The 262,659-nt window shown below is 49.6% G+C and overlaps 5 protein-coding genes across 7 annotated transcripts; 1 reads left to right on the plus strand and 4 right to left on the minus strand.

Annotated features, from left to right (window-relative positions):
• Positions 1–23,499: 23,499 nt before the first annotated feature.
• On the minus strand, positions 23,500–156,253 carry RERE (arginine-glutamic acid dipeptide repeats). 3 transcript variants are annotated; one of them, XM_021537774.2, is made up of 22 exons: positions 156,048–156,253; positions 137,200–137,670; positions 127,838–127,908; positions 106,674–106,779; positions 104,602–104,698; positions 102,165–102,269; positions 89,146–89,194; positions 86,676–86,800; positions 85,842–85,941; positions 79,366–79,464; positions 63,084–63,164; positions 37,635–37,797; positions 35,475–35,567; positions 34,605–34,804; positions 33,388–33,549; positions 32,141–32,254; positions 30,125–31,488; positions 29,686–29,908; positions 28,499–29,219; positions 27,122–27,268; positions 26,763–26,943; positions 23,500–26,367 (listed from the first exon to the last, which is right to left on the minus strand). In XM_021537774.2, the coding sequence occupies exons 2-22, from the start codon at positions 137,522–137,524 to the stop codon at positions 26,334–26,336; spliced, it is 4,560 nt and encodes a 1,519-aa protein (XP_021393449.2). In that variant the 5' UTR covers positions 137,525–137,670; positions 156,048–156,253; the 3' UTR covers positions 23,500–26,333. The 3 variants fall into 3 exon arrangements, with proteins under 3 accessions (XP_021393449.2, XP_021393446.2, XP_077644220.1); XM_021537771.2 differs by having other exon boundaries at positions 28,499–29,222; XM_077788094.1 differs by lacking the exons at positions 102,165–102,269; positions 104,602–104,698; positions 106,674–106,779; ... (1 more) ...; positions 137,200–137,670; positions 156,048–156,253 and adding an exon at positions 96,374–96,477 and having other exon boundaries at positions 26,763–26,961; positions 28,499–29,222.
• A 47,898-nt stretch (positions 156,254–204,151) lies between these two features.
• Positions 204,152–216,249, minus strand: ENO1 (enolase 1). The gene is made up of 12 exons (XM_021537776.2): positions 216,147–216,249; positions 212,783–212,876; positions 211,387–211,482; positions 209,172–209,230; positions 208,481–208,550; positions 208,173–208,306; positions 207,801–208,023; positions 206,093–206,290; positions 205,654–205,855; positions 205,403–205,511; positions 204,939–204,997; positions 204,152–204,501 (listed from the first exon to the last, which is right to left on the minus strand). The coding sequence occupies exons 2-12, from the start codon at positions 212,865–212,867 to the stop codon at positions 204,432–204,434; spliced, it is 1,305 nt and encodes a 434-aa protein (XP_021393451.1). The 5' UTR covers positions 212,868–212,876; positions 216,147–216,249; the 3' UTR covers positions 204,152–204,431.
• Positions 216,250–228,057: 11,808 nt separating this feature from the next.
• Positions 228,058–235,606, plus strand: CA6 (carbonic anhydrase 6). Its single transcript, XM_077788240.1, has 8 exons — positions 228,058–228,094; positions 230,791–230,939; positions 231,294–231,389; positions 231,924–231,990; positions 232,454–232,611; positions 233,911–234,034; positions 234,395–234,525; positions 234,941–235,606. The coding sequence occupies exons 1-8, from the start codon at positions 228,073–228,075 to the stop codon at positions 235,604–235,606; spliced, it is 1,413 nt and encodes a 470-aa protein (XP_077644366.1). The 5' UTR covers positions 228,058–228,072.
• A 643-nt stretch (positions 235,607–236,249) lies between these two features.
• Positions 236,250–246,380, minus strand: LOC110474389 (solute carrier family 2, facilitated glucose transporter member 5). The gene is made up of 14 exons (XM_031506662.2): positions 246,047–246,380; positions 245,534–245,568; positions 245,408–245,490; positions 243,811–243,909; positions 243,306–243,466; positions 242,734–242,858; positions 240,823–240,975; positions 240,616–240,741; positions 239,332–239,519; positions 238,705–238,815; positions 238,355–238,456; positions 237,900–237,975; positions 237,479–237,606; positions 236,250–236,878 (listed from the first exon to the last, which is right to left on the minus strand). Exons 3-14 carry the CDS (start codon positions 245,462–245,464, stop codon positions 236,651–236,653), a joined length of 1,554 nt encoding a protein of 517 aa, XP_031362522.1. The 5' UTR covers positions 245,465–245,490; positions 245,534–245,568; positions 246,047–246,380; the 3' UTR covers positions 236,250–236,650.
• A 2,009-nt stretch (positions 246,381–248,389) lies between these two features.
• GPR157 (G protein-coupled receptor 157) lies at positions 248,390–259,157 on the minus strand. Its single transcript, XM_021537817.3, has 5 exons — positions 258,772–259,157; positions 253,262–253,475; positions 251,811–252,005; positions 251,163–251,419; positions 248,390–248,464 (listed from the first exon to the last, which is right to left on the minus strand). The coding sequence occupies exons 1-4, from the start codon at positions 259,146–259,148 to the stop codon at positions 251,198–251,200; spliced, it is 1,008 nt and encodes a 335-aa protein (XP_021393492.3). The 5' UTR covers positions 259,149–259,157; the 3' UTR covers positions 248,390–248,464; positions 251,163–251,197.
• Positions 259,158–262,659: the final 3,502 nt, after the last annotated feature.

Consider the following 262,659-nt stretch of genomic DNA (forward strand, 5'->3'; position numbering starts at 1 on the left):
AGCACCTGGCAGCCACTGTCACCCTGTGCCTCAGTGTCCCCGTGGCACCAACAGGGCTGAGCCAGGCCTGTCTCCAGGGCACCAGCACATGGGGATGCTCAGTATCTGCACTGCTCACACCCTGAAGGGCTCAGCAGGCACAGGAAGGCTGCCAGCTCAGGAATGCTCACAGCTCCGAGGCTGAAGGGCATCCCAGGATGGTCCCTTTCCTTTAGCACCAGAGACGGAGCCACAGTGAAGCCCCAGAGCTGTCCCAGACTATTGCACTGAGCAGAGCAGGGAGGAGGAGCCAGCCCTGCCAGCTGCCAGCCCAGCAGAGACACTCCTCCTCTCTGGAGAAATCCCTACACAGCTCAGGAAACTCCACCAGGAGCCACCTCCACCTGCAGCAGGAGCAGTGGCCCCACAGCCAGTGCATTCCTGCAGGGGGATGCAGGAACTGCTGCAGGGGGATGCAGGAACTCCTGCAGAGGGATGCAGGAAGGATGCAGGAACTCCTGCAGCCTTCCCCACCTGGTGATTGGCTTCATCATTTCCAGCGAGCTTCTCAAACTTCACCTGGGTCACAGCCACCGTGCCAGACGTGTGCCTGTGCTGCACAGCCCATTAATCCTCTTTGCTCCAGACCTGATTAAATTTAACATTAGGTTTGGATGAGTAATTTCATCCTGCAACACAATTCAAGGTGATAGATGAGACCACAAGCAGGTGATAACCCAGGCTTGTCCCTCCTCCTGACAAAGAGGAGCTGGCCGGGCTGCACAAAGTGATTTGTGCTGCTCCAGAGTGGGAAGAGCCAAGCAGTGAGGGTTTTCTGGCATGGGAGGCCTGGCAGGAGGAAGGCAGGGGCTGGGTGGGCAGGGCTGCAGAGCCAAGCCAGGCAGAGGGCTGGGATTGCTGGTGGTCCCCACGGTGTCCCCTGCAGCAGCTCTGGCACCAGCTCTGTGCCCACTCCTTGCCCTGCAGGACCTCTCGTGGACACCGTGGGCAGGAGTGAGCCCTGCAGAGCTGCACAGATTGGAAACACCCTCCAAAAGGGCACTTTCCACCCCAAAGAACAGCTCTGGGGTCACGCTGTAGCTCTCCTTTCCTGACAGGCAGCTGCAGTGCCCTGTGCCAGGAGGGCTGGCTCCTGGATGGGCTCACATCTACAGAGCGCTGTGAAGAGGAGAGGCAGATGTTCCCAAAAGCTACTGAGAGGCAGAGAAAGGCATCAGCAAAGCCCTGAGAGGAGCACCCAGCCTGGGCAGCCTCGGGCAGGAGGAGCCACCAAGGAGGGAGCCCAGAGGTTCACCTTGGCACCCTCTGCATGGGACAAGCTGGGGGATAAACCTTGTTAAAACACAGCCAGATGGACTGGGCAGCACCCTGCTCCACCTCCATCCTCAGGGCAGGGTGGGACGGCAGGAGAGGAGCATTTGATGTTAGCAGGGGCAGAGACTGGGATGCTGTGAGAGAGGAGAGCCACCAAACAGTTAAAATGTAAACAACACATCGGGGAAGGCTGGAGGAGAGCCTGGAGAGAAGAGCAGGACCCACATACTGGGGATTCCAGTTCAGAGAGGCAGAGAAATCCCCCGGCAGCCACGGTGGCTGCAGGGCAGAGCTCTGTGCGGGCTGAGCAGCCGCACGGGACAAGGGGTTAATGAGAAAGGACGAGAGAACAGCACAAATAAAATCAGAAATGACATTCTGGCCAACAGAGCATCTCCAGGCTGGGGAAAAACCCAGAGACCTCACTGGGTTCTATTTTCTGTCCTGCCCGGGGATGAGCTCTGGGCTGAAACTTCACCTTTAATCTCATTCCTGCATTTGAGCAGAGCTGCGGTGGCACAGCCAGGCTTGATCCAAAAGCCTCTGGATGAACCCACAGTTCTGGGGAGCTGATCACCCCACAGACCCCAGCCACGGGATGCACTTCCCAGCCCAGGCCCTGCCACAGCCCTTCCAAAGAGAAGCCACAGGCAGGCAAGGCTGGATTCCATCTCCAGCCCTCCCAGAGAATTCCTGGGTGACCTTGGCAGAGTCCCTAATTGCTCTGTGCCTCAGTTCTCCACCCATAACAAAGAGATCATTAAACAGCCATGAAATCGGAGTGAAAGTTAATTAATTCAACGTCCATGCAGGGGGATGGCAGAGCAGGAGCAGCACAGCCAGCCCCACAGGAGCTGGCCAGCCCCACAGCCCGGGGAGCCCGAGGCAGCAGAGCCCTGTGTGGCCAGCCAGGTTAATTAACCTGGGCCCGGTAATTAGGTAATTAGCCTGGGTGGAGTTCCCTCTCCTTCCCGAGTCAGGATTAGCTGGTTCGGGGGGAGGTGGGAGAGCCCTGCTGGGCAATGCAGACATTCCAGGTGCATCCAGACCTGAATTCCTGCTCTTCTCAAAGAGAAAACTGCAGGGTTGTGTGTTCCCGGTTGTTTCTGTGTTTGGTGCAGGCACAGGGTGTTCACTTCTGCCCCTTAACAGAAATTAAAATTGTAGGAGAAAACACAGGGGTGTTGCAGAATTGATTCAAGGGACACAACTTGAAGATGCAGTAACCACAGGACTGATTTTTTTTTTTTTCTTTTAGGCCCTTTTATATCCTTACTCATAGGGATCTAGAAGAAAAGGGAATCAAGAAAGCGAATTCAAAACCATCCCATTCATTACTGAGCCACTCTGGACACTGCAACAGGAGGTTGGGATTCCAGGGAGGTAAAATGAAATCAGGACAGTCCAGAAAATATGAATGAAATTCTCTCAGCATCCTTGAGTAATAGGACAATAGCCCATTAATATGAAAGTTGAAATATAACCTGTGTCATTAGAGTTTCAAACAGGAAATTGGAGTTGCTATTAACATGAGAAGAAATGCACTCACAGTAAAGGTTCTCTTAAGCCAAAAGGACACCTCAATTAGCAGCAAGAAGGATGTGTGAAGGATCAGGAGCCCCGAGTCCCTTTAAAAGGAAGTTCAATAATCCAGCACTGCCCATCCAGTGAGGCTGCCCCAAGGGAAGCAGCTCCCTGCTGAACCAGGAACTGCTTCAAATTCTGTGTGAACCATGCAAACTCAATTCTCACCCTCAGAATTCCACAGGAGGAATTCAACCCTTGCACACCCAACCAGAATAAGTGAGGCTGCTGAGGACTGTGGCTGTTGGTGGCTCACCTGCCTGGGGTTCTGGGAGCTCAGTGAATTCCAAGGAATATTCCAAAATTCCAACAACCAAGGAATCAGCCACTGGGCAGTGTGGGCAGGAGCAATGCCACCAGTGGAGGTGGGATGTGTCCTTTGCATCCTTTCTCGTTTTCTTTCAACGGACAGAGTTGTCCAGATGGAAAGGAATGGTGTGAATTCCACCTTCCCAGAGGGAAAACACACCTCAGCTGCTGTCAGCACTTGTGATTTATAACCAAAGCCTTTGGATATTTAGTGGGTTTCTCAAAGGCTGCGCCCCTGGAGTCAAGTGCTGATGTCTGAGACCTGCATCTTTCTCACTCTCAAGGAGAGTTCCTGGCCTTTGATACTATAGAAAAATTTGAAAGCAGAACTGTTAGAATGTCAAAGTGAAGGAGTAGAACAGCAGAACAACATAAACAAAGTGGAAGGAAACATTCCTCCAAACGTCTGTGTTTAATTTTCCTGACTTTCATGCCAACTCCAGGTTTTGGGTGCCTGACTCCTGAATATTGGAGCACTTCCAGTTTGACAGCACAACAGCCTGGCATAGACATCAGCATAACCCAGTCCAGCAGCTGCCAAAAATGACAGCGAATGATGTTCACATTCCTTTTCTTTTTTTCTGAGGAGCAGAAGGAAAACGACAACAACAAAAAAATGGACTCCAGGGATGCAGGAAATGCAGGGGCTGGACTGGGAACCTTCTCTCCAGGTGGAGGCTGCACGCTGCATAATTTGAAGCCAGAAAGCAACACTTTGGAGGGCTGCATTGGTTGGGGGTTTTTTGGGAAGGAAATATTGACAGTGCCTGTCAGCACCTTCCCAGAGGGGTGCAGTGTCAGAGCACATTAGCCTATTGGAAATGAAAAACCAGATGCAGAGTCTGAGGCCTGGGAGCAGCAGAGCTTCGGCAGCAGCCCAGCCTCTGTGCATGCTAATTCAGTTTAAAGGAACGCTCCTGTGCTCTTTGCTTTTCAGCAAACAGCTGGGGGGGGGATCCCCCTTTCAGCTCTTTGTAATAGTTTAGAAATAAATACTCCACATAAAGATTTTTGAGCCAGACTTACCCAGTTTTTTAGATTACAAAGGACTGAGAAACATGCTTAGCAGTATTTAGAGGAACATTGAAATGAAGGAAGTGCCTGACTCCTTTTGGCTTTAGGGGATTGTTTGGCATGTAGGAATATTCCACGTTTCTGGCCTATTCTCTCATTTATCAGCCACGTAGAGAAGTATCTGGATTTTCTCCAAAAGGAAAATCCACACTCCAAACCTCATTGCTGTTTATTACACGTGACAGAGGAGTGGGAAAAGCACAGGCAGGACCGTGGAAACGTGGAAGGGACAGTGATTTCACCAGGGAGAAGTCCCACAAGGCAGGAAAGGATGGCAGTGTCTGCCATTCCTCCCATCACAGAGCTGCACACCTGCCTCAAGCCAACCAGGACTCATCTTAAAGAAAATCTGCATTTCTCACACTGCACCACCACAGGAATTGCCCCACCTCGGGATCTGTGGTACCCTAAAGCCACAGAGAAGCACCTCCTCAACTCCAGCAGAGTCCCCCACCCAGTCTGTGCCCTGAGCCACCTGTGCTGTGTTTAACTCGCTCAGAGAGCTCTCCTGGGCAGGAGCTGTTCAGATCCCTCCTGGCAGCAATATTCCAACCACTCCCAGTATCCACCCTCAGTACGTGCCTGCAGAAGTCCCATTCCCCCCGACCCAGCACTGACAGGGAGGGAGGGAGGGAGGGTGGAGATGTTTTGCCAGGTTTGCTTCCTTCCCCCGTGCCTCCTGCTGCTCCTGCCTGTCCTGCAGTGATGGATGGCTATTGGTTCTGGCTTCATCCCATGGAGAGATCTGTCACCTCATGCCAGGGAGAGGTGACAGCAAATCCATCAGCATGGAGACAGCACTCCCTGGCAGATTGCTTTCAAGGCCACTGGGGGCTGGATTCTTCTTTGCCTCCCACCCCTCTGGTTCCTCTCCTCCCCTCTTTTACACAGGTCTTAGTAAATCTTCATTTGAACAAACCCATTTGGCCCCTGTGCACAATGTGGGTTGCACGTCCAAGGAGGAACAGCCCTGAATTAGTGTATTACTGTCTTGTCTAAAAGAAAAAGAAACAAGAAGGAAAAGAAGGAGGAGTTTTACAGAGTCTGGGTTGAGATTCTACCCTGAGTCCCCAGGGGTTTATCAAGTCCAAAGCATTGTTTGACCCAGAGGGGAACGTTGGTCCAGCAGCAGCTTCTCCTCAGGGCAGTCTCAAGGACGGGAGCACAGAGCAGGCAGGAAAGGAGGACACTGGCAATTGAAACCACAGCTGATAGAAACGGAGCAAAGTGTTTCCATTCCACACAGCACTTACCTTGTTCAGCCTCTGGAACACTGCACTGAGTGCAGGACAGGAGCACCCCAGAGTTCTGCTGCTCTCCCCTGACCCCTTTGTGCCTCAGGACAGGAAGATTTATTCTCCTGGAAGTGCAAGCTGAGCTACATCAGCTGATACTTCCAATGCTGTTTGAGATCTTCACACAGGAGACTTTAGTTAATCATGGTAATTACAGGCACCTTCCCTTCCTCCTCTCCCAAGCACAGGAGGTGATTATTGGTGCATAGAGAAGGAGCCAGTGGCAGCCTGGGCTTGCAAAGGAAGGGACACCTTGGTCACTTGGAATTGCTTCTGACAGAGGTGACACCGAGGAGGTGGCAAAGGGGGCAGCTTGGAGCCAGCAATGCCCCGTTTCCCCTGGACACCCACCAACACCTCTGGGTCTGAGAGTCAGGATCAGTGCTGCAGTCTGCACACGGAGCAGGGCAGAACGCCGAGCTGGCTGAGAGCTCCTGGCCGTGCTCCCCTGGCCCCGGGGATGTGGCTGGGGGAACACCTGGGTGCAGCCCAGAGGAGCTGCAGGAAACACCCTGCAGGCTCCAGGCTGGGGCCAGCACACGTGGAGGGGCTGCTGGACTGCAGGCTGCCCGTGCAGGGTGACTGATGGGTCTCTGTTCCAGCCACAGGGCTTTGGACCAGAACCCCAGAGCCTGCTGCTTCCTTGAAGGGGCTCTGCTGCAGCGCTGCAAACTTCCTTTAAAGTCAACTGCTTTGGCATTTTAATATTTTAAGTGCTGACCCCTCATCGATTCTGTTCAGTCTTTTAAATCTTTAATTTACTTACTTCTTTGGGTTTTAAACCTTGCCTGCAATTGCAGCTAATTAAAAAGCTCATTAGTTGGCATCCTGAGCTGATTCCCTGGGCTTTATGTACTGTACAGTTCGCCTCCTGAGAGCCTGAGCCATGGCTGGGACTGCTCAGCTTGTTTCCTACCTCCCCAGCTTTATGAGGTGTTCCATATTTTGGAAGACTGTTCCCTTTCCCCTGATTTTGTTTTAAACCACACTTGCTGCAGCCTGCAGGAAACTCAGAGCCGTTCTAGCTATCCCCAGTAGCTGTGTCACAAATTTGTTTATAGCCGATCTTCCCCATCGTGCAGAGCTGAGGCCTCCCCACACTTGCAGCCCCTTTTAAAAGGGGAATTGTGTGTAGACAACAAACATCCCAAACAGATTAATTCCCATCACTACGTGCAGGGCTTGACTTAAGCTCAAACATGCTGTTTACATGCCCAGTAGGAAATTCCATCCTCCTCAAAGACAAACAGCAAGGGCTAAAGCCAGAGACACAAAAAACGGGTCCTGATCTCACCCACCCCATTCATAGACCCTACAAGACAAATTCTAGAGCAAAACACCAAAATGCATTTCTAAAGCAGACACGGGGTCACATTCACATCTCCCATCCATATGAATTTGCTCCTTAAATTCAGTTTAGGGATGGGTGGCTTCAAAGCCAGTAAACATTTTCCTGGTGTAGCACTGATAAAACCACAATCTGGGCCAATTCTGGTGGAAATCTTGCCAGAAGATTTGGGAGCAGTCAAATTCATTCCTTAAACTCTAATGTGTCCACCCAACAGCATCAGGAAACTTCTCCTCAAACCCACACTATTAGCCCCAGTTTTTATTTGGAAGATACAAGTGCATATATCAATTTTCGTTCCAGTACGTGCTGCCATGGCCACGTCTCTCCCCTGCCCTCACTTCCCACATCCCTGCTGCCTTTTCTCCCCAGTTCTCAGCCTTTGCAGCTTGTCACAGCCAGCCTCAGTCAGGGCTCTCACGGCAGCAGGGCCCCAAATGGAAACTGGAATATGGAGCTGCTCCCTCACCAATTCCTCTTCTCCTCCCCTCCCCTTCCTTGTCACCATCTGGCTGCTCTGCCTTCCAACAAATCCAGCAGCTCTGCTCCTTGCCTGGGGAAGCTCCTGCCTTTAAGTGTGCTGGAGAGCCCAAAACGTGGTTCCAGAGCCTGTTCCAGGGAAGGTTTGCACAATAAAGTTGCAGAGGAAGCTGTGATTACAGAGCGGCGCTTTGGGAGCCTCTGAGACGCCCCCAGCCCCGGCTGCTGCAGGAATGTGTTCAAGCCCATCTGGGAAGGACCAGCCTCCTGCTTCCTGCTGCCTCTGCCTGCCAGGAGAGCCAGCAGGGGTGGCAGGAGCAGGGACCAGAGCTAGGCTGCAGCACAGGCGGCTGGGATGGGCTTTGGCACCAGCTCAGCCCTCGTGTTTTCATTTTACAAGGTCAAAACCAAAGCCACCTCTGGTTTGGGGTTTGCGTTCATGCCTACAGAAACAGGAGGGATTCCAGACCTGGCAAACCCCAGCTTCCCCCCACACACACCCCACACACATCCCCTGCCTTCCCTGCTCGCTGGCTTGTGACCAGCAACATCCAAAATAGCCACCTTCCCCTTCTCTAATCCCTGCCTTGCTTTTCAGACTGGAAATAGAATAAAGCCAAATAGAAAAAATCCATCCCCAGAGCAGCCCAGCAGGGCTGGCACAGTCCAGCCAAGGAATTTGGCAATGGGAAAGGCAAGCCCAGACAGACTGGAGCAACAAGGAGGGGATGCTCAGGTGAGACAACAGCCAGAAAACACAAAGCTGCCCTCCAAAGGATGCCAGGGTGGAAGTGGTCAGGCAGTGAATAGCAGCACCTGAATCCCAATGTAAATACCAGGAAATGTCAGTGGGGTTTGGCTCTAGGGAGGATCATGATCTCTCCCACCTTGTACATCCTCCTTACTGACCCTACAATCCCACGAACCAAGTCCAGCAGAGCTCCCCTCACCTTCCAACACACCTGGTTTTGGTACCTGCAGGTGCCTCCCCAGCCTGTTCCCTCCTCCCTGAGGGAGCAGGGCAGCACAGGGCTGCTGCAAACACCCCTTGGCTGAGGTGCTGCGGTGCTCTGAGAAGCGCAGGGACAGAAGGACTGCAGGAGCTGGGCTGAGAGAGGAGTCACAGAAACCCGAGTGGATCCCCAGCGAGGACACACAGGATCTGTCAGGAGAGAAGGGAGGAACCCGGGGTGGGACAGCAGAAAGCAGGGATCAGGGCTGTGCCTGGCTGGGGGAGCCAGCGCAGCAAGTCAGGCTGGAAGCACATGATGTTTGTCAGAGCCCGGAGCAGCAGAAGATGTTACGGGTCAGGACTGAGGTCTCTGGCAAAGCCCAGCAGCTGACGGGACACAAGTTTACGCAGGGCTCTGTCTGCTGAGGCACAGGGACAGGCTGCTGCAGCAAGGGCACAGAGGGTCCAGTTTCAGAGCCCGGCCCCGTCGGGGCCCAGTGGCGCCGTCCAGGCTCCCCGGCGCAGCTGGGATTCCTGCGGGTGACACATGGCCCTGGAGCACCGGGGGGAGCAGGTGCCACCATCCCTGCCCAGCCTTCCTAAAACAGAGCCCTCCTGCTTCCAAAAGCGGCCGGAGCCGGGGTCTTTCCAAATCTGTTTTGCTGCAAAGCCTCCAGAGAGGTCAGGGAGGAGACGCTCCCATCCCGAGCTCCTTTCTGCTGCTGGTGCCAGGCCTGGGCACCTCAGCGTGTCTCTTCTGCTCCAGTAATTCCCAGCTGCTGGCACACGGACAGGGACAACGCAGAGCAGCAGACGCCGGCTGGGGCACAGAGCACTGAGCAGATCTGCAAGGGGACTGGCAGCTTCCACCCCTGGGATTTGGGATCTGGTGTGTCAGGATGAGAAAAATCAGGCTGCCCTTCATGCCAAGCCAAGACTCTCAGTGCCCCGAGACGCTCCAGCCTTGCTGTTCTTGACTTTGCTGCTTCAAAGCATATCAGACTTTGGAACAGGCTCTAAATCTGTTAGACAAGCAGAAAGGACAGGCAAAACCCAACCCAGGCCATCACAGACAGCCTGTACCTTCCACGGGCTGTGCATTGGTCCTGGAAGGCCACAGAAAATCAGCAGGGGCCAGCAAGGGGTGTGAACAAGCAGTAGGCAACCCCAAAACCCGAGAGCTGCCTTCTCTCCTGCCCCTTTAGCTGCACACACTCAGTGATCCCCAGCCAGGACATCTATTCCTGCCTTCCCAGTTCAGCTCCCATTGCTGCTGGCTCCTAAAACACAGTTTACTTCTGCCTGGAGACCTTGGTGCAGCCTCCCCTCCTGGCCCCGCAGATCTACCAGGGATGGCCTCTGCCCTCAGAGCAGAACAAGCCACGTTCCAAAGGGGCAGGGCAGAGGGAGGAAGAGTTCTGGGAGGTTTAATGCCCCAAAGCATCGTTGGCCCTCGTGCACAGCCCTTCTGCAAGGCTGGAGGAAGTGAGTCACTGCTGGGGCTGGAGCTTCAGTCATCCCTGGAATGGCCTGGAGCAGGGACAGCTCTGCCCAGGGAGCAGCCAGCACTCCATTCCTGTTTGTGTCCCACATGAATCACTCCCAGCAGCTGTGGCCGTGCCTGACTGTGCTCCTCATGTGCTTTCTATTAGCTGGGAAAACAAGGCAGGCTGCTCCAGCACCGGGGCTTTGGCTTGGTGCAGTGGGGAGAGCAGAGGGGAGAACCTGGGAGCCCCAGCTGGGCTTTCCCCCTGCACAAAGGTGCTGTGGGTGGGAGTGGACACCCCTCTCAGGCTCCCTGGGGTGCCCTCGAGCCCCCTTCCACACAATTCTCTTCTCCATTCAGCTTTCCAACTCCTGGGCGTGTTCTGTAGCCAGACTGACTCCCACATACACACACAGCTATTCCTCAAAAGCCAAACCCTTTGCCTGGCAGAGCAGGAGTATTTTACTTATTTCAAGAACTATTTTACTGAAGGCACAACCCAGAGGAACGTTCCCATTCAAAATCTGTAGCCACAGGAATTACCAACAGCGCTGTGCAGGAGCCACAGTATGATGGATGGAAAGTCCCAGCCCCTGTGTGACTTCAGGGAGCTGTGCCTCAGTTTCACCCCCCCTGCTCAGCTGAGGTCAGGGTGATCTGGGGAACAGCTCTTAAAGCTCTTTGGTGTGCTCAGAGGAAAGGAGCTCCAGACAAGCAAAGGTGTGGCTATTGATTAAGAGAGCACAAAGGGAGCAGGCCAGGCTTCGCCCTCCTCCTGCCTGGGTCACTCCCTGTTGGGAAAAATGCTGGGGTTGTGCTTTCCACCTCAGCCAAAAATAATCAGCGAGCTGCAGGGGGTAGAGGGCCTGGGGAGGGAGAGAGAATTTCTCTTCTGAGGCTGCCAGAGCGGAGAGGCTGCAGCACATAATGAGAAATGCATTCCTTCCCTGTGCCTTCCCTCCTCCTGCAGCCACCTCTTGACAGCAAATCCGTGTGGGTCTGCTCCAAAAGCCACAGGAGTGTGCAGCCCAAGCCAGAGGCTCTCTGCTTCCCTTTGAGACAAGGAGCCTCCAGACTAAAACAGGATGTTTAGCTCTGCCCCCATGGCAGCTCTCAGGCACAGCCTGGGGATGCTGGTAACACGAGTTTTGCTGGGGGGACACAGGTGTGCACACAATGCCTGGGAGACTCACCTGTGCAGGGGGTTACCTGGGACACGCACAGGGTTCATTCTCACCTGAGAGACTCACATACAGAGTTCATTCTCACCTGTGCAGGGGGTTACCTGGGACATGCACAGGGTTCATTCTCACCTGAGAGACTCACATGCACAGGGTTCATTCTCACCTGTGCAGTGGGTTACCTGGGACATGCACAGGGTTCATTCTCACCTGAGAGACTCACATACAGAGTTCATTCTCACCTGTGCAGTGGGTTACCTGGGACATGCACAGCAGTTCATTCCCACCACAATCCCCGTGCTTTCACCACTGAACAAGCCATGTTTATGCCAGAGCACAGCTGAGCTGTGGCCTTCAGCACATTTCTGCCTCCAGCACCCCAGGGCTGACCCTTGGCTGTGGCTGCTGGTCCCCATCACCGCCTTCCTCCCCTCGGGAGGCCTTGGCTGCTCCAGAGGATGCTCGGGAGAGGGGCACGGCTCAGCATCCCCCCAGGCTCTCCTGCCAGGCTGCAGGATGCCAGGCAGAGGAAGCCCTGAGGACTCGGGGCTCGTTGCCAGGAATCAAGCTGCTGTCCCCAGGGAGTGGTGGCAGAGCAGCTTTTCCATTTCCTTGGCTCCAACCCTCGCTTCTGTTCCCCCCAGCGTCTGCTGCGCTCCAGCCGCGAGTTCCAGGGAAGCCCAGCTGCCTCAGCAGGTATGGTCTCATTAATGAGCAATTAGCTCCCAGCCTAATTGGGCAGCAGAATGGCTAATGAGCCCGGCCGTGGCTGTCTGTGCCCTCATTATCCCGTGCTCAGCCAGAGGCAAGGCTGAGCTTCTGCCCCATTTCCGTCATGCCACCGTCAGAGCCAGCTGCGTGTGCCACTGCTCCAGAGCTGGTGGCTTCTCTTCTCTTCCTCTCTCCTCTTCCCTCAGCCCTGCACTGCACACCACATCCTCCCTGTCGTTCACTCACAAGTTTTCTGCTCTCTCCTCCCTGTCTTTATGGCTGTGAACACGGACACACACGAGTCTTTAACTGTTTGGCCATGCCCACATAAATATTTGTATTGTCACCTGCACACAGGGCTGAGAGCCCTGCAAAGGAACAAGGGCTGTGCCCACCTGCCCCAGCTGGAGAAAACATTTCCAGGGCAGCACAGAACCCTCAGCACCCATACAAGACCCCCAGCACCAAACTGGGCACCAAACTGCTGCAAGGAGGGTGAGGTTAACCCAAATCTTTGCAATTCTAAGTCACAAATCTTCAGGAGTCCTAAGTGAATTCCACATGAGCCTTTTTCTATATACTCTGCTTTAGATTCTCAGTTCAGGACTAACAGAACACATGAAAATGGTTCAGCTAACCAGCAGAGCTCTAGAATGTATTTTTCTTTCCAGCTTTTGGATTCAGAGACCTCTTGATAAAAGTGGCACGTGACCCTTAATGAGAGTCAGGGTTGGTTTTTGCCTTTTTTTTCCCCTTCTTTAAAAATGTTGTTCTGTTTGTTTTTGTTTCTAGGTTAAGTCTTATCCAGCAGCTGGACTCTGGATAATCCAGGTCATACTACCAAGATGTGAAATGTTTCATAGCTCTACCTGCTGCAGCAAAGAACCATGTTCCTTCCAGGATTGATTATTCCAACTTCCTGCTGCTCCTGATAAGCCTTTCCAGTGCCTGCTGCTGGTTTTAACCATGGCTTCTTCTGCCTCCAGGGTCCTTTCTTATATTAGATTATCTCAACATATCACACCCGCTTTTTAGTCGCTTCACTGCCTCCCTGTTAAGCACCAAAATGGTTTTTTAACTGCTCTTTTGCCCTAGAAGGACTTCTCTGACCTTGTTCTACCCCAGGAGCAGTTCCCCTCCTGGGTGCTCCCTGTTTTACACATCTGGAGAAAAGAAAGAATGGGTCAAAACCCACTTTTTAAGCATTGAGGGTTTTGGTTTTTTAGGCCAAAGCCTCTCCACATTGCTTCATCCTTGCCTAAGCTGCTGGTAACCAGGCTAAAGTCCAACACATTCTCATTTAGGACACAGGGGCAAGCTGGTTTCACCGTGGCTTCCCAAAATCGTGTCGAGACCCCTTGGAATCTTTTCCACCGAAGATCTCAGAGCATTTAACAGCCCTCGGTGCAAACTTCGTGCCACTCTCGGGGCTGCAGAAGAGGAGCTGAAGCACTGGGAAAGGCTGAGCCAGCAGTGGCAGATCAACCTCCCCATAAAAACACGCCGTGCACCGAACCATCAACAAGCTCCACCAGTGGCTTTAAAGGGCTCCTTTAATGAATGGAACGAATGCTGGAGCACAAGGCAGTTAGGGAAGCTCCTCACGTCTCTTCCCCACCATGTGCTGCAATCCTTCCTTGCCATTGGGAAAAGAGAGGCACGGTCATGTGCATGGGATTGATTTCCCAGAAGTCCAGCACTGCATAATCCCAGGCATTCCGGCGGGGCAGGCAGCAAATGGATTATTGTGTGCATTTTTGACAGCCTTGCCTTCACTGTGGGCTCCCCACGGCGTTTCTTTCTGAAAAACCCTTCTGCACAGCCCTGTGTCTCTGGGCTCACCCATCTACCCTTGCTAATATTTTATTTACTGCACCCTCGCCCTGAGAGCAAGCTGCTCCCCAGCCGTTGTTAATTAGCCTGGGTGTCTGTGCAGGGCACATCCCTGTCAGAATGGACTGCCCGGAGAGCACAGCATTGAGCAGATGGATTTTACCCACAAGTTCAGGTATCAGTACAATGATTCCTGCATTTCACCCAAGCACAGGATAACAGCAGCCCGGCCAAGCCTATATATTGACATGGAAAAAGCAATACAAAAGAACAGTCCTGAGGGCAACTGTTCCTCTTCCCCCCTCTGGTCCCTTCCAAACACTGATTACCGGCTCCAGGGTGGAACCTTGTTGATCTCAAAGTCATCTGTCTGCCTTTGAAAATGGCAAGAAGTTTACCCAGCTGAAATCGCAGACTTTGGGTTTCCTTTTTGGCGAATTCATGGTGGGTTCTCTTTTTTGTGTCTTTGAACCAAAATGGAGATGAGGTGAAGCTGTGAATGTGGAACGGGGAGCTAAACAGTGGCTGGGGGCCTCGCAGGAAAAGTTAAATGAAAGGGCAGTTCTGGAAGCAAGAATGATGGAGTGTAGTCCAAGGAAATGTCTCCAGAAAATCAGTAGTAAATCTTGTTCACTTCATATAAGAAATCAATACTGCCATTGGAGCAGGGACATCAGGAATGGCAGAAAGGACTTTCATACTGAAAAAAGTATTTACAGTACAGGAGAGCTCAGAGAAGTGAACAGAGAGCTGCACTTCACCCAGTGAACTCAGTCATCATACGGAATTAACAGCAGCCATTTCTCAGCCATTAAAAAAGACAAGAACAGCTTGGCCATCCCTGCGTGTCGATACAGGCAAGGCAACTCAAAGGAGGCCATTCCACGGATGTTTTTATATATGGAGACACTAAGAAGGCATTAAAGCAGGCTCATTTCCAGGGAAATAAATAAAATTTAACCAGAAGAAGCTATGGATAGAGGCTGGTGGCAACCAAGGCAGGGGCTCTGGGAGAGCTTTAACACCTGGCTGGGAGGATGCATGAAAGCCAAAGGAGGCTCTCTCAGCAATGCTGCCCCATTCCACGTCCATTTGTGCAGTGTTCAGGTGTGGAAGAAGAGAGCTGCAATAGCTGGGGTGGTTTTATTAAATATTATTGCATGGCTTGTGCATTTTTCAAGTTCAAAAGTGGAGACCATCTAAAAGAAACAAACACTGGCAGTGCAGCTGCCTTGTGTTTCTATCCCTGTGACCATAGCAGGCGTGCAGGCACTGCTCGGAGGGAGGGACAGGGCAGTGGTGTCACACACAATGCAGCGGTGTCACACACAATGCAGCGGTGCAGTGGTGTCACACACAATGCAGCGGTGTCACACACAATGCAGCGGTGTCACACAAAATGCATTGGTGTCACACACAATGCAGTGGTGTCACACACAGTGCAGTGGTGTCACACACAATGCAGCAGTGCATTGGTGTCACACACAATGCAGCGGTGTCACACACAATGCAGCAGTGCATTGGTGTCACACACAATGCAGCGGTGTCACACACAGTGCAGCAGTGCAGCGGTGTCACACACAATGCAGTGGTGTCACACACAGTGCAGTGGTGTCACACACAATGCAGTGGTGTCACACACAATGCAGCAGTGCATTGGTGTCACACACAATGCAGCGGTGTCACACACAATGCAGCAGTGCATTGGTGTCACACACAATGCAGCGGTGTCACACACAGTGCAGCAGTGCAGCGGTGTCACAGCTGCCAGCAGGACATTTCCCAGCCAGCAGACAGGAATTCCCAGCCCGAATTGCTCTGGGACAGAAATGTGCACACACACACACACACAGAGCAGCTCCCTTCAGAGGTTCGGCTCTGCCAGTCCCTGACACGGAGCAAGCAAAGTGAAACAGAATTGGCACGGCCAGGCAGAGCCAAAAGGTGCCCACCCAGGAGGGGAGAAGGGCAGGAAGCAGGTGGGAGTGCCCCGGATCCCCCGGGGCTCTCACCCCGCCATGGGGATGCCCAAATTCTCAGCCTGTGGAGGTCTCTGCTTCCCGTGAGCTCCCAAGCAGGACACGGATGCTCGAGGGTTGAATTCCTGATTCCCGAGAATCTGCTGCCATCCCGTGGCAAATCCTGCCGTGGCACCTGGGGCACAGGGACAGCAACCACGGCCACCCTGGAGAAGGGAGGGAGCCCCTCAGTGCCCTGGTCAGTGCCCTGGTCAGTGCCCTGGTCAGTGCCCCATGGTCAGTGCTCCATGGTCAGTGCTATGATCAGTGACCAGGTTAGTGCCCTGGTCAATGCCCCATGGTCAGTGCCCCATGGTCAGTGCCCCATGGTCAGTGCCCCATGGTCAGTGCTATGATCAGTGACCAGGTCAGTGACCAGGTTAGTGCCCTGGTTGGTGCCGTGGTCAGTGCCCCATGGTCAGTGCCATGGTCAGTGCTCCATGGTCAGTGCTCTGGTCAGTGCTCCATGGTCAGTGCTCTGGTCAGTGCTATGATCAGTGACCAGGTTAGTGCCCTGGTTGGTGCCATGGTCAGTGCCATGGTCAGTGCTCCATGGTCAGTGCTCTGGTCAGTGCTATGATCAGTGACCAGGTCAGTGACCAGGTTAGTGCCCTGGTCGGTGCCATGGTCAGTGCCCCATGGTCAGTGCTCTGGTCAGTGCTATGATCAGTGACCAGGTTAGTGCCCTGGTCAATGCCCCATGGTCAGTGCCATGATCAGTGACCAGGTCAGTGCCCTGGTCGGTGCCATGGTCAGTGCCATGGTCAGTGCTCCATGGTCAGTGCTATGATCAGTGACCAGGTCAGTGACCAGGTTAGTGCCCTGGTTGGTGCCGTGGTCAGTGCTCCATGGTCAGTGCTATGATCAGTGACCAGGTTAGTGACCAGGTTAGTGCCCTGGTTGGTGCTGTGGCCAATGCCCCATGGTCAGTGCCATGGTCAGTGCTTTGGTCAGTGCTAATATCAGTGACCAGGTTAGTGCCCTGGTCGGTGCCATGGTCAGTGCCATGGTCAGTGCCCCATGGTCAGTGCTCCATGGTCAGTGCTATGATCAGTGACCAGGTCAGTGACCAGGTTAGTGCCCTGGTCGGTGCCATGGTCAGTGCCCCATGGTCAATGCCCCATGGTCAGTGCTCCATGGTCAATGCCCCATGGTCAGTGCTATGATCAGTGACCAGGTTAGTGCCCTGGTCGGTGCCATGGTCAGTGCCCCCTCTCCAATCCCACCAGAGCTGCAGTCAGGACAGTTGTTCAGCTCAAACCTACTCAATCCCTGGGGCCGATGTCACTGTCCTTCCCCTCCTGCCCCTCGCCCCAGGGGGACAGGGACTCCCCTTGCCCAGGGCCACACTCAGGAGCCAGAGGCCTCCTAAAGGCAGCTTTGCCAAGCCCCCACAGCCCAGCTGGGCACAGGAACGCATGCCAGGGCCATCAGCCAACAGCTGATGTTTACTTATTTGCACTCTGGTAAATAAAAGCCAGCCAGACGAGCCCTGGGGCCCAGGCACACACGGAGTGTCTGTTGTGCAGTGCCCAGAGCTGCGGCTGGCACGGTGAGAACCCGCTGGGCAGTCTGCAGGCACTGCCAGTGTGTCAGACCGCTGACTACAAAGGAGGAATCCCACAGCAGGGCTCTGAGGACAGAGCCTGTTTGCCACTCCTCAGCCAATCATGATGTCTTTGTGAGAGAGGGACCTGATCCACTGGAGAGGCTGCACAGAACACGCAGGAACGGGAGAAGCAGAGCACAGATCTTGCTGCACAAATGTCACAGTACAGGCTCAGCTGCTGCTCTGCTGTGGCAGCACATTTCTCTCCCACTCAGGATTTTTCAAAGAGGTGCACAGAGAGAAATGAAAGAGACAACAATTTCTATTTCTGCTCCTTGTTTTCCCATGTGGAATGTGTTTGGAAAATTGTTTACCTGGAGTGATTGCTTGGTTGGGTTCTGGTGAGGATTGTTTGAGCCTGATGGCCAACCCAACCCAATCCAACCCACCTGGGGCTGGGCTCTCAGAGAGGCCCATGAGTTGTGTTAGAGTCAGAGAAAGTAGTGTGGAGTTTTAGTATCCTCCTTTTATATAGTATATTAATGTATTTTAGCATAGTTATAATAAAGAAATAATTCAGTCTTCTGAATTGAGTCAGACATCCTCATGTCTTCCCATTGGGTTCACCTCATTTGCAATGCTCTGCGGTGTCCCAGACAGCTCTCCTCCCACCCAGACCTCACCTGCTCTCCTCACTCGGGGTAAATGCAGCTGAACGCAGCAGTGGGGCTGAAGCAGCTGCAGAGAGGGGCTGGCACAGGTCGGGAGCAGCACTGCAGAGGCTCCAGCATTCCCTCCTCCCGCCTGCACAGCACAGAACTGCAGGGCAGAACACAAGGTGTAAGTAACCCAGCAGCCAAGGTTCAAATCACGCTGAAATTATGGCACAGCAATTGCAAATCCTGCAGCCATTCGGATTCAAGGCTCTCAAAACCCTTCACTAAGTTCTCAGAACTTTACTAAGTTCTCTCCCATCGCTTTTGCATAAATAGTGGAAATGCATTTGTTGGCAGCTCTTTTGAAAGAACTAAACTGTAATTTAGAGGCAGTAAGAAGCTTTCCCCCTGTTCTGTACACAGGGAAGCCAAGGTAGAGCCCAGCAGCCCTGGGAGTGGTGGCAGAACCGAGCTGCACCTGGACAGATTGGCACAGGCATCGCCCAGCCCTGCGGCACAGGTTTATCCCTCAATGGGCCATTAAATAATTTGTCACGAATGCCAAACTGGTACTGGAGAGAAAGAAAAGCCTGGAGTTGCAGGCAGGATTACACAACCGAGGGGCAGAGCAGCTCGAATTGCCATCAACACCTGCCTGGGCCCATTAGCCCGTGGCTGCCAGAACACACTGGGGTCACCCCAAACTGGAGCTCAGGTCAAAAGGAAATTAAATACAGGCACACAGAGCCCTGCTCATGGGCGGTGCTGGCAGGAGGGGCACATACAGTATTCACACTTTAATGCGGAATACAAAATACATTTAAAAGTTGTGCTCTGCAGTTTGTGTGGCCCCTCTTACCTGCAGCACACAGGAGGGGTGGGCCCAGAGAACATCGAGCTTTGTCCGAGATGTACAAGCAGATGTTTCTGCGCTCGGGTGACTCAGAAAATCTCTGTTTGTGTCAGGGACTTTGCGTTGAACTCCTCTGCTGCACCCCAGCCCAATCTGAGCCTGCCCCAGGCTCGGGGAGGAACACCAGGAGTTTTCCCCCATTTCCTTGTGTCCCACTATTGAGGCACCTTCGTTCTTCCCCCCTCAAGACCCCAAACTGTAACTCCTCCCAGCCAGACCGACAGGATTCCTTTTCCTTTTCCTCCCTATCCCTCGCTCCATCTGACACACCTGCTTGAAAAACAAACCGGTCCCATCAGCCCAGAATACATTTCAAATAAACATATAAAAGAGCTGTTATTGACATGAATAAATTGACTGGGACCATTACTTTGTAGCTGCTTGCCACAGAAAAAAGCCTCTCAAAGGCAGCCCGAGGCAGGGCAACAACATTTACATTTAGATGAAGGCATTTCTGTCACAACACCTCCCAACAGTTTCTGGCCCCGGAACTGTCTCCAGAAGAAATCAGCGAAGCCAAGGAGCTTGGCTTTAAATAACATAGACGGAAAAGGGAGAATTTGTTTCTGCAATCCACTGAATGCTGTAGTCTGGAATCACACAATCTGCAGCAAAGGAACGTGAAAGCAGAGTGGTGACACCCACAGTGTGTTCCTTTACTCGTAGGGTCCTCTGGCAGTGCTTCAGACATGCTGCTGATGTCCGTTTCATTTAAAACACTGCTGCTGATGTCCATTTTATTTGCCACTCCATAAAGAGCGTTAAACTGTGAAGGAGTGAACTAGAGAGAAGGATAAAAGTGACAGCTGGATGACACTAAAACAATCCAACTCAGAGGAAGGAAAAACCCACCGAGGGTGTTTTGAAAGCTCCAATTCAGCCACATTACCAAGGCAAGAGCAGCAGATTCCTTGTGACCGCCCAGACTTTGAAATTGGGGCTCTTTCCAACAAGCTGCAAGGCCAGAGAAACCTCCATCCTCCAGATTTGACTAATAGTCTGTTCCAGCAGAGCCAGGACCCCGGGCAAAGTGAGATACAGCTCCCCTGGCCTCACACCGAGCTGTTTCCCAAGGCCAGCCCAGCATTTATCCATAATTTCTCTCCCCGGGCAGGGAGCTCAGCCTGGCACCTCTGCAGGGAAAAGGGAACGTTCCTTCCTGCTGACATTGCCACAGGTGAGGACACGGGACAAGCCCTGGAAGAGCTAACAAATGGGGGAATGGAATTGCAGAAACTGGAAAGACACAGCAAAGTCACCCAGAGTAACAGAACAGGCAACAATCACTTCAGTCTTTCCACATCTTTGACAGCTGCACTCCTGAGCTACCCAGGGGTGCCTTGGTGCTTGGGAAAGCACATTACTGCATTAATATTAACAAACAGCAGTTATTTGTGCTCACCATGAAGCTGGGCTTGATTTAATGTCCTAAAATTTGCATACTCTGACTTTAAAAACCTGAAATGTGTAAAACAATCAAATCCTACCCAGGATGTGACCTGACCCCTACCGGCCAAGCATCCTCCCCTCATTAAATGCTATCCCCTCATTAAATTCTATCTTTTGTGGCATCTTTTCCTGAGCCTCTCCCATGACTCATCTGAGCAGAAAATGGATCAATATTTATTGTGAAGGCTCGTTTCTCTCATTTGTGAGGCCCAAGGAAGACGTGCTCATGTTGTATCAGAAACCTGCTCTGCACCAGCATTCAGGTGCCACAGGTGACCATTCCAGAATTCAGTTTTGTAAAAACCTCTGAGAGTTCACGCAGATAATTTTTTTTTTTTTTTTTTTTTTTTGCCAGATTCCTTCACTGGATATTTCTCTAGGGAGAAAGAGGGAAAGAGTAGCTGAATTTGCAGGGGCCAAGTTACCACTTCTCCAGAGATCAGCACTTGCAGAGAACAAAAAAACAACCTGGCTAAATTGTCCACGTGGGATCTGCGGTTTGCATTACGCTGCTTTTATCTTTTGCTCCAGTTTGGTTTTGCAAAGTCAACAGAGAAAAAGCAGCTTTAATTAAAGCGGGACACAAACAGCACAGCAGATTGCAGAGGCTGCTCTGGATGTCCCCGCTCTTCTTTCCCCCTCAGATGTTTCTGATCCCCGAGGGTGAGAAACCCCCAAGGACGGACCCAGCACAGCCCAGCGGGGCTGTCTCAGCCTCACCTGTCCCGCAGGAGCACAGAACACCTGGATTTTGTGCAGGACAGCTGCCTGGGCCAGAGGGGCGAGCTGCGTGTGTGCAGCTGCTGGGACAGAGGACACGAAGCTCCGGGTGAGCTCTGAGTGAGCTTTGAGTGAGCTCCAGGTGAGCTCCAGGTGAGCCCCGGGCTGGCCTGGGGACACCGGGACACCGGGGGAGGTGGGATGGAGGAGCACCGAGGGACAGGGAGCCCCGGGGCTCTCTTGGGCTGCCCCAGATCTCTCTGCTGTCCTCCCGCCACCTCTGCCCTGCACAGGACGGGACCTTACCTGCGACCTTCTCTCGGCTGCTCCAGAACCTTCTGGAATCCCTCAGGTGCCAGGCCCCGGCCCCACCCTCCCCTCAGAGCGCCCTCGGCTCCCCCAAAGCGGCTCCGGGGCTTCGAAAGTGCCAAAGTCTCCCAACAAGCAACACCTGAGTGGCCTCTCCTCGTCAGCTGGCACTGGGACCCCTCACACCACCTGCCTTCCCCTCATTGTTACCTGGCACTGGGACCCCTCACAACCCCTGCCTTCCCCTCCTGTCCTTACTGGGAACCCCTCACAACCCCTGCCTTCCTCGCCTGGCATAGGAACCCCTCACAACCCCTGCCTTCCCCTCCTGTCCTTACTGGGAACCCCTCACAATCCCTGCCTTCCTCGCCTGGCACAGGAACCCCTCACAACCCCTGCCTTCCCCTCTTCTCCTCACCTGGCACAGAAACCCCTCACACTACCTGCCTTCCCCTCTTGTCCTCCTTTCTGGGAACCCCTCACAACCCCTGCCTTCCCCTCATTGTTACCTGGCACTGGGACCCCTCACAACCCCTGCCTTCCCCTCATCTCCTCCTTTCTGGGAACTCCTCACAACCCCGCCTTCCCCTCCTGTCCTCGTTAAATCCCCGAACCAGTCCAGGTGTGGAAAGCAAGCCCCGTGGTGGGGCTGGGATGTGATGGCCTCTGGGATCCCTTCCAGCCCACCCCATTCCATGGAATCCCACGGCATTCCAAAGGGGATTCCCGGCCCAGGAAGGATCAAATCTCACCATTTAACTTTTTAAACTTTTTTGATTTAACTTTTTTTTTTTTAATGTGCTGCTGGAGCCCAAATGGCCCCACAGAAACTCTGGCAAGGTGCAGGTGACAAAGCCACGCAGCTGATGGCCTCCAGCTCTCACCCTGCCACGGCACAACCCCATTAACACAGAACCACAAGTTAATAACTGCATTGTTCAATTTATCCAGGGGTAAAAGTCCTCTCCAGCCCCGTCCCCGTGGAATTCATCGTTTTACATCTGGAAACTTAAAACCTGTTAAGCAGGGTAGGGCAGCCTGAGCCCACTCAAGTTCTATGTTGAGCACAAGGAATTAAAAAAGAAATGTCAAAATAAATAGCACAGGCTCGGGAAAGGCACTTTCAGAAGCTATTTGCAGCAGACAAGAGCTGACCTTCCCCTCATAAAATGCCACGGGGTATAAATAGAGCAGCCTCTCGTGCCATTTGTCATGAGGCCCTGCCTGCCTGCCCCGAGCCCGCTGCAGGAACAGCACTCTGTGCTCAGAGCAGCAATCACCCTGAACTGGAGCCACAACACTGTTCCTGATAAATCACAGACAGAACCAGAGCAGGAACCTCCCCAGCACCGGTCCTGCAAAGCTCCCTGTGCCATCCCAGTGCTGATCCTCACCAGCTCCCTGTGCCATCCCCGTGCTTCCCTGGGTTTTGGGGATGCTGATCCTCACCAGCTCCCTGTGCCATCCCCATGCTTCCCTGGGTTTTGGGGATGCTGATCCTCACCAGCTCCCTGTGCCATCCCCGTGCTTCCCTGGGTTTTGGGGATGCTGATCCTCACCAGCTCCCTGTGCCATCCCAGCACTTCCCTGGTTTTTGGGGATGCTGATCCTCACCAGCTCCCTGTGCCATCCCAGCACTTCCCTGGGTTTTGGGGATGCTGATCCTCACCAGCTCCCTGTGCCATCCCAGTGCTGATCCTCACCAGCTCCCTGTGCCATCCCAGCACTTCCCTGGGTTTTGGGGATGCTGATCCTCACCAGCTCCCTGTGCCATCCCAGCACTTCCCTGGGTTTTGGGGATGCTGATCCTCACCAGCTCCCAAACACTCACCAGTCACCCACTGCATTCCCTGGGGGAACCACCACCTCGATGGAACTGGAAGGCAAACTTCAGCTTTTCAGAAGACACTGAGCAGACAATGAGTTACTGTGCACCTCCCTCTCTGCAATTACCCCTTTGCTGAGCAGCTCCTGCCAGCTCGGGGTCACTTGTGTTCAACACTGGCACAAATAACTTCTCTCAGGAAAAACAATTCCCAAAAATGCAGCTACTGGGGTACACACAATGTATTACACTGACAACTGAGCAGTAATGTGACTCGAGGATGCAGAAATGGAATTGGACATGATGTTGATATTTGTGTAGTGTGCATTAAAAACAAAATAATCTCAAAGAGGGAAAAACTAAAGCCAAGAAAAGACAGGTTTGAACCAGATAAGCTGGCCATGCCAGCACCCCACATCATCCCAGGTGAAAGCAATTCCTCTCCCACTAACAACAATCAAGAGACACATTTCACTTGCAGGCAAAACCTGGCTGCTGTAGTGTAGCTTGGTTTTATTTATGTCCACAAATATTTCAAAAAAATTACAAAATACTCAAATGGAGAGAACACAGAAGTCACGATTTCTGGGTTTCTACTCTGTTTACACTGTGTTATCCCATGGCAAACTACTCATATATACATTAAGCTTCAAGATATATATAAATGTAGCAGTCAGAATGTACACTCTGCTTTAACGGTGCAGTGAAACAAGCTCAACCATGACGACATAGAACAAGAGAGACGTTTCAAAAACACTAAAGCAAAATTTAAAATAAACTTTTGGAACAGAGGAAAAATAAGAGAGATTTCTTGAAAGAAAATCAGAAGGTCTGGGCTGTTTTTTTTAACAGGGCATTGAACACCAAGATGGCTTCAGAAGCCACTGCAGGTAAAGTTGTAGTTAATCACTGGGTTAAAATGAAGGAATTTCAGTGCTTATTTGCTGAATGATGTGAACAAAAAAAGCTCCCATAAGTTATTAGAATGCTCTTCTGGGAAAAAAAAAAAAATCCATGAACAGCTTTAGAACAGACTGCAACATCAGCTGAAAAATAAGGAATACAGAGAGGACCACTGGAGGGAATTAGCTTTTCCTTTTTCTGAAGAACTATGGCTAAAAAACAGCAAGAGAAGGGTTAGAAGAAATAGCTGAACTCCCCCAAATTCCCCAATTCCACACAGTAAAACAAAAGGAGGGAAGAGACTGAAGTGAAATGTGCCTGTGAGACCTTTAAAGCAAACTGAGGCACTCTCTGCTGAGCAGGCCCATCCTCCTGGCTGCTCAGCCGTGAGCCAAAATAATCCCTGTTCCACAAGGAAACCTCTCACCCCATCCCTGCCCACAGCCACCGCCTCCAGCTCCCTGAATTCTGGACTGACCTCGTGGGTCCCCAGCTCAGAACAACACCCTCACCAGAGTCAAACCCAGCAGGGCTGAGGAACACCTCAGCACTGAGAATCCTTTTTGTGTGTGGGGCACACAAAAAGGGAAAATCAGCTGAACAACCCCCTGCTCTCCCCTCTGCTCCTGCCTTAGTGGGCCTGCAACATTTTGCACTGGTGAATGGTCTGGCAGCAGCTCTGGGCTGAGCAGCAGGAGGTGGGTGAGCACTGTGCCTGCAGCTATGATTAACTACAACTTTATCAGTGGCTCAGTACAGTCCTAGGACACAACCATCACACTGAACAGGCTACAACAGCAGAGAGAGCACTCGTGAGTGGAGAGAGAGAATGGGGGCGGTTGTGCACCAGCAGAAAAAATCACCAGCAGGTTCAGATGTCCATCGGTCGCATCGCCCTCTGCTCCAGCAAAGGAAAACTGTGGCAAAACTGGGAAAAAAACTTTAAAAACTTGCCTCGTAAGCAGAGCTGTCTCCTTTAATGCTCAGTGTGTATTCCTCTCCCCATCCTGGTGGGGAGCAGCCAACCCTGCAGGGACTGTGGGGTTGGGAGGCAGCGTCACTGTCCCAGAGCACTCAGCTCCTCAGGGACACAACACTGGTGGCAGCTAAGCAGTTTTTACTTATAAAAACCCAAACTCAAATGGTCCAAACCAGACTGGTCTTTGCAAAACAACTTAATGAACACCAAGTTCATTCTCCTTAAGAACTTATCAAACAGGAGGCCAGGAAAAGCACGTCCTGCCCAAGTATGCACGTGCATACAAAATTCTGGCTGCACTAGTCTGAGCCATGGAACACCTTTAAAAAGAGATTTTTAGAAGAGATTATTTCTCTGAACTTTCTGCCCAAAGTCTAAACCCAATGGAGCTAGATTAAGTTTCAAAAGGTCGAGGGAAGTAAGTGTTTTATGGCCACACTGAAAAGGAACAGTTGAAGGTGGCATCCAAAGGGCCAGCGGGGTCCAAGGGACATCTGAGCTGCTGAGAAACCCAACTCAACAAAATCAGCTGCAGAACAGAGAGATGGAACACGAACAAAAACCCCCAAACAACCAAACCAACCAAAAAACCAAGAACAGAAACAGTCATTTGCAACATTATCCCTGCAAATCCCTTTAATGCTTATTGTTGATATCAAACCAAATGTCAAGCTTTTACCCATTTGAAATTATTGATACCCATCATTCCCTTTAATTAAAGGGATAATTATATATATATATTTTATTAAAAAATCAACTCTGTATTCTGTCAATACCAGGTAGGAATTCACAATTTGTGATGTTACTGAAAATCAAGATAAAATGTTTCTGGAGTTTGTTTTGTTTTGTTTCTCCCCTCTACCCAAAAAAAGTTATTTACAGACTTAAAAAGCCATGCTGCAGAACTGAGCTCTCTTTAAAATTATGAAGATTTCCTACAATGTATTAAAATAAAAGTAGATTTTTTTTTATTATTATAGCACTTGGATTCAGAGCTTGTTATGTCACCTACTTGCAATCCTTGTTTTTTTCTTTAATTACCTATAGATGCATTGAGTGTCCCTTCACGCACAGTGACTTGTGTTGTGAACCTGATTCTAGCACCTACTGAAAACAAACTAGTAAGAAAAGAAAAAGAAGAAAAAAAAAAAAAAAACAAGATTGCAGGAAGCTCTCTGAATATTCCACACAGTCCTGTATTTCCAATAGGCTTCTGAATACGTTTTCATGCAGGGAGACCCACACCAGTCTTGAGAAATCTTCTCTACAAATGAACACTATGCTGATAAGTCTCTACTTGTTGGGTGGTTGCTTCTGTTTTAAATATATAAAGAAATCTTTATAAGATATTCTTTTCCTTTTGTAGCTCTTCATGTATGTAAAAATGTTCCACTCCTTCCCAAGGACTGGGGTTTCCATAGCCAGCGTTACAAATAAATAATTTATTACAACTGTTTGTCGCCTTCTTTTTTCAGTCGACTGCAAGAGAAAGAAAACTCATTTTAACACAGCAGAGGAGGTGTGAGGCACAGGAGGAGCCTGCAGGGAGCAGGGGCTGCAGCACACCCGGGCACTGTCCTGGCACGGGCACTGTCCCAGCCCAGGGCACCCCACACGTGGGCACGGGCACCAGTGCCAGCGCTGCAGATGGGACACGACTGGGGGGCTCTGCAACAGGACAGACACTCAGCTACCCTCATGCTGGGCCAGAAATTCGGACCTCGCTTCCCATCTGCCCAAACCAGGTCTGAGCACAGACCTGCATCAGGGCTCAGCACACAGCAAGAGAGGCGAAAATCCCGAGGAAAAAAGAAGGAATGTGGAGAAATACGACGGAATTCCCAGCTCCCCAAAAGCCTCCACTGCAGTCTCACCTGTAATAATCTTCCTGACTGGGTAGGTGCCCACCGTGCATGTGAGGGTGCCCGTGCAACCACTGCTGCTCCATTGCCAGTCTTTGCAGCTCTGCGGACTGGGCGTGCATGGCCTGCAGCTGGTGGGCTGCTGACATGGGAGGTGGAATGGCACCAGGCAGATCCCGAGGGTAGGGAGTACCTGGGGGACAGACACCACCTTTACACTTTTGTTTGCTTCTTGTTCATCCCAGCGAGCCACCACGACCACCCAAAGCCACCGCTCGATTCCCCCTCTCTGAGAAATGCTAAACCCCCCAAGGAAAGATGACACTGCAGATCAAAGCCAACCCTTGCAAAGGACCGTAAAATGTTCTCACCAAAGACTGGATGTCGGAGCATTTCATGCTCGTGAGGTGGCTGCCCTAGCAATGGGTTGGGGATGGTCCCAGGTGGGTAGGGAAAACGTGCCAGGTGGGGTCCAGCTGCTAAAGGATCCACCAGTGGATGAACAGGTCCTGCTGAGCCTGAGAGAGAAGGAGAGAGAGCGTCCATCAGCTGCCTGGGGACTGCAGAGGAGCCACCAGGAAAGGAACACAAAGCCAGAACCATTTCCTCAGCTGGTGCACAGCACAGATTTTTTTTTGTGGGGCCACCCTACCCTCTGCTCATCCCCACCCTAAGGAGACACGGGGGTTGTAACAGCCTGGAGCACCAGTGGAGCCACCTGGAGCAAGAACCACCCAAGAGCCCCTCACCGTGTTTGAACCTGGCAGAGCACAAAGCCAAATTACTTCTCAAACACACCGAGAGACTTGGCAGTGAACTGCCTTGGCTGTGTCTGCACCAGCCTCTCTCTGGACTGGGAGGGACCATGTACAAGCCATGGTTTTGTGCAGAACAAGTACCTGGGGAGCATCCAGACCTACCTGCACAGAGGTGCTCAGTGACTGACTCACCTGGCAACAGAATCCTTGTACAGACATGGGCCTGTGTCACGTTTCCTCTGCTGTCAGGAGGTTTGCAAACCTGCCTGCAGCTGAGCCCCTCAATGATTTCTGCAGTGAGCCCTCAGCAATGCTGATGTCCAGCACTGCCATCTCCTACCTGCACCCCCCAGCTGCTTTCCTTGCTGTACGGTCTGGATTCTGCAACAGCACTCACATTCCCTCCAACTCCAAAGCGGGCATCCCAGCACATTTAATGGACACTGCTCCAGGGCAAAGAATTCTGTATTTGCTTGCACAAGCACTGCATTGGTAGCCAGACACCAGATTTTACTCTGACTTTCCCCTCCCCTCACTTGGCAGCTGCAGCACCTGGTGCCTGGCTTGCCCTGTTCTCTCCAGGCTGCCAACAGAAAATTGAACATTTCTGCCGAGTGCCTCATCTCCAGGACTCCAGACCTCTAGAGCAGTAACCACAGTAGCTTGCTTCAGAAATGGGCAAGGCACAGACTCCTTTCTAGGACTATTAGTTATTACAACTGTAAGGTGCTGCTCTAGGACAAGAGTACTTAAAAAAATCAACCTACAACAACCAGCAAACTTTTCAGAGTCTGAAGGAAGATCACTGTGGTGTTACCATGCTGCATCACTCCCACAAAAAGTAACTGCATTTTAGTCACCACAACCTTACACAGCTCAGAACCACAACATGGACACGAAGACAAGGATTTTGCTATCCGAGTTCCCAGGTCAGAGCGGGCCCGTCCCAAGCTGCTCCCCCCATGGAAGCGCCCAGCTCCTGGGGCTCACCTTGGTGTAGGGGGTCCTGCTGGTGTAGGTGTAGATGCGAGTGTATGTGTGAGTGTTGGTGGTGGTGGGGGGTGACGTTGAACATCTGCAGCCGCGCCAGGGGGTCGTTGGTGAGCGAGGCCATGCGCTCGGCGTGGATGCGCTCGGCCGCCAGCCTGTCCGGGTAGCTCATCTCCGGCCGCAGCTGCGGCCCCGCCAGCGCCAGTCTCTCCCTCTCCAGGGGGTTCAGCCCCGGGTGGAAGGAGGCGAAGGGGTGAGGCCCTGCCGTGGGTGGGATAGTCAGCGCCCCGTGCCTGGCGAAATGCTCCATGGGGTTGGTGGCCGGGTGCAGCGCGTCCAGCTCCGGGGGCTTCACCTCGAAGCCGGGCTTCATCCTCTCGCGCAGCTCCCGCTCGCGGATCTCGCGCTCGCGGATCTCGCGCTCGCGCAGCTCCCGCTCGCGGATGGTGGGGTCCATGTTGTAGAGGCCGGGCATGTGGTAGGCCAGCAGCGGGTCCGTGGGGTTGAGGGGCACGAAGAAGGGGTGGTTGCGGTTGGTCGGGGACATGACGTGGGGCCGCGCGTACTCGCTCAGCGTCCGTAGCGCCGGCGTGTCCGGCCCGATGTAGGGGGGCACGGCCGCGATGGTGGTCGGGGGGGGCTCGAAGGATGGCCGCATGTGGGCCGGCCCGCTGAGCTGGGACTCGCCGAGACGGCCCTCGTGGGAGGAGCTGGACACCTTCTGCTGCACACAGCGGGGAGAGAAAGCCCAGGTCAACACACCTGGCTTAGAGCACTCAGCCACACACACTCCTCCCCTCCACCTCCAGCCCTTCTCCAGCAGACAGCACCCGTGTGCCCTGTGCACAGCAGTGCAAGGGACACAAAGGCATTCACTGCGTCTGCACAGCCTCTCCTACTGCAAGGTACACGTCAAACAATTGGCCGAGTTCTGCCCAGCTGCTCTGGCTTCCCACAGAACCGGACCAGCGGCAGAAACTCTCCATTTCCTCTAAGGAGAAGACAGTCCCAGGCAGGTCGGGAGGTGCTCAGAGCAGGCTGGATTTCAGTCCATACACACAGCTCCATGCTCAGAGACCCCTGCCAGGATTGAAGTGCTCCTGGGGAATCTGCATCCTGCAGTCACCATCCAGGTCAGACCCAGCCATCAATTCCCTTACCCAGCTCTGAGCCAGAACTGGACCTACCGCAGCTCTTTCTGCTTCTCTCTCGCGCTCACGCTCCCTCTCTCTTTCCTTCTCTTTCTCTTTTTCTCTTTCCCTCTCTTCCCTGGCTTTTTGCTCCGCTTCCCTTTTGGCCTTTTCAATGGCCTCTTCTCTCTTCTTGGCCAGCTTGGATCCTGCCAGAGGCATGAAGTACAGGTCTGCCCTGGAGCATGAATTGTAGCCACGGTCCAGGTGCTTATAGAACCTGAAAGGAACACAAGAGAGAAGAGCTCAGCCCTGGGAAAAGCTGCAAGAGTGTGGGATTTAAGAGCTGCATGTCCAAACTAAAAAATATCCTTCTACACTCAGACCAACCACTACCAGCTTCCCAGAAAGCCAGGAGAAAATTAACTGTACTGTACTGGTCCACAAAGAGTGCAGTAAAAACAGGGATAGCAGAGCACTGCTGAAAGCTCCGTACCTGGCTGACTGACTGGCGTGGCTCGGGATATCCACCACGGTGGGCTCTGGGGAGGGACTCCGGGGTGGAGGGGGAGGGCTCTCCGGCTCCTCAGCTTCATCGGGCACCTCCTCCTTGATCTGGATGGGTGGCAGCGTGCAGGCTGTCACCACGGGCACTGTCCCGCTAGAAGCTGCTGACGTGGAGATGGGGGTCTGGAGAGGGATGCCAGGCACGGTGGGCGGCGTGGAGGTGGAGGGGCACGAAGGAGGCGTGATGGAAGGGGGGCCCCCGGGCACAAAGGGGTGCTGAGAGAAGGGGGGCTGGGAGGAGACCTGATGGAGCGCAGACGGGGGGTGGCTGGCAGGAGGGGGAAGGCTCTGGCTCTGGGTCAGAACGGGAGGCTGCGCCTGCGAGGACTGCAGCGGCTGGCTCTGAGGCATCAGCTGCAGGGGAGGAGGGTGTGCGGATGGAGGGTGGTGAGTCGAGAGCGAGCTCAGAGGCTTCAGAGCGGGCGGCGGAGGCAGGTTGGAGTTCATGGAGAACGGAGACGGCCCGGAGAGATGGGGAGGGTGCTTGTGGGCCGGAGCAGCGGGCAGCTGCGGGATGGGGGTGGTAGGGGGAGGTTTGATGTGAGGCATGGCCATGGGGGCGGGCGGCAGCGGCTGCTCGCGAGGAGGCTGCGCCTGCTGCAGCGAGGCTCCGCCGGGCAGCACGGGCTGCGTCACCTGCAGGCCCGAGTGCGGGTGGGACGGGGCTTGCGTCTGGAGGGGCACCTGAGACTGAGCGGGCTGGGCGGGCAGGGAGAAGGGCTGGGCGGGCGCGGCGTGGGGCAGCAGCGGCTGGGCCGGCAGCCCGTGCGGGGCGGGCGGCGCGCCGTGCAGCGGGGGCTGCGCGTGCGGCTGCGCCGCGGCGGGCGCGGGCTGGCTCTGCGGCGCGCTCAGGGGCTGCAGCGGAGGGTGCGGCGAGGGCAGCCGCGGCGGGTGCAGCGCGGGGGCCTGCTGGATGTGCGAGAGGGCCGCGGGGGGCTGCGGCTGCCCCGAGGGCTGCGACGCCGGCGGCGACACCTGCGCGGGGGCCGGGGCGGCGCCGGACGCGGGCGGCGGCGCCGGCAGCGGGGCCGGCACCGGCGGCGTGGCAGCGGCGGCCTGGGCAGAGCCGCTCGGGGCCTGCAGCACTTGGGGCTGCGCCTGCAGCACTTGCTGCTGAGCCGAGGAATCCGAGTCGCTCTCGTTGTCCTGGGGGCTGGGGATGCTGGGGGACGTGCTGCGGTTGTCCTGGTCGATGTCCTTGGGGTCGCTGCTGCCCTCGTCGTTGACGCTGCGGCTGTCGGAGCTCTCGCCTTCGCCCTCGCCCTCCGAGGGGGAGTTGGGCCTGCTGATCTCCTGTGGGGAGAGGCGACGGTGAGCACTGAGCCCAGGAAAAGCACACCAGGACATGCCCGGCGTGCCACGGGTGGGATCTAGCACACGTGCTGTGTGACACAGCTGCGGGTGCCCTTTGAACCTCACAGGGCCTGAACCAGCACAGGAACACAAATACCCAAGGGACGTGCAGGGACAGCAGAACCAGGATCCTCCCACAGCGCCCAGGGGCAATGGGAACAAACTGAAATACAGGAGGGGTCCTGCTCAGCACAGCAAAACACTTCTTCACTATGAAGGTGACCAGCACTGGCAAAGATTTGTCTTGTGACAACTCCAGTCATGGTCCTCTAACTTGTCAGAGAAGACAAAACCCCAAATTTAAATTTAAAGAAATGGAGAAAAGGAGTGGAGAACAATCCAGTGTACTCCTATATGGTTGATATTTATATTAGAGCAAAGAAAAAACCCAGCTTCTGGATTTACCCCGTATCACTGCACTGTTTTCAGCAGAAGGAACACATTATAACATTGGTCGCTTTCCAGCCACAGATTAAGTTACAATTTGCTGTGGCTTAAACTGATTTAATGTTTTTGGTTTGTTACCACATTTGCACCCCCTCCCCACCTCAAACTATTCTCCTAAGAGGAAAAACTCCTCTGTGGGACTCACTTGAGTTTTGGATTTTTTGGCATTGGACCTGTCAGGTTCTTCCGTGTCAGATGCTGCTTTTTCCCGCTGCCTCTTGGAGTTCTTGAGAGGAGAAGATACCTCTTCTTTGATCTTCTGTCACAAAGGAAACAGAACACAAGTTACCAGTGGTGTAAATGCAAAAGTAAGCTGAGTGTAGGCCAGTGCCACCCTCTTTAACACAAATTAAGGGGCAGCAGAACTCAGGAGTTGACACAGTCAGTATTTAAGAGCAATCCAACACCAGGAAAAGGCAAAGTGCATAAAGCATTCCTCATATGAAGGGATATTTTCAACAGAGCTGGGCAGGACCAAGTCCATCAGGAACCCACAGCAGATCAACTGGCCCAGGTTACCCTTCCAACAGAGACCAACACCAGTTATTAACTGGTGCAAGACAGAGCCAGAATTTCTGCAGGAGACAGGATAAGCCTCCTTCTGCTACATGAAAGTCTTCCTCTACTCTTGATATTTTGAGAGGAATATTTTTAGATCCCTTCAAATACAGGGCCAACACTGAATAGCTATTCTGAGATTACTACCTTCTCCCACAGCCTGGAAAAGCTCTGTGCATCACATAATTACCCAACTTTAGATTTTGCCAAGTTTTCAGTTTTATAATGTGAAAACTTGCTCCATGCTCATTTTAACTTCTTTTTTTTTTTGCAATATTTATTTTTAACTTGCTACTTCTCAATTCACAATGTTTAATAGTAAGCCTTCAGCTTCATGCGGCTTTGTTTCTTTAGAACTCTCTTGGAAAGGCACTTAATTCATTTGAACAGACTCAACTGTCAGCTTGCTCTGAACAATCAAGCAAATACACCTCCAGAAAAACAGTAGCAGAAGCAGACTCAATTGCTAAATGTTCATACTCCTTTGTAAACAAAGATTAAGTACTGCTTACAAAAAATCCCCAAAACTGTCTACTTGTCTTAAATTCAGCATTCTGATCTGCATTATTCCCTGAGCTTAGTGCTTGCATTTGCATCCGAAGAGGAGGGATTACCTTACAGTGAGAGCAGCGAGGTTACGTGGGGTTACTGGAGAGGCTGGATCACTCCCATCCCTCCGTGGCCAGGCACAAAGCAGCTCCAGGCTGCCCCGCTCCCCCCGTGCCTTATCCACACCCACACCCACAGGGATTTTCGGGTCCCCGGGCGATCCCCAGGCTCCTGTGAGCTGCACCTGCCCGGGAGGTGCGCAGCAGAGCCCGGGGGAAGGGTTACCTTGGTGGATTTCTTCACGGACTCGGCCTTGCTGTCGTTGCTGGAGGTGCTGGCGGCGCTGGGCGAGTTGCGGCCGCTGGAGCGCACGTCCTCGGCGATGGGGGAGGCGCGGCCATCGGGGCTGGCTGCCTGCTTCTTCCTGCCACTGCGTAGGGTCGACATCTGGGGGGAGCACAGCCAGCTCAGCACGGCCCGGCCCTCGGGGGAGCACAGCCCTGGCACGGCCTGGCACCAAGGACCGCAGCGTTCCACCTCCTTACACCTCTTCCTTCCCAGCCCAACTGCACTCCAATGGAAAAGGAGGCCAATCCTTGATCTGTCTACTCACATGCATTAAGTGTTGATTATTTAATCAGCAGTGGCTGTTAGAAATGGCATTTAGGAAGATGCTCCAATACACAGCACACACAAGGGTGCCTGGGGCAGGAGAGGACACCCATGCTCCATTAAAAATATTCCATCTGTTGGCAGTCAAGGCCAAGGTCTAAATCCCCAGCTCCAGTGCGCTCCTGCTATGCAGTAAGGGATCAGTAGAGTACCTTTCAACAATTCATGCTGTTTCCCTGCCATTCTGGTAGTTTTCTGGGGGACTGACTACCAAAAAAAACAATGCAGCCACACTCCCTAAGAGTGGAACCTCACGAGGTATTTGGAATCAATGGTCACATCATCCTGTTCAGAAAGGCAGAGAGGGGAGGGCAAGGAAAGAAATCTATCTGCTGCTTTCTGTCAGCTAAACCCAACTCCAAGATAAATCACCCAGAGCTGCTGTCAGAGCCTTCCATGCTCCCAGGAAGGCTCCTGGTGCCCCACCCGAGTCACAACTCGGAGCACACCAACCACAGAGGCAGAGCAGAGCTCTCTGAGGGAAGAGGTTTAACTCCAGTAACACGAGGACACCACATGAACAGCTTCTGATTTTTTTAACTCCTCCCAAGGGCGTACCTCTGACAGGATGCAGCTGCAAGGAGGACATGGCCCAGCACAGGCTCTGTAATGCACTGTCCATGCCTCCTTAGGGTGACAGCCCTCTGCCAGCCATCACAGAGAAGTAACACAGCTTGCAGGGACATTCCATCTCCTTTTTTCACAGAAAGCCTCAGCCTGAGCAAAGCCCCCCTGGCACACACAGGCAGCAGCAGCAGGCTCATCCCTGAACCAGCCAGCTCAGGGCTCTGGCTCCTTTTACCCCCAGCACTCCAGAGCGTGGAACCCACCGAGCCTCGACTCCGCCGTGTCCTCATGCTATGCTTCCCACTGAGGCCATCGTCTTCCTCTTTCACAGGCTTGAACATAAAGGGTGGGGGGTCCACGGGCTTCTCGATGGGCGGCAGCTCCCCGTACTTCTTGAAGTGAATCCGGCAGTCCGTGCACAGCAGGATGTTCTCCCGGCCCCCGTGGTGCCAGTCCTTGGAGGCTTGGGGCAGGGAAAGCGACAGCTCAGCAACTCACAGAGCACCCCCGCCCCAGCACAAACACAGGGACTGGTTAAAAATGGTACAGCTACAAAAACAGCTGCTTTTCTGTGGGTAACAGAGATGGAGAAGCTTCCTGTCCCAGTGCACATCCTCAATATTCAATTTTTACAAACTATGGTTGCTTGCTTAAGAAACTACAGCTCTGAGGCACAGAAAGAAACCTCGTCTGCTCTACCTGGGAGCTAACAAGCAGCTGCTGTTCTTCAAAGCTGTGGTTTCTGCAAGAGAAGCGAGTTCTGAATCTCTTATTTCCTTCCCCATTCTGGGGCTTCCACTTTCAGCTGCAATGCCCCAACATCAGACATCCTTTGGGAACAGCCACAGGAACGGGGCTGGTGCACAGGAGTTTTGTGTGTGACAGTCACAGCCCAACACCGATTCATTGTGTCACAAATTGATTACATAGATTACGGATTATGCAGATTTATTCCTGTCTGTATGCCTACCTCAGGGCTCTCCTTTGTCACTGCACTATTAATTTGCAATGGCAAAGCCTGATTAACTCTGCTAGGAGCGCTGCATTTTCGCTGGTTCCCCCCACACTGCTGTGAAGGGCTGAGGAGCTGAAGCAGCCCCAGAGGGGACAGGGGAGCAGGGACTGGGACCTACTGGTGGTGAAGCAGTGGCGGCAGGCGTAGCCCTTCAGCTCCTGCTCGCTGTCCTCGCTGTCAAAGTCATCCTCGCTGGCCGAGCTCAGGTCCACTGAGGGTGGGAGAAACAGGAACATGGGAAATAAACACTCAGCAGGATTTTCTCTTTCCTCCTACTTGGCTAAAAGAAGCATTAAGTAAAATAGATTGTGACTCCCCACGCCCACCCTGCCTTGCATTATTTCTGACTTTTCGCACTGAGCAAACCCAGAGCTCATCATGCTGCAGCTTAAAGGAAGATTCCAGCAATGTGCCAAGGGACACAACTCCTGGAATCTCTGATTCAGCACCTGGTACACTTCCAGGTAAGCTGTCATTCCAATACCATCCATGGTGAGTTCAAGAGGCTGTGTTCCAAGCCCACAATTTTCAAGAGAGAAGGCATTTATCTCTAGAATCTGGTCAAATTTAAAATCAAATATTCTATATTTAAGACCTACAAGATTCCATTAACAGGCTCTGTAGTGGCTTTTCTGGTTTTTATTTTGTTACCCAGCAGTAGAGGTGTTTGTGGGTGGATCAATGCTTACATACAATGGACCTGTTGAAAAACATTTTTAGATTCTTTTGGATGAGAGGCACTAAGGGATAACTTAACACCAGCTTTCCTGTCCTTACTGCAGGACTCAAAGCTTTAACCTGTGACACGCTCACACTGCGAAAATGTCATATTTTGAAGAAGAGGATATGCAAAGGGTCCCTTTCCTTTGTAGCAAATTAGCTGATTACACATCTATGAGCTCAAAAGCAGCATCTAAACCACTGAAAACATGCAGGCATCACAAAAACTGTATCTCACCTTCTAAACACCTCAGGAGTAAAAATTTCCCTTTTGAGGGCACTGCATTTTTCTAGTCCCACCACTATAAATTCACAACATAACAGGGTTATAATTTGGCACAAGCAGGAAGCCCTCAGGCTTCTTCTGTTCAAATCTTTAATTAGAAGAGAAGTCCTTGATGCAGGAACACTGTTTTTCTAAAGGCTCCAAGAGGATGTTTTGTACATGCAGGTTACAGTTTATGGATTAAAGCTTACAGATCCTCCAGTACTTGCCACCAGCATTTGTCAGCAACTCGTTACCCTTCAAATTAACACAGGGTTACATTTAATAGCTACCACTGCCCTGCTTCCTACATTAATACTTGCAGGTGTTCAAACCCTGACTGCAGAGCTGACCCCAGGCTAGCACTTGCTCTCTTTTGCTAAATGAATTTTTATTCTCATCCTGCAGTCAGATTAATAAGGATGGGTCCTCCCTGCCACAAGCTCTCACACGCTGAGTATCTTGGATTGAGCTGTGGAGTCCAGATCCTCACTCCTTGTGCACACAGAGACCAGCAGTAAATCCCACCAGCTCAGCAGGGAAAAGCTCCCAGCCCTTTCCTGCTCCTTCCCTTCTATCCTGGCCAAAATTCTATGTCCTGCCTGCTCACCACACCCTCCACCTGCCCACAGTCATTTTTACATCTGCCAATCTGCTTCCACAGCCCCTCTTCTCTTTGAGCTATGTGAGTTCAGAAAGTTAAACCTCCCAGGGTAACAAACCTTTCCCATATGGGCAAAGGTTTCTATCCCAGGCACTGCTCTGGGGAACTGCTCCTGGGTTAGCCTCTTCTGCCCCAGGCAAGGCCCCGCAGACAGTGCTGGCTGCAGCACAGGCTGAGCTCCAGCAGAGGGTCACCCAGAAGGGTGGGAGGATCTCCATCCAAAGGCAGGGAGCACTTCCTTCCTTCTTTCTGTGCTTCCCAATTCCCATTATTGTAATAAGCCTGGAGCAAATACAACACCACACCAAGAGAAAGAGTAGGGAAATCCAATCCCAGGGCAGCATTCCCATCCTTATGGGATGCTTTGGTGTTTAAGAACTGCACAAATCACTGGGTGATCAAAGCCACCTTCCACATCCCAGCAGAAGGGTGCAGGAACAGCGTCTGCACAAACTCCATTTCCCTGCTGCCCCCAGGGAGGTGTGGCACTGTTCCTGACCATGCCTGGAGCCAGGTGCCCAGAGCCAAATGCCCAGACCAGGTGCCCAGAGCCGGGTGCCCAGGCCAGGTGCCCAGGCCAGGTGCCCAGGCCAGGTGTCCAGCCAGTGCCCAGCCCTGCCTGCACTCACAGAACTCGCTGGAGGGGGGTCTGGAGGGGGTGTTGACGGGCGTGGAGGCCGTGCGGGTTTTGATCCTGCGGAACACGGCCTGGCGCCGGTGCCGCCGGTGCGCCCGCGAGCTCGCCGCCTCGGGCGTCTTCTTCCAGTAGTAATAGAAGGTGATCAGCTCCCCCTGAAACACAGAACACACAACACGGGGCTCAGAGGGCCCTGCAAACCTGCCCTGCCAGCTTCCTGCCTCCCTCAGGGCACACCGGGATTTTTCCAGGAAGAATCATGATGTAATTCAGCCAGGAAAAAAAACAAACAACCTCATTATTTTTTGCTTGCTTTTGCAGAGGAGGAAAATAAGTAAATAAGTGCTTTTTCACTCCTCCCCTAGGAAAGGAAAGAGGCTGGGGAGCACCAGGAGGCAGCCTCCAGCTGGATGCTGCTGCTGGGCTCTGCTTCAGAAGAGGGTGCCCTTGTGTTGCTGTCAGCATCCCCTGCCACCTCTGCTCCTCAGCCCTGCTCTGACAGCCACCCCAAACCTGCCCCAGCTGCTGCTGCCCACGGCGAGAACAAGGCTCAGCACAAACAGGCTCTGCCATCTTGTCAGCCTCCATTCCACAGACGGGTACTGCTCCATATCCCTGTGTCAGGAGCTGGAAGTTTGAGTACAAACGTTCAACAACGAGCCCATAACCGTAACACAACCCTACCGCACTAAATCGTGTTTTAATTTGAATATATATACCCACATCTAAATTAATTAAGCAGTTAAAAGAGCACACCTAGAGAAATGAGTGATAATTTCACAGCATAATGAATCTGGCTTACATTCAGGAAGTGCAGCAGCTGCCACTCAAACCTGCGGATGCAACGCTGAACCAAAGAACAGCATGTGGTTTTAATCTCTTTTCTCTTACTTTGAAACCCCATCATTTCCTGGCGACTTGTCTGCCTCTAAGGTAAAAGGTGTTGTTGCTTTCAAGTTGCAAGAGAAAAATGGAGAAGTTCTAACCAGCCCCTTGAAAAAAATCAACATCAGAACAAACATACCTGAATCGCCCACAAAAAGGGCTTCTTTGAACTGTGTTTTATGTGTTCAAATAACCTCAGCCTGCTGCCTCCGTGGGGAAATCCTGCAGCCCCCGCTCCGGGCAGAGCAGGAGTTAACTCCAATAACGACCCTGCCTGAATCCAAACCCTCCCCAGGGCCCCAAACAAGCAATTACAGCCACAAGCAATACCTGCACCACTGAAACACTCCAAAGACAAAGGGAGGATGTTGTTCTAGACATTAACTGCTGACATTTAAGACACTTAAGAATTTTACCAGTGCCTAATTTAAAAATAGAAACCCCAGAAGAAAGAACACGACCACATTCTGGCAACAGGCAGAACAGGTAATTTTTAATCTGTGCTGCCACAGACTGGGATGATGCTACTGATCCCCACCATGGAGCTCAACTATGTTTGTGTATTATATATTAAAATAACATATATTCAGAGTGATGGCTGGTGAGGAGGAGCAAGTGGGCAAAATGTTACCAGCAATTCTTGATTCTGAAGGACAAAAGCCCTACTAAAAATACTAAAAATGTGTTTCCTGCAGAGGATCTGAAGCTGCCTGGTGATGAGCATGGCAGACCAGGAGTTCTGAGCCCAGCACCCTGCTCTGCTCCTGCCTGTTCCCTGCACGTGTTTGCTTTAGAAATACCATTTCCCTGAGCCCATTAAGTGGGCTCAAAGTCCACCCAGGCCAGCTGTTTGTCCACCTGGGGATATGGCTGTGCCAGGAGCCAGGCTGGCCTCTGCAGGGAGGCTTTTGCAATGCTCTGCACAGGCAGAAAGTCTCTTGCAAATGAAACCAGTCGTTTTTTTACCTATAAATTCATTTGTATCAAATCTGAGGTGTCAGCACCGAGGAGCGAGTCAGTAAATCCCATGTCTTTATGTCAGTGAATTAATGTGTCCTCTGACACATGGCAACAGCAGAGTAGGAACCAATCTGTTCTCCTCCCATCATAAAATAGGGAATGGGAACCTATTAGTGCTCTATTTACACATTGCAAAGCCATCAGGTCCCAAGGGAAGTGTAACAACTTATACATGCAGATCATACACCAAACTTTAAAAAAGAAACGGTGGATATTTATAGAAAATGCCAACCTCATGACCAGAATGCTTGCTCCCCCTGAAGTGCAGTCACAACTGCACACGGATAAAGACGAAGTCAAAGTCTATTTATTTAACAAGCAGTTTTAGCCCAGCTACAATGGACAGAGTAAAGGACTGAAGAATATTCTGTACTTCCAGTTCGTGGTCAGACTGCACAAGTGCAGCAGTGAAGGGCTCTGGGAGGAAGAGAGGAGTCGGAGGGGGGACACAGAGAATCAAACACTACCCAGGCACCCACTGGAAGAATTCCTTGCCAGATCCCCTCAGGCTCCTGGCTCCCCAGGATGCTGCTGGAAGGGCTCAGCCTGGCAGGATCACACCCACCATGGGTGGCACAGGCTGCAGCACAAAGGACCGAGTCAGGCAAGCTTTGCTTCCCCAAACAGGGAGCAAAAGCAGCTTCCAGCCTCACTGCAAGGAAGTCAAATGAGCTTTAATCAAACATGCACAGTGCGTGCTGCTGAAAGCCAGGGCACATAAATTCAGGAACAAAAGCTGCTGCAGAAATCAATAGCCTCCTGAAACATTAACACAGGCCAGCATTGATCAAAGGCCCTGGGACAAAAGGCTGCCTTGCAAATTAGCTGCTGGTTTTGCTTGCAAGCAAACAGAGAGGCATGAACAGCGACATGAATGGCCTGTAATGATCATTTTGTTCCCGGTGATCTCACCTCACCTCACCACAAGGCCTCGCAGTCAGCACATCCCACATCCCCGAGCTGTGCCAGCCTGGGCAGGGCTGGGCCAGAGCTCCAAAGCTCTTTTTGTGGTCCAGGACCATCAGTGGGGCCAGCCTGCAAACACTGTCCTTGTCCTGTGGCTGCTCTGTGCAGGCTGGCCATTGCTGCAGCACGCAGTAAAGCCAAGCTAAAGCAGCCTGAGCCATCCCTGCCACCCCTGCACTGGCCCAGCTCTAATGAGACACAATTCATTCCTTAATTAGGAAGGGTGAAACTCTGGGGTGACGGCATGAACCCCATCCAGAGAAAATGCTGTTAATGCCCTCCCAAACCAACTGCAAGGCCCAGCTGTTTCTTTTCCAGCATGCGAGGATAAGATTCCTTTCCTTTCCAAGATTCAGGGCTCCATTCCTGGTCCCTGCAGCCTCACCTTCACTCCACACACCACCACCTCTTTTCCTGCACACACAGCCCCATGTCTCCATGTTAACATCTGATTAACTGTCCCAAACACACATAAAGCAAAATGAGGAGCACTATTCAGGCTCTTAACACCACATTTCCCTGACAACACTTACATTCCCAAGTTTCACAAGGCAGAGGGGATTATGTTCCTCACTAAAAATCACCAGTTCAGCTTTCACCAGCGCTGAAATGCATGCTGAGCTCACGACTCAAGTCTCCTGCCTCCTCCTGCCAAGGCCATTCCACCCCACGTTGTAGGTGCATATAAAAGAGTCACACTTCATCTCCTTTCAGCCCCGTTCTGCAGATTGTTTCTGCAGAGGAAGATGTGGCTCAGATCCCTCTTGCAGGAGCTCACAGCGGGGAGGTTTCTCTGCAATTCCAGCTGGCACCTGGAGCGCTCCCAGCCCTCACCTGCCTGAGCCAGCCCTGCTGCTCCAGCAGGGGTCTGTCCTTGCCAGGGGCCACCTCTCCCCTCCCTGTGCCGCTCTCTTCCCTCTCACCTGCGTGTTCTGCCAGCTCCATCCTTCCCAGGCACATCAGCCCCACCAGAGCAGCCCCTCCACCTCAGCAAACCCCGGGTTTCTATTTCTTATCAACAGTTTTCAAACGTAAAACCCACAACCCGAGCTGTGCCCCGTGTTTGTGTTTAGGCTTGCCCTGGTAAACAAAGGATTAGGGCTGGGTGTGCATCCCTGGACGGAGGTTCTGACAGCCCTGCAGCAGCACAGCTCCTGTGCAAGCCAATCTCACACACACACCAACTTCCCTTCAAGTGTCTGTTAGGGTATAACACAGTGAGCAAACACAATAATTGCTGTTTAATTTCCCCAGAGCCGAGCTCTGACAGGGAAAAAAGAAATCATGGGGGAGGGGAATAGCTTTGCAGCAATGAAAGAGAAAAGGTAAATGACAGCACTCCTCAATGGCTGTAAGCAGCCATGGCAGAGCAGAGGAACAGAGTGTCCAGCTGTGGCCTTTATGAATTCACAATCTTTCTGGAATGCTTCAAGATCTTATTAAGTCAACTCAATTCAGCTAATACTCTTGCAAAGTCCTGCAGTAAAACCGGTCTCCAGTGCTTCCCTTCTCCACTGGTTCCCCTGGCACAGGCTGGCTCCCAGGGCAGGATCAGGACACGGGTGTGGATCGTGGCAGTGTGGAACACACTGAGCCTGAGCAGGGTCAGCCTGCTCCTAAAGCTGCACAGAATAATCCAATCCAGGGTATTGCCCTGTTAGGAGACAAAACTGAAACTATCCATCCCAAGCACCCAGGGCAGGGGTGGAAGCACCATCCCTGCAGGTGTATGTGCACCTGGGGACACGGGGCAGTGCTGACCATGGCAGGGCTGGGTTAAAGCCTGGACTCGATGATCCTGGAGAGCTTTTCCAGCCTTAATGACTCTGTGGCTGTTCTTCTTATGGATCCACAGCAGAGAGAGACAAGGTGGAACTCCTGCCTGGCTCTGAACACTCTGAACACGCTGAAGGACTGCAAAGTGCAGCAGGGCCCAGGGGAGCAGCTGTGAGCAGCTCCAGGAGCTGAACTTGGCCACCCTTCCAGCGTGGAGCTCGGGCTCGGTGCCTCTGCCAGCCCTGACAAATAGGTTTGCACATGCTCTAATTAAGCAGTAAGTCTCAGCAGCTTGTTCAGTAGCACTGATTAATGTCCACCTTGGGTGCACAGGAATCCTGCATATTCCAACACATTACTGAGGTTTTAAGAGAGGCTTTTAAAAACCCAGTAATATTTTACTTAACACTACAAAAAAACCCATTAAAAATCGTGGGATGCTCTCTAAGGAATCCCCTGCAGGTCTGGCTTCTCTGGCAGATTTCAGGAGTACAGCCATTTTTCCTTGCAGCTCCTCTGGCCATTTGTTATCTCCTGCCCTGGCTCCACGGCCCCTGCTAGGAACTCCACCTCCAGTTTTGGGAGATTGGCTGCCCCCCACTGTTTCCCTGCCCTGCACACAGCAAGGTTTAAGCTCCCTGGTTTCATTTTTTTATTTGAAACTCCTGGCAAACAGGCTGGGCAAGTGGGAATCCAACGAGGAGACAGGTGTGTAACAAACCCAGGCTGACTCCCTGCGTTTTATGCTGTTAATTTACTCCCAACACAGGAACAGACACAGAATTTCCTGGGAACCCAGCCGAGGCTCCATCTGCATCTTCTGAATTTCATTTTGTTGTGGAAAAAACCTGCAGTCAGACAGAGCTTTCTGCTTTCTGATTGTTTCTGCTAAATGAGTACTGGTACCCTGCTCAGTCCTCCACTCACCAGGGAAGAGGGAGCTCCTTCTACAAATGAGGATTCTGTCTGAAGAGCTGCCACAGGTCCCGAGGAACTGAGGCACTCCTGGGAATGCTAAAATAAGCTTGGAACCTGAAGATTTCACTCCCGAGTTCCTCAAGCAGTGAAGAGACTAGAATAACTCCACTGTGCATGTCACCTAAACACACAGGCCACACTTCTGTAATTGCCCCAGGAAAATGAATTTGCCCTTCTTAGCTCCTACTAATTCTCCCACATAATGGGTGAGTAATGGAATCACTATCAGAGGAGAGAGTCAGTGCAGAGACTGCAGAGTCGGGGGAAAAAAGGAAAGGAATACATGAGCTGGATGTAAATAATCTCTCCTTCAGAACAAACATTATCTGCAGTAACACAGCAACACTCCACCACTGTACAGCATCTTCCATTTGATGACAAAGTCAATGAAGTTGTACAAATTAAGTCCCAGCACATCCTTTTGAAGTTTTATGGTGTGGGGAAACAAAGAGACAGAAGATTTATAAATTGGCCGAGATCAATCCTGAGTGGGAAGGACAACTGTGCTGATTAACCCCAACTCTGTGAGCAGCTCCAGCACTGACAGCCTCAAACTCCTTCAGAATTCCAAGCCAGGCCTGCTGGACAGGCTTATCCAGCCTTATAAAGCACAGGACTGGCCGAGTGCTCAACATTCCCTTTCCTCCTGCCCTCAACACGAGCTGCTCTTTCTGACAGCTGGATATCCCTGCTTCACTCCTGCCTGTATGGCTTTAGCAAAACAGAGAAATCCAAATTATCCCTGAAAAAACACCAGTAGCTTCTCTCTGTGCCACATCTAACTCGCCATTTCCATGCAGTTCATTCGTTCATTGTTTGTAATTAAGGCTGCACAAACTGGCAGCAAAGATAATTAACATTTTATGGAACTTACCCTCGCTATGCAAACAACTCTTTTTTCCCCTCCACTTTTAGGGATTTAAGCACCAGCTTTAACAGCTCTGCAAAACAAATGCAAAGCACACTGGGGCATTGTTTTAAGGCTGAGCCCCAGTTAAAAGCTGCTGCCCCTCTCTGTATCGGGCCAGAATGGAAAGAAAGCTTTTGTAATTAAGGCTTCTTCCTCCAGAGACTCCTCTTTGTTAATCAACAGAGTTCCCAATCCCCACAGGAACTCACACACTGTTGGCTGCATCCATTATTAATTACTAGAGCCTGTCTTTAGCAGTGGTGGCTCCCCAGGCCAGTGCAGCACTGCCAGGGTCACCAGGAACGTCCCTGGGGCTGGAGCCACCTCGGGGTTATCAAAACAGGGACAGCTCAGGACCTCAGCCTTGTACACATTCGCTGAGTATTTATTTTCTGCTCAGCCTTCCCTTTGCAACTTGCAAATTATCAACGTTCCTGGGGTCAGAAATCCTGCTTTTCTCCACCACTTTTGTCTGCAATAATTTACCTTTACCCTCTGGTGCTGCACACACACCTGTCAGCCTCTGCCCAGTTCTGCAGCACTGCTGGGATGCTCTCAGCCCTGAGCACACATACAGGGCAGGGAACGAGCTCCAGAGGTGCTGAGGAACGGAGCTGAAGTGCCTCTGGAAGATGGCACCAGGTGCTGCTCTCCTGAGCCAGCAGCGCTTCTGTTCCATGCCACAGCCACATCAAACCTGGGGTTCACAGCTGGCCCAGCAGCATCTCCTGCCAGCCTGGGGTTGGGGCAAGATCTCAAGACCTGAACTCACCCCAGGACAAAAAGAAGAGGGGGATAAACACCCAGATAAACTGATGCCAGTTACTGAGGAAAGCTTTCAGAGCATTGTCTGCACTGGACTGTGTCTCTCCCACTCCACTTCCACCTCCCCATCAATACTGAGAATTACAATGCGAATTTAGCAGCACAATACCCAGACCAGGATTTGCTCAATGGAGGTGCCAATTATCCCTTTAACCGCACTCTCTTTTTGCACAATTAAGTTTCTTGACTGGGTATTGCTGGAGTTCAGGCTGAGGAACAAAACCCCATTTCCCTGCTGCTGGCCACCTTTCCCAGAGCCTGAGACATATCCCATTTTCCCGTGGCTCCTGTGGGGGTGTGCCAGCGAGAAGCCGGCCATGAAGCCATAAAGCACCTCCAACCACCACACTCCATCCTGTAAACATTTTTCTATTTATCTGCCCTTCATTACATGCACAATCTTATTATCTCTGCACATCCTCAAAGCGACAGCCGTCAGGGTCACCCTATAAAATATACATGGGCAATGTTACATCTAATGACTGGAGCAGGCAGGGAAATGAAGGATGGGAGGAGTGGAAAACCGCAGGATGCTTGAAAGGGATCATCAGTTATATCTGTGCATTTCCTGAGGTGATAATTGAATGACAGTGGCTGGGAGGAAAATCCATTTTTGAGCCTCGGAAAGGACTATTAAGAAAGAACTGGTTTTGTGCTGGCAGCATGTAATGGCTGCCAGGAAATGGGAACGGCTCCTGCAGCCACAGCAGCTCCTCTGCTCCATGGATTGGACACAGGGGCTGAGAGCCACAGCCACAACCAGCCAGTAAAAAAATATCAACAGATTTTGGTCATTTCATCTGCCACCCAGACTGCCTGTTGTTCTGGCTTGCATGTCAGCTTTAATTAATTTAAGTGTAAGGCAAATTTGTGCATGTGCATGAGAAAGGGACACTCAGAACACAAGGACAGAGCATTGTCTACTTTTGTAATTCCTGTTTAAACAAAGTATTAAAAAATTAATTCTGCTATTCAGCAGGGAACTTAATCCCCCCGCATCCCAGGAAGGTGTACAGATGCTCATTTGTTTCCCAACAACTGAAATTAATTTGTAATTATTACAAAAGTTTTACTACTTCAAAAATATTTGCATTATTTCCTCATGCCAGTTTTACAAACAGAACTGAACTAAAATCACCAAAACCTTTCCTGAGCTATAACTGTGAGCTATTTTTTTTTGCTGCTAGGTGAGTATTTCAGAGCAGTAATTCCAGTTACAGCAGGCTCTGGCACTGAGCACAGGAGCTCCCAGTTACCTGTCAAGCCCCAGTTTAAGTCACCCACTGGTCCCAGTTGGGCAGAGCAGGCTGAGCTCAGCCTCTCTCAGCACCTTGGATGGGCTGGAAGATGTTCCAGTCCCCAGGCTGCTGCAGCCTCCCTGGCACAGCCACAGTAAATCCTGCAGCATTTATGGGCCACCAAGGACTGCCTGCCTGCTCACCAGAGCTTCTGTTTGCTGCCTGTAGGAAGCTGCTCCTGGCCTCCCCAGGTTCAGGTAGAATCCATTCTGGCTGGCAGGTTTTGTGTTTCCAGGTGCCACACACTGGGAAGGTAACATACCACAAAACCAGGGAAACAAACCCACTCAAACGAACAAAAAATACAGACTCTGAAATCAATCCCATTTTCCATTTTCGACAGGGCAAGGAGAGCTGAGAGGTGAGGAAGAATTAGCCACTTGTTTCTCAGATGTCACACTGCTGAAGTGCTTTTATTTCAATACAGAAATCAGAGCTGAAGGTCCACTCGGTCCTGTGCAACGGTGCCAGCAGCACTGTCTGAACTCCGACGTGTCTGACCACTGCCCTGCATTCCACACTTGCACGCTCCAGATGTTTTAGGTTTTCCAAACACATCTGTGCTGAATCACACAAAGCCTGGCTTGTCAAACGTACACACTCCCCTCCCTGACACAGCTTCCTCCTTTCCGAGCTCGTGACCCGTGGGGGAGCTGCTGGGGGTTGAGAGTTTATTACAAATACAGCAGCAATCAGAAAATACTGGCAATTATATACAGGAGACAAACTCTGTAAAATTATCCTCCCTGCTAATGAGGAATGGGAAGATGCAATCTCCTGGAAACAACAATTTTACAAGTCCTCACACCTGGTTATTTCACGATGGAAACTATCAACCCCTCTGATTCCATGCTGAAGACAGACAGAATGTGACCTCTTAATAAAAATCACTAGCACAGGATGTCCAACATCTGAACAGGCCAGATGGAGGAAGAATCCTGTCCACGTTACACCTGGGAAGTATCAACTGAGCTCAGACAAGCCAGCAGCTTATCACAGCAACCTCAGCAGGCACAGAGGCTGCGGGAGCACGGGCTCCTGCCCTGAGTTATGGACTCAGCAAACACAACCTCTCAGCACACTCCTTGTCATTAAGCCCTGATTTTAAACAGACTCTGCTCCTCTCAGATCTGCTCCCTGAACAGCTGTTTTGCTTTTGCTGCTCTCCAAGAACAGCTCCCTAAACCAGTAGATTTTCTAGATTAAGTGTGGGAGGTTGAGGGTATTTCAGTGTTTTCCTGTTTATCAGAGCAATGTAAGAAAAGAGGAATATTGAAGCAGGACATCAAGCAACCCCCCACCCCCAAACCACAAAGAACTGCCATGTAAGCTGCTTATCCCTCAGTTATTGTTGCTTTCCTCCAGTCTGAAATTCTTTCTGTCAGGAAAAATCCTTAGCAAGCAAAATGTAACTAGAAGACAAAGCTAAGAGTTGTAAAGCAGTATTAGGAAGAGCAATTCATTGTAGCTCAGTATAATACCTATACAGTGAGCTCAGAAGTGAAAGAAATTACCAATTCTTTCCAGCTCTGTTCCGCCCTGGTGTCTCCAGCAAACATTAATCCGAGCTGCTCCCTCAGAAGGTGAATTTGATCCCCACAACCAGGGGTAAAGGAAAAGGGCAGCAGGAATCTGGGGCATGGCTTAGGGCTCTGAGGTCCTGCAAACGGAGCTGCAGCTCAGGCCAGAGCCCTCGCCCTCCTCTCCAGCCCCTTCCTCACACGAACCCTGCGGGGGAATTCAGGAATCCCCCTGTGCCAGGCTGTGCCAGGCTGTGCCAGCAGCCCTGGGGACAGGGACAGTGGCTCTGGGGGCTCCACGGGCAGAGGTGACAGCACTGATGCCCTGTCCCACTGCCCAGCGTGGCAGGAGGGGTCAGTGCAACCAGAGCTCGGGTTCAGCCCAGCACCGAGGTGTCACAAAGCAGAACAGGGAACTTCCACCCAATTCCTGTTCCATCAATGCCTGCTGGCCTCCTCCTCTGGGAGCTGGCTGACGTTTCCACTTGTGTGGCTCTTGGAAGGACAAACTGTTATTAACTGATAAGCTGCAGCCACAGACTTTCTCTAAGTGTTGGAATACTAATCTCTAGCCCGTGCACTGTCTGCAAACAAAACTGCACACAGAAACATTCTGCTCTGCTTCATCCCTGATAGCCAAAATTCCCCACTGCATTCTTCTCTTTGAACTTTCTTTTTCTGAAACAGGTTTACTTCCCCTGCAAACAAACCAACCATCCTGTGGTTCTAGACAAAGCACAACAGTGTCCATCTATTAGAAAGTTTCATTTCATTCTGGATTTCACTGACTACAGCAAAATATCACACCCTAAATAAATTCTTCAGAAAGATGCAGAGACCCAGAGGCACAAGGGAGTGCTGGAAAAAAGCCTGACATGGACATTCAGGGCGCTGATTTGGCTGCCATGTGTATGTATGGAAACTGGAGTGATGGAAGTGGATTTTGGGGGGACACATTCTGATTTTCCCTTCTGGCTGAGGCGATTTCCATTTGTGAAACGAGCAGTGCCTGACTCGGTGCTTGGGCCCGTGGCCAAGCTGAGCCCACAGCCACAGGCAGGGCACAGGGAGCATTTCCTGCAGACAGGAACATCTGTACCTTCTGCAGGGCTTTGCCCGTGCTGCCCCACCACCTCCATCCTGCAGGAACAGCCTCAAGGGCTCAGTGACAGCGTGGGACAAACCTTCCTGGGAACCCCCAGCTCCCCTCTCCTGCCTGTCCCCACCCATCCTGGTCCTTCCAAAGCTTCTCCTCAGCTGCTTCTACCCTCCACAACCCCCGAATTTCACAGCCTTAGCAAAAAACACAGACTGGAGATGCCAGTTCCTGTTTAATTACAAACACATCCAACCACCAAGCAGCTGCCACAACCAAGGCACAGATCCTGCAAGAACAGGGATTTGAGACATTGCACAGCTCGGCAAAGGAAACCCCGTGCCATGTGAAAGACACACCACAAAAGCTATTTTCTCCTTAAAAAACCCACTCTGCTATGCTAGATCTGCCCACATGTAAGCACAGGGGAAGTTGTGAATCTCATGTATCATTCCATAAGTAATTCCAACCCTCCTGCTTTCCCCCTCGTTAAACTCATCACAGTAACACTGCTAAGACACAGAATCTGGTTTTGGTCCATCCTTGCAGGTGTTGTTTGTAAGGTAAACACCAATTTCTCTCCTTATTTCTGTTGCTCAGGCCTCACGTGTGAAATCAGTCTGGAATTCAGCCCGTTCCCACAGGATGTGAGGATAACCAGGATTCCCTGGGCCTGTGCACTGCTGTCAGCAACTGCTCCCCAGCAAACGGGACAAAAAGCAGCACCTTTGGGTGGGAATGAAACAAAAGCTGCAAATTCAGACCCATGTTTTCATGCAAATGGTACCTATGAGAAAACTAAAAGGGAAAACACTGAAAAAGATGCACTAAACCCCTGGAATCTGAGTGGAATTTTTCCAGTGTTATTTCTCACAGCAGCACTGCCACCTCTTTAAAATGTCCCACGGATCTTTCATAGACAAACACGCTCAAGAGGCTCCACAAACAGCTGACAGGCAGCTCAGGCATGTGAGGATTCTTGGAGTGTTTATTTTCTAGCATGTGAAATCCCCGCACACAGTACCTGAGAATTCTGGGCCTTTCCCAGCCCAGGCTGCTGGGAATGGGACTTTGCAGGGAGGAGGAATTCTGCACCTCCAGCTCTGGAGCATCACCGACAGCAGAGCTGAGCAGCACCCCAGGGAGAAAACAGGAGCCTGGGGGAGCAGAATAACTCACTCCCACCTATCCATGTACAACACTGGAGAGAAAAGCAGGCAGCAACTCCCGTGACATTTGTGTAAATCCTGATAGAACTGAGGAGGGCAGCACTGCAAACCCTCACACTCCAGTGAAATTGGTATGTTGGAGCTACACTTGAAGTTAGACAAACACTAGAACATTAAAAAAAGAGCAGGAGATGAGGAAGCAGACGCAAAGAAACATCACTTGCAAATAAAAACCAAACAAAAAAACCCAACAAACCTGCAACTAATACAAATAATTTCCTTACAGTCACAGCAGTTACCTTGAGCAGGGAAACACCCAATAACCAGAGCTCAAACAGGCAGAAGTTCCCACAGCACCCACAAAAATGCAAGTTTTCAAAACCACATTAGAAGTGGAAAAAGGTCTGTAAATGAGTATCACACATAACCAAATTAAAACAGCTGAACTCTTGCAGTGGCTCTATTTTGGTGTATTTTATACTCCAAACCCCACTCCTAGCTGAGCTCCAGCCCTGCCCAGCAGGCTTCCCCCAGGAGAGCCCCAAAGCAGCAGGACAGGTTTGTGCTCCTGTTTCCCTAATCCATCACACACGTGCTACAACTGAAAGCACTCCAGTTGTCAAACACAGCAGCAAAGCCCTGGCTGTGCCCACTGGCAGGGTTTGCTGTGCTTTGCTTCCTCAGCAGGCTTAGGGAAACCTGCACCCATGGGCTCAGGTGAGCTCAGCTCCCCCTGCACAAGGGCTCTGAACCCACCCCAGGAATGCAGCACCGGCTGCACCTCGGCTCAGGTCAGATGTGCAGGGACCTGCAGCTGATTTCCCTGCATCTCCCAGGGCAGGAATCCCGTGCCAGGAGATCCTGGGGAGCAGAGCTGCCAGGAGCCCAGCAGCTCGTCAGCATTAATTGTGATGGAGACAGGGCCAAACAGCACAGAGGCAGCAGAGCATGGCAGCACTCCCTGACTCCACTCCTCCCTCCCTGCTGCCCTTTCCAAACCCTGCTCTAAGTGGAAATCCCCACTCTCTCCTCCACATCAAGGTGACCTTGGGAAGGTGGGGGAATGACCTCAGCAAGCTGCCTGGCCCAGGTGTCCCCAGCCCTGTCCTACTGTCACACCCTGCAGGGCTCATCAAGGGCCAGGCAAAGCAGATCCATCGGTGTCCATCCCCTGATTTCCAGGAGCTGCTTCCCTGCTCCACCTGCAGAGAGCCAACTGCAGAATTATCCCCACTCCAGAAACTGCCCCTCCTCAGGAGCCGTGCTGCTGCCAACACAGCAACTTTATAACTCCAGCTGGACACTGGGCAGAGAGTATTTGGGAATTCAGTCACACAGTGACCACGGGCTCCCCTCACTGCTGAAGCAGAGGGGATGCATTGCTGGAGAGAGACTGAAGCAGAAATACCTGAAAAATCGGAATTTCTAAAATATTAGGTCCCTGCTAGTCTGGGTTGGGGCTTTGTGTTGTTGCTGATTTGTTTTGGGGTTTTCCCCTCATTCTGACGTGACCTTTATGAAATGGCAAACCCAGACTGAGCAGTGCACCAGAAATGCTGTTCAGCCTGCAGGATCCCATCCACAATTTCAGCTCAGAGATGACAACTAAAGCAGTCAAACATAATGCCAAACTCACTTTTAAACGTTTCCCATACCTGTGCTATGTAAGTTCCCTTGAAAAGGTCAGAGCAGAACTTCAGCAGCTCCAAGAAATGTGAAACTTTAACGCTGCCTTGGCGCAGACACAAAGACCTAACCCCAGCAATTCCGAGGTGATTCACAGCATCTGTTACAGTGTTCCTTAATTGCTGCAGCAATGAAAACTCGTGCAGTTGCAATCTGTAAATGCCAGCAGGGCAGAGCTGTGACTCAGGACTGTAAACACGGGAGGAGGGCTATGAAGGAGTGACTGGATCAGGTGGGAGTCACGGGGGATTTTCACTGACACACGGAGCAGCCCCGTGGATTTCTTTCAGCAGCTCTGTTAATGTGCTCTGTGGAAAAACAGCCAGAAGAGAGGGGCAGGTGGGGTCACTCCCAACCACAACCTCACAATGTCCTTGTTTCTCTACAGCAGCCACACTGCTATTAAATAAACAAGTGCAGCATCTCCAAATATCTCCTGGGTAGTGCTGGGTTACAACTCTCTGGTTACTCAAATCCATCAGGACTTCCCTCCTCTTCATCCTTTAGCTGAAAATCACTTGCACAATTTATAAAACCCTACAAGTTTAAGACGCACAGATTTGTCTGAAACAAAACCGTTATGAACCTTAATACAGAATAAATAGGTGGCAGATAGGAAGGGCAGTTTTATGCCCGCAGTGAGCAGACAGTTTCTTTTCAGAAGCTCTAAAAGCAATGTTTTTCTAAAGCCAGGCAACAAGAACAAAAGAATCTCTCCCATCAAATGGCACAGAGTAAGAACATGAGGTGGAATTGTTAAATCAATACAACTTTAGCACAGCACTGAGGGAGGGAGGCCTTTGTCCCTGTCACTTCTCCACAGCAAGGTGAAGGTCCAGTTACACAACCCAGAGCTGCTCCACAGCCTGGAGCTCCTTCAGCAGTGGGGATCAGCAGAAATGAGTTTTTCCATTTGCTCCTTTAGAGCCCAGACTCTGCAAGGTTCATGGCACATATTTTTCATCATATCTCAACAGGCAACATTTTGCAGAGCAAACCAGGGCCCAAACCAACTCTCACCTGTTTCTGTCCATTCTGTTCTCCCAGTTTCTGAGCCAATTTCCAGCTGTATTCCTGCAGTGCAATGAAGGAATGCATGCAGGAAATGCTGCCTGTGTGACAGAGAACTGCAGAGGAGCCAGACCAGCTCCAGGGAAGCACAACAGCCACATGTGAAGAGTCCTGCCCAGGCAAAACAACAACTTGCTGCACAAAGTAAATTCCCCCTCAGCCCTAAAAGCAACTTCAGAAAGGGAAAATAACAGATGGAAAGTAGCAGACTGCAGGAACAGGGCAAGGAGAGGGAAAAGGGTTGGGTTTATAGCTTAGTGGGGTTTCTTTTGGTTTTACTTTGGCTTGTTTGTTGGGGAGGTGGCATGATTTATTCCTCCAGTTCCCTCTCATTGCAACTGAGGTAATGAAGGACTTGGGCTTTGGCAAAGATCCCCTCCTTAGCCATAAAAATAAAAAAGAGCTGTAATTAAACTTACCAGAAACAAAGCTAATCAAACTCAACAGTAACAAAGGGCAACAGAAACACGTTCACTGTATCAGATCTTCCTTGCTGGCCCAAAGCCCAGAGTTTTCATTACAGTTTTTTTCCTTCCCCCCAATTTCACAACTGCATTAATCAGCCCTGGCCCAGGATGTCTCAGCTTTACAAACTCTATTTGTAGGATATCAGCTTTTCATGATCCAAAAAGCCAGCATGTGGAAAGTGTTAAGTCTTTCATGTAGTAGAGGAGGTTCTTAAAACTTCTACTGTTCAACTCAGAAATCTTGGAGCTTCACAGCCCATTAGAGGTTTGTGAACCACAGAGAAGGGCAGAGTTAGCAAAATAAATCAGGAGTTCCTGTGGGATGTCCTGGTGCTTTACACAAGGGGCACAAAGCAGGCTCTGGGTTAAACACCAGGGAGGACTTCTCAGATTGCAGCAGCAGAGCTGGTTTATAACCTGGAATGCACTCCCCTCTCTTTGAAGGGTCTGGAGGCATCCTACAAAATCACTCTGCTTGTGTCAGGGGCACTGCAAGGGAAAAGGGAGCCCCAGAGTGTCTGGGGGAGGGGGAGGATCAGCTCAACTGTTCCACCCAAGAGCAAACCAGCCCAGCATGGCAACAAAAGCACTTCCAGCACCTTCTTCATGCCAGATCTCTCCTTGCTGCACAGGAGTTTGGTAGTGTAAAACAAACACTTCCCTGCCAGTGCTCCCCATCCCAGGTGACCAGAGTCAGGAAGATTTCCCAACCACCAGGACCAACAGCTGGCATTTTGTCATCATTCCTGTAACACTCTGTTTCTTAAGGCTCCAAGTTCTCAAATGCAGCAATTACTCTGAGAGCTCCTTCACTTACACCTCCCCAGCTCACAAAGTTTGCAAAGAAAAGGGCAATGCACAAACTTAACCTTGGAAGAGCTGAATCAGAAGGAAACACGCCTGTCACTTCTGGGATTTAAAAAAAGAGATGCCAGAAGCAGGAGGCTTTCTGTGGAATCTGCTTTGATCACTCAGGGGGTGCTGTGGCATCACCTGCACCCCATTACCCAGCCAGAAGCAGGAAGGGAAGGAAGGCTGGATTTCTATCCTGCAGGATGCAGCCCTGACTCCAGGGAAAAGGCACAAACACCACACAGGGCAATCCCAGCCTTGCAAGATCCTCATTCCTCCCAGCAGGAGTAGGAAACCCAAGGCCAGAGCATTTCACAGCTTTTCCACATACAGGAGACAATAATGCACCTTTTGGCAGGGAAAGGAAGCCCTCCACATGTCATATATCCATAAATCCACCATGGTGCAGGTGTGCAGGGCCCTGGCTGACACTTACAGCCCTCCTGGCACCCTGCACAACAGGAATCCTCCCTTCCCTGTGCTGGGAGAAAACAGGAGTTCACCCAAAACGACATCACCCTCACCTAGAAGTAATCACCAGCATCTTTTTGTCCTGACAACCTGAATTCTATCACACCCTAAGTGCTCTCACTTCAGATACAGAATGGAAAGGAAAAACAAAGCAGAAGCAAATGCAGCAGATTTCAACGAGTGACGTTAAATGTTTCTTCTGCTTACAGAGCCAGTTCTATCACAAACTGCTTCACCTCCCCTATGGCACAGCCTCTACTCTAGCTCCCCATTCTCACTTTATTCCACCATCTCTGTAATTCCTGGGAGTCTTCCTTGGCATGAAAAAAAAACAAGCAGCAAAAAAACCCCGGTAATCAAGCGCTGCTTCTTTTTTACAGCTGGCTGGAAACAAAACTGACAAAATGAGTGCATCTGTCTCCTGGAGTTGTTATTGTCGTTTCTCCCAGTTCCAGCAGCACATTACAGGATATTTAGGAGTGACTGATGTGCCTGGGGGCTGGTCTGGAGCCAGGGGAAGGCAGTGGGTGCTGTCCGTGGGGGCCGTCGGGGGTGGGAGGTGATGCCTGACCCACGGATCTCCTGTGGAAGAATAAAGTTCATTCCATGCTCTGTGGCCAGGCTCACTCCGAGTACACTTTATTCTCTGCCAACAGAGTTTTTTTCCCTGGTGCACAATCCTTTGCCCCAGCTGGCTGCTCTGAACCCCACACAATTCCCTGTGTGCTTAAGGAACCAAACTCTGCCCCTGGAACACGGCTCACAACACGTCCAAGCTGCTGGTATTTATTTACTCCTTGAGCTCCAAAATTCAAAGCAAACTGCTGCAGTAGCTCTTGAAACTGTAATCTCTGTCTCACACACTGTAAATACACACAGGGAGCAGCACAGAGGATTACCTGCAGAGTGTTCCTCTCCTAAGGCATTTCAAAAGTCAGTCCCCAGGCAGGATTATACAGATGCACTTCTTCCAGGAGTCACCCGGATTTTAAAACATTAGCACTGTTCTGGGACAGGATGCCCCACAATCAGCACTGCTGCTCACATGCCTGGTTTATTTTTGCCTTTCTGAAAGCCATTTTCAAATTTAAAGCACATCTTCAGTCACTGACTGGATGGGGAACAAACACCACCAAGGGTTTGATGCACGGCAGCCATGGAAAGTCCTGCCAGGCTGGGACACTCAACCATGAAAATAAACAGCACAAATCCTTTACCAGACACCTATTTTATGTACCTGCAATTCACAGGACCTCAGGGTTGATGTCTGAGTATTTGATACAATCTGACAACTGCCAGGGAAGAAGAAAAGCTGCTGGTTTTCCTCACAGGGTAAGAAAATACAGAATAAATATACAGCTGTTGATGAACAAAAGCATTTTAACCAGAGTCACACATACCCTTCAGCACAGATGCAAAAGAGAATTCACAATAGGAAAATAAATAAACCAAAATTCCTTAGGATGGTGAATTATAAACAGAAAGTAAGGAAAAAGGAGTGGAACAGAACTCTGAGGAGCAGCATTGTGTTCTCTCAGTTGCTGAGGAAGGCTCAGACAATATTGTATCAATTACCCAAATAATCTTGGCTTGTATCTTTGACTACAGACTTTTCCTACAAAGCAGAAATTGTCCTTTCTGGCTCCCTGACAGAACTCAATGCAATTGCCTAATGGCCCTCTTTTACTTGCAACAATATTTTACTCCTACCTACCTCTAAACCTTCAGAGAAAAATAAACAATGAGATCCAATCTTGTAATGTAAAATAATAAAAAAAAGCCACTGGAGTGCAGAGCTGATTTATTGCCCATGCTAAAGTCAATTCTAGAGTCCAGCTGGCACAGTGAACACACCTTCTGTTTTTATGCTCTCCATCTATGAGGGCTTCTTAGGAAGAAAGTCAAATAAGCAGCTCATTTTTTGAGCTGATGACGCTGTAAATTACCTTTGGCATACAAAAGTAAAGTGATACAATTGAAAATTAATCCTCTTATTCTCTTAAGAGAACGCTTAAGGGATTTAAAACAAGAACAATAAAAACAAAGCACATTTTAGGTATGTTCTTTCTTTGGGTTTGTGTGCTTGAGCTGGAATTGAGACAGGCAGGTTTGGGAAAGGGTATTTTGGTCTTTGGAAGCTGGAGCCAGTCATTAATCAATCATTAATCAATGAGCACACACGTGGCACAGGTGAAAGGGCTGTCGAGAGCCAGGCAAGATGCACCTCCAGGAGCTGTGAATTCACAGGACACACTCAGGAACTGAAATGAAGGAACACAGGTGTATGAGCACCTCCAGGAGCTGGGAATTCACAGGGTATATTCACAGGACACACTCAGGAACTGAAATGAAGGAACACAGGTGTATGAGCACCTCCAGGAGCTGGGAATTCACAGGGTACATTCACAGGACACACTAAGGAACTGAAATGAAGGAACACAGGTGTATGAGCACCTCCAGGAGCTGGGAATTCACAGGATACACCCAGGGAACTGAAATGAAGGAACACAGGTGTATGAACACCTCCAGGAGCTGGGAATTCACAGGGTACATTCACAGGACACACTCAGGGAGCTGGACTAAAGGAACACACGTGTAGTGTATGAGCCGTGGAGCTTTGGCCCAAGCCTGCCAGGAGCTGTGCTCACCTGAACACCTGCAATCCCTTCAGAGATGAAGAAAGACACCACGGTGTGTTTGAGTTAAACCTTTAGGTCTCTTTAAGGGCCTTTCCAAACCTCCTGGTTTATTATCCAATAAAGCTATGACATTTGCAATAGGTTTAACAGTTAAACTTTTGAAAACAAACCAGATCACAGCGAACACACACACTGAACATCCCTCTGCAAACAGCCTTCAGCTCAGAGGCACTTAAATTCAGGAATATCTCCATCTGAGCTCAGCATGGCATTACATTCCTTGGCTTTCCTCACCCTGCTCCTGGTGAGCAGCACCGAGGGCCTGGCTGGAGCTGCCTCAGCACCCTGCCTCACCTGGAGTCAAACACTAATTCAGTGCTCCTCCTCCCTCAGCTGAGACAGCTCACTAAAACAGGAAAAAAAATAAAATAAAAGGCAGCAGGTTCCCTCCAGCAGAGTTTGTTATGCAAATGGCTCAGTGGTTTCACTTACACAGGAAAAGCAACTGCTGCCTCTGCCCCTCTTGCTAACTGGACTGAAGCCCAGTAGGATATTTGCTGTGACTACAGAAAAAGTCTCAGCCCATCATTTGGAATCATCCAGGGAAGGTGAAGCCCAAGGCCCCGGTGTGAACAAGAGCAAAGCCCTGTGCCTGCAGTGGCCACGCTCTGGAAGCAGCAGCAGCGAGCAGGATGAAATGAAAAGAAGCAGTGGCTGTTTATGTTGGCAGTCGCTTCAAACTCTAATGGAAAATTTCAGCTCTGACTGCATCCAGCCTAGAACAAGTTATTAAAGAAAAAGGTTCAGCTTTCAAACAGCAAAGGCTTCCACAGCTCGTCCCTCTCCGAGCGCTCCCGCAGCAAAGACAAGGCAGGAAATAATGTGCCTTGACTTCACTGTATTAATATTCCATCATTAGGGGAATATGGCCTCAAATAAAGCAGATTTCCTTGGGGAGAGCAGAGCAGGGATAAAGCCCACGCCACAGCCACAACGCAGCTCCTGCTACAAACACGGCTCACCACTAAATGCAAATATTAAAAAGCCAATGCAGGGCTAAGTAATCACTTTATACCAACAGAGCAAGAGATATTCATCTAATTATCCCCCTCCTTTGATCAAAGGCACTCTGCTATTTGAACAATCGTGTCGAGGGAGAAGCTCTACCTTTCGGATGCTCAGGAGAGCCCTGCACAAATATTCCTGGGGCTGCTGGCTGCCATCAGGAGTGACGTGGGGAGGGCTCCGTCTGTCCTCGGAGGGGACAGACACCTTGCCAGCCCGCACATATGGTAACTGCACTGACCTTTCAGCTACTACACATTTGCACTATATTTAAGTGCTACTCAGGAAGCCAATATTGGGTATTATGTAACACGAGATTAAGCATTAATGAGGCAAGAATAAAATTGTTTATCTAAACCCCAATCTAAAATTAAACAGAAGTTTATGCTGAAAGCTCACACTGCACTCGTTTTGCCTCCTAACATTAACAGAGCACAGCTTATTTAGTCTCTGAGGTAAGTCCCAGCAGCATTTAATTTGAAGAGGAAGATTTTACTATCAGAAGAGAGACCATTTTTCCTAAAGAAATGATGCATATTTAGTTCTTACGTGCATAAATACAGCACACTGCAGGTATTTCAGTGTCAGGAAACAGCCAATATTCATAACTCCTGTTTACACTGTGCTTTAGAGCTAAATAAAGGAGCATCCACCCAGAGGCAAGATCCTTCGATTGCACTCCGTCATCTCTTGCTCAGCAGCCAAACCAAAAATCACACACACCACAGATACCTATGTGCTCAGCAGGGAAATGCAACCCAGAATTAGCCCCGAGTCTGCGTGCCTGCACAAAGATCCTCTGTCCTCCTCCTGGGCTTCCTGCAGGCCTGCGGAGGAGGGGAGAGGGGCTGGGGGCCAAAGTGCTTCCAAAATCTCAGCGCAGCTGCAGCAGAGGCCGTGGCAGGGTGACAGGGTGACAGGACATCACTCCTGAGCCTGGGAAGGGACAGTCAGACATATCCTCGCTCCTGGGGCACTGCTCAGACAGCCCCTGCCCCAGGGCAGGCTGCAGGAGCCCCAGGGAGAGAGGGAAACAGCTCTGCTCCTGCTGGGAACAGCCTTGAACACTTCAGACAAACTGCAGGGGCAGCCTGGGCCGCCAGAGCCTTTCTGAGAGAGCAGCACAAGGACAGGCTGAGGAGCAGCAGCCAGCTCTGGTGCCAGCAAGGTGACACCAGGGCTTGGCACCCTCCTGCTCCTGCTCGGATGGAGTCACTGCCCTGCACGAGTCCGTTCCCTGTTGCTCTTCACCTCCTGCACCAAGCCAACACAGAGTTAAGCTGCTTCCATGAACACAGAAAGGCAATCCCCAACCTTGGAGGCATTTAAGTACCTTTATCTGGGGCCTATCGCAATGCTGGTGCTTCTAAAACTCTCAATTTCAAGTAGCTCAGTGTAATCATCAAAAGAATTCAGAGCAGAATGTTAAATACTCGGAAAATCCTGTATTATCACGAAGTTTTAGCAAATTATCCCAAAATGGGTGGATGGCAGGGGAATAAAACCACATTTAAAGCCAAACCAGATAGTTAAGAAAACTGTTGCCAGCTGTGCACCTTTCATTCTCCCAACATGGGAATTTAAATGAAAGCAATTATTGAAAACGGTTCATGCCACTGAAAAGCCTCCAAAATTTACTTCTTCCCATGAAGAGCAATCAGAAGTGCTGCTAAGCAAGAACCAAAGGAGAGCAGAGCAGTTCATCAGCTGCAGAGAAGGGGAAACCACCGAGGGGAAGATAAAAGGAAGAAAGGTGCATGGAAATCGAGGAGGAGGTGCATTTCAGACAGGCCAGTGGAAACCCAAGGAAGTTTCAGAAGTTCCATTTAAAATCCTCATGGCTCAGGTGCATGGAGGCACTTTTCCTCCAGGTTAACACTGATCCTACATTAAAGCAGCACCTTCCTTGATCCATTTTATTCCCACGTCCACTGGGAACCCCTCCTGGACATAAACATGGAAATAAACTGGAAATGCAAAATAAACCAGCAGAGTGAAGACCCAAACAAACACACCCTTGATATGGAATAAACATTCTCTTTCATAAAGCTTTTTTCTTGAGGATTACTCATTTAGAAGAAATTATTTTAAAACTGTTGAAAAACTACACTAAACTAGTTAAAACACACATTGATAAATACAGGATTTTCTCAAAAGATATTGCACACTAACTATGGAGGGGGGAAAAAATGCCAAGGCACAACTGAAATAGGACATTCCTTAACACACTTATGAAAGCTCAGGACAGGATGGCCTGATTCTCATCTCTCACCACTTTACACCTTCCCAAAGCAGACAAGAAATACAATGTCATGTTCACCTCCAGATCCTGACTTCCTGCACAGCAGCCTCAGCTTGATTTAACATTAAATAGGCCTGGTCTCTACAAGAATTCCCTATTTCTGCTGTATTCTTCTTCTCCCGCTGTTTCCATGTTCCAGCTTCAGGCTGACATTAGGGAGAACTTTCCCCCAGTGAGGGGGCTAGGAAAGGACACGTTTTACAGAAATCTTGGAAATAAGATTTAATTTTTAGCGGGGATTGCACAGGCAAAACGCCCTGGGTCCCCTCCCCACAACCTTCAGTGACCAGGAAGGAAAACTCTTAATAATAAATCAGATGCCCAAGAGCCATTGGGGCAAGTCACTCCAAGAGTGCCCCTGACACATCTTTAAGTACCTGGAAGTTGCTTTAGTATCTATATAGCAACTTTTTAGAGTTTCACTGATGTTAATATGGAGGCTGAACATGAGAATAAAGCCTTTTTCTGGTGTTTCTGAAATTGCTACAGGGTTACTTCACACTGCAACAGAAAAATGGCAAGCAAAGTATCTGAAATTATTCTGGTGGTGAAAAAATGCAGACAAATGAATCCCACAGCCTCGTCATTTACATTACTCATTATTCCACTTTAAGGAACCGAAGCAAAACTGTACAGTCAAATATTTACTGCAGCCTTTATGCTGCAATGTCTTCCTACAGCAGAATGGCTGTAAATTTTGGCTGAAAAAGATTGGGAATTAAAGAAAGCAGAAGTGAGGCCTGTGGGCAAAAATAGGAAGTGGAGATTATAAACAACCCATTGTAGGTCAAAGGTTATTTGTGGATCAGTTACCAGAGGGGCTAAAAAAACCCCTGAGCCCAAACCCATCAACATGATACTTCCCATAGCTCAGACTTAATATTTAGTCTCCTCTGTAGTAAAAAATTAGACCTAATGAAACAAAAATATAACACTTGAAAAATGAGAGCTTCTGTGAGGTTTATCACCACTTGCAAAACTTTTACAAAAACCCCAAGGCTGATATCCAAGCTCCAAAGTAAGAAGTTAAGCAGCACAAACAGGGGCAGGCACCTGCCCCAAAACTCTCCATTTGTCAGGGCTTCTTTTTCCTCCCCCCTGCAAAATGTCTTTCTCCATCACAAAAAACCCCTCCACATTTCATATTTAAAATATATATTTCAATTTATAAAGACACAATATACTTCAGAGCTGCTGTAATTCAAGCTCAGAAGAGGACTTTTGCCCCTCAGCAACTTTACCGTGAGCAGAATTCATTTCTAAAAGCAAACACTGATTTATTCTGAACCCATTCCAGGAGATATTCTGGAGGAAAGAGGAAAGGCATGGTATGTGCTAGGTTTGTCAGATGCTGATAAGATCCATGCTATTCCAGCATTCCTTCCCAGCTGTCACCTTTCCAGGCCTCCACGCCTCAAAGTCCAACAGGATCCTCGAGTCCACCAACACTTGAGCAGTAATTTGAGTTTCCTTTCACAGCAGAATGAGTGAACTTGTAATTGTCTCATCCTCCCCTTCCTTTTTAGCTCACACAGTGTTACTATTTACCACCCAAGGATTTGTGCTATCACGGCACTGTCTCACAAGAACCTCCGGGAGGAGAATGGAATCATCCCACAGAAACAGAGAGGTTTTTAAATATTATTACAGCAACGCTCTTCCCCAGTGCACATCCAGACTGCGCACCTATAAAAGTACAAAAGCCTAAACGCTCCGTGACGCTTTAAATCAGTGTTTTCCACATTGCTAACACACTGCTAGAAAATTGTCCAGCTCCATTTTCACGGAGCTACCTCCCTTCTAAACCCAGAATAAAAACGAAACCACTTTCCCAAAGGCTCCCTGCAGCTAAGGGGCACCTGCAGGACAGAAACCGAGGTTCTTTTGGGGCAGAGTGAGCGGCTCCCCAAGGCGTCCCAAGCTCCCTCCCGTGCAGCAGCGCCCTGCCCGTGTCCCCCAGCCCTGCCAGATTTTGGGGGGAATGCCAGGGTTACACAACCCCGAGAAGTTGGGAGATGTCGGCTCCATCTGCCAACACCAGCTCCGGGGAGGGGAAGAGTTAAGCGGAGCCTGGCAGGGTTGGGGTCACAGGCAGACCTCGGGCTGCTTTGGTTTAGGTTTTCTTTAATTACCCGAGCCCCACCGGGTGACACGAAATGTATTATCCCATCGTAATGTCAGAATTTAAAATTAGATTCGCTCTCCATAAATACACTTCACCCAGGCTCAGTGGCTCCGTCCAGCCATGACGATTATTTTATGTAACATCTTTCATGGCCCAAGACCTAAAAACTGCACTAAAAATTGGCAGCTGCCTCGGCTGGCTTTGGATTTCTCTTCCGTTTATCTGAGGAGAATTCGGGGCAAAAAGGAAAGAGTTTCGCAAGATCAAACAGCGAAGCAGCGAGAGAAAAAGCGAATTACATAAAGTCCAAATGTACTTACGGTCTCCTTATTGGGAAGCAACTCCTTTCGGATTCTGAAGAAGTTCTTGCCGTACTGCCTCAAACCCTTAATAAACCGTTTCTGTGATAAAAGATAACAAAAACAGCGTGTCAGCAGCAGCAAAAAAAAAAAAAAAAAAAAAAGGATTAAAAAAACCCCCCGAAGGGCGGCTGTGAATCGGCGCCGGGGAAGCGAACGCACCTACACGGCTGCGAACGGGGAAAGGCTCGGGAAGGCACCCGAAAATCCCACCCGTATCCGCGGCTGCGCTCCGAGCCGCAGCGCCCGCCGCTCTGCCGGATCGCCGGGCCGGATCGCCGGGCCGGCTCCCGGGCGGGCGGCGCAGGGGTTAAGGCTCGCAGCCCCCGCGGTGCGCGGCGGGGCCGGGCGAGCCGAGCCCGAGCTCCGAGCGCCGAGCCCCGAGCCCCGAGCCCGAGCTCCGAGCCCGAGCCCCGAGCAGCGGCGGGGCCGGGCGGAGGCGGCGGCGCCCGGCGCGTGATGGCGGCGCGGCTGGGCGGGCGGCTCCGCGGGGCGCGCCGCAAAAGGCGGCCTGGATCGCCGGCCCCTCCGCCCGGGCCGGCACCGCCGCCTCGGCAGCGCCCGCAGCCGGCCCGGCAGCGCTCCCCGCCCGGCGCGCCCGGCACCCCGCGGCCCCCGCACATCCCCAGGGCGCCGGGCCGGGCGGAGCGCCTCCCCTGCGTGCCCCTTCCTTCTCTAGCAGCACCCAAAGGAAAAGTGTGTTTCCTTTTTCCTTTCCTAGTCCTCCTTTCCGCGGAGTGCACGGCTATGAACAACAAGCAAATAGCAAATTTCTGCCCGCAAAACCGATAGGCGATGTTGAGTGTGTGGGCCCTACTATTCCAGGGAAAGGAGGGAAGTGACAATCAATTTGTAATTACTTGAAAAGAAAAGAAACAAGCAAAAAAAAAACAACCCAAACAACCTTTTCCTTTCCTATAAACACTGTGTACAGGTATAAACAAGTAAATAGCATTCATTATCTTTTTTGCAGACAGAATTTGTTGAGTATGTGGGCCCTACTATTCCAGGGAAAGGAGGGAAATGACAATTTGTAATTGCCTAAAAAGAAAAGAAATAAGCAAAAAAAAACCCCAAAAAAACCCAAACAAGCTTTTCCTTCCCTATAAACACTGTGTACAGGTATAGACAACAAGTAAATAGCATTCATTATCTTTTTTGCAGACAGAATTTGTTGAGTATGTGGGCCCTACTATTCCAGGGAAAGGAGGGAAATGACAATTTGTAATTGCCTAAAAAGAAACAAGCAAAAAAAAAAAAAATCTTTTCCTTTCCTGTAAACACTGTGTACAGGTATAAACAACGAGTAAATAACAAATTCTGTCTGCAAAAAAGATAATGAATGCTGAGCATGTGGGCCCTACTATTCCAGGGAAGGGAGGGAGATGAGATTTTAAAATCCCCTAGAGAGAAACGAGCCTCAAGTTGGCTTTAAGGTATTTTGGATCGCATCTTTTTGCAAACGTCTGCTGGAAGGAGGTGGGCAGGGATCACAGGCTTTCATGTTGTGAAGGGCATGAGGATTCCCAAAAAGGCGAATTCGGCACCTCAGCAGCAGCAGCACAGCCCTGGGTGGAGGGCAGAGCCTTTCCCCGGAGCCTCCCGCTCAGGATCCGGCAGCTTTGCTCCCACAGGGATCTATCCTCACCTAACCCTGACCCTCAGAACCAGCAAGACTGCAGAGTTCGCCAAGAACGTGCCCGGGGGCACGGAGACGGGAATTAAGCACTGCTTGTAAAGGCTTGGAGATTACAGTCCCTTCCAGTGTGTGATTTACTCATACCCACCTGCTCCTTCCAAACCAGCCCGCACACCGGCAGGGAAGCTCTAAGGGGTGCCTGAGCTCCCAAACACGGCAGGCTTCACTGAGAGCAAGGCACCGGCCCCCAGACACAGGCAGAAGTCACCAAGTACCTGCAGAGCAGGGTACCGAGTGCCCACCGAGTACAGCTGCTCCCTCATACACTCGGTTTTCACCAGGAGGATTTTCCCAAGGAATTCTCATTACGCTGGGCTGGGTGCATCACAAACCTCTGGCTGGTGCTCTGGGCAAGAGAAGGTGGCAGCAGCAGTGACAAACACACCCCAACAGCACTCCCAACATCCCAAAGAGAGGTGCAATTCCCATCTGCAGGAATCCAACCGGCTAAATGGGGAAACGTGGAAAGGCAGGCGCTCAAAGGGAACTAGGGATGCCCTCAGGCCCTGCCCTGCCATCCTGGGCTGGCTCAGAGGGACCTCTGCAGCATCACTTCACAGCACACACAGCAAAAGGGGACCAAAAAAGTTGCATGGAATAAGGAGAATGCAGAGCTGGAACACTCCAGCCAATGATGGAACAGCTCAGTCTGGTCCATGGCATAAAATGAGAACACCCAATTCTTATTCCTTATTTTGCCCAAGACTTACTATGGTGCACTTTAATTCTTAATTTGTTTTTTAAGATTCCTTTTAACCAAACTATGTTATATTTGGGTTGTGTTGTGATTCAGCTCTATTAATAAAACCCATGCCAAACTGTTTTCCTTTGGCCCCATGGGATGCCAGAAGTCCCTTCTGGAAATGCAATCCCAGCACAGAGCCCTTCTGAATAACACAATTAGAGGGACCTTGGAATGCCGCTCCAAATTTGCAAGTAGGAATGAAGTCAATCCTTCTGGCCAATTCTGCTGTCACCTTTATTGATGTTATACAGAATTATCCCTGGGCCACTGAGAGACACCCAACTCTAAAGGAGCTTTGTGCCTCTTGGAAAGAGAGACACTTCTTAATATATAAATAACAACAAAGCACACAAAAAAATAATTTCAGAAACTCAGAAATTCTAGAGCTTAATAATGCTTTTTCAAAAACCCTCTTCAGATCTTCCTTCCTGTTCTAGACTTCCATTAATTCAGGCATCATGGCCCATTCTCCCTGCACCAAGAACAGCTACTCCTTTTCTCCAAGTCAAGCCCAACACAGGCCTCAAAATGGCTTTAAACATAACACAATTAAATAGTTGCACACCAAATCAGAGGTAACCTGTTGCTCCCTGGTGTCTCACAAAGCCTGACACTGATTGAATTTGCTCTCCCCGCACAAATGACATGCACCAGTGCTGCAGGAGATGCTGCACTGCTCACAGGAGGCATCTGAGAGCGACAGCTGCCAAGCAAAAATAGCCTCAAACCCAGGGCTGGGGGAGCAACGAGGCTCAGACCTATGGAGAAGTTTGGGTAACAAGTGGAAGTGGCTCTGGAGCACAATGGTTTCATTCTTACAAGTACATCATTTGGATTTTTAGGACAAACATTTCAATTTTACCACTTCAGTTTAACTTTAAAAGATTGCTTATGACAGGATTCTGTCAGCATTATTGTTTGTGCCGCTCACTGAAGACAAACTGTGCCACAATTAAAGAAGTGCTGTGGATAATGAGGCTGTGAAGCAGCTTTAGGGAATCCCACGGCTCGTGGGGCGGCCGGTGCTGACAGCCACGGCTCTGCTTTATAGGGTGGTTTCCATGGCCATGGGCAGCCCCAGCACGAGGCCTCCTGATGCCCTCTGCTCATCTGCTGAAATGCACTGGATGCTGCAGCATCCTGCGTGCACACTGGGAGCTATAAATAAGCGGGGAGAACGAGGAACAAGCACGTTAATGTTTGCCTGCGTGTTACTTGCAGGTCCCATATTTCATCCCGAGGAACAAACCTCCTGACAAGATACACAAAGCCATTCTGCCGTGCCTGACAGAGCTCAGCTGGCACGTTTGTCACGGGGCTGGCAGTGCCAGGGCTGAGCTCGTGCGTCAGGGTTTCCATTATCCCCAGATTACAGCCTGGCAGGAGGAACTGGCTGCTGCAAACCCTGCACCCCGTGTGCTTCTCTACCTCAAAAACCCCGAATAAAGCTGCTGCTGAAAGCCTGCACCAGTAACATCCACTGCAAAAACAACCACCAACCTGTTTGATCACCTTCCAGCTGAAGATTTCCACCTGAATCCTTCAGAAAGGCAGCACAACTCTGATGAACATGCAAATTTATCACTGCTACTAACGCCTCTCCTCTGACGTGGTGCTGCAATCGAGTTTAGAGCTCGTTATTTCCTCTAAGAAATTCCATGTGCTGTTTCATTCCCTCCCTATGACTTCCACCTGGTTAATGAGTGAAGAGCATTGTGAAATGCAAAACATTTACACACAGGGCCTCTTCTGATCTTTCTCAATCCAGGAAATAAGGATTTTATTTCTCGGTCTTTCTCATAAAAAACAAAATCAAATCACATCTTTAGCCTATGTCCAAGAACAGCAAGTTCTCCTCTCAACCTTTTCCTTAATTCTAAGCAAACAAAATGGGAGATTTTGCTATTATGAAAGCAATAGTGCATGTCTGGAAAGGCCAGGTTTTCCAGGCAGATGCCAATGGAAGTTGTCACCACATTCCATATTTAATATGCATTTTTAAGTTTTATAATAAATATGGTAGGAAAATTTATGGGGTTTTCATTAGCAGCAGATAAACGCTAAATAAATGAAAGCATCTTTACTTCTTGATCTTCACAAGCTGCAAAACTTCTGTTTGGTGTGCACATTTAGAGATATTTGAAAATAAAATCTTGTTTTCACCCAGTACTCTCACACAAAGACAGGGAAAACCAAAATATTTTGGTGTTATTCATGAGATACCAGTCTGTATGACAAGGCGTGGATGTTCCCACTGGAAATTCAAAGCCCCTGTGCAGAGTGCAGCCCTGGTCACCTACACGTGACACTAACCCTACACTCCCCAGGCCATCTGCCCTGAGATCAAGTGTCCTCTCTAAACAAACTGACAAGGAATAGATCAGCCCAAAGCCTTCAAGCTGCCCAGCAATTTGCTCTCTCCCTCCCAACTGCATGGCTTTGTCTTCCTGAGGAATTACACAGAAAAAGGAGAGCCTGGCCCCAAGCGTGGGGGACTGAGCCCGAAGCTCTGCGGGAGAGGCAGCTCCCAGCCTGAGCTGGAGTAGCCACAGCAGCCACAGAGCGAGTCATTAACAGCTCCCTCCAGGGAATGCCAAAAGATCCTGGATGATAATGACCCCCCTTCCATGGAGCTGCTTTTGTTGGGAACAATGGAGCTCCCATGGTACCTCTCGCTGGCTGGAAATATTGGTATTAAGTGAGCGTGAGCACAGCTGTGTGTAAATGACACATATAAACAGATTAGATTTGTGTATTTATACTGGATGCAAACACATTAATAGCACATTTGCATACCCAGTTGGCTAAATGAGATTGCATGCAGAGCAGGATTACTGGTTACAAACACATTTATTTAGGATTTTCAATCAAGTATTTATATTGCCATTCAGGAGGTCAGAGTGGATTCATCATCCCTTTTCTCCTCTTTGCCTCCTCAGACACACACAAATGCTCTTGTCAACATGCTTTGCACAGACTGCCCACCCCTCCTCACAGCCAGGCTGGGAAAAGGGCTCCAGCCAGCAGAAGGAGCTGAACTGAGGTGCTCAACCCAAAGGCTGCCCCAGTTTCCTCCCATTTCCTTTATTCAAGGTGATGTTTCAAGGGGATGAGAGTTCTCCTTGTGACCACAGCAGGAACCACTCCCTAAATGCCAGTTTACAAAACTCCTCTTCCCCTCCTCTGTTTAATGCCAGGGATCAATGCAAGAGTCTGCACGAAAGGCAACATGATATTGAAGGTGACACAACAGCTCTCAGACATTTCCAGAGCTGCAGGAGAATTCAGCTCTTCCTTCACCCCGGGCCTGGAGCTGTCAGGGTGCTGCTAACCTTTTGTGCTGACCCCAGCTGTATTTTCCCGTCAGGATTTTTACCAGAGCTATTTTTATAAAGAGAAAGATTACGGGTTCACCCGAAGCACCAGGCAAAGCTTTGATTCCCATTCTGCACTGTACCTGTGTCTGGGGGAGTCCCGATGGGAAACAGAAAAGAAAACAGCAAAAAAATAAAAAATCTTTAAAAATCAACTCTGTCTAAACGAGGAGCCTTTCTGTTTGCCCTAATTGCACCGTGATTATCAGCTCTGGGGCTCTCACTGCACAGCCTGGATCAAATGCTCCCAAGCCCTCAGCTCCGGGCCCTTCCCGTTAAAAGCCCCGGTGCTGCCTCCCGGGTCCCTGCCCGGATAAATCAGATAAATCATCCCCGAGCTGAGCTGCTGGAGAGGCACTCGAGGCACTGGGAAGGGTTGCCAGGCAACCTGTGCAGGAGGGATGCAGGGATGGACCCAGGGATGGATGGATGCAGGGATGGATGCAGGGATGGACCCAGGGATGGATGGATGCAGGGATGGATGCAGGGATGGACCCAGGGATGGATGGATGCAGGGATGGACCCAGGGATGGATGGATGCAGGGATGGATGCAGGGATGGACCCAGGGATGGATGGATGCAGGAATGGATGCAGGGAAGGATGGATGCAGGGATGGATGGATGGATGCAGGATGGATACAGGGATGGATGGATTTGGGGATGGACACAGGGATGGATGCAGGGATGCACGGACAGCTCACAGAGATCACCCAGAGATCCCACAGATCATCCAGAGATCCCACAGCAACCCCACTCATCAGCCAGAGGTCCCACAGAGTGTGGCAGCAGCAATGTGATCCCCTAAACGAGATAAAATCAGAAACCCGAGCCCAGCCCAGCCCGCAGAGCTGCAGCAGCAGCAGCTGATGCTCGGATCAAGCCCTGCCCTGGGCATTAAAGCAGCAGCAGCAGCAGCAGGAGGAGGAAAGGAAACCTGACTTTCCTCCCTGCAGCTCTGGAAGGGCTGTGGATAAACAGCCTCCACTCTGGAAGAACAGCTCCTGGGTGATTGCAGGCGTTCTCAGGCCTGGAAACGTCACCAGTGGTCCCACATTTCAGCAGGGGATGAAGAGGCAGGCAGACATGAACCTCTTCTTGAAGGCTGCTCAGTTTGCAATTTCCTCTTCTCTGCTAGAAGAAGAGGAGGAAGAGGAAGCGTTCCCTGCCCAAACCAAGGCACAGAGGGGTGAGGGCAGGAGGACCTTCCAAAGGGAGCAGCAAGTCCTGGGCCTGCCCTCGCTGACAAAAAAGAGCTTTCTGCTTATCCAACATCCTCTGTCTCCTGCAACCCACAGCTTCTCAGTGTTGCTAACAAAGCCAGAATGATTTGAGTGTGCTTTTTACATAAATGATTTTTTAAAGGTGCCTTTTAGGAGTTAAACAGAACAAAGGTCTGGTACATTTGTGACCCAGAAAAGCTAAACAATGTGCTGCTGACAAGAGACAACAGAAAGCTTTTGATTATACTTCAGATTGCCTTTTCTGTACACAACGAGATTCATTTCTGGTTGTTATTTTAAACTGCTGTTAAAATGCTAATATAAAAAAAAGCCTTCTTGTACCTCAAAACCAAAGAGCAAGTAAAAAGAAAGAGCTGGACTTGCTCCTTTTCAAGGACTACCAGAAATACCTTGTGTGATCCTTCAAGACTCAAACACAGCATTTCCAGTGAAGTTCCCCCCTACAGAAATGGTGTTCCCTTGGGATTTCAAACATTATTGTCAATTATTCTGGAGACAGTTTCTGCCATCAAACAGGGATTTTTATGCAAATGGCAAAAGGAAACAAATAAAAGCACTTCAAGAGCCCCCGACTTTGGAGCAATGAACAAATCCAAGAATAATGAGACCAAATGGAAATGATCCCTCTCTCGAGGCAGGTATTTCTGTGGGTGCCTTCCCAGGTAAATCATTAACAGAGGGGCTGTGACTGCAGCGATACCCAGGGCGGAATTCAAGCACCCAGATACAAATTCCAGTTTTTGACCCTTGCCAAAATGATACCAGGCAACCTCTTGAAACTCCCTAAATTCCTCTCAGAGTAAGTCTGCCACTGGCTGCAGCAGAGCAAAGAGAGAACTGAGCATGCAAAGCTGGGTGAAGAAATACTGATGACAAAATCAAATCCCAGGCCCAGGGACACATCCTCAGTGAGGGGAAGAATGGGGCCAGTAGAGAAAAAGAGAGGAAATGATTAAAGATTTGAAAATGAAGGACCAGAAACGCAGCTGTAACAAAGGTGAAGGCTGGAGAGGAAACCTTGGAGGTGGATATTGTGGAGGGGGCAGGGGGAGGTGGTGCTGAGACTCTGGAATTACCTCCCCAGACACGTAGAACTGGCCAATACCTCCCATAACAGATAAATGAAATATGCACCCTAATAAACCAGAGGTGCCCTCTTTGCCTTCCCCAATTTGTGGCAAATGGGATGTTTGATTTGAGCGCTGAAGTTATTCCGGAGCAGCGGAGGGGAATGTGCTGCCGTGTCATTTATCAGCTCCTCTAAATGCATAAGGCCTGGCTGATCAATCTCCCCACGCAGCCTAAAAGCCATATAAATCTGAGGGCTGCAGGCAGAGGCTGGGGGAGCAGGGAGGAACAAAAGGCTGGGGAAACCCAGGCTGGAACAAGCACGGGGGGAGCAGGGCAGGTATCGAAGCTGCAAAAGCTGAAGCACAACCACAAAGCCTTCACCACAAAACAGTCACAACCACGAGGCACAAAGTACAAAAACAGCACTGGCAGGAGCAGCAGATTTCAACTGCAGCCTCCTGGGCACAGATCAACACACGTGAGAAGCACAGAGCATGGAGAGAGCAGAGGGCAGAGAGGAGCTGGGCACTCCAGGAGCTGCTCTGGGCTCAGCTGGGCCAGCCACGGGTTCAGGGTGAAGCCCCTCCACAGCCAGGGATGGACCCCAAATTCCTTCCAGGGGGAATCACACCCAAATCTTGAGTTTCCTTGCAGCTCACATGGAACCCCTCTCGCTGGCTCTGGCTCACAGACGAAGCCTCTGCAGCTGCAGCAGAATTCCCAGAATGCTGGAACACCCCGAGCTGGGAGGCACCCACAGGAGCAGTGCCCCGAGTCCCATCCCTGCCCAGGACACCCCAGCAATCCCTCCCTGTGCTCCCATGCCCCGGGGAGCCTTTCAGTGCCCACCACCCTCTGCCTGTCCCCCTGCAGGCTGTGCAGTTTCCCCTGCACCAAGTCCTTATTGCTGTCAAACTCCTTTCATGGCACCATCATCATTAGCTCTGCTGGCACTGCTATCCTTGTAACTCATCAGGGATCTGGGATGGATGCAGAAAATGATGAATATTTAGTCCCTATTCATCTACTACAGAAGCTGCCTATTATCAAACAAGTGACACCTTTACAAACTTAAATTAAATAATGGCTCCCGTGGAGGATTCCGAGCCCCTGACAGGATGGCAAGTGATTTAAGTAACATAAAGCTGAGCAACTGGTGATGGATCGTGTTCTGCACTCCTCTGTTACAGCCTGTAATAGAACAAATGAGCATTTCTCAGCCTAATTGAATGTGGCCGCCCTGCTCGTACACAGAAGAGACAAAGCTTATAATTTGCTTCATTAAAATGCATTTTTATGTCATTGGAAAGATTAAAAAAAAAATGGTTCTGTTGATAGGGGAGATTAGAAAAATAAAATTTATCATGCAAACAGCACTTGCAAATGAGGTGTATTTTGGCATTCATACTGCTTATGTTGTGCAAGAAAGATAAGCCCTGAGCACTAAAGCACACAGAGCATCCACATTGTGACAGTAATCAACATTTCTTCAATAGGAATTATGTCACTACACCCATTTGAAGAGCATTTTGTCATTTGCTGCTGCAATGGCCACTGGGCCAGACTAAATAATTCCCAGCTAAGCTGTTGGGCAGAACAGAGAATCCAGTGACATTCAGGAAGTTTGGGGGTTTGGGGCTGTCAGCCTCTGTGTTCAAACAAAGAATCAAAGTCAAAACTCAGACAGAGACCCAAACTACCAGGGAAAAAACATTCAAAAATCAAATATCATCTTGTCAAACTGCAGACAACGCTGTCATCTGCCTGCACTCGCTTTGTTTTAGGGGTTGGGGTTTGTGTGTTTGTAAAGCAATCTTGTTAGGAACAGCAAATTGCCATTTAGACAGCAAACAACTCCTCCAAAATAAAACAGACATTTGCCACGTCAAGTAATCCATTCCTGGGCTCTGTGAGTTTAATAAAGTGTAATTCCAACATAAGCATTTGAAAAGGAGACACTTTTACCTATATCAACTTGGACTAAGCCAAAAGCACTTGGAAAGAAGCTGCAGATTTCTATCACACACTAAAACCAGAAAAATATCAAAGCACTTCATTACTTATTACTCTACTTCAATTGCACTTTCACCACAACCAGCAGAGTGAGTTACAATCCCTCCCTCGGTTCTCCTGCTATGCCAAAAGCACCAAGCTCAGAAAATCCCCAGCAGTGCTGATCCCTGCACTCCCCAGCTGCTCCTGGGAATGCCGTGACTCAGTTTCCTTCTGGAGCAGCACAGGATGCAGCAGGAGGTTATATTTACCCCGGATTCCGGATCCCTGAGCAGACAGGATCTGGAGAAAAGGTCAGGCTGGTGCAGGCTGTGTCCCTGGCAGACAGCAGCAGAGGGTCCAGGCAGGAACCTGGGGCTGCTGTGTGCCCAGCACAGGGTTCTGCTGGGCTCTGCTCAGCCCCGGGCTGGGACAGACCCACGGACACCAAACTCACCCTGCTGCTGGCTGGCCAAAAGCCCTCTGGGAGGACAAATGCAGCCCCTCAGCCCCAGCACTCGCTTGGAAATGCACACACAGGGATGATGGAGAGCGCCAGGAAGGACAGCTGAGCTCCATCTCCAAGATGCCCTTGAAAAGGAGCTGAAAAATGCAGTTCTGACAATCAGCCTCGGCTGGTTTCTGAATCCTGCAAGCAGCACAGAGCTTCCCTTGGCAGCAGGGAGCTCAGGGGTGTGGAGAGCAGAGCCTGCTCTGGAAAGCACAGCAGCAGCTGCTGAAGGCACCCAGGGATGGCTGGGGCTGGGGCTTCTCTTCCATCCCAAACACAAACAGCTCCTGAGCTGTGGCTCCTGGCCAGGCCAAGGGGCTGAGCTGGTGTTTCTGGGGATCTGCAGCAGGGTAAGTGCTCAACAGAGAGAAATGTTCCACGTCAGGGCAGAGAGAGGCGGCCCAGGAGCGTCCACACCTCAGCAAACCCCAAAATCACACTGGTAAGGAAACAGCAACGTTCTGGCAACTGGGCAAAGACCAACATCAGGGAAAGCACTGAAATCACCCACTCGGAAGCCAAGGTCACTGACAGGATTTATAGATTTATCCCTGAAGAGCCTTTGCAGAACATGAAATGCTGAAATAATTTTTTTTTAAATCTCTCCCCCCACCCCTTTGGGCTCCCTCATTTGCTGGAGGCCTTTAGAATTCATTCCTTTTCACAGCTGGTTAAACAATGGAATCTTTTGGCAAACTAAAAGGACAGAATTGATTGCCCTACACAAACTTTTCTGCACGTATAATTGATTTTTAATTCACTGCCTTATTTCCAAAAGGACTTGACAATAAACTCGGTGCTGTATGTGCAGTATTGATCCCCCTCAACAAGGGCTTGGATCAAAGACTGATGCAAGTTAATCACAAACAAAAGATTGTTATCTTTCATCTAGGAACCCGTGCTTAAACCAAATTCCCCTTTTTGAGCTGTAACACACCTTGTATTTTCCAGCTGTACTGCACCTCAGCATTTTGTAAACCTGCCAGCTACTCAGTAACTATAATTTTATGCAACCTTTAAATAACAACTTTTTCCCCCAAGCAGAGTAATTTCATCCTTCACTGGTCACTTTTGACTGTGAGGGCTGAGGGTTCTTTTCCACTATGAGTTCTTAGAGTAAGACACACACAAGACCTTCCCACACATGCTTAAACTAAAATCTTATTTATTCTAAAAACACAGCTCCTACAAGGCCACGGCAACCTGAGTTTGGTGGGTTTTTATCTCAGCACTCCGCTAAGTTTCAATTGTTACTATCACATTTGCAGACGTGGCTGGATCACTAAATTCCAGCAAATGTTCATTTAGTGGGACTCTCACTCCTCTGGGAAGCTGCAATGTTTATTTTTTGTGGGCAGAGCAATGACACTGAGCAGGAACTGGTGTCTCAAGCTCCCCAGCCCACCCCAGGAGTCAGCCCTGCAACGCTGCTCAGCTTTTCCAATTCCCCTTTATGATTTCTTTCCACTCGACCATTCCAGAGGCTCTGTTTCAATCTGGCTCTGAATTCCATTTTCTATAGCTGCCACATAAACAGTAAATAAAATCCACGGTATTTTTGCCCCAGCTCTGTCTCCCAGCATATCTGAAGAGCCCTGGTTTCAAAGGAGAACATGAGAACAATGTTTTCATCAGCAGACACTCCAAAAAGGGTGGATGAGACATCTGAAGATGATTCCAGGCAAAGAAGCCAAGCAAATAAGTCTGTGGGTTTTGCATAAGTAATTCCTTGACCTGCCATGCTGGATTACAAACCCTTGCAAACATATTAGGAAAGTGGTTTGCTGTATCTTGTCCTTTCTGGCAGAAGGATCTCCATTTGTGTTTTATGATAAACGAGTTTAAGCTGAAGCCAGGTGTGAATATTTTAAAATTTATGAACTTGTAAATCGATGTACACGGCCAATTAAGATTTAGCACCAGCCAGGATTAACTACCCCTGCACATAAATTGAGCAGGTTGTTTGAATGGAGGTTGTTTACCTCAACTACTCGACATCAAGAGCCATGTAAAATATTTAAAAGGCAGAATATTTCAAGATAAAAGGCAGTTATCAGGGGTGGCACTGCCAGTTCTGCACAGAGGTGCACAAGGTGACAGAACCTTCCTAAGGAACACCTGGCAACTTCCTTTAGAGAATCTGACATGGACGGAGCAAAGTGTAGAGCAAAAGGGAGGAATTGCCCAGGAAAGAATGTTAAGTACTGCTTCACCCAGATCTCCTTCAGCTTTGGAAGACACAGCCCCGAGTTCCAAAGGTGCTTCAATTAAACCTCAGCAGTTCTTCATAATCAACATCTGAATGCTAATGAGGAGCACAGCTCCATGCAGGAGAGCATCGCTGTGCAATAAACTGCAGCAGAGCAGCAGCAAACTCTGCCTGTAGCAAGCATGCATAAATAAACAGAATTAATAACTACCCAAGTGTGGACGGGTGACTTAATCTGTTTCGATTAGATGCAGCTCAGCCCCAGGCCTTTGTGGTATTTAAAATGTGTTCATCATGTTTAATTAAAAACCTAATAAACTGGAGGTTCCTTCAGTTCTGATTCTGATTTCTCTCTCCTGAAAGCCCTATTGATTTTGTCAGAACTTCTGATCGAGAGCAAAAAGCACATTCTGAATGAAGAGATAAAAGTGTGAGGTGGAGCTGGGGGAGCAGCAGTCAGAAGCAGCTCCTCTCCTTCCTCACTTCAGCACATGAACACTCCAGAACAGAAAACCTTCCCATCAGGTTACCAAAACTAGAGAGGAGCACTGTACCCTGCATTAATTCCACTCTTTGATAGGTTATTGATCCCAGCTGGGAGCTCATTTTTGCACCTGGAGCAAGTGCAGGGTCACAACTGCACTGAACATCCCCCTGGTGTAAATGCAGAAGCCATTTTGCAGAGATTTTCTCCCAGGTTTTCCATGGTCATTTTATAAGGACAGTTTGTCTTGGGAGATGTTCCCACAGCAGGAATGGGGATGTTCATTTAACCTCAGCTGAAGAAGTTCCTGATCCTGGCTCCAGATCTGGGATCTCAGCTCCATCATCAGGGCACAGAGGCACTGTCAGCCCCATCCCATGGCTCCAAACCCCACTCCCACAGCAGTCACAAAGGATTTCCGAGAGGAGAAGAGCAGAGCAGCACCACTCCACCCCTGGGGGGATTTCTGCCTGCCTGCATGCAAACCCCCATGCCTGGCAAAGGCTTCCAGGGGCATTTTTGGAGGTGGCCACGAGGTGCAGAGCAGAACTCACTGCTCTGACAGCCCAGGCTAGCTTTGGGTGGAGATTTAAACCTGCAGGGGGCACAAACCAAGACAGCTTTGCTCCTGGCTTCTCCCCGAGCAATCCCCCTCCTCCATGCTGCTGTCTGAGGAAGCTGCAGCCCCTGAGCACCAGGAGATGCTGCTGGAGGCTGTGTGTGCTCAGAAAGCCTCAGTCAGGCATTAAATGGGACAATTGCTGCAGCTTGCCCACGGAAGTGAATTCCTGAGCACTACAGAGAAAGCCAGCCCTGCCCAGCAGAGCTGTGGATGCTGGCAGGTGGGAAGGAGCCCCCCAGACAGGACACGCTGCTGGAGCTGCCCTGCACAGGAGCAGGAGGTGCCTCAGCCACGCTCACAGGCTGTGTGCAGGGCTGGCCCTCACCCTGTGCCTCTGCAGTTACACACTGGGACAAAAAAAGCTTTCAAAATAGCCACAGGTTCAGAAACACGAGGGAAACAACAAACCCCGGCCTCCAGATTTACACAGCCCTCGTGTAACTCAATCAGTGGCCAATTTTATCCTCTGTTTAATTCCATCTAAACATCTGCAGCCGCAGCAGCAGCAGGAAAAAATAACACAACTCCCATCCTTTGTTTTAATCAGGTCTGACACTGCCAAGAAGCTCCTACCTCACAGTTTGGACACAGGCAGCAGAGCTGTTCTAATGGAAAACAAAGGCTTTGTCTTTCGGCAGCTGAGAGTCCACAAAAAAAATTTAAATGTGGTGGCATTATTTTCATTATTATTATTATTCAGGTTAACCCAAGCTCTGTATCAGGTGTGGGATCTGCCTATTTATCCAACTGCAAACTTAAATCTAAGTATTTAAATTTAAGTAAGCCACATTTGCTGGGCTGCCAGAAGAGATTTATTACAAGTCTAGCCCAAATAAGGACAGGGATTGGACCTGGGTCTCCATTTCCCTCAGAGCTCTCTGGGATTATCACTCAACCACCCTAAGATGAGGGGGACACACAGAATTCATGCTGTCAATTATTGTGACATTGTTTTGGCCAGACTTAGGGTTTGACACCTCAGTATTTTCTGACCAACACTTCACTGCAGAATTCCTCTGCAGCTTTAGCACCCTGTGGGTCAGAGCTCTCCTCAGCTCCCAGGGCCTGCAATAAGGAAACTTCTCCTGCAAGGCTCCAAAATGCTCCAAAATGCAGCACAGCTGCTGGGGCTGGAGCTGCAGGGACCAGGAGGCTCTGAGGCTGTGCAGGTGGAGCTTTGCTGTCTATAAATAAGAGCACAGTTTGATCTTTGGCTCTGCCCAGCCTGGAGGGCTGCCAAATATTTCTGGAAACTTGGATGGAGCAGAGCAAGAACAAATATGATAAAATGAGCTGGGGCTGACAATGATTTATGGAGTCAGTGATCATGACTCTCTGCTCATAGGCTGCACTCCTGCAGTAATGCTTCACTTTTCAATAAACTTTGGTTTTTTCCACTGGTAAGGCTCCATTCTCTCTCATTTAACAGGGGTGGATCATCAAAACCTCTGAGTGCAGCAGCTCCAGCACTCACAGCTCAGGGCAGCCGATGGAAAAAAAAGAGAAAAAAGCTACCCAGGGAGAAAAAGAGAGATGCTGGCACAGTTTACCCCTGGATGTGTGCAGAGAGCACAGGCTGGAGCAGTCTCAACCCAAAGTGAAGAACCCAGGGCAGAGCCCTGCCAGGATCTGTTCCAGCTCCCTCCTGGGATGGGTAAGTGCAGGAGTGAGCAGGGGAGTGTGCCCAGGCCCTGCCCCTGCCCTGGCACCCTCCCTGCCTGCTCAGGCAGCCACAAAGGGTCTTTGTGGGGCCCTGGGCTGGCCCAGCTCCTGCAGGAAGGTTTAAATGAGGAGAGGGCAGAGCACACGTCATGCACTGCAAGAACTCCCTGAAAGCCTTGCAGAGAGCCTACAGCTTAAAAAGTCTCTCCAGACATTGCCTGAATAATTAAAGCCACTAAGAGAACGTGAAAGTTTCCTCCATTAATCAGTCCTATTTGCCAGCTTTATTAGTAACTAAACAATATCACATTTGTATTTTTGTTTACTTCTTTAAACACTTTACCAATTAACCAGCTTAAAAACTGACCCACTCGATGGGAAAAAAAAAAAAAAAAGGGCAAAATAAAACAACCAAACTTTTCTCCTGTCACTTTTCCGTGAGTAATTAATTCTGTCATGCACTGGATCAGGTTTTCTTTCATTTATATACACCTGCATGTGTATTTTTATTTACACACCCGCCCTCTTCTTGCTCATAGAGAGAACCCCTTTAAGAGAAAAAAAAAACCAACATAAAAAAGCAAGAGCAGCAAGGTGAACCATAAAGGCTAGAGGAGATAAATCATTTCCTACCACTTCATCTTCAGTCCAACACTTCTCAATCAGCTTTGGCACAGGTTTCTTCACCAAGCGCTGCAGGGCTTTTCCAGCATCATAGTTACTTTCATGTAGCTGAAAAATAAAGACAAATAGATCATTCAAAGGAATTAGCAGTGATCTGATATTGGAGGGAAAAAAAAAACCACTACAGGGAGCCACATGAGATGTTCTCTGCCTAATTATTTTTACTGTTGATGGATGAAGTGAGATGTAAACAACCTGAAGGGTAACTGAGGTTTGAGCAGGGGAAGGAGCAGCAGCATGAAACCAGGGATCCCTCCTCCTTCCCAACCCTGCCCCAGGGAATGCTTCAGCCAAAGTCACACTGCTCTCTTCCACTCACAGGACTCCACGTGATGTCAGCCAGAGAAAATAAAAATGAGTATGTGATGGGTTATACCCCACACAGCTTGGACTGCTGAAGGTGCTCTTCCCCCTCACCAACTTACTGGGGCATTCCTTACTTTAGAGTACTTGGGGGGATTTTAAAGGAAAAAAACAAGTATTTCTAAAAATAAAAAGTACTTCACTCCTGGGCCCAGAGCTCTGCTGTTAATGCAGTGTGTTTTTGGAACAAACACAAATGGTCCTCAACTGCAACCAGAACTTTTTTCCCTCCCCAACAACCAAAACAACAATACAAACAGGATTTCTGCACAGAAACGAGTGCTTGAATTGCAGAGGGTGGGCAAGAAGCAAACGAAGCCCCAGTGGTTTTTGTTAATTTTGAGCTTTTATTTGGCACCTGTGGGAGGTTACAGGAATTCATTCCCTGCACTGATGCAGGGTAACCAAAGACAAGAGTGCTTCAACTTCCAGGAGTTCATTTCCTCCTGCTGCCCCCTTCCAGCCCTGGCTCTGGGGGGTGCCAGCAGAGCAGGGCCAGCAGGGCTAGCACCAGACCTAGCAGAGCTAGCAGGGCCAGCAGGGCTAGCAGGGCTAGCAGAACAGTCAGCAGGGCTAGCAGGGCTAGCAGAACAGTCAGCAGGGCTAGAAGAAGGGCCAGCAGGGCCAGCAGAAGCCCTGGCTGTCACTGCCTGGGCTCAGCTCCTGCCTCCAGCAGACCCCCTGGCCAGAGCTCAGAGCTCAGCCTGCACTGCCAGCCCTCACTGACTCTGCTGAAGCACCAAAACTGCCTGGAAAAAATAAAAAAACACCTTTGTTTTTAGTAGTTCTAAGGCTCCCGTGGTATGCAATGCCCACTTACAGGCATGAAAAGAAGATGTTGCCTTTTCTGCTGGGTACACATTAATTTTCCTCCCTGTTTGCACTCCAGCACTGGGAACAAATCCATCTCAAAGAAAAAAGCACTGTTTGTTTTGCCAGCTCACCTTGCAAATGCCTCTTTTCTGTGCATGCCACTACCTAGAGGATTTTTCACTGGGGAGATGTGACAGTGCTGAGGAGAATGAGGCTCCTGTTTCCCTCCCCTCTCTGCTCCCTCCCCGAACACGAGCAGTGCCAAAGCCTCTTTGGAACTTGGAGGGCATCTTTATTTTGCCTCAAGGACAACACGTGTTTTTCCCTGGCAGCCCCACTGCCCAAGCAGCTCAACTGCAAGGAAAAGAAACCAGACAAGCCCAGAAAGAACAGCCTGGGCTGACAGGCAACTACTCCAGAAAAAAAGAAGTTTTCAGGCCAGCAAGGCTGCCCCAGATCAGCCACAGATTATATGGGCATGAACTTCTGAGCAAGTAATTACATTAATAACAACCCCAAACCCCATCAGCACAGAATGACAGAAGAGCCATGGCATAGAGAGCACCCCTGTGAAAACATGAGACAAGCTTAGAGGCTCCTGAAAAATGTTAATTTTAGCAGGTGGGAATGGAAAAAAAAAAGTTTTATAAATGCCAGGAGTAGAATAATGCAGCAGAAATGAAAAATACTTTCTTTAAGTGCTGGAGTTAAATTTACATGCTCCAGTCTGGCTCATTCTCTGCTTTTTACTTGCAGCCATTTAGTATACCTGAGCACTTTATTGGCAAGATTCAGAGTATAAATAACAGCTAATGATGACTGCCTCTGGTTTCATTAACTTCTGCTCGAACTTCTCCAGGTATTTCTATAAACACTGCATCATTGTCCAGCCAGCCAGAGAATCTCCATTTTTAGCATTAACTCTGCATCCAAATTTGGCACCACCAAAGAGTGAGATTTGATCTGTGAACAACTGCAACAAAGGGAACCAACACAAAGGTACCTTGAAACAGAAAATACAGCAATTTCTGCACCACTGGACAGGATTAAAGCAAAATTCAGGATGTGCACGTGCCCCAAAGGCTCCTTTGCATTGCTATTACAGAAAGCCAGGTGCCAGGGAAGGGGTTTCACATCAAGGGCTGATTTCACATCCCACAAGGTTCCAGCTCCTACTGCAGCCTCTGAGCAGAGCTGCCATTTCTGTCTGGGGGATGCTGCAAATAAATTCTCCTTTGGCATGGCTCAGCTGTCAGGCACCTCCAGTCTGTAATGAACCCATGAATTACATCTTGCAGCTCTGACATCTCTGGGCTTGCTCATCAAAATATTGTTCTTCAATTGTAATTTATAACTTAATTTAAATGTCCCTTTCCTGTGACCTTTTTAGAGCAGAGTGCCATTGCATCTGGCAGCTCCTGCTCCAGCAAGGCTTCCTTTGGCAATTACAGCCATTATGCTCTGCCTTGAAAAGCCCAGCTCAGCCAGGCTGCATTCAGGGCTCAGCATTAAATAACTGCAGTCCATTAAGAGCACTGAGATCCCAGAGCCTTTTTCTCCAAGGAGAAATTGCTGCTGTCTCATGAGAGTTTTACTGAACTGCTTCAGAACCATTGGCTGCCAGCCTGGTTTGGGCTGGACCTTAGAGCAGAAGGGATTGTTCAGCCAAACCCATTTTCTGGGGCTGCAGCGAGTCCAGCTCTGAAATTCCAGTTTTCCACTTCCAGACTGGCTCTTCCATGGGATGATGATTGGTCCCATATCCCAAGATGAGGGAGAAGGAAAAAGAAGGAAAATGAGGAGCAGGATGGGGATGACTGCCAGGAGCAGCTCCATCTCTGGGTGTGATAACTCCAACCCAACACCTCATTTAACACAAAATGTAATTCAGGCCACTCCTTTCAGTAGCAGAGCTGACAAAGTTCAGCGGGCTGTAATAGTCTGTACAGCTATGGACATCTTGCCCTACTATGAAAATGGAATATGCTCCTTTTAATTGTTATCAACCATTTCTAAAACCCAGCAAGACAAAAGCCCCAAATGCCCTTTAGGATATAATTTGGGTATCAGACAAAATAATTAAAAAACAAACAAACAAACAAACAAAAAAACCCAACTTCCATCTTGTTCCCCCAGCTCTAATCTATTTTAAGCATCTAAAGAGCTGCTGCTGAAGATTAAAAAGCCTGGTATTTGCGATGAAGCCACTTGGCACTGGCATTGCCAGGGAGGTGCCAAAGAGCCCAAATGCAGCTGCAAAACAGCTGTGGGGCAATCCAGGCATGGCCAGTGCTCCACACAGAGCCAGGTGAGAACTTGCCAATCACCTGCAAAACTTTAAAAACACCTTTCAAAAAACAGGAGTATTTTGCATACTCCCCCGACGTTCTAGCAGCAATCCCAGCCTTGGGTTTGGGCCCTTTCTGTAGGAGGAGGATGAGGATGAATGGAAATTCCAGGGGCAGGATTGGCTCCAGGCTGGGACAGGCCTGGGCAGGGAGCCTGGCCCTGCCTCGTGTGAACCAGGAGAGCAGCTGCTCATTAACATCATCCACGAGCAGAACCAGTCATAAGGAGAAATGCTAACATATATTTAAATAATTTTTTTTATGCTTTCAACCTTGTCTGTAGTTAATGAACAAGAAAATCTGGTCTAAGGGCAAGTTAAAACAGGGAGTAATTTGTCTGGGTGACATCTTAGTTAGAACTGAATTTCCTTGCACTGAGATTAGCCTGTCATGTTTGTCACTCATAATGACACGTTCCCATGCAGCAGAGCCATGAGAAGGCACAACAACACTATTAGTAAAGAGAGATTTACACAACATTAGCATATCACTGTTTGGGCTCTCCTCCATGTAGCACTACATGAGCTTAAGTGGTGCTATTTTTTCATCTTATGAGGATAAATAGGAGTGGCTGGCTGTGATTTCCCCAGCAAAAACATCAACCAAAGCCCAGAGATTCCAAGTTCCACACTGAGTTTGCAGCCTGCCTGCCCCAGGGTCTGCTCCAGGCTTTGCTGTTCCACAGAACACCAGGCAAGGCTGACCTCTGGGAATGAATTCTTCCTCTGCAGCTCTGTCAAAGCTGAGCTCAAAGCAGTGAATTAATCCCTGCTTGGCCTGGGATCTCTGGGAACAGCACTGCAGAACCTCTGAGCAGCAGGCACAGGCCACAGGGATGAAAGAGGTCATGGATTTCTGGCTTTGCACTGGAGTGGACACAGAAAGGATCTTAAACCACATCTGATGCTAAATCAGAGTTTGGAGGCAAAGAGGAGGGAAGAAGGGAGGGGAAGGAACTCAAACTCCCCCAGCTCTCCCTCCTCAGCACTGCCAGCAGCAGCAAGGTTTGTGCTCAATATTCACCTAGCTCCATCCTTCCCTGGACTGGCAGACCTGGCACCACCTTCCACCAGAGCAGGATGAGCTTCCTGGGGTCATTTCTTCACCATTATTACAGTGAAAGACCTGCAGGAGCTGCTGTGTCCTCCTCCAGCCCTCCCATCCCACAGGGGCACCCATCAGGAGGGCAGCAAACTCCAAATGAAAACTTCATTTCCTTCCCAAGGGTTACAGTGACAAATGTGTCAGCAAAGCCAACAGCCAAACAAAGGACCTGGAGCTGGAATTCACCTGGAATGTGGAGTGAATAATCCCTTCAGTGAGCTGAGATATAAATACATGTATCTGATGTCTGCATGTTGCATTGTGCCTTCCATGATCTTCATTTCTATCTGGCATAATTAACAATAAATCATTCTGGGGGCTTACAGCACCTGTTATTACATAAATAAAACAGCAGCAAAGGAGCTTGTCAAGACTGATTTATGTGAAGTGTTACCCTGAAGTTTATTGGATTTCCCTAATAAGAAATCATACCACACCATTTTCTTTTACATTCATCTTCTGGGTTGCATATGGTAATTTCTAAACAAAGACACAACTTAGTGCAGGTTAAGAGGCTCACAAATCATTTATCAGATAAATCTGATCTCTTTTAAATAGGTGGTGAACTGAAAGACAAAAAAGGTACCATTTTGTCAGGACAACAGGCAACCTAAAATTGTTTAAAGTCAAATTTGCAGAGTCTCAGAAATAAGTCAAAGTTTCTTAAAATATCCCTGAGAGAGCTATTATTTATAAGGAAACTCTTTTCTAGAAAAATTCAAAGTGGACAAGGAAAGCATTCCCTAAAATAGATATGCAATAGAAACACAAAGAGAAAAGAAACAGAAGAACAAAACCAAAATATTTTGGGACTCATCTAATTTCAGAAGAAAGAACTCTACAAGTGCAACTGCAGATTCCTCAGGCTGCCAAGTGATTAAAGGCAGTAATTAAAGCAGATAGAGAAGCAGTGGAGTTAAATGAATTTTCTGCATTAGGCTATTATTATAGATAAGGGGAAAGAAGTTCCAATTCCAAAAGCTCTTTAATGATTATTGACCTTAACAGGAATTTGGGTCTCTGGGAAGGATGTCAGGGAACAGCTCAGCCAAGTGCAGAGGGTGAGGCACTCAGGGGGCTCCATCCCGAGGGAAGGAACACAGGGAGCATCTCCCTGTGCAGAGTGCAGAAATTTCAACTGCAGTTAAAACCCAGCTTAGACCCCAAGAGCCAGGCCAGGGGCAGCTGAGCAAGTCCAGCTCCAGCTGGCAGCCCTGACCTGAGCAGCTTCCCAAAAACTCTCACTGGGGTCACCCTCGAGGCACCAGCCACGAGTTCATCGCTGAACTTCTGCCTCTCAGAGCTCTGAAAATCACTTGGTATTTGAGAGCAAGTTACCACCAAGAAATGTGACCCCAAAATCTGGCTAAATCTCTGCTTTGGGAGGCCCAGCAGTGGCAGGAAGGCTACTCTGCAGGTGAACTCAGAAATGCTGATGTCTGACTCCAGTTCAGAAGGCTGAATGATTTCTTTATTATAACTATACTATAATATATTTATTTATATCTATTTAAAGGAGATACTAAAACTACAAACCTGCTTTTTCTAACTACCATATATAACTCGTGACTCTCTCCAGAGTGCAACCACAGGTGGGTTGGATTGGCCATCAGGCTCAAGCAACCCCCACGAGAATCTAACCAAGCACTCACCCCAGGTAAACAATTCTCCAGACACATTCCACGTGGGAAAACAAGGAGTAGAAATAGGAATTGTTTGCTCTTTCTTCTCTCTGTGCTGCTCTGTGAAAACTCCTGAGAGAGAGAGAAGCACGTGCCTCCCCTCGGGGTCACTTACGGTGTTGAGGGCGTTGAGGGTGGTGTCGTCCCGCGAGGCAGCCACGCATCCATCCTCCGTGGATCCCCCGTCACACATCCCTGCAAAGGCTGCCATGCTCCTGCAAGGGCAGGGGGAGAGGGGAAACGCCTCAGCTCTGCTGGGTGCACTGCACAGACACCGTGTGCAACCTGAAATCCTGGGGTTTAGGACCTTGCCACACTGTGCATCAAATAAGCACCACTAAACTGCAGAGCTGAGTCACGCCAGCACACGGAATAAATCCAGCATTACAATCCAATCTCATTTGCTTTCATCAGCCAGAAGTCTGCACTGCCAAAGGAGCAGAGCCTGAGCAGGATTACAGAAGCTGAAACCTGCAGACACGAGGACGGTCTCAGCAGACAGCAAACTTTGTGCTGTCATCTTGGTTTTAATATGTCAGAAAACTGACTGAAACTGCAGACTCCCCAGCCTCTGAATTCTTGCAAGCTCCGAGTAATTTACTGAGACTGAGACACTGTGAAGCCCACCGGTGGCTTGCTGAACCACCAGGGAAGAACTGAAATGCAAACTGGAGCTCCCAAGGGGATTCCCTGCAGGGATCCTCTGCTGTCCCAGCTGCTCCACCCAGAGCAGCTCCTCCCTTGTCACCCATCCCACACCACACTGCTCCCCTTGCACTTCATCTCCAGATGGAGGAGGGTGCTGTGCTGGCCCAAATCTGGCAGCTCTTGCCTCAAACCCAACATCTCAGCTGATGCCCCAGGCACCCCCAGCATCCCAGAGTGGAGGAGGAGCTGCAGCCACCCCAGCCCAGCAGGCACAGGCACAGCAGGACGGGGCTGCACTCACCTGGCTGCCCTGAGGTACATCAGCAGGTCGCAATCGTTGACTCCTGGCATCCACACCAGCTCCTCGTGCTGCGTCACCGTGTCCCCGTCCGGCGACGGGAACGGCTGCAGGTCAGGGAGCTTGGCCTGCAAAACCAGGGCACACAGAGATGGCAGCTGCTCCTGGCTCAGGAGCACCACAGCTCCCAAATTCCCTGCAACAGCGGGACCTGGCAGGTGGGAGACGTTCGGACAACAGCAGCTGAAGGATTTGTTCCACGCTTCAGAACTCTGAGGATGCCGAGGCGTCAAGCCCAACCCATCCCCTTCATCCAGCACTCCTTCCTCTGAAGGGCAGTGACTTTCCTGATGAGAATTCTGGGCTAACACCACCTCAGCCCACTGCCAGTGGAGCCCTTCTGTACACAGGAGCAGCAGAGATGGGAAGGAAAGCACTTTGTACTGCACAGCCCCGAGGTTTAGAGTCTGATGGACAATTCCAGAGCTGATGGCCAATTCCCCTCAGACACAGCAGCTGCATTTGTCGCAGGGATGCTGATCCAGCTGCTGCCTGCCAGGCTGAAACCCTCCCAGAACACACATGAAGGAAGGCAGGAAGGTAGCTACCAGATGGGTCCCATTTGAAATCAGCAAGAAACCCCACAGATTTGACACTAAGTTTAAAATGAAGTGCTCGGTAAATCATTAGAACTCTGAAGGGAAACAAAGACATTTCCTGAAAGGGAGATAGCTCAGCAAAATGAACACTGCCTCTAAATAAGTATTACACTCTATCCAGAGACCCAATTAGCATCTTTAGTCATCTCCTGCTCTGAGATGAGATAGCTGAGAGCCTCTTCAGAAACAGCTTTTAAGCCCTATAATTACCTCCTATACTCACAACGCTAAACGTATTTGAGAGGCAACATTTATACATAACCAGTAATTACAAGTCACAGGTTCAGATGTCTTTCATGTTCTGCTCTTTAATCTGTACTTTATTTTACTTCTTGCCTGGGAAAATGGGTATGTCATTGAAGTTCTCTTCTGGCAAGGGATAAGCCAGCACTGGGTTTCTGGGAGAGAGGCACTCCAGCAAGCAGGGGGCTGCACAAGCCCACGTTCAGCCTCTGTACCCTTGGAATGTGCTAAATTCCTGCAGTTACTCCCAGGAGCAGCTTCCTCCTCATCACAGATCACTGAGGCTGGAGAGGATCTCAGAGAGGATCAGGTCCAGGCCGTGACCCGTGGCCACCTTGTCCCCAGAGCACCGAGTGCCACTCCAGGGCTGGGCACTCCAAACCTCCCTGGCTGCCATCTGCAGCCAGAAGCTGGCCCAGGTGGAGGGAGGTGAATTCTCACAGCTCTGCAATCCTACAGAACGTTTCTCTCCTCTCGTGTGCCTGCTGCTGTGGGGGATCTGTGCACTGAGGAAACCCCAACCCAACACCTCTGACACCTGCCCAGGGCTCCAGGGCCAGCAGGAGCCTCTGCTGGGACCTCAGGCTCTGGATTCTGCTGCTTCCACCTGCAGCGCACTGAGGGGGCATTTGTCAGAAACAAGGATGAGTGAGGAACAAAGGGAGTCTAAAACATGAAGCAAGCAAGAATCAACAGCAGTCTAAACCAATGGACCTTCTTCCTCCTTTTTCTTCCCTATCCATAAATGCACGTGGTAATTACACCTTAGAGCAGGGTGACTAATGCCTGCCAAAATATTAGATGGCAATTTGAGATGAAAGTTGTTTTGAAGGTATCACTTACAGGACTCTCGTTATGACTACTGAAAAGAACACTACAGGTTTAATTGCCAAGGACTTTTTTCCTCTGAAGGCAAAACATCCTCAAGAATGTGACATCAGGTTCCATAAATATTTACTTTCACTAGTTCTTAAACAAGATTTTTAAGAGGGTCTGAATGAATATTCATCACTTGGATGCAAAACTCCAGCACTTGGACACTACAAAGTCAGTTCCTCAGGAAAAGCAGAGGCCCCAGCTCCCAGTGACAGATCTGGCCCTATGAACCAGAGCAAGTTGTATGTTAATACTCTTTAAGAACAGATTATTTCCAATGCTTATGAAGGATTTCTCTCAAATTATAATTAACATACCAGGAATATCCAGAGTCTTAACCTTATTCTGCTTCCCAGTGTGTGAACACACTCAGCAGCTCCCTCAATTTCTGTTTTAACAATCCAAATGACTTAAAGCACTTCTTTAACTTCCAGCAGTTGCTCACATTCCCTCAATCTTACTCAAGAATTAACCCAATAGCACTTCTGCTACTGAAAATCATTAACATAGCAACATCTGACACAGAAAAATCTCAGTAACTGAGCTAAGGAAGGCTAAAGAACTCACTAAAGTCAGTCACCTAACGATGATTCTGAAACCCCTCACTGTGTCTGAGCAATTTTAAACAACTGTCACCTGCACAGATCAAGAGGCCAAAGCATCTCTGGACATTGAACACAAACAAAAGCCCTTACCTGGTGGCTGGGTCCAACTCTGATTTCACCTTGGGTACTGTTCAGCCTCCTAAGGCACAAAGAAAAACAGCAATGAGAAAGAATTGCAATCAACGAAATTCAGAGTCATACTCTTTTTTGTCATTGCATTTCCAATGCAAATGGAGCAGAAGCAGAAATAACATTATTGAGAGAACAGGAGGGGATGTGCTCAGGTGTGTGGAGTAACCTGTCTGTGGAAGGTGTCCCTGGGCAGGGGCTGGGACAGTGCCACCCTCCCAGGAAACAAATCCACTCCAAATATCAGCCAAAAGCCTCCAGAAAACAATCAGAACATGCCAAAATACCTCTCCCCAATGCATATGTTTGCAAGACAACCTGACACTGTTTTCTTGTTTTCAGGCTATGCAAGGAAATGACTGAACTAGGAAATCAATTTTTTATTTTCAAAGTTATACATTAAATACCAGGTTACTACAAGGTGTCAGAATTCTCCCCTGCGAGGAGCAAAGAGGAAGCTGACAACAGAAAATGCTGATGCTCTTGTTTCCTCCCAGAATTCATTTTAAGGCCCTGCTGACAACGATCCTTTGCAGGGTTTGTGCCCACCCTGAGCACTGGGCTGGCTTCAGCTCAGACAGGAAGAACCAAACATCCCCCAGCTCCCAATTTCTTCAGCTGCACCACACTCAATATGGTAAACAGACATTTAAGAACCAAGGCTGGACCATCCTGTAATTGCAAAGTTAAAAACGAAGTTTGGGATGGGATTTCTGCTCCCAACCCCTTCTGTGGGAACCCAGTGGGGACCTCCAGCCACTCCTCAAGCATGCACAGAAATATTTCTGTGTGTCTTTCCATTACCCAATCCCCATTTCCTGGGAACATCCACTCCTCGAGGGGCTCCCTGCCCTGCCCAAAAGGTGAGGGCTGGGCTGAGCTGCTGTGCAGGGAGCTCTGGCAGGCTGCTTGACATCCCACTTGGATTTGAAAAGGGCACAGAGCCCCTGGCTGCTCAAGGACACACGATCTGCTCTGTGATTTCTCTGCCTCCACATCCCCAGGAATGGCTTTCAAATGGAGAGAAAAATTCTTGCTATGGAAACTAAAATGCACGGCAGATTTGAAGCTAAATCATATTGGTGAGAGCAATTACAATGAGAATGGAATGGCATCCCGTGTTTATTCGATGGGAAAGGGAAAAAAGGAGCCAACACTGTATATGAAATGTGACACAAAAGAAACTGCTGTAACAAAGCAGTATCCATAGCAACAACAACTTAATATTTCAGTCCTCCTCAGCTGCAGTGGATTAAATATAATGACAAGATGTTCCCTTTGAAAAGTAACCTGTTGCCATGGCAACGTTGTGTTCTGCAAAGTAAACAGGGGCTGGTCAGAAAGGAGCTGGGAGCCAGAGCTGGAATATCAAAAAGGCAGGAGGAGAGCAGGGCAAGCAGCACAGCCCTGAGGCACAGAGCAGTGCCCACCCAGCCCCAGCAGGGCAGGGAGCAGCCCCAGGCAGCTGCTGCCCTTGTCCTGTCCCTGCTGAGCCTGCTGGAGCTGGGCACAGGCTGGGCACTGCTCTCACCTCCCAGCCTGGGAGGGAGGAGATGGGAGGAAGGCTGGCACAGCAGCTCCTGCACGATCCCTTACACAGGAACGAGCTGCCCCCTCTGTTTGTCACCTGCCCTCTGTCCCCACCACTCAGGCAGAGCAGCTCCTGCACGATCCCTTACACAGAAACAAGCTGCACCCTCTGTTTGTCACCCACCTTGTTGTCCCCACCACTCAGCAGTTCCCCGAGGCTGGCACAGCACTGCCTGCACAATTCCCAACAGATAAATGAGCTGCACCCTCTGTCACCTGCCCTCCTGTCCCCACCATGAGCACTCCCCAAGGCTGGCACAGCTGGCAGCTCTGTCCATGGACACAGTGCCACCAAGGCTGGGACACGGCCACCAGAGCTGCCCCAAGGCACAGCAGAACAGCTCTGGGCAGAACCTGGGCCCAGGAGTCTCTTCCAGAGCGCCCGGAGCCGGGCAGGAGGCAGGGCTGGGAATCCTCAGCAGAGCTCTCCCGAGGCTGGGCAGTGGCAGAAGGCTCTGGGGATCCGTGCACAGCCTGCCCTGCCCCTGATGCCCATCCCAGGCAGCTCCCTGCCCAGGAGGCTGGCAGGTTCCTGATGAAGGCTGTGTCACCTGTGTGCTTGGTCCTGCAGGGACAGGGATCACCTGGCAAGGTGGGATCTCAGCAACGGCGCTGCTGCTCCTTCCACCTTTCCCCTTCCACTGCCAGAGCTCAGGAGCAGGTCTGCCCTGCAGCAACTGCACCTTTTTACCCTGCTGCAGCACCACAGGGCCCAGCTGTGCCCCTCTGCAGCTCCCTCCACCCAGAGCAGCCTGGGTTGATTTGTCCTGCTGTGGTCACCCTGCCCTCAGCCATCCTCTGCCAGCCAGCAACAGCTCCAACCCCACAGATAATTCAGTGCTGCCATTCAGCTCAAAAACAACCCCAGCAAAACCCCAGAGCAAAGGCAGAACCCACACATCACACACAGGCCAGCCTTCTGTGCTGCCCACGGAACCACCCCGGGCACTGCCATCCCTGCCTCTGCAGACTGAGGTGACCCCGAAGTAATTACAGGGAAACTTCAGCAGAAGGAGGTTTTCAACCAGCCACTTCACTCAGCCACAAACCTCCTCTCAAACAGCCAAGGAAGTGTCCAAAAACAGCTGGAAAAGGTCATTATTTCTATATAGCCAGAGTAAAAGAGGAAAGGCACAGCTTCAAGCCAGGATATCGAGGGCTTTGGGCTATATTTTGGGTTTAACAGGCAAGAAAAAGCTGCAGCACTGAGCAATGAATATTATAAGATTTGGGGTTGTGTATGAAGCCTGGTATCAACATCAGTGGCTTTGCTGGATAGAAGCAGGCCCATGTTAGATATGTGTGTTATAGAATAGATTATGAACTGCAGTCACACACTTACACTGATTAACCTGCCCTTATTAATGGCCAGACAATCAGTTACATCCACTGAGAGTGGGACACAGCAAAGCAACTCCTAGATACTTGTGATTTCTGTACAATTAATAGAAACTTCCAAGAAAAGTTTGGTATTTTTTAAAAAAAATCCTTTAGTTCAAATAGTCCAACACCCAAGATGAAAGAACTCTGCTTTTCAGAGGCAGCTCTAAAAACATCTGGCAAGGATCATTTTGTTCCATCTCTAGAGGGACAAAACAGGGGAGAACAAAATTATCCTGCTCCAACTTCAGCAGATTAAAAACCAGTTTATCAGGGCCTGAAAGTGACTGGCACTGCAGCCAAGAGCATCTGTTTATGGCCACTGTTGGGAGGCAGGATACTGAGCCAAGTGGATCCCTAATTTTAACCCAAAATTATCTTATGCATGTCATGTTCAAACACTGCACACTCCAAAATACAGAAGGGACAAACACGTTCAGGCTGCTCACCCTTCAACCAAAAAAACCCACAACTACCTCAAACCTGAGTTAAATACCTCATAGGAATGAGTCCCCTCAATTCACCTGTGCCTTAAACCTTCACTCTTTAAAAGCAAGAGCTTAAATTTCATAGTATCCTAATAGTATCCTAATGAAATAGTATCCTAATGCTCAGAAAATATCCTTGCCCCTTGTATGCTTAAGCTCCATTTAAAACCTTCTGCAACTGTGTGTTGTAATAATTTTAAATTTTTTTTTTTTTTTTTTAAAGCAGAAGTAATTTTGTCTTCTGGGTGAAAAATCCAACCTGTATTTCAGGCAAATGAGCTTCTAGGGGAAGGTGCTGAGTGCCTGCTCACCCGAAGCAGGAATGAACAGACGTGTCCCAGCAGCTGCCCCAGCAGAGCAAGCTCCAGCCTGCTCCTGGCTGCAGGGGCAAGGATGGAAAAGGACTGCAGGCTGCTCTGCACCCTGCACTGCCTGCAGGAGGAAGTACTTGCACAAGCCACACAGGAAAAGCTTTTTCAAGACAAAGTTGTTTTGTCATCATGTTCATAAAGGAGGGGGGAAAAAAAAGCCTGTAGAGAGTCCTCAGTGCTGTCCCCTGCCCAAAGGTGGGATGGAGTAATTCACAATTAATGCAAAGGAAGGAAGTGTTCTCTCCACTGTGGGAATTTTTGCTGGCAGGTGCCAAGGAGCACCTCTCTGACACCTGCTTACCTCCAGGTAAGGAAGACATTCTGATGATAAGTTCAAGTAAATTAATTACTGGGAACCACTGCACGATGCAAAGGTTTTTACCTGCCTACATGTGATTTTAATAGAACCAGAATGTTGTTTACCAGCAACACTGACACTGGAGTGAATGTGTAAATGAGTTCAGCATGGACTGCTGCTGTTGAAGTGTTTGTCCTGTACAGTTTCTGAAATGGCGACGCAGTGCCTTTGCAATTCCAGAGCAAATATTCACTGTTAAACCAGCCTGAGCCCCACAGCAGCAGCAGCCCTGCTCCAGCACAGCCCCAGCTCCTGTGCAGGCCAGCAGGACTTTCTCCACAAAGCTCCCTCAGATCAAAGGCACTGATCACCTCTGGGGCTCTGAACCTGCCTGACAACACCAACCTGCAGCTGCCCTGAGCAGCACATGCAGGCAGAAGCAGCAGCTCATGTCAGAGGTGATAAGCATGAAGAATGGGAAGCATGAGAGGAGCTGGAAGGTATCCCTAGTTCCACCATGCACCTGGAAACAAGCTCTAATTAAAACAAATTACATCCTAAACAATTGGAAGGAAGAGGAAAGAGGTAATCTTGCTGATTTATGCCTGGAAACAAAGCAGAAATGAAGGCAGAACAAAGGGAAGAGACTATTCTTCATCCAAAGGACACTATTCAAGCACTTCCCATGATATATCTGCAATTTCTAACAGCTGTTTGGAGTGGCATTAACTCACCAGACCACCTACCAGCAGTGCCTGGACTGGAGGATCTGCTGGGCACCCAGCCAGGACAAAGCTGTCCCTGAGGAGGGGAATGAGTGCAGGAGCAGAGCTGCACTGCCCAGGGAGCAGGGCAGCACCAGCACAGCCTGACCCTCCTGCCACCCAGGGCTGCTTCTTCTGCAGGAGGACTGTGGGGTCTGGGGGTCTTCCCTGGGTGGGGGGAGCAGGGAGCTTGGGTTTCCATCTATGTTGTTTGGTTTTGTTTCTAAAGCCAAGGTTACACCTCCACACAAACCTGAGGAGCTGCTTGGTTATGAACTGGCTGCCCAAGCCCTTCTCCTCTGTCTAGAAGTGAAGGTTTAAAACCAGTGTTAAGGAGTTAAGGACACGGGCTGCCACATCCCTGTATTCCTGCAGAGCACTGATGGATTCCTGCATGCACTCAAGGAGCTCCTTTATTAGGAATAAGAATGTGCCCAAAGCTCAGGCCTATGGAGACTCCTCTCTAAAGCATGAGGAGATCCAGCCAGGCTGAAGTTCAGGGGAACTGAGCTCTGTCATCATTAGCAGGACTTTGCTTCAGCCACTGGCCAAAGTGATCCACATGAAAGAAGAGTTCCTGATTTTTTTATGCTCTGCAGGTATAAAAGGAGATGGTTACAGGAATGCCACTTGGGGCAGAATACAGACATGGATGTGGCACTGACATGGGAAGAATTCTGCAGGTTTATTCATCACTCATTCCTCAGCTTCTGACAAGAATCACAGACTGGGTTGTGCTGGAAGGGACCTTAAAGACCATCCTATTCCACCCCTGCCATGGCAAGGACACCTCCCACTGTCCCAGGCTGCTCCAAACCCTGTCCCAGCTGGCCTTGGACGCCTCCAGGGATCACACACTGCCTGCCCACCCTCACAGAGAAGGATTTCTTCCTCACTTCTCATCCAAATCTCTGCTGTTAGTCTGAAGCTGCTCCCCTTGTCTGTCACTCTGTGCCCAGGTGAGCAGTCGCTGTCCCTCCCTGAGCCAGCCCCTGCCAGGTGAGTGGCAATGCGTGCAGGGCCACCCTCCTGCTCCGAAGCCCAGGTGTCCCAGTGAGCAGCACACACAGTCCTGTCCCCATGCCACCCACTCCTGCCCAGCTCCAGAACCAGCTGCCCTGGGTGAGCCCAGCTCTGCAGGACGGGCACGGGGACAGAGCAACGAGAGCACACACACGTGTGAGCCAAGCACAACACCCGGGTGCCATCACAGCCCTTCCACCTAGCAGCGACACTCTGCTGTCCCACAGGGACCCAGAGCACCCATTTCCATCCAGCAGTGACACAGAGCACCCATTTCCATCCAGCAGTGACACTGCTGCCTGTCCCACAGAGACCCAGAGCTCCATCTCACAGTGACACTGCTGCCTGTCCCACAGGGACCCAGAGCTCCATCTCACAGTGATACTCTGCTGTCTCACAGGGACCCAGAGCACCCATTTCCATCCAGCAGTGACACTCTGCTCACAGGAACCCAGAGCACCCATTTCCATCCAGCAGTGACACAGAGCACCCATTTCCATCCCGCAGTGACACTGCCGCCTGTCCTACAGGGACCCAGAGCTCCATCTCACAGTGACACTCTGCTGTCCCACAGGGACCCAGAGCACCCATTTCCATCCAGCAGTGACACTGCTGCCTGTCCCACAGGGACCCAGAGCTCCATCTCACAGTGACACTCTGCTGTCCCACAAGGACCCAGAGCACCCATTTCCATCCAGCAGTGACACTGCTGCCTGTCCCACAGGGACCCAGAGCACCCATTTCCATCCAGCAGTGACACTCTGCTGTCCCACAGGGACCCAGAGCTCCATCTCACAGTGACACTCTGCTGTCTCACAGGGACCCAGAGCTCCCATTTCCATCTCACAGTGACACTCTGGGCCCCAGAGCCCTGCACACCCTGACCCCCAGCCTGCCGCGCCTCCGCGGCGCTGCACAGCTGCCCCCGAGCTGCCGTCCCGCACAGGGCAGCCCTGCAGCCGCAGCAGTGCTGCCTGCATGGCACTGACAGGCGCTGCCGCTCAGTTCCAGGGATCGGTGCCCTGCACCGGCAGGGACCAGCCCTGCTGGGAGCGACCTGTGGCGGCTGCTGCGGCCGCATGCACGCAGCTGCAGCGGAGCCCGCAGTCGCGCCGGCAGTGCCCTGCCGCAGCAGCGCCCCGGGGAGCCGCGGAGCAGCAGGGGCAGGCCCGGGGCAGCCTACCTGCGGGGCCCGGGGCAGCCTACCTGCGGGGCCCGGGGCAGCCTACCTGCGGGGCCCGGGGCAGCCTACCTGCGGGGCCCGGGGCAGCCTACCTGCGGGGCCCGGGCGGACCGTCCATGGCCGCGGCGGGCCGCGCGGGGCCGCGCAGCGCGGCGCTTCCCCTCAGCCGGCGCAAAATGGAGGCACATGCGGGGACCGAGCCGAGCCTGCACTGAGCCTGTGCTGTGACCTAAGCCCGCACGCAGAACGCACAAACTTCGCCCTCGGACCGGCGGCACTGAGCATGTGCCGTGACCCTCCTCCTCTCCTCCTCCTCCTCATCCTACTCCTCCTCTCCTCCTCCTCCTCTCCGCCGCCGGAGCGGCCCCGCCGCCGGCGCTCCGCCAGGGAGTGCGGCGGGGTCCGGCGAGTAAATGCAGCGACACATACTGCGGGACCTGTGCATTAATGCATCGATACATACAGCGGGATCTGTGCATTAATGCATCGGTAAATACAGCGGGAATCTGTGTATTAATGCATCATACATACAGCAGGACCTGTGCACTAATGCATCGATACATACAGCGGGACCTGTGCATTAATGCATCATACATACAGCGGGATCTGTGTATTAATGCATCGATACATACAGCGGGAATCTGTGTATTAATGCATCGATACATACTGCGGGACCTGTGCATTAATGCATCGATACATACAGCGGGAATCTGTGTATTAATGCATCGATACATACAGCGGGAATCTGTGTATTAATGCATCGATACATACTGCGGGATCTGTGCATTAATGCATCGATACATACAGCGGGACCTGTGCATTAATGCATCATACATACAGCGGGATCTGTGCACTAATGCATCGATACATACAGCGGGAATCTGTGCACTAATGCATCGATACATACAGCGGGAATCTGTGCATTAATGCATCGATACATACTGCGGGACCTGTGCATTAATGCACCGATACATACTGCGGGATCTGTGCACTAATGCATCGGTAAATACAGCGGGAATCTGTGCATTAATGCATCGATACATACAGCGGGAATCTGTGCATTAATGCATCGATACATACAGCGGGACCTGTGCATTAATGCATCATACATACAGCGGGATCTGTGCACTAATGCATCGGTAAATACAGCGGGATCTGTGCATTAATGCATCGGTAAATGCACCGCGATCTGTGCACTAATGCATCAATACATACAGCGGGATCTGTGTATTAATGCATCGATACATACAGCGGGATCTGTGCATTAATGCATCGATACATACTGCGGGACCTGTGCATTAATGCATCATACATACAGCGGGATCTGTGCACTAATGCATCGATACATACAGCGGGATCTGTGCATAAATACAGCCCAGGATCCGCTAATAAATACAGCAGAGATCTGGCGTGTAAGTGCATCAATACATACAGTGGGATCTGTGCATTAATACATCGATAAATACAGCAGGATCTGTGCATTAATACATCAGTAAATACAGTGGGGATCTGCTGATAAACATAGCAGGGATCTGGCGTGTAAATGCATCGACACGTACTGCGGGATCTTTGCATAAATACAGCCCAGGATCCACTAATAAATACAGCAGGGATCCAGCGTGTAAATGCTTCGATACATAGCGGGATCTGTGCATTAATGCATCAATATATACTGCAGGATCTGTGCATTAATACATAAATACATACAACGGGATCTGTGCATTGATACAGCAGGGATCCACTAATAAATACAGCGGGAATCCAGTGTGTAAATACATAAATACATACAGCGGGGATCTGCTGATAAATAGAGTGGGGATCCGGTGTATAAATACATCAATAAATACAGCAGGGATCTGTGCATTAATACAGCCGAGATCTGTGCATAAATACATAAATAAATGCAGCGAGGATCTGCTGATAAATACAGCTGGGATCCGCTCATAAATACAGCGGGGATCTGTGCATAAATACAGCCAAGGATCTGCTAATAAATACAGCAAGTACCCACTGATAAATACAGCCAGGGATCCATAAATAAATACAGCAGGGCTCCATAAATAAATCAGCAGGGATCCGCTGATAAATACAGCAGAGGATCTGTGGATAAATACAGATAGGAATCTGTAAATAAATACAGCGGGGATCCACTGATAAATACAGGGGGGATCCACTGATAAATACAGCGGGGATCTGCTGATAAATACAGTGGGGATCCACTGATAAATACAGCTGGGGACCTGCGAGGCACAGAGGGATGGAGGATTGAGGGAGGGATGGAGGGATGAGGGCCTTGTCTGGGGCATCCCTCACTGCACCCAGCCCAGCCTCCATCCCAAGGCTCCCAAATCTCCTCCATCCCAAGGCTCCGGGGTGCAGGGGCTCAAACCCCGTGTCTGAACACACAGGAGAGCAGAGCAGGAGGCTGAGGCACAGAACACTCCCGTTCTCCTGTCTGGGCTGCAGGGCTGGGAGCATTTAGGGAACATTATTCTCCCATTTAAGGAATATTGCTCTCCCATTTAAGGAATATTATTCTCTGGCACCCAAGGAGCCAGGCTTGATTTTTCCTGCCTGAACTTCCTGCACCAGCCTGCATCTCTGACCCCTCTATTTACTGGTAAATTCCAAATATGCTCTTAGCTACCCGTTTATGTGAGGGCAACATCCCCTCCAACACACACGGCTTTAACTGAGATGCACCCTCTGTTTTCCAGCTTCTGAGATGCTTCCACCATGACGCTAAAGAAGGATAAAAAGTTCCCCATATATTGTATTTTGAAAGCTAGAGTAAGCAAAACAGATCAGGCCCCAGAACAATCCTTCATTTTCTTGCACAACAATCCAGTGAGGATTTTCATTGCAGCACAGGTGGATACACAATTTCCTTGTTGCTTATTTTCTGTTACCTCGCATACCCTGCTTGGGAACCTTTGACAACAGCCTGGCTCCTTCAATGGAGGTGCCTTAATACTTGAAATATTCAGTAAATTGAGTGTTTCAGCTCCTGTGGCTCTGCTGAAAGGATCTAAAGCCACTCCTCAAGATACAGGACATCCCAAAACTCATTTAGCTCACAACATTCCCCAACAGAGTTTTCTCAGGGATGTGAGAATTACTGACACACTGTCTGTAGTCCTGTGCTGACCTCTGTAGAGAAAACCCAGCCTAAAGCATCCCAAAGTTATCCTAAAAGTTATCCCAAAAGGCCCAGGCTGGCCAATTCCAGAGCAGAGAATGACCAGCACCAGGAGCAGGGCTGATATCCCCCAAGGCAAAGCAAGGATCACAAATTTCAAACGGCACAGAAAGGACAAAACAACCTTTCCTTGAGCTCTGTGTCCTCCAGCAACAAAAGAGCCTTGTGCTACACATCCCCCCAGTGCTGGGGATGTTTCTGCAGTCTGGGCTCATTTCAAGTTATTTTGCAAACACAAACACACAAAAATAGCTTCTTTGCAAACATATAAGCACACTAAAATAGATCCCCACGATGCCGAGCTGAGTCTGAGAGTGCTGCAGAGTTTCTGAGCCTCTGATGGTGAGCCCAGAGGTTCCCTGGGCACACACAGAGCCCAGCTCGGGGTGCTCTGGGCTCACCCCAAACCCCCAGCGAGGCTCACTGCAGCCTCCAGAACCTTCTACAACACTTCACACCAGCAGGAGCCTTTCTCACCCTCCCACGGAAGCAGAACACTTCTTTAGGGAAGCAGATCGAGTGGGAGAGGGACTGACAAAGCCCCAGCAGCCCACCCTGAAACACTTTCACTTCCCACAGCAAAGGGAATCCGGCAGCACAAATCCACAGCCCTGTGCAGCAGCAAAACAGCTCAAAAACCACCAAAGCACCTCCCAAACCACCAAAGCACCTCCCTCCTGCTCCTCTCTCTGCAGCTCCCCCACCCCAAGACAAAACACGGGCCTGAATTAGAAAGAGAAACTTTGCTGTGACCAAATGAAGGCAAACTGACTTTCAGAGCTGGCCTGTCACTATCAGACACAAAACGAGCACACAAAAGCTTGCTAAGTTAAAAAGAGAAAAAGAGCAAATTTTATTTCTGACTTTGTAATATATAGAATTCTAAAAGTGGCAGTGGATTGGAGGATGGAATTGCCACCTCTCCAACCACACTGGTCAAACCAACAGCCCATCAATTCTCTCCTCACACAAAGAAGACTGCAAACCAATCATTATTTACATGAACATGCATGAGAACTCTAACAGAAATATGTAAACACCAGAAGGCATGGAAAACTTTTAAAAGAACTTTAAAACTTTTGAAAGAACTATAAAAGAAAACTTAACACTTTTAAAACTCAGGGCAACACTGGCCCCTCTGAGTGATTAGCTGATCACTGTCCTTTCACTGATCCCTTCAGGCTCAGTCATCCTCTAACAGCTGGAAGAATTAACAGCTTCCTCTACCCAGAAAGTGGGTTTGAAACCCCACTGACAGCAACAAAAAAATGCCATTTCACAGGAGAAATCATCCCTTAGGCACCAACACCAACACTCCAACCCAAACCCGAAGCACAGTGACAAACACGGGGAGGAACATCAGAGGGGGCACCATGAGAAGCTCAGCAATGAAAACCTCCCCATGAAAACCCCACCACGCCTTGCCTCGTGCACTGCTCAAAAGAAAGACACCAGTGATGTCCCAGAAGCATTTCAGGGTATGGTGCTTGATTTTGGGATTCAGCACCATCCACCACCAGCAAGAGACTGGGAAATGCCTGAGGGAGGGAGTTGCACCAGCCCAGCCACCAAGAGAGATGGGGGCACCTCAGAATGAGGCAAGGAAGCCTCATAAATAGAATTTCAGAATAAATACCCACGCAGGGAGCTCCCTCCTAACTGCAGGCACTTAGTGGCTGGCAATGCCCTGAAGCACAAAGATCCAGATCTGCATTAGAAATGGTAAATCCACCACGGAACAAGTCAAATATTTATTATTTATATGCTGATCTAACCCCCACTTCCAATGAGACTTTTCTCCATGATACTTCTGGGAATCAGGGGGCACAGCTGATTGTGTTCAAAGAACAATCCCCTGCCAGTGGGCACAGACCTGAGCCAAAATATTCATCTCTCACTGGAGTGCTCATGGAAATACCCCCCTCGGCAGCAAACTCCTCAAGGCTGGCACTTGTGAGGCATTTTCTGTGCTGGAAAATCCCATCAATGCATGTTTGGACCCAGAAAATAACAAAGCCAAGCCTGGACTGAGCTTTCCAAGCAGAGCTGACCAAGGCTGGCTGAACAAACCCTGGCAAGCATGGACACACCTTCCTCAAATATGAAATGATTCCCAGAAGTGTTATTTCTGTGCCTCCATTTGTTCTAGGCCAGCAAAGCATAAACCTGGAATTCCTGACAGGGACCCTGGACAATTACTTACACATGAAAGCAGGAAGTTCCACACTTAAAAACTCTCAATTCGATTTCTTAGAAGTGTCTAAATTTCAACTTTGCTGACTAGAACACATAAATGATTTTTAGAAGTATTTTCAGGGATGTACATTCAGCCAACAAGACAGCCAAGAACTCCTGCTGAAGTTTGCAAGTTTTAAAAAACTTCCATATGTCCATGAAGCTGTTTAGAAGCAGCACCCAGAGATGCACCTGGATATCAGGACTCACTGCACAATTTTATTTCCTACTCTTATTTTTCTCCTGTATAAACACACACTCAGAAAGATGCAGTTTCTCCCTTGCATCCATTCCCAGCCTCCTGCCAGCTGGATTTCAACCTTTCTTCCCCTGAGTGACTTTCATAGAATTAGGGTTGGAAAAGACCCCCAGGATCATCGAGTCCAGCCTTTGAGTGAGCACAGCTCAGGTCGGTGGTGAAGTGGAGTTTAAAAGCCATTTTCACTTACCTTGTCTCTGGATTATAGCCCAGGATGTAGAAAAATGAATCCACTCGTGCCTTGAACTCTCTAGCAGCAAATATGTCAGAGAAATGGGAGATGTTGCACTTTCCTCTGAAGGGAAGAAAGAGGAGAAAATGGCATGAGAATTCTAGCTTGAGTAACAGCTACTTTAATTAAGTGCCACTGCAATCTGGGGAGAAGCCACAGGCATCCCTGCTCTCATAAATGCCCAAAACATCATAAATACAAGGCTGTTTTACCAAAAGTCCTTTAACCAAAGTGTGGGTTCTTCCCACGGTGGAAAGGGAAGGAAATGCAGTCACAGAGGCTGGGATGCTGCTCTGCAAACATTCATTAATTCTCCTTCAGAGTCCTGAGGAGCCCAAATACCACCAGCCCAACAAACAGCAGCTCAAAATGCAGCCCTGACAGCCTCTAATTTGCAAAGCTTTTACAGTTACAGCTTCCAAAATTCCACTATCCACTCTGCTGAAGTAAAGACCAGCAGCAAGGTCTGTGAGAGGCCCCCACACACCCTGAGTGCCAGCCTTGCTCTCTAACACTGATTTTCTCCTTGGAGGCTCACACTGCTTTCCAAGTTTAGTCATTTAGAGACAGAAAATGAGCAGGGGGGTTGCTTTTGATATTTCATCTTAAATTCACATTTTAAAAGTATTCTGGGCAAAGAGGTTTAGCTTCCTTTCAATAATTCACCTGGCAGCTAATAAGCATTTTCCAGATAAGCTGCATTGTCTGTGGATGGCAGCAGCACCTCCTGTTCCCAGCACTCCAGAGCAGGAATTCTGCATTTCACCAGAAGATTTACCAGAGAGGTAAAAAGCACTTCATGCTTATTACACACTTCCACGGAGATCTACAACTACCCTCTAGTTAAATTTTTCCACTGGTTAGAGCAGAATATCAGTAGTTACAATCACTGGTTTTATTCCCCAGTTTGTCATCAATTCATTGCGTGTCCAGAGCCATTTGTTTGCAGAGGGCAGAGAAATAATCTGGTATTATAATAAATTAGAATCTCATGTTAACCTTTCATGCATCACGACACATTGTGCCTCCCCCGTGTTCTCTGCAAGAACACCATGTGCAATTATCCTTCTGCTCATCCTGTACACTCAGAGGTTATTTTTCAAGTGTGCTTGGCACACACGTTTATTCCATTTTTATCTTTCCGCTCCCATCTTTTCTTTAGAGGCAAAAAGAACTGAAAGGATGTAAAAGGGGAGTTAGAACAGTCCCAGGGAAAACTGCAGCCAGAGATCTCCTCTGTGCCTGAGCAGATTTCCAGCCTGGCTCCTGATGCCAGGCTGGAAGGGGACTCAGCAGAGGCCTGTGGGTCCCAGGGGCTCCCAGCTCACTGCTGGAATGCTCCCAGTTTATAAGAAAGGTTTAATATGTAAATCAAAGACTTCCCCCCACCACAACAGAAGCCAGTTTGTCTTCAAGTAAGTGGCTTCAGCAAAGTGACTCTGAACAAAAAAATGTCTCCAGATGGCTGTGGTGAAACACCATCTGAGCACCATTATCAGGGAGATTATTCAATTTGCATCTCGACAATATCCATGCACGTTTGGCATGCTGGAAATCAGCTGACAAATAATGCCTTGCTGTTGGGGTCTGGAACATTGGAATTGTCTCCCTCAGCCTGTCAAGGCTGGGCAGCTCAGCCTGGAGGGTGCAAGAGCAGCAGCTCCAGGGCAGGGCAGAGGCAGGGCACAGCCCTGCTGGGCAGGCAGAGCTCCCCAGCTCTGGGCTGAGCTGGCACCAGGGAAAGCACTCAGAGCTGCCTTCAGTGCCATTCACCCAGAGAGCCAGAGGGCAGGGAGAGGGCACAGCTGGGCTGGGGCTCCGTGACCCCAGGAACCTCTGTCCCCCTGGCTGTGCCCCAGAGCCCCTGACACCTCTGTGCCCAGCCCAGGCTGTCCCCAGACTGTCCCCTAGCCCCTGGCTGACCCCAGGCTGTCCCTAGGCTGTCCCCAGGCTATCCCCCAGCCCCTGGCTGACCCCAGGCTGTCCCAGAGTGCCCCTGACACCTCTGTGCCCAGCCCAGGCTGTCCCCAGGCTATCCCCCAGCCCCTGGCTGACCCCAGGCTGTTCCCCCAGCTCCAGGCTGTCCCTAGGCTGTCCCCAGGCTGTCCCAGAGAGCCCCTGACACCTCTGTCCCCAGCCCAGGCTGTCCCCAGGCTGTCCCCCAGCCCCTGGCTGACCCCAGGCTGTCCCAGGCTGTCCCCAGCCTGTCCCCAAGCTGTCCCCAGCCCCAGACTGTTCCCAGGCTGTCCCCAGCCCATCCCAGGCTGTCCCCAGCCCATCCCCAGCCCGTCCCAGGCTGTCCCCAAGCTGTCCCCAGCCCATCCCCAGCCCGTCCCCAAGCTGTCCCAGCCCCTGGCTGTCCCCAGCTGTCCCAGGTGTCCCCAGCCCTGCTGACCTGAGGGCAGCAGCGTGGTAGGTGTCCACGTAGTCGGAGATGAAGAGCTCGCGGTTCTTGATCACGGGGTCTGTGATCACCAGCTCCCGGCCCGAATCTGCCACACACAAACACAGACACGGCCCTGAGACACGGCTGGGCACCACTGCCACTGCCCCAGCTGGGCACAGCTCCGGGGTGCTCCTCAGGGGGCTCCAACACGCCCTTCATGTGGTCACTCAGCTGTGGGATGCAGGAATTGACGTGGAGAACATCTCATCTGTTCTCATCCATCAATTCTCCCAGGATTTCTGAAGGGGAAAACCTCCCTAAGGGCACTGGGTGACTCCTCTGGAGCACTGGGAGCACTCACTCCCAGGTGGAAGGAACCAAGGAAGTGAATTTGTTCTGGTTTCCAGGATGAGGTAAGTGTTCCTGTGCACATTTAATGTCAAATCTTCAACAAAATCCTGACAGTGTAACTGCCTAGTGCTCTGGCTTTGAGGTAAATATTGACATTCATGTTCAAACACAGACAATTCTGAGTGTTAACAAAAGAACTGGAAGACAACTTTTTCCAAGACTTCTTTCTAATACCTTTGAGGAAGACACAAAAAAACTTCTCCACACACGGGAGATTGCATTAAAAAGAAGCCATGCTATCAAAAATACTTTTTGACACTGTGCCTGTAATCTCATTGTTAGAAGTTTCAAATAAATTAGTAACAGAAATGTTAGATTTGTGGAGCTTTTGCTAAAAGCACACACAAAATGTCCTTTAAAAGGGGAGCGTGTGCTCAACTTTGTTCTGTCGGGCACCAGAAAGTTGCTGCATTCCATATTTCAATCATCAACTTTTATCATCACAGTTCACCTTGGAGTAGCTTCAGAATTTTTAACAGTTGCCTCAAGGAAATTTCCTGGTAAGAACAGAAGCAAATGTTATGTCTTCCCTGGAGGCAGGAGATAAATGACACTGGGATATGTACTAAAGTTTCTTCTGCTTCTATGAAACACAAATCACACTTGTTTTTGCAAAGAGAAAAGGGGAAACTCAGCTCCATTCCTCACTGCAATACCAATCACAGGGAATATTCATGTGAAAGACACAGTTCTCATGAGACTGTGGCAGAACCACAGAAACCAGAGCAGATCCCCAATTTCTGCAGATAATTTGGTGCTCAGTTTCTTTATCAGTACAGTGTCCAGGAGGCCTGCCAAGGATCCAGGGTGATTTTGCTTTTCTATCCTCTCTCAATGAGAGAATAAATACTACTACTACTACTAATAATAATAATACAATGCTATTAATTATTATTAATAATGCAGCCCAGCACTTCCAGCATACCTGGAATGTCCCTGATTACAGGAACAGGACACACACCAGTGACACCAGGCAGGTAAGAAACCACCAGTCCTGGTTCCACACACCGTGCAGAAGTGTTCTGGCTCTGCTAAAGCTGGGATAGGCCAGGCTGGCTCTGTTAAACCTGGGATAGGCCAGGCTGGCTCTGTTAAACCTGGGATGGGCCAGGCTGGCTCTGTTAAACCTGGGATGGGCCAGGCTGGCTCTGTTAAACCTGGGATGGGCCAGGCTGGCTCTGTTAAACCTGGGATGGGCCAGGCTGGCTCTGTTAAACCTGGGATGGGCCAGGCTGGCTCTGTTAAACCTGGGATAGGCCAGGCTGGCTCTGTTAAACCTGGGATGGGCCAGGCTGGCTCTGTTAAACCTGGGATAGGCCAGGCTGGCTCTGTTAAACCTGGGATGGGCCAGGCTGGCTCTGTTAAACCTGGGATAGGCCAGGCTGGCTCTGTTAAACCTGGGATTGGGCCAGGCTGGCTCTGCTAAAGCTGGGATGGACCAGGCTGGCTCTGTTAAACCTGGGATAGGCCAGGCTGGCTCTGTTAAACCTGGGATAGGCCAGGCTGGCTCTGTTAAACCTGGGATAGGCCAGGCTGGCTCTGTTGAAGCTGGGATTGGGGCAGACTGGCTCTGTTAAACCTGGGATGGGCCAGGCTGGCTCTGTTAAACCTGGGATTGGGGCAGGCTGGCTCTGTTGAAGCTGGCACGGGGCAGGGCAGGGCTCACTCACCGTTCTCGTTGTGCCTGTCCTGCACCAGGTGCTGGTACACCGAGTCGGGCACCTCGGACTGGCGGTAGTACCACTTGACGTTCATCAGCAGATGGTCCCTCTTGCTCTGCAAAACAACCCTGGGGCGTTACTGGCACGGAAATCAGCCCACAGCCCCACAGCCCTCCCTGGGAAAAGCCCCAGGGGCAGACCCAGAGGGAGGAAAGCGTTTGTTTCTGCAGCCTGTGCTGCTGACAGATTGATTTCCAGCCCACACAAAGGCAGGGAGACCCTCCTGCATCAGTTGTGTCTCTCTGCATCTGACCAGCAAACCCCAATCTACTCACTCATGTTAATTAACCCAAGCAAAGAGGCAGGGATCAGAAAAGGATTGCAATTTCTGGCCTCGTGCAGTCTGCTGATTTCCACAAATAAGAAGCATTTATGGCCAAACATTCAAAAAAGAATACCCACAGTGACACCATTCAGTGCAACCATTCTTAGCAGTGGAAACCAAGAGATAATAGATTTTTTTTCCCCCGAAGGACAGATGGATCCCGACATAATCATAGATGTTCTTTATTACACAAAAGAAAAGGATGCTGCACTTCAATCACAATAATTACAGGCTCTGACTGCTCATCAACCCCACAGCAAAATTTACACTAAACTCTCTTCCCCAAATGCTCTTTTTTCATTGAGGCTCCAGCCACCCATTTGCTCCTTCTTAGAAGGAAACTGGGGCATAAACCACTTAAAGAGAACTTTTAGACCAAGTCACTACAGACTCTGCTCAGTTGACCTCCAAACCCCTGGTCTGCAATTCTCCCTCCCAAACCCAGGAGGAACAAAGGCCTGCAGGGCAAGGAACATTCTTTCCGGCTGTTTTCCTGCGTCCTGCAATCCTGCAGGGCTCTCCCGAGCCGTGCCAAGCCCGGCTTCCAGCGCGGGGCACTGCCAGGGAGGCTCTGCTGCCTCCTGCCCGCTGCCGGAGCCTTTCTGCTGGACAAACAGCCCGCAAACCAAACTGCAAAAAGGCATTTTCCGAGCGGAGCCCGTGCAATACCGGCACACCACTGCCAGTGGCAGCATTGTGCCAGGAAAGCCGGGGCCGAGCTGCTTCCCCATCCCGAGCATCCCCGGGCACAGCAGCCCGAGCCTTTTACACACAACATTTGCAATCAAAGCCAGCGAGCTCGTCTAATGCACGGCAAAAAAAATTAAAAAAAAAAAAATCAAAAGGGCAAGGAGTGAGAGGCGGCTCTGATTTCTGCTGCCTGCTGTTCCAAAATTGGGGTTGCAGGCTCGGCTGTGCTGCTGAAATAATGCTCTGTGCACCACGGCTTTTATGAGCAGTCTCTGAATTCTGGAGACAAAAACTCCAAGGAAATAATCTGTTACCCTCTCGCTAAGAGTTCATCAGTTCTCTCAGTGGAGCTCGCAGCAATGATGGCAAACATCAACCCAGCATTTCTCTGCAAATGCTCTTTGTGTTTGTCAGCTGAGAGGACAAAAACCCCACTCTTTTGTCACACAAACCCTGAGAGGATGCTCGGAGAGCTGCACTGGCACCGATCCCACTCACACACACAAGGACAGCTCACAACAGGCACCAGGGCTCTGCTTTTCCTGCCTCTGGAGTGTTTCAGAGAACAGAACCCCCCGGAGCCCTGCACAGGAGGCACATCTGCACATGGAGTGCAAAATGCAGCCTGGAATTTGGGGTGCTGCTCTGGAACAGCAAATGACAGCAGGGGAGGAGGAGGAGGACTGGAAACATGTGCCAAAGCTTCCCCACAAACCCAAAATCATCCCAGGTGTGAGCCAGCACCCAGAGACTCAGGAGAGAAAACAGGGAGCTGCTGCACCTGGGCAAAGGAGGAATGCAGGGAATGTGCAGGGATGGCTGTGTGTCCTTCCAGAGCCCCTGGGAGGGCACAGCTGTGCAGGGGCAGCTCTGGCAGTGCCCAAACTCTGTGTGCAGGTGATCCTGGCAGTGCCCAGACTCCGTGTGCAGGTGATCCTGGCACTGCCCAAACTCTGTGTGCAGGTGATCCTGGCACTGCCCAGACTCCGTGTGCAGGTGATCCTGGCACTGCCCAAACTCTGTGTGCAGGTGATCCTGGCAGTGCCCAGACTCCGTGTGCAGGTGATCCTGGCAGTGCCCAAACTGTGTGCAGGTGATCCTGGCAGTGCCCAGACTCTGTACAGGTGATCCTGGCAGTGCTCAAACTCTGTGCAGGTGATCCTGGCAGTGCCCAGACTCTGTGCAGGTGATCCTGGCACTGCCCAAACTCTGTGTGCAGGTGATCCTGGCAGTGCCCAAACTCTGTGTGCAGGTGATCCTGGCAGTGCCCAGACTCTGTGCAGGTGATCCTGGCACTGCCCAAACTCTGTGTGCAGGTGATCCTGGCAGTGCCCAAACTCTGTGTGCAGGTGATCCTGGCAGTGCCCAGACTCCGTGTGCAGGTGATCCTCGGCTTCTACACGCCCCGAGGGGATCCCAGAAAAAGGAGGAATGGCACTGCCACTGTCCCCCTGCCCTCTTTTGGATAGAGGTATTCTAGGACTTTAATTACAATTATACATAAAACAGTTTTATAAATAAAATTACAAACTACCCCCCCCCCGGCAATATACTAATTTTGCTTGAATAAATTTTAATTTCAGTTTGTTGTTTCTTGGTGCCAATTTCTAAGGGGCTTCTGGGGCCTGCTTCAGTTGAGTGTGGTGGATTTGGGTATTCTGCTTCTTAATCTCGACTGCAGTGAAGAGCATTTGGAATGCTCTTTTTTACTGTGGTTCTAAAGTCTTTTCTGTAAGACACTCAACGTATACATAATTTTTAGGCTGTATGTTGTGAGTTGGCTCACTTGGCTCTTTGTTTTGAGGTCACACTCCCAGCCCAAGGGGACACGGTGATGCCACCAGCCCCTTCCCTGCCATTTCTGTCCCAGCACAGGGGACACGGCCAAGGGCAGCACTCACACTCATTTCAGCACTGGAGGGAAGAAATCCGTGCTTCAAAGTGAGGTTTTTCCCCTGCTGCCATAAGGAACCACCTCACTCTGTCCCACCTCCCTAAAGATCCTTTTGGTCCTTCAGGCAAGGCAAGAAGAAGTTTTTGCTGGTTGCCACAAGTCGTGGAAGCCCCAGCAGACACCAGTGTGTGCTGACACTGGAGCAGCAGGGATTCCACGAGAGCTTCTCAGGAATATTCACAGGGAGCACAAAGTGTTCGCAGCGTTCTGCAGTGTTTTATCTCTCAGAAATGAGATTACCCATCAGGCTGGGGCTGATGGCACTCACAGGGCACCACTGCAAAGCAAAGGAGATTACAGGGGGTCCCGAACACCCAGAAATGGCTTTTCTTTCACCTCAGAAAACAACAAGAATGTGTCTTTTAAAGCTATGGAGAAAATACGCGAAATTAGAGTTAAAACCAAACGGGTGCTAGAACCAAAACACAACCAACCCAAAGGTGCTGCACCTCTCAGAGTCTGCCCCCAGCTCCCAGCTCTTAACTCCTAACACCTCAATTCTATCAGAGGGGCATTTTAAGTGATTTAGAAATGAGAAGATAAACGGGGCCAAGGTGAAGACCAGAGCAATTTCAGACTCTGCTGCTGACGTGCCCATTTGGAGCACGGAATGCTGCCTATGGAACAGCTCCGTGCCAACACACAGGCAGAGCAGCAACAAAAACATCATTTACAGTGAGATGTGCAAGGAGCCCTTCACAGAAAAGCCTGGGACAATGATGCACTTGGCTTGGGCTGGCTTGTGGGTTCTGGGTTTCTTTGGGGGTGTTTTTTGGGGGAAGATGAGCTGATCTCCTTCCTAAATCCTTTTTTTACCACCACTGGTCATTTTTGGCCAATTCATTTAACAGCTGCACCCTGACAAGCCCTTTTTTGTGCCCAGCTCTCCAGCACAGACGATTTTGTGGGGTTTAACCTGAAGCTTCAATCTTGCTAAAAATACAAATCGTCTGTCAGAGCCTCCCTTTTCACATTTACATCCCTCATGGCACAGAAATTCCTAGACATGCTATTTTGTCAGCCAACTTCCTAAATACGTATGTCATTTATAAAGCAGACTGCACTCAGAGGTGTCAAGGCGCCAATTTCTGTGGCAGACTATTTATTTTCAAACCATGTGCACACAAAAGAAGTGTCCCCTACCTCCTAAAAGTGTGACTTCCCCCCCCCCCCCCCCTTTTTTTACACCTTTACATCTGAAAAGCTGCAGACAGTCACATGCCAAACCCAGGCTTGCAGAAACTGCAGCCATGGCAAGAGCTTTAAATTTCAAGTGTCTTTCTGTCAGCTCAAAACGATTCCCTGTGCTGCAAAACCACATTCTCCCCTTTAATGAAAATATTGTCTTTTGCTGCAGCGCTCACAAAGTGCTCATTTGGGGGTTTTATTCTCGCTGACATTTTGGGTTTTGTTCCTTTTAAACAGCATGAATCAGTTTTGGACATTGAACAAGAATTAGATGGGATCTGTAAATGGATTAAAGCATTTCAGTTCACAAGCATCTGGTCAACTTCTATTTAAAATGAGCCTCTGCCTTGAAGGGCAAAAAATAATGCTGCAAGTTCTCTTTAAAAAGCAGGAATGTCCCAATTTCCACAGCATTTGTGAGAGTTCCAAGGTGCCAGTTTTCCCTGGGACACTTCAGAACAGAGCTGCTGCATCTCCAGGGATTGCAGGGGGTGAGGAACCAAACCCAGGATGTCCTGCAGAACCTCCCAGAGGGATTAATCCTGCACTTCACTCCTTGCCCCATTTAGATCCACGTTAAATCACAGGCAGCTTTGGGAACAACCAGCCAAGTGCTGGAGGTGACAGATGGGCACGCTGGACCAGCAGCAGTTCCAGAGGAACAAACAGCAAACAGGGAGCAGAACATCCTCCCTCCCATGGCCTGCCACCATGAAACCTCACTCCTGCTGCACAACTGCGTTTTACTCAGTCAATTCTGACATTTACCAACAGGCAAAGGAGAGAAAAAGGAAAATAAAGACCACTCGGATTCACCGTGGGTGGAAAAAAAAAGAAAAAAAAGCAGAAGGGGGACACAAACGAACCTATCTGGAAATCAGGAGCTACAAGAGACACAGCAAGGATTATTTCTCTTCCCTCCCCACAACAGCACGTGTGATTCCACGTTCTCAGGGTATCTTTTTGTAGGCTGTTTGCTAATTAATTAAGAAAACTGATCAGCTGTTTGTAAGCCAAGCAAACCCAGCCTGGAAATGCAGAGGTTATTACTACAAATGAATGTTATTTTTGCAGCTTGATTATTTAATTCAGACGCCTGCATAGCAACACATAATTACTCCTTGCAAACAGAGCAGCATTGTCAGTGTTCAGCAAGAAACACAAATGTGAAATAAAAGCAGTAATGTGGCCACATGCAGATTGATCCCCTGTGCCCCTGGCTGGAGCAGGGCAGGGCTGTCCTCTCACCCCAAAGCAAACCTCTCGGCCTGTTCCTGCCAGTGAATGACTGCTCCATGCACGGGGGTTTCCTGAGCCTGGGTGCCTCAGCTGGGCACACCAGGCGGGCTCCAGGGCTGTGATTTGGGCTGATGGAGAGCAGGAAGGGGAGGCAGGAAAAGCCAAGCCTTGGGAAAGCCACGGATAATCCATCAGCACGTTCGCTCAAGTGGGAGCTGAGCTGGGAACCAGCAAACATTGCTGTTTCCAGGCCCATTTCTGTGATCTATGCAGGGCACAGAGTAATTGATTGACAAAACAATATTGGATTTTTTTCACAACAGCTCGTGCCTGACATTTTCCGACTGTTTACAGCAAGGCTTTTTCACGTGTCCTTTTTATTCACAAATAAAACTCCTTTTGGGATTCACCGAGTCACCTCAGCATGCTGGAAATGAATTCAGGCAGGCGGAGGAGGAACTCTGAGATGTGAAGCACCCCTCACACTCAGCCCCTCACAGGTGCACAGAGCACTGCACACCTGCAGGGACACACCTGGCCCAGACCCCACGGGAAGTGTTTGTTCTGTACCCCCAAAACGTGAAGCAGCACCATCTGCAAACATCACAAACATTCATTTGTGGCCTCACAGGAGGACAGGGGAGGGCACCACAAGCACAGCTGAGCCTACAGGCACACACTGACCCCCCCAGCATCCACCAGCAGTGTGTGCACAGCTTTAGGAGCTGCAGAGCCTGGCCAAACCCACCTTTGCAGCCGGGCGCATTCCCTGCAGGGCTCCCCGGCTGCAGCTCCCGCGCATGGCGCTCCGTGGTGCCCGCCCCACCCGCAGCTGATGCCCAGGAGATGCCATCTGCTGTCTCCCAGCGTGGGTGTTTGGCACTGGAGCTGCCAGACTTGCTGCAAACCACAGCTCAGCCCCGAGCTGCAGCAGGGCTCCGCGAGCACGGCGTGCTCTGCGGGGCTGCACGCGGCGCAGGAACTGCAGCGGGGCCAGACCCACCTGGAAATGCACAAACAGCACCAAACGGAGCTGCTGAGCCCGGCGGGGAGACCCACCTCCCCTGGAGCCTGCACTGCAGCTCCCCGTGCTTCCAGCACGCTGCAGCCCTGAGGAATTCAGCAAATCCTGCAGCTTTACAAGAGCTGACTGCTGTGGAACAAGTGTCACCAACAGCCCTTTGTTTTATTGAGTGTCGCTCCCATGTCTCACCTTGGGCACAGCCTCATCCAGGGTTTTCCAGGAGAAAAAGAACATGATTCATTTCAGGTAATGACTGTGAGATGTCTGTATTTAAAATAAACTCTACTGTTTATTCCATCAGCTTTCCAGCTTTACCAGAAACAAAGCTGCTCGCTGTGCTGAGAACCAGCAAGTCACCTGTTTTCATTTAAGTGAAATACACTTAGGTACAAAATACCCTTAACATTTCACTGTGAACCTAAACGACAAAAGATAATTTCATCTTGTTAAAAAAAAAAGCAGTTATGCTTAATAACTGACTGTCTTAAAATAAAACTATGATAAGATCTTCCATGAAGGTTATGGGTCATTGCTTACTACCTCATTTAATCCCTTTGTGTCTCTTTCTGCTCCGTTTCCTTTTTTCCCATCCAGGATTCCTGGGTTTATTTTCCTCCCCAAATCTCCACGTTAAGTGGAATTCCAGGTAATTGTCCAGGTGCAGGTGCTGCAGCACCCAAAGCTGCTGCCCCTCCACTGGTGCCTCTCAAGGGGATGCCACTGCACCCAGCTGGGCAGGGAGATGCCATTTCACAATAAACTCACAAACAGGACTCATGCAAACTCCCAGGTGAGCCGTGGAGGTGCCACATCTCTGCTGTCACTGCACAAACACCCCCAAAGGAGACACACACCCAGAGTCATTAATGGGCTGCAATTAAAACGCCTGAGAGAGAAAGCAATAAGCACTATTTCTGATCACAGCATCCCTGCTCGTGTTTTCTGCCTCTCCCAGCCCCACTGTGATTACAGATTTTGCCTTTCCCCAGGAGCAGATTCGGGGGGAGCTGCTGACCCAGAACTGCCAGGGACCCTCCCGAGCATCTCCTGCTCAGCTCAGCACCAGGAGCCAGCAGCCACCACCACCTAATGGGATCACAAATGCATTTAACTGATCATTGAATGGATGCTCCAGTAATTAAATTCCATTAAGGTTTTTTTAGCATTATGCCAAAGAAGTGCAAGACTGAAATGAAGATACCATTCGGGCCCCGCCTGACATTTGCCATTAAATGTCATTTATAGCACATAGCTCAGATCTAATTGCAGAGCAGCACCAGCCACAGTATTTATCACTTCTATTAAAACAAGCAGCACTCAGCAGTGGGGCTATTCAAAGCCATCATACACAGTTTAAATAGATTTCTCACCTTTTAAATATCAAGAGGCCACATTTTCTTTACCATCTCACTGAGGGGTTTACCTTTGAACAAAGACACACCAAGAGCTGGAGGATAAAACAATCAGGATTCAGTTTGCTCTGCAAACCCAGCCCCGAGTTTGAACAGTCACCGCCTGCTAAAATATCACCTCACAGGCAGGCGATTTTATACCAGGAAAAATTAAAGCACCTTTGCCAACAGGCTGGGGTTGGAAATTACAAAAAGAAAAGGATAAAAGTGCACTGATCAGCCAGATCCTGTGACTTGGCTGTTTCACCACAAAAGCAAGGAAACAAAGTGTGTTTGGAAAAGAAATGCCTGGAAAGGGAATGTTTCCTTGTGCAGCTGCCCAGAGGATGCCATTTACCTGGGAAATGGTCACTTACTGAAATGTTTACCTGTCTCAGAAACTGCCCCAGCGTGTGCTGGTGACCAGCTGATGTTTGGAAGCAGAGCAAAATCAGCTGTTCACACAGAATCCACACAGGGCCAGGCACAGCCTCCACAAAAACCCGTAATTAATGCCCAACACCCAGAGCAGCTCATCAAGGAAACAAAGCAGCAATCTTAAAAATGTCAATTTGCAGGAGACAGGTTGTATCTCACCACGCAGGGAATTTTAACACAGATTGGCGCTGCCTGCCCTGGTATCAATAGCTAAATTAGCAACACCTGACTTTAGAGTTTTTCTTTGTATTTATATGTAAATTGGGACTAAATAAGCATATCCCAAACTAGCTCCACAGGCTGCAATCTAATCTGAGCAGAGAGATTGGAAAGATGCTCTCCATTCATCTGGAAATAGCCAGATATTGAAAACACTAAAATCAGAAATAACTACACTGAGAATAAACGGGATGCATTTACCTGCTAGAACAGAAAAAATCTCAAAGAAAAAGTTGGGAGAGAGATAAAAAAAAAACCAAAACACTTTTCTTGGGTGCTGGAAGTGTGAACTTACAGACAACTGGGACGGCCCACTAGAAAAAGTTCTGAAATAGAGCAATGTGGTTTTTAAACACATTTAAAAACACATCCCATGGCCACCATGTGCACTCTGCTTTGAATTGCAGTGAGCACAGCCAGCCGAGCTAATGCACAATTCCAAAGTTAATCGTTTGTCTTGGGCCATATAATCGCCACAGCATTACAACTCCAACAAATGAAGCCACTAATAACTTCTATTAAAGAAGTCAAGGTGTTAATTCACTCCCAGGTCCGGCAGCAGAGAGCTGAGGCCAAGCAGCACAAAGCACTCAGCCCTGGTGCAGAACTCCAATTCATTTCCATTACTGGGGGCACTGGATGGAACCCATCAGTGCCACCTTCAAAGGCTCTGGCTCCAGAACCCTCCTGAGGATGATGATGAGGCTGATGCTTCTCCCCCTGGCTTGGGCACATGGATTCACCCCAAGGGAAGCAGCACAGCCAGTTCTTTCCAGACTCACTGGAAACTGGAGCATTCTGCGTGCTACCATCACCCATCAATGCAGAAACTGGCAGGGAACCTTACAAAACAGAAAAATGACCAGAACTCATTCAGGCAATTTGTACAAAACCTGGTTTGACAGTTTAGAGAGAGCTCGTGATTTACATCAGCTTCCTTTCACCAAAGACAATCTCCTCAGAAAGGTTTTGCCACTTCCATGAACTTGGTTCTGCAAGCTGCTGAGCAGGAGCCTGTCTTTGGGAAAATGGAAGTGTTAGAGATTGTGCAATCAAAGGTGCAGCTCTGCCTCTCTGTGACACACAAGTTAAGGGGAGAAGCCTGGATCAATACTGAAGCCCATATTTCAGCTGCCTGTGCACTTGTCTGCACTTCTGGCTGTGCCATCTCCCTGGGAGCCTGACCCAAAAAGCCCTGGAGCTCCCCGAGTGTGCAGTACCTTGGAAAAGTGAAATCAAAGATTCATGCACTGGCACAAGCAGCACTGACAAATCCAAAGCCATTTCCCAGCACTTGAACTGGTGCAAACTGCAGCACTCGTCCTACAAGTGCTTCCCAAGGAGCACGTGATAAATTAATCTGTAAGAACGCAGTATTAGCTCCAATTTCAATATTTACCGTGCCTGGTGCAAACTCAGCCATGCTCCAGATGTGCTCCCAGCTGTTTGTTTTCCTGGCCCAATGTCTGTAGTAACAAACAGCCCCTTGGTTTAACCACCTCCAGATATGAGATTTATGATGGTATTTCACCACAGTTAATTGGGAATTTTGCACTTCAGAGGGTGAAGTTTTCAGCTGAAAGGCCCAAAGGAGCTCAAAACTCCCAGAGTTTGTGTTCTGGGGGTGCAGCACAGCCCACGAATGCACACCTGAAATCAGGAGGTGCTTTTCAGGTATTTTCTCACAAATTTGCCCCAGCTGAGGGAGAGGAGCTCTAAATCCCAGTCCAGGCTGGTGATCATCACCCTGGATCAAGAGCCCAGCACAGGGAGAGGGAATTCCTGGGTCTGGGAATATCCTGGAATATCAATATGGGAAGCACCACAGCAGCTCAGAACAGGAAAACTGGCACCAAACGGCAGCTCCCCTCTTGGAAAACACCCATCTCAATCCCCTCAGCCACAGCAAAAAGCATCCCAGGGAACACCTCCCTGCAGCCCTGTCTGATATTCCACATCCTGCAGCTTCTGCCTGCCAGGGTACCGGGGTTCACACATATCAAAGCACCCAATTGCCTTTTCTTTTCTTGCCTTCTTTTTTTTTTCTTTTTTTAAACACGAGAAATATGAAAGCAGACGCTGAAGCTGGTCCTTGTTAGCAGACCCATTTTCATCTCTTTAAACTCAAAGAGAGCAATTCCCTTGAAAACTGTCACAGCATTTTCCCAATCCATAAAGAGGAAGTTCAACAGCCTCAGGTCACTAATCGCAACGACGGGAGATACAGAGCATAAATTATGTCTTTCTATTCCACAGCACTGAAACACACACATTCTTTTATCTTACTTATTTGATTCTCTCCACAAACTGAACGCTTTAGACGTGTTTGTAGTCTAAAAAGGATGTTTTACAAATAAAAGGGAAGCACTTTGTTGTTTACACAGCATTCCTTCCATGGGGTATATTAGTATCACATCCAGGTGGGTGGACAAGGATTGCTTTACACAACAACACAACTTGGGTGTTTTCCCAAAGGAAAAACTTTATTTGAAGTTTAAGAGTTGCTCGGCACGAGTTTGTTGGTCTTAATAATTTTGCATCACTTTTAACCTTAAAATGTGCCAACAAACAACAGAAGGGAATATGATTTAAAAACCCCCAGAAGTTCTGCTTAGAAAGCAGAGCAGGATGCTTACGCACTACTAATTAAATTAAAGAGTTATTTTCCTTTCAAATACCCTCTAATGGCCCAAAAGGAACTGAGGCTGCTTTAAAAATCAATCACTTTAATCAAAATTACAAGTCCAAATCCTCCATGGATTAGTGTTTGGTGATTGCAGTGTCAAAAATGCAGATCCATCACACCCCTGGCTGCGAGTGCTGGGCAGGGACCCATCCCCAGAGGTGACACCAGGGGACAAAACCCAGCCTGAGAGCACCTGAAGCTCTGTCAGGCACAAGGTGGAGCTGCCTTGAGGCATTTCCCTAAGTGGCTGCATCAGTCTCTGCTGAGTAAAAGGGAGATTTTTCCTTTCCTGTCACTGAGGCACAGAACAGGTACTCAAAAAAGGAGATTTTGCCTTTCCTGCCACTGAGGCACAGAACAGGAACTCAAAAAGGGAGATTCTGCCTTTCCTGCCACTCGGGCACAGAACAGGAACTCAAAAAAGGGAGATTTTGCCTTTCCTGCCACTCGGGCACAGAACAGGTACTCAAAAAAGGAGATTTTGCCTTTCCTGCCACTCGGGCACAGAACAGGCACTCAAAAAGGGAGATTCTGCCTTTCCTGCCACTGAGGCACAGAACAGGAACTCAAAAAGGGAGATTCTGCCTTTCCTGCCACTGAGGTACAGAACAGGTACTCAAAAAGGGAGATTCTGCCTTTCCTGCCACTGAGGTACAGAACAGGTACTCAAAAAGGGAGATTTTGCCTTTCCTGTCACTCAGGCACAGAACAGGCACTCAGAAAAAGATTTTGCCTTTCCTGCCACCGTTCTCCTGTCCCTCCCAGCCTGTGCAGACCTCCCCAGCATTTTACAACCTTGCACAAACCAAGCCCTGCTGCACAGCGTGTCCCAAAGCTCGGGCTGGCCCCGGAGCATCCCTGCCCTGCCAGGACACTGTGCCGGGTTTAGGGTGTCCCACACCCCCAGAGCTGCACACAGGAGCACTGCCAGCATCACCCCCAGCCCAAAGAGCAATTCCAGGCACATCCCTGAGGGATGGGACACACTCTGCAACGCCGTGGCCACAGCACTTCACATTCCTCAAGGAAACCCTTCCGAAAGCAGGAAAACAAATTCCTTTAATGAATTATCCTCAGCAGCTCACAAAGCATAACAATGTGTCTTTGGAGGCTGAGCAGACACACAAGAAATCTGACAGTGCTCAAGTACCCCCAAATGACCAGAGAGAAAATTTCGACTTCAATAATCCTAAAGGTCAGAAGCATTATTAAACATGACAGATGCTCTCACTATTCAACACCACAAGACATGGCTACATTTATTCTAACTCCATTTTCTCTTGCTACATAAAACCCAGCTAATGTACAATTTGATACTTTTTTCCCCCCCCTAAAAGCTAGAGATAACATTTTTTTCTCGGTATTTTCCAGCTGGCACACAATGATTTATTTAGCACTCAATTATCTCAGCACAGGTGTAGGAAACAGGTTTACCTCGGGTAAGGGGGAGGAAAAGAGGCAGGAGAAAGGTAAAATAAAAAGCTAAAGGTGGTAAAGACCACACTGCCGTGACAAAGGGCTCAATGAAATTATAAATATCAGCTCAGGGAAGCAGCCCAGGAGCCTTTCCTGGGGGAAAAAATCCCCCACAGCCTCCAGTGCTCCCATGCCAACAAGCCAGGCACAGAAATTCCAACTGCTGGATGCCAAGTGGGGCAAAAACAAACAGGGCAATCACATTAAAAAGGAAAAAAATCAAAACAACCCCCTGTGGATTATGCTGTGGGCTTTTTTTTGTTTGTTTTGGTGTTTTGTATATTTGTTTGGGCTTTTTTTTTATGTAGCCCTTAAGTTGTAAGGTCTGGATTGCAATTGCAAAGATGCAGGCCATATGGAAGGAATGGAGGCAGAGCTGGATTTGAGCCCTCACAAACACACATACAGCCTTAACTTCCAGCTGTTAATCCTCACTCTGAACAATGCTGCCATCTGCTTTAAACCCCCAAATATGAGCACTGCCTCTCCAAAGGACCAGGATGCAATTGTGGCACAACACTGCAGCTCTGCAGGAATTCATTCACTTGCACTGCTGCATTACACTATCAAGGCTACTCGGAAAAACAACCCCAAAATCCCACAGAAATGCTAAACATTCTTTAATTGACAAAATAACGGCACGGATGAAATGACACATCTCAGCCAGGTCTGAACACAGCGTCTCCACACAGCCCTGAGCACCTTGGGAATGCAAAATATGCTGGTTTAGCTGCCTCAGAATGGATGGTTCCTGCTCCTGCCTTCCTTCACAAGATGTACAACAAAATAAAAAGAATGTTGCTCCATATTTCAGCCGAGTCCAGCGAAACTCCAGTACCCATAAATCCACAGAGCAGCCTCGTGCCTCTTCCCTCAGTTCTGAAGCTCACCTGAGAGACACTGCAAATCCCCTGCTAATTTAACAGCCTGAAAGCAGCACTTAGAGAACAGTCTGCCATACAAAAAGGATTTATTTTTACACAGATGTGACAAGCCCAAACCTCACTGTGCAGCACAGCTTAGGATCTGTGTGAGAATTCAAAGTGGCATCTGGGTAATAGCAACCAAAGGGAAAAAAAAAAATACACAGAGAAGCATTGTAAAAAGGAGGGGAATTATCAAAATGGATTCATATGCATCTGGAATTATTTTAATACAAAACGCCCAGCAAATCTCCCTGTGCTGCTGACAAATCACCAGCTGAGGTAAATCCCAGATAATGAAACATCGTAAGGAAGGCTCTATTTAATAATTTAGCCCCTGTCAAGGAGTTTGTATTGATTCTTGTTTTCAGCACAGGGAGAGAATGTTATCTGCAGCCTCACGGCTCAGTGACAGCATCAGTGGATTTAATCACTGTGCAGCCCCTGCCATGCAATCCTTAAACTGTCACCTCTGCTTCTCCATCACTGCCACCCCTCCAAAGCCCTGCACCACATCCCCAGCCCACACGTGCCCCATGCAGGCACAGAACCCGCTGCACGTTAGACAAGCCAATCTCATTTGCAGGCTACATTTTTTATTGTAAATAATTCAGTGCTCCTTCAAACGCCTCATTCGTCTGGCTCCTGTTAGCAAGGCTGCTCTGTTCCATGGCAGAGGGAGCTGTGCCACTCCAGAGCCTTGGAATCAGCCTTGGAGGGACCCCAGAGCCCCCCCAGCTCCAGCCCTGCACCTCCCACCACTCCAGCTTGCTCCAAGCCCTGTCCAACCTCGCCTTGAAAAGGTTTAGCAGCGATTTGGAGGAAGAAGAAAATATTTTTTTGCCTTTTTTTGGCCGTAGAAAGAGCAATGGATCTGGAGGAGCAGGAAAGAAAATCTGTACTAATCAGCATTTTTTCCACACCAAAAAGGAAAGGTCACGCTGCCTCGGAACTGGCCAGGAAAAATTTGCCACAAATTAATTCAGCTGCAGTTCAGGAACAGAACATCAATTCATCTGCAAACAGAATGAGGCTTTTAAATACATAAATGCTTGTGGCTACAGAAACCTCACCCAGATATTTGCATGCAAAAACCCCAGCTCCTGTAACAGTGCAGAGAATAACAGACGTAAATTTACCATGTTTGCTAAAATGCAAGGCCATATGCAGGAGGAATGCAAAGGAGAGGAAGCACGAACTGCATAATTTAGAAAAACAAATTTCTTTTGATTTTTTTCCCCTCCTTTATTCCAGGTGAGATGCAATCCTTTCCATTTTATAATCCTTTGGATTGGAGCAAAGAGATCCCAGAGGCCCACGCAGCCAAGGTCATCATACCCAGATTTTCTATTACAGGGCACTAGCAGCATTTCACAACTGTCTTTTTATGCACTTCTGCCTTTCCATCCAGACTATAAATTGTTACAAGGCCCTGGGGCAATCCAGCTGTATACTCCATTCAAATCAGGCTTCAAGGAGAAAGCTCCACAGTCAAGATGCTTCAATCAAGTAAACACACAGGCACAAAGGGCAACTGCATCACAATTAATAACGTTTCCTTTTGTACGGCAAATTCAGCGTTTTTCTGGTGTAAAGTTTCCCTCTGATGCTCCGATTCAGAGTGTGGCCATTAGCATTTTAAATGTGACATCAAATTAAGTCAGGATAGGAAAAAGCACAAACATGCTGCTGAAATCCATCTGCTGGTCGTGTTCTGGGTCCCTCTGGAACACAGGAAAACCTTAAAAAGGCAATTTGGACTCATTTATCCAAGCTGGAAATTCACACCAGGAAAGGTCTAAACGGCAGGATGGGAGGGCAGGTTTGCAGCTCTGCTGTGTTTGTGGGAATGTAGAAATAAATGAATGTAATTGTAGGAATGAGCTGCTCGCAGCTCCCACAGAGCCCGGCTGCAGCAGCCGCCTCTCTCTGCTCACCCCGTGCCTTCGCTGCTTCCTGCTCCACCTCCACTTGCTGTCCAGGGAAAAATGCAGGTCACTTCTTGGATGAGAGCCCCATGCTCCTGTCCTTGTGCAAGTCTCCTTTCCCCTTGAGGCAGGGCTCAGCTGAACCCTCCTGGCATGAGGGTTCTCAGGATGATTCCCAAAAACCAGCACAACCCTCCTGGCACGAGGGTTCCCAGGATCATTCCCAAACCCTCCTGGCACAAGGGTTCCCAGGATCATTCCCAAAAACCAGCACAACCCTCCTGGCACGAGGGTTCTCAGGATCATTCCCAAAAACCAGCACAACCCTCCCGGCACGAGGGTTCCCAGGATCATTCCCAAACCCTCCTGGCACGGGGGTTCCCAGGATCATTCCCAAAAACCAGCACAACCCTCCTGGCATGAGGGTTCCCAGGATCATTCCCAAACCCTCCTGGCACGAGGGTTCCCAGGATCATTCCCAAAAACCAGCACAACCGTCCTGGTACAAGGGTTCTCAGGACCATTCCCAAAAACCAGCAAACTGTCCTGGCACGAGGGTTCCCAGGATCATTCCCAAAAACCAGCACAACCCTCCTGGCACGAGGGTTCCCAGGCTCCAGGATCATTCCCAAAAACCAGCACAACCCTCAGCACTCAGCTAATCCCACCTTGTGCTTCGTGCCCCGCTCCCAAAACACCAAAATTCAGTCAACTTCTCCCACTTCTGATCTCTGCAGGCAGATAAAGCCCTTTTTCCCACAGACATGGCTCTGCACTACTTTTGATATTTAAATTGAGCCTTAATCAAAGCTGGATACGCATGGGTTTAGAGGCACTACATAATTAATATATTCATATCTGAAATGTAATTACTGCTGTTGCATCATATATTTAAAGCCAACAGCTGGCTATTTAAGGTGAGGAAGACTTTCACTGGGATAAAACAATCTTGTAACCAACTGTGCAGGGTTTTCTTGGCTCACAACCACTCCTGAGGAGGCAGCTTCAGCAGGGATGCCCCAGAGCCTGGGACAAGTTCCCTGGCTGAGCTCTCTGCAGGGAGAGCTTTGCTGGGATCCTGAAGGATTCACGAGGATATTCCTGTTATATATATCCTCCTGTTCGCGAGGATATTCCTGTTATATATCCTCCTGTTCATGAGGATATTCCCACCACAGCCTATCAGAGACCTCCCTAAAACAGGTTTAATTTCTGTACCTGGGGGGTGTGGGGTTATAAAATGTCCCTTAACCCCTTTGAGGGCACAGAAGAACTGCACTTCTGCACATTTATTGGATTTTCTCACAAAAGTCACTCAGCTAAGTTTTAATTGTGTGTTTTCATCAGCCAGAAGTAATCACAATCAACATTTTAATTAAGATAAAGAGAATGGACAGAATTTTAGGACTTGTTAACCACAAACAAAGAGATAAAAGGAAATTTTACTGTTTATAATTCTTTGCATTACAATCAGTGTAAACTACAAAAGAAACACATTAAATACTATTATTTAATTAAAAAAAAAAAAAACTTAGCTCTGAAGCCATACCCTCAGCCTGAAGAAAATACAAATCTGTTTCTTCAAATGGCCTGATCTGAGAAGAAATTCAGTGAGAATTTCCACTTTCAAAAGACAGCACTCTTCAATTAAAAGAGAGTTTTTGACAAAAGGACTTGTTTCTTTTTGGGGGCAGTGGTGGAACGAAGCAGCAGAAAGTGCTGGGTGTGAATGACAGACAGCACTGGCTGACCCTCTGCTATTTCCTCCAGAAATTCCACTCTTGTGCCAGAAACTCAGGAGATCCAAACCTCAGGATTTTGGCCAGGTTTGATGGAGCCCCAGCAGAGCTCAGAGCCACAAGGACAGGCTAAGCAACTGCAGCCAGGCTGAAGGACACGGATCGAGGGAAGATTGGAACAATTTGGTTAAAATGAACACTGAGGGGAGGCGCAGACAATTCCCAGTTCCCTGCCCCTCCTCTGCCACCTCCAACAGCCTCAGCCAGCCCTGCTCTGCTGCTCTGCTTTGATCAAGGTATTTGTAGCACCAAAGAGCGTTTAAGGAATGCTTCGTCAAGCCTGTATGTTTTTTAAATGTTTGACTCGTGCCAAATTAAAATGAACGAGAAGTATGCTTCCCTAACTTCCTGATGAATAGGAAATGGGGATTTCTGACAGCAGCAGGCTGCTGTGGGAACAACTGCATTGTTAAAAATGCACTGGTGCTGTTGCAGAGTGAAGGGAAAACAGCAGATTGACATTCCAGCAGACAATTCCTGATGTAAACAACCTGAACGTTTTCTCACAGAAAAAAATAATCAGAGAAACTTATGTTTTTTTAATGCACTGGAGCATTAACTACTTCCATTTTATTGATTTGCCTGTGTAATTTAAACCCCAAGCTGTAAGATTGTTCTGGAACAAAAACACCCACAGCCAGCAAAGCCTGAATCCCACTTTCACCATTTTCCTCCTTAAAGCTGTTCAACAGGCAATGCCAGGAAAGTATTAAAGCCACATTACTCTGCCCCTTCACAGGCTTTCTCCTCCTTCCAGCTTCCCAATTATAGTTTGCTGTTTCCTTCTTTTAAAAACAACATTTTTAAAGTAACTGACATGGCAAGCTGGATAGGACAGGCTGAAACTGGGGAAAGAAGTGTTCCCCAAGGGAAAAACAAGGTGAGAAAAGTGGCTTTAAAGCCAATCATGACCTTGCATAATCCAGATTTCCAGGAGACCACTTGAACCCAAGCACTGGCTCAGCTGCCCCGACAGGAGGGAGAGCAAATATTGAGTATCAGCAATGAAGCAGGAGCTGACAACTAATAAAAACATGTAGGGCAACAGAGCAAACTCAGATTTAATCATTGCTTCACCACAGTTTGTTCCTAATCAAAGTCCTTAAGAATAATCTGGTCTTGAGTCCTGAAAGAGGATAGTATTAATCCAAAGAAAATGAACTAGCACCAAAAAGAGATTAATAAAATGTTCTGGGACACAGCACAAAATAACCCAATCAGTAGAGGAAAAAAAAGCATCTAGTGCCTTTTTTTTTAAATACAGACAGCAATCTCATACTCTTCTGAGAGACAACATCAATTTCACTCTTAAAATGTTTTAAGTTCAATAATTCAACCTGGTGAAGCGAAGCAAGCAAAGAAAAGCATTTATGGTATCACACCTCCTCAGCTGACCTGCCAGCCCATCCTTCTCCGTGAGGAGAAGAAAAGGAAGCTGCATTTTCATCAGCCAGCACTCCAACATTTCAGTGTTGGAGGGCAAAAATAAACCAGTGGATTCCCAGAGAAATGCTCAAAGTTCTGCAAAATCCCAAACAAAACCCAAACCCTCACAGTGATCCTGGTCCAGCAAGGGCATCCTGCTTTTCAGTGGGACCAGCCCAGGGCTGGGACAGGGCCACCTCGAGATGCCCCTGCAGAGGAACCTGATGTTCCCTTCAAGCCCACACATCCTTCTCCCTTTGGAGCACACGTCTGCTCTACTGCCATGTCATTTCTGTTTAAGCAACACATCTCTCTGGGCAGCTGGGGGAAAAATTTCTCCTGCTCTGAGCACGAGAGGATGCACAGGAGTCACTCCCCATCAGCATCTCCCAGCTCTTTCCTCCTTCCCAGCAGGTGCTGCTCTCCCCTCCAGCACGGATGGTGACCCCAGCAGGTTGTGGGACAGCAGCAGAGCTCTGGGGGCTCACACTGGACTGAAATTCTGCTTTTTCCAAGTGGCTTTCCAGCTGCAGGAACAGTCAGTGCAGAGCACTCCTGTCACACCCTCAGTGCTGCTGCCCTTTAGCTCCTTCCCCAAAAACACCTGAGCCCATCAGCACCTTGCTGGAGGTGATTTTGAGAAGTGCTACTGATCCTGCACCCCTCTAGCTCAGCAATAAACATAAAATCATCCTCCTGTGATTTCAGATCTTACTGGAAACAGCAAATTAAGCCCCAGTTTATTTGAAGAAGGAACCTCAGTAGTTCTTTACTCCATGGCCCTCAGCACCTCTCACCCTGCAGGATGATGCACAGCATTGGCTGTGTCCTGTTTAACTCCCTCTCATGTTTTTAAAATACAGCTTTATATTCCTGTTTTTATCAGTAAAACACCCCATCAACTCCTGTACCCAGACTGCACCTAGAACCAGGGGAAGCATAAGGTAAGGCTCACACACTCGGCCAAAAACTTTTATTTTGTGACAACCAACATGATAATGTATTTAATTAGTAGGTGACATTTCAAAGCTGTTGACTTTAACTTTCCTGCTTCACTTGACATATTTAGCTGAAGGCAAAACAAGGCTGTTTTCCTGTTGGTATCTCACACTAGAAGAGAAATCAAGTGTCCTTTCCACTGCTCCTCCTCCCTTTCCCCCAACAGGAAAATCAACAGCCACACACACACACTGGGGATTTATTTTTGCTGGTATAATCAGCATCAAGAGGTTTTTGGTTTTGTCATTTATACAAGTTCCTTTCATGCATTATGTCAGTAGGAAAAATTAAATTAACAGAGAAATTCGAGAACTCTGAGCAGGCAAAAGTAAACAGAGAACAGAGACACAGTTTCCATGTCAAACATTATGCAAAACTGCCAGCAGCCCTCGTGCCAAGTCCTTTGCGTGCTGAAAACATGAGTGAAGAGAAAGCACTTCAAAACCATGTCAAGGTACTAAAGCTGCAATTCACTGCCCAGAGTCTTGCAGGGAGCTGAAACGTGTGCTCCAGTCCAAGAGGCTGCAGCTTTTGCTCATCTCCTGAGCAATTAATGCAGCTCAGCAGGAACCCAGAGCCCCCTGGAACTTGGGCAGACCCAAAAGCAGATATTTTTGTTCATTTTCTCCTGCTGATGGGCAGGAGTGGCCCAGCTGGGGCTGAACCCACTGCAAACCCAGGAACTCCCTAAAAACAGGGGGAGGAAAGGGGGAACACCCCACAAGTGCCAAGTACCACCAGGGACAGCAGCACTGAGGAACATCTCCGTGATTCTCACAGAATATCTGGAAAAGCTTGGAAGAAAAGTTGGTTTATTCTGACAGCAGCAAGACATTGATAAGGAGAGTTTGTTAGGTGCTCAGGACTTCAATACAGCAATGAGGAGCAGCAGTGCCCAAATGTTCTGCCCACAGAGCTCTGCCAGGCTGTGAGCAGCTCCTGGGGACAGGCTGAGCCTGCAAACCCCGCTCTGATGTGCTCCTGCTCAGCTCCCTGACTTCTCACTGCTGGAGAATGAAGTGCCAACAGGTCCTTAAACATTCCTTTCTGTCTCTCCCCATTAATCTGGTCACTTGGTGTGGAGTGAGCTGAGATGCAGAGGCTGCCACAGCCAGCCCTGATCCCAGAGCCACACTGAACTTCCTGAGCCACAGCTGCCCACAGCACAACTCCAGTTCACCTTTCTGTTCCACAACTCCAGTTCACCTTTCTGTTCAGCTAAACACGCCCGGGATCACAGCTGGAACTGCCCCAGTGACCTGAGGCTGCAGCACAGAGCTGGGGTTTCATACAAATAATCAAAACCAGCTCCTGCTTCAGAGGGTAAAGAGTCACTCAGAGGAGCTCAGAAACATCCCCACCCTGGAGCCTGGGGCAGGGAAAGGAGGAGAGGTGAAAATGTTCCTTACCAGTTTGAAGTCTTGAATGCTGCAGATGAAATAGGGCGTGTTCGGCCGGCGACTTTCGATATAAACGCAATCTTTAAAAACACAAGATTTTAGAATAACGGGCATTAACTTCTGTGCCTCCAAGAACAAACACAACAACAGGATAAATTCAAATACAGCTTAAACTTTGAAAGAACCACCATTTCATTTGCATATTGTGCAATTTATTCTGAGTGTGATCCAAAAATAGAAACTATTTATGATGATAAATAAGGGAATTAACTGCATAAAAAATAACTTTGATTTGAATAGACATTTTGCTAGGAAAACAAAAAGAAAGGAATTTAAAGACCACTCTGGATTGCGTTAATAACAATGACCAGGTCACAGCCTGTGAACCAGACCAAAATAAGAGAGGAAAGTAATCAGATTTTTCGTGGTCAGCTTGCCATTAAGAACCAAGCACTAACATATTTTCTCTTCTAATTGTGAAGAAAACCAAGGCAACCAATCACAAATGAAACACAGCAAACTTAAATTAGATTTACCTCGGGGAAGGCCTGCGCTTTCTCGAATTACATTTGACAAGACAGAAACACAGTAATTATTTTTGTTTGCTTTTGACAACTGGGCTCTCCAAGGCTGCTGTAACATAAGGTCTGTTGTGTTCAAAACAGTCTTGGCAATAACTACAACAAAAGCAGTGCCCTCGGAATGAAAACACAGCACGGATGGGAGAGAAGTGCCTGATTAATGATCCTGACCTTGGAACTCAGCAGCTCACACACAGCTCGCTGAACAGAAAGATGCAGCCCCAAAGCCGAGCAAATATTTAAAGGAACGTCCTGGTGACCCCTCTGACACACAGATAAGAGCTGCTGCTCAAAACACAGGAGAGACAACAAACACCACTGTCCTGGCAGGGATTTTCTGTGGGCTTTGCTGGATTTCTACAGAAAACCTCCAAAATCTCGGGGTTCCATGAGATACGTTTCAAAGCTGCAGCAATGACCACATGCAGGTATTCCCAGATTTCCTTGTTATCCCAGATTTCCCTGGCTGGCCACTGCAGCTGGACAAGGCTGCAGCTCATGGTCCAGCAGGACCAGCCACGCACGTCCTGCTCCTCCAGGAGCTCTGTGGGGCCAGTGAGACTCCACACACAGCACCACAACTTGCAAAAGCTTTTTTTTTTTTTCCTTTTTCCCTCGGTATCTGGGCTGTGCAAGCCTCATTTTCCAGGGTTTTATCAGGCAGCAGGCAGAGCCAAGAGCAGAGCATCCCTGTGAAATGGCTGGCACGGAGTGAGGGGATGTGGCATCTCCTAAGGATAAAGACTTGCTCTGGGTTGCATCTGAGAGAGGCACTGCTGGCTGCCTGCCAAGCCCTAAAACAATGATGACATCCAGTTACAAGGCTCCGAAGCACCAGAGGCCAGGCAGATAAGAAAAACAAGTTTATCCAGGTGCACAGCAAGGTTGGGGATGATAGAAACTGGAAAGATGCCCCCCAGAAAAGGAGAATATTTATAGAGGCACTCGCATCAGCCACTCAAAACCTGGACAAGTTCAACATCTGAACATCAATCTCAACATCAATCACAGAGTTTAGCAATGACAAACCAGCAAATGATCTGAAAGAAAATTAACAAAAATAAAACCAAAAGGGCTTTCTGTAACCTTTGCAAAAGGAAATGCTGAGTCCCCTGCACAGCCACTGGATTCCCTGCCTGGCTGCAGCCACTTCCCTATTCCGTGTAAAACGTCCCACTGGAGATGAAGCATTTCCCTGACACATGGTACACAGTCATTCTGCCTTTGGGCTCGTGATATTCACCAGATGTGCCCTAGTTCTGAAGGGTTACATTAATATTCCCACACTAAAAGCTGCTTTTAAAATTAGAGCTTCAATGCATGGACGTAAAAAATTCTCTTGGAAAAGCACCCCAACCAGCTCCATTTTCCGAACCTTCAGCAGCTTAAATGCTGCAGTTTTTGTAGTAAGCAGCTTCACAATTAGAACCCTTTCATGTTTTACCTAATGAGTCAACACTTCCATCATCCAAGGAACAAAGCCATAGGCTCTCTGCACAGCACACACTTCCCCAGGGAGGATATTCCTTGAAAGCCTTTGTCAAGGAATTATCTACCATCCCTCCCCATCAGGTCTCCAGCTCACTCTCTGCATGTGTGTACAGACGTGGAAACCCTGAACTCAAGCTGCTGGCAGTTGAAGGGTATTTGCACTCCTGAAAGCAGGAATATTCACATTTCTCATCCTGGTGCCTGAAATGAAAAGGCTCAGCAGTCCCAGAGCCCCGTGCCAGCCCCTGAGGAAGCCTGAGCAGGCAACCCTGGCCAGAACCTGCTCTGCAGAGCCCAGGAGCCTCCCAGGAGCTCCAGGCTGAATGTCAGCACCCCTCAGCACCCCATGGGCGGAAAATGGGATTAGGAGCAGGGTGCCAGCAGTCACAGACCATCGGTGGTGCCTTCCAAAGGATCACAGCCAACGCCCAGTGGGTTCAGAGGCTGAAGCTGAGCTCGCCTGCAGCCCAGGCTCAGGGCAATTGCCAAAGCCTCGCTCACAAAGGTCAGCAGCACACAGAGCTGCAGCTGCAGCAGCGATGCATGTGGAAGTGGATGCATTTGGAAGTGGCTCAGCGAGGCAGAGCAGGGCCCTGGGAATGCCAAACACGTGCTCTGGGCTCCAGCAGCATCCCCACTGACAGGTAGGGAGCTGAGCACTTGCCTCTCTTCCCCCATATGGCTGACAACAAACAAATTGCCAGTCTGATCTTTTAGTGTCACTTCCTGCTGAGCAGATTTCAAGCAACGCTGCTGGCTCCTTGTCAGGGAACGACGAGCTGGAGCCCTGCTCTGCAATAAATGGTTCAACCAATTTACTGTGTTCATTTGAAGCTCACAGGAGTATTCCCAGTGCCTGGACTATAGTTCTTATTTGGCAAATGATTTTATTATAAACCGGTATCATAGTGAATCCATTTTCTTTAAGGGGTTTTGCTGCTGTTTAATGGACTGTCAGTATAATTTAGATTTCATCTATTTAAACTCATTCAAGCCTGGCTCCTGATTGTACAATAAATGGAACATATTTCTATTCAACAAAATTAATGACAGCTAATTGTACTCTGCAGTTCCCAATTTCATAAAAGCAACTGTTCTGCAGCTCAGGCCCCCAGCTACATCATTTCCCACACCAATTATTTTCCTGCACTTTTCAAGCATGTCCACAACACTGCACCGCTCTCCTCGTAAGGTGCATCCACACATCCTTCATTAACAGATCTGTACAAAGCAAACACCCTTTACATGAAGTTTTGTCACCAAAAATGCCACGCTGCAAGCAAAGACACCGTGTCTGCTCAGCCCCATGTCGTGCCAGGGACTCCTCCTGCCTTGGAGATGTTTTTTCAATTAAACACATGAAAAAGGAGGAGGGGTAAGAACAAGAATCCAGGCTGATAAAATAAATTAATTGAATAACCAGTTAGTCTGAAACTCCTCCTCTAGCAGCAGATAAGCTTTGCAGCACGCGTGCCACCTCCAACAGGCTTCTCCTGGCCTTTGAAGGCCACAGAAAACTTCTGCTGGAGGTGCCACACGTGCCCCCAGTGCTTCTCAGTGATGGTTCACAAATCCCCACGTGAAATCCCACCTGCCTCCCACAGCTGCTCGTGGACAGTGTGGGGGACAGAAGGACAAACAGCACCAAAAATGCACCACATCACCTCACCTGATTTATCCTGAACAGCCTCAAGCACACCAAGAGAACTCTGCTGTTCCCAAGCCCATCACAAACACCAAGTGGTTCCTTCACTCCTCTCCCTTTGCTGTCCTTATGAGGACACACCACAACACCTCATCAACACATTGATGGGCTTTGTGTATCCTCAAGTATTGTAAGTGCAGGTGAACTTGGTGGAAGAAATTATGTTTGACTCTAGTTTAGTAGGTTGAATGATTTCTTTATTATAACTACACTATAATACATTATTATACTATTTAAAGAAGATACTAAAATTACATCCTTACTTTTCTAACTACCATCTCTGACTCTAACACAACTCGTGGTCCTCTCCGAGAGCCCAGCCCCAGGTGGGTTGGATTGACCACCAGGCTCAAACAATCCTCACTAAGCCATCACCCCAGGGAAACAATTCTCCACACACATTCCACATGAGAAAACAAGGAGCAGAAATATAAATTATTTTCTCTTTCTTTCCTCTATGAAAAATCCTGAGAGAGAGAAGAATGTGCTGCCACACTCAAGCAGAAGCGGTGCAGCCCCAAGGCCTGGCACTCCTGAGCCCCACTGCTGCCTGCCAGCCCGAGGCTGCAAAGAGCCCCTAAAAATCACCCCCATGGCTCCCAACCAGCACGAGTCTCCTGAAGGGAGAAGGGTTTTCCTGCCTGTGAGCAGCTCTGAAAGCCCTGCCCAGAGAACACACCCGTGCAGCAGCTGTGAAGCCCAGCTTGCAGCACAAGTGTATTTATTGCCTTTCAGCACTGTTACCTTGCTCCTTCATTTTCAAGCCTAATGCTGAGATCAGGGTGGAAAAGTAATGGTGAATCCACATCCCCAGAGCCACGCACCCAGCCCCGGGCACCCCCAGCCCCTCTGAGCTGCTCTCTGCAATTGATCCAGAGCCAAACAAAGCCAGAGGAATCCATTTGCCAGCTCAACCTTGATCTGCACTTAAGGCTCCATCTGTCAGGCCCCAGCAGCTGCCCTGGACACAGCAGTGCCTTCCCTGCAAGAAGGAAATGTGAACTCAGTAAATGTCTTTTTTTATCCACTCTGGCTCCTGCTCACTGTTTGTACTGACAGCAGGGACCAAAGGTACCTCAATCAGGGGCTGAGCTGGGCTCCAGAGCAGCTTTCACTCTTTTCCACGCTCTGTTATTCACCTGAGCTCCAAAATCCCAGTGCCAGGTCCCTAATTCCAGCCCTGGGATGTCCCCAGTACAGGACAGAGCCAGCTACAGCTGGGACAGGCTGCTCCTGCCCGCTGTGCTCTGCACACTTCAGTCAGCCTCAAACAAAACCTGTGAGGTTTTCATGCATTTTCTCAACTCTCCTGGCACGTTTCAAGACTCACCTACCAATCCAGGCCTTTTCTCTAATGTTCTTCCTTCTTTTAATTACCAAAGGGCAATGGGAATGGGCAATGAATGCATTTGTTTCCATTGAAACAAAAGTTTTGAAGACAATATTTTTCATAAGTTTTCCTCACCACTATTCACATACATAGAAAAGTTGAAAACAGTGGTGGAAGTGTGAAAAATAAGGGGTGTTTCACAACCACATGAAGCAGCACAGCTCCTAAGGTTACTCCTATTTACAGCAGCTGAAAGTCTGACACTGAATCATTTCAACAATTTCCTATCACAATGGTAACACTTTCAAAAGAAGAGGAAAATACAGATTGCACTGTTCTAGAACACATGCTCATATCAACTATGGAGCTTCTGAGGGAAGAGAAGCCCACACGTGCAAAATACACATTACAAACCCACACAACATGCACAGAACACAACAGCCTGGCCAAAGACCTCCTAAAATTACAGTGTACAGCTGAAAGAATCCTTTCCCTGCACTTCTTCCTCTGCCCAAGCAACACATTAAAATTAAAACCACCCAGAAAATAATTAACTTTCCTCCTTGCAGCTTCAGCAGCCCAAAATACAATTGCCAGAACGTCAAAGCTTACAGCAGAAGTTCCTGCTTGTATTATGTGTATTTTTACACTGAATTCTGGCCTGGCCACTTCTCAGCAGCTGCAGTGGCACACCTCAGTCCTGCACACGGGGAGCTGCTCCCCAGCCTGTGCACTGCTCATTGCAAGTGCAGGTGAACCTGGTGGGAAGAAATGATGACCTGACTTTAGTTCAGAAGGTTGAATGGTTTCTTTATTATAATTATACTATAATACATTAATATACTATTTAAAGGAGACACTAAAATGACATACCTACTTTTAACTACCATATCTAACTAACTTACAACTCGTGACCCTCTCTGAGAGTTTAGACACAGGTAGGATGGATTGGTAATAACCAATCTTCACCAGAATCCAACCAAGCCATCACCCCAGGGAAACAATTCTCCAAACACATTCCACATGGGAAAAACAAGGAGCAGGAATAGAAATTGTTTTCTCTTTCTTCTCTCTGTGCTCCTCTAGGAAAAAAACCCTGAGTGAGAGAAGGATGTGCCTGCCACAGTGCTGGTGTGAGGAATGGCTCTGAGGCAGAACACTGCCAGGTGCCCCGTGCAGGTGTCCCTGTGCCCCGTGCAGGTCTGTGAGCAGCTGCCCTCCCCTCCCTCTCCTGCCCTCCCCTCCCTCTCCTGCAGCCAGGCTCTGCTGCTGGATCCTGCAGGCTCAGCAGAGCATTTCAGCATTTCACCCTGCCTTACCTCCTGCTGAAGGGCTGTTTATACAGCCACTGATGTCACTGCAGAAACAGATCCCCACAAATCCTTTTAATTCCTGCAGATCCTTTTAAATGGTTCTACGTAGGCAAAGCAAACAATGTTGTCCCCATCTCCAGGTGACAGTCACCTGCTCTGCCCAGGCTCCAAACCAAGGCAGAGCTTCACCCAGCACTACACAGCAGCACCAGTATCCTCAGCACCCATCCTGTGGCTTTAATTCAATCACAGCCCTTCCTGAGGTGGATTCTGGCAAAAGCCAGGGACATAGAAGGGATCAGTCTGCATGGGAAATGGAAGGAAAATCAGCATTAAATGATCAAACTGAAACCCAAGAGGAGGAAAAAAAATAACTCTCAGTCTTAACTCGCTTTCATTGTCACCTCCCTGTGCCAAGGAAGCCCAAAGCAAATTTGGATATACACTGTGCAAAAAACCCTAATGCTACTCCAACGGGCAATCTGACAACAGCAAGGTGAGAACCGCGAGGGAAAAAAGAAGGAAAACCCCAGGGATCAGATTTGGAAGGAAATGGGAGGGAGGTTGTGGAAACTGAGAGGACAGATGGGGAACTGGGCCAACAAGCTTTTAGGATAGGCCTGTGTGATTTCCAGCAAAGTAGAGAAGATTAATTGCACAGTGTTGTCTAAGCCCTACTCAATTCTTTTTAATACATTATTTAAGGCTGTGCACACATTCATTATATCTATGCAAATTAATAAGAGCAGTATTTACATGGTAACAATACAGTGAAACCTTTCACTTGAAAAAAAATTCAATGATCTTGATTATCTGTTTATTTACAGTTTATTTGCTATTACTCTAATACAGCTGCTGAGTTCAGCACAGGAAAAAAAGCAGAATTAAGTGCTGGATTAAGTACTCTACAGCAATGGGGTAAAGACAGAATGAGATTTTAACCAAGAAATGAAGACCTTGAACTTTCATCCACATCAGATGAGAGCACTTAAGAGAAAGAATCAAATGATTGGAAAGGATTTCCTCTCCTTAAAGCCCAGAAGATGTAAGCTGAAGATAGCTATCCCTTCTGCACACACCTTTAATTTTCATCTTTCTAATCCTTGCTGTGTCTCATTAATTTAAACTCTCTAAACCCTCTTAAAATTAATGTAATTTTCACCCTTAACCACAAATACATCTCCATGTATGTAAGGAGCTGGAAGAGCTCCTTCTGTAATGGATGCTAACATTGGTTTAAAACACCTCCAGCACAGGGATGTGGAGTCAAGCTCTCACTCCTGACACGAAATTCCCTTTAAAATCAAATTTAAAAGTGGGTGTATTCAGTTAAGGTTCCAGCCATGCTCAGGTCCCTGCAGAGCTGAGCTCATGTTTGCTCTCATCACTCTCAGCAGTTTCCAAGACAAATTTTACAGCAGTACAACGAGCCAACACAACAGAAAAGTGCCAATGCCAGAGTACACCTCTTATGCTGATTACTATTAACACAATGTAAAATTTAATAAGCAGGAGTTTAAGTTACAGAACAGCTACAAAATATCCCCTTTATCACAAACAGCATGGCTTTCCTTGCTCTTTCCCTGGACAACCTTCTCCAGATCAGCCACAGCCACTGCTCCATCCTTCTACAAGATAAAATTGAGACCACAAACTGATTTCCCATCTTCATTTTAAGCAAACTCTTTTTGCAATAAAGCCAGTGTATCACATTGTACTCCTGGGCCCACACAACAGCTGTTCTCAACAGATTCTGAATTATTTTTCATCCTCTGACACTGAAAATAAGATTGCCACCAAAGCTGACGCTTCTGCAGGCTCCCAGTTGCCCCTGCTGAAAAACAAATATGACAGAGCCACGAGCCCTGACACCATGGCAAAAACAGCTCCTTTGCAGTGATTGATGAAATGAGCTAAATTGAGTCTGAGGCATTTCAAGAGAGAAGCTATTCTGCCTAATGCTGGTAGAGCTAAGTACAAACCAGAGTGCTCAAGGCTCATGTGGAAGGAGGATGGAACGCAGCACGTCCCACCTGGACGTGAGCACTCACGGGCACTAGAACTGCATGCAGCACTTCCAACATCCCCTCTGACCTCAGGAGATTGCTGCAGCTGAGCTGAGCAGCTCCTCCTGGAAAACCAGATGGGATCTACCTCACTGGCTCCCTGTTTCCAGCCTGAATCCATCTGTGGTTTGCCCCAGCAGTGCCACTGCAGGATATGGAACTGCCAGGGCCCTTTAGGCAGAGCAGCCAAACACCAGCCCAGCCTCTGGGGGAACTTTTAAAGTGCTCTGCAGACAGACAGGGAGGCTTGGCCTCACAAATGGGAGCTGGGTAATCTCAAGTGCACTTTGAGGAAAACATTCCCTGGCAGCAGCCACAGGTTAGACCTCGAAACCTTACATGAGAGCTTAAAAAATTCCTGTGAACTTGGCAGTAATTAAGAGGCACATCCAAGACATGCAGAGCACACTGCAAGCTGCTGGTGCTGTCCCCAAAACATCCCTGATTCCAGCACTGCTCTGCCCAACAGCTGGGCACAGGCAGGAATGAGGGGTGAAAGCAGTGCAACAGCAGCTTGAGATCCTCACTCATCTGGGCTGTATTTCACAGAGCCATCAGAGATTCCCAGAACAGCTGGCCAGAAAGGTTGAGGATGTCTCCACATCCCCCCAGCTCAGGGTGGCTCTCGCTCCAAAGTGGGAGTGAAGCATTTAATGCATTATCCACTTTAGCTTCCAAACTCCCAGGGACACAGACTCCACGTGATACGCAGATAATTAACGCAGCAGAAAGCAAAAAGGGTGGCTCTTCTCCAAAGGGGAGCCAAGTTCATTCCCACAGATCAGACACCAGCAGACACAGCCAGAAGCTTTCCATGCACACCCACCCTGGCTGCAAGGGACGGGGAGAGCTGCAGCTCCCGGGAGCACAGAGAGAGTTCCTCACCTCCAGGCCTGTACACCACGTCGTCCTCGGTGATGAAGGACGTGATCTCGCCGTTGTCGGTTCTCTCGTAGCGCGACTTCTTCTTGGGGGGCTTCTTCTTGCTCTTCTTGGTGGACTCCTCGGTGGTGGCACTGTTGTTGTCATTGTCCTCGTCCTCGCTGTGCTCGCTCTCCGCGTAGTTCTTGGCGCCGCCCTCCAAGGTGCAGCTGCGCCGGGGCCGCGAGTTCTCGCTCTCCCGCGCCTTGTCCCGCTTGTCCCGCTCCTTGTCCCGGTCCCTGTCCCTGTCCTTCTCTTTGTCTTTGTCTTTCTCCTTGTCCGCTGTCATGATTCGCCACGTGCCTTCTTCTGTCCTCTCACGGCTGGGCCTCCGTGAAAGGTAGACAGTGAGCCTGGGCTTCAGTCTTCTGAATTTCTCACTCAAAGCCAGGAAAAATTCAACCACTCCAGCAACCCCAGCGTTTTAAAAAGGTTCTTGAGGAGGTGAGGGGAGAGAAAGAGGGAAAAAGACCATGTTAGTATTCCAAATTCTTTCAATTCCTTAAGATAAAAATTAAAACCGAATAAAACCCCACATCCTACAGCAATTCAGAGTGGAAAGCACAAGCAGTAAAACACAAAGCAGCCTTTTGAAGACTTCACAGAAATGGTAACTTCAGTGTCTGTAAATGTTTGAAGCCACCTCCATCCTCAAAAAAGATCCCTCAATTCCTTAAAGAAATTCTTCAGTTCACTGCAGGCACGTAATAACTTCTGGGCTGGGGAGTGCCCACTGAGAAGAGGCATCACTTCATACCTGGAGCTAACAGGGAGCGTGCCAGTACAAAAAACAAAACCCATAAGACATTTCAGAAAAGACAAGTGCAGAGATGAAGAGTCTCCAGCTTTCCTCTGGAAGCAAATGAGGGAGTTCAGCAAATGGCAGCATTGTTTTACATCTCACCACCACTCACAAGCAATGCCCTACAAAGCTGGTACAGGGTAAGGGATGCCATCTGCCACTTCCAGGGCAATCTGTTAGCAAGTCCTGCCCCTACCCTGCTTTGCCTAAAATAGAGCTAACCTGTAATCCACAGATTACAGGAATTAATTAATTGAAATCTAACCAAACCACTGTAGTTACAACTGCACTAATTAAATCTCCTTTTCCATACATAAAAGCAGGACCTTTCATGAAAACAGGATATTTCAAAAAAGAGGCATTCAACTCACAAAGACAAATTATCTTTTTTTTCCCCCCTAATTTACCAATAATGCTGAATCTGCCCACATCCAATTCCTAAGTTTCCAGGAAGCTACTACGTGGTGAAACTCAGAATTAGCCCAGGGTGTAGAATGTCTGAAAGGCAGGGACCTGAGAACATTGATTGTTCATGCACTAAGCCTTTGAAACCACATCAGAGAAGGAAAAAGGCTGGTTTGATTTTTGAGAAGTCAGCTGAGGAGTCCCTGATCCTGAGCACTGGAAATTCCTTCAGCCCTACACAGATCTCAGCCCTCAACGCTCCTGTCCCTGCTGCTCCTGCAGCAGTGGGAGCAGCAGAAGGGGCAGACAGACAGACAGACAGAAGGGGCAGACAGACAGACAGGAGAAGGGGCAGACAGACAGGAGAAAGGGGCAGACAGACAGACAGGAGAAAGGGGCAGACAGACAGGAGAAAGGGGCAGACAGACAGACAGGAGGGGCAGACAGACAGACAGGAGAAAGGGGCAGACAGACAGACAGGAGGGGCAGACAGACAGACAGACGGGCAGGCAGACAGACAGACGGGCAGGCAGACAGACAGACAGGAGAAAGGGGCAGACAGACAGACAGGAGAAAGGGGCAGACAGACAGACAGGAGAAAGGGGCAGACAGACAGACAGGAGAAAGGGGCAGACAGACAGACAGGAGAAGGGACAGACAGACAGACAGGAGAAGGGACAGACAGACAGACAGGTGAAGGGGCAGACAGACAGACAGGAGGGGCAGACAGACAGACAGGAGAAGGGGCAGACAGGCAGACAGACAGGAGGGGCAGACAGACAGACAGGAAGGACAGACAGACAGACAGGAGAAGGGGCAGACAGACAGACAGGAGAAGGGGCAGACAGACAGACAGGAGAAGGGGCAGACAGACAGACAGGAGAAGGGGCAGACAGACAGACAGGCAGGCAGACAGACAGACAGACAGGAGAAGGGGCAGACAGGCAGACAGACGGGCAGGCAGACAGACAGGAGAAAGGCCAGACAGACAGACAGGAGAAAGGGACAGACAGACAGACAGACAGGAGGGGCAGACAGACAGACGGGCAGGCAGACAGACGGGCAGGCAGACAGACGGGAGAAGGGGCAGACAGGCAGACAGACAGACAGGAGAAGGGGCAGACAGACAGACAGGAGGGGCAGGCAGACAGACAGACGGGCAGACAGACGGGCAGGCAGACAGACAGACAGACAGACAGACAGACAGGCTGCTCGTGCTGCTGCCGCGAGGCCGTGCCTGGGTCTCTGGGCAGGTCGGAAATGATGCTCTGGTGTTTGCTCTGCCCAGCAGCTCTGCCAGCTGCAGTGGGGAGCAGCCCGGCCAGCCTGGCACTGCCAGGGAATGCTGAGAGCCCGCAGGGATTAGGAGGAAGCATCTGACATTTCCAGAGGGGAGGGAATCCCCAGCAGCACAGCTCGGGGTTTTTCCCATTGCTGCTCATGCAGAGATCACTTCGGTGAAAGGATCTCACCCCTCTTCTGCCACAACTGCAGCACGAGCACCTTCCTTGGACTGGCAAGTGCAAAATGTCCATTTTTTTTCCTTTAACCGGTTCCAATTTTAAAAATCCCCATCAGTCACCATTTCATTATTGAGGATGGGTAGTAAATGACAGAAAGAGCGAGTTTGAAACCTGGCCAGCTCCAGGCCTTCTCCTTGAAGCCTCAGGATGAAGAGCTAAGAAGGTGCCAGCCACCCCACACCTCTAAACTTAAAGGCAAAATTATTTTAACGTTCCTGTCTTAAGGACAAATAAAGAAGTTCATAAGTAACTGACAGATAATGCATCCATATTTATTTTACCTGCATCTGAAACACTCTGAGCTCCACCTTGCATTGTGTAAGTCCCAAGGAGCCAGAGTTGTGCAAACAATTCTGAGAAAGCCACAATTCCAGCACAGGCTGCTCCTTGCTAAACTTTAATTTGAAAGTAAATGTCAAGTGAAGCACTTTTCAGCAGTGGAGCCTGTCCTGAGGCCAACACCACAGCGAGCCCAGTGAGCTCCGGGTGCCTGGTGGGTAAAGCATTCACATAAATCCCTCAGTGTTTTTATTACAAGTCCAATTACTACGGAGATCTTTTTTCCTGGGTTTATTTTCTTTGCACAACACAGCTCTGCATAGAGGAGTAACATTGAATAAACAAACACCGTGTTCAGATTATTTCATTTACTGGAGGGCTGTGCAAGAAGCAGTGTGTGCCACACTTTGCTCAGTCTGTTCATCTGTGAAATTTCCACTCAAATGGCCACTTTCCTCCCAGCTCCCATTTCAGGGATCCCATAAAAAATAATTTTCACAGCCATTGCTTTCCTACATAAATAAATCACATTTCCAGGAAGATTTCACCCCAAATACTCAACTTGAAAGATTTTGCACGATTAAACCAACATCACCATGAAGCACTGACTACTAAGAATAAAGCAGCTCCATAACTTTCAGAGTAGCTGTAACAGGAAAAAGCCACATCTCACACATTCATTCTTCAGCCACCACAGAGCAGGAAGCTGCTGCAAACTCCATGTGCTGTGATCACTCTTTACCAAAATGTGAGCATGGTGAAACCTCCTCTGCTGACTCAACATCACTCACCAGCTCCAGCTGCTGAGTCTTGTGTCTGTGCAACCAGGAGTGAACAAGGGACCCAAAAACCAGCAGGACAGAAAGCACAGAGGCACTGGGAGCTTCTTCTGCCCTGCAGTACCCTGGCTGCCACGTCCTGGGCAGCAATCACAGATGTTGGATTTGGGATCAGGCAGCACTGAAATCCACACTGGGGCTTGCCAAGCCCTGGCCCTTGGCTTCCTGGGCATTTTTCCTGGCAGCTGCTCCAACCCCACCAGAGCAGCTGCTCTGTCCCTCTGCCCCAGCCACGGCTCGGGTACAGCAGCAGGGGCTGCAGGGCAGGGCTGCCTCTGGCAGAAATTCACTTTCCTGGCACAGGGAATCACCTGGGAACAAGCCAGGGAAGCTCAAAGGGAGCCATCCCTCCACAAGAGCTGAGTGTGCCACACAAAGGAGGGGGAGAACAGCCCCCATCCATTATTTGCTCAATTCAAACTGAAAAACGAGGGAAAATGTTACCTTCATTGCAATCACACCCCAAGACCTTTTTGTTGTTATTTTCTAACTCTGCCCTCAGGATATGGCCATTTCAATAAGTTTATTATATGCACTCTGGGATAAGTTTCTTTATCTCCACCCACTCTGCTATCAGACTTGCAAGGTCTTTTTTATCCTGAATTGTTTATAGAGATCAAACACGAGCCAAAAATGTGTTTGCAGAGTTACTCACTAAAGTCTCCTGTTCTCTGCTTTGTAGCAGAAAATGCAGACACTGACAGTGCCCCATCATACCCAAATGTTGACATTCTTGTTAAAATGCTCAGGTAGGTCTCCAGTGATGAAGAAACGAGAATTTCCCACCAGGATTTTGGAGAAATCCAGTAGGCACAATTTAACCTTTAACTTCATCTAATAATCTGAAGTACAGAAGTTCATAAACATTATTTTCAACTGATCATTGCCCCATATTCACCTGGTTCATTCCCCCCTCCTCCCCCCAGCATTTAAAATCTAGTTCAAATTAAATTTTCAACTGTTTTTACTGCCACAAAACCCTCTCACACTCCAGTCCCAGCCTGGAGAGGAGCATTTTACTACTCCCACAAGGCACCTGCTCCACAGAGTTGTTTTGCCTGGACACCTGGAAACCCCTGTCAGAGCAAAAGGCACATATAGCACCACTCTGCACATTAAGCACTTAAACCTCTTAACCAGAATTAAAGAGTCAGTTTTAAAGATAACGTGAAAGCAAGTCCACCAGAAATGCTACGAGACTGTAACAGGAAGGCATCTAAGAATGCAGGGCAACTAAAAATATGGAGAGGAGCTCCTTTTTCTTGTTTAAGCTAGACAGATAAATCTTTTAACAAGATTTGTTTGGTCATGTGTTACCAGTCTTAATAAACACAACAGGGCCATTCTTCTGTAAGCTTTTAGTCTCATATTGCCAGATAGAAAGGCACTGTTTTCAGCAAATGCCAGATTAAAGGAACTATGTGGTGCCACTGCTAGAGTTTCTGCCACAGAGCTTTTCTAATTTTGATGTCAAGGAAGAATTTCAACTCGGTTTAAGTGCAAGGGATTAAAACTTAAAAAAAAAAAAAAAAAAAAAAAAAAAAAAAAAAAAAAGGAACAGAGAAAACAGCCCATAAATGTTTTCCCATATATTTATAAGGTTTTAAGAACTGCTTTAAGAAAAGCTCTGAGATCATTTGTGGAAAAATAACACTGATAATTCATGAAGGAAAGGAAATCTCAGCTGCCACAGAGAGAAGCAGAGCTGAACTCCAGGAATCCAGGAGCTCAGACCCTCACACCCTGCCTGGAGCGGGGCAGTTCCCACAGAGCCCACCCTGATCCCAGCCCCGTGATAAAGCTCATTTACTGCAGGGGAGCCACACACCTTCAACCTTCAGCTTTCAGGAGAGACTGGGAACATCTGCTATCAACCTTCTCCCACATTCTTCCCCTAGTGCCTGTTTGCCATGGAAAATACGAGCTGCAGATATTCGGAGGGACCAAGTAGATTAAGAGCTCCTGCAGATATCCCTCAGAATATTCCCCACTCCCAGGGTCCATCCATCAGCTCACTGCCAGCACACCCAGCAGCTGAGGGCAAACTCAGAGAGACCAGCAGAGGAGGGGAGAAAAAAGAAAAGGAGGAAAAAGTAAGAAAAAAAGGGAAAGGGAGTACAGCAAGAGTTTTACCCCACTGTTGTTGGACAGTTTTTCACTGTTGGGGTGAGATTTTGCTAAAGACACTCACACCAACTTTGAAAATCCAGATCCTGCTGGGTTTATCTACAGAACTTTCCAACCAACCACCACACACAGAGCAAAACCACAGATCTCTCCCTGCCAGTAGTACACATACACACACAAAACCTTTTTCCCATAACATTAATGCCCCAGTCAGTAAAAATAGTCTCCTCCTCTGTGCCAATCCTGCTGGTGCCCAGTGGGTGTTGAAGGGGTCCCACTGCCTCTTCTGGAATGCTCAGGGAACAAGCCTGGGACCCCTCCAGGGGAAAAAATATTTGCTTAAAGTCTTAAAAAGCCCTTAGGAGTCTCTCCAGTAATTTATGTGCCTCTTATCAGTTGTCTCCCTTATCTCCTTCCCTGGCACTTGGAGTTTATAACACAAACACAGCCCTGGAAGGCTGTGGCCAGCACTGGCCACTGAGTTACATTTTTACAGCCCCCAGCCCTTGGAAGCCCAGTCAGAACATGAATTAAAGCGTGTCTGTCCCCTTTGGGTGCTCTGTGCCCGGCATCCCCAGGGCAGGGGGAAGAAAGAGGCAGCCCTGCTCCACCAGCCCCTCGGAGCTGGGAGGTCACTGCCACTCCAGCCCAGGCACACAATTCCAGGTGTTTCCCATGACAGGCAGTGACCTCTCCTTCCCCCCTGCTATTTACCCAAGTTGACCTGAGCAAAGCAAACAGGAGATCTCACATTTCTGAGCCGGGCTCAGCTCCCCTGCACATTCCACCCGCACTGACCCGGCCGGGCAGGGAGGCATCGCTGGAGCTCCGGGTCCAGGGGCTGTGACACACCAGGCACGCAGGCTGACAGCTCACATAAGGTCCCAAGTCCCTCTCTTCAACACAGCCCTGATGCTGCACAGTTCAAAGGAACAGAGAGAGGCAAAGGGAGATTTCACACGGCAAAAACATCGCTGAGCTTACGGAGAGAAAAGCGCCAGGTTATCCGTGCGACTTCGCACGAGGAACTGCAGGGAGCACCAGGCAATCCTGAGGACCCAAGGCAGCAAAGTAACATTTCCCTTTGTTTATTCTAGTGGCATAGGGAGGACAAGTAGAACAATTTCCATTTGTGAGAGGTCAGGAGTTCAGTAAGGACTGGGAGTGAAATTCTGCAAGAGTCAGCTTTGAGCCCAGAGCAGACTGAAGGGCTGGGGATGAGATTTAGAGAGAACATATCAGCTCCTACCTCCTCCAAAAATGGATGGGCAATTTATGCACCACATCCACAACAGTGATGCGACAACACCTGCTCTTGGACAGTTTTACACACAGGATTCCGTGAAAGAAATGCCATCCCAAATAAGCCACATTTTCTCTCCATGGTGAAGAGCAGCAGCGTTAACACCAATGCAGTCTCAGGAAGTTTCTGCACTGCCAAAATGAGCAGATACATTAGCTGGGCTTCCTGCCCCATGGGTGTTTGGTGAGGAGGGCAGGGAGCAGCAGGGGCTGCTCACACTCACTGTGACCCAGGGCTGCTGCCCGGGTCTGTGCCCGGCTGGGGCACACACGGCGCTCGGGCAGCCTCCCCAAATCCCTCCCCAAGGAGCTGGGAGCCGTGCGGGGATCCAGGAGCAGCCCAGCTGCAGGGGCAGGAGCTCAGCCCCCTGCACTGATCCGTGCCTTTAGAGGCTGCTCGGAGCTCCTCCTGCCACTTCCAGAGCTGCTCTAATGGCCTCTGGACTCATAACACATGGCAGCAAACAGACAATAAATATCAAGCCGTGTATTTACCCTCCTCTGAAGTCATTCAGCCTTAATGCAAGTGATTACCACAACAGAGGGCTGAGTAATGTAGAGCAGTCATCCCATCACACCATTAAAAACCAGAACTTTAAAAAAATGACCATACAATGTGGGATAACTCCCTCCTATAATGCAGGATAACTCCCCTGTTAGGGGAGAACAGGCCCACGGGACCTGCAGAAGCTGCTGCTAAAACAAGAACAATTATCTGGGGAACCTGAAGTCATTTGGAGCCACGAAAACATCTGCATTATGAGGTTGCTTAACAACATTTAAAACAGGGGGAAAAAAAAAGTTGAACAAAAACTTGTTGTTCTGCTCAGCAATTTATTTTGAATAGATAGACAGACTTTGAGAAGCAACAAGGGTAAACCCTGAAAGCATGCATATGGATTTCCTGACAGGCAAGTCTGTGGCAAAAAAAGAGAAGTCTGTAGTATTGTTACTAAAATAGGTGAAATAAAAACATTCCAAAGTGCTGTAAATTCAGATCTGGGAAATATCAACAAAGAAATCAAAGCATAAACAGAAATTCCTGGCACACAGTAACAGCCAAGCTAATAGTAACAGGAAAGAATCCTTCCATGGAAGAGAGCCACGTGTCCCTCTTGGAACAGCCCTGTTTTATGGGATGCCTGATTACTGAAGCCACCAGTACATCACCCTTTGCTGCCTGTAGGTCACTTATTTTAAGACAAAAATGACTTCTGCATGATACTGACCACATTCATTTGTGTGTGTTTATAGAACCAGCCCATTGCTGCTTTGCAAGTGGAACTCATCTCCAACTCTCAACTGATTCCAGTTTCCATTCTAAATTTTATTTTGGTGCCTCCATCTCTGGAACATGTCTACAAATATCGACCAAACTGTCCCTCCCCGCATGTTTTTAGCTGAGCTTTTCTCCATTGGATGTTTCATTTTTAAATGGCTGAACACTCAGCTGTCCCCTCACAATCCTTTCATCCTCCAGAAACCTTCAAACTATAGTTATTTAAATCGCCCAAAAGAGAACTAGATCAGGTTATTTTTGGAAAACCCCTTCAAGCAGGAAAGGCAAAACCTCTGGTCTTCAGCCACATGAGCTGTTTTATTTAACTCCAGACACAGTTGTGCATCTGAGCTTCTCAGAAGGGAAGAGTAACTGCAGGGTGGGCTCCCACCACGAGCTGCCTGACCAGACATTCCCAGGGAAACGTGCCTATAATTAAAGCAATTTCTCTCTAAAGAAAGCAACATCCTGAGATTTAGAGACCATGTGTAAGACTAACTAAAGCTGTGCCACTTAAGTGCTCCATAAAATTCCCTACCAGCGGAAACAAAGAAATCCTGCTCCAGTCAAAGGGCGGAGGATGGTACAAGGTTATCAGGATGAGCAAGAGATATTAAGAGGACATTTTTTCTTGTCCACCGTTTTAAAACACTTTATGCATAAGCATGAAGACAGATGATATTTCTGTCTGGAGAAGCTGCCTTTAATTTCAGCCATTGGTCTCATTTTCTCCAAGGAGCGGCTTATTTTGGTTAATGACAGAGCAGACGTCAGAGTTCCCTTCCCTGCGAGCTGCTGTAATCAGGAGATTAAGTGTGCTTATTCATGTGTGAAATGCAGGCCTGAGCCCTGTCTCACATTAGAGCCTGGCTGCAGCCTATTCCTCATCAGCTCAGAATGCTTAACAACTGAGATGGATTCAATTACACCTGGCTTCCTTTATTGCACGCACAGAAAACACTAATAAATACCCAGTATTTAAAGTGGTAAAACCTCGCTGCTGCAAGGATGACCTCTGATCTTTAATCTCCGGCTGCACGGGCAGGTTCTGCCACGAGGCAGCAGGAAAATGATTTGAAAAGCAAACAGACACAATCCTGTGCAAGGAAGAATAAGCACAAAGTTGTCAGACAAAGGTGCACTGCTTAAAAATAAGTTGGTCAGCAGCAGTCCGGCACAAGAGCTCGTTATCCCTCGGGTTCCTGCCCAAGGGCTCCAAACACGTGTCAAAAGGTATTTGCAAAGAGGGTCTGTGTTTCAAGGGATCATATGAGCTCTTGCATGACCTTAAGTGAGAGAAACCAAAGCTGTCAATGTCAGCCTTTGACTTCCAACATATTTTCGCCCCAGAACTGCGTCTCAGAGTCTCTCACACATCCCACTGCCCGAGGTGAACTTCCCAAAGAAGCCCCACGCTGCCCAGTCCCAGATTCCACAAACACCAATTTCCCAGTGCCCCAGAGCCATCCAATGGCTCCTCCCTGCGCAGACTTTCACTGGCTTTTCCCCTTGTCAGGTTTGCTTTTCTGGGAGTCAGAAAGGTTCCCTCTAAAAAAAAAAGAACATGGTTTCAAAGACAACTGACAAACTCACCTTCTTTGCAGCCACATCACTGCTCCTGGGCTACAACCAAGTTCCCGAGTTGATTTTAAGCACTATTTTTTTAAAAAGGACCAGCTCTCACTCACTGGGGGTTTCAACTCAATAAAATTATGTTCAAACAGCAAACATCTACAGCAGTGACCCCATCAGTGCCCAGCTACCCCCTGCTAACGAGCCCACCTCAAAGGGGCTCCACCACTGGCCCCATCTTCCATGAGAAGAAGAAAAAAATATATTAAGAAATGCTCCAAGTGATTAATCTGCTTCTAATCTACACCAAGAGGAAATACTTTAACACTGCATGAAATAACTTCTGGCTGTGGTCACGCTTCAGACATTAATATCATTTCTCCTGGCAGGGCTCTCAGCAGAGGCTCTGAACTCCAGCGGGGCTCGGGCAGGCTCTGCTGTGGCAGCACGAGCTGGATCCCTGTGTTTGGGTCTGATCTTGTAAGTGCTGAGAACAAGCTGCAGAGGAAGGCCTTAAGCCATTAAGCACAGAATAACCAATGCAAATAACCACTCAGCTACACATGAAATGTGGTGGCCTCGCTCACGCTGTGGTACCACCACACCTCATCGCTTGCCAGCAGCAAAGCCAGGACATGGCAAAGGTCCTGTGGCAGCAGTTGGGGTTTGTGGCCTTGTACACACAAAATAAAATTGGAAAAAAAAGGGAAAACCTTCCCAGCTTTCCTAATGACATGCTAATACTCCATCACATGCAAATGTCTCATACTGAAAACACCCTCCAAATGGAAGCTATTTTCCTGAAATGAAGCAATATGAAACTCCTGACTCTGTTTTCAAGGTGAAGCTTTAAGGTTAGACACCACTAACAGCTCTGAAACAACATTAAATGTTTAATAAAGCAACCTGCAGTCTATAGTGGAGGAGACACCAGGCTGAGCAGAGCACCATAAACTGTTCAGAGCAGTGTTTGATCCATCTCTGACCACTGAAAGTCTTTCAAGACCTTCTTTATTCCACAATAACAAACTGGGGTTACCATATCTCCTTGTTCTTTCAAATAAAAACCTGTGATCCCTCAGCAACCAAAGACAGCCAAACAAATTACATGATTTATTAGGGATCTGATGCACTGAAGTTTTCCTTGTAAAAGCTCAGCTTTGAAGACTCTTGACTGTGAAGTTTCCATCATTTACTGCACGTGAGCAGAGAGCAGCTGAACAAGCAGCAGTGAGAAGGATGTCCTGTCAGGCAGTGTTTTCTGAAACACTAACCTAATCAGGAGCTGACTTAAGAGCTGCTTTCAAAATACTACACAGGAAAATTCACTAGGTGCCAGTTGCCCAAGCAACTGGGACCTAATTAAATCCAGCCAGCACTTGAGGGATTAGGCAGTTTTCTCCTGCCGTCCTCCAGCCTCTCCCCTGAGATAACACACACAGCTATGCTCAGATTTATTACTTGCTGACTGCTTCTCACATATGCTGATCTGGCCTTTGAATCAGAATGAACTTGGCTAGAAGTGACATTTCAAAACTGTTTTCAAAGTTATGTACTATTCTTTATTCAAACCGTGAAATAAGAAGCAATGTAGAGCATTTTGGTATCGAATGGTATTGATAAGACCAAGAAAAAAGAAACTTTTAGAAGGGTGTTTCTCAAGCTCTCAGCCCAATGGCCAAGTGTGAAACTTTTCATTATTTTCCACTAGTGCTGTGTGTATTATTTCTTTGTCCATGGCTTCCCAGACAGAGATGACTCCACACTTGCTGCTCAGAGTTTTCAAAAAAAAAAACTCCCTTAACAGTTTTTTTGGAGAGGGGACAAAAAAGAAAACCACCACCAAACCAAAACCTCCAGAAAACAACACATCAAAGCAAAAACCCCAAACAAAGCAAAAACCACAGCAAGAGTTCTAAGAAAAAATCCCTATATAAATCTAGACATAAAAATCCCCTAACATAACCACTATCTTCCTCACACATGATGCTTCAAAACAAAAATACATTGAAGTTGTCACGAGCACCGTTTAGGCCGGAAGAGGCAGGAAAATTTTAACCCTCTCCTAAAGATAACCACGAGGAGGTTTTTATTATTTATTTTTCATCTCTCCAGGGCTGAAGCACTCCTTTATGTGCCCGAGAAGAACAGGTAGAACACTTCAAACATCCATGGAAGGGCACTCCAGTGAGAACCACAGCAGCTCTACATCCATCCCAGGGAGGGTTCCACAGAGCAGGAAAAGCACTCCGAATTTTATTAACCTGACACACAGTGCTCCTAATTCAGCTCTCCCCGCTTGAACTGAGATGTGCCCTGAGCAGAGATTTCCCTGGCAGGAACTCTGTCACGCTCCTGAAACCCTAAACCACGGCGGAGTCCCCCAAAAGTGAGCAGAACAAGAGGAATATTCACCTTTGGCACCTCGGATGCCACAGCAAGCCCTGGGAAGGGAAGAGCCCGGCCAAAAGTGTGGATTCAATCAAGTTTTGTGCCAAACCAGAACTTTACACAGCAGCGTTTGCTAAAAAAGCCAAAGTCTAAAGTTCAGCGTGTACACGTTTAGTTGCATTCCCGTTCATATTGCTGACTCCAGGCTCCAAAAATCCACAGCAACTGCTTTTACCAACTCATGGAGGTTGTACATCTTCCTAGGGCAAACACAGGCAGCAGAGGACAAACCTGGCACGGCACACGAGCTCCCAACCCTCCTAAATTCCAGTGAAACTACCAACCCCAAGGTAAATCAGGCCTGCTTTGATTTAAAACCACAACTATATTTATTCTGCACATTATTGTAGTCACAAATTCAGTAATTCAAACCACAGATCTCTTTTTTTCTTGCACTGAAGACTAAAACTTATTAATTTTTTTATCTTAAAAACTTCACGGAGCATTTGGCCACGTGCTACCCGAGTTACAAACTGAGCATCGTGACTGGTTTGCTCCCAAACATCACCTTTGCTATGTCAGGGCAGCACAGAAAAGCAAGAGATGGAGCTGTAAAAGCCCTGCACGCCTCCATCCCTTCACTGGAGCTGCACTCCCCCTGTTCCAGGGCAAAGGGAACAGACCCAAGGTGAAACCCTGTCAGGATCTGAAAATCCTCCCGAAACCCCAGCACAAACAGATGGCATCATTTGGGTTTTAAATGCTGCTTAGCATTTCCAGCTGCAAGTGGCAAATACCGAACATGCTCTGAATGTGCAAACGATGAGATCAACACAAAGGGGACAATGCAATTCCTGGGAAAGACAGGCACCAGAACGTGCAAACAGCCTGCACCCCATTTTCCTACACCACTCATAATTGCTTTATTGCACTGGGAAAGGGCAACTGCTTTCCCAACAATCTGATAACCTTGGGCTGCTCTTAACTCTTTAATACCAGTTTTAACTACAAGCCCGGGCTGGGGCTCCAATTTTAAGCCGGTTACAGCAGTCTGATATTAAACACACAGGGAAAATGAGTTCTGTCTCACATACTCTCACACATCAGCACACAAGACACCAAAGAACATTCAATTATTAAGCAGGAACTGCCATATATATATATATAAAAATCCATTCCCAGCTCTAATCTCGAAGGAATAGCTTTATTACCAGGAAATGGAAATCTGATTTTTGGCTTCTTTGTTAGATTTCAATAGGAAAAGGAGCAAATACAGTGTGTTTTGACTGCTTGGAAGAATAAATTCTGCAGGGATCTGTTACTATGTCAAACCAAGGGAAAAAAAATCCCCAACCTTAAGTGCTTGAGTTGTATTGACTCATATGATGGCTCAGTCATTTCCACGCTGATCTCACTGCTCACTGGGGCACTGTGCTCATCAGGCACTGAGCAAAGCCAGGAAACTTCTCAACAGCAAAAACCACAGTGAGCTGAGTTCCCAGGTTCAATTTGTGCCTGGCTTAAAAAATCTGCTGTGGGCAGGAACAGAAATGCAGAGAACTTCCCACAGCAAGGGTAGCACTGCAGATGCTGCTGGAACACTTACTGCCTATTAGCAAAATTTCAGTTTTATTTCAAAAAAACAAGTAATTTTGATCTCTACAAATAAGCAGATTCACAAAGGAAACACTGCCAAAACCAGGACATTTTTTTCTTGCTAGTCTCAAGAAAATTCAAATCAGCACTTAAGACAAAATATATTTCATGTACAAAATTGGTGTTACAGAAGCAGCAATTATCTACACCAAAATTGGCTGCTTTCAGTAAAAGGTTTACCTAATCAGAGCTTTTTACTGTCAGCTCATTTTTTTTAAGAAGGGAAAAATAAGGAATGAAAAACCTGTAAGTATCAAAACTTCTAGATCCCAGTACTAACACACTCCAGATTTGTTATTTCACACTGTATTGTCATCTTACGAAAATGAAAGTGATATCCATTCACAGAAGATTAATTAAACCAAGTTTCCTCACAAAATTTGCCATTCCTTCCCAAGAGCACGGCTACATCATTAATGCTGAATTTACAGCCTCCACTTCTTCTGTACTTCTGCTAACATTAGAAAATGCCTGAATTCCAAACACACCAATTACACAAAAAAAACATTGTGAGAAAATCTACACATCACAATCAAATACTATCTATCCACTAGTAAAACATTTATCCAATTACCAAGCCCTTTCCTTGGATAAACTTGACACAAATGTTTCCTAGGGAAGGCCAGCTTGTTTTAATCATTTACATTTTCCAACCCTATTTGTTCTCACTTCGTATCCAAAGGTCAGAACTCAAACCACTACTCCAGGCAAACTTTGGAATAAATACAATTTTTGTCCACTCTTTTGGAAGGAGGTTTGCTTCTGCTAAGAAAGCTGAAGTATGTTAAACCAGATTTCCCTCTGATTCATTTCAAGATTCCTGACATTATTTTCCATGCAGTTGTTCTGACAGCTTGTATTTTATGGGTCCTCTTTATTTATCTGGGAGTGTTACATCATTAAAGGTTTTTCCAGTCTTTAGTAACAGAGAAATTTGTCCTGTGCTCTGAAATACTGGAGAACCAGCCAAACAAGGAGCAAGGCTAGGCAAGGTCCAGTGGACACAAGTTTGGATTATCCAGCTCTGCTGACACAGCCCTGTTTCCCCAGTGCCCTCCTGACAGGCTTTTACACAATTTATAAAGATTTGCACATTAATCTGCCTGCCAGGGGCTGCTGCTTACTCCAGGTAAGGCCTCCCCACTGCACTGAAGGTTTCCATCCCCTCCCAGCAGAGCATCAGGGTGTCTGCTGGTCAGGATTTAGAAACCATTTCTCATTTTATTTACCTTTAAAACACAAACAGAACTACTCCGTGTCATGTGTCATTTACGGAGCCTGGCACTTTAAATACACAAGGTTCAAGTGAAAACAAAAGTTACTTTAGAGCAGGAATGGGTATCTTGGCCAAAACATTACAACTCGGAGAAGCTGACAAAAGTGATGTGCAGCTTTCTGCCCCTGTCCCAGGCTTGGCACTGCCTGCAGCACCACAGGCTGCAGAATTCCTGCTGCCAGCACCCAAAAAATGCAGCTGGCTGCTCCTGTCCCACCACCCCTGACTCTCAGCACTGTCCCCCAGCACTCACAGCCCTGAGAGCAGCTCTCAGCTCAGCACAACTGGGATTTCTTTACCCAACTGGGATTTATTTAACCCAGCAGCCTGCCTGGGACCAGCAGCAGCTCAAACCCCAGCTCCAGGCAGGGTTTGTCAGTGGCCACTGGCCAGAGTGACACAGCCACCAGCTGGGGACTCCAGCAGCCCCAGGCAGCACCTTCTAACCGAGCTAAAATAATATTTATTCCAAAGTTTGCCTGGAGTTTGAGTTCTCACCTTTGGATGTGAAACCCAACCCTGTGTCAGAGCCCAGCCTAATGCGCCAAAGGCACAGCCTTCATTTGAAAATCACTTGGCCAGAGCAGCACTGCACAACCTCAACATCCTGCACCTATTTCTGCACCCTGCCTTCACAGCTGCTTTTTTTACCAGTCACTGGCTCTCAGAAATATCCTGTTAGCCACATGTATCAACAAGTGACAAAACTGCTGCTCTGCACTGTTTTAAAACTAAACAGTGTGTGCCTTCTAATCCAACATACACCATATCAGCAGAACCCCCCAGCATCTCCTGGAGAAGTCCCAGAACAATTAGCAATTAACAATTAACATGTGCACACTGACCTAACCCTCAGAGCCAGCTCCATAAAGCTGTAGAGCCATTAAAGAATTAAACAGTAAGAAATGTAGAGGTTACTTCTGCCTACTCTGAAGCAGAACAATAGGCAGCATAAACCCCCTCCAGCCCAAAGACAAGGAGGTTTAGGATTAGGTCAGTGATAAACAGCTTATTTCCTTCCCCACACACAAAAACCAAACCCAGCTCTCAGGCAGGGAGCTGCTAACCACACGTCAGGAGACAAAGCCCCATCTTTGTCACCTTTACACAAACAAAAGTAAGAAAAAGAGGGTTTGAGAGGCACATCAAGGGATTCTCTGCAACCTGTAGTAAAATGGCAAAGACGGGTGATGCGTTCTGACAGAACAGCTGTACACATCATTATGTTAATTAAAATTAAAGTCTCATCTACTTAGCATACAAGCAATTCACTGAACCTTAGTGACAAAAGGAAGGAACCATTTCCTCAAAGGGACATAATCACACACAACTGGAACAAGCTGTCTGCTCCCACTGAAGGCCACAGCAGAAAGGAGATAGAAAAGTATTCAAGAAGCAGTCCTGGCTATTTTAAGCAAAACAAAGCACTATCAACTCTAAAACACACACAAAGGAAGTGGTCGGATAGATTACGTCAGCCCTCGCCTCAATTCATAAATCCTAACCACAAAACAAGAGAAATTCTGAACTGCCTCTCTCTGGAATCCTGTTTAAAGCCAATACACGCAGTTTGGGTCTTAAAATACGCTCTCGAACAACACTCGCTGATGCATCAATTTCAAACAGCAACCGGGGGGTGAAAAAAAACCTCTGCAATCCAAGTGAATTCTATCGTGCTGCCAGATCAAATAACATTTCGAGAAGTGCCTGCCAAGCACCCAGCCTGCCAGAGCACAATGAGCACTCAAGTGCTGGGGACTGAAAACCACCTTTCACCGGTCCCGGAGATCTTTATAAAATACTTTAAACACCACCAAATTACAGGCTTGGAAAAACAAATAGAAGCTTTTAAATGCTGCTCCTGCACCATGCTCAGCTTGCTGTCAGGCGTCTCGAAGGTCTGTCTGCTGATAGGCACCGGGCACAAGGATGCGAGAACAAAAAGTGAGAAAAACGCGGAGTCGCTCTCACGTCTGGAACTAATTGCGTGCAGATTAATGGCTTTACATGGGAATAGCGCTGTCTGTGGGGCTTGAAACCCGGCTGGTCTCAACCGGCTTCCCAGAAGAACCAGACCTGTGGAGCATCTGAAAGGACACCTCACCGGCCTTCCATCCCCCGCTTTCCTCTACTTGATGCCCAACATTACCGTGAAGTTTAAAACAACAAAGAAAGGAATTAAGTGGCCTCGTCAAGCGCCATTTCCACTCCCCGACAATTAAAGCAGCCCCAGATGGCTGCAGGGACCATGGAGCCACACAATGCCCCACGCAGGGCAAAGCCACATGGACTCAGACCAGCTTAAAACCAATTGCAAAACAAAGCAGAGCTGGTTTCCTCCTCAGGAAACAAAGTGGCCGAGCAGGTCTCCTGTCACTATCTTAAAACACCATTTAAACGTCGTTTAAAGAGTTACACCACACACTGTCCCAATTAGTGCTTCAAAGGCATTCCATTGTACCAAGCGGAATGAAAAAGTACTTTCTTTCAGGAAAAAGAAAATGCAATCCTTATCTCCTCATCTCATTTGCTTTTAAAAAACAGAATTAAACACAGCAGTCAGGTTACCCGAACTGTTTATATTTAGAACAGGGAGGTAAAGCATTTGCTATGGAAAAAAAAAAAAAATTAAAAAAAAGGAAAAGAAGAAAGGAAAGGAGAAAAAAAAAAAAAAAAAAAAAAAAAAAAAAAAAAAAAAAAGCAAGCCTGTAGCCTTTAGAGGGTTCTGAACTTCCCAGGCCAAAAACAACCTACCCACGCCTCACCTACCAAGTGGATCCAACTTTTTCTGGGGAAAAAAACAACAACAACAACAAAAAAAAACAAGACCAAAAAATTGGAGCAACCCAAAGCGGAAAAGAGAACTAAGCCAAGCCTTTCCTCCATCCAGGCAGTTATCTTTAGCCAGGTAAGAATTAACCAACTTGCAGAGCAGCCTGAATTCTCCTGCTGGGAGCACAACTTGTAAAGCACCGAATCACGCAACGCATGGGCTCCGGGGGCACGGGGGGCACTCACAGCCAGGCACGGGGGACACGGGGGACACTCACCGGGGTGTAAGGGGGGCACGGAGGAGCCGAGGGGCACTCACCGTGGCTCCGGGGGACACGGGGACAATCACAGCAGGGCACGGGGGACCCGGGGGGCACTCACCACGGGTACGGGGGACACTCACAGCAAGGCACGGAGGACACGGGGGACCCGGGGGACACTCACCGGGGTGTAAGGGGGGCACGGAGGAGCCGGGGGACACTCACCACGGGTACGGGGGACACGGGGAGCACGGGGGACACTCACCGCGGGACACGGGGGACACGGGGGACCCGGGGAGCACTCACCGCCGGGCACGGGGGACACTCACCGCGGCTCCGGCTGCGGGCGAGCCCCGAGCCCGAGCCCTGCCCCGCCGCCGGCGGCAGCAGGAGGAGCAGCAGCAGGAGGAGGAGGAGGAGGAGGAGGGCTCCGCGAAGGGCAGGCACGGAGGAAGCAGCTGCGGAACAAAAGGAGGCCCCTCCGCCGCCGAGCAGCTGCGGCCGGAGCGGAGCGGAGCGTCCCGGGCCCGCCGCCCCCGCGCCCCGGCAGCGGCCCCGCTCCGCTCCGCCGCGGGCTCGGCTCCGGCGCTGCCGGCCCCGCTCCGCCTCCCGCCGGAACCGGGAGCCCCGTGATTGATGGCGGCGCTGGAACGGGCGCTCAGCGGCAGATCGCGGCGGCGAGCATCCCCCGGCACGGGGCAGCCCCGGCACGGGGCAGCCCAGCCCGGCCAGGCCACGCTCCGAGACGCTCTGCACGGGCATTTGGCTGCGCTGCCGTTAATTAGTGAGCCATTTTGTTCAAAACCTTTCCTACGACGCCTTCCTCCCCCCCATTAGGAGCAGAAATTCATCGGCTTTTAATTGGAATTTTTATAAAGGATGAATATTTATCTGACTGTGCATCTCCACGCAAACCTGTAACTCACAGCCCAGTGTCTCCTGTTGTTCCTCAACACCACAACCGTGACCTTTCAGTTGTCAGTACCGCCTTAATTTTAGAGCAGAGCTCTGCTATTTCCCTTGCAGAATAACATGCAAAACAAGTCATCTATGTAATCCATTACCTTGGGGCAACATACCCTTTATTCCTGCCAAGCAAATCCATTTCCTAGCCGTACAGTAATATTTTACCTATAAAATAAATATGGAAGTACGCCACCGTCGAGCTAGTTTTACAAAGCCAAGTTTTTTTTAAAAAAACAGGAAAAAATGATAATCATTAAGGTTCACAGACCCGGTTAATTAGAGCAACACCCTCAAGTACTGCCTGCCAACTTCATCTTTCCAGAGGATGCTAATTATTTGTAGTGGTACATCTTGCCGCTATTTATCCATGCCCATCTCTACCATTTTCATACTAGAGCCCAGGAGTCCTTCAGCAGACAAAGATCTAAGTTTGAAATTTATTCCGTACTTTCTAGAAATAGCTCCCTAAAAGCTGATTAATTCCAACGTGCCCTCGCCACGTCGCAGGGCTGCTGTGATCAATACAAATTGAGGGCGGTGCAGCACGAGCTGCACTCCTGCAATATTCATGGTACAACAGCTCCTGAACTGGAGCCTGCCTTGGTGCAAAACACGCTTTGTAACCAAGGAGCCGCGTGATAGCCCCAAACCTGCCAGAGCTGAAACTCCATCCTCCAGTCAGCACAAAGCCACCACATGCGTTCATCCTCACTCCTCAATTTCCTCATCCAATGTGGCCCAACACCTGGCAGATCGTGGAAAGGAACTCGCTGCTCTGGAGTGGATTTAAATCAGCGTTCACTCCTAATGACTTCCAAAAGAGCTCTCCGGCAGGAAGTTAATTCAGGCCAGGTTTCATCAGTTGAAAAATACCCTGTTTGATGGTTGTTGTTCAAAAATACCTTTTCCCTCTAGGGCAGGTGATTCAGCCAGCTTGAATCACAAATCCCTAAAGTTAGCATATATTGGGAAAATGCACTCAGATAATAATAATAATTTTAAAATGCGTGGATTTCTTTGTATCCCGTTAGGATGAAAGTTGTCCAAACAGTGCAGAGCACAGCATCTGGCAGTCTGAGCACAGCAACAGAACTGGAGACTATTCTTGAATCTCAGACACTGTCTTGCAAATCCAACACAAACCAACTTCCAAATTCAGCAGTGTGCGAGATGGCAGAGAAATCATCTCAAGTCCCATCTGTTTGCATACAGCATTCTGGAGATCCTTGAATGAGCAGAACAGCCACAGCACTCAATCACCGACATCAGAGACAACTCAACTTTCACTAATTGGCTTTCCTAGGAGATATGGAGATCTGCCCCCATTTCAGAGACTAAAATAAAAAACATGCACAGAGTACAGCCTCAAGCTCCATTTTGCAATAGGGACTTTTAATCTTTTGAAAATGGACTATAAAAGATCTTTTCCTGGCCATGAAATACACCTTTGCTAGCCACAGCATTATAAACTTACAACAGCATTTATTTCTGTATCCCTTCTGAAAGCTGGATATCTGAAAATGGGGGGGAAAATGTGAGTTATACATTCACAATGCCCATCAAAACCAGGCAAAATCTATGTCCACACGGATCAGGAAAATAGTCTGGAAAGAGCAGACCTTGAGTGGAGATTCCCTGGATGGACAGGGCTGCAGCCACTGCCCAGAGACCTCTCGCTGCACTCTGTGGTGTTTGGTCCAGCGTGCATCAGTCCTCTGGTGTTGCACAATGAAACACAGCTCGACTCCACCGCCTGCAAAATCCATCCCAGCTTTCTTGGCAGGCTCCATTTATCAAAACAAGCCTGTCATGTCGAGTACCATTAACAGATAATGAACTGAGACAAGGGATGCAGTTACAAGCAAAGCACTCCGCATGCTACAGGCCTGAGCACACAGCCAAGGGAGCTGATATTTACTATAAACATCATAATTAAATAGAACACCTAGCTGAAGAAACATTAAGGTCCTGACAATAAACAACAGAAACTGGAAATCTGAAGAAATAAGGCTTTGACTTGCTGTCAGTAATTCCCGACACTGCTCAAAGGCGTGTGCACATCCAGCCCTGCACACCTTCTCACAGCTAAAATCTGGGAAGCACCTGCAAGCTCACAGCTTTGGCTTTCAGCGCTTCCCCGAATCCTGTAACACTTTGTATCCTGTACCCACGCACTTCAGCTCATGAAAGATTGAGCACTGAGAAGTGACAGACAGTGTATCTTCAAAGGGCTGGAAAATGTGCTGCTTTCGAGACACGCGACTCATAACAAACGCGAATAATTCATAACTTCGCACCAGTCCGACCCTATTGGAAGAATATTAAACACAGACACACAAATTGGAGGAATATTAAATAAAGATGTAAGCCCTCCAAGACACAAGACCTATCAATCAGCAGCACTCCCCACTTCTGACAGAATGAGCCATCATCGAGCACACATAAACATTCCACCCGCTGGAAAAACCGCTCCAAAGGAGCAATTCCGGCTCTCCCAGGTACCCAACCACTTGGAACACAAACTAGCCGTAAACAGGCTTAATGAGATTATACAGATTAAACGGGCACATTAAGTTGCCTTTTTGCAGAGGCACCACAAACCCTTGGGAGCAGCTCCCTCTGGCTCGGGGCTCACCCACGCAGCCAGGTTGGAAGCAGGCTGGAGAACACCGGTGCCTCGCACGGACTGAACACAAAGGAGCCTCAAACTCCTTTTGAGAGCACACGGAGACACGAACACAAGTGTTTCCCAAAAGCCAATCCAACCCAACCTCCCAGCTTAGGCAAGCAGGGAGGCTAACACTAACCCCTGCTAAGCTGGACCTATTTTTAAATGGGGACTTAGCACTGCTTTCAGAGCTCTCCCCTCGGATCTGGCCTTGGGCAGCGGGAAGAGGAAGGGAGCAGGTTCATGGAGAACAAACTAACAGCTTCATGTAGTCCCATCAGTGTTTTCCTCGTGTGTCATCAGCTGCAGTGCTCATCACAAGTTTCCCAGTCTCTGTCAGTGGTGTAACCCAAGCCAAAACCCTCACGGTACCTCCAGTAAAACAAAAACCTGACACAGAGGCAGCTTGAACTGAAAGTGAGCTGGAGAATTCCAGCGGTCACCTGGAGATGTCTCAGCAGGGGAGAGGAATCGCTGCCTGGGCTGCCAGCAGGAAAGGTCACCTCCCTCTGCTCCCAGCAGCAGCACTGAGCGCCTGTAACCCATTTCTGATTGTTTGCACTTGGGCATCAAAGCACCCGGCTCCATCTAAACACAAAACCTTTGGTCAGGTGAGAGGTGAGGCTCTGTTCCTGTGTAAATAACTGCTGTTTTCTTGGCACAAACAGCCAGAGGAACCGATACCCAGCTCTTGACAAGACAGTTACTGCTGTCTACACACAAATTTCTTCAAATCCGCTCGCAGCAGAAGTCGTGCCTGCACTTGCAGATCTGTGAGCACCCACAGGAAACCTGCTCTGAGCTGCAGAGGCCACAGCACCACCCCAGCCCTGCTCCACACTTACACCAGGGTGCTTCTCCATGCCTGGGAGAGGAAACCCAGGGCACGGCTGCTCCTGCCCCAGCACAGCCCAAAGGCTGCAGTGCCAGCCCAGTGAGGCTGTAAGTGCTGTAAACTCTGCTGTAAACTCTGCTGTAAACTCTGCACACAGCTAAGCAGCCACTGCCACTCCCGCTGCACATTTCCACACACAGCACTTCTTACAAACCAGCCTGCCAAGGCTTATTTTCATTTACAGTGTAACTGCTGGCATTGGGATGAGCCATTTCCTTGCCTCTCTCCAGTCCCCAAAAGGAACCTGTACCCTTCACTCACCATGGACTTTAAGAGGCTTGGCTTTTTTTGCTGGGTTAGATTTTGTTTTGCTGGGGTGAGGTTTCCCCCGTTAAACCAAATTACCAGCACTATCACACATTTTATGGCTCAAGAACTGTGGCTCCTTCCCTGTGCTTACCTGGTGCTCAGGATGTTGCAGGTGACCTCTGGCCAAGCTCTAAGTCCTCACGGGTGCTGTTAAACTCCAGCAGCACATCAGCACCCGGGGTCAGAGAGCCCTCCCAAGCACAGAACAGCCTGGGGAACTTTTTGCCCTCCTGTAACTGCCACCAGCAACTGCCACCAACTGCCCCGGTGCCAGCCCTGCAGGGTCACACCTCTGACAAGCCCCAGCTGGGCACACACCTCCAGCAAGGCACGGGCGCAAAGCCTCCCACAGAAATAAGCCCAGAAATAAACTGCCAACACCTGTGCTTGCTGCTGTTAGCACAACTGCTCCTTAGGAGGTAAAAGGTGCCTGGGATTGCCCCTCAGCCTGGAGCTGGGACAGCCCAGAACTGCCACAGGATCCCTGAGAAGGGGGACAAGGACACGAGGGCTGCTTCAGTGTACTTGGGAGAAATGCCCTGGGCTGCTGTGCACAGCATCCTGTGCACGCTGCCTTTCTGCCACAGCACGAATGAAACAGCAACGCTGGCTCCCCCAGGGAGCTGTGAAGAGAAAGCAGCTCACATGATAACAGTGAGAAAAGCAGGGTTTTACAGGAAGGCCTGGCTTAGGAAGTGCTGGGGAAAACAAACAAACCGAAAATACCAGAAAAACCCCAAGCAACCAACCACAGCCCAACAAGAGCCCAGCCCAGTCAGAGTTCACTCCCAGGTGCCCATACAATGAAAAGAGTGTTCCCAGCAGTGCCAGCCCAGCCCCTGCTCCCTGAACCCCCAACTCTGCCAGAACAGAAACCCCAAACCCTCCTGAAACCCTGAGCCCAAACCTTCCTGAACCCCCAACTCTGCCAGGACAGAAACCCCAAATTCTGCTGAAACCCTGACCCCAAACCTTCCTGAGCCCCCAACTCTGCCAGAACAGAAACCCCAAACCCTCCTGAAACCCTGAGCCCAAACCTTCCTGAACCCCCAACTCTGCCAGGACAGAAACCCCAAATTCTGCTGAAACCCTGACCCCAAACCTTCCTGAACCCCCAACTCTGCCAGGACAAAACCCCTGAGCCCAGCCCCCCGTGGCCAAGCAGAATAAAACCTGAGGCAGAGAAGGGGGGCAGAATTCAGCCAGAAGTACAGGATGCCTTTTCTGGGAAGACAGAGAGGGGGGAAAAAAATTTTTTTTTTCTGGTACTTCTCCTCTGGTTTGTTTCCTCTTCTCTGTAGGGACCAACACTTAAATTCAAAAGTGTTTCTGTAAAAAATCCCTGCCCTGGGAAACTCCAGATTACAGAATGGTAAACTGCAAGCCAAGAATATTAAAACAAAATGCAGTGTGTCTGCCAGATTTTGTGGTACTTACGGCAAGACACCAACCTGTTCAGCAGCTTCTTGAATTTAACACAAAGGAATGCACACAACTCATTTTAGAATGTATTATCTTACACAGAAGAAAAAAAAAATCCAAATATTTGTCAAAAAAAGTCATTTAAAAGGAAAAATTTACATACATCAAAATGTAACAAATGGATTAAAACCAACAAGAAGCTCTTTGTTCTCAGATGAATATAAAAAAGCAAACAAAATAAAATTCTCAATAGTTAAATGTGTGTGGGAGGGGTGAAGCCAAAGGAGGGAAGGAAGAATTAAGCAATTGCATCTTTTTCAGCTCTATCAAAGCAGCTGTAAAACAATGGGAGTTTGCCTGTTCTTCCCTCCAGTTTAAACTAAAAGTAACTCGGGGAATGGAAAACTTGATACCTCCATCAAGAGCCCGTGGAATGTTTAAACTATTAAAGCATAAAGCATGCTCGTACTCACGCTGAAGGAAATGACTCCCAAATGCTTCCTCTGCAATCTTCCTTCCAGAGCCAGACAGATCCTTTACCAAGGGATTTTCTCAACACAGAAATTGAACTAACAGAGATGTAAAATTTGCAATGGATTTACAGCCTTTTATTGAGATCACAGAGGAGATGGGAACTGAGGCTGCAGCTCAGTTTTTGGAGCTGTAATCACTCACACATTCAAAGGCCCCTGAAAAGTCAAATTATTTTTTTTTTTTTACAAGTGACAACAACCACAGGATGTGACCATACCTATAATAACCTCTCCCTCCAGACAGGGAGATAAGCTCTAAAAACAGGAAGTTTCTACTGTAATCTTGAAAAAATATCCAGAGTCTGAAAGCACTCAGCTCCCGTTCAGCTACAGGAGGAAGGAACTCTGCACTTCCCAAAGCCTCAGCACAAGGAACTCATCCAGGCACTGCTCCTCCCCAGAATCCCCAAACCATGGAATCCTGCAAAGATTCTCAGTTTCTCCCTCTTCTCTTCCCTCCACAGCTTCTGAGAGTAAGCAAAGCAGACAGCTTCACTCCCCCAGGAAGCATTATTATTTTAGCAGTTTGCTGGACTCGTTTTGATTTGTTTTTTCACCAGCAGACAGGGATTTACTGGTGCAGGGCTCCGTTTCACACAGCACTCAGTCTGCAGCCACCTACACAGGAACTTTGAGTCAACTGAAAGGAAGCAGCAGATTTTTGATAGCTGCTATCAACCAATTAACAGCCAAAAAAGCTTTTCAAAATTAGTTTCACAATGTTGCTCATGCTGGAGATGAGGAGCTGGCAATAGCTAAGCAGGGCTTACACCAACTTAGCAAACACTCTGAAAAGCAAAGGGTCTTGCTGTATATCTCAGCATAAATCAGCTCCATGCTGCTTGTCAACACAATGCACCTTCTCCTGTCAGAATGCAACATAAAACAACAATCACACTGAAGGCTTAAAAATCCCATTCTCATGGCTGTGTTCTGACTCTGAACTTCCTTCAAAATCTCAACTAAAACACACAATAGTCTTAACTCCATTGATGTTGGTTTCACGTGTACCTCAGCTACTACAGGAATGTTTAAATTCTGTATTTTTAGGAAGGCTAAACCTGCAACACATCAGTTTTTCCTTTACACAGTTCCTTCAGTGGCCTATTAAAGAATTCAACATAAAAGGCATCCCAGGTGTTCTATTTAGCTTCTTGTGATATGGAGATAAAACAGCAAAAACTTCAAATACATAACCCCCACCAGGATGAGGCAACCAAAAAATTCCAAGGCGTCCTAGCAGTAAGGATGTGTGAGAGGATTCTGTGGAATTTCCTTGGAAGTCTTTGCAACAAGCTGTAAAATACCAGAGCCCCGTTCCCCTGCAGCCTAAGCCGTGTCCCAGGCACTACAGCTGGGATGAAATAACCTCCTACAGATTGCAAACCCAGCCCTGACACACAGAGGGTCAATTCTGTAAAACAAACATTCATTTAAGGGAGTCCACAGACAGAACAAACCCTCCTGGAGCAGGGCACGGGGGTCCCAGAGGATTGGGGAGGCAATTCCCCATGGAACAACGAAGCTTCAGGGCCAGCAGACTGCAAAACCCCTGGAACAAGGAGGGCCCGAGCCGTGCCCAGGGAGGTGCCAGGGCATTGCCATCTAGTGCCAACCTTCAGCCAGAGTGGGAGCCCACCTGGCACTGCACACGAGGGAAGAGCTGGGACTGAACTGGAAATGGGATTTCAGTGCTGCCAGCAGCCCCACCGAGAGCAGCCAGGGAGAGCCCAGAAAGCACCGAAATCCAGAAAGCACCGAAATCCAGAAAGCACCGAAATCCAGAAAGCACAGGAACCCAGAAAGCACAGGAACCCAGAAAGCACAGGAACCCAGGAAGCACAGGAACCCAGAAAGCACAGGAACCCAGGAAGCACAGGAACCCAGAAAGCACAGGAATCCAGGAAGCACAGGAATCCAGGAAGCACAGGAACCCAGAAAGCACAGGAATCCAGGAAGCACAGAAATCCAGAAAGCACAGGAATCCAGGAAGCACAGGAACCCAGAAAGCACAGGAACCCAGAAAGCACAGGAACCCAGAAAGCACAGGAATCCAGGAAGCACAGGAATCCAGGAAGCACAGGAACCCAGAAAGCACAGGAATCCAGGAAGCACAGAAATCCAGAAAGCACAGAAATCCAGAAAGCACAGGAACCCAGAAAGCACAGGAACCCAGAAAGCACAGGAACCCAGAAAGCACCGAAATCCAGAAAGCACCAAAATCCAGAAAGCACAGGAACCCAGAAAGCACAGGAACCCAGAAAGCAGAGAAATCCACAGAGCACCTAAATCCACAGTCACATAAATCCACAGAGCTCAGCAACATCCCAGGAAAGCCCTGACCATGCCCAGTGCCCACATGGACCGAGCCATGGACCAGGAACAGATGAAGGGACACGGAAAGGGCACAGGGACCCAGTTGGGCACAGGGGGCACAGGAACCCAGGGGGGCACAGACACCCAGAGGAGGATCAGGAATCCAGAGGGGAGCACAGGAACCCAGAAGGGGCTCAGGCAGATCCCAACTTGTGATTCCCAGAGCAAACCACGAGCACCTTCCCTTTCTGAGCTCTGTGTCTGGGTTTGGAGAGGTGAATGACAGGAACTGCTCAATTTTCATGCTAATGTTTTATCAGAAAGAAGTATACATGTCACATCATGAGCTCGTTAACAATCCATTCCTAAGACTTGTAGTAAAGCTTGGCAGGCAACTTCCTCATGAAATGAGATCTGCTGCTTTGCTTTTTAGGATCTGAACATGCTGGTGTGGCACTTCAAGAGGTAAAACCGTAATTTAAAGGTTACACTTTGTCCCAGTTTCATAGAATCAGCATTAAGCAGTCACAGAACACACGCCAGGTTATCCATTTAGTTCTTTATTACCTTCAGCCATCGAGTTCCAGGAGGAGAACTCTGAGATCACTTCTCTGCTGTAGCACACCGTGTAACTCCACGTGCAGGTAAACATGCAGCTCTCACTCCTCTCACTACTCCCTTCCCAAGGAAATCTCCCCTTTGGGGCACCAGTAGCCAGCCAGAAACTGTATTTGAAATGCATCTGAAACAAGCAGAGCTCGCTGGACAAATGAGGTCAAGAACAAGGCTGACAATTGCCTTAGATTCAGTTCTTGGAATGAAAAGACAAAGTCCCTTTCATGGCTTCCACTACAAAGAAACCCATCATTAGACCTCATTTTTGTCAGCTCATACAAAGGCTGAAGATACAGACAAGTGGTGTTTAAAAAAGAAAAGCCTTTGAAATCAAATGGCTCCCAAGAATATCCCTCCATCCATGGCAGATGGAAACTTTCCTCCCTTCCCTTGTCAGCCCAGCTGAAGGTGGCGAGCATCGTGTTTTCCTCATTAGCCCCAGACCTGGGCTGGGCTCCTTGGTTTGTTTGTGGGCTTGGTGGTTGCTTTTGTTTTTTAAATAACCTTTAAGACATCTCTCTGTTGATTAAACCATTTTCATCCTTCAATGAGTTTGATTCCTATTAGTTCAGACTGCAGAGAAGACATTGATTTTTACTATGCTCAGGATCAAGAGAAGTAACAGCTTTTCCAATTAAACAACTGCTCACCACGTTAAGTAGAAAAATATGTCCACAGCAATAATGTGCAAGCATCCAGAGCACTCTGCAATGCCAACAACAGCTCGCACACATGCTTGTAATAACTTTAACCTTTAACTCAGGAAAAGGAAAACTCCATGAATTACAGACAGCTCAGCCCCAGCTAACTCTGCTGATAAGAAGCTGGAGCACTGAGAGAGGCTCAGAATGACAGGCAACTCATCTTCCAACTCAGAATTATCATCATTACACCACACAAATCACCACACTGGGCTCCCACCTACTAAAATAGAAATCACAGCCAGAAATGGTCAGAGGCTGCTGCTTCTCCTCTCAGATGGAGCTTTTATACCAAACAAATCCATACAGCTCTTGTGTTACAGCCTTTCACAGAGTTGCACTGTAAATCAAATATTTTATTCCACACCCTGCAGCTATTTCCACATTTAATAACTAACATGGGAGACAAGTTTTAATCTCCATCAGGCTGAAACAATTACTGTCCTCATAACCACTCAAGTCAGAGGTAAAAATTATGAGATTTCTATTACCCGATTGCATATTCAGGGGAAACAGTTACATTTTTCCAGAGGAAAAACACAAAGTACCGTCAGTGGAACAAAAAAGGAGAGCCCAAAGAATCACAGTCCCAGTTTTTAATGTGCCACAATGGCCACGCACTGCTGGCACTCAAGGCTTTCTTTTAAGCTAGAAAAGAACAGCAACAGCCCTGCCAAAAACCAGCAGAGAGACAAGAGATCTGCACAGATGTGACGCTTGCAGATGTAAATATTCCTTGGCCAAAAACTCCAGCTTCAAACTTTTTCTTGGCATCAAGGAAACAATTGCCAGGCTTAGAGGGAAAATCAATTAAAACTGAAGCTGAATTAGAGACCTGGGAGTCACCCTGTGCTGTAGCCCAGCCCTGAGCACCTGGAGGTTTTACAGTGCCCAGGAAATTCCCTCCCAAGGACGTCTGGGGCAGGGTCACAGGACTGGAAAATGAAAGGAAAAGATGAAAGTGTCACACAGACACAGCCAACAGCAAAAAAACCCCTGTGTGAAATCTCACTGTGGAATTTGTCTGTTATTACATGTTTTACTACCAGTTATTACTGGCTGCTAGAAAGGGATATTAAAAATCACAGCAGGTCAAGACACTGCTTCTTTCTCTATTAATATATTGAGGCAAAAATGCAGTGATTCACCTCCTGTCCAAGAAAGAGAGAAAATGCCATCAAGTTTGAACTATTCATTCTTTTATTTATGCTCTCTAAAGACCTCCAAAGATACTTAAACATCCAAATTATTTAAATCAGCATGAGAACACACGGAAGGATGTTAGAGCTCACAGTGCAGGAATCCCCCTAGAGCTAAATAATTAAGCAGCATCTTCCAGAAAAACTCTCCAGGCCAAACTAATATTCAGGTTTCCAATAAAGTGCGAGCCCATGTGCTTGGGGAGGAGGGCAGGAGGGAGGCAGAGAGATTTTTATTGTTTTTGTTCAGCAAAACGTCAGCAGTGGCTGTTAAGAGGGGAAGGAGGCGCTGCCTTGGTTCAGAGCACCCTCTAGAGCCAACTCCTCATGCCTGACACCGCTCTGGTGTCCCGCTCAGCACAGCCCCTGCTCCCTGCAGAGCTCTCAAATCAGCAATATTTTACCTTTATATATCGGGAAACTCAGCAGCGCTTTGCACGCTTCAGGGAATAAATGTATTTTCTAAATTTACGCCCAGTGTACATTCATCTCTGTTCTCCCTGAAGTCCTATCCGTGTGCTGGTAACAAAATTAGACAGCACCTCTGATGGAAGTACAAAGCTATTAAAAACAAGGCACTATTTCTCAGCTGGAGGAGAATTAACCACCTCATCCTGGATAAAGACTCAGCTTTGTTTCCCAAGACTTCACATGCACCTGAATGAATAAAGAAGTGAATAAAGAAGCTTTTCTGTTTCCCAGATTTTTTATATCAGGCCGAGTATGGATTGCAGGAGCTATCCTTGGAGTTTTTAATTATTATTTGTAAGTGAAATATTTTAAGGCAGAGGATTTCAGTTAATTAAAATCCACTTAGTTATCAAACTATGACCAAAAGACCCATTCCAACCTCAAATGAGGGTAACTGCAAGGGTGTCATTAAACTCTCGCTCACTGATTGTAAACTTTTTGCTTCAAGCAGGTACATGCAAAGGATAACAGTGACACAAAGAGCTGTGCAGAGAGCCCCTAATCAGGAACTATTAATTAATCCAATTATTAGGGATTCATCTCTTCCAATTCAAAGCCTTTAGGAGGAGAAGGGCCACAGAAAAACCAGACTGCAGAATTTCATCATGTCTTTTGGGTCTTATCCCCCAGATCAGACAGGCTCACAAGTGCTGACTGAGGGCACAGAACCAGTTACACAATTCCAGGGATTCCCAGGGAGCCGTGCAGGCAATCCTGAAATAAGGGGGAATGTTGTTCCTTCATCCCAGCACCCTCATCCTCAGCCAGTGCCAGGGCACAGCTCCAGCCCACGAAGGCAGGGGAACACACAAAATAGCTCTGGAGCTTCACTCACACCCCTGAGAGCTGAACCTGCCCTGTGCTTCAGAAAATCCACAATTCTCCTTCTCATCTGCCTTGATGAGGACACTCATCCTGCACCTGAGGGGATTCAGAGACATCTCCTGAGCCCTTCCTCTGGACAAGGCAGAACTCAGGGCTGTGAGAATTCAGGGCTACCTCCAAACTACCATTCCTTTAAAGTAAACCATAGGGAAAATGAGGAGTTAAAATAAAATTATTTTTTTTAATATTTAAGCAAGTTCAACATAAGGCCAAAGAGGCAGAAGAAAATAATTTGTCTCTTCCACACAAAGTCACTGCCGGGAAAATAAGGATTTGGAAAAGGTCAGAAAAATCCTTGCCAACAAAAACAGGCAGAAACGCTGATGCACAAAAAGGATACAGCACACTTCCATCACAAACTGTCTTCCTCAGAGATACTTGCTGCAAGAGAATCACAGCTTTTAAGGCCAAAATTAAGTGTCACAGCCAAGGTATCTGCCAGACTTCCTGCTCACAGAACCTGCAGTTCTACAACACTCAGTGCAAGAAGCAATGTGAAGTTGTAAGCTCAACCCTTCTCACAACTTTCTTTACCTTAGAACGTCAACAAAGAATTAAGAACAGGAGCTGAAAGCAGCATCCATTGAAAGACAGACCTAGAGCCTCTGATAGCTGCAAGCCTCAGTACAGACTCTCCTCACAAAGGATCAGTGGTGCAGCCCTGATTTAGCAGAACCCATTCTTTCTTAAACCCCCTGCTCTGGTTCTAAACGTGAGCAAACTGCCGTGCACGTAACAAAAATCACCTGCAATTCCACTGACAGAGCAGTAATCTTGGTGCCTCTCACATCTTTTGCTAAAGAGCAATTCTTCAGACCTCATTTCCCTTTCACCTGACCAAAATAGAAAGATTAAGGTAAGCCATTTACAGCTCAGAAAATGAAAACTTATTAAGTGTTATTTTTAACCAGCTACACTGAACTTAAAACCATTTCCAGAAATTACGCCATGGCTTTCAGCAGCAACATTTATGCCTCCCACAGCTAAAGTCTGGGCATTTTCTCCCTCCCTTATATTAATGTGTTTATCCAACCATAATTCCATTAGCATTATGTAACACAGACAATCTTCTTAGGCATTTTGTCATTGTGTCACCCAAAGCTCACCCTGCACACAGGAACAGTGTGGAACTGTGATCTCACCCCGTGCTGACACACAGGAACTGGCTGATGCAGAGCTGAGCTGACACCTTCAGCTGCTGAGCAGCTCTGCCTGTATCCTCAGCCAAACCCTCAGACACCACAGTCTCACTGCCCAGGGCATCCCTTCCCCTCACAGCATCAAATTATCCTAACCCCTGGGATTCTTCCTCTAAGAAAACAAAAAATTTAAAAATATATTTCATGTTTGTCAACCATCCACCCCTCCTGCACTCTGAACACAGCAAGTACTATTTGCAGTTGTGTCTGTAATTTGACATTAATTCCTTAATCTTCTTAAGGCAAGGCAAGCTTGTAGATCATTATGAGGTTATTTAGAAGAGCACATCTCAAGTCTTACATAAAATGCACATTTTATTAAGAAAATAACTGGAGTTTTGTGTTTTGTCATTCACACACCTGACAAATAAATCAATCTCCTTTGGAGAGCAATGAGGAGATGCCCTAGGAACCATAATTGCAGTGTAATCCTCTTTGGGGTGCAGTGGCTGCTAACGAGATTGTGTGGCTCTGCCAGTGGCTCAGCAGGACTGTGCCCTTCCCTGCCACTCTTCAGCAATAATGCCAGGCCTGGCCAGAGCAGCATCCCCCCTTTGTCCTGGGCCAGCTCCCTGCTTCCTGAAGGTAAAATTTCGTAAGCACTTTCAAACTGTGCTTAAGTTTCCAGAGTAAGATTTGCTCTGAATGCAAATTTGAGTATTTCACTTGCTCATATGATGGCTCCTAAAGCTGATTTTGTGAAAAACAGGATGTGAAAGAGCAGCTACAGCTACCAGCAAAGTATTTCTTGCTAGTTTTACAATCACAAGGCATTTTGTAATTAAATTGCTAATGCTGCAGGAACCTAGTTTTGGTCAAATCTACATCTAATTACATTCATCAATTAGCCTGTAATTGCATTTTGCTATTTTTAATTCCTAAGACTTTGCTGGGTATATTTGACAAACTGATATTCCCTGGTTTTGGTTCCTGGGATGGGGATAAAAATGCCAACCTACAAAAGAGGCTGAATGGTTTGAAACATCTTTACGTTCTCAAATTCAGGCTTACCTGGAACACAGAAGATGATCTGCAGTGGCCAGAACAGGCACAGAACGAGTGCACACAAGCTGAAAAGGGATTCAAACACTACCCTGCCACATTCTGGTTTCTAGGTACTTCCGAATGCAGAAGTGAGCTCCTGAAACTGTTTTTTTTCTGCCTCTGAAAACCTTGTACCCAAGTGATTACTGTAATTTTCAGGGGAGATAATCTACCAAAAATAAGGGAAATCCCATTCTGAAATGTTATTTGCACTGTGAGCTCATCTAGTGGAAGGAATGACATTTCAGTACCTTTTCCTCCAAAACACCAGTGGAAGGAACACAGAGTGAGGAATACTTTGCTTCAGGGTTTTGCCTGAAGGTTCAAGACACAAACAATTATAAAAACAAAGTATGAGCTGAGTAGGAAACATTTTTTGTTGTCACGGAAAGCTGGAGCCCAAAAGCAAACAGGGAGCCAGGCACTGATCACCAGTCTCCTCTCTGCAGCACATATTAAACAGACAACTTTTATTTCCAGTATCAAGACACAGCTGAGTTCATGAAACAAGCAGCTAAAACTTGGCCAGACGTCCCCACAATGACATAACGAAAGCAGAGGGTTTGGGAAGGGTTTTGTTTCTAAAAATAAAGATGCAGATTATCCCACTAGGAATTATCTGCTATTTCCCCACAAGAGTCATCAGCACTGTGGTACTGCACGACTACAGCCCCATAACCCATGTCACAATCAGCACACTTCAGTTCAAAAGGAAGGTAATTTTAGTGAACGAGCAGAGTTTGGCACGGGATCACAAGAGGTGAAATCCCTGCCCTCTGCCTGAGTCACTGCCATTCCCAAGGATGCATCACCCCTAAGCCTCCACCACGCAGCAGGCTGGCCTGGGGCGTGCCAAGAGGATCTGATTCTACAAGGGGTAATATCTTCTCCAGGAGCAGCAGTGCCTCCTTCTCCAGGAGCAGCAATGCCTCCTTCTCCAGGAGTACCAATGCCTTCCCCAGGAGCAGCAATACCTTCTTCAGGAGCAGCAATATCTTCTCCAGGAGCAACAATACCTTCTTCAGGAGCAGCAGTGCCTCCTTCCCCAGGGTCAGTAGTACCTTCTTCAGGAGCACCAATGCCTCCTTCTCCAGGAGCAGCAATACCTTCTTCCCCAGGAGCAGCAATACCTTCTTCAGGAGCAGCAGTGCCTCCTTCTCCAGGAGCACCAATGCCTCCATCCCCAGGAGCAGAAATGCCTTCCTCAGGATCAGCAATACTTTCCTCAGGATCAGCAGTACCTTCTCCAGGAGCAGCAGCACCTTCTGCTCTGGAGTGGCTCCTGAATCACTCCTGGAATCCTTTAGAAATTATTCCCCAAGCTTGTCAGGGAACAAAGTTTACAGGGGTATTTATACAAACTTTCTTCCCAAAGGAGTCACGACTCCTGTTGAGATAGTGAATTACTCTGGGCACGCTTCACCCACAGAAATTCTGCTCTCCGTGATGAGCCAGCAGTACTTGTAACCGAGAAAAACTAATCCCACTTTAAGAACTACTTTTAATGAATTTCAGCTCTACGTGCCAATTCTGTTTAGGAACCCAATAACTTTGGTGTTGCAACTGATTAGGATCCAACCAAGTTGGATTTGCTGCCATTTACATTTCTCAGAATGTCCTACTAAGATCAAGTGTGATCCAATACCAGCAAATAGAAGATTTTGATTTTTTTTTTTTCCACCAGACACCACAAAAGAAATCTGAGTTATTACTCAAGGTAGCAAACAAGTCAGTACGCCTTCAGCTGTGGTTAGAACCGAAACTGTCAGGCCTCACTTAGCACGTACAGCTCTGCCTTTGCATATTTCTGTGTTTGTCTCACAGCTTATTAAGTTTTGCAAACAAAAGCGGTTGCGCTCTTGCCAACAGATTATCGCGTTTTATTATCACGGATCATTCTAAAACATCAGTGTACCTACAGAAATAAGAGGCTTGAAGTGCAAGTGTCTCTGGGCAATGGCAGGGGGGTTTCCTTTGTATCAGCAGCAGGCGCGCAGGAGCGTTTGGAATTGCAGGATGGTGTTTTCATCTGCCATGACAGCTGAGGCTGTGTAGATACCAAACACACAGTAAATGCAGCAAGCATTCCTTTTAATAAACTGCCACGGAAAAAGTATGAAAAAAATGATTCAAGCTGAGGACATATTGATGGGTACAAAATCCTCGAGGCATTATGCAGCTCACACAGGCTCATGGATCAGTATTATTGCAGCCACCAGAACCCGTCAAAGGCAATTACCCCGGGGAGAGGGGCCGGGGCTCCGCAGCCGGAGGGGCGGCGGCGGCGGAGCTGTCACAGCCAATTACTGCCAATGTTTTATTTATGTCAGGATACACCTGATCAGCCAACAATAAAGCCATTTTAGAAAGGGTGATTACAAAAGCTGAATGCAAAATGGCAACAGCTGGCAGGGGAACGGCAGCCACGCGCGAGGGACGGCCGCGCTCGCCACCCAGGACACGCCGAGTGGGATGGGGACGCGGGGGGACGAGGGGTGTCCCCATCCCAATCCTGTCCCCAACACCCTGACCAGAGGCTGGTGTGTCCATAACTCCTCTCACACACACGGCCATGCAAATCCACCTACTACAATGGATTTAAGGAATTACATTTGACATGGAAGGAAACCGGGGGGGAGCAGAAAACGCTGACACAATTTAGAGATAAGCCCACAGAACATCTTTTCTGTGCAACTCCAGCCTTTATTTCAATTGCCCAACTGAACTGACAGAAGAAAAAGGTTATCTGCAGGAAAAATATAGAATTTTTAACATTCTCCAAGGTTTGAGAACCTGCTTTGTACTTATCTGTCTTCATCTTACAATATACTACCTGCATTTTGAAGTTAAACAGATTTAAGTGGACTCAACATCAGATCCCAATGAAAATATTGATTTTTTTTCCCCACAGATATATAAACTGTGTCTAGTTTTATTCACAGCAATTTCCATTTCTTTCAGGAAAAGAGCACTGTACAGAGCTGCTCTGAATGAGCAGATCAGCCCTTATCAGGTGAATATGCAGTGGGGAAATCCCCCTTTAAGCAGCACTGACCTCCCAGGAGAAGCTGTATCAGCCACCCAGCTGGAAGTTGGCACTTACAGATAATTTTCTTCTATTATTTTGCTGCCTTAAATTCCAGCTGCCAATATTTCCTGTCCTCCCTCCTGGAGGATGGATCCTGACCCCATTCCCAAAGCCACCACAGGGAGATGTGCAGGAGATTCACCCAGCACTGCTCTGGAAATGTGATTTCCAACAAGCCCAGGTGGGCTGGACAATTTCTGTCTCAAATATGGCCTTTTAAGTACCAGATCTAAGCTGAATGGTACTCCCAGTATTTTGCAAACTTGAAAAAATCTATGGAGAAATGGCAAAAAGAAACTGAAAGCCCAAAGACACAGAAACTAAAAACCCCAGGATTACATATACTGCTCTAAAAGGTATCAAGACAGGCAAGAATTGGGTATGGCCTTCCCTGGGAGTGGACTGCAAAGAGTGCAAAAAAATGGGCATTTTGGCCCTGAAATCAATTATGAAAGGAATGGCTGCTGGGTGCCAAGCTGAGCACTGGATACTCAGATTCTCCCCTCCCTTTCACATATCATATATGCAATATTCTTCAAAGGGTCGTTTTGTTCACAAGGCAGACATTGTGCAAGTACAGCTGCAGAATAAGGCAGCATTTTAACACAAAAATACACTCCCTATGTAGAGTTTTGTGTGCACTTTGATACATTTTTAAAAATAATCTGTCCTGTAGGTATTCAAAGGAGCTACATGGGTATCTGCCAATAAATTTCATCTTTATTCTTTTCTCTCCAAATGCACGCCTTTGAATTTAATCTAACTGTGCCACCATCACCCAGTGTATTTATGTGTGTGATGCTGCAAACATATTTAATCACGGCAATGTTACCCACTGGAGTGCCTGAGCTCCCCAAGTCCCCTAGAGAATGCATTTGGCTTCGATTTTAATACCTGACAGGGACACCCCACCCCTCAGAAAAAATAAAATCAGGAATCTAGCAGATCTAACAGAGTATTTCACAATGGAGTTGCACAGTGTATGCACTCAATCGCTCCATTTCCCAGAAGATTCATTACAGTTACATTAGAAAGTCAAATCAGGCAATTCTGCAGTCTGGTGAAAGCTAGCATATGAAAGCAGGTTAATACAAAAGAATTTCATTTTAAATAGAGGACATTTAGGACTTTTAAAAGCAACATTATGATAAAAATTTCAGGGTGTTTATTCTGGCTTCAGAGCAGCTTTTCAAGTCTTGTTTCAGTGATGTAGCTGATTTTCTAAGGAGAGAGGGAGGGGATGTTGGATCTCCAAGGTTTGCCATCTTAATTACCCTGTGCTCCCACACGTGGCTCAGACTCAGGACAGATGTCCTTGTCCCCTCAGCAGCCAGGGCAGGGCTGAGAGCAGCTCTGAGCAGCAAAAACCCAGAGAGCATCACTCCCTGACTAACAAATCCCAGGGGCTGCATCCCAGACAGAGGTGTCATCAGCTACAACATCCCAGGCACCTGACGTTTCCTGCTCACCTCACAACAGAGGTATTATATCTAATTATTACCATTTAGAACCCTGCCTCCATCTCAGCGAGCAAAATGCAAACAGTGAATGTAATTACTCACTAAACTAATAATGTAAGACCTGACTGACAGGATGGGAGGAAAAAAAAAAATCGGTTCAAAGCAGTTTTAACTTGAGTATAAGCTCAGCTGAATGAAGAAAACCAATTTCAGAGCCATTTTTACTACAAGCAAGACACTTCCAAACACACAAGTCACACACAGAGCCCCCAGCAGCACCAAAACCCCAGAACACAGAGGGGTTGTCACAGCACCAGCCTTGGCAGCATTCATGATGAACTTCATGCACCCCTGCCTATGTTTAATTTAACACAAAACCAAATGCAGTCAAAACATCTGGTGCATTATTGATGGTTACCATGATAAATGAGATTTGACATTTCACAGGAACTCATTAGATATTCTACTTATACCCAACATTTAAAGTGTTTCTGATTTTACACCTCTTTGGAAAACACACATTGTGTGGATATTGAACTGGTATTTTTGACCCCACTGTTTTAAAGGAATCAACTTGCACGGCTAATTACTAATACTGAGAATTTAGGCAGCACAGAGCACATTATTGTTTTACCCTCTGCTAACCCAAATGCTCCTGAAATCCAAGAGAATTGTTGGGTTGTCCCGTTTGAAGGGCAGAGCTGACAAGGGGGATCCAGATGGTGCCACTGCTGCCCAGGGATCCTGAACTGAGCCCCAGCAGGGTCCCTGCAGCCTTTCCCATGTCTGAGCAGGAACAAACCACTGCAGGCCAAGCAGAACTGCCTCCCTTTAATTCCTCACATCTCGACTCGAGAGCTGCACAAAAAGTTATTAAAATTAATGCAAACTATCATAACTCTGTCTTTTTATTACTGGTAATATTCCTTCTAAAATATTAGTCTCCTTGGCTGAACCAGCATGTCTTTTTGAAAATTGTCTTTGAAGATCAGAAACTCCTTAGCATAAAAAGTGAAACATGCAATCATGTTAATTTGACAAGGTAAAAGGGGGAGAAAAAAAATCACTTCAGCTTAGTATTTCTGAAACTCAGGCTATTCTTTCATTTAAAAGAAAAAGAAAAAAAAGCATTTTTCTTTCCTGGTTCCCACTCCAGTAACAGAAGTGAGGATGTAACAAAGGCTTTTGGCACTCCAAGTGTTTTAAAAACAAAACAAATAAGTTTCAAACTTGGCAAGCGGCCAAAGGAAACATCTCTCATCTCACATGAAATTACAAAGTTTGAATAAATTGCTGAAACTCAAACAACCCTGGCAATCCAGCGAGTGCTCATCTCTCCTTGTTTGCATAATCAGCACCACAGCTATATATATATATGTGTGTATATATTTACATGTGTGTGTGTGTGTGTGTGTGTGTATATACACACACACACACGTAAGGAAGAGGCAAGAGCCTCAGCACATGTGTTGTATAAACAAGAAATTCCAGCTGGAATTCCTCACTCTTCCTTCCGAAGTTAAAGTGAGCTGCGTGCCCAGCCAAACCACCACATTATCCAGTTATTTCATCAAAAACAAACACAGAGCATCCCCACACGTCCAGGTTTTCCATCACAAACCCCATAACCCAAGAACTTCATGAGCTGGCAGAAGCATCACAGCTTTCCAATGTGCAAGTGCAGCCTGTGGTAACACTTGGTGCGTGTCAATGTTGGATTCTCAAATCCTTTGCTCCTCTCAGCTGCTTTGCAGCAGGAAACACTCAGAAGAGCGCATTGCTCCCATGCAGCACAGCGTTCCTGGGAGGAATCCACGTTCCCAAATGTTTCTGGACACCTCTGCAGCCAGGAATGGGCTGCAGGGCTGCGTGTTCAGAGCCAGCAGCACCCTGAGCAGCACAGCCTGCTCAGAGCCACCCGCCCTGGGACACCCACACCAGCACCCAGGGGAGGCAGGGATGCTGCCAAACCATCCCCTTCCTCTGAGGGTGGAATTGCAGAGGCTCTCCCTGGGAAGCCAGGGGCTCACAGAGTTCACAGGCTCGGCTCTCCTGAGCACAGCCAGCCGGGTGTGACCTGGAAAACACGGCTGTAAACACACAGAGCCACTGTGGGCAGCTGGGACTGCCGCCTGCCCAGCGCTGCTTCAAACACCCAGCAGCCAGCCCCGACAAAACACCATTTCCAGGAGTGCAGAGTAACCTCCTTTCCATAATTGCTCACTCCATTTTTAAAAGCATGTTCCTCTCCCTTACAGTTACAGAATGATTTCAAAAGCATGAACCCATTAGACATTTGCCTCAGTCTGCCCTCAACAATAGCCTGGAGAGATAAAACTCTCATTTGTTTCCACAGAGGCCCTATTGATTCTGCTGTCACAGAATATGACTGTTCTCTCCTCATGCTGCTTTTCAGAACAGAGCATTCTGCCGTGGAGCTGCACTTTTATTGCCTTGCCTGTCTCCCAGAGCAGCTCTGGAGCAGTGGTTTCTCACAGCACCACCCCTCTCCATCCCAGCAGAGCTTTCAGCAGGCAAGGCACAGATAAATCTACTCCACACACCCCGACACGCAGGAGAGTTAATGCAAAGAAGCAGCCAGACCGTGGGGAACACCCAAACTCCCCGCACTGACTGTTCCCACTGTTCCAGCAGGAACAGCCAGGAGTCTGGGAGCCAGGTGGAGAGGAACCACCTGTCTTACAGGAATCACCCACAGCATCACACAATGCTCGTGCCTCTTCAGAGAAACAAGGTCAGAAGGCTCATTTCTGGCAGTGCTGTAAATGTGAGAGTCCCCAGGCTGATCCTGGGCTGTCACTGCAAAGCTGCCACATTTTATTAGGACCAGGGAATATCGACTGCGTTCTGCCCCTGGAATGTCAATTATGTGATCCTGCAAGGGAAGTCAGGCGCAATTTCCATTTCCAGGGCAGAAAAAAGCAAGGCAATGCAATGTACAGAAATTGAAAAAAGAATAAATTTAGCTCGCTGATATTTGGGTCAGTATGGACCGGACCTGCAACATCTGCCACTGACTTCATTTCTACCAGAGTAAGGACTAAATAAAGACATCAGAATTTAGCACACCAAGTCTTTTACAGAGCTTACAGTAGGACCTAGAAACATTTTCAGTGATCCTGATCCAACTCCACTTTTAATGCTGCAGCCACCTTTAGCTCACTAAGATGATTCTATTAACCATGGGGAAATTCCAGCTTCTCTGGTAGCAGGGAAAGATCCTCCAGTGAATCTGTGTCACAAATACAAATTAGCTTATGGATGTTGAGATGTTTGAGGATGGACTAAGCTTAGTCCAAGGACCACAGGGTGTCAGAGGCACCTGTGACACGGTGAGAACTGTCCCTGACTGTAACCCTGCCAGGCAGCTCCTTGTCCAGCTGAACTCACAGTTTCCACTCCTAGCAGGATATTCCAACAGCCTTATAAATCTCCTCTTAACCTCCCCACTTTCCTAATCCCTGGCAGTACAGGAACTTTTCCCCAGCATCCTGAACAGTTTCAGGGGATTAACTCACACTTGAGAGTTAATATATGGTTCAAACAAGCATCAGATTGTTGCATGGTTTTCATACCAGCCCGTGTAATCCCCGAGTTCCTCACATCTGTCTTTCATTTGTGACATAATCACACATTTATTTTCCATTTATAGTTTAATTTCATATACTGTTTACTTGATCTGGGGTCTGATCTTGCTGCAGCCAAGGGACACCATGCTCCTCCTTACCCATATAAAGGTGGAGCTTACAAAGTTCTGCAGATCTGCTCACCAACAGATCTGTGTATTTATGGGAGAGAATTGCTCACACACTCCTCCCCCTAAACTACAAACATAAACTCATAATACTTCACAAAAATCTAGTGGGACAAACTACAGAAACTTGACCAGCTCTTCTATAAACACTTAAAAACAACTGCAAAAGCTTTGAGTGTACAGGGAGGTGAGGGGGCAGAGAGAGGTATCAATATTTAATCCACTGCTAAAAGTGTAGCATCAAAGCTGCATCAGGGTGGCATAATGTTGCAGCTGGTTCCATTTTCATGTTCTTACATTAAGAAACCAGCTTTTCCTTTTGCATTATGTATTAAATAGTACATATTTTAGAATCTCAGAAAATCATCTCTAAGCCTTGCTAAGCCTTTATAATTGAAAAAATTGCATTTAGCATTTTAGCAGCTAGACGTGCATGAAACGCCATATTCAAGGGCAGAGCTAATGTTAATTTCTCTATAGTCTCCTGTGATCTATGGACCTTCTCAAACTCACCACATCTGCAAAACAGAGCCATCAATGTAGTTCACATCCTAACTTAAAGCACACTTGCATTCTCCGTGTTTGAGCAAGGGAAGTCCAGGCTTTCTATCCACTCAGATTCCTTTCCTGTGAAAATTGCCACCATGTGGTGACTGGCCTATATACTGGATTCTGCCCTGAATACCTGCCTGCCTGGAGGAGCACTGAGAAACCAAGGAGCTGTGTTGGAAAACACAGAAATAAATGCACTTCTCACAAGCCTGGCTGTGAAAATCTGGGTTTGCAGGTTGCCCCAGAGAGGAGCTGTGTTTTCCCAGCTCCAGAGAGCAGCCTGGGGATGGTCAGTGCTGTGTGAGCTTCCCAGTTAAACCCAGACCCCGGACACGGCCCATGGCCGGTCCCTAACACCAGGCAGGCACACGTTGGCAGTGCCAGCACAGAGCAGCCTCACCCCGGGCACAGGCAGAGCTGCAGCAACAGAAATTGGACATATTGTTAACAGAATACATTTTTGGCAACCAAAGAGCAATTACCATCTGAATCCTTAATCATCTCGAGCATCCCCACAGTGGAGAGCTGGGTACCAGGCTGGGCAGAGGCAGGGCTGATGTGGAGCTGGGACTGCAGCTCTGGCACAGCCCTGCCAAGGGGCACCAGCCCATCCTGCTCCTGCTCCAGCCAACCCTAACAACCCTAAAAAGGAGAGGGGAAAATATCTTTTTTTACACCACATCCAGAGCAGAACAGCGCAACGCATTCCTGCAGCACCACTGAAGGCACTGGAAACTGGGTTTAGTCTACACTAACACTCTGCACACAGAAATTCACCCCACAGACCATCTCTCAAAGTAACTCCTCACGTTTCCACAGCAGAATCGCACAATGTTTGTTTTAACTCGCTGGCTCTGGAGCTGCCCAGGCTGCCTGGCATCCACGGCTGAGGCAGCAGATGTTTACTCACACTGTGCCCGCATTGTGGCTGCGGCACCAGGCACCCGTGCTGCCCGGCCAGGCCGGGCACTGCCCGCTCCCCGAGGGACCCCAGCCCCACAAAGGGAGCCTTTCAGGCAGCACAGCTCCCTAAGGGGTTTTGATAACAGCACAGACACCCGCTGTATTCTTCTTCACTGCCCGACCTATTGCACAGCTCATGCTAAACAGATCTGGATGCATAAAATCATCCCGAGCACTGCGTTTAAAGACATTATCTCCCTCAGCACAGGATCCCTCCAACACCTCTCCTGTATTGATTAAATGACCAACGCAGCAAGGATTTACAAGTCCACTATAATAGAAACCATCTCCTCCAGCATCTGCTCATCAGTTCTTTGTGCTCCTTTATCCCCTCCACGCTTTAAGTGGTTTTCCATTTTTTAATAAAATACATTTCTGGTCACACCATGAAGAGCATCACCAGAATGTAGGAGCGCCGAAAACACTGAGAACAATATTCTTCCACTCAGTATTTCTGAACAACCAAACATCACATTAAAAGAATAATAATACAAAAGACAATCACTCTGAAATATGGCCTCATTTTGTCAGCTAGTGTAGATTTTAAAAGTCAGATGCTTGCATTTTACTTGTCTTCCATTACTGGCAAATTAAAGCTATGAACAAATGCTGCGTAGGCAACAAATAATTCTACTAACACGCCAACAATCACTTTAATCTCTTCCACTTAACAACTCATGAACCTTTTATGAACATAATCTTCTAGAAGGTAGCTGGTAATGCAAGATAATCCCAGTACAAGTTTAATTAAAAATACAAACTACATATAGCTCCATGCTTACCAACTCTTTCAGGCTGAAGGAGCAGGAGTGGCTATTACTAATAGCTCCGTTAATCTGGCAAACTGAAGTGCACAGGAACACGCTGGAGAAGCATTCAACAGACCATTTCCCACTGAAAAAAGAGCCCTCACAAATTCAAGCTTGCCTTAGCACAGCATTTAAACCCACCCTGCTTTAAACAGCTGAACTAAAGCTCGCTTGCAGAGTTATGGATCCTACTTTTACAAAGAAAATCCAGCACAAGATTATTTATTGTTACAGGCTACAATGGAATTAATCGGAAACTAAAAATAAAAAAGCCATTCTCCTTTAGGAAACATAGAATTTGAGTCACTTGGCTGTCAGATGGAAGTCAACATAGATTTCATTTGACTGCCAAGAACCTTATTTGACTGGACATAAAAGACATTTGCTATTTTTAAACATACCTCATGTAATCATTTAACAAGGGCCCTGTAATTCAGACCGGGGAGCTCTTTCCACATTCAAAAGCTGATCAGAGCACGGGTCTTAACAGTTCTGTTTAAGAGTTGGCTTCTTTCCAATGCATACAGTTTGCACTCCCAAGCTCCCCTAATAATCATCTGCACAGCTCTTTCCCCTTCTCCTAAACCCAGTCAGAAATATTTCCAGTTGCCTGCGAGACTCCAGAAAGCTTTTTCTGCTTACTCTGACCACAGCCACCACCTCAAACGTGTGGCAAGCAACAACCAGTCCAGGCAGGCCAACACTGGCCACTCCAGGGACAGTCGGTGGTCACGGGTGCGTGCAGCTCCTCACTGCTCTGGGAGCAATGAAATCCCAAATTTCACTCCAACAATCGAACTGTCACGAACACAGAAGTGGCACCCACCTGTGGCCCAAACCTGAATCACTTTCTCACCTCAACCACCAGCTGTGAAACTCTGCTCAGAGTCACAGAAGGAATTCTCTTTAACACAGATGAGCAAATACATCTCTGATGAACTCTCCTGACACAACAGAATGAAGTGATGTGTAGGTGAGCTGTCACATTCTTTTTGAGAAGCACATTCCCCAAACCCTTCCGTTTTCCACAGGTTTTTTTCTGTTTTCCTTTTGGATGGGGCTGTGCCATGGTGAAAAGCACTGTAAGGGCTGTTTTTCACACCAAGAAAATAGCAAGAAATCCCATGCTGGAGGAAAAAAATGCACAAGCAAGCAAAATTAAACCTTGTGATCTAACACAGCTCTGACACTTTACTGAGAACTAAAGGCATAGCAAATATTTTTGCCTCCTACAAGACAAAAATCAAATTTTAGACACAGCTGAATGAGTTACCACTACAGAGAAATGTGGGTTTCCTCAAGCTCAGGCTCATCATAAAAGCCAGATTATACAAAGGCTTTGTCCTGTCAGGAACACACTGCACTAATGGCAGCAGCCAGATGCAATTCCCCTGGATGCCCACTCCTGCAGGGATCTGGAGGGGCTGTGGCTCAGAGGCAGGACTTGCACACGTGCAGGACAAGCCCTCCAGCTGCTGCACTCTGACAGCATTAAGTGAGCTGATGCATTTCAGTATGCAGGGCTACCCCAAATGTCAGCCTCCCAGTGCTCCCTTCCTCACTAATGTGAAAGCTTCCAAGTCAGGCAGTGCTCAGTCCCCAGAGCACTCAGGGTTTGTTTTGATACCAGTGGCTTAAAAGCAAAACACAAAACCAAACCACCCAAAAATCGTGCTGTGCTATAGAGACGACACTCGCAGCCCTCCCTGACAGCCAATTTATCTGCAGCCCAAAGGCAGAGCTGATCAAGTCAGCACGTCAGGCACGTGCCACGCTCGGCAGCTCCTCCTGACAAACATTTAACATCTGCAGCCTTCTGAAACACCAGGCATTGCCACAGCTGCACAAGTCAAACTCTGCCATGGATGGCTGGCCCCTGCGGTCCCATTTCTGCAAGCAGGAACTGATGACCTGAGAACTGAGAACATCAAGGAACTAAGCAGGCAGCAATCTCCCAGGGATGCTTAAGGATGCTACTCAAATAGGTTCTGCCCGCACAAAAATCCACTCCTCTCAAAATTGAGGCATTTGCCTGAGCACTGAAGACAAGGGCTTTGCTGCTGCCAAGAGGTACTTCTAAGGTACCTTTTAAGTCTGGTGTTTTTCTGTAGCAACATAATGTGGAAAATGAACGCAGTTGGACCTCAAAAAAAACCCCAACTAGAGGGGAAGAAAATAAGTCCCAGTCAATAAATGAGGCAAAGTCATGCACATACCTAAGTACACTCATAAGAGAGGGAAACCCTCCTACCCCAGCCATTCTCCATAATAATTGTTTGTTTGAGTTTAATTTTAGAGTTTAAGGACTACTTTGGTTTTACTTGTGACACCAGCTCACTACAGCCACCACCTCTTGTCTAATCACAGCCCAGACAGAAAGGCCCACAGCAGCTCAAAAACACATCCAGGCACACAGAGAAAAGACCTGCTTGGACTTCAAACAGAAACTTTAGATCACAGAGGGATCAGTGTTTCCTGCACTGCAAGTATTAATCTCTTCTGCCTCATTTTCCTCCCTGGAGCCCGCCCTTCCTCTCCCCAGGGAAGAGAGAACACAGATTTGATTCTTCATACACCCACTGGACCACAGAGTGATTTAAAGAACCTTATTTAAATTTATTAAATGAGGTGCAAATTATGTTCCTACTGAACTGGATTCTACAGAACATATTTTTATTAAAACCAAACATGTACATAGGAAATATCCCCTGGCTTTTCCTCCGGTGGGATGACTCCACCTCCTTCCATCCTGGAAGGCTCATTCAACATTCAGAACTTCACCTTTGTGCACCTGAAAGTGAAATCCCAAGCCCTGCAGTTTCAGGAGGTAGAGAGAAGGATCCTCAGGGAGAATTTCCAATATTGACTGGGAAGGGCTTTCTGCAGGAGCCCATCAGGAACAGGAGGGACACCAAGGGCAGGACTCAGCACCAGGAACGCTCAGAGCTGTCCTGCCTCATCTTTCTGCTCCACTGAATGCACAAATACCTAAACCAAGGGCAAGATTATTCCTACAAAGCTTATTTTAAAGGCAAATTTGATCCAGGACAAGACATAAAAGAGTTCTGAAAATCACAGAAAACAGCAAACCAAAAATTTATTCCAAAACCTTTAAGGGAAAAAAAATTAATATAGCTCAAATTTGGCATCTAACAGAAGAGGCATTTAAAAAAAACAATAAGAATAATTTCCATTCAATACCAAGGAATTAGATATTCTCTACAGCTGCTGGTATGGCAAAATCCTGCTTTGCTATGGACAAGTAATACCAAATAGATACACTGGGACACACAATAACAAATGCAAAGATACAACATTCAGTTGCCATCAGAATTAGGCCTTTAAGTAAAAAAGCAAATGTCTTAAACTCAAAGGTACAGTGAGAACGTGGCGACGTGCAGTGACATGGAACAGAGAGCTCAGCGATGTTTTGATGCAAATATACCATTATATGCATATATTTTTATATATTTATGGGTTTTTTTCATTAACTGCCTGCTTTACGATCACTGCGAAAAGGAAACATCGTGTTTAACAAAGTTAAACACATTTTTAGATTAGCAGGGTAAACAGACACAGCAAATTGGCACTTTCTTGTTGCCCAACAGCTATAAAGCTCCCTGATAACGAAGTACCCTCACACCTCTCTTGTAAGCAGTGAGTAACTTGCTTACATTGCAGTTCCAACTGCAAGGAGTTCCTTGGCTCAAGGTCATGCAATGAGTTTGGCCACTTTTTGAAGTGTCTGGAGCACAATCCAAATATTGAGGTACCAGCATCTGAATTCCTGTCAGGAATTAACAACCTGGACTCTTCCCAGTCTCTCTTGTTAGCTGCTTGCACCCTGGCCCTTTATCCTGCGCAGGAATTAAAGCTATTAGCTAAGTGTAATATCCTGGGGATCTAACACAGGACACGTGTTCAGGTTCCAGCAGAACGTCCTGAACAAGGGATTCACCAGGAATCCCTCCCAGCCTTCAGTTCTCCCCACGACATCCCAGATGTTCACCAGAGCATCCCAGATGTTCACCAGAACAGGACAGCAAGGACGAGCGTGAACAACTTCTGGGGACTCCGAAGACTTGACTAAGCATACACAGAAGTAATTACATTCCACGTCTTGCCAACTCGTACTTTGGGACAAAAGCTGTGGAAGGAGTTATCTGCTGACTAATTAGCGCAGGGAAGAGCACGTTAATTGAGGCAGGGCTGCAGAGAGCAGCGAGGACCCAGAGAACCAAGCAGCAGCTCCGCTGCTCGCGCTCCAAAGAGGAGCAGTTACACAATAAAACCCAACAATGAAGGACTGAGGCTATTCAGCATGAAGACAAGCAGGAAATAAGAATCAAATGACTTTTTCCAGCCAGAAGGATGAGCAGATATGCTGTTTACAGCCTGTTTAACAAAGCCAGCTCTGGAAGGTGAGCTGTGACAGGGACTGAGACTCGGGGAAAAAGAAACATCTTCAAACACTCACATTAATCACCAAAAAACAGAACAGGGAGAATCTCAAAGTCTACAGCAGGGAAATGAGCAGAATTATGAAAAACACCTAAGCAGAGGTACAAAATAAACATGTTACAAGTCACATACATTTCCAGTGACCTGCTAAAGGACGTGTGAGATACAGGAACATGCCACTGATAAATCCAGAACCTCCCTATGAATTAGTACAATTAAAAAAAAAAACCTTCAGATCACCAGACTGTGTGCACCACTGCCTTTTCTCCTACTGCCCTTCAATAGCTCAGAACTCTGCTGGAGCATGCAAACAGCAGCCAGGACTGCTCCAGCAGAGCAGAAGAGAACCTGGATTCTGCCTCAGTTTTCTTCCAAGAGCAAGGTTTCCCTGATCAGCCACAGACAGGAGGGGCACATCAAGGAGGTAAGCCAGTTATTTCCTGGGGAGTTATTAGCTGGGCATTTGACACACAGCAATCTTTAAGTGTACAGGTAAATAGGTTTGTTGAATCATTGAGTAAAGGTTCTCATCTGAAGGGTTCATGTTGGAAGGCAAGTAACATAATTCAGTGGTTTAAGGAGCAGTCAGAGCCAGGTCTATTAAGTTTCATGAAAATGAATGACCTTAGAGACATAAATTAGATTTCCTGCATCTCACTCCCAGTTTGTAGAAACGAGGATTAAGTGTTTGAGTCTCCTGCACCAACCTCATTAGAAGATCTTTAATGGAGACACTGCATTCCTTCTTAGCCAGGCTGCACCCCTGGCACGGCAGTACCAGGCACCAAAGGACATGCACGGGGAAATTGTGTTTCCTTCCCCTAAAGCAGGGAGCACCTGCTCTGATGAACCTGTGTTCTTTCTTCATGCAAAGCCCATCTGAAGGCTCCAGCTGTCTGACACCACCATTTTTTCCTGGGTATTTCTCAGGGAAATACAACCCTTAAAGCACTAGAATTCCATGATCTACAGCACTTTCTTCTTTCATATTCATGACACTTTCCATGTAAACATATTCCAGTCCCTTGTGGATGCTGGCATCAGCAGACTACTGCCATATATGCACTTGTTTAAGAAGATTCATAATCCTTAAACACATACATTTAATAGCTTTGATATTTAGCACAAAGCTGCTGATCCCCTAACACCCTATAATGCATAGTTAATTACTAACTGAATTTGCCATTTTCTTTAAACCAGGGAATAAACTGGTTGCCAAAACAGTAAGCTTTGACAGAAACCATCATTTTCTGGTTTAATTCTCTATTTCACCACACCAAAACACTCAAGTCTAGATCATCCTGCTTTACTTTGCAATTCAACCACATAATTACTGCAGGTGCTCAGGTTTAAAACATGGTGCAGTCCTACCAGCTCCCTCCAGACCACTGTGACCTCAACAGCAGTAGAGAAAAGGACTCTCTGGCTTAGTTTTTGTTAAAACTTTAAAGCCATTAGCTAAAATGAGACCATGTGTCAGTTTGTGCAATACATGGGTGGCTATGGAACAGGCAGTGCTCAGTCTGCTGAGCCAAGCTCTGAGTGCAGGGCTGAGATGCCAGGAGCCAGAGCCACTCTGAGTGAGGTGTCCAGAGGCATTTCCTGCAGCACGGACACACAAGGGCTGCTGGACTCACCTGTCCTGCAGGGGAGGAAGGCTGGCACCTCCCACGTGCTGCACGAGCAGCACTGGCATTCGTGGGGAAAATGGCCTCAACGCACACACAGGTTCACATCAAACCACAGAAAAGCTGGGCTTCCTAAAACTTTCAACAGAGCCTTCTCATCGGCAAGAAGTTCTGCTCCTTACTGATTTTATTCATTTTTAGTACATGACAAGAGTGTTTCCCCGATGAATTTTACCAACAGCTGTAGGAGATGCCTGCTCCCAGACCAGCTGACACTACAGTGCTTCCAAAGAGCTCCAAAAAAAAAAGAAAAAAGAAGGAAAATCTGCAGGAAGATGGGCCCAGTGCCCAATAATTTGTCTGCTTCCACCCCAAACCAGTCGGCCACATGAAAAGGACCAACATAAAGGAGACACTGCTCATCACCCAGACAGAAATATTTATTAGCACTGGATGACACAACTTCCTTTCTCTTTCTTTATCCCCTTTCCTCAGAGAAAACAAACTTCCCTAATTCACCTCAGTTCCCCCCTTCCCCCCTCCCCAATTCCCTCCTCCTCTTATTTCATGCCAGTAACTTGTAGTGCATAATGAATTTCCAACCAGCCTGCCACGACAGTCATCTCAGCAATAACCAACATTCCTGAAAGTTTTGTGCAAGCCAGCAGATGGATAGGAAAAAACTCTCTAATTAATTACATCCCCAGTAAGGCATGGCCAGACAGAAAGCAGCATTTGGGCTTTTGCTTGGCAGCCAGGAGCCCGTAGGCACAGCCATGTTATTGCCCACTCAACTGTTAGGAAGGACAGTGGAAAAAAGAGGATTTCACTGGCAACAGGGATGGAGGGAGCAAACTTCAGGACTTATCAGCTCCTGTCTCCTGGGCAGAAACACTAAAACAGAACCTTCATTAGTTCTGGTGATCAGGAAAATAAATTTACAGTCCTGCCCTCACTGCCTGTACTAGAAATGATCATGGAACAGCCATCATCATAAAAGAGAAATCCTGTTACATAGCTGAAACAGGCCAAAAATTATTCTCAGTACCAGGGATTAATAATACCACGGTAACTTTTTTTTATTACAGACAAGTAGATTAAATACATAGATTAACTAAGACCTCAAAATTAATGAGCACTCATTTTCTTCCACTTATCCTGAATCTTACAATTTGAACTGGCCTCTCATTTGTGTTCTGTAGGAAGAACAAAAGACAACCTACACAGTCAGAGAATAGCCCATTTTTCAGTAACTCAATCACCAAAACTTACTCTTTAATCTATGGAATTTATGCGATACCTAAAGTGATGCACATTTTCACAACTGCACTTCTGAAATAAAATTAATGAATTAAGATGCCAAATGCAAACAGAACCCTTTCTGTCTGGAATCCACAGAAACACCAGCACCTTGACACAGTGCATTCCAAACACAGGTTTCTATGAACCCCAAAGAAAAAACGTGACCATTACCCCGGCTGGGCACAGAGGGAAAAGTGATGTTTGTGCCCTCGCTAAGTTTCACTTTTCTCTAGGTCAGGGTACAACTCAGCGAGCTAACAAACATTTGCATTAAAAAACAAAAGCGAAGCCCAGCACACAACACCTATTGAGGCAGGCACAGCCGGGCCAATATTTCGATCTGCTGCTGCTTTTCAGGCCCTGCCAGGCAGCCTCGCCCCGTGGGCTGGGAGGCACAGGGAGCCAGGGCAGCATTCAGCTCCTGTTTGCTCCTTTGTTCCCCCATCAGCCTCCTGAAAGGAGCACTTGGGCACAGGCACCACCAGCAGCACAGCCTGTGGAAAACGCTGCTGGCAAAGGCACAAAGCTGCCTTGTGGATCCTGCTCCCCCACACCTCCATCGCCCCACGGAGGGCTGGGGTTTTCTCCCCAGCAGCTGGCTGGAAAAGCCATTCCCAAATCACACCCACCTCGCCGTCTCCCTGGCACAACCAAGCAACTCCTCAGCAGCAACCTGCAAACTTCACGTCAGGCAGCTTTAAAAAAAAAAAAAGCACATTAAATAAACAGATTTCCAATCAATAGGGGGGTTGTTCTGTTATGGTTCAAAGATGGGTTTCACTTAAAAATATGCCGCGTTTTAAACCTATTGATTTAAATTTAAGCTCTGAGCTAAAATCAGAGTGAATCCTTTTAAGTGAAGCAGGACAACTTGTTTAGACTTCACGCAACTGAGACAACTGCAACGTATAGTAAAACCAGAGTGAAAAATAGCTGAACATTAAAAATAGTTAGTCTAGCCAGGATGCCACTTAAAAAAAACCCCAAATGCCAGTTCATTAGGAACTTAGAGTTGGTTGTTTTGAGTTTGTTTGGGTTTTTTAATGGTTAACTCCAACGCCAGCCACCCCTTTATAATTTATGTCCTTGCTCCCTCATCTCATTTCAGGATCACATAATAACTAATTGTTTTCCAATTGTCATTATTTTTCCAAGCAGAAATTAAGCACAATCCGGGCACTGTTCACACACCAAGAGCAAAGTGTAACCTGGCACTGAGGCTCCCCGGGTTCTCCCCAGAGCTGGGAATGAAGTCAGAGCCCCTCGGGCAAGGCAGGCTGTGAGCAGCCCTGCTGGGAGGACAAGGCACCTTCTGCAGGGCCAGAACCCCCCCACTAACACACACTCTCAATTCTGTGTGCTCCTGGCACACCTGTCCTCTCCCTCTCCCAAAAGTGAAAGGAGTTCTTCATGGGCTCCTACAGAAAGATGCATTTTGGAGCTGTGAGAATAAATTTACGGATTGAGTGTTATTTTAAAAAGTCAGTTATTAAAGCACAACATCAAAATGCCCTTTTTTCTCACCTAAGCTGCAACCAGTGTTAACAATTACAGGGTCACAGAATCTCCTGAGCTGGAAGGGACCATGGGGAACAGAGTCCAGCTCTCAGCCTTGCCCAGACACCCCAAAATCCCACCCAGTGCATCCCTGACCCTCCGTCCAACCTGACCCTTCCCTGGCACAGCTTGCTAAGTTCACAGCTTCAAAAATCACACACACACATCTCTTCAAACCCATGAATGTTGTCACTTACTCACTTTGCAGCCACAGCTCCACAGGAAGCAAACAATCCCCACCAAGGTAAAACAAACCCCTGGATGCAGAGAAATCCCTGCTTGCTCAGCCACCGGGGATGAGGGCTGAGGACAGGGCTGTCTCTCCTGATCCCACTCACCTTTCTGCCCAGGAAATCCCCCTATTTTGCACAGGAGCATCAGGAGCTTTGTCCAGGGGCAGAGTTACCCACCCCAGTCTCTGCAGAGTGCAAATTCACAGGGCACAGGAATCCCAGAGGCAAAGAGAGCTTTGCTGCACCTCCCTGACCTCACACCACAGCACTCATGCAGACAATAGCCACAGTCTGTGGCCACACCAAAGCTGGGAGGGGGAGAAAAATACCCAGAGATGTCCTCAAGCCAGAGGTAACCACCACATTTTATTCAGGTGAGGAAAATGAAGTAATATACCCCAATTACACACTGAAGTCAGCTAAAGAGTCAAAACCAAAACTCAGAGACCTCATGATTAAACTATGACAGTCACTGTTTCCTGTTTTCCGAAGGATCCAGCACACTGGCAACTTTTGCTCAACAACCACGTTATTTTTCACTCCCTTCTGCACACCTCAGCATCCCCAGCTAGGCAGCTGAGCTTTTACCATACCTCACCGACCCAACCAAAATCTCAAGCCTGCAGCTGCTCCTTTACATCCTGCTGAGGATGTAAAGCCCAGCCCAGCCCTGAGAGGAGGATGGGGCTGCACTCGGTGATCCAGGGGTGCACCCCAGCTCCAGCCACCCCACAATTCTACAGCAGCTCCGGGCCTTTCCACAGGCGCTGCTGGCAAAACAAAAGCCTGAAACAAGCACCAGGAAGGGAAACCGTGTGTACACAGGAGTCAAGCTCTGCACTTCCTCTTGCTTTTGTCACGCCGAGGCTTTAATGCGACGTGTCCTGCGCTGGCACACGCGGCTGCGGGGGCAGCCCGGGGGTGCGAGAAGCAGCTCTGCTGCCAGGCTGTCCCTGCACAGGGAAGGGAGGAAAGTTGAATGGAGCACGCCAGGCTCACCTGCGAGGCTGGGCAGGGCAGGGCAGGGCGGGGAGCACTGCCCGGCTCCCCGTGCCCCCGCTCCGCCGAGAAAGGCGCTGCCAGGCAGCGGAGCCCCGGCGGCGGCGGGCGCGCAAGAACAATGAGCTCGCAGCCCGGGCATTGTGTGCAGGCAGCTCCCGCACACGAAACCGAACGGCCAAAACCCCAAAAACCCCCCAAACCCCCAGAACAAACAGGCAGAGCAGCCCCTGGGCCAGCCGGGCACGGCCAGCAGCCCCCTCCGCCAGCCGGGGGGCAAACTCGGGCACGGGAACCAGCAGGAGACGGCTTCACCACAAGTGCTTTTATTATCACTGAAACGTTTCCACGCCTCTTAACCACCATGGGTTTCTCCATTCTAAGGGAGCTGGGTAGCAAAAGGAAAAAAATATTAAAAAAAAAAAAAAGAAAGAAACCCCAACAATGTTTGCCTGGCAATACCAGAACAACAAAAATATGTTGTATGTTGCATATTAATAAAATTTTTGACATGTTCTTTTCACGACTAATAACTACTTCTTTTGACACAGTGTTCATTTTTATCTGGTTAAACCCCACATTTTACAACAGGCACACTACCTGAATTGTCACTTCAGATCTGCTTGGAGAATGCATTTTTTACTGAATTCTAACAGGATAAACTAGTACATGAGGCTCCTCAATTCAGCTGCACGGGTGCACAAGCAAATAACACCTCCGATTTCAATAATTGGCCAATGTAAGCCAGGAGTAAACAGCCATCAGACAGCAGCCTGCTGACTGCATAAAAACCCTGAGCTCCTCATCTCCAAGAACGCTGCTGCTTCGAGGAAAAACTCAGCCTAAGAACTCAGCAAACCAAAATAACTGCAAGCAGCCTGTAAAAATAAATCTAAGGGCAGAGACACCTCAACAATGAATCATATTGTTTTCTTCCCAGCAATTTCTTGAGCAGTCAGTTTCAGCAATCAAGCCTCCAATGTTGTCTACCTCCTACTACTTTCCTGATTCTGGGCATCTTCTTTTCACGCTTTAGAAAGAGAAATGGGAACAAAACAAAACAAACGAAAGAGGAAAAAAAAAAAAAAAAAAGAAGAGAAAACCCCACCCCTTCCTATGCTACCGAAAATGTTATGATTAAATCAATTTGCATAAAATCTTCATTTCAGGATTCCATACCCACACACATGAAAGCAAGCATGCCTTTTAAACAGCTCAGCCGTCCACCCGTGTGCGCGCATTTAAACCCAATGCAAGTCGTACACCCCCTTTATTTGGACGCTTCGCAAGTTAAGCCTTTTCCCCGCGCACATTATTCCTGCGGAGCATCAGGCAGGCACGACAGACGAGCGGTAAAATAAAGAAACAATCAGAGAAAGGCGGATAAAACAAACAAATAACCCCCACGCACACGCCGCCCGGGCCCGGCGGGCAGAGACCCGCACCCCGGCGGGCAGAGACCCGCACCCCGGCGGGCAGAGACCCGCACCCCGGGAGAATCCCAGTACCCCGGCGGGCAGAGAGCCCCGTACCCCGGCGGGCAGAGAGCCCGCACCCCGGCGGGCAGAGAGCCCCGCACCCCGGCGGGCAGAGAGCCCCGCACCCCGGCGGGCAGAGAGCCCCGCACCCCGGCGGGCAGAGAGCCCCGCACCCCGGCGGGCAGAGCCCCGCACCCCGGCGGGCAGAGACCCGCACCCCGGCGGGCAGAGACCCCGCACCCCGGCGGGCAGAGCCCCGCACCCCGGCGGGCAGAGCCCCGCCGCGCCGCCCGGTGCCCCCGCAGCCCCGGCGGGGCTCGCTCCCTCCCCGCGCTGCCCCGCGGCCTCTCCCGCCGCCGCGGCCCACCCACCTCGGCGGGCTCTACACCATCCGCGGCGGCTCCGGGGCGCTGCCGGGACAAAGCGGCGGCGGCGGCGGCGGCGGCAGCGGCGGCGGCGCGGGGGGAGCGAGCGGCGGGGAGCCTCAGCAGCGGCAGCCCAGGGGCATCTTCGCGGGGAACAAGGAGGGGACGGAGGAGGAGGAGGAGGAGGAGGAGGAGGAGGAGGAGCCGCGGCCGGTCCCGCGCTGCCCCCGCCCGCCCCGGCCCTGCCGCACGCACGCACCGCGGGCGCCCAGCAACGCCGCCGGCCGCGCGCCCCGCCAGTATCGCCGCACGCCATTGGCCGCCGCGCCGCGCCGCGCCAGCCCGCCGGCCAATGGCGGCGCGGGATGGAGGGGATTTAAACCCGAGGGGAGGCGGCGCCGCGCACAAAGGCGGCCGTGAGGGAGGGCGGCAGGGAGGGGCGGCTCGGCTCGGAGCGGCCCCGCGGGGCTCCCCTCCTTCCTTCCCTCCTTCCTTCCCTTCCTCCCTGCCTTTCCCTCCCTCCCCCTTGTTCTGCCGGCCGGTTCCATATCGCTGTCCCGGTTGTTCTGAGATGTCTTTGTCCCCCGCTGCTGCCAGCCCAGGTATCGCAATGGAATCACGAATGGCTGAGGGTAGAAAGGAGCTCTGGACCGTCGAGTCCTGCTTACGGCCCATGCCCACCCTGCCCAGGGCACTGAGTGCCACCTCCAGCGGTTCCTCGGACAGCTCCGGCCGTGGGCGCTCCAAACCCCCTGGGCAGCCCCAGCCAGTGTCCGAGCACCCTGAATGTGAGGAAATTCCGAATGTCCGGAGGTCTGGCCTGGCAGCACAGACCTTCCAGAGGTGCCACCCGAGCCTTCCCTGGTGCTGCTCAGGGGGAGACTGACAGCCGCTGCATGGTCTGGCTGGGAGGGACCTTAGATCCCATCCCCATCCCATCTCCATCCCCATCCCCATCCCATCCCACAGTTTCCCCTATCCCGGGACACTCTGAGGGATGGTCAGCCCAGTGAGGATGACTCTGGTGCCCCAGGCTGGCCCAGGACATTCCCAGGGACAGTCAGCCTGGTGAGGATGACCCCGGTGAGGATGACCCCGGTGCCCAAGGCTGGCCCAGGACACTCTCAGGGATGGTCAGCCCAGTGTGGATGACCACAGTGCCCCAGGCTGGCCCAGGACACTCTCAGGGACAATCAGCCCGGTGAGGATGACCCCGGTGCCCCTGGCCGAGCAGCCCTGCTGTGCCCACGTCCCTCTGTCCTGGATGTGTCCGACGTGCGCCGTTTGCCCCGAGCTGGCTTGTGCTCATGAATTATGAACAGCCATCAGCCCTAGGAGTGAGTGTGTGTGAAGTGTCTTCAATGGCAGGCGAGGTACAGAATTTTACGGCTCTGTCAGAAGCTCCAGCCCATCAGCACTCCGAGGTTCACACTCTGGATCAGTCACATTCAGCTGCTGTTGCTGGCCCTGCACTGAATGTTCAGATTATGCATAAGTGCTTTGCTGGATAAACAGCTGATGCTGCTTCTTGCTGCTCTGTGCAGCGAGGAAGTTGACACAACAGCAGAATTCCAAATTACTGGGTAGCAATTAATAAAACGCTTGGTCACTTAGGAGATTTTTTAAGCTTCTTCATCTCCGAGCTATCACATATTTAGACAAGATAACATGAAGGTACCAGAGCTGAAAATAGAGCAAACTTGTTATTTAACATGAACCTCACCTCTCCTCCACAGGCCAGCAAAATAAATCACATGGCTGTAAAGAAAGTCACACATTCTTCCCGGGCATCTGAGCATTTTCATGTGGAATTATATCTTCCTTCTGAAAAGGCACTCGGGTATGTCAGGGCAGATTTTGCCCTCAATTACACCGTGTAACCCCAGCTGTTTGCTGGCTCTGTAAACTGTCTCCGTGGTCGATGCCAGTGGTGCTGCAGAGATAAGTTTGAGGCTGTTATTGCCTTCAGCAGGGGGAAGTGGAACTGTTCTCACTGAAGAGAAGGGAACACACGAGGAGATCTGAGCTCGGCACATCAGAGGAATTCGCTTCTGTGCCCTGAATGTACAGGACAAATTTATCCCCAGCACAACTTCGGGGGCATTGCCACAGAGGGCGAGACACAGAGCTGATTGTGTTCTAATAACTAATTTAGATAAGGGTCTGGAAATGCACATCAGCTCAGTGGCTGACACAGCCATCTCAGAGCTGCACTTAGGCTGTCCTTGATAGAGCCTGATTCCATCTCTCCTATTTTCTGCACTAATTACAATTTCACATTCTTTGGCCTCTGGATGTCTGCATTAAAATCTCCATGAATTGCCAGGGTGGCAGGTTTGCCTTCAGCTTTTCCCAGTTGCTCTCTCTGATGGGGAATTTCTCCACAGAGCCTCTCTCCCTTTCTCTTCCTCTTTGCTCTCCTCTGCCCTGCTGAGGGAGTGGCCACACAAGGATTGGAAATGTTTACTCACAGCGTTTTGATGCCAGATTTTGTTGTTAAACAAACCCAAGCACTCTTGGGGGGGAACAGCCTCATAAATATCTGTATAAAGTGTGTATCCTAGTGCAGAGGAGGCCACCACCTTGATTAGAGGGATGGGGCACAAGGAAAGGCTGAGAGGATTGGGGTTGTTCACCCTGGAAAACAGAAGCTCTGGGGTGACCTCACTGTGGCCTTCCAGGACCTGAAGGAGCTGCAGGGAAGATAGAGAGAGAGGATTTATGAGGGCTGGAGGGACACAGGGAATGGCTTCTCACTGCTGGATGGGATTTGGGGCAGGAATTGTTCCCTGGCAGGGTGGGCATGCCTGGCACAGGTACCCAGAGCCGTAGTGGCCATCCCTGGATCCCTGGCAGTGCCCAAGGCCAGCCGGGGACAGTGGGAGGTGTCCCTGCCATGGCAGGGGTGGCATTGGATGGGCTTTGAGGTCCTTCCCAACCCAGGCCAGTCTGGGATTCTGGGACTCTGTTGTGTAATAAACATCTGTGTACCCCCCAAAATTATTCCCAGCCCGTCCTAGCAGGTGAAGCCACATCCTTACCCCACTAACAAGTGACCCAATTATGAGTTTGGTTCATAGCCAGGGGATTGCTGCAGGAATAGCACTTGAAGCTGCTGCTTCTTTTGGGTTAGATTTTATTTTTTTTTTCCCAAAGATGCAGCTCTCCCTATGGACAATAATAAACAAAGCCACAGAGCTTGTCCCATAATCTTCTCCCAGCTAAAGCCACGGGGTTTAGTTAACACAAGGAAGATCAAGGAACCCCCAAATGCTGCTGAGGGAGACCTTTGTTCCTCCATGTGGTCACTGCAGATTTTCGTGGTTCACACCCAAGAGGAGAGAGGTCGCTGGTGGGATGAGAGGGCACGTTCTGTGTTCTGTGTGTGGAATATTTGATGTTCATGCAGATTGTCCCTGTGAGACCCTGGCAGGCTCTGGCAAGGCAGAGTGTGACTGGGTGTTTGTGCCTCTGTCTCCCAGCTCCTGGGAGGTGGCAATGCTGACACAGAGAAAGCCTGACTGGCCAAATCCACAGAGACACCTGAGCTGCAGCATGCCACATGAGGTGGGGTACCCCACAGGCTGTTCATCCTCACATTCCTGCTCCTTAGCCCGGATATCTGTGAGGATCTGAGCAGCAGAGTTTCTGCTGAGTGCCCTGGCTCCCGTCCTGCCCTTCCCCTGCCCCTTCCCTTCCCCTTTCCCTGCCCCTGCCCTGCTTGTTTCCCCATCTCCCACACCTCCAGGGCTTAGGAGCTTCAGTCACAGAGTTCAGCTCCCCTGGGCACCCCCAGATCCACTGAGGCAAGGAAGCATCAGGAGCTTCAAAATTTTACTGTTGTTGTGGTGGTGGTGTTGTCATGGAAAAACCACACCACGATTCACCTGTTGTCATTCCATCTCCTCCATTTCAGGGGAACAAAACCAAACAGTGGCCAAAGTCCACTGAGTGGTTCTTTCTGCCTTTGCCAACCCTTTTATCTGACATCCATATGCCAATGTATGTGGTGTACTTAACTTTAAAAAATTATCTCTTTGCAAATCTGTTTTAACGTGGCTCTTTTTAAAATAACTGACATTTTGCCAACTTATTGAAACAAAAATCTATGAGAAAAAAAATCTAACTAGGAACTATGAAGTCAAAACGCACCAATACCGAGAATTTTGTGAACACCATTTCAGCTCAACTAGTTAAAATAATGGAGGGTTTTTTGGTTTTTAATTCTCCTTATGAATTTCAGTCATGAAATTACAAACCAGTCCTTGGCCATGACAGATGAGTCAGGTTGTAACCTCAGCAATGCAGTAAAAACTCAGCTCTAATGAAACAGGCAAATGTCAATACAGCGATTAGCTCGGGAGATAATATTCTGAGAGGCTTTTACAGATGACCTAACGCCACTCACAAAAAAGGATTATATTCTTTCTTTCCCTTTGTGATATATGAATACCAGCCCTTTAGCTGAAAACTGTTTGCTTTGGGGGGTTTTCTGCTTTGTTTTGTTTACTGTAGAAATCTCAGGAATTTAAAATCTCATTTCCACAGATATTAGCAGGGAATTTTTGGAAGGCTCATCCCACTTGGAGGCCAGTGCTCTGGGTATGTGTGAACTCCTCCTGGACACAGAGAGCTCTGCCTAGATGGGCTGCAGTGGGAGCAGAAGTCACAGAAATGAGATTTAAATCAGTCTGGGCATACTCACACCCGCTGGAGGGAGCAGCAGGCGCCAGGGGCTCAGCAGAAGCTGCAAGAGCCCGGTGCTCTTCTTCCTGAGCTGATGCAACTTCTGGGAGGCTGGAGGAACAAGTTCCCAAAAGGACGGGCTGAGCTGGCAGGTACCGTGGCACAGCCACTCCTGTGTCCCTCTGGGACAGGGAGAAGCTCCTGGGGCTGCCCCGGGGTGGGAATGGGATCAGGGAGCTGCTCCCAGCCAGCCCCACCTCGGGGCTCCTGCAGATCCCTGAGCATCCTCAGCCACCTTCAGTGCAGCTCCTGCCCCCTGAAGGTGTTCTGCCTCTGTGTTAGCTCAGTCCTGCTTTGCCAGGACGTTTGGAAGGCATGGGTCACAGAAGCATTCAGGAAAAGCCCTCTGACATCAGCCAGTCCAACCATTAACCCTGCCCAGTGCACCACCAAACCCTGGCCCTACACACCTCCCAAATACCTCAGGAATTCAGAGGAAAAGCTCCATTTCCTGCGTGACCATTCTCAGGTTTCTAACACACAGCCCATACAACCAAGAAATTTCTGGTTTAATATTTTGAATATTTTAAATCCCAGAAATGTAAAATGTTATAAATTAGTTTCCTCATTAAATTAAAAAAAATTTAAAACCTTTTTATCTTTTAAAGGTTTCCAATTTCCCTGACTCAGACCATTTCCTAGTGGGTTCTGCATAATGAATATTAGCAGAGGTTGGCTTACCACAGTGTCTGGTGAGACTCATTTATCAAAGCCCAGGATGTGCGCCGTGCAAAGGGAAAAAAATCCCATTGAAAGGGAACAAAAAAATTTCAGCCCTAACAATCGCTCCTCTCATTTCCGTAAACTTGGGCATGTTCCAGTGCATGTGGAGAGGGGACAAAATGGCATCTGCAGAACATGAAACGTGTCTAACGAGAGATTTGTGCACCTTGAAAGGCAGCAGTGCTGAAGCTGCAAATGACTAATGAGTCCTTCCTCGGGAGTGGGATTAATTGCATCACCCCTTGATGCTGGGCTCTGGATCCTGCCTGCACCTAGGGACAGGCACAGGAACCCATTCTGGGATTTACATACCAGCTAAAACCTGCTAAACAAATTAAATAGAACTAACTTGCTTTCAGCCCCAGCCAGCTGCTGGGTTGTACCAACATCACAAACTGGCAGCAGCCCTTTGAAGCAGGGAGATGGAAAAGGAGGATCTGGGGTGAGTTTTTGTGGTGTTTTTTGGTACCTTTTCACCTTCAAGCCTCCCAGGCTGGTGTCTGAGCAGCCACTGGACGCTGATGCACATTCACTCACACGAGCACAGGGGCACATCCAGCTCCATGGCCACACACACCACATCTCGAGGCTTTTCCAGCTCCTTTCCCACAGCAAAGCAGTTTTCCAGCAGGCCGTGCACAGGGACAAGGACAAGGTGCCTCGTGCAGATCTCACACAGCTCAAAGAGGGGCATTTTCAATTTCTAAACTCCTGGACTCTGCTGAAGGGAATTCACTGTCAGCCACAAGCACAGCACAGAGCTGGCTCATTTCTACATTCCTTCCAGTGATATCAATTGATTGCTCATAATCAATTATCGACTGAGCCCTCACAATAGAAGCAGATGTCAAACAGCTGAATCTGGTATCGGGGGGGAAGAGGAGCCCAAACCAGGGGCTGTTTGCCAGGGCTGGCCTGCTGCTTTCTGGCTGTTCAAAGGTTTGCTCTGGCACTGCTGAGCCACCCTCTCCTGCTCAGGTGGGACTCCTCAGCTGGGCACTTTCTGCATCCCACTGTAAATGCACCACTGCTCCTCCAGTGCAGCAGGAAATGCATTTACAAGCTTCCCTTCTTGTCCTAAGTGACCGGCTTCCCTTTGAGCTGTTATAAATGACCAAAGCATTCAAGGGAGAGATGGATTGATTTCAGATTTGCATTTTTGTCCTTCCCACTGCAAATTGCTCCTCCAGGAGGAGGTGCCTGGCTCCCACCTCCCCCTTGTAGCTGCTCTTTCCCTGCTGTTGCAACACTGCTGCCTTTGATGGCACCTCTGAATGGACTTTTCTGAAGGGAGAGAAAACAGAGCAGCAGCAATGGGAACATTTCCATTTCAAGCACCATCTCTTTTTCCCCCCTCAGCACTAGTTACCTCTAAAGCACTGTACAAAACCGACTGAGGAATCCTCCCCAGCACCCTGGGGGGAACCCCACCCCTGTGCCCACCACAGGCACCCCCAGCCCCACGGTGGCCCTGGCTGCTGCCAGCCCATGGCAAGGGGACACTGACCTGGGCTGGCCCCGGGGTGCTCCTCAGACACTGCTGGCAGCACGGTGTCAGCTTGCCTGGCCTTTGTCCAAGGGGTTTATTTTGCAGAATTAGCCCGTATTCCTCCTCTCTCCTGTAACTTAAGCCTGTAACTGGCACCTGGATGATTAAATGTGTGTGGTTCCAGACACAGCTGTGCCTGTGCCTCGTGCTTCAGGCCTGAGATTTCACCACGCACTTCAAGTGTGGCCAAGGAAGTCACCTGGGCATTGTGATTATTTTCTTCCTCATAGTTTATTTCGTATCTGTCATTTTTATCATCTGAGTTCTTTATTCAACCTCTTTTCTTCCTCCACTCCTCAGTTCTCTTCCTTGTTTTTTTTCCTTCTTCTTTTTTTACCTCCAGGCTTTCCTAGCAGAACTGAGGTCCGCAGCTGGTCTGGCTTTATTTCTTCTCCTTGTTCCTCTTTTCCACAGCCTGCACTTCCAGTCTCTGAGTGTCTACCCATGGAGCACAAAGTGCATGCACAGTGCACCAAATCTGACAGCCCCTGGCTCCCTCTGGGTCCCTCACCCTGCAGAAAGGAGCAGAGCTGGGCTCCCCAGGTGGGACAGCTCCAGCTCCAGCCTGGTGAGGCAGGAGGCAGCTGCAGGGTGAGGTCACATTTTCACATCCCCACTCGCTCAGAGGAGCCGGGCTCTGCATTCTCACACCCACCCACAGCTCTATCTGCAGGGAGATCATTGCCACACAAACCAACAGCACTGAAAGCTTTCCACAGGAGTGCTGGGCCTGAGCTGGTGCCTGGCACAGCTCTTTCAGAGCTGCTGGGGGCAGGCAGGGCTGGCTCTGAGCCCTGTCCCAGTGGCACGGCCACCCTGGGTGTCCTGGCAGAGCTCAGCCCCAGCCTCAGCTGTGAGGGAAGGTCAGGAGCCATGTCCTCGCTCCCACCAGGGACTCGGTCTGGCAGGAAAGCCAAATGTTGAATCATCTGGTTTCTCAAGATCACTGAGGGATGGCAACATTCCTTCCTGTCCAGAGCAGACTCTTTGGGACAGGGCCTGTGCCAGACCTCGAAACCAACAGGAGGAAGTCAGTGCTAAGAGCAGGCTGGGCTACGAGGCAGAAAAGCCAGCCCTACACACCTAGAAACAGCCAGGGGTAATGGGAGAGCTTTCCCACTCCACTCGTTTGCATCACCCCATTATAAATCCTGCTCCTGAACAGCTCCCAGAGCACCTCCTGCCTCTCCCCTCTGCCCATCAGTCACCACAGCTCTGCTTTTAAGCCTGGCTGCTATTCTCAGAGCAGCCTCCCAGCTCGTGTTTGCTAAGCTGATGCCTCCTCTGCTCCAAGGAGTGCCATCCCTGCAAATTATTGCAGTAATAAAGCCACTGGCTGTGCCACATTTCCTCTCTGTTATAAAGCACAGCCTTTCGAGTCCAACTCCGTGGGGACAGCAGGGAAAGGTGAGGAGCTGTGCAGCAGGAGCTGAGCCCTGATTAAGGAGCAGACACAGCTCCCCCCCTCTCCAGCACTGCAGGTTTAGGTCTTGATTTTCAGCAATCAAATCTTGTTCCCTATTCACTTATTCCCCTCACTCCAAACACACACAGCGTTACAATCATTCACTTTTCTCTAACACGCTTAAAATTCTTATCTACAAACCCCAGCCCCACGTTCCAGCACTTCCCCACTCGGGGCTCTTTTCTTCCTTTGCAAGTGACTCCTTTCAACGCCGCAGCCTCATTAGGGAGAGCCTGAATCCGCTGCAGCTGGAAGCACCTTGCTGATCTGGCCCAAATACTCTCCGAGATGAAACTTGAAAGCTTTCTGTGAGGGGTTTGATGGGACAGGTGAGCACGACGGGGTTGATTCACAGCGCAGGAGGAACACTGGTTCAGTGGCAGCCGACTCCAGCTTCGGGCTCCACAGCCCAAGCAAGGTTCCAGCCCTGCCATTTCCCGGTTATTTGAGTTCCAGCCCTGCTATTTCCCGGTTATTTTAGGGCAGCACACACCTGGTAATTGACCTGTAAGTGTTCTCGCCCCCTTGCTCTGACAAGGTGTGAACGATAATGAATTCATGCCCGGCTCCTTTTGCGGTGTTAAGCAGCACACAGCGCACGTGGAGGGGCTTTTGTCAAAGCTGGGACTGAGCTCTGCCTCCGAACAGAGCAGGATTCCAGCCTGGCTTTCCCCACGGTGATGGGGACAGTGCCAGGCCCTGCTCCTGTCACTCATTTCATCACAGCCTCACTGCCCTTCGGGGTTTGGGCGATTTATGGCAACCACTGACCTGATTTTCCAGCTCCTTTTGCTTCCTGAAGCTTATTAAGAGAAAATCACCAGGTGGAAATAGAGGCCCAGGTAAGGGGGCTGAGCATTTGGACTTCACTTACTGAAGCGCCAGGTGAGGAACAGCCCTATTTGTGCTCCTCAACACAGCTCTGCTAAAAAGCTTCCTAAACCATTCTGCAGATATTAGAAGCTGCCTCTTTGAGAGAAGAAAAATCCCTTGATAGGATTTGTGTGTAATTAGCTGGTTTATTCATTTAACAGGTCTAATTCAGAGATCAGCTAAGTGTGAAAAGTGCAGTGGGCTTCAAATCTGCCACGGAGTGCAACCAACTCAGAGCAAGGCCTGGGCAAAGGACAAATGTGGGAGAGAGGGCCCTGGCCCGGTGCTGAGCTAGGGCTGGTAAATTTGGTATTTATGGCAAAGCTCTTCTGAAGAGCAGCCTGACAAAGGAGATAAACCTCCTAAGGAAACACAGCTGCCAGGTGCCCAGGGAAGGTTGTTACCTTGTTATTGCCACAGCAGAACTGAGAGGATTCTTTGCAGTGGGTGGCGAGATGTGCCGTGCAGCACCGCTGGCTATAAAATCCCAGATCACTGCGAGGGTTTCAAGCACCGCTGGCTGTAAAATCCCGGATCACCGAGAGGGTTTAAAGCACCGCTGGATGTAAAATCCCGGATCACCGAGAGGGTTTAAAGCACCGCTGGATGTAAAATCCCGGATCACCGAGAGGGTTTCACGTTCGGGCACAGCCCCGGTCCGCGCCATGCGCTGCAGTACCTGCCGCGCCCACCGGGGGGCAGCGCTGGGCACAGCCCGGCCGCAGGGCAGCTGCTCCGGAGGAGTCATTAGCAGATCGGAAATTAATGACATTAATGATCTTACTAATCTGCCGCTGCGGAAAAAGGCAGCAAGAACTGGCCTAGACATCCTCTCGCTCACTTGTGTCGTAATTTGTTTTTTTCCTGTCTGGGAATGGGCTGAGGTCACAACTCAGCTCCCTCAAAGTACCCACACAGTAACAGAACCACTCTGGGGACAGAGACAGCCCAAAAGCTTTGATGAGCCCTAAGGTCCCTTCCAACAGAAACCACTCCATGACTCCATGATGCAAAGGTGGGAATCTTTGCTCCGGGACTCCTCCAAATACTTCCAAGCCACACATCGTTGGGTTGTTTGATGCTTTTATTTATCACATGTAAAAACACTACTGTCTCTGTCTGCAGGTACCTCTTGCTGCACTGCAAATCACACGGCTCCAAACGTTGAAGATGAGACAGGCAGAGAAGGGAACTAAAGTGTTTATGCCCAGAATCACAATGTCATGACCCCTGAGGGTGTTAAACACACAGAACACCCCCAGGGACTGTTCTACAGAAGCAGCAGAGCATTACAATTAACAGACCAGAGCTGGTGAAAACACTGGGTGAAGGGATCATCTAGAGGATAAGAGGACCTGCAGACTGGTCTTTTCCTTCAGCTGCCCTTATCTTTCTAGTACAGGTAATTGTGATCTAAGTCAAAATATCTAGTGCCGAATCAGAACAGAGGGGACTCTTCCACACTTAGTTGACACGAGGGTTCCTGAAGTTCCTCCCAGCAAAGCGAGCCTTGCTGCCGAGCTCCTCCTCAATTCTGATGAAGGACAGAGAGCACTGGGTGTCAGCAGCCAGCAGAGAACCCTTGCACTAGCACAGGCCTCACACTCAACACCTGGCCCACGTGGCACTGAAACCCACCTGCTCCTGGAGGTCCTACACTGCCAAGGCAGCTCCCAGCAAGGCCCTGCACAGCAGGGCAGTGCCACACACCTGACACAACCCAAACATCTGAGATGCCTGCCAAGAGAACTGCCTCGTGCAGAGGGCAGCGTCTCAGCCCAGCTCACAGGATGCTCAGTGTGATCTGTTCTGGACCTCGCCCACCCAGCTCCTCCTCAGCCTACAGCCACCTGCAGCCACCAGCACCTCTGGCACGTGCTGCACTGCAGGTGTTTCTGAGGGGCAAAGGCCAAGCTGTGCCCCAGAGCAGCAGCAGAATGAAAGAATGCCCTTTCCCAGCCCCAGGCTCACCTCAGCAGCTGGTTGTACTTGGCCAGACGCTCAGATCGGCACGGGGCACCGGTTTTGATCTGGGGGAAATCACAAAGTTAGTGAAGAACTCCAACTGCCAACACAAAACTTGCTCAGAGTAATGAGCATCATCACAAGCTCTGCTTGGGCATCAGGCTCAGTATCTACACATGCAAACACAACAGGTCCTGGGAGCAATAGAGGTTGTGCATTTGCTATCAGCTGCAGGACCAGGAAACCCCAGTACAGCCACTGGAGCCAAGACCTTTGACACTGCTGGTTAAAGGTGAGTTTGCAAAAGATAAAGTGTTCCCTTGTCACACTCCATTAACAAATCAGCTCCCAGCAAACAGACACAGCAAACCTGCACCCCTGAAGGCAGTGCAGTGTACCATGGCTTTGGCTTCACCCCCAAATTATCCTGGGAAGCAAACAGCCAAACTGCAGCAGCTGCAGATACCAACCTGGCCAGTGCAGAGACCCACTACCAGGTCAGCAATGAAGGTGTCCTCTGTCTCTCCAGAGCGGTGGCTCACCATCACACCCCAGCCATTGGACTGGGCCAGCTTGCAGCTGCAAGAGATCAAAAGCAGCTCACACCACGTCCTTTGATCCAGTGACACTGCCAAGGAGCAGCACAGGACTCTGCTCTGTACATCCATCTCCCCAGTTAAAACCAGCCCCACCCTGGCCCGGCCCAGAGGGCAGAACTTACGCCTGCAGGGATTCTGTCACTGAGCCAATCTGGTTGACCTTGAGGAGGAGGCAGTTGCAGGCCTTCTCCTCCACAGCCTTGGCAATTCTCTTCGGGTTGGTCACAGTCAGATCATCACCAACCACCTGGATGTTGACGCTGCCAGTGAACTTCTTCCAGGCACCCCAGTCATCTTGGTCAAAGGGGTCTTCAATGGACACCACTGTGGAGGGACACAACAGCTTTAGGACAATGCCAGCACGAAGGTCTGGTTTGGACGAGTGGCACCAAAGTGCTGCAGACAAGTGCTACCCACTTCCCAGAACACTGCTGAGAGCCTGAGAGGCTGAGTAAAGCAGGAGCTCTCCATCTCTCCTGTAAGAGGGGCTGCACACCAGCTTCACCTCCTTCAGCAATCAACCTGATTCACCACCGTGTTTCTCACTGACGAGCAACTTACCAGGGTAGTTCTTGACAAAGCCCTTGTACAGGTCAGCCAGCTGGTCAGGAGAGATGTATCTGCTGGGATCATCGGGGGATTTGAAGTCCAGGTCGTACTTGCCATCTCGGTAGAACTCAGAGGCAGCCACGTCCATGCCGATGACCACCTTGTCAGTGTAGCCGGCCTTGGCGATGGCCGTCTTCAGCAGCTCCAGAGCTGCAACACACACAGGTGCTGCTGGTACCTGCAGGCATCCTGGCCCCAGAGCCCTCACTGCCCAACAGCAGCATGTTCACTTGGCAAACAATCTCCCTCACCCCTTCAGAAAGCCCAAAGGAAAAGGTTCTTAAACTCTCCCACTTCTCAACTGACTGGAACAAGATATTACTTTAATACTGCTTTTAGCTTGTAATACCCTTGAGACACCATTATGGGATTCCTAATCTCTTCAGGCAGGACTACATGTCAGCCCAGAAAGCTTAATACTAGATGATACCACATCCTCTTTCAACTTTATGCATGTGGGCAGAAGCAGGGCCTGCACTCTAATCCCTTTTAGCTCCAGAGCAGGTGCTGACCATGGAAGTGTGAGCATCCAAACCCCAACAGCAGGGAGACAGAGCCTGCCTCCAGGAGGAGACCCCTCCTGGCATCTACCTGTTCTCCACCTGCACAAGAGGGACAGAACCACTCAGCAGAGATCTCTGGATACTGCCCACCATGCTACTTTTTGGCAGAGTCCTAACAACCCCAAGTTGCAGGGGAACAACTGAGATCAGCTGGGCTCTGTTTGCAGCAGGAAGCTCAGATCAAGTGTTTTCTTTTGTTGTTGGGTTGGCTTTTTGTTTGGGTTCTTTTTGTGTGGGTTTGGTTGTGTTTTTACAAAACACATGCTAATGTAGCACAAACTGCAAAAGCAGCTGCTGCCAGCAACAAAAATTCCTTGGAATGTAATTGTCATTCAAGGTCATCTTCACTGATGTCTGCAAGGGTACAGACCCAGCAAAGCTGCATGTGACACTGGGACTCAAAGGACACAACTGCTGGTGTTATCTCAGTATACTCAAAAAAAGCAGTGCAGGTCACCAGTCCCTTCCACAATAACAACCAACAGCTGTAAAGTAAAAAGCAACTGAGCCGAGCTCCTGTTCTACTGCCTTGTGAGCAGCTCCTTTTCTGGAGAGGCAGAGAAAGCTCCTCTGGTACAGTTTTTGTAGGAACAGATATTTTGCTTCCCACAGACAAATTGCCTCTCCCACAGGCTCCTGAACAGAACTGTTTGGCCATGGAAGCAGCAAGTGCTTCAGCTTCCCAGGCAAGCCTTCGTGCCTTTCCACACACTACCAGGCAGAGCACAAGCTGTTTTCCCTCTTTGTCTGCAGAAAAACAACTCCACTGATCTCTGACTATTGACTTCTGGAACACCTGCAGTGCACAGAAGTTCCCACATCACTTTTCAACTAGAAGGGCACAAGGTTTCCTTAAGCTGCTACAGGAATGAGAGTAATGAAGCACTGAAGTAAAAACCATCCTGTCCAACTACAAAAACTGATGTCCAAGGGAATACCTGACCACATCAGTAGAGCATCTTGGGATGTCTGCCAGGGTAAGAAACAGTAAAGACAAAGCAGGAAGTTCTACACCTTTGATCCCATTGATCCTGCCTGTCATCAGTTCATTCTCCAGCTATCAGTTCCATCTCCTCCCACACTTGGCTCATTCTCACCTTCTTTGTTTTCCAGGATGTTGGGGGCAAAGCCACCCTCATCCCCCACGTTGGTGGCATCCTTGCCATACTTTTCCTTGATGACGTTCTTGAGGTTGTGGTAGACCTCTGCCCCGACACGCATGGCATCCTTGAAGCTCTCTGCCCCCACGGGCAGGATCATGAACTCCTGCATGGCCAGCTTGTTGCCAGCGTGGGAGCCCCCGTTGATGACGTTGAAAGCCTTGGAGGAACCAGGAAAAGCCAGGTTGGAACATGTCAGGGGAACGTGGTCACAGCCCTTACATCACACTCCTTGTACTCCAGAGCCTGATCCAAGAGCACCAGGCTAAAGTCAAACCAAGGCCTAGCCTGCCCCACCCAGGCACTTACGGGAACTGGGAGAATGACCTCTGGATTTCCAGCAAGGTCAGCGATGTGTCGGTACAGGGGAACACCCTTCTCAGCAGCACCAGCTTTGCACACAGCCAGAGACACACCCAGGATGGCATTAGCACCAAATTTGGCTGAAATGGGAAGAAATTGATTAGAGAAGTGTCTTTATAAAAAGAGACTCACAAGGTTTGAATTATGGCAGTGCACAGCACATGGCCATGCACTGGCTATTGGTTCTGGTAAATAGAATTCTATTGACCCATCTTTATCTTTTCATCCCTCAGTGCAACACAAAGCCCACTCACATTTGTTCTCTGTCCCATCCATTTCCAGCATCAGCTTGTCAATCTTTTCTTGTTCCACCACGTTCACATTCTGCAGAGGGAAGCAAACAAAATGTTTGACACCAAGCACAGGCCCACAAACCCTCACCCACCCACCATGGCACTGACACCCCTGGCAGGCACCAACACTTGCTCAAGGGCAGCCATCAAGAGCTGAGCAGACCAATTCCTGTCACTATCACACAGCAGCAGCCCGGGGCTGACAGCTGAGCTGGGTGTGCCATCACTTAGGTCTGCACCAGTCTTTGTAGGCCAGGCTTGGTGCCCACAAAGCACAAAGGAATCTCATTCAAGCAGACTTTTCTAGATCCTCTCAGACTCTCTTCAAGTCACCCTGTTTGGATAAAACCTAGCCCCTCCTCTCATTCAGCCACTCTTCGAAGCATAAATCAGCTTGTATCCTAGCTGCACCACTGCAGCTCCCAGGGGATGAAGAGTTTCTGCACACTACAACACCAGGTTGCTGGAGAAGGCTTCATTACATGTTAGATGTGCACTCATTAAGTAAATTAAGTAAAACCATTGCTGTGGTCAGTTTGTTCACATGCACTCCAACACACAGGCTTACACCCCCCAGGTGACACCCCACCAGAGGATGGTTTGGACACTGCCTGGCTGTAGGAGATGTTAAGAGAAGACAGATTGCTCCTACCTTGCTAATCAGTGCAGGTGCAATCGTTTTATTGACGTGCTCAACAGCTTTTGAGACACCTGGAAGGAACAAGCAAATCAGACACAGGTCAACACACAGGTTATGCAGGGATTAGTAGGGGAACATCCAGGAAAACCACCTCATGCTACCCCAGCCCCAGTCCAAGCTGAGCCTATGGCCAGGTGAGAACACAGAGGCCCCTGGCTGGACTGGGAGGCACATGAAGGATGCATTGGCTAGGACTGGTCCAGGAATGCCAGGTTAGTCTGCCAGGCCATGCACTGGAGAGACTCATCCGAGTGCCAGGGCTGCACATCCATTACCTGTGTGCACAGGGCCGTGGCCAGGAACTCGTTAACATATTTAACAGCTCTGGAGACACCTGACAGAAGCAAAATGGAGTCAAGGCGCAGGTGACAACTCGCAGCCAACCCCACAGGAATGCAGCAGAGGACACAGAGGCACCAGGCTGGCACTGAGCACTAGAGACAAAGGGCTCAAAGAGCAGAGGAAGCTGTGCAAGGCTCTGTGTGGGCTCTCCACCCAGCTCTCCAACTCTGCCATCACAAACCTCAAGGGCCTGAACCACAGCTTTTCAGGAAGGTTTTAGGATGGGCTCCCCTGCCAACTCAGAGAACCCAGGAGTGAGGGGAGGGAAAAGGTTTCTCTAGAAGTTACTCATGCAACAGCTCAGGCATTTCACTACCTGTTACAGGTTCACTATTTTGTAACACTGCTGTAGCATCACTTTATTTACTGTGCAGTGTTTGAAGACTTCCAAAAACCTAAGCTTCAGAATGATGAATGCTATTTGACTGCATCCTAAACAATACTAATTGCTTTTCCAAGTGGTCCAAGTCTGCAGACCTCTATTACAAAAGGCCTAACAGCTATCTGCAACTCTTCCATTTGATGATTATTTTTTCATAACTCATGTTATTTCCCAGCTGACAAAGCCCTTCAGCCACAGCCTGTTAACTACAGTGTAATTAAATGTCATTAAGAACTGTCCATAGGATCAGACTTAACAGGTCTAAGCACACACATTTAGCACAGAGGGGTAAATACACATTTACTCTTTGCAAGAAAAAGTGCCCTGGGTAAAGAGCATTAAGAGCCTCAGGTTTTTTGGGACATTCAGTCATCCAGGCATTTATTCTCTGTTAAGGTATTAACAGCCATGAATCTCCTAAGACAAGGCTCTCCAAGTTCAATTTAGTTATCCACTTTAATTGCTCTTTCCTAATAGGCAAAAAATATTTCAGCTTCTTTTCACCTGCCTGGCAGGGAAGTTCAAAAATAATTCTCTCTTCCAGCCAGAAGTCAAGATGATTGCTCACACTTCAGAGGCATCACCAGTGCTTTTAGAGCAGCCAGTTAAGAAGAAGCCCTGACTGTCCAAGCTCTCAGAATAATCACAAGAAGTACTACTGGGATGTTTATTAGGTAATGACATCTTGTTTGCAGCTATTCCTTCTCACCCATACTTGTTCCCAAGCCAGCCTGGTGACTGCTGGGTTTAGTTCTTTTCAGAATCCACAGCCAGTCTCCAGACAAGTAAAATATTACACCACCAACACAAACTTAAGTATCCTGGCTACCTGTAATGGCAGACAAAAAGCCAGAGTGACTGAAGCCACTGTGAGGTCTGAAATAGAGGCACCTTCCAGGACTAGCAGTGCAGAGCTGCACATCCACAGTGGACAGAGCTGGCATGAAACCCCAGGTTCAGGACTGAACAAGCTGGGATCTAAGGAGTCTGCAGTCTCAGAGCTGACAGATTTAAGGGCTCTGGGAAAATTCGGGCTATGAAAAGACCTTGTGACTAACTGCAGGATGACTGAGGCTGTTGGAGCTGGCAGTTTAGATGCCCTTACAGCACTGGCAAAGCACTCTGCCACACTTCCACACACAGTGCAAGAGGAGGGGGTAACAAAGTACAGCTGGACACACTGTACCAGACATTATCACCCGGCTGGGCGTGCCCAGCTCCACACACCCACCCGTGCAGCTGCCCTGCCCTGCAGCACGACGCAGCTGCACTGCTGGAGGCAGCCACCCTCCAGGTTATGGCCAGGAAAGCAACCCAGCCACTCTGCTCTGCCTGTGGCCAGCTCACAGCCCACGCTGCTGCCACTCCCTGCCTGTCCCCTCTGCCCAGCTGCCAGCACAGACAGCAGGACAGGAGCCCAGCAGTGACAGGGACCAGCTTTACCTTTGCCCATGTAGCGTGTCTTGTCATTGTCACGGAGCTCCAGGGCCTCATAGATTCCAGTTGAGGCACCACTGGGAACAGCAGCTCTGAACAGACCTGTTCACAACAGGAAAAAACACCTTGGCACACTCGAACCACTAAACATCCCCAGCCAGACACCATCCCAGCCTGTCACACACTTCCAGCCCTGCAGCTGCGAGAGGGAGTCTCCAAACCACACCTCTGCTCACATACACACTGATCCCACAAGGGCTTTCTGCTCATTTACAGCATCACCAATTTATCAGCATCTCCCTCACGCTGATCAACAGCAACCTGACTCCTCCTCCACTATGCATTTCAAGAGTTAAGGAAGGCATCCATCCCCCTTCCAGAAAGGATAGCTGAATTCACTGCATCTGCCTTTGAGCTCAGGCAAGGCAAGCTCCTAAGTTCTTCTAGGATATGGCAGAAAAGGGACAATTAGGAGACCTATTTTGCTAACAGGAGTCCTGAGCTCTTCTGACAACAGCAGAGCCACTCAGCCAGCCCATTCCTTCAGCCAAGGATGCTGAACTTGGAGCAAATTTGCACACTGGAGCCTGCTCTGGGGTTCAGGATGCCAACTTCAACCTTCAGTCTTTCCCTTATCCCACTAAATCAAAGAGCTTAGTGGAGGCAGTCTCATTAAATGACTGTATTAATCTTTTGAGGCAGAAAGATCAGCTCTTTAGTCAGTGTATTACAGCCATTGTGTTTGCTCATTCCACCAAATCACATTGGTATGAGGTTGCACAATGCTTTTGTCAGATCCCATCAGATGTGGGATGAACAACTAACAAACCAAGGGAAAGTCCTACAGTAATTAAAAATATAAGATGTTACATGTGAAAGCCCAATTAGACAAGTTCTTTAGTCATGCCTGAGTACTTAGGCAGAGGAGAAACCATTACCAAAAATTCAACTGTGCAGCAGCAAACTCTGTCATTAGAGAAAGCCACTGCAGACAAATTAAGAATTAAACTGCAAGTGTACTCATATCGTGGGGAGCACTGACAACCAGGGCCATGAGCAGCTGCTCCAGAACAGAGCTTCCAGGTGCTATCCCAGTTTATGCTGGGGCAAGGGAAGGAGGGCAGGTTTGGAACAGCTCTCCCACAGTTTAGGCTGTAAGAAGCAGCACCCTCCAAAAAACCCTGCACTGTCCATGCCAGGAACTCGAGCTCGGCAAACTCATCCAACAGAATGAGGCAGAGGCTTTTTCTGCAAGACTCACAGCAAGTTCCAACAAGTTTTATGTGTGGAGGAAGAAGTCAGCACACTTCCACTGCTAGAACAGGACAGGTTCTATGCTTCTGCCTGCCTGGGGTTCTATCAGCTCTAAGCCAGGGATGAACAGCTGCAGCTGAGGACTCACCTTTGTTGGTGTAGAGGTCTACCTCAACAGTGGGGTTGCCACGGGAGTCAAAGATTTCACGGGCATGGATCTTGGTGATAGACATCTTTAGTACCTGAAAAAAGGAGCTTAGAATTAGTCATTGAATGGTTTGGGTTGGAAGGGACCACAAAGCTCAACCCATCCCACACCCTGCCATGAGCAGTGACACTTTCCACCAGACCAGGCTGCTGGATGAGCCTCATGCAGCCTGGCCTGGAACATTCTCAGGGATGGGGCAGCCACAGCTTCTCTGGGCAAACTCTTCCAGTGTCCCATGACTTTTATTATTAAAAAAACAAAATCACTTCCTTATGTGCAAGGGACAATCTCTTGATGTTTCCAAATGACCTCAACTGCAGTATCATCAGACCCCAGACACAGCTGCAGGAGCAAATGACAAATCTAAAGGAACCTCACCACGTCAGAGCAGCAAAGAGCTCCCAAAACAGCAACTCTGCTATCTGTCAAGAGTTCTTTTTGCTAAGAGACCAGGGTGCAATAGCTCTCAGCATGCAGAGTGCTCTTAGTATGCACAGCACCTGCTCAGAGCCAAACGGAACCAATGACCAAAGAGAAGAAGCCACAGCTCATTAAAAACTTGCATTAATAGTTACACCCTGTTGAGAATTTACAGGAATATTTTTTCCTCTTAACTTTTTATCTTAAAAGGAAAAAAAAAATCCCCCTAGTCTTTTGGATACTTCTTTTTTCCCTTCTTACATTTATCCACTTCAGAAAAGTGCAGCCAGGGAATTCTTATGTAAGCCCAGGCACATTTTAAAAATCAAGTCATACACATGCCTGTAAGCCATCGACTGGCACCAAACCCAGCCCATCTGCACAGAAGAAAGCTCAGCCTCAGAAGCACAACTATCTGGAAGCTGGTTTCTTGGCAAGCCAATGTGGGTGGCAACCCTGTTTACAGAAATGGTCATGAATCCTTCCACAGTTACTGCAAAGTTAAAAAAACATGACCTTAGAAATGCTGCTGCTGGTTCACAGTCTGTGAGGGGGTAGTTGCACACTCTTGTTCCTCCCCCACAGCAAACTCTGCCCTCCCCAGGTCAAAAGCACAGGCAACCTTTGCTTCCCCCCTTTTGGCTTTCCCTGTCCCTTCCAGCTGTCCTGCCCCTGCGTGCTGTCTAAGATTTCAGTCAGACCCCCACACTGACACATGATCTGACTAAAATATGAAACAAGACAGCTTCTTCAAGCTGACCTTCATGCTGCCACTACCTAGCTTCAGTCAGTGAACACACAAGCTAGAAATAAATCCCTGCAAGTCTCTGCTTATCAGTCCCACCCACACTTAGCTCTCTGCAGATGCACCGAGCAATGGCTAACAGGAAGAATGCCCACTTATCCAAAAAGGCTTTCGGAGTTTATCACCTGCTAAACCTTACTTTCATTTTTAGAACCTTGGCTTTGCTACAGAATTTGAGGTGGCTCATTCTTTGAAAGCACAGCCAGTTTCCAGGACGTCTCAGTGCAGTGCTACAGCTGTTTGTTGACCTTCATGAAGGAGGCACTTCAGGAGCACACACTGCAAGAACTTCCACTGGGAATGCCTGTGAGGTCAGACATTACTCCATCCCTGACAAAGGACCACAAGTCCCTCCCTTCCCTGCAGAAAGAGGCATTTCACAGCACTGCATTACCCTAGAAATCCATGATGCTCCTTATGCAAACTCTCCACTCCTGTGTTCAAGAAACAATTCTCCCTTTGAGCTATAGGGTAAAACTGATGCTGTTTAGCTCACCACGATATATTCTGCCTCAATCAAATCAGTCAACTCATCCAGAACACAAGGGTCAGCCCGTGTGTGCACAGGTTTAACCACAGAAATGCTGACTGAAGGCAGAGAGGACAGCAGCACTGTCTGCTCAGACCTTTGTCCTGTGCCAAACACGCAAACAGCCCGGTGGTATTTAACGAGCACACTGCCTTAAACCTTTTCCTGCAGCATAATCTGCTGACAAGGTCACTGTCTCCCTTCAGGGGAAGCCACACACTCCAGCTTTCCTGGCCTGGCCTGCCCAGGAGCACCTAGAACCCCTGCCAGCTCTGAGGACCTTCTTCACTACAGCTCAAGTCTAAGAAATCACCACGTATTCCTCATCTGACCCTGCACAGGGAATGCAGTACTCTCAACTAGAGATCACTCCAATTGAAAATTATTTCCAAAGATGTTTTATAGGCAACCCTACTACCAAAATCTGTCCTTGTGAGCTATCTTGCAGCCACACTTCTCTAAAATCAATACAGGGTTAAGGCTGAGCACTGCAAGCATCTGAATGGAGATTTAAAAAGCAACACTAAAGTTTAGCCATAGAAATAACTGCCCTAGTGAGTGTCTTATTACAGGCATGCCACATTTATCAGTGGAAGCCTCTCTTGACACTTAAAGGTCCTTATGACCGTAACTCTCATACCACCAGTGCTCTGAAAAAAGCTGAGACCTTTGAGTGCACTCTATGAGATCCCAACGTATTAATTCCCCTGCCAAAGCTCTCCCTGAAACTGGACAAATGTGCACATTCCAACCCTGCTCCTCTCCACTCCACGGGGCATTAATCCACCTCTACAACATGATCCAACGGGTTCTGAAGGATGCAGACACGTTCAACCACTTTCTCTCTCTGCGTTTAGTAAGATGGAGGCCTGAAAGTGCGTTGGCTCAGCCTGTGGGCTTGGATGACAAACTTCAGTACTTCCTGCCGGCTCAGACAGCCACGGCCCTACCCTGTGACTCAGCAGGCAAGTAACGGAGCAGGAGAAAGCCCAGGGTCCTCTCTGGCAGCCCTGCACGAGGCAAGATGGTTAACAGGCAGCTCTTTATCCACACCTGCACATCCAGCTGCTGCTCCCCACCAACGCTGCCCTGGGGTAACCAGCACTTAAATACCCGCTAAGAGACCTCGGGCACAGATGCTAGCAAACGTTAAATATTTGAGATGGGAAGCTAAAGGACATCTACTAAAGAGGGGAAGGTCCAAATCACCACACGCAATCCGAGAGCTACTGTTAATGATTAAAAGAAAGAGGTTAAACGCTGTCTTTGAGGATGCCTTGACCCACCGCATCCCCCTGATTCTGCCCCCGCCTTGACCCACCGCATCCCCCCCGCTTTTAACCCCCACCCCCGCACACCGCCGGGGCTCAGGCCGCCGCAGGCCCTCCCTGCCCCGCCGGCGCTGCAGGGCCACACAGCAGCCTGCACCCCCGGGGACCACCGAGCCTCGGCCCGGCCGGGGCTCCGCGGCCGCTCCGAGGGGAGCGGATTCCCTCTCCGGAGAAGGGAAGCGCGGCCTCCGGGCCCGCGGGGCGAGCCGCCGCACTCACCGCTGTGCCGGCAGCCCCGCTCCGCAGCCCCGCCGCTGTCGCCGCCCCGGCTCCGACTGAGACCCAACGGCCCCGCGCGCACCCGCCTATAGCCGGCCTCGCGCGCAGGGCCCGCCCCGCGGCCGCGCCCATTGGCCAGCGCCGTCCCCCGCCGCGTCCCGATTGGCCGCGGCCGCCTCGCGCCAGCGGCGGGCTCGCGTGCGTGCGCTACGTGCGGCCGGGCCGGGGCCTCGTGGAAAATCCCCGCGCGAGGGGCGGGGCCGGCGCGGCGCATGCGGGCGGGGGGAGCGGGCGGGACCATGCGGAGCGGGCGCGGGGGGAGCCGTGAGGCGGGCATGGCGTGAGGGACGGGCGGCGCGGCTGGGCACCGGCACCGGCACCGGACACCCGCCTGTCCCGCAGCCCTGCCGTGGGCAGCCACATCTCACACTGCCCCAGCTTGCTGCGAGCCCCGTCCACCCTGGCCTTGGAGGCTTTCAGAGTTATCCTCCATCCAGAGTGCCATGGATGCCCTGTGCCTCACCACCCTCACAAGGAATTCCTTCCCAATCTCCAAACTAAAGCTGCCCTCTGTCAGTTTGAAGCTATTCCCCTTGTCCTGCCACTGCTCGCCCTGTGGGCAGTCCCTCCCCATCTCTCTAAGCTCCCCTCAGGCGCTGTAAGGCCAGGACAAGGGTTCTCTCTAGGCTGAACAATCCCAGTTCCCTCAGCCTTTCCTCACAATTGTGGCCAGTTCTGGGCTCTGCAGTGCAAGAAAGGCGAGGAATACTGGAGAGGGTCCATGGGGGCCACGAATTTGGGGTCGAGCATCTCCCTGATGAGGAGAGATGAGACAGCAGGGCTGGGGCTGGGTGGTCTGAGGAGACTGAGACGGTGTGGGAATAACGAGTAAACCTGGAAGGAGGAAGGCTGGAGCGGATGTGTGTGTTCCAGGAAAAGGTTAATTACAAGCACAATAAATATTCACTCTGATTTTGAAGTGAGTAACCATCACACTTCCTGGAGGGGAGAAGGAGCACTAAACGTGATGGCTGTGACAGCTCACACCAGTGTGCCAGCTGGAGCACAAACTTTTCTGAGTATGTAATAAGTTGGGCTGTGACACCTCACACCAGTGTGCCAGCAGGAGCACAAATTTTCCCGAGTGTGGAAAAGTTGGGCTGTGACACCTCACACCAGTGTGCCAGCAGGAGCACAAACTTTCCTGAGTGTTCTGGGATAGTGGAAGCTGTCCCTGCCCGTGTCAGGGCTGGGATGGTTGAGCTTTAAGGTCCCAGCAAGCCAAAGCATTCCGTGTTCTATCTGTGGGGATGTGGCAGTGCCAATTCACCCTGACTGCACCAACAAAGCTGTTTTATTGCTCACAGATCAGTGAAGTTCGTGGTGCTTCAGCCCTGCCTCGCCCTGTGCCGGATGTACCTTCTGGGCACATTTTTCTTTCCTTCCTGAGAACATCCCCTCGGGACAAGCTTAAAGTCTAATAAAGAGCAGAGGAAGTCTGCAGGATTGACCTTCCCGCTGGGACAGCAGCCTCTGCAGAGGGAGAAGTCCTGTGCCAGCCAGGCTGGTTTGTGACAGTGCCCCGTGTCCCCCATGCCCACTGCCTGTGGGGCTTTTGCCTTCCCTGCACATCCCTGTGGCTGCACAGCCATGAATCAGGTTGTACCCAGCTGAGATAAGGCACCACTGGGCAGGGAAAGCCCTTGGAATTAAGCTGTCACAGGTAGATAATTCTTTGAAGTGCCAGCCCCCCCAAACTGCACATTGTACCCCTTAGAGCTGTGTCCTTGGCAGCACTTTATCCTGCAGCCTCACCCTGCCCAGTGTGAGGGCATGAGAGGGGAACATTCCCTGTAAAAACACATTCCAGATGCTGGAAATCCTAAAGCTGCATTTTTATGCTGGTTAACTGCTGGATTAGAGATGCTTCACTATCTTTGCACTTTATAAAAGTGCCTTTATTGCCATGCAGGAAAATCACACAGAGGTGTCAAATCTTATAATGAGCTAAAGAAAATGGAACACAAGAAAGCCTGAGGCTGAGGGAAATTAAATATTGTAGTAGCCAGCAAAGGCTGATGCTGAAGTACAGCAGGGTGCTCTTTGGGGACAAAACGTTTTCTGAAAGGTCATAATTAGCCTGGTGGGAGGCAGAAGTGGGGTTTAAAGGAACCCCCTGCCCAGAGCACTGAGCTCTTGCCCTATTCCCATTCAACCAAACCAAAGCTGTGAGGGAGAAGTGGCTGTGGGAGACCAACCTAAACCCCTCCTTGTGAGAAAGAACCCAGAACTTGCCAGGAGGAGTTTAGGTCTTGTCCCCTGCCTCTCCCTCCTTCCCTTGTGGGCACAGGGGCAGCACAAAGCAGATTTCCTGGTCTGGAGCCTGGGCAATGAGCTGAGGGCTCCGAGGAGGTACAGCTGGGGACACGGGGCTGCAGGCAGCAGTGCCCAGGCACCCAGGAGCCTGGCACTGATCAGGTGCTGGTATAATTTTTTCCTGGATCAGCAGATTTAAACTCGCACTGTGCCATACGTGTTAAAATTAAACTCAGAGCTGATATTAAAAGTGCTGCTGCTCAGCTGTGTATCCTACCTGATTTTTCTTTTTGTCTTGCTTTAAAGAGCATCCCCAAGGCTATGAGATTTCTAGGAAGCAGAAATTTCTTTTGGAATCCAAGCTTGTTACCAGTATCAAATACTCAGTATACTCTTTAAGTATTTCATGGTTTGGAAGGGGCCTGTATGGCTAATGGGGTGGACCCTGGGGACAGAGAGTTTGGGGACACATAAAGCCAGTGCTCCCATTCAACAGCCCACACAGGAACACTCACACAGCAGAACTGCTGATGGAGCAGGGGGAAAAACCACTGGCACAGACCTGGCTCACAGGCATCCACCACCCAGAAATAGAGAGCGACTCTCAGGAGCAAAATCCCTCCGCTGCAAGGCCTCACATTCCCTGTGCTTTACAGGGAAAATTGGAGTGTGATAAATGTCAGTTTTTTGGTGGCTTGCAACACGCTGATGAGCACAGAAGCCAGCCAGGCCAGCCTTTCCCTGCCCTGTTTCGAGCAGTTGGGCAGGAGCCTTCTGAGCTCTGCAGAGTGTGAAATCACTGGTTCAGGCAGCTGAGGGTGCCAAGGCAGAGCAGAACCACCACAGATCAGAACTTGTTTGCGATGCATTCAAGTGCTAATAACCATTAGCAGCAGCAGGGCACATTCCAGGGCGTGAGCTTTCAGAGAGCCTTGAAGCACTTCCTGCACGCTCAGGGACTTCTCTCTCCCCCCAGTGCCTCCCACAACACCTGAAGATGTGCCTGGGTGGCTGCGTGAGCACCTCCCTCACCCGCTGCATCCGACACCTCTGCAAGTGCCAGCCTGTTTGTGTTCTGAGCAGGTTCCCTTGGCAGGGCAGCTCTGCATCTCAGGGAGCCAGGCTTTGCGACTCGCTTCAGTCCAGGTGGGACCTCCAGAGGGAAGCCACTGGATGCAGACGTGAGCACTCTGTCACTCAGATTTCTGCTCTTCATCCACCCTGCAGATCCTGGTGTTTTTACGGACCCTTCATTGGAAAGGTAATGGCAGAGTCTGACTAACGCTCTTTCTGGGTATCTATTAAATTGTGGAATGACTGTTTGAGATGTTTTCTTCCAGGCGTTCAGAACCTCCTCTGACTTTACATCCTTCTCCCCCACTTTTCATCCCATTTTTTGCAATGCCTTTGTCTCACAGCTTCACCCTGCAGCGAGGCACCTTTAGGCGCATGAATAGTGAAATGGCTGGAGGTGACAGACCTCATGGCTTTCTTAATGCTCTTACCTTCCAGCACTTCCAGCTTTCTTAATGCTCTTAACTTCCTGTCTTCATCATCCTGTCTTCTCCAGGGCTTTAGTGGAGGGCTGGTTGGTCCATACTGGTTAGAGTGGGTCTGTGTGCAGTTGTGTAGTGTGGCTCCACCATCAGCCTCCCTGAGTACACGAGGGCTGTGTGAGACCCTCGGGTACCAGGCAGGATATTCTGTACTACTGGAAATGCTAATTTAAATTTACAACTACCACATCCATCTTCAGGGCACAGGGAATGGTCATTTGGAAGGGAACCAATGCATGAATCAGGGGACTGATACCAAAGAGTACATTTCCCAGGAGCTGATGATCCGATACGGTGATTTGTAGGAGACTGAAAGCTTCTGAACCAGCTGGATATTAATTGCCAGGAACTCTGGATCCAAAGGCCATAGCTGCTTGTTGCAACCATGCTGAAACCATGCAGTAATTCTCTTTATGGAGGCCAGAGTGCAAGTCCTGCACTGCTTCTCACAGAGTGTCTGAGGCTCCTTGCTGAGCAGGGCCTTCCCCCTCTCTTTGAAATGTATTCCACTATAAAGGGGAAAGCAAGTTAGGAATTGATTTGCCATTAAGAAATTGTATTTGGTGTTTAGGATTGGGTTTTTTTTCTGAATGATAACACGAAGAAAAAAAAAAGAGTAGTCCAATAACAACTCATTTGTTTCCTTAATGGGTGCAAAATAGTTATGTAAAGCACAAGAGTTATCAAGCAGGATCCTCTTGCCACAGAACAGGTACAACACAGACAGAGAATTTAAATTTCCTTCATGTTGTCTTCCTGCCTTAAACATCAACCTCATTCTCATGGGAAACACTTCCAGCTCCCATCATCACTTTTAGCTCCTCAGAGTGCAGTGGCGAGGATGGACTGTGGGCACTTTGCTCCTTCTGAAAGTCCCTGCAATGACCTTGCCTGCAGAAAAAAACACTGCAGAGCTGAGCGAGCAAACACTGGGCCCTGATGACCTTGGGAAAGCAGGGACTGGGCCCTTGGTCACCGAAATGGCGTGCATCTGTCCCCAGTTTGGATCTCTGAATGCATCTCAGTGAGGTCTGCTTTGTTCATCAAAAGGAGCAGGCATGTCCCAGACATAAAACACAGCATCTCTCTCAAGGCTGGTTTGCTGCGTGGGCCTGAAAGGAAGTTCAAGGTGGTATCTGCTTGTAGTCACATTTCTTCCATTCCACCACTGCATCTCTTAATCCAAATCCACATCTGACTGCCTTCCCTACCTTCCACATCTATCAGCAATGTCCTCTGATGTTTTCAGAAAATCTCTGCTGAAGCTTTTTCCTCAAGCCGGGCCTCTGTCAAAGGATCTCTTCCAAAGCAGCTCTGGTCCTGCTGGGATCTCTCAGCTTCCCCCATCTTTCCCCCTCTTTTTCCTTGGATTTTTTTGCTCTTGGGAAAACAAGCACAACTCATCCCTCAGGTGTGGCCTCTTCATCAAGTGCTGAATGAGCTGCACCTTTCTGATCCCTTATCTCTCAGCTCCTTGCCTTGGGGCTGAAGGTCCTGCACTCTGGTCCTGCAGCAGGTTCTCCACGTGCCTGGAGAGCTGATTGCCATGCCTTTGGAGAGTGCTGTCCCCTCCTATGTGGACTTTTGGGATAGCTGCATTGCTGTGCCCTGTGAGCTGTGCAGGGTTAACAAATTTGTGCTTATACAGCTTTTTGAAGATGAAAAGTGCCATGGAAGGGCTCTGTTATTGTTACCACGTATGAAGAGGTCTGTACCAGACCCAACCGTATTGTGTTTGGCCACTGGATGTCACAGCTGCTCAACACACAATGCAGAAAGGGAAAGTGCTTAGCCAGCAATGAGCAGCAGCACTTTCCAGAGCCTTTTCTTGTTCTGTGCACTGTTTGTTTGTTTGTTAAGGGCCTTGGGGTCTTCTCCTTTGTTTGTGCACTGCTAATGTCTGTTCAGAGAGATGGAGCAGCAGTTGTGCTTCCCCTGCGTGCTGTAACACTGGGAGATGAGGAGCAAATGGAACATTTTTAGGGGAGCAGTGCAGATACCTACAAAGCACTAATTGCACCATGAACAGGTATTGGCACATGCTCCCAGGCTGTTATTTCTTCTCTGTCCCATCCAGTGCGCAGCTCAGAGCCCTGGGATGATGGAAACCTTTATCCAAGGTTTCTTTCTCATACAGCTCCTTTGATCCCCACACTCAGACCACATCCCAGTGCTCCTCACACACAATGCAGTGGCAAGTTTGGCCTCCCCCTTCCTAATCCTGCCTTCACGCTTTGCTTTCTTCCAAAGTCTCAAGCAGAGATCCAGAACGTGAAATCCCCTTTCAGCAAAGTCTGTAGAGCAGCCCTAAAGAGACATTACAAGGGCTGTAATGACATTTCCTGGAAATGAAAATGAAGAGGGATTATTTGACCATGTTCTCTCCTTTTTATAGCATCACATTGTCCTTTTCTCCACCTTGGGGAAATGGCAGTGAAAGGCTGCTCCTGCCCGTGGTGCAGTGAGGTGATAACCACCCCAGAAGTGATGTGAACATTAAAAAGGGAAAACTATTTTAAGATAATCCAAGGGTTACAGCTATAACTAAGAGTAATTGGCTGAAACTGAGCAAAAGAAAATTTAGGTTGACAATGAAGTGCAGGTAGCTAATGCTGAGATCTGTTAGACCATGAAATAGAATTCGCAGAGGAAACCTCTCTGCTTTTAAATGGGCAAATCCTGCCTTTAGGAGCACTGGTGTAGATGTCTGGTGTCTGTCTCTGACTGCCTCAAAGCCCATTTCTTCCACAAAGCTTCAGCAGAATCATAAAGGTGTCTGAATTTATATCAGAAGAAGGTAAGAAGGTGTCCCTGCCCATGGCAGAGGGTTGGACTAGATATATTCTTTAAGGCCCCTTCCAAACCAAACCATTCTGATTCCATGATTAAATTTAGTCAAATACATCAAAATATTGTATAAGATGAAGGAGGTCTAAAGGGATTGTGTGAACTGGAGAAATGAATTCCAGTGCTTTTCTGCCTCTGTGATCTCTGTATGTACTTGAAAACCAGGGGCAAAAAGGGAAGAAGAAAAAAAAGAGCCTGGGCAAAATATCAAAGAAAAGAGGGACAGTTTTGGAAATAAGATGTAGAAACATTAGAGGAATTGTTGAATAAAAGAATCTCGTGTTTCAATCCGCACAACTATTGTCAGCTTTCCTCATGGGTCTGGGCCTGCCAGCACTGGCTGATCTTTGCCTTTCATAAAACTTGTGTAGGCTCTGGATGCCTTCACTCATCCAGCACAACCTCAGCAGAGAGAGCTCTGTTTGAAGAGGTTTTAGACTCACTCAGAAAAACCTGCATGGCCTGATTGAAGGCACTCTGTCCATCTCACTTCAAACAGCCTGTTCCTGGTCAAATGTTTGCTGGGCTGGAGTGATGCAGCCCTTACTGCAAGCCCTGATGGAATTCCTGCTGATTCAGAGGCAGAGGAGTTAACCCTTTCAAGTTCTGGGTCAAAGGAGCACTGAGGTTTGAGCCAGCTACTTCAATGCCATATCAAGGTTTTAATGTGGCCACCAATACTCAAAATGTCAGGCTTGAGCTGAGCTTTAGGCCAGTGAGGACAGAGAGAATAGCCTGGGAGAAGCAGGATTTAAAAGATGGCAAAGAGTCAGGGGAAACTGTAGAGATGAAAGTGAAGTGCATGGAAGCCAACGATGTGGGATAAAAGGCTTATTTCCCACTGCAGTCAAGGTGGGAGGGGGAAGGCTGAGGTCTGTGTGAAAGTTCCCTGCCTCTGGAAATAACTCATGCCAAGAATATTCATGGCTGGCACACACGACATCAGATTTTCTCACTGGCTGAATCTCAGTGCAGAGATGAGTCCTGTGCCAGTCTCCTGTGAACCCCCAGCTCACCTCTGCTGTGCTGCCTGGAGTTCCCAGGCACTATGTCCATTCTTCTCTCCAGAAATTATGTCCAGGTAGCAAAAGAGCTGACCCACACAAGCCTCAGGACAACCAGGTTTAATACCACATACACTAAAAAAGCTCCAAGAACCAGTAACCACTGGTTGACATGAGCAATACTTTCTACAGGAGGACTTCCATAACATTCAGCTCTTAGTTAGAAGCTCAATATCCAAATTCATTTAAAGAACTTAATTAAAATTATTGTTCTGTCCTAACCCCAAAACAAATTCATGCTTTGTGCCCTTAGTAAATCCTTTCCACAGATTGCTGTGTCTTCATAGAATCACAGAATGGTTTGGCTTAGAAGGGACCTTAAAGACAAGAATTTGAGCTAACACAGATGTGGCTTTTGGGTGTGCTGAGCACCCACAGCCCCTGCTGATGTCAAGAGAAATGTCACAAATGTTGCAAAAGCTCCATTAAAAATTAATTTGCTGTCAACTCCCATTTCCGGGCATGAATGGGCTTTATTTCAAGTGCTTTGTGCAGACTGGGCTGGCTGATCAATAAAGCACAAGCAAGGGAAGCAGCTTGTCACTGTGTGACATCCATTCCCCTGCCCTGCAGGTGACAGCAGAGGTGCTCCAGCACAGAGGTGACCCCCTGTGCCTGGCTCTTCTTCACACCCTCCTGTGCTGCTGCGTGGAATCCTGAATTGCAAAGAGGTGTAAACCCCCAAAATTACACCCTCAGCTAATTTCAAAGCCTATTTACACAACTGGATACACAAGGATTAAGAAGTGCATTGCAGGGCAGGTTTGCTTAGTTTGGTCCTTACACAGTTCAGTGCAGCTGTCAGAATAAATGACTTCTTCAGAGGAGAGAAGGAAAAAACACATTTGGTTAATCAGCTCAATATTACAGCAGTTCCCAAAGATTAAATATGCACTGCACAAACCAGCAACCCTTTTTACGTTAACAATTCACTTGCAAAGAATAAGATTTTGAGTAAAATACCTGCTTCTGCTCTTCAGCACAGAAACCTGAGCTCCCATGGCACCTGTAGCTCACTTGTGCCTCTTACTGTTGAATTGCTGTTATTATTCATAGGATCACAGATTGAGCAAACTGCCTGTGCTGCAGCATCCTGGGGCCTGTCCTGCCCAAACTGCCCCAAATTGCCCCAAACTTCCCCAAACTGCCAGATCAGGTCTTGCCTTCTGTGCAGCACAGCCTGACCCTCACCCCCAGACTCACCTCAGCTGCTGCCACCTCGCTGAGTGGCTGAAAATCACCTTGCTCCTGAAAATAATTACCAATTTTATCACAAGTGGCAGGGACGCTGGGAACAGAAGTGCTGAGATTTCACTGATCTGACTTTTCTTGCTTCGTGTTTAATATTGCTGCATGTTCACCTAAAACAAACAGCCCAGCTATGCTGCTTTTGTTGGAATCTCTAATTCTTTTCCATAGAAGGTAAAAATTCCATTCCTGGGGAGGTTTCTGCTCCCCTTTTGTTTTGAAACCACGGGTCTAGGAGCTGGGGGCCACGGCTGGGAAGAAAGGGCTGCCAGCAGTGTGCCATTCCTGAGGGAGGAGGAGGAGGATTTTCAAAGGGAATGGCATTTGCCTGATGACAGGATAAAAAAAGGCAGGGAGAGAATCCAGGGTCTGTTCCCTGTTCTGTCAAATGACTTTTACTGGACCATAGACAAGTATTTGCTTGGGACACATTTTTGAGGAAATCAAGTGTCTGAAGAGACACAGAAGTCCACAGGAGCATTTAGACACCTGCCACCTGCTAGTTTTTATTTGAATTCCTGCATGTTTTTTGGAAAGCCATCAGGGTGTCAGTCTCTTGTATGGTGCCTGCACCTTTCAAGTCTAAGTAGTTTTTGAGAGCTCTGAATTTTTCAGAGGTTTCAAATCTCTCCCATTCAAAACTAGATTTTCAGTGATGAGGGAAGGTGTTGAAAGCAAAGTGATTTGAATGCTAAGGCTCAGGGGTGTGGAGTGCTTTTAAACCCAGTCTCTGATTTTCAGACCAGCTAAAGTGACTACAATTTTGATTTTAGTACGATTGTGAATGCTCTGCACTTTTTGAAATCCAGTCCTCTGAATGCTGTCTGCCTTGGTCTTTGCTCTGAGTAAAGGGAAGCAGCTCTGAGGTCTGGGCTGGATATTTCTGCTTACGAAGCTCTGCTGTACCCATACTTGCAGCGAGGAGCTTTTCATTCCATTCATGGGCAAAGAATGGACAGAAAAAGTGGGCAGAGCTGTGCAGGGGCCAGAGAGCGACCCGAGGCCATCAGCTGTGGCCATCAGGGGACCTGTCCCCTCTGTGGGGACAGCTGAGCCAAAAGGGCCACAAAGTTTGCCAAAAGTCAGCAGAGCTGACCAGTTTTGGTGATCCATCCAAAGGGCATTGTTTGCTGCTGTGCTCGGGGTGGCTGAGGAGAGGGGCGGGAGGGCTTTGGAAAGAAAATCAGCATTTGGGGTTTCTGGGGAGAAGGGCCGGAGGGCTCTGGAAAGAAAATCAGCATTTGGGGTTTCTGGGGAGAAGGGCCGGAGGGCTCTGGAAAGAAAATCAGCATTTGGGGTTTCTGGGGAGAGGGGCAGGAGGGCTCTGGAATGAAAATCAACATTTGGGGTTCCTGAGGAGAAGGGCCGGAGGGCTCTGGAAAGAAAATCAGCATTTGGGGTTTCTGGGGAGAAGGGCAGGAGGGCTCTGGAAAGAAAATCAGCATTTGGGGTTTCTGGGGAGAAGGGCAGGAGGGCTCTGGAAAGAAAATCAGCATTTGGGGTTCCTGAGGAGAAGGGCAGGAGGGCTCTGGAAAGAAAATCAGCATTTGGGGTTTCTGGGGAGAAGGGCAGGAGGGCTCTGGAAAGAAAATCAGCATTTGGGGTTTCTGGGGAGAAGGGCAGGAGGGCTCTGGAAAGGCCAGGCCTGCAGAAAATCAGCATTTGGGGTTTCTGAGGGGTTTCTAACCAGTCCCTCCCTCGGCTGTGCTGCAGGTACCACACAGACGTGCTGATGGCAGCGCTCCTGCTCTGCCTGCTCCTGGTGCCCCTCAGCCACTGCCACGAGGTGCCCTGGACATACAAAGGTAAAAACGGGGCTGCTTTGGGGTGCTGCTGGACAGGCTCCCTTCCCTCTGTGCTGCAGGAGCAGCCTGGCTGGCCCTTAGTGAGAGATCACACAGCAGCTGATTTATTCATTGATGCCTTCGTGTCTTGAAAGTGATTATCCTCAATGTCACCTCTTTTTACTCCTCTGTGTGGTTAGGACACATTGTCAAGGTTGGCAGCACAACGAGGTTCAAACAATGGGGGAAATCTTTAGAATGTGCTAGAAGAAAAGCTGACCTTTGGATGATCCTGCAAGGAAAAACTTTAAATACTGCCTGCTTCTTATTTTACTGTCCTATCCCAGGCAGTACAGAGCACTAAGAAGTACTTATTTAGGTATTTATAATTTTTTGGTGAAATTTTATCTACATTTCACTTGTGTCAGGGGGTTGTTTGCAGAGCTCACTGAAGTGTTAATTAATCCTTTTATGATCTTCAGTGGGCTAAGTTACAACAAAGGATATTGCTGAAGATTTGCAATATTGCAATTGCTCTCTCCCTAGTTAAAAATAGCTAATTGCTGTCAGTTCCTGATCCCAAGCTGAGCCTTCCTGCCTATTGCCCTGATCCTATTCACTTGTGCTGGTTAAGAAGCCAATTCCACACCTCTGGCAGCTGGGACCCATTTAAATCCCCATTTCCACGTAAACACTGCTCCTCTTTTGGTGGGGGTTCAGCCTCCAGCAATCACCGCGCCGCTGCTGCAATGCAGGTTTCTTCCTTTGCAGCACAGCTGTCCTGCAGACACAATAATGTGCATTTTCACTCTGGGGAAGGCACAGCAACCTGTTATGGCTGCAGCTCCTGGCGTTCCGATAATTGGATCGGCATTTCCCGCTGGCAAACAAGGGGAGTGCTCTGGCTGCTGATCACAGCACATCCCTGTCACCGTCCTTGCCCCCTCCAGGAGAAGGAGAGCTGGATGAAGAGCACTGGGGACAGCACTTCCCAGACTGTGCTGGCCAGCAGCAATCCCCGATTGACATCCAGAGGAGGAAGGTGAGCTACAACCCGCTGCTGCAGCTGGAGCTGGCTGGCTACGATGGGCCCTTGCAGGGCCAGCTCAGGATGACCAACAACGGCCACTCTGGTAAGGCTCAGGGCACTGCAGGAGCAGATCTTTGGTTTCAGCTGTGCAAATGCATTCCCAGACAGTGCCCTTGTTCTCAACTCACCTTGCTTGGCCATCTCACTTCATTCTGCTCCCTTAGGTTCGCTGTTTTCCTCAGTCACCCAGGAAGGCTCTCCAGAAATGCATAAATAAATCAGAAAAATAAAAGGCAGTTAGGTTTCTGCAAGGTATTTTCATGGAAAGGGGATCAAATGCAGCTGGAGAATTCCAGATTGATAATTTCCTTTAATGTGCTGCAAGACAACAGGAGTGCAGCAGTGAGTGGTATTTGGGGCGCACTGACTCCTCTGCATTCAGAAAATGCATCTTTTGGCCTGTGCATGAATCAGAAGTGACAGGAGTGGAACCTTTGCATCCCAGGTTTGGTTGGATGTAGGTCACCCCAAGAACAACACAGAGGAGGATCACAAGCCAGAGGATTGATATTTTGGAGCTCAGGAAAGGGAACTGAAGCACAGCACATGTTAAAAGCCTGGCCTTTGGCTACACCGTTTTGGGGCAATATTATAATTTAGGAGATCCCAGATTCCCCTGCTGTAGTCTGTAATTCATTGCCTAAATAATTCATCAGCTGGTACTGCTGGGATAACGCCTTTGGACTACAGATGAGCAATGAGAGAATTTCCTGGTGGCTGCATGGGAGAGAGGATGAGTGGTCTGGGAAGGTGTAGGGAGCATGGAGCAGTCGGCTCCTGAGTCCTGCACTGCAGCTCTTTCTTTCCTGCCTGTGACAAAGAGAGAGAAATCCGGTGTGAGGGCAAGGCAGCAGAGTGCTGGGGGACAAAGTGCCAGCAGAGGAAGACTGCTGTGCCTGTGTTCCTGAAAATTGTAACTCCTTTTGTGTGGCCCACACAAGCTCAGCGTTCAGCCAGGAGCTCTCTGTCAGCACTACTGCCCTGCCTGCCTAGACATTAATTCTTGCAGGTTTAGCTTTTTTGACTGCATGTGTGTATTTGCCCATTCTTTTGTTAACTTCCCAACAATGATTTTCTGATGCGGGGCAGTTTCCTAAAGCACAAAGACAAACGACTGTCCCTATTCACAGCTCCTGTGAGTCAGGCTGGGCTTTTCTACTGGCTTCAGCGAGATGGGACAGGGCAGCAGAATCTCTCAGGGAAAGCACTCAGCAGATCTGAAAGGGACATTTATCAGCAGGACTGTCCTTACAGGCTCTCAGAGCCAAACCCCAAATGTCTCACCAAGGAAACCAGGTTCATTTTTTCTGTAGGTCTGTTAGCACCAGGCTAAATCCCACCTGAAGATGCCTGTTTGCTGTGGTGTGAGTGCTCACACAGACAGCCTGGGGTTAACAAAGCCTTTTGTATTTGCACCATTCTTTTTGTTTTAAAGAGGGTTGCTCCTCCAGCTGGTAGTGAGGACAGGAAAAATTAAAACGTCATCCATGTGTGCATCCTCCCCCAGAAGCAGATTTAACTGGGGCCTCCAGTGTCCCCATTGACTCCCCAGGGGCCAGAGCTGGGCAGCCAGGCTGGCTGTCCCTGCAGGCAGGATGGCCAGAGGCACTCCAGAGCAGGAGTGCTGGGGAAGGCTCAGCTGCACTCCTCTGCCCTGCCCAGATGATTCTGCACCACCTGGCAGAGCCAGGGCAGAGCAGGAGGGAGGCACAGCCAGCCTGGAGCACTCACACTCCCCACTCACACTCTGTGAAAGCAGAAGCAAACCAGGCTACTCCCTGCCTTGTGCTTGCACCAAATATTTGCCTAGAATATCTTACAGGGGCCTTAAGCTGGTTACAAGCTCACAACACAATTCCCCGGCTGTGTTTTGTAGAAAGTAGAAACCCTGGTGAGGTACTTGAAGTAAATAACCCTCATTATGGAAGGCAGTCAGCAGGGAACTTATGAAAAAGGTAGATTATGTTCTCCCTCCCACTCTAGAGCCTTTGGGATATTAAAAGGAAACATGCTTTCGTTCTTGTCTGTCTATATACAGTTCACAAACAAAAGAAACTCCTCAGAAACCCAAACTATGACTAATTAATAATATGTTTGCTGCATTTTGCAAGGATAGTTGCTAGTTTTTATAACATGCTGGGGGCTTTCATTTAGATGAGGCAATTCTCCACTTTCACTCCTAGATTTATTAACATAATCTATGATTTCTGGCAGTGAATTAGCAGGAAGACAAAGGGTTTGTGACTTCTCCTTGGCAAGGAGAAGAAAAGAGGTTTGTCTCCACAAATCCTTCAGCAGTCACACAGCCTTTTCAAACCTTCAAAGCGTTCCCAGAATGGCTGGGCCTCCCTGGGAATTGTGATAACAGATGAGGCCACTCTGTGTTGATTCCTATCCCCGTTTCCTGCCTTGGAAAGGAAGTGGCTGACAGACCTGTGCCAGGTGTGCTGTGCTGGTGGGAGTGAGCATTAAAGCCTTCATTAGTGCCCACTGCCAAAGCCAGAGCTCAGCGGGAGAAGGGGTCTGCAGGCACAGCCCAGTCCTGCTTGTGCCTGCTGTGCTGCACCAGCCTGAGCCCAGGAAAGGTTCCCAGCACCCCCAGCTTTAAAGTTCACTGCCTTCCCTCCCACACCGGGGTGCTGACCGTGCTGCTCCTTCCACGAGGTGCCACCAGCACTGTAGGACCAACCACAGGGTGGTGGCTGCACCCCCTGCCCCTCCAGCCCTGTCATTTTCCAGTTCAGATCGATTTGCCACCCACCATGAACATCTCCAGAGGGCTCCCAGGCGTCTACACAGCCGTGCAGATGCACCTGCACTGGGGTGGGCTGGAGCTGGAGACCAGCGGCTCGGAGCACACCATCGACGGGATGCGCTACTTCGCCGAGGTTCGTGCGGCCCAGGGCTGCAGGGCGGCTCGGGGCTCCCCCTGGGAAAGGGGGGCTGCACCCCGCAGGGCCTGCAGGGAGGCAGGGGGGAAAGGGGGACAATGGCAGGGCTGAGCCCGACGGGGCTGGCGCAGAAGGCTCCAGGGAAAGCCATGGGGAGAGCACTCGTGTCCCTCTGAGGTGGAGCTGCTCCCCACGGTCACCACAAAGCTGGCAAAGCAGAGGTCCCTGTGGCCTGCTGCGAGGCACAAACAGCACAAACTGGGCTGGTGACTGTCCCTTCAGCGTGTCCCTCTGAACACGCTGGAGCCCTTCATCACTCCTTGCTAAATGAGCCCGTCTCTCTCCTGGCAGCTGCACATTGTCCACTACAACTCTGCCAACTACTCCAGCTTTGAAGAAGCCAAGGACAAGCCCCAGGGGCTGGCTGTGCTGGCCTTCCTGTACACGGTAGGTGTGAGCCAGGCTGGGGCAGGGGGCACTGCCTGAGCTAAAACCTCCCTCAGACACAAGCAGCCCGGGCCAGGCTTGTACAGCTGCCCCAGAGATGGGGTCTGGCACCTCTGTAGGCATCTCTGCTGCTTCCCCATGGCCATCTGCACACAACACCAGCCAATACCCCTTGGGACCCCCAGAAAACTGCTCCATAAGTAGTATTTTATCTATATCCATATCTATATATCTATATCTATATCCCATATATAAGAATATCAGGTGGGGCTTCCCTACTGTGCCTCCAAGCTTTGCTCTGCTTTGCCAGTGGCACCTCTTGATTCAGTGTGGATTTAAAAGCAGTAAAAAAAAAAATCCTGTTCACTATTCTGCCCAGGCTGTACAGACCTGACCGTTATCCAGCCCATCAGGAGATCTGTGGTGTATTTGTTGTCTTTGTCTCCCAGCTGATGAATTAAACCCCACAGCTGCTCAGCAGTGAGAAGGGCAGGCAGGTCACACCTTTTGATCAAGTGTCTGTGCTGTGTTTAGGATGGACACTTTGAGAACACCTACTACAGCGAGTTCATTTCCAAACTGGCAAGGATCAGGTTTGCAGGTAAGACCTGGGAATGCCTTTCTCTGTCCCTGAAGTGCTCCCAGCCTGTGTGTACTCCACCTCTGGGAACAGACATTTTCCTGCTGCTGTGCTGGCAGAGCATCCTCAGCCCTGCACAGCTCCAGCCCAGGGCTGTGGGGAAGGGCTCAGGGCAGCAATAAATGCACTCCTGGCAGTGTGTGCAGCACCAAATATCAGCTTCCAGCAGCCTGCACACCCCCTGATGCCTCCTGGAGCACCCCAGGCACTGGCAGAGCAGCTGCCCAGCACCCCCAGGACCAGACATGTCTGACTGACAAACCACAGACCCAGAAAGGGCCTTTCATGCCTCTCCCAGTTCCACCAAAGGTCTGATGAGCCACTGCTGTGGGCAGAGAGATTTGCTGAGCCCAGCTCCAAGAGCATTTCCACCTCTCTCTTCCCTCCCCATTAACTTCTGATGCCATCTCTGCTTCCTTTGGAGGTCAGTCAACCACGCTCAGCTCTCTGGACATCCAAGCCATGCTGCCAGAAAACCTCTCCCACTTCTACAGGTACCAGGGCTCCCTGACCACCCCCCCGTGCTCCGAGAGCGTGATCTGGACCATCTTCCACTCCCCAATTGTCCTGTCACACACTCAGGTCAGTGCTGCCTCTCACCAGCTCCTCTTCCCTCTGAACGTTTCCCTTGCTGTCCTCCAGGGATCTTGGGAACAGAGGAGCTCTTAGGGCACCTCTCCTACCGAGCTTTTGGGGTGAATTCCTGAGCAGCTGCACTTACAGGTGCCTGCCATTCTGCACGGCAGGTGACCTGAGGTCTGGTGACTGATAACAAAACTGCTCAGCTAAGCTCAGCCACCCTGAAGCACTATAAAAAAAAGGAAGAGACCAGTGAGAATTAACAAGGCAAAAACTACTGCAAGAGAGTCCCCTGGAAAAAAAAAAAACAAAAAAAAAAAAAAAAAAAAAAAAAAAAACCAAAAAAAACCATAAAAACCCACCAAAAAAGAACCATTCATAACATTAAAATACTTACAGAATAATTGCCAGATTTTAGAAGGCATTTCAGGGTTTTTCTGTGTCTAGACTCACACTGGAAGTAGTGCTTTTAAGTTAATAAATAATAAAGAAGCATCAGAAAACATTTTCTTCCAGGAGAAGAAAAAGATAAAACTGAGACCACAGTAGTGGGGGATCACAGTGTGTTCTCTTTAAAAAAGAAATACTCTTTTTGTCTGGGGAAGGCCAAAAGGCACTTGTGAGACAGGTAGAGAATAGCAGCAAAATCTCCATCCATGCTGCCATCAGGCAGGTGCTCAGAACTCCTCCAGGCAAAATGCCTTCATCATGAATTAGCTGAAAAGAACCCTCAGTGCTGTTCCTTCCCCAGCTGCTCAGCAAGAGACCCTGAGCATTCCTGCCTGATCCTCAGGCCAGTCCTGGGCTGCAGAATGTGCACTGCAGGTCTGGCAGAGCTGCTGTCCCCATGCCCTGTGTGATGTCCCTGTGCCCTGTGTGATGTCCCCATGCCCTGTGTGATTTCCCTGTGATGTCCCTGCCCCATTCTGCACTGCAGCTCCAGCCAGAGCTGCTGTCCCTGTGCCCTGTGTGATGTCCCTGTGATGTCCCTGCCCCATTCTGCACTGCAGGTCTGGCCAGATCTGCTGTCCTTATGCCCTGTGTGATGTCCCTGCCCCATTCTGCACTGCAGCTCCATGCAGAGCTGCTGTCCCCATGCCCTGTGTGATGTCCCCATGCCCTGTGTGATGTCCCTGTGCCCTCTGTGATGTTTCTGTGATGTCCCTACCCCATTCCGCACTGCAGCTCCAGGCAGAGCTGCTGTCCCCATGCCCTGTGCAATGTCCCTGTGCCCTGTGCGATGTCCCCATGCCCTGAGCGATGTCCCCATGCCTCTGTGCCCTGTTTTTGTCCCTGTGCCAGGTCCAGCTCCTGGAGAACACCCTGCTGGACTGGCACAACCGCACCCTGCGCAACGACTACCGGCACGCGCAGCCGCTGCGGGGCCGCGTGGTGGAGGCCTCCTTCCGTGCCCAGCGGGACCAGGGTAGGGCCAGGGGACCCGGGGGGGACAAACACCACGGGGAAGGTGTGACACTGCCAGTCCTTGCAGCTGGACGGGCTGGAATCCCTGTCCCTGCTCAGGTGGTGTCCCGTGTGCCTCCTCCTTGTTTAAGGGGTGTGCCAGCCCTGCCTTCCCAGTGCCACCCCTCCAGGGTGGCTGGTGCCACCTGGCACCATGGCAGGACCCCAGCTCAGGTGTGGCTGGAGCGTGTGGGAACAGCTCTGTTGGGCAGCCACACCGAGGAGAGGAGCTGCATTTTGAAACACAGCTTTTGCTGCAGCTAGAAAATGCAGCGTGTGCAGGTCCCAGCCCTCTGTAAATTCAGCTGTCTGATTGCTCCAGCACAGTGTCATCCAGAGGAATTCACCCTCAGGCTGGATCAAATCCAGATGCAGCTCCAGGACATGAAGACAGAGTTGCTGAATGGACTGAGCCACACAGGTAAGAAACACAGGTTGAGTCCCACTCACCTTGTGAGGATGAAGAGCCCTGCTGAGCTTGGTGGCCCAAATCATTGACCGGTTTAGTACAGGCACACACAGGTAGAATTTTATCCCATGTCTGGGCCTGCTGATGGAAATCCTTCACCATCATCAAGGCCAGCCCTAAGCCAGCTACAGCTCTCTCCTGCCACATGGGTACACATTTTACAGGCAGTAAAAATGCTCAGCTCAGTTCCCCCAGGAAAAATAGCCATCATCTCTATTTTATACAACATGAGAGAAGAGGAGGAGGGAGGGAAAACCATGATTTTCCCAAACATTTGTGTGGGGGAGCTCAGCTCAGCTTTTCATGGTTCCAAAGCCATTCCCTGCTGACACAACACACAGCAGTAACTGCAAACTCAGACTACACAACCCTACCAGTTTTGTGGGTGTTATTCTCCAGAATTTGGGCTTGTTCACAGGAAATGTAACTGTTGGCTTTTGGGTTACTTCAGGTACAAAATCCAGCACCTTTCCAGCTTTCTACTTCCCCGCGGAGAACATTGAGAGCTTTGTGGAGGTCCATCCCCTCCGCGCTGTGTCTCTGCAAGCCTTCACCCTGTGTTTCTGGAGCAGAGCCCAGCCCGTGGGCAGCCAGACCATCCTGTCCTACTCCACTGGGGACAGCGACCGTGAGCTGGTGGTGACCGTGGGCGCAGAGCTGGGGCTGTGGGTGGGAGGCCACTTCCTCAGCTTCCCCCTGCCGCAGGAGGCACGGGGCTGGCTGCACCACTGCGTGACCTGGGCCTCCGCAGAGGGAAGCGCCAGCCTCTGGCTCAACGGGGCGGCTGGCAAGGCGCAGAGCGTCCAGAAGGGCTTCGTGAGCCGGGCCGGGGGCACGCTGGTCCTTGGCAAGGACAGGGATGCTCTGCTTGGCACCTTCTCCAACGGGTTTGGGGGGTGGCTGAGCCAGGTGAACCTGTGGAGCCGGGTGCTCGGCGCCGCGGAGCTGCGGGCGCTGGCGCTGTGCAGGGCAGGGCAGCCCACGGGGGACATCATCGCCTGGGGACAAACCCCCATGGCCCTTCTCGGGGGGGTGCTTCTGCAGCCCGACACCAGCTGCCAGTGAGCACAGCCTCTGCTCTTCTGACAGCATCCCGGGAGCCCTGCTTGTTGGGAAAACTGAGAAAAACCGGGGCTCTTTGCTTGTTTCTCCTCCTGCTTCCTACTGCACCTGCTGGTGCTCCAGGGTGTTTTTCCAGAAACCTCCATCTGCGAGATAAAAGCAATGAACTGCAGAATCTGGCACAATCCAGCACCCTGGGTTGTTACATCCCTCCCGGGGGTTGATTTAGATCCCCATACACAGATTTTGTTTCACGCCAAAGAGGTGCTCTCTGGTCAAAGGAGCTGCTTTCTCAAATAAAATTTGTGTCCCCTCCCTCACCCAGTCTCAGTTTCTCACCATCTTCCCTGTTTGTCTCTCCTGTTTGTCACCACCAACTCACCACCCCTTCCCATAGGAGAGGGGACGTGGAGCTCTGGCAGGGCAGGTCCTGTGCAATCCCTGTGCCTTGGCTGTGGCACAACTTTGCCTTCTTTTCTGTAGTGGATGTAGAGACAGGGCATAGAAACAGCTCCTTTTTTAACACATATAGCACAAACTTGAGCACGGGTATGTTGTATATATAAACTGATTTTCCAAGGTTAAAGTAAATAATGTGAAGGATTCTCCATCTACTACACAAAATCCATGCCAAGCTGCTCGACAATTCTGCTTTTTTCAAAACAGAAGGAATTTAATTTCCCCTCGCTGGACCCTCAAAGCACAAGTGACAGTTCCTCAGAGGAGTTTAGTGCACCCCTGGCACACGACTGCCCCACACCCAGCCCAAGGCCTGCCCTGTGTCCCCCGGGATGTGTCACCAGGACACCAGGGACACACATCAGCTCGTGCCATCAGCTACTTGGTCACAGAACTGGGCTGGCTGAGGACATTTCCTTTTCCTTGGAACAAGAGAAGAATGTGGCAGCATTAGGTTTGCAGTTGGATTTGAGCTTAAATGTCTTTTCCAGCCTTAAGAGTTCCGTGATTGTCAGATCAGCATCAAAGGAGGAATCCCTGTATTTGTTTTCCTGCTGAACAGATCCTGTCAGGCCAAACATAGTTAGGTCACATCTCACTGCTGGAGAGCGATTTCTTCTCTTCCTGCCTGCTCAGGGGGTAGGAATCTTTAAGCTCTTTGCTTTCCTGAACCTCCACTTTGTTCCTCTTGGCCATGATCCTGTTGATTTCCATGAAGGTTTTATTCTTGGTCTCAGGAACGATGAAGAAGATGTAAAGCATGGTGGCGATGCAGATGGCACAGAAGATGAGGAAGCTGTAGGGCCCCAGCCCAGCCTGGGGCAGCGACAGGAGAGAGCAGGGTCAGGGCAGCATTCCAGCTGGGAGCTTCCTGCTCTGGCCCTGCTGCACCCTGCACTGGCTGCAGGAAATGCAGCCACGGTGAGGTGCTCCTGATTTAACCTGAACGACTCAAAGCTGGGGTGGTTTTAGATTCTGCCTTCTCAAACCACCACCACGGGTTTGTTGGAAACTTACTGGGAAAGGAGGGTGAGGGTCTGCTCTGTAACTCAAACAAAACTCAGGTGAAAGTCAGGGACTGCAGCAGTTTATGGGTCACTGCTGCTGGGAGCAGTTTAACCAGGCACCCAGATTTCAGAACCTAAAACTGTCCCCCCAAGGCACATCCTGCAGTGGAAGATGGGGAATTTGCCATCTTTTCCAAGTTCCTGAGCTCAGGGAGAGACCTGACAATCAAACTGCTTTCTTTTAAAGCCTGTGCAACAGCCAGGTATGATGAGAAAAGCAACAACATCAGCCTCTTGCCCTTGACGCAATCCCTCACACGGGTTTTGGGAACCAACAAGTGCATTTACACTCCTCAGAGCCCTCTGTAAGAACCCAGGGGTGAGGTTTTGCCCTGTGCTGGGTTCTTACCTCCATGTAGAGGAACAGCAGCCCCACGGTGAAGTTGCTCAGCCAGTGCACAGAGCCCCCCACCATGAACGCCGCGGGCCGGGACGACTGCAGGAACATCTCCGTGATCATCACAGCAGGAATGGGACCTGCAAGGCAGCTGCAGGTGAGAAACCCCAAAGGCAATCAATCCCCTCGCTCTGAATTCCTGATTAGACTGCTCATTTCAGTGGCAGACAGCGGTTTCAACTGTCAGTAAATCAAACAAGGATTCCATTTAAAGGAAAAAACGAGACAATTAAATTACTTGCACAGGGCATGGCCGCACGGAGGTGAAATTCAGCCTGCCTGGATGAGCTCCACAAAGGTTTTGGTTGGAAACTGAAGACAGCACCTGGCTTTACCCAGCTTGTGGGGGGACTGGGTGGCTGTGGGCACTTACTGGGTCCGAGGGCGTGTCCAATGATGTAGGCAATGACACAGAGGATGCTGAGGTAGGACATCCAGGAGACAGTGCTCTGCAAGGATTGAATCACAGGTGAGGGGTGCTGCCTGTCTGAGCATCACCAGCACGTTCCAGGCACGGCTCACACTAGGACTGAAGGCATTCTGAGGCACTGTGACCCTTCAGTGCCATAACTGGCCACCGAAAGCACAGCCTGGGCATGGTCCTTGCTGCCAAAGGGATGCAGCAGGAGCTGGGACCGTGACATCCTGGGAGGAGCACGCAGGCAAGCAGGACCACAGCCTTTCTGTAAGGTAGATATGCACCTACACAGACTTTCATGCTGCCCCCTCCTCCCCAGGGTGTAGAAGCATCCTCAGAATATTCCAATGGCCTGTTCCCTGGAAAGCCCAGAAATCATGAGAGGGACCAGCTGAGCCATTCATACGTACCTGGAGATTGAGGGCCAGAGTTAGGACTGCACAGGAGGCAGAGCACAGCACAAAGCCAGCCAGGAGAAGGATCCTCCTCCCCAGGGACTCCACAATGAAAACCTGGAAGAGGCAGGAGAGGGGGAGACACCAGGGGCTCAGCAATTGTTGCAGATGTTTTTGTCCAGGGGATACCAAAGGGAAAACATTTCCCAGTGCGTGCCAACAACGCTCTAGTGGAAGGATTTTGGCATGAGATGATCTTTAAGGTCCCTTCCAACCCGAACCATTCTGTGACTGTAGGATTCCATGAGCACAACCTAATTTAAACAGGGGAGGGGAGAGCTCAGAGAGCCCCAGCACAGACTCACAGCCAGCAGAGTCATGAGGACGTTGATGGCACCTATTGACACGGTGACATACTGGATGCTGCTGCTGTGCACCCCTGCTGACTCGAAGATTCTGTCTGCATAGTAGAAGACCTGCAGCAGAACCACAGCTGTGTTAATACATGGGCAGAGTGTGGGCACCCCCCTTTTGGCTGCTTTAAATCCTGGTGCTGGCACACAGAAGCCCAAGGATGGGATTTGTCCGTTCCTGGAGACGCTGTTTGGATCTGGGCACAAGCACTTTGCTCTAAAAACACTCCAGTGATCATTAACAGGGCAGCTGACCCTGCACCTTGTCCATGGCTTTGGTACTGGCCAGGGCTGACCCAGCGCCGTGGGACACAGCCTGGGTGAAGGGGCACTCCCAGGAGTGTGCCCTGTGCCAGCACTGCCCCGTCACCCCTCTGAAGTTCAGCCCTCCTTGGTGTGCCCTGTGCCAGCACTGCCCTGTCACCCCTCTGAAGTTCAGCCCTCCTTGGTGTGCCCTGTGCCAGCACTGCCCCGTCACCCCTCTGAAGTTCAGCCCTCCTTGGTGTGCCCTGTGCCAGCACTGCCCTGTCACCCCTCTGAAGTTCAGCCCTCCTCTGTCCCCCAGCCCTCCCCACTCACCCCATTGACCCCCGAGAGCTGCTGGCCGGCCATCATGACGATGATGGAGATGAGCTGCCACCTCAGGCCCCTGAAGGTGAACAGGCTGAGCACAGAGAACTGCCCTTCCTCCTTCTCGGACCGGTTCTCCTGGTACATCTCTTGGATCTCCTCATCCACGTCCTGCCAGCCCCTCAGCCTCTGCAGAGCTGGTGGGAGAGCACGGGTGTGGGAATCCAGAGCTTCCCTCTGGCTGCCCTGGGACCCTGGCAGGGGTCAGGAACCCCCCTGGACAGAGCCCCCAGAGACATTGTCTGTGATCTCTGGCCATGGAAAAGAGTTTTCAATCTTACAGGATGAATTACAAGCTCTGAGTGTTTGATATGAGTAATAATTAAGTGTGGCACGGGTGCAAAAGTAAAATTTTAGGGTTCTAGATTAGGGGTCCAAAGGGGACAAGATGGAGGAAATTGGGTGTGCCTTGTCCTTTTTCTCCTTCTTCATGCCCTCCATGTCTCACTGTGGTGTTGGCATTTTTCTGTTGGTTCAGGCTGGGGACACACTGTCCAACGTAGGTGACAGATATTGGCACGTTCTTGTAAATGCAGCCCAGGGAGTTTCTGGTATTTAATGTTTGTCACATCCCACTGAGGGCAGAGCCCCACACGCTGCCCTGCAGGACAGAGCTGGGCAGGGCAGCAGAACATGTGAGAGATCAACAGAATAAACAACCTGGAAACCAGCACAGACCAATTATGGCTTCTTGTTTGGCAGCAGGGCTGAAAGACAGAGACTTTCTACAATCTGGGGATCGTCAATACCACAGATTCTGACACACGGGGAGCTGTGAGCCCCAGGCTGGCAGAGCTGTGAGCCCCAGGCTGGCAGAGCTCTGAGCCCCAGGCTGGCAGAGCTCTGAGCCCCAGGTTGGCAGAGCTGTGAGCCCCAGGTTGGCAGAGCTCTGAGCCCCAGGTTGGCAGAGCTCTGAGCCCCAGGTTGGCAGAGCTCTGAGCCCCAGGCTGGCAGAGCTCTGAGCCCCAGGCTGGCAGAGCTCTGAGCCCCAGGCTGGCAGAGCTGTCCTGCTCCAGCCCAGGAGCAGCGTGTGCCCCTGGGCAGCCGTGGCTCCGTGCTGGGCACGGGGCATCCACACACCCAGGGAAAGGAGCAGAGTCCTGGGAGTTCCAGCCATCAGCAGCACGTCAGTGGAGAACTTCCCAGCCTCCTGCTGTGTCCCACAGCAGATCCATCCCATCCCATCCCATCCCACCCCACCTGCCCTCCTGGGGAGGATGGCACTCACTGTACCTCTCCGTGCCCGCTCTTCGTCGCCCTTTTGGATGAGCAGGTATCTGGGACTCTCGGGGAAAAAGGGCAATGTCAGGAGCTGGATCAGGGACGGGATCCCAGTGAGCCCCAGCAGCACAGGCCACCCTGCAGCAAGGTCAGAGCACGTCAGCTGAGAGAAATCCTCCCCTGTGCAGCCCACAGAGAGGCCCTGAGCCACAGCCTCACCTTCAGCGTTCCCAAGGATGCTGTTGAGACCGAGGATCTGAGCTGCAAGGATGCCAATGGTGATGAAGAGCTGTGGGACCACCCCAATAGCTCCTCTCAGGTTTTTGGGGGACATTTCTCCAAGGAACATAGGAACCACATTGGAAGCCAGACCTAGAAGTTAAGGGAACAGTATTAGACGTGCAGCTGAGCCTCCAGCAAGCTGCTGATTTCCCTTGGGAAACAAAAGAGATTCCTGATGAACCACGGGATGCACAGAAAATTCACACTCAAACCTTTCTGCTTTGAGGGTCTGGGTTGTCAGCTGCTGGGCAGCAAAGCACTTGTGGAGTCTGACAGGTTAGCCTGCCTTGCCTACAGAGCCAGCAGATGATTTGGGGGTGTCTGGTTTGAGTGTTCAGGGCTCATCCTCTTGAATGCAGCTTTCTCCCAGCAGGCTCTGCCAGGAACAGCACAAGGCACACACACAAAAAAAAAAACCTGTGCTGCTTCAGGTTTGGAAACAAACTCCAAATATAAGAGAGGAAGATTTCGCTTCCTCTAAAACAAGAAGAGAAATCAGGATCCAAACACGCTGATGTGAAAGTGGAAGGAAATGACTTTGTGTTGGCTTTTAAAACTTCCCTGTTCAGCAAGGCTTGCAGGTGGCTTGCTGGAACAGGTATTTATGCTCTAATAAGGGCACCAGGGACATGGGTTATTTTTGGGAACATTCTAGGGCTGCCCCCAGTGACCCCAGCGAGCTGCCAGCTCCTGTGCTTGCGCTGTAAATCCTGGCAGCTCCCAAACTCCTGGAGTCAAATGACCACAGGGAACTCTTATCTGACATTTCTGGAGTCCCTAGGCTTCAGGAGCCGGGTGTTACAAAGGTGATCAGGCTGGTTTTTGAAAGCTAAAAGGCCTAAAAGGCAAAGAAACAAGTGCCACCAGTGCCAGAGGGTGCCACGCACTGGGATCCTCCCCAGGCACAGCAGGCACAGCTCAGGCCAGGCCAGCCTGGGAAGGACAAGCCAGGGCAGCCAGGATGGCCTTGCTTCTTGGTTATAAATAACTGCAAAGAGGGATCACATTTAACAAGACCCTTAGCATTTATCCCAAGCTCCAGTGCTGAGAGCAGCTGCCAGCTGCAAGGGAGTCAAAAGCCAAAGTAAAACCATTGGATTATAAAAAATAATGGAAAACAAGAAACTGGATTGGGGAAGCAACTCGATCTGTACATTCAGCAATTGCAATTGGCGAGCTAAGGCAGGAAATTTGTTTTTACAAGCTACCCCAGCTCATTAACACACCATGGAGTGTGCCAGTCTCACCAGCCCACAGCCAATTAATTGAGCCTAAATGCTCTTAGGAGCCTTATGGACCTGGCTGTGCTCGGGGCACCCAGCATGGTTCTGTTCTGTTCCTGCAGCTCCAGTGCAGCCACTCACACCAGGAACACACAGATATCCTTGGCTTCCATCTACCTCTGCAGGAAATCCAGTGCTCTGAGCCCTTTGCTCTCCCTTCTAACAATTCTTTTCTCCTGCAGGAAGAACAGCCAGTTCCAGGGCTGGATTATTGGAGCTGGCAATGCTTTGGATGGATTATTCTGGCTATGTTAAAAAGAAAAGAAGTAGACTATCTGCTTTAAGTTGTCTGGGAGAACAGATTCTCCTCAGCAGGTTTGGAGCTGCAGTGCCCAGCCAATGTTTATTGCTGCATTTACAGACACACATCTCCTCCCTCCAGCTTAAATTCCAGTCCCAGGGCCATTATCTCCCAAAGATCTTTAGTACTTCTGCACCAGGCTAAAGCACAGCCTTGTCATGCAGATTCCGAAGTGTGATACCTGTGAGAGCATCTGTTGGGAGAATAAATCACCTTTACACAGCCAAAGAAATATTTATTGCTCTGCCTTTCCCATCCACTTACCAGCAAATATTCCCATGACCACACGGGAAAGGATGATTACTTCAAAAGTTTTTGCCAGCTCGGAGGTTCCCATAAGGATTGCAGCAGCGATGGAAAAGAGGTTATTTATCAGCAAAGTGCCCTTTCTGCAAAGTAACAGGAGAAGAGGTAGATTCAGCTGGGCATTTCTAATTTACAGGAAGATCCCCTCTGTGCCATGCTGTCCAAAACTCAAATTAATCATCATGCCACACGCTGGTCAAGGAGGAAATGGCAATTGCCACGTTTTGCCTGCAGGCAGTGAAGGCTTCTAGAAAGAAGAGATGTTTCTCAGGAAACCTGAGCAGCAGAAGCTGGGCCTGATCTGAGAGCCCAGGACTTTCCTTCCCTCAGCACCCAGCCCACAGCCTTGGCCATACCAGAAGCCCATAAATCCCTTCCATGGGGAGATAACTCCTGTGGCTGAGCCCAGCAGCTCCTCCTCATCCTCCAGGTGTGTGGGAGCTCCAGGGCTGGGCAAGGTGGAGTCACCCTGAGCTGAATGTTTTCTGCTCCCAGGGCAGGGCAGGAGCTCAGGCAGGGCTCTCCCTTACCTGCCACAGCTGTTGACCATGGGCCACACCATGAGTGAGCCAAAGAGGCCACCCAGAGGGAACATGGACACGGTGAGAGACCAGAGCAGCGTCTGGAAGCCTCTGTCCATGGGCACTCCAGTCCTGGCCAGGAAGGTTCTGTTGTAGAAGCCCTGCATGTGCTGGAAGGAACCACAAAGCAGATTTGGCACAGTGAGAAGGATTTTCGTGCTCTGAGGGTTAGATGAGAACAGCTGCCATAAAGCTCTGCCATAAAACAACTGTCCTGAGAGAAAACCAGAATGGGTGAGGTGGGAAATGAATGCAGGAGAGGGATGGAGAAGCCTGGGCTGGAGAAGGATGGAGAAGCCTGTGTTCCTAGGGGCTGTCCTGCCCTTAGGATGTGCCTGGCACCCCAGAGCTCCTCTGTCCAGGCACAGAGAGAGGACAAGCCCGTGCCCACAAGCACCCATGGAGAACATTTAATTTCCATCATCCTACACCTGCCCTAACCCCGTGCACTCACCGGGGCGGGAGAGTTGATCACAGACACGTTGTAGCCGTACTGGAAGGAAGAGCCAAAGGCAGAGATCAGAGCTACCAGGGCCAGGGGAAGTGTCATTTTCTGCAGAGGGAGAGAAAAAATCCATGAGCACCACCTTGGAAGCGAGTCTGGCTCTTAGGCATTAATAACATCCAGTAAAAACAGAGAAATACACAAAGTCTTGCTTTCTGTGTTTTTGCCTTCGTTTTGCTGCATATAAAAGCCCAATGGGTTGTTTCCATTACAACTCATTTTGTTCTGCTTGATATGCCCACAGTCATTAGAGTAATTCACTCTGCTTTGCTGGTATTGATGAATCATTTGGATGATTAATTTTTTTTTTTTCAAGTTACCATTCTTAAAACACCACCCTGCAGGGAAAAAGGTTGTATGCAATTATTCTTTTCCAACGTGCAAATTGGGCAGTGGAATCACACAGGATATTGGCACAGGAAAGCTTTGCAAGGAAGTGATTTTTGCATCAAGTGGCAAGATCTCTTTCCTGTTTGTTTTTCTCCCTCTGCATCTTGGGCTAGAGCTATTTATGGACCTAATTGATTGCCAGTGAAGCCAATTAGGATTTAGCCAGGCAGCCCCGAGGGTTGGCTGCGGGGTACCAGAGCTGCCCTAGGACAGAGGAGGGGAATTGCCATCTGGAGCAGGATCAACACCCCATTGTGGGCACATACTCCCCCGCAGCACAAACAACAAAACCACTCGCTTTTCCCAGCAGTTCAGCTGCCCTTCAGCCCCCGGGCTGTGCTGACAGAGCCGGGTTGTTGGGGTTTTGTTTGGCTGGGTTTTATAGCTCACTAATGCATCTCGCTGCTGCTACATCAATAAAGTCATTTTTCAGTTTCATCTCCTTCGCTGCTGCCACTGTTACCAGCCTTAATGGCCTTAATGTCTGCGAGGTTTTCAGTCCCAGCACTCAGAGGCCTCTGTCATTTCCCTAATTGAACATTTGCCCAAATAGCTGCTGGTGCTTCCTTCTATTCCTCAGAACCTCTGGCAGCTCAGCTGCAGGGATCTGCAGAGTTTAAGGTGTTACAGGAGATCGAAATTCAAGCATTGCAAGGAAGTTCAGGCTTCCAGGTCCCTTTTCTGGGAGGAGGCTGCTGACATTCTCTCACTGGTGAAGAAAAGCAGCTGCCTTGCTCTCATTAACCAAATCCCAGGAGCTCAAAAGAGCCACTGGTGTTAATTATTGACATCCAGCACTTTCAAGAAAACCTCTGGCATTCCCCAGCAGTGCAGTTGTGCAAGACTCCCCAAACACTGCTGCGAAAGGCAGCCCCATGCAGAAGCATCTGCAGCCCAAAACTGATTGGAAAATGGGAAAGAAACCACTCACAGAAGGGGAAAGTGCCACAGAAGGGGAACGTGCCACAGAAGTCATGGGGTGGGAGAGCTGCAGACAAATCTCGGTGCAACCCATCGACACAAACTGGGCTCAAGAATAGAAACATCTCAGCCCAAAAGAACAGGGTCTTTTCCTCTCTTTACAGGTACCCACAGATGCCCAGGGTTCATCCTGTATCCCTGGGGGACAGCAGGCTGGAGCAGGCAGCATACTCACCCCCTTGGCACCTTCACTGCCCTCGGAGCTGTCCTGCTTCCCTCCCTGCAGCTTCATGTCGGGTGTGAACCACAGATGCTGAGACAGCTTCTCCCGATGTCAGGGTGTGAACCACAGATGCTGGGCACAGCTTCTCCCACTCACGGCAGCATGGAAATGCTCTGCACAGAGAAACCCCTCCTGTGACTCTCCCAAACCCTTCCAACCAGTGACAGGCTCTGTCAGACGGGGTGAGGCACTGATTGTTCATCCCCTTCCTCTGCCTGTCTCTCCCATAGCTGCAATTTCGTTTTCTTCCAACCAGATGTTCTTTTACCAGATCCTGCCTCAAGCAGAGGTGCTGCCCAGTGAGAGGGGGCACAGGCTCATCTCTCCAAGGAGAAGAGGCAGACTTTCACCAAAGTGCAAATGAGCCAATTTCCCCCGATATCTGGACATATGGAGCAGGAGAGTCCCCGGAGCTGCAGCCCTGGGCACTGGGGTGGTACAGCCAGAGGCGTTGCCCAGCGACCGTGGCATCAGGGAACGTGGGCAGCAGCCCAGGCAACAGAGGGTGCTGGCCCCGAGCCACAGCCCTGCAGCTGAACCCCAAAAATCCCCCTGCAGACCAAGTGGCCAAAATGCTGCTCCTTGTCCTACCTTGTGGGACCAGCTGGCTCAGGCTCTCCGGCAGTGCTCAGAGCTCATCCTCCAGAGCTGTGGCCGTGTCTTGCAGAGCACCTGAGCTCCTTTCCCTCCGTGCAAGGGGTGCAGCACGTGCTGCTGGCTCTCTGTTACCCTCCTCTCTTATGGGATTGCTTTCAGAGCCCAGGATCTGGTTAATCATCCACTACAACTCCCGAGTTTACCAGAGAAATGCAAAGTTCAGAGGCGGCCGCAGCAGCCGCAGAAACGGGAACAAAACCTGCTCTTTATTGGCCTGTCTATTTTTACCAGCCAGTTGAGAATAAAGGCATCTCTTGAGCAACACCTCCTCCTCCACGTGGAAGCAGCGTGCCCTGGAGCAGGAGGAAGAGCAGAGCCCTGCTCTCAGTGTGGAGGAATTCAGTCCCCAGACTCCCGGGCTTTTCTCTTTTATCTCATTTTTCAGTGAACAGCCTGAAGGCTCTGCTCCCAGGTGTGCTGGTGGGGATCCTGCTCCTGTGTCACAGCTACCGAGCCCGCAGCTCCCTCAGCAACTCCTGCTGTCCTCACCCTTGCAGCTCTTCAGCCAAGAAGGAAAACTCTGCCCCAGAGTTGGGGAAACTGCGAAGAGGACAAATTTCCATCATGGAATTCCAGTCCTTTAAAGGCAGTATCACCCTCTGGGAGCTCTTGGCAGAATTACAGCTGCTCTGACACTCAGTAAATACAGGCAAGGAGAATTCTCTATCGTGGTCTTTAAACTCTGCTCCTGAACTTGAAGAAATCATCTTGAAACACACAGGAATCAAAGAGAACACACATGTTTGCCATCAAAACTCGTTCATCAGAGTAAATATTTGCTTATGGCAGCAGAACAGTTGGAATATTTTCTGAACACAGCAGGAGTGTGGCAACAACATCTCTGTGGTTGCAATTGGCCCTGGGATGATCTTGGAAGAGGTTGGTGAAGGATACAGGATTTACAGGATAGTAAATCAGCTCCGTGGATTCTCGAAGCAATTGCAGGGGTGTGACATCTTCAGCAGCTGGGATCCTGTTGGACTTGGCAAAGGACAGAGCCAGGAACGAGCAAAGAGCTGATTTTACAGGCATTTTACAAGCTCATTTTCCATCTCAGCTGCAGCACATCCCAAGTTTTACATCTGCTCTTCACCCCAGAGCTTGTGTGCCTGGAGACTTCCACTCTGCTCCGTGCCCCCCTGCCCTCACCAGCTCATGGGAAGAGTTCCCCTGCAGGGATTTATTTCTTTACCCTCAGCCTAATGATCTGTGCTCAAGGCTGGATCCTCTGAAACCCTGATATCTTTGGGGGGAAGAAAATGATTAAGAGGGCAAACTTAGTTTGCAGGACAGTAAATGTGCTGGAGAACGTTAGTGGTGAGCTGCAAAATGTGATGTTTGAGCAGCTGCAGGGTGCTCACTGCAATGCCCACCCTGAGGAGACACCCCTCCCGATATACCCACGAGTGACACCCTCTCACCTGCATTTTGGGAAGGAATTGCATGTTCAGGCCAAGCTAATTCAATATTCTGAGCTACAAGGGGACTTGAGGTGAAAGGAGGAGTTCAGAAATTAATGATCTGTCTGAAAATAAGCCTTACACAGACCCTGCTGTATCACTGCCCAAATGGCTTCCAGTGAGACACGGAGAGGGAGATGTGAGTCTGATCCCCAGCCAAAGGAAGGGCTCTGCAGGGAGCAGCAGCAGGGCTGGGCTCTGGGACCCAGATCCTGTCTGTGCTGCACAAAGGCAACGCTGGGCAGTGTCCTGGTAAAGAAACTGAGCTTTATTTAGTAAAAGTCGGAGAAAAGACTTTAAAAACGAGCAAGTGAGGAGCTGTGAGTGAGGTAAAACATTATCTCCACCGGGCACACGAAGGCCCAGGCTGATCCAGCAGTCCCAAGGCACAGCCAAAGCCCAGGAGCTCGGAGCCCTGGGCAGGCACGGTCCTGCTGCTGGAGCTGGGGCACATCCCCATGTCCCTGAGCACCGGGGAGCCTGCAGGGCTCTGATTCCCTCAGAACCCCACTCTGCACCACAAACCCCGGGTGGCAGCCCCTAGACACCACGGAGGAGGGATAAACATGCAGAGGCAGCAGCCAGCAGCACCACGAAGGAACAGTATTTAGTGCCTGTGCAAGGAGGAACAGAGCCAGGTGTGCCCAGGCCAGTCCTTCCAGCAGCTCCCTGGGCTTCGTCCAGCCCCGAACTCACCACGCACAGCCAGAGAGACCCAGGCCAGTGTTCAGCTGCCAGCCAGGTGGGGGAAGGAGGGGAGACAAACGGGGTGCCCTCCGTGCCAGGGGATCCCCACACGGCTGAGGAACGGGAGCTGTGCAGGGCTCAGCCTCTCCAGCGCCGCTTTCCCCGGGCTGCAGCTCCCTCTGAGGGGCTGTGCCAGCTGCCCGACCTGCAGGGACAGGACAGGGACACTGCAGGGACAGGGACAGGACAGGGACACTGCAGGGACAGGGACAGGACAGGGACACTGCAGGGCTGTGCCAGCTCCCTGACCTGCAGGGACAGGACAGGGACACTGCAGGGACAGGGACAGGACAGGGACACTGCAGGGACAGGTATAGGACAGGGACACTGCAGAGACAGGGACACTGCAGGGACAGGACAGGGACACTGCAGGGCTGTGCCAGCTCCCTGACCTGCAGGGACAGGACAGGGACACTGCAGGGACAGGGACACTGCAGGGACAGGGACAGGACAGGGACACTGCAGGGACAGGGACACTGCAGGGCTGTGCCAGCTGCCCGACCTGCAGGGAGAGGACAGGGACACTGCAGGGACAGGGACAGGACAGGGACACTGCAGGGACAGGGACAGGACAGGGACAGTGCAGGGACAGGGACACTGCAGGGACAGGGACACTGCAGGGCTGTGCCACCATCCCACACCTGCAGGGACAGGGACACTGCAGGGACAGGGATAGGACAGGGACACTGCAGGGACAGGGACACTGCAGGGCTGTGCCAGCTGCCCGACCTGCAGGGACAGGACAGGGACACTGCAGGGACAGGGACACTGCAGGGACAGGGACACTGCAGGGCTGTGCCACCATCCCACACCTGCAGGGACAGGGACACTGCAGGGACAGGGACACTGCAGGGCTGTGCCACCATCCCACACCTGCAGGGACAGGGACACTGCAGGGACAGGGATAGGACAGGGACACTGCAGGGACAGGGACACTGCAGGGCTGTGCCAGCTGCCCGACCTGCAGGGACAGGACAGGGACACTGCAGGGACAGGGACAGGACAGGGACTCTGCAGGGACAGGGACACTGCAGGGCTGTGCCACCACCCCACACCTGCAGGGACAGTGACACTGCAGGGACAGGGACACTGCAGGGCTGTGCCACCACCCCACACCTGCAGGGACAGGGACAGTGACACTGCAGGGACAGGACAGGGACAGTGCAGGGACAGGACAGTGACACCCTGCACCTGCAGGGACAGGGACAGTGACACTGCAGGGACAGGGACACTGCAGGGACAGGACAGTGACACCCTGCACCTGCAGGGACAGGGACACGGCAGGGCTGTGCCACCACCCCACACCCGCAGGAACGAGGCACAGTCACAGCCCTGGAGCTGGAAATGTAACCCTGGCCCACTCCCCCAAAGCTTTTCTCAGAGCTCTGTAGTGGAAAAAGGTGAACTGAGGACACGGAACTGGTTGGATTATTTTTGGTGTTGTTTTTTTCTACTGTTTTGTCCTCCCTTAAGCCAAGCTGGTAACAATTCTGCTTTCTCTCTTCAGGACTGGCTCCAAAAAAAACTGAACACAGCATGATACTAAGTCTCATAAAATTTAAACATTTCTGTCCTACCTTTCTGCAAGACGTTTAACACATCTCCTCTTTCCAAGCCTTGTGGGACTCACAAGAGGTTGAGCTAGCAAGGTTGCTATTTAGCTTTCAGAAGTTTCTAAAAGCCTTTTGAAAGGAGAAAAAACAACTCTTGAAGTCATCTGTGGCACAGAGAAGATGCTTCCATCTACCTTTCAAAGACTCCAGGGAGGCTGAGGAGCAGAGCCAGCCTGCAGCCCATGAAATGGGCTCATGGGTGTTGCCACAGCCTGTGCACATTAGGGTTTAAATATACTAATATAATTATAAAGTGGATGCCAAGGCTTCAGGAAAGAACAGGAGTCACCTCTGCCCACAGAGGCATCCCCCTGTGGGGAGAATTTGGGGCACCAAACATCTGATCAGCGCAGCACTGACAAAATGTGGGTGCAGGAGGCACTTCACACTGAAAAGAGCCACCAGGTCCTGTTGAGCTCCGCCTGGTGCCCACCCTGCAGCCCAGCTCCTGGCTCTGGGAACGCTCTGGGAGCGTGGTGGGGCTGCAGGGCCAGACAGGGAACCCCCAGGGCACAGGAGAGCCCCCCGGGACTGCTCCCTGTCACTGCTCCGTGTCCCTGTGACTGCTCCATGTCCCTGTGACTGCTCCCTGTCACTGCTCCGTGTCCCTGTGACTGCTCCATGTCCCTGTGACTGCTCCCTGTCCCTGCTCCCTGTCACTGCTCTGTGTCCCTGTGACTGCTCCCTGTTGCTATCCCTGTGACTGCTCCATGTCCCTGTCCCCTATCCCTGTCCCTGCTCCATCTCCCTGCTCCATCTCCCTGTCCCCTATGACTGTTCCCTATCCCCTGTCCCTGCTCCCTGTGACTGCTCCATGTCCCTGTCCCCTGTCCTTGCTCCCTGTCCCTGCTCCCATCCCCTGTGACTGCTCCATGTCCCTGTCCCTGCTCCCTGTGACTGCTCCATGTCCCTGTCCCCTGTCCTTGCTCCCTGTCCCTGCTCCCTGTGACTGCTCCCTGTCCCTGTCCCCTATGACTGCTCCCTGTCCCCTGTCCCTGCTCCATGTCCCTGTCCCCTGTCCCTGCTCCCTATGACTGTCCCCTATGACTACTCCATGTCCCTGCTCCCTGTCCCCTCTGACTGCTCCCTGTCCCTGTCCTCTATGACTGCTCACTGCTCCCTGTCCCTGTCCCCTCTGACTGCTCCGTGTCCCTGCTCCCTGTCCCTGTCCCCAGCCCTCCCAGGGGCGCACAGGCAGGGCAGGAGGAAAGCTTTCCTCTGGACTTTTACCCTGAGAGAAGCAACCAGCAGCATCCGGGGCCAGCTCAGGTGCTGGGGAGCAGCGGCTTGGTCCGCCCGGGGTCGGGCACGTCCTTGTCGCCGCGGGGCTGCGGCTGCTGCCGGGGGCCGGGGGACCCCCGGCCCGGCCAGGCCGGCTGGCCACGGCGGCCGCAGCAGAGCAGGGCCAGCAGCCGGGCCCGCACCGCCCGCGTGCCCAGCACGAACAGGATGCAGTTGGCTCCTCCTTGGAACGTGTTCCCGATTCCCTGCAAGGAGGAATCCCATTGCCCTGCGGGAAGGGAACCACCCGGGGCTGCCCCAGAGAGCAGCAAACACCGCGGCACATTGAAATCAGCTGGTTTCCCCCAAAAAGCACCCAAAAGCAGAGCGGAGGGCTGTTGTGCGCTGGCTGAGCCCTGCTGGAGGAGGGACACCCAACATCGTCCCGGTCCCTCCCTGCCAGTGCAGCTTTCCTCTGCAGCCGCTAGATGCTGCTGGAGCCGCTCCCGCTGCACTTCTGCCTCTGCTGCAGCGCTGCTGCGGCCAGCATCCCCCGAGGGCAGCGGGAGCTCTCGCAGCTCCCCGTCCCAGCAGGAAAACGCACCGGGAGCCCCGAAGCCGACCTGGCCCGGGCCGCCTCTCCCGGCCACCACTCACATGCAGCACGACCAGGACCGGGTTCCGCACGGCCGGGGAGCCACAGAGCGTCAGCACGAAGCGCACCGTGCTCCAGATGCGCAGGAAGATGAAGATGACGGGGATGAGGATCAGCTTCTTGTCGGCCACGCTGGCGGGGGGCTGCAGGGCCGGCGCTCCGGGCAGGATGGGGCGATACTCGGAGAGAGCGGCGTGCTGCGGGACGGGGACGGGGACAGGGATGGGACGGGGATGGGGACGGGAATGGGGATGGGACAGGGACGGGGACGGGGAAAATGAATGGGGATGGGGGACAGGGATGGGGACAGGGACGGGACGGGACGGGGACGGGACGGGGACGGGACGGGGACGGGACGGGGATGGGACGGGGATGGGGATGGGACAGGAATGGGGATGGGGATGGGACAGGAATGGGGACGGGACGGGACAGGAATGGGGATGGGACAGGAATGGGGACGGGGATGGGACAGGAATGGGGACGGGGATGGGAATGGGGACAGGGACGGGGACAGGGACGGGACAGGAAGGGAACGGGACAGGGATGGGGACAGGGACAAGGCCTGAGCTGCAGACTGAGGCAGCTCCGGGGCTCCTTCCCAGAGCAAAGCAATCCCTCAGGAGGGGAGCAGCTGCAGCGAAGAGCAGCAGCCTTTGGGAACACCAACATCCCTGCTGAAGGCAGGAGGTGGCACTGCTCCCTGTGCTGCTCTAAAGGCCAGGGGAGAACGGGGCCAGCTGCCCCAGCAATGCTCCCTGCAGTGCTCCTTGCAGTGCTCCCAGCAGTGCTCCCTACAGGGAGCACTGCTGGGAGCACTGCAAGGAGCACTGCAGGCAGCACTGCAGCATGCCCAGCATTTTTTGGGGCTTTTTTCCCTAACCCAGCTCAGAGAGAAAAGGAATTTCTGGGTGCTGCCACTCTCATCTGGATTTGTCTGTTATGCAAATGCTGTCCTAAATGTCTGGGTTCTGCATGTTCACAAGGAACAGCAACAACTGAAGCTCTGAATTCCAGACCCTGCTAGGACAGGCAGTCTCCTGTGTGGTGCCCAGAGCCATCCAGTGCCTGGACTCCCAAATGGAGCTTTGAGCTGCCACTTCAAAATAACATTCACAAACACAAACTATCATTGGAGACACTAAAAGGACTGAGGCTTGAGGATTCCAATCTCGGAACAAGTGGAACTGCAGAAAACTGATTAAAGCTGAATTTGTCCTTCACGTTCCGTTTCAATTCTTACTGTAGCATTTCCCTGATGAACATCCCACAGCCCCTGCTCGTTTTCAAAGGGCTTTTACATTCTGCCTGTGCTAAGTCACTGTGTGATGGTGCTGCTGGATCAGGGCACCGCTTCTCCCGGGGACATTTCAGCCTCACGAAGCACCTCCTGCCTGAACAAGGAGCAAGAAATGCAGAGCGTGGGGGGGATGGAACCACCCAGCAAAATACTCACTGCTCTGTTAATGTGCTTCTTGATGAGGATGTAGAGCACGGGCAGGGTGACATAGGCCAGGATCTCCCAGACCTTCCCCGTCAGCAGCATCCACAGGAGCCGATCCTCAGCATCCAGGCTGACCCAGCACCAGCCCACAGAAACGTTGGAGGCGTCGTAGCCAATCTTCTTCAGAGCCACAGCGGCCACCGTGATGGCCAGGGGGACACCCCAGCTGGGAGGGGACACAGAGAACGGGGTCAAGCCTGGAGCATCCTCAGCTGAGCCCCCCACACCTCAGGAGGTGGGTGGCAGAGCCAGGGATTCTCCCCCAGACAGGATTGCAGCGCTGATCCCAGAGCTGCAGCAGAGGGGGGGAATGGCCAGCAGGTTCTGGGCAGTGAACGGGGCCAGGACTGCAAATCCTCCTCCTGGGCACCTGGTGGGAGTGGGAGTCAGCCCTGAGGGCAGGGCTGCAGGGATGTGCTGCACCCTGAGCTGGCCCTCCCAGCACAGCCAGGGCAGCAGGACCCATCCCACCCCCTGCCCTTCTCCACTCCCTCCTGGACACAGGGAGGGGGAGGATTTGCCAAGGCCGGGGCATTGTAAAATGTGATTTTCCTGCAGGAGCCAGCCAGCTGATCCCGAGCTTTTGGAGCAGCCAAGTCCCACCTCTGATTCCAAAGTGAAACTCTGCACACAAAGCAAGCCACAACTTCATTCTGCCAGTGGTTTGTTTGCTTGCTTTTAGTGGAGATATAGTCAGTATTTTGGGAGCAAAAATATGATTTCTGGAGCACAAAGAGGCAGGGGAAAGTACTGGTAGTAACAGCAAAAAGCTCAGAAAGCAAAGAGGAGCCACATCCACAAAAGTTGCACCTGTGACTTTGGCTTCTCACTTGATGGCAGAGGCAAATACAGGGAAGCCTTTAGAAGGAAAACAACTGTGGTGACACACTTGAGTGAAGCCACTCAGCAGCTTGGGCTGCCCACAAGAAACCACGAGGAAGAGCAGAGGAATCCCAGCAGCCCAAACAAAAACTCCACCACGAGAGTGGCCTGCACTGAGTGTGTCACCTGCCCTCGGCACGGCCACCCCGCAGGGAGGGACGGGGCCAGGCTGGGCTTCCAGCACAGAAACAAACCCAGGACTGCCCTGCTCCCTCCACTGCCAGCTCAGCCCCAAAAATCAGACACACCAGACCAGTTGTTGCCTTGTCTGGGTTATCTGAAATGCCATAGCCCAACTGCAGAACCAGAGATAACCCCATGAGATTATATTTCAAAAATACCCCATTTCCTACTCTTAAATAATGTCTGGATTCACCTACTCACAAAACAAACAAATATAAATATAAGGCTGTAAAAAAAAAACTCAGAGTCAACTCTCCAGCCCGTATAGAACATTTTGTCTCGGGGTTCAGCTCAGAACAGGCAGTGCTATTCCAAGCCAGTGCTGTTATTTAAGGACAGTTGTGCTGCAGAAAGCCCTCCCCACTCTGTTATCAGAGCAGACTTCTAAAAACATCCCAGACGTCACCACCACCATGAAAGTTTCCACACAATTCAGGAGTCCCTTTGGTTAAACTGGTGATTTCTCAGAAAACAACTGCAAATGCAAAGACATTCCATTCTCAGCACTCCTGCAAGAACTGAGCACTAAGGTAGAGAATTCAAGAGAAATGGCACTTCCTTAAAGAAACCATGTAAAGGCACAAAGGCAGCAAGAAAAAGGAACTGGATTAAGAAACTAATTTACCTAAATAATGATCTCATCAGTGAGCTGAAAGTGCAAAAGAATGACGATGAAACCAGGTCAAATAATGGTGTGTGGATGTAAGACAGGACAGTGTAAGTACAGACAAAGGGAGGCCACAGCAGGAAATCATTCACCCCTGAGAAAGGGACTTAAAAGCCTTCAGGAGATAACTGGGGAAAGGAAGAATCAAAGTGCTGCATTAACAGGAAGTGAATCTTCACTGGACTGGCATTCTGGGATCAGATGGATATTTACCACCAATACCAGGCAAAAGGATCACCAACAAAGTGAAATTAGAGAGGGCCTAGGAAGGAACCCGACATTTCTGTGAAGTTCAGCTCCATTTCAGCAGGCTGGAAAGGAGAACTGAGACTGGTGATTCAGCTGTTCTTCAGAGCTCCAAAGTGACAGATTCAGGAGGGCTGCCAAATGTCAATGCTTTTACTGAACTAGGAGTGCAGGAACTGAAGCACCAGCACAGATCATCACCCAAGGTGTGTGTAAGGACTGGAATAAAAAGGATCCATGATAACAGAGAAGCAGAAATGTTCCTCTGAGCACCAAAAAAGCAATTCTGCAGGCTGGGCCTCTCCCCAGCACACCTGGATGCAAACAGTGTGGGAGGGAAGGGAAGAGGACTCCTCCTTCCTGCAAAAAGGCTGCAAATCCAACCTGTAACACAGACACAGCAGTAATTAATCCTCCAGTACAGCTCCTGGTGATCTAGGAATAAAAAATCATCCAGCCCAGCAGATCTTTGCACAGCCACAGCAAAACCAGGTGAGGACCCTTCAGCTCCAGCAGTGCCCAGCTCCACCTGCCCTGGTTTTCTGGGCTCAGATTGCCCAATGACCATATTTTGATTTATGCTTTGATTTGATTTTTCCCCCCCAGATGTTCTCACAAGCAGGTGATCTGCTGTCACCTGCCCGCACAGGTTGGACAAGGAGCCATCCTGCAGGCAGTTCCTTCTGGGGACAGGAATTTTACTCTGTAAGGAGGGAAAAATCAGGCTCCTGGATATCCCAGGCAGGTCCAGGAAGGAGCCCTGAGCACACATTGTGACCAGAACTCCAAATCTGCCCAAATTCAATCCTGCAGGAGCAGCCCAGGAAGGAGTGGGATGAGCAGAGCAGTAGTGCATGTATATATATATATAAAACATATATTTTAGTATATAAGCATGCATATGTTATAGATTTCTTTAAATTAAGTATATTTATGGTTGTAATGACCTCCACAGCCTGATCATGAAATGAAAAAATGAAAACCCTTCAAATGTTGTCAGCAATGGGTATCAAAAGCCAAGCAGGAAACAATCCAAATTTGGGCTCTGCCTGGTCCATTGCTCACCCCGAGTTTGGATCAGCTTCTCTCACAACAAAGGTGATGTTTTGCAGCCAGATGACACCTGACACTTGGAAATGCAGAAGCAGTGAGGCAGCTGGATGCCAGAACTCGCATTTTGCAGCTACGTAAGTGTTTCCAAAGCTGGCTGTGGGTTTGTTTTCAAAGCTCATCTGAGCTCAACAGGTTTAAAAGCAAAGCAGAGGCCGCAGCTCTGCAGCCCAGAATTGGTGGATGTGTTACCACAGGCACAAACCTGTCTGACGGGTCTGATCCACTCTGACATCCTCGTTCCCCTCAGGAAAATTCCAGGTTCTGACTTCCAACATGTATTTAGGCAGCTCCATCTCCAAGCATTAAGCCCAGAATTGCATTTCTCAGGTTAAGTACAAAAGTGCAGGGAAGGCAAGCAGGATGATGTGTCACGAGGGGATGGGCAGAGAACACGTCCTCACTTGTTGTCTCTGGCTTTTCAGACAATCATAAAGCAGAGGCAGCTTTAAACAGTGGCTCTGCACAGGAATTTATGGAGCAGAACCTGATCACAGGTGCTCAGCAGCCTTTAAACAGAGCAGATGGTGCTGATCAATAGCAAGGACTGAAGATGGCATTTCATTTTTATTGTAAAGAACCAAAAATAAACAGAACAAATTCACCCAGAAGCTCAGTCTGAGCACCTCTCCCTCCGGGTCAGGGGTTAGAGCAATCTCTCACCCGGGATTTTTACAGCTTTTAGGGAGTGCTCAGACTGCAGCCAGCACTGTTTCAGTGACTCTGTTTCCACACTTGGTGGCTGACAGGGATGAGGAGCATTAAGCTAGATGGAGAAACTGAAGCACAGACAAAAGCCACACAAGCAATTAGCAGATATGAAAATTACAACTAGGCCAGATTTGCCTGAGCTCTTTGATGTGCCTGATGGAGCCAAAATGCCCAGGAAGGAGTCAGACTTGGTTTTTATATCCATTAAAAGCAACATGTGGCTCTTTAGCAGCACCCTGTCCTCACCACAGCTCTCAGGGTGCAACTCAGGTGGAATGACAGAAATGCTGCTCCAGTGCATCTTGTCCCAGCTTCAGCAGCAGCCCGGGGTGCCCAGGCCCTGTGAACCCCCTCAGCTCCTCACACAACTCACACAGAGGCCAAGCAGCAGCTCCAGCAGGGCAGAACTGAGCTTCCTCCCTGTCCATCCTCACCTGGACTCAGCTCTACTGCCACGATGCTGCTTGAGGCTAAAAGATGTCAAATATTTGACTAAGAAAACAAAGAAAATTCTCTACTTGTCCTGAGGGCTTTTTTTCCCCCCTTTTAAACCAGATCTTATAAATTTCCCCCCTTTTAAATTCCTCTTATAAATTATTGCAAAAGCTTGGCAACACAGGGGACTAAAGGATCACTGCTTTGCTCAGCGTGGACGCAGCACATGATTCCACAAGCTCCCATTGCATAATGAAAGCTTTTACTAAACATGTTGTGGAAAATCAGTGCCCTAAATAGCAGAAACTGAGGCATAAAGCTGCACTGTGGACTGGTTTGTCTTGCTTGCAATCAAACATGCCAAAACAACCTTCGGAGTGCTTCTCTAGCAGTTTCATCACTCGTGGGCAGCATTTTCCTGTGAGTGTGGAATTACAGCAACCTGCCTGGGCAGAGGGGAAGGATCCACAGACCAGGCTGACAGGGAAGTTGGGGACCTGTGGAAACAGATCCCAAACACGGAAGCTTGGGCAGCAGCAGGCAGGTATCACAGACACAAAGTTTGTTATGTGATTTCCAGAACATCAGAGCAGACCGCAGGGAAAGCAGAAGCCAAGATTTGCAGCCATTAGAACCCACAAGAGATTTTTTTTTTTTTTTTAAGTGACCTTGAACAAAATAACTTCAACTTTTCCATGTCTCCAACTCTTCACTTGGGAAGGGAAAGGGGGAACAAGCAGGGTGGGTTGGTTCAAAGACAGCAAAACCCCTGTTCAGGAGGGACGTGAGGGGAAGGAGAGGAGAAGGAAAATGCAGAGACTCCTGAGGCTCCATCACCACGCAGGGTGGGTGTCACATTGAGCTCAGGACGTGTTTCCCCATTTCCCAGGACCCCTGTGACTCTGATCAGATAAAGCTGGACCCCTCCTTCCAGCCCCAACAGGGCTGCTGGAGAGCCAAAAGAACCCTCCCTGTCCAGAGCCTGGATAAGGCGATGACCATTCCTGTTCACCCTCTTTTCCCCCTGCTCTTCCCTCAGACCACGCAATAAAGAGCTGGACAGCTACATCCATGTGAGAGCCTCTTTTGGGAATCTCTGCCCATCTCCTGATGTTCCTCCCCTCAAGGCCTCGGATCTCTGGGCCAGCCCGATAACTTAGGGGCTGAGAGAGAGGAGGAACGTCCGCTGGGGGTGGCCGGGGGTCCCGGGGCAGCACACGGCACCCACCTGACGGCGTGGAAGCCCCAGAGCAAGCCCGTGCCCGTGGGCGAGCCCCTGACGATGGTCAGGTACAGGTAGAGGGCCACGGCCATGGTCCAGAAGAAGGAGCTGGTGTTGGCGAAGGTGGACAGGGCTCCCTGCAGGACGCAGTCCCACGAGGTGCGCTGGAAGTCGCGCAGCACGCCGTAGGAGTAGGAGAGGGCGGAGAGCAGGTCGGCCAGCGAGAGGTGCAGCAGCAGCTGCCGCGGGCGCGTCCGCAGCTCGGGCCAGCGCGCCTGGGAGCCCAGGAGCAGCGCGGAGCCCGCGCAGGACAGCGCGCACGACAGCAGCACCGCCCCGCGCTCCGCGGCCAGCAGCCGCGTCGGGGGCAGCGGCCCGGCCATCCCGCACGGGGACACGGGGCACGGAGGGACGGAGGGACAGACAGAGGGACGGACAGCGGGACGGAGGGACGGACAGAGGGGCAGACAGCGGGGACGGAGGGACGGACAGAGGGGCAGACAGCGGGACGGACAGAGGGGACAGACAGCGGGAGAGCGGGACAGACAGAGGGGACAGACGGAGGGACGGAGGGACGGACAGAGGGGACCGACAGCGGCACAGAGGGACGGACAGCGGCACAGAGGGACGGAGTGGGGACAGACAGCGGGGACAGACAGCGGGGGAATGGCCCGGGACAGCGGGGGAACAGAGAGCGAGGGGACGGCGGGGACAGAGAGCGGGATGGAGCGGGGGCACAGCCGGGAGATGGCGGGGGGACAGCGGAGAGGAGCGGGGGGATGGAGCAGGGAGACAGCGGGGGGACAGCGGGATGGAGCGGGGGGACAGCGGAGAGGAGCAGGGGGACAGCGGGGGGACAGCGGGATGGACCGAGGGGACAGCGGAGAGGAGCAGGGGGACAGCGGGGGGACAGCGGGATGGACCGAGGGGACAGCGGAGAGGAGCAGGGGGACAGCGGGGGGACAGCGGGATGGACCGAGGGGACAGCGGAGAGGAGCAGGGGGACAGCGGGGGGACAGCGGAGAGGAGCGGGGGGACAGCGGAGAGGAGCGGGGGGACAGCGGAGAGGAGCGGGCGGACGGAGCGATGCACCCCGCGGTCCCGGCCCGCTCTGCCGGAGCCCCGAGCCGGCTCGGCAGCGCAGCACAGCCCCGGAGCGGCGGGCCCGACCCGCCCCCGCCGTCATGTGAGGCCGGCCCGGCCCCCTCGCTGCCGAGGGGATCCCCACCGGGACCGGCACCGGCACCGGGAGCCGCCCCCGCCGGGGCGCACGGAGCGCGCCCACCGCGGCCCCGCAGCCCAGAAAATCGCGTTTCCCTTTTTCCCTTGGCTCAAAAAACCCGCCCGGGCCGCCGGGAGCGGGGCAGGAATGGACCCTGCGTTGCTGCTGCCTCCTTCCTTCCCCAAGGACAGCGCGCAGCTCTGCTCCGCCGGGATTCTCACACGGATTTACACACAAGCTGCTGCCTTGGGAAGCGACATCTTCTTTCAAGGTACCTTAATTACCACTCGGTTAAATTTCAGTCAAGCAGCCTTTACTTTTTGAGGAATTTATTTTGGAGCGCGATGCCTCCTGTGTGTTCCTTATAGGAAAAGGAAGCTGCAGCAACGTGCATTTGCCAGACACAAATCTGATACCATCGGAGCCCTCAAAAAAACCCCACGAGACAAAGCTTTGTCGAGGCTGCATTCCCAGTTGTTGCTCTTACACATTCTTGGCCTCCTCCTTGTTCCCTGGTTTCCCTTTTCCCCACTTTTATAGCACAAGCCCCACCTACCACAGACATCCAAACACGTCAGCAAGCACCCCGCACCGCTTTTATTTTGGGTGATGGATGTGGCTCCACAACACAGCTTAATTAAGTCTTGCCAGATAGAGAACCAAGAGAAATACAGAACTTGCATTTCCACTGACTTGTGGCTGTGATTCAGATATTCCTTTCTCCTCAGTTCTAAAAAAAAACGGCCCATCAGGTCATCATAAATTGTTGAAATAAAAACCAGAGGAGTGGATCTTTGCCTTATCAGAAATAGGACAGGCAGAGGATTTTCTGCCGGGTCTCTCCCTGCTTTCTAAAATAGGAGTATGGGAAGTTTGCACACAGAAATCACTGCTCAATGGCAGGCCACACTCAAGGAGTTTGTGACTCAAAACTGAGCGACAAAAGGCAAATAATTCTTAGTAAAGATTCCCATCGCCTTCCACTTTCTCAGCACCTCCACGGGCAAGACAGACGTTCGGCATCTCTGTGGCACTGCTGTCACCTGATGTTGTCACCTCCTCACTGCAGGGCAGGGGAGCAGCTGCTCCTCCTCCAGCCCCGAGGAATCTGCAGCTGCCCAGAGACCAGGAATATTTGGGAAGTGCCCAAAGACACATCCCAATTCAAAGGCAGCATTGTCTATAGCTTGGGAACAAAAATCTAAGGAAGTGGCTTTTCATATAGCAATGCACACAATGAAAATTTTCCTTTCAGAATTCCACCTTCAGATGCTTTTTACAGCATAGGGAGATAAAGGAACATGGTATTTGGTGAAAAGACACAGAAAATCTTTTTCAAGGACTGGAATTCACCCCACCAACCACCGGAAGAGCTTTCTGACACACAGGCTGCACTCTGCATCTTATAAAGCCAGGGGAGCAGGGTAAGAGAAGGCTCCTGAGAGAGGAGAAACCCTCATGCCTGTCCTTTGTGGCTTTTTCTAGCATGTGACCAAAAAAAAAGTCTACATTTCTTGCACTCCTGGCACAGATTAAGGACTTCATTAACCCCTTCTGCTTGGCACACACCAATACTGACAGCTTTTGACACAGCACTGCTGAGAGACATCCAGGGCTGCTCAGAAAATTCCAGAATGATCACTCAGAGCCTTCAGAGCCATCTCTCAGCAGCTGCCCCCCTCCAGACACCTTTCTTCAAGGAGATTCAGAAGGCTCAAGTAAAAAAACCCACGAGGAAATACATTCCCTGCGTGTCCACCAAGGAAAAGGAGCAGCAAGGCAGGCAGGCAGAGAGGAGCAGACATTCCATCCACCCTGAATTCCAGCAGCTCCCACTCTCCTCCAGGAGCCAGATCTGCCACCCAAGGCACCCTCATGCCATCACAGTAACTGAAAATGAGGGAATTAAAGCTCCTTTTAGTTCACTCCACATCCTCTGGATACGCTAACTGAAAATAAATCGAATTAAAGCTATTTTAATTTATTCCCAGTCCTCTGGAAATGTCATCAGACCAGCACAAGAGGCAGCTCCTGGAGTAAGAAACCTTCAGCTGCTGGCAGGCTCAGGGTGGGGATGGAGGAACAAACATGACCCTGGGAAAAGCTGCTGGGTGAGGATTGAGCCTGTCCTGTCCCATCCCCAGAGCAGGGTCTGTAGCCCACACACAGCAAGCAGAGATGCTCAGTCATTTTCAACACTCTCAAGAGCATTAAAAAGTGTCCCAGGCTGCAGAGATGGCACAAGAACTCCAGCCAGCAGCTCTCAGAAGAAAAGCCACCAGCAATGAGGATTTTTTTTTTTTTTTTTTTGCAGGCAGAATGTGATTAGTGGCACTGCTGGAACCAAGCCAGCAGCAATCAATGGATTAAAGGATGCTCCAAGTGTTGTGATAGTTATTAATTTCAAATTTAAATTAGGGGATTAATATGGGATATTCCTTCATGCCGCAGCTGTGTGGAGAAAAATAAAGGTATTAATATTGTACATTCCATAATGAAGCAGAGCATGCCACCAACAAACATCAAAAGTTACATTTAAGACCTGATCATGAGCTCAGCATGGAGGGAGGGGGCACTGGAAAGGGCACTTCCACAGAACACAAAGAATGCCCCTGCAGTGATCTTCATGGAACTTTCACTGATATTTTTCCAATATTCTCATTACCTATAAT

This window comes from Lonchura striata, chromosome 24 (genome assembly GCF_046129695.1).
Source record: "Lonchura striata isolate bLonStr1 chromosome 24, bLonStr1.mat, whole genome shotgun sequence".
In the NCBI taxonomy this organism is placed as follows: domain Eukaryota; kingdom Metazoa; phylum Chordata; class Aves; order Passeriformes; family Estrildidae; genus Lonchura; species Lonchura striata.

Excerpts from the sequence above, each read along its gene's own strand:
- RERE (XM_021537771.2), bottom strand. The coding sequence starts at position 137,524 with ATGACAGCGGACAAGGAGAAAGACAAAGACAAAGAGAAGGACAGGGAC. Across the intron at positions 127,909-137,199 it reads CGTGGTGTACAGGCCTGGAG|ATTGCGTTTATATCGAAAGT; the intron begins GTGAGGAACTCT and ends GTGTTTTTAAAG. Across the intron at positions 29,223-29,685 it reads GAGAAGCAGAAAGAGCTGCG|CAGAAGGTGTCCAGCTCCTC; the intron begins GTAGGTCCAGTT and ends CGCTGTGTGCAG.
- ENO1 (XM_021537776.2), bottom strand. The coding sequence starts at position 212,867 with ATGTCTATCACCAAGATCCATGCCCGTGAAATCTTTGACTCCCGTGGC. Across the intron at positions 211,483-212,782 it reads AGACCTCTACACCAACAAAG|GTCTGTTCAGAGCTGCTGTT; the intron begins GTGAGTCCTCAG and ends TGTTGTGAACAG. Across the intron at positions 208,307-208,480 it reads GGATGGGACAGAGAACAAAT|CCAAATTTGGTGCTAATGCC; the intron begins GTGAGTGGGCTT and ends TTCCCATTTCAG.
- CA6 (XM_077788240.1), top strand. The coding sequence starts at position 228,073 with ATGACCAACAACGGCCACTCTG. Across the intron at positions 228,095-230,790 it reads GACCAACAACGGCCACTCTG|TTCAGATCGATTTGCCACCC; the intron begins GTAAGGCTCAGG and ends GTCATTTTCCAG. Across the intron at positions 231,390-231,923 it reads TGCTGGCCTTCCTGTACACG|GATGGACACTTTGAGAACAC; the intron begins GTAGGTGTGAGC and ends TGCTGTGTTTAG.
- LOC110474389 (XM_031506662.2), bottom strand. The coding sequence starts at position 245,464 with ATGAAGCTGCAGGGAGGGAAGCAGGACAGCTCCGAGGGCAGTGAAGGT. Across the intron at positions 240,976-242,733 it reads GGTCATGGGAATATTTGCTG|GTCTGGCTTCCAATGTGGTT; the intron begins GTAAGTGGATGG and ends CTTAACTTCTAG. Across the intron at positions 237,976-238,354 it reads CTCTGGCCCTCAATCTCCAG|AGCACTGTCTCCTGGATGTC; the intron begins GTACGTATGAAT and ends CAATCCTTGCAG.
- GPR157 (XM_021537817.3), bottom strand. The coding sequence starts at position 259,148 with ATGGCCGGGCCGCTGCCCCCGACGCGGCTGCTGGCCGCGGAGCGCGGG. Across the intron at positions 253,476-258,771 it reads TGGGGCTTCCACGCCGTCAG|CTGGGGTGTCCCCCTGGCCA; the intron begins GTGGGTGCCGTG and ends GTCCCCTCCCAG. Across the intron at positions 251,420-251,810 it reads CGGTCCTGGTCGTGCTGCAT|GGAATCGGGAACACGTTCCA; the intron begins GTGAGTGGTGGC and ends TCCTCCTTGCAG.